Raw genomic sequence first — 288,358 nt, 5'->3', positions numbered from 1 at the left:
TGGGCCAGTCAGAGGGTAGTACAGTGGGCGGGGCGGGGGGCGGGGCCATGTCGGTGGCAGGAGGGAGGCCTACAGAGCAGGAGGGACTGAGCACCCCTCCTGCTCCCAACTTTTACGTATGGGGGGTGTTGGGGGGTGTCAGGAGGCCGAGCTGGTGGGTGAGCAATTTTTGACTCTCCTGCTCTCTGCCGTCCTTCTCAGCAGTACAGCCCCGCTTTAAAACCACGGGCTCGCACTTAGGAGAAGGGCAACAGAGAGCAAGAGAGTCGGGGGAGCCAGATAGTCAGGGTAGGCAGAGAGCAGGAGAGTCAGGGGAGGCAAAGAGAGTCGGGGCAGGCAGAGAACAGGAGAGTCGGGGGAGGCAGAGAGAGAGCAGGGGAGCCAGAGAGAGGAGTCGGGGCAGAGCAGTTTTTTCACAAGCGATTGGTCGCTTGTTCTTGATCGGTCAGCTAGTTGGTATGTAGGGAAAAAAGTGTAGTGAATCGCGTCCTTCCTGTTTTGCATGCCGATTCCCCTCATTTGCAAGCATGGATCGGGATGGGATCGCTACACAGGTTAGTGAATCGGGTCAGAGGGAAATTGGGTCGCAAAGGGCTCGCAAACCGATCGGTACACGATCGGTTTGCTTAGCGAATCTAGACCATATAAACATAGGATTACGACAGCAGATAAAGGCGAAACGGCCCATCTAGTCTGCCCAATCGTAGTATCCACCAATCTCCTCTCCTTATAGGCTAAGTCTCTTTACACCTGCATTGTGAGGTCATAGAACTTTATGATTATAGAAATAAGAAGGCAAATAAAGGCCAAACAGCCCAACCAGTCTGCCCACTGCAGCATCCACAATTTCCTCCTCTCTCTAAGAGATCCCATGTACCTGTCCCATGCTTTCTTGAATTCAGACACAGTCTTTGTCTCCACCACCTTTACCTTGAAACTATTTAACGCATCAGGTCCAGTATTGCCTGATCCCTTGTTGGTCCAACACCAGTTGCCTGAGTCTTGCTCCCTTCATAGAGTTTAATAGCCTCCTGCTGCTGCCGGAAGCAGAGGTAAGTGTAACCCAATCCACATCAGGCATGTTGAAGTCACCTAGCAATAGGGTTACACTTACCTCTGCGTCCGGCAGCAGCAGGAGGCTATTAAACTCTATGAAGGGAGCAAGACTCAGGCAACTGGTGTTGGAACCAACAAGGGATCAGGCAATACTGGACCTGATACTTACCAATGGAGAAAGTGTCACAGAGGTCTCGGTGGGCGACACATTGGGCTCCAGTGACCACAACATGGTATGGTTCAATCTCATGAAAGGTTTCACTAAATCTACCACACAGACCAAGGTCCTCAAATTCAAGGACACAAATTTCAAAGAAATGGGAGACTTTGTTCACCAGGCCAAGCAGAAACCAATAATGTGGAAGAAATGTGGTCGACTTTGAAAGCCACCATACAAGAAGCAACAAACCGCTATGTTAAATCAGTAAGTAAATGGCGAAGGAACAATAAGCCACAGTGGTTTACTGTGGAGATCTCAGACCTCATCAAGGAGAAGAAAAAAGAATTCATCTCTTACAAACAATCGGGGAAGCAGGACTCTAGAGCAGACTACCTGACCAAATCAAAAGCCGTCAAAACAGCAGTCAGGAAGGCTAAATTCCACATGGAAGAGTCTCTGGCAAAGAACATCCAGAAGGGAGATAAATCCTTCTTCAGGTATATCAGTGACAGAAGAAAAAACTCAGGCGGGATTGTACGTCTTAGGAATCCAGACGGAGACTATGTGGAAAAGGATTCGGAAAAAGCCCAACTATTAAATGAATATTTCTGCTCAGTCTTCACCCGAGAAGCGCCGGGGCTTGGCCCTCAGCTACAGACAAGGGTTGGCTCAGTTGACCCTTTTAGTAACTTTGAGTTTACGCCCAGCAGTGTCTACGGTGAGCTGTCAAAGCTCAAGGTTAACAAAGCAATGGGACCGGACAACCTGCACCCCAGGGTGCTTAGGGAGCTGAGTGATGTCTTGGCGGAGCCACTGTCCGCGCTCTTCAACCTCTCCCTTAGTACAGGCAGCGTCCCGCTGGACTGGAGGACGGCTAACGTCATTCCACTCCACAAGAAAGGCTCAAAGATGGAGACAGCAAACTACAGACCAGTGAGTCTAACATCGATAGTGAGCAAACTAATGGAAACTCTAATCAAACACCAATTGGATAAGATCCTGGATGAAGAGAATCTACGGGATCCCCGACAACATGGATTTACTAAGGGGAGATCATGCCAATCCAACCTGATCAACTTCTTTGATTGGGTGACGGAGAAGCTGGATATTGGGGAGTCCCTGGACATCATGTACCTGGACTTTAGCAAAGCATTCGATAGCGTACCACACCGCAGGTTGCTGAGCAAGATGAATTCTATAGGATTAGGTGACACATTGACGCAATGGGTTGGGAACTGGCTTGGAGGTAGGCTTCAAAGGGTGGTGGTGAACGGCACCCCCTCCGAAATGACGGAGGTGATCAGTGGAGTGCCACAGGGCTCAGTCTTGGGCCCGATCCTATTCAACATCTTTATAAGGGACTTGGCAGAAGGGCTTAAAGGTAAAATAACATTATTCGCCGATTGACGCCAAACTAAGCAATGTAGTGAGCAAATGCACAACAGATGAAGATTCAATGCCCGACAACATGATGCACGACCTACTCCTACTGGAGCGCTGGTCTAGGACATGGCAACTCAACTTCAATGCCAAAAAATGCAAAGTTATGCACCTGGGCAGCCAAAATCCATGCAAGTCTTATACCCTTAATGGCGAGTTCCTAGCAAAAACGGTAGCAGAACGAGACTTGGGGGTAATCGTCAGTGAAGACATGAAGTCTGCCAATCAAGTGGAGCAGGCTTCGTCCAAGGCAAGACAAATCATGGGTTGCATACGAAGGGGTTTCGTCAGCCGTAAGGCGGAAGTCATTATGCCATTGTATAGATCCATGGTGAGGCCCCACCTGGAATACTGTGCAATTTTGGAGGCCACATTATCGCAAGGATGTGCTGAGACTGGAGTCGGTGCAGAGAATGGCCACCCGGATGGTCTCGGGACTCAAGGATCTTCCATACGAAGAACGGCTTGACAAATTACAGCTATACTCGCTCGAGGAGCGCAGAGAGAGGGGAGACATGATCGAGACGTTCAAGTATCTTACGGGCCGCATCGAGGCGGAGGAAAATATCTTCTTTTTCAAGGGTCCCACGACAACAAGAGGGCATCCATGGAAAATCAGGGGCGGGAAACTGCGAGGTGATACCAGGAAATTCTTTTTCACTGAAAGAGTGGTTGATCGCTGGAACAGTCTTCCACTACAGGTGATTGAGGCCAGCAGCGTGCCTGATTTTAAGGCCAAATGGGATCGGCACATGGGATCTATTCACAGGGCAAAGGTAGGGGAGGGACATTAGGGTGGGCAGACTAGATGGGCCGTGGCCCTTATCTGCCGTCTATTTCTATGTTTCTATGTTTTCTATGCATCTACCACCCTTTCTTTAAAGACATATTTCCTTAGACTACTAACCGCACAGTAAACATTTTTTGTAAATTTTTTGAGGGGTGTGCCAGAGTGGGTATTCCTTTGCCAACCAGTTAGTGTGCGGTAATGTAAATGCACTGATTGGATTGTGCATTGTTAACGCAGGAGCCTATACTGCTTCCTAAATAGGTGACAGTAAGTGCCCCATTGTCATTTTTTTTTAAATGGCTGCGCAATAAGGGGTTGATTCTCGTCATGCCGCTGAAAGTTACCTAACTTGTTTTAATTGGTGATAAACAATGTGGCAATTGACCTCGTCATTTAAAACCAATTAAAAAGTGATTTTAAAAAATAGCCACCACTAAGCAGCCTCCCCGCCTGGTGCCTATCTCCCTGGTGGCTAGCAGTGCATAGTGATGCCAAAGCCCAGAAGGGGGCGTGGTTAGGGGCAGCACTGGACTTCAGTGACCGCCATTCGCTGCTGGCCACAATTTTGACATGAAGCTAGGCACTGAAAACCTTGGCCTACATTTACGGAGCCTAGGGTCCATTCAAGCTACGATTCTGGAAGCAGTGCCTTTCGGTGACTGACTTGCGGCAGGCACCCATTTTGTAAGCGCTTGCAGTGGCAGGTGCCTCTTCCAGAATCAGCCCCTAAATGTTACATTAACGCAGTCATTACTGAAAATTGAAAAAAGTCCATTTTGCCAGCTTCATGCTTTTGAAAGAGCTACATAAGGGCATGCTAAGACTATTTCTTAGTGCAGCTTAGTAAAAGGATCTCTTAATTACTAATAACACATTAAGGCATGTTAATAACTCTAGTTCTAATTTTGCTGCTTAGCTTTCGTTCAGGCCAGTCCTTGTGAAGAGGTGGACTTGAACAACATGCTTTCTCAGTAGGAAATAGCTCTGATATTACACAATGTGCTAGTCTTGGCAGATGAACTATTGCCTGCAGTCAGTTTTGTTTTCCTGAACTCTAAGGTTCCCCTTCCCATATAAATATAAAATATAAAAGCAAGCTGGAGAAAGTGCATGAAGGCTGCATAGCACAAATTAGACAGGGTGCAAAATCCCTGTGTATAAGAAGACTGATGCACAGATACTATGACACTAATAGTCCCATTTGTTCGCTTCTTCATGAGATGCAGCTAACGGACAATATAATGGGTGAAGTTCCTGTCACGAGCCAGCAGAGGGAGCCTGAGTAGTGTGTGTGGAGCTAATTTGCATAAAAATCTGCTGGGAGCTGTCCATTCACCCTGAGTGAAGTAGGGTAGAGCCTAGGCAACCCTCAGGAGGAGAAATGCTGGTTTCAGCCTAATTCCCAAAGCCCTTGATACCAGTACTGACCAGTGCTGACAGAGGGCCCAGTAAAGTAGAGGAGCTGTACAGTGCTGACAGGGGGCACAGTGCAGCAGAGAGAGGTAGAGAGAGAGAGATACCTTACCATATATTAGCCTACCCGGTAGAGCTTGGAGTGACTGGAGAGCACTCAGGTTTGACGACTAGCAGAGGGCCCAGTGAGAGTGTCTGAGGTTCTAGGAGAGTCCTCAGAGCGAAAGAGTGCCTGAGGGACCAGTCCTCAGGGAATGACCGGTGACCAGAGAATTTGTGGAAAGACCAGAATACCGGTGGAGTCCTGACTGACAGTGGGTGGTGGAGAGATCAGTGGGGAAGACTGGTGGTGACCAGCTGAGGAGAGAAGCAGCTGGAGGGCCTGGTAGAGCTTAGGGTGACCAGGAGAATACCCAAGGCTTGACGACCAGTGGAGGAACCAGTGAAGAGCATCCAGGATCAGTGGGGACCCAGAAGGCTGGGGAGCAAGGGACCGGCAGAAGCCCTACAAAGGCTGAGTGGAACTGGCGAGGGACCAGCGGAGCTGGTGGCAACCAGTGGAAAGACCGATAAATGGTACTGGGAGCTGAGAGAGGACTCCAAAGGCCTGATGACCTAGAGAGGTGGATTTTAAACAATCTTTTTTCTAAAGCCTCCATCTACCTCAAAACCCCTCAATTTAGCTCAAAATCAACTGGGATGTACTCCTCAGGTTGTTCTGGTTCCATAACATGCTAGTTTTGTGCTGGATGGTTGGTTGAGGAGCGTCCATGTGCTGCGTGTCGCGGGGTATGCAAGAGAAGGGTGGAAGCCTCAGGTTTAGCCTTCTCTGAGTCCTCTAGGGCTGGAGAACTGCAGGGGGTCTGGATGGCAGGGAAGAAAGCTTCTTACTTATTAATGTATTGAAGCAATGATTTTCTTCTAGTCTATGAGACCATGACCTACCTGACACAATATGTACCCCTGACATATTAGGCTCTTTGAGCCAAAACATGGACCGTGTGGGTCAAGTTAATGTACATCAATAAAGTTTTTTGGAAGAATTTTTAATCATTGTGGCTTAATTCTGTTGCTACCTCCCCGGTGGATGTATACTGTTCCATCCCCACTTTTTGAGATTTTCTGTTTTTTGTTTTTTTTAATGAATCCATTGACTCCATCCTATAGCATAAGAACATAAGAATAGCCTTACTGAGTTAGACCAATGGTCCATCAAGCGCAGTAGCCCGTTCTCACGGTGGCCAATCCAGGTAATTAAACCCAAGGAGTAGCAATATTCCATGCTACCGATACAGGGCAAGCAGTGACTTCCCCCATGTCTTTCTCAATAGCAGATTATGGACTTTTCCTCCAGGAACTTGTCCATAACCTTTCTTAAAACCAGCTATGCTATCCGCTCTTATCACATCCTCTGGCAACGTGTTCCAGAGCATAACTATTCTCTGAGTGAAAAAAAATGTCCTCCTATTGGTTTTAAAACTATTTCCCTGTAACTTCATCGAGTGTCCCCTAGTCTTTGTAATTTTTGACAGAGTGAAAAATCGATCCACTTGTACCCGTTCTATTCCACTCAGGATTTTGTAGACTTCAATCATATCTCCCCTCAGCTGTCTCTTTTCCAAGCTGAAGAGCCCTAACCATTTCAGTCTTTCCTCCTACGAGAGGAGTTCCATCCCCTTTACTATCTTGGTCACTCTTCTTTGAACCTTTTCTAGCAGTGCAGAGTTGCATTTTATTTAGGTCAATCAATGAACAACAGTCACTGCACAACCATATCAGCAACATCAAGAACAAAACTCAGCAAAATGGTTATGGCACAAAATGATTGCAAAACCAGAACACTAAAAGATGTTCTAAAGCATTATGTCGTACTATACTGGAAAGAAAAATACTCTGTCATTTTCTTCTGGGCTGCATTTTGATACTATATCACTGGTATGCCACGCGCCTTGTAGGCGTAGTCTGCATGTCCATTATAGCCAAAGAAACTACAGCTAAACGTGGTTCTTGTGACCAAAATAGTGTCCGTTATATCCGAAAGTCCGTTATATGCGAGTCCGCTATATCAGATGATTTTCTGTATGTTTATAATGGCCTCTTCCGCTATAGGCGAGGTTCTGTTATAAGCGAGTCCGTTATAACGAGACTATACCGTACATGCAGACAGTAACATTTCTTTCTCAGGTAACTCTGGAGTTAATGCCCTCGTACATCTCAATTGTCTATCTTTAATTTCAGAAAGTTAGAATCTCATTTAAAGCCAAGTTCTCAATTTGCTCACTACTCTCCTTTCATTTATCCCATTAGAGGATAATTATGCTGTTTACAATTATATTTTATGGGTAAGAGACCAGGGACTTATAAGGCAATGCCTGTAAATTGCTCACAATATTGATCCTCATTTTATAAATCTTCTGTAGTTGAGTAGAAAACTCTTAATTTCAGTTTCCTTCTTACCAGACTTACTTTTAATAGTTCTAAACCCATTTTATTCAAAAGTAGCACCACCAGAATAGAATTATAATCTTTTCTGAATTCCCTTTTTTATCAAAAGTTCAGTGCTGGAAACTGTTGCAATCATTCTGTACATTTTCCAAGGAAAAGGAAATGTCCCTCCCTGTAAGTTATTTTGCTTCTCCAAAGATGGGAGAATTTTGTTTTACTTCACTATTTGCAATTTTCAACCAGGGCAATTTATTCTCTACTGTACATTGGCATCATTGTTTACTCTTAAAACACTCACACCTTCTTTCATCCTTCATAAAATCATAAAAGTGGAGGGGTGACCTAGTGGTTCAAGCTGCTGCCTCAGCACCCTGAGGTTGAGGGTTTGAACCCAATGCTGCTCCTTGTGACTCTGGGCAAGACGGTGTCAGGTCAAAAGCGCGCCGGGACAAAGGCGCGCACAGACAATTGAGCGCAGCGCGGAGGCATGCACCGCAGAAAATTACTGTTTTTATAGCTCCGACGGGGGTGGGGTGGGGGGGAACCCCCCACTTTACTTAATAGAGATCACGCCACGTAGTGGGGGCGTTGTGGGGGGCGTGATCACTTTTTCCCTGTTTTTAGGGAAAAAGTTAAGTTTACAGTAAAATGTGGAGGGTTACAACCCCCCAAAACCCCCACAACACCGGCGTGATCTCTATTAAGTAAACTGAGGGGGCTCCCCAACAAATCCCCCCATTGGAGCCCCTAAAAACTGTAATTTTCTTCGGTGCGCGCCTCCATCTTGCGCTCAGTTGTCGGCGCGCGCCTTTGTCTTTCGCCGAGTTGTCTATGAACCGGGCAAGACAGTTACTAATACTACTATTTACTTCTTATTTTATGATAGGCAAAAATGGAAGTCATTTCTAGAATCAGCATAAAAAATTGCTTCAAGAACAACTACTTTTAAGAAATCATCTGAGTAAAAGTTTTAAAATGCACACTGGTTAATCTATGAAATCCTCTTACACATAAATGCAAGCAAGGGGAGCAAAGAGAGGAATAACAGCTGCTACGTTTTGTTTTGTTCTTTTTTTTTATTTTAGCTCACACAGTGTGAGGCACACCTTTTCAGTAGTAACTCAAGGTGAGTTGCATTCAGGTACAGCAGGTATTTCTCTGTCCCCAGAGGGCTTACAATCTAAGGGTCCCATTTACAAAGTTGCGGTCGCGATTCCGGTCTGGTAAATGCGATTCTGCCCATTCAGTTCCTTTGAGCTGCATTGCATTTGTTGTGCCAGGACTTGCTACCGTGGCTTTGTAACAGGGACCTTATGTATGTACCCGAGGTAATAGAGAGATTAATGACTTTCCCATGATCACAAGGAGTTTCAGTGGGATTAGAATCCAAGTTTCCCTGATTCACAGCACATTACTCTAGTCTAACCCCTAAGGTGGAGTAGGATATACCTGGCTGTTGCACTGTTTTACAGGGATCACACTGTTTCTCTATATTTTGTATCTTCTCTTTCAAGCTTTCATACTTTTGCATCAAAGTTTTGAAAATTAGGCTCTCATTGCACATGGGCAGGCCCAAATCATATGCCATTACGGCCAATAGCATGTGTTTTCTATAAGGAGCAAGAAAGTGTATGGCTTTCTCACACATCTGTCACCTTGGTAAATCTTACATAGGACTTGTCTATGAGCAATGGGAGAAAACAGCATCCATAGAAACATGATGGCAGATAAAGGCCAAATGGCCCATCTAGTCTGCCCATCCGCAGTAACCATTATCTCTTTCTCTCTCCACGTGCTTATCCCAGGCCCTTTTGAATTCAGACACAGTCTCTGTCTCCCAAACCTCTTCTGGGAGACTGTTCCAAGCATCTACCACCCTTTTTGTAAAAAAGTATTTCCTTAGATTACTCCGGAGCCTATCACCTCTTAACTTCACCCAATGCCCTCTCATTGCAGAGTTTCCTTTCAAATTAAAGAGACTTGACTCATGCGCATTTACATTACGTAGGTATTTAAACGTCTCTATTATATCTCCCCTCTCCCGCCTTTCCTCCAAAGTATACCGATTGAGATCTTTAAGTCTGTTCCCATACGCCTTATGATGAAGACCACATACCATTTTAGTAGCCTTCTTCTGGACCGACTCCATCCTTTTTATATCGTTTTGAAGGTGTGGCCTCCAGAATTGTACACAATATTCTAAATGAGGTCTCACCAGAGTCTTATACAGGGGCATCAATACCTCCTTTTTCCTACTAGTCATACCTCTCCCTAGGTAACCTAGCATCCTTCTAGCTTTTGCCGTCACCTTTTCAACCTACATACAATCACACCCAAGTCCCACTTTTCTTTCATGCACATAAGCTCTTCTCTCCCTAATCTGTACTGTTCCTTCAGGTTTTTGCAGTACAATTGCATGACCTTGTATTTATTAGCATTAAATTTTAGCTGCCAAATTTCTGACCATTTTTCAAGCTTCACCAGGTCTTTCTTCATTTTATTCACACCATCCGGCGTGTCTACTCTATTGCAGATTTTTGTATCATCCCCAAAAAGGTAAATCTTACCTGACAACCCTTCAGCAATATCGTTTATAAAAATGTTAAAATTAATAGGCCCAAGAACAGAACCTTGAAGCACACCACTGGTAGCATCCTTTTCCTCACAGCGATCTCCATTGATTACTACCCTCTGTCGCCTTCCACTCAACTAGTTCTTGACCGAGCCCGTCACTTTGGGATCCATCCCGAGGGCACTTAGTATATTTGTTAGAAGTCTTTGTGAAACACTGTCAAAGGCTTTGCTAAAATCTAAATACAACACATCTAGCACACATCCTCTATCCCATCAACCAGAAAGATCTCATCCTCATGACATGTAGCTCAGATCAAAGGGAACAGCAGTCAGGCCTTTGCCTTGTATGACTACAGGCTTATATTGCTTGTTACTGTTCTTCAGGCCCATAAAAATGAATTGTAAGGTCATTTTTAAAATGAAAATATGGACTTCATGTAGCAACTAGAAGCTGTCATGCACCACCATTCTATTTTTAATAATTAGAAATAGGACTCAAGTCACCAGGGGCTATATAAATCAAATATTGGGTTTTCTCAAATATCTATGATAAACAGGAATATCAAACTATCTCTCATGCTTAGGATTACCATATGGCTCCAGATAAAGGAAGATGGATTGAGACATCTGGGTTTTACTTTCAACGGAAGTAAAATGCAGATGGCTCAATCCATCCTCCTTTTTCTAGAGTCATATGGTAACACTACATGTTGTTTTGAAATACTCGAAAAGACCTCTAAAAATGGATATTCTAAATGTGAAAGAAATGGGGCTAGCCTATACTTTCCATTACTGGGCTGCATTCCACTTCCAGTCCTATTCTCAAAGCCTATTTACTCACTTTGCAGCAGCTAGTAGTCACTCTAATGAGCCCTCTACCCCCAACAGTTTTATTCCTCCTTGTGGCAGGTACAAGACTGGCCAGTCTCCTGCTTGCCCATGTAGAAGAATATTTTCAAACAGACCTAGGCCCTGATGCTCAAAGCTTACTATGCTAGTAAGATTTGATTTAGATTGGTTGTAACATAGAAACATGATGGCAGATAAAGGCCAAATGGCCCATCTAGTCTGCCCATCTGCAGTAACCATTATCTCTTTCTCTCTCTGAGAGATCCCACGTGTCTATCCCATGCTTTCTTGAAATGAGACACAGTCTCTGTCTCCACCACCTCTTCCTAGAGACTGTTCTACGCATCTACCACCCTTTCTATAAAAAAGTATTTCCTTAGATTACTCCGGAGCCTATCACCTCTTAACTTCATCCTATGCCCTCTTATTCCAGAGCTTCCTTTCAAATGAAAGAGACTTGACTCATACACATTTACATCACATGGGTATTTAAACTTCTCTGTCATATCTCCCCTCTCCCCTAAAGTATACATATTGAGATCTTTAAGTCTGTCCCCATAGCCTTATGATGAAGACCACGCACCATTTTAGTAGCCTTTCTCTGGACCGACTCCATCCTTTTTATATCTTTTTGAAGGTAGTCTCCAGAATTGTACGCAATATTCTAAATGAGGTCTCACCAGACTACTGTGCAAGTTATTTCAGCCTCCAATGTATAAAGGGGTTCTGCATGGCTTTTACCAGTCATGGTAGCAGCCACTAACAATCCTATGCAAATGCATTTCAGTGAGCTCATTATTATTAAAATGAGCACTCCGTGTGATACACAGAGAGGAATGACTGCCTTTTAGCGCTGAAACATTTCCAGCAGGTCTGGAGCTGTGGTAACATGAAGGTGACTTCTTGGTGGAACAGTCTGCTAGCATTTTTAAAATCTGCATGTGTGTGTGGGATGTGTGTCCGTGTGCATGTATTGCATGCTTGTGTGTCCTGTACCTAATAGAAACATAGAAGATGACGGCAGAAAAGGGCTACAGCCCATCAAGTCTGCCCACTCTGCTTACCCACCCCCTGTCTATGCCCTAATGACCCAATTTCCTTATCTTGACCCTCGTAGGGATCCCACATGGGTATCCCATTTATTCTTAAAGTCTGGCACGCTGTCTGCCTCGATCACCTGCACTGGAAGCTTGTTCCAATGATCAACCACTCTCTCTGTGAAGAAATACTTTCTGGTGTCGCCATGAAATTTTCCGCCCCTGAGTTTGAGCGGGTGCCCTCTTGTGGCCGAGGGTCCCTTGAGAAAGAAAATAATAGATGCACCCAAAGTTGTCATGGAAACAAAAAAAACACCCTTCCAAACTAATGCCATAACTAGGGTTATCAGATATCCAGATTTACCCGGACATATCTTCTTTTTAGAGGACTGTCCAGGTGTCCGGATGGGTTTGTCTGGGTTTTGAAAATCATTGAGCTTGGGGCTGTGTCTGGAGGGCATCTGTGCCTGCGCATCATTTTATCGCATACGCGCATGCACAGATGCGGCCCCAAAGAGATGAGGTTTGTGTGGGGCTGCGGTTGGGGGGGGCAATGTGGTGGGGCTGTGGGTGGAATGGGGCGGTAACAGGGGTAGAATGGGGTCGCGCGTCCTCTTTTTTTTTTGTAAAAATCTGGTAACCCTAGCCATAACAAGAGTTTAGTTGCAATGCAACTCTCTGAAGTTTTTTTCTTTACCCTTGCGTACTGTTTCTGCCTTGTTAAGCTCTAGAGCAGGGGTGTCAAAGTCCCTCCTCGAGGGCCGGAATCCAGTCGGGTTTTCTGGATTTCCCCAATGAATATGCATTGAAAGCAGTGCATGCAAATAGATCTCATGCAGATTCATTGGGGAAATCCTGAAAATCCGACTGGATTCTGGCCCTCGAGGACCGACTTTGACACCTGTGCTCTAGAGACTACAGCTGTACAGTCTACTGGGTGTGCACACAAGAGCTGTGCCTACCATTTAGCTCTTGTACCCATGTGCCAGGCATATCCCTCCCCTTTTTACCACCAATGCTCAACACTAAAAGAGTGCATATAATTTGCGTAGTTTTAGTGTTGAGCTTCAATCAGTATTTTAGGATCACTGTAGAAGCCAGTGTTTTCTGACGCAGTGCCGGAGTTCTGTGCATCTGGCCCCTAGTCAGCTCAAAATTAGATTTTTCAGTCTGAACATTTCCCTTCATGGGACTAATTAGCTTAAATCTTGCCAGTTCATTTATAGACTAAGAAAAATTTTCAGCAGCAACAAACAAAAAGATGAGAAATTTGGCAGAAATCTAAGCCGCAGTTCAGGTTTCTATCAAAGCCCAGAGCGCTAAACGCTCCCACGCTCATAGAATGAGTAGTTAGCGTGCCAGGTCTCGGTAGAAACCACATCAGCTTAGTAAAAGAGGGCCTAAATTAAGGCAGTAGTACAGTATTATGTTTAATTCATATGCAGTAAGCTACTGTATAAATCTTTATATGAGCCTCAGGAAGAAAACAATGTAGGCCTGGCAATATGAAATAGAATATGGAATTTGATGAAATGTTTTTTCTTTTTATCTACTCAGGAACAAAGCGCTAGCCAACAATTATCAGAGCAGTAATATGCTGGAGCCACAGAGAAAAACCTTAATCTCCTCCCCCCCCCCTTTTTATGAAGCCGCATTAGCGTTTTTTTATTACTGGCCGCGGCAGTAAAAGCTCTGACACTCATAGAATTTCTATGAGCGTCAGAACTTTTACCGTTGTGGCCGGTGATAAAAAAAACACTATTGCAGTTTCATAAAAGGGGGTGAGGTTTAATTAGCTGACTAACCAATCTCTATTTTAGCAATATTTAGAAACATAGAAAAATGATGGCAGAAAAGGGTCATAGCCCATCAAGTCTGCCCACTCTATTGACCCACCCACCCTAATTCTACCCTCCTAGAGATCCCTGCCCTAATGACCCATCCCTTAACCCATCCCTCCCCTAATGACCCATCCCCTTTAACCCTGCCCTCTTAGAGATCCCACATGGGCATCCCATTTACGCTTAAAATCAGGAATGCCGCTGGCCTCAATTACCTGCACCGGAAGTTCATTCCAATGAGCAACCACTCTTTCAGTGAAGAAATACTTCCTGGTGTCGCCAGATACATGGTAGGAATCTGCGTTCAGTGATAATCAGGATATGAACAGCCTTCTGGTTCTGGAGTTACATAGAAACATGGTGGCAGATAAAGGCTAAATGGCCCATCTAGTCTGCCCATCCACAGTAACCATTATTTCTTTCTCTCTCCAAAAGATCCCACGTGTCTATCCTAGGCCCTTTTGAATTCAGACAGTCTCTGGTTCCACCACCTCTTCTGGGAGACTATTCCAAGCATCTACCACCCTTTCTGTAAAAAAGTATTTCATTAGATTACTCCAGAGCCTATCACCTCTTAACTTCATCCTATGCCATCTCATTGCAGTTTCCTTTCAAATGAAAGAGACCCGACATGCGCATTTACAATTAATGTGGAAAGGTTTCACCACAACAGCAGGTCAGCGAGCCTATCCACAGTGCAGCTTTCAATTCATCCAGCTGGGATTTGGGAACAGTCTCTGTGATTGTCACCACTCCCAGAAAATTGCCATAATGTTTTCCTCCTCTGGTAGTTTTCCTGGACATTTTCCTCTCCTCCTGGGCTGTTTCATCTCTCTGGTTGCAAGTAGGTAATTTCCCTCTGCTGCACTGTTCTCACACATACATGGTCCCACTCCATCCTGCCCAGTGCTGAGGACTGTTCTCTAACAATGTCAATCACAAAGTAACAGTCCTATTTCTAGAGCTTTCTTCACTTCAAGTTGGAAATGTGCTACATCCTTATAGAATACACTGAAAACTGTGGTTCCATTCATAGGTGAAACAGATGAAGCATTAAACATCTGTTGAGAGACATTTAAATAACTCCGTGGCATCTCGTACAGGAGGCGAGTCTCTTTCAATTAAAAGGAAGCTCTGGAATGAAGGGGCATAGGATGAAGATGAAAGGGGACAGACTCAGGAGGGGTTAACCTGAGGAAATACTTTTTCATGGAAAGAATGGTGAATTTGTGGAATGGCTTGCTAGTGGAGGTGGTGATGAAGACTGTGTCTGAATTCAAGAAAGTATGGGACAAGCACGTAGGATCTCCTAGGGAGAAGAAAAGATGGTACAGCTCTCCCTTCATATTCGCGGGTTTGGGATTCTCAAATTTGGTTATTCATAAGTCTCCAAATAAGCAGCCTCCACAGCTTACCTTTAAAGCCCTGGTGGTCTAGTGGTGATGCAGGACAGAAGTGATCTTCCTACGCTCCTGCCCTGTGCAGTTCTGCTATCAAAAATGGCTGCCTCAGGTTCCCGCATCGTGAGTTCCCAGGTCTCGTGAATTCTCAGAGTCTCACAAGACTGATACAGGAACTTGAGGCAGACATTTTTGCTAGCAGATCTGCACAGGGCAGGAGCATAGGAAGATCGCTCTTGCACCGCTTCACCACCAGACTACCAGGGCTTTAAAGGTAAACTGTGGAGGAGTCCAGGAGGCAGGGGGGAGTCAGTTTGGGGGTCCTAAAGTTATTTGTGATTTTTTAAATATTTGCGAGGGAGCTGTGTCCCTAACCCCCGTAAATATGAAGGGAAACCTGTAGATAACATGGATGGGCATGCTGGTTAGACTATATGGTTTTTATTTGCCTTCATTTTTCTGTGTCTCTATTAAAAATAAGGTGGCAAACAAAAAAACAGGCACTTTTCCAAGGCCTCTTTCCTCTAATTTTGAAACATTGTCATTACAAGATATTTGGAAATTAATGTAAACCAACTGGTAGGGCAGGCATTGGCAAGCATGAGCATACTAATGCAGGGTCTTTTCCCACTGTTTGGCTAGGCCATGGTGGCATTTCTAGATGGAAGGTTCTGCTAACCCTGCTATTCCTTCCAGTGGAGTACACAGAGACATCTTTCAATGGTACCCACAACCCTACCCCCTACCGTGTCTATTAGCAGATGGGGAAACTCACAAGGTCGATGGTGTGCCCAGATGTTAAGAGGAAGGGCTGAATTGCAGAAATATACATGCCATTATATTGATGCAGATAGACTGGTTTGCACTGGTAGAAGAAGTTCCTTATAAAAATCAATGAAACAATCTTCAATAAATAAGTATTTATTTATTTAGCTGGTCTGCAGAATGTTAAAGCATGTGATAGCATAGGATTACAATTCTTGGTTCAAAATACAGGTTAAATCAAGGCGAGTTATTATTCACAACTTAACATAGTTATCAGAGTTTAGGTTAACTCTTTCCTCTTTCTAAAGATTCAGGCTGCAACAACAAAACTAGATTGGCAAACTCTCTACGTTCATTTTCCCCTTTGCTGTATTAAAGCCCTTAGCCACTGATATTCTCAGCTTTCAGGTTCAGACACAGATACAAGCAAATCATACAACCAGTTACATTTCCTATGACCCAGCACTTTTCTGGGTTTTATGTACACTTCTCCCTCCGTATTCACGGTATCAGCAATCATGGTTTCGATTATTCACAGTTTTTAGCTTGCTGGCTCCTCCCCCCAAATTACATCAGCTTGCATAGAGAAATCGCTGATTCCAAGCGTTTACAGAGAAAATCGCTGATTCCCAGCATTTTGTTCACCGTGTTTTGCCTCTCCTTCAGAAACAGGCCAGGTCTCCCACCATGTTATTCGCGGTTTCACCATATTCACGATGCTTTTTAATAGAAAACAGCAAATAACATATTAAAAAGTTATTCGTGGTTTTTCAGTATTTGCGGTTCTGTTAATCCCCTATCACAGCGAATATGGAGGGAGAAGTGCAAATATATAGAAGAAACTGTGCTTAGCAGGGTTAGAATGAGCTTTCAGTCAGGTGCAGTGCTCCAGGACCAAAAAAGCCACACTGCTGTTAGTGATGGTGAGGCTCCTGCACTGTCAGTGGCTGCATTTTGCAGCTTGCTACACCTCATGGGAGGAGTCTCTGGTGCTAGACTTAAAGAATGACACGGGGACAAATTTTTTCACCATCCCCACAGGCAGGGCCGGATTTTCCTATAGGCTAACTAGGCTTCAGCCTAGGGCCTCAAGATCCGTGTCACATTTTTTATAAAGGTTAGTACCAATAACAACGTTTCATTTAACATATTGATATATATCAGAGTAATGATGTATTTTATTATCTCTCATGTAATTTACAAACTTAAAAATGTGAGGTGAAAGAGCCTCATAAGTGGAATAGCCTAGGGCCTCTTTTCATCTAAATCCGGCCCTGCCCACAGGAATTCAATTTCCCCATCCCATCCCTGTGATTTTTGTCGCTGTCCCTGCCCCGTTCCTGGAAGCTCTGCTTCAACTGCCCAAGCCTCAAATACTTATGATTTTAAAGTGTTTGAGGCTTGTTCAGATGAGAACAGAGCTTGAGGAATGGGGCAGGGACAGGAAAAGAACTCTCCAGGACGGGACAAGAAAATGAGTTCCCACAGGGATGGGGGAAAATGTGTCCCCGTGTCATTCTCTTACTAGACTGTCTTTAAGAAATCAAAAAGGGGTTCTTGTGCCACCTTTAGTCAGTGTATCATTTAATGTGGAACAAGATACCTAAAGGTACTTTATGAATCTTCCTAAGAAAAGAAAATATAAAATATGTGTCACCCTATCTAATTCAATATTCAAAGTTTTTCTTTCACACCAGCGCATACTTCTCTTAATCAATACAACTTATGCTGCTTTTATTTGGTTTGCTCTGCTGTTTTATTGAAGCATTTACAAGTGTTTCAGCCTATATGGATTGTAAATTCTGCAGGCTTTAGATTGTAATTTTACTGCAAGTAGTCAAACAAGATCAGCTCTTTTAATGCAATTCCTTTCTTACCTAAACTCTTGTGAGAGAGTGACCAGACTTTGTGAATAACTAGGTACAGTATCTGGTTTCTGTTCCCTTACTGTATATTCTTCACCTATGAAGGTCAGTAAGCTCCACTGACAGTTAAAATACATTTCTCACATAAACTTTCTATTTCTGTCTGCACTAACAAGAAGTATAAGACTGGATTCAGTAAATGGTGTCAAAATTTGGCACTAAGCATGATTCTGCAAAGGGTGTATGCTTAGTGCTGGCACCCAAGTTAGACGCACTGAGACTGTATGCTATAGTTCTAAATGCAACTTTTCAAAATGTCCCTGACCTGCCCCATGGCCATGCCCCCTTCTGAGTTACCATGTTACTCCTCCTGACTCCGTCCCCTTTTGAGTTACACTCTAGTCTAGTAGAGTCAGGTGCCAGGTCTTATAGATTTCAGTCACAATAAGAAAGTCAGGGATTATTCTTGGTAAATGAAACACAACAATAAGTAGAAATCAAACCAAAATACCGCTACTAGCAATACACATCAGTGTTATTAGCCCGACAAACTTGAAGGGCTATGGCCTCAGAATCGGAGCCTACGCACAGCAGTGAAAATCACAGACTGAGGATAATCCGCGTAGTAATACAACTCCTGCTCCAAATTGCTTTACTATTTCTTTGGGTTTTGGGAGTTTGAATGTTTTAACTCTGTTCTTAATTTGTAGTGAGCCTTGATTTTGAATGTCCTGGTGGCCCTGACGCAGCGGATGTTTTAAAATTCCCGCAAAACACTGGCCACGTCGGCAAATAAACACTAGTGACTGAATTTCTCTTTAAAGACAAGTCAGCAACAAGATAAGTCTTTTTGGTCTATGTTTTTCAAATCCTGGCTTGCACTTACACAAAGTATCCCTGAAAAAGTTTCTTAAGTTCAGGGTTTAGTCTTAGCTTTATTGAAATGCTTTAGAAAACTATTTAAAAAATTTTTTTACATCGGCCAATGATTGGAGCAGGAGCTATATTACTACGCGGATTATCCTCAGTCTGTGATTTTCACTGCTGTGTGTAGGCTCCGATTCTGAGGCCATAGCCCTTCAAGTTTGTCGGGCTAATAACACTGATGTGTATTGCTAGTAGCGGTATTTTGGTTTGATTTCTACTATATTACTGTATACTGCTGGGGTGATTAGTTTTAGGTTGTACACAACAATAAGTGCCAGAAACTCTCTCTTACTACATTTGTATCCAAATGTCCATATAATGTTCTATCATTCCTTTAGGATTAGTACAGTTAAATAAATTCTTGGGGGGGTGGGGGTCCCGATGCGGACCACGTTTCAAAATTTTTTTCAGGGGACCCCAAAATGCTATCTTGATTGTTGATAACTTCACATATCAATGAAATTTTGGTTCACTTCAAATTGTGAAAAATTCACCCAGTGATTTAATATGATGAATTAATGCAGTGCTCGGTTTTGCCTGTCAATAAACGATAGACTTAAAGTTTCAAATCCTCATCCACTGCACGCATATGTCAACGTGTTGACAGATGCGTACCGTGGATGAGGATTAGAACATAGCCAGATGAGCTCCCTCTTTCAAAACAACCTTTTTGTTAGTGTGTAAGTACATCATCAATCGAAGAACATCCCCATTGGTTGGAAGATATGAACTGGACAGCTCATCAGTGCCTTTCCCTAGCAGCCATACCTCAGCACTGCTTCTAGTCTTTGAAATGGACATTTTTTAGATATATTAGTGATGGGAAGAAGTGCAAACGTGGCATTGTCAGACTCAAAAGTGAACATAAGAATTGCTGCTGCTGGGTCAGACCAGTGGCCAATCGCGCCCAGCAGTCCGCTCCCGCAGCTGCCCCTAGGTCAAAGACCAGTGCCCCAGGTACGTTAGATAGATTGTGAGCCCGCTGGGACAGAGAGGGAAAACTGCTTGAGTACCTGAATAAATGCATGTAAACCGTTCTGAGCTCCCCTGGGAGAACGGTATAGAAAATTGAATAAATAAATAAATAACTGAGACCAGCCCTACCTGTGTACGTTCCTGTTCAGCAGGAACTTGTCTATCTTTGTCTTGAATCCCTGGAGGGTGTTTTCCCCTATAAAAGCCTCCAGAAGAGCATTCCCGTTTTCCACCACTCTGTAGGTCAAGAACTTCCTTACGGTTGTATGGAATCTATCCCCTTTTAACTTTAGAGAGTGCCCAATCATTCTCCCTACCTTGGAGAGGGTGAACAACCTGTCTTTATCTACTAAGTCTATTCCCTTCAGTATCTTAAATGTTTCTTTCATGTCCCCTCTCAGTCTCCTCTTTTCAAGGGAGAAGAGGCCCAGTTTCTCTAATCTCTAATCTCTCCGCTGTACGGAAACTCCTCCAGCCCCTTTACCATTTTAGTTGCTCTTCTCTGGACCCTTTCGAGTAGTACCATGTCCTTCTTCATGTTCGGCGACCAGTGCTGGACGCAGTATTCCAGGTGAGGGCGTACTATGGTCCCGTACAGCGGCATGATAACCTTCTCCGATCTGTTCGTGATCCCCTTCTTAATCATTCCTAGCATTCTGTTAACCCTTTTTGCTGCTGCCGCACATTGCGCAGACAGCTTCATCGACTTGTCAACCAGTACTCCCAAGTCTCTTTCCTGGGGGATCTCTCCCAGTACCGCCCCAGACATCCTGTATTCGTGTATAAGATTTTTGTTACCAACATGCATCACCTTACACTTATCAATGTTGAACCTCATTTGCCATGTCGCAGCCCATTTCTCGAGTTTCAAGTTTCAAGTTATATTATTTTTAATATACCAACCATCAGCATGTATCTGGCCGGTTTACAATGCTAAAAAAATAAAATAAAAAGGTAAAATAATAATTATATAAGGGGGAAGAGTGAACATTAAAGAGACAATTAACAAATACTAACATGAACTTGAGGGTAATAAGGGGAAGGGAGGGTCAATAATTACATTATTAAAAACAAAATTTAAAAAGAAAAAGGAGGAGGGGGAATATAACATCAGGAATGGGGATCGCTTTGTAAAAGCGGTTGAGATGATTTTGCTAGCTTTAGGAGAGGAGGTATTTAAAAGTTGTGGTATGCATCTTGAAATAAGAATGTTTTTAGTTTAGTCTTGAAGATTTTCATGCCGGAGTTGAGGTGGCATGGCGTTCCATAAAAGTTGGATCAACTACGGAGAAGTTAGTTTTCCTAGTGTAGTAAAATTCTTTGATTGAAGGGACGGTCAGTAAGTTCTGATCTGCTGATCTAAGGGTCCGAGAAGAGCAGAGAGGGATGATGAGTTTGTCGAGAAAGGATGGAAGACGCGAGAGTTTGATTTTAAAGACCAGCATTAAGGTTTCATAAGTGATACGGTGCGTGATGGGTAACCAGTGGGCTTCTTTCAGAAGAGGAGTAGCGTGATCCTATTTCCTTACTTCAATGTCCAGCACCTCTTGTTGGAAACCGCCTCGAACTATCATGGCTTTGGCGGTATATAAAAATAAAATTATTATTATTATTACTTTATGGATAAGTTTGATTGCTGTATTTTGGATGAGCTGCAAACGACGTAGTTCTTTTTGGGGAAGTCCATTATATAGGGAATTACAGTAGTTTAGATGAGAGATGACCAGTGAGTGGACGAGGGTTGTGATAGCATTAGTTTCGAGAACTGAAGTTAAAGAACGGATAAGCCGAAGTTTGTAAAAGCAGATTTTTACAATGGAGCTTATCTGGTCATGAAAGGTTAAATCTTTGTCTATAGTTACTCCGAGCAGTTTTATTTTTGGTTCAATTTTTACTGGGCAAGATTTAATGAAGATTTTTCCTGTTATTGTTTCGCTGTTCCTGATCGGAAAAAGTATACCACAGGATTTATTGATGTTAAGGGAGAGTTTATTTATGTGGAGCCAATCGCTGTTTTTTGTCAAGTTTATTATTAATTTCTTGTATTTCATTTATTTTTGAAGAATCAACAAGGTGGAGTAGTTGAATGTCGTATGCATATGCAAAAATAGTAAAACCGATGGACTGGGCTAGGGTGAGAAGATTAGAAATAAAAATATTAAATAGTAGGAGAATAATTGAGGACCAAGATGGCCACGGTGCAGACGCTCTGAGAGCGACGCTTCTGACCGCTCCACTCGTTTTTCCTTTTCTATCAATCAGCTTAACTATTACTTATCTTAGATACCGAAGAGAAGGGGCAGGAGCGCAGCTGGCGCCTCGCGGCGCCCCGAGGTGCCCTCCTTCGGCAGAATCGACGAGATATTGCGGCAGTTGAAGGAGGCAGTCCCTTCAATGTTGGGAGCAAGCCCGTTGAGAGCACCGGAAGGGGGCGAGACCGGGGTAGGCTCTCCAGGGCTGGAGACCACCTTAAGCCCCCGACTTGAGAGCTCCACCTCCATGTTCCCGGTCAACCAGCTCTCCAGGGGTGAAGGAAACCCTGGAGATGGGGGAAGTACTTCCTCTTGAGGCAGCAGAGTTACCAAGGGAGACTGAGGAGGCAGTACTCTCTGATTAGAGAGTAGCTGCAGAAAAAACCGGGGCAGGATAATCAATCAGAGGTGAAAGATCCCAGCCAGTACCTAACCAGGGAAACTTATCGTCTTCTGACGGTGAGCATTTTTACATTCAGCAAAGTTTTCCAATTTTTGAAAAACCAGCACAAGTGACTTTAGATTCATTATGGGACTTGATTACAAATTTCACTAGGACTATTAGCCCCAATTTCCAATACATTGAGGGGAAATTGATTCAACACTCTAGAGAGCTGAAAGATTTATCAGCGGATATGACTGTTTCAAAAACCACGACTCAAAAGCTTGATCAAGAAATTTCTATGACCAAACAAGTACAGGAGTCCCTAATTAAAGACAATATCAATTTAAGAAGAAAATTAGAGACACTTGAAAATAATTCCCGGAATAATAATTTGAGATTAATTAATTTTCCTAGATTGACTTCGACTACTTCTAGGTAAATGCTTAGGAGATATTTGATAGAAATATTAGAAGTGTCAGAAGAAACTTTACCACCGTTTGTCCAAGTGTACTATTTGCCAAATAAAGAAGGGGCCCAAATGCAAGTTAAAGTATCGAATCAAGCATTATTGAATGTTTCTGAGTTGCTAGAAACCTCAGATAGAGAAACAGTTGTACCCTCCACATTGATTTTGACTGTAGCATTATGGACACAGTATGCAGGCAGGTACTGGGGCACTAAGGACACAGTACGCAGGCATTGGGGGCACTAAGGACATGGGAAGGAGGCACTGGGGGCATTATGGACACAGGAAGGAGGTACTGGGGGCACTAAGGATGTAGGAAGGGATACTAAGGACATGGGAAGGAGGCACTAGGGGCACTAAGGACATAGGAAGGAGGCACTGAGGGCACTAAGGACATAGGGAGAAACACAGACAGAAAATATGAGACAGACAGGCAGCGTGCAAGGAGAGACAAAGAAAAAAAACCCCAGACAGACATCTACTCTAGAACCCATCAATGTAACGGGCTTAAACACTAGTTTATAAATAAGTTAAATAGCATGGGTCCCAGTACCCCTGTGGCACTCCACTGTTTACTCTCTTCCATTGAGAAAAATTACCATTTAACCCTACCCTCTGTTTTCTATCCGATAACCAATTCCTAATCCACAACTGAACTTTTCCACCTATCCCATAACATTAGCGCTCTGTCTGATGTCACTTCCGGGACCCGTGCCTAGGAAGTGTCATCAGAGGGCGAACAGACACAGATGTGGGCATGCTGCTCATGCCGGAAAAGTTAAAATGGTACAGGGAAAGGGAAGGGAGCGCCGTGCAGCAGAGGGGGGCAAGAAAGAGGGTGGGGGAGGGGCACAGTTCATCCTTACTACACTACTGCTGGAACACATCTCGTTCTGTAATTTCTCTCTCAGACCTTCGGGTCCTTTTACAAAGCTTCATTGCTGATCAGCGCATGCAAAATGCCAAGCCACCCGTAGGAATAGAACGGGCCGCTCAGGCATTTAGCATGTGGTACTTAGTAGCACAACTTCATAACAGGACCCGCTTGTAATTTAACCCCCAACAGAGCTCTGCTTCTGATATCCTGATCAAAATACTGAAATAACACACTGTATCTGTCAAATGTATATGCAATAAGTGAGCTCAACTTCTTTCAGGTGTTTGACCCCTAGCTGGTAATCTCCTAGCCTCCCTCCAGTCGATCTAGATAAGATGGTTGCGTTCCATTTTGTAAGCTCTCTGGCCCTCTTGATTACATCATTTGGCTGCTCCCAGTCAGACCTGCACTTCCTGGCTTTAATGAACTGAAAAAGGGAAACGGTCTCTGTTTAACCTGTTAATATTCTACAGGTTACTTCTATATGTGTAGCTCACTGATCAGGATACATAAAGGGAAAACTGCATGTCTCTCATTAAATAAACTAAAAGTTCATATGTCCTTCTTATAGTGCCTGCTATAGCAATCTCTATGATTCGCACTGCATCTCTCTTTCTGTCATGCACAGTATGCTGCAGTTCCTTAAATTTGGAATTTATCACATTTGACACTGACACACACAGAACTTTCATTCCCTTGGCATGGAGCTTCCAGGTTTTTGAGGCAAATCAATGCTGCCCCGCAGTGCCCAAATCTCTTATGCCCAGTACTTGCACAGCCACAGCAATTGCTCCTGGGAATTACACAAGCGAAGATTTTATTCCTTCCAACAGCATACACTATTTCTTCTTTAAGGGGAAATGCTCCACTCAAGGCCCTTAGTGCTCCAGGGTCTAGGCTTGCTCAAACCCCCTAGAGCAGAAGCAGCAATGTAATAAGGTGGTGGCTGTCTGCACCTCAAGCGGGATATGGCAGTAACAGACTCGATATAGCCTACAAGCTCAGGCTAAATGTATTGTGCCAAGCTATTTATTTATTTCGATTTCTATCCCGTTCTCCTGGGGGCTCAGAACGGGTTACAATTGACATTCACAAAAAAAAATTACAGAACAAAGGCATTCCTAGAAGAGACAGGCAAATAAGAAAAGGAGAGAGAGGAGGGGGAGCACGGGAAGGCAGGGAGTCGGAGGTGGGAATGGAACAGGAGGAGGAAGGAGGAGAGTAGGGAGGAGGCTGTTCATTGGCACTGTTCAGTTGAAGAGATGGGTCTTCGGTGTTTTCCGGAAGGTCATCAGCGAGTCTTGCTCTTATTCTAGCAGCGCATATTGGACCCCTGCAGCAATGTATGCATACCCTACCATTCTGAAATATAAGAATAGGAGATAAAACTCCAGAGGTGACAAGAGGTGGACCACCAGTGCAGTCCTCCTCATGCCAACATTGGCTTCCATGCTTGACTCTCGGGAGTTATCCCACCCAACCCTGCCTACATTTTCACGTCATGCCCACTGCCACCCCTCAACCTTTAAAGAACATACACCTGACAACCAGCCTGTTCTGCTTTGTAATTCTGAAGAGAGGGCTTTAGAGATGGAATACATGAGTGCTGGCAGTCCCTCTTTGGCTTTTAGATGTGCCTATTTACTTATTTAAATTACAAGAAATATATTTCTGTTCTAATTAATTACCATGGTTCAGGACTGCTGATAAAAAGAAGCAAATAATAAAACTTTAGACAAAGAATCCATGCAAACATAAAAACGACCCATAGTCAATGTATAATCATCCCTTTCTTCATTGTTAGTATGAATTTTCCTATCCCATATCAAAAAGCTGCATGCACCACATCAGTCCAAGGAAGTTATTAGCGCTAAAAGAGAATCCTTCAGAAAGTGGAAGAAGGATCCAAATGAAAATAATTGTAAACAACACAAGGAACGTCAAGTCAAATGCAAGATGCTAATAAGAAAGGCAAAGAGAGACCTTGAAAAGAAGATTGCACAATAAAAACATTTTTAGGTATATCAAAAGCAAGAAGCCGGGAAGAGATAAAGTTAGACCACTAGATGACTGAAGAGTAAAAGGGGCTCTCAGAGTAGGCAAGGCCATAGCAGAGAAATCAAATGAATTCTTTGCTTTGGTCTTCACCAAGGAAGATGTGGGGAGAGTTACCGATGCCAGAAATGGTATTTAGTTCTGATGAATCAGACAAACTCAAACAAATTGCTGTAGCACATCTAATAAATACACTGAGTCCCAAGAACTGGGTCTATCTACTGGAGTCTCTATCAAAGCTCACTCCAGCCCATCTAAACCATCCTAGCCATTAAAGCCTTCCCCAGCCCATCCTCAACTGAATGTCCATATACAGAACACAGGTTTAACCCTTTAAATAAATACATTTTTTTATGTTACTAAAGGCAGCTCGGAATATTTTTTTTACTACAAACACCATAGAACAGTAATATTGTCATGGTAACCTACTGTAAAATGGCCCACAGAGTGAATCGGTGGAACAGAAAAATCAAAATATCCCACAGGGTAGGGCAATTGAATGAAAATGGTTAATGCCCCAATTTTATAAATGGCACTAAAAATTGCACAAGGACATTTTAGCACATGTCCAATTTAATTGAACAAGCCAAATTAACACTGATAATTAGAGGCTAATTTAATTAAAATTTATGCATTGTCAGGTGTTGGAATCCATGCGGAAAAAGGGGGCATGGATAGATCAGTTCGCAGATAGAAAACCATCTTTGCATAAGAATATCATATTTCCCACAGTGAAATGTTGTACTTATAAGTGTTACTTTCAGTCTTAGCCTACCAAGTGGTGTGCTGGGATAAGAGTTTCAGTAAGTTAGAACCAGGCTCTAGTAGTTCTTATCAAATTTTAGAAAGATTTGATAAATTTGGATATGCTGTATTCAATCACTGTGTACGCACCGTTCCTTGACCCTTGGAAACAGCTTAGAACTGAAAGATTTGGTGGAATATAAGTGGATTGTTACATTCCTTCAATTCATGTGCACTATTATAGAATAAAGGGGGATCTGTGCCTAGATTTAGACATAAGGATTTACACCAGGGTTTATTTAGTTGTTGCAAAGCCTTAGGCCGAGTGCTATTCCATAAACAGCACTTTGAGCACCATTTATAGAATAGCACTTAGGGCTCCTTTTACTAAGGTACACTAGCATTTTTAGCACGTGCTGTAGATTAGCGCATGCTGCTGCTGCCACCACCACCCCCCGCGCTATGTGTAAAAACTAACACCAGTTAAATGGTGGCATTAGCGTCTAGCACGCAGGGCAATGCAGCGTGCACTAAAACCGCTAGCACAGCTTAGTAAAAAGAGCCCTTAGTACATTTTTTTTTTGTATTAGCACTGATTTTTCAGTACCATTTATACAACTGGGTCCTAAATATGTTTCCCTCGAATAGGGGCTTCTTTGTTTTTTCACAACTGTATTTGTTAGAAATCTTTCTCCAGGGTGGCTGCTCCATACAGCCTCCAATCTTCTGCAAAATAAAACTTCTTTCATATTATTTTGCGCCTCACAGCATGATGCCATTGTTCCAGAACCTTCCTGTACACTTTCTATACACTCAAGGTATTTAAAATGTTTCTGATGCTCCGGCTCATGTAGGGCCTATGGATTTTGGTCATTAAGGGGCCCTTTTACTACAGTAAGCCACACTCAGAAAATGGGCTTAGAGCATCCTTATATGGGACTTGCCTGTGGGATAAGCCCATCTTTTGTATGGTTGCCAAAAAGAGCCTTTTTTTCTATTTGTTAAATTTCTGGCCATGCACTAATGTTAGTATTGGCATGTGGCTAGTTTTTTGTTTTTGTTTTTTGTTATTACCACAGAAACACTTAGCACAGAGCATTAGAAATAAAAAGCACTCTGAAAAACTTAGACGGATGTTACTTACAAAAGGTAACATTTTAAATTCAATAGCACAACAAAAGATTTAGAATGGGCAAAACCTCTCATTATAACTATCTTGGGCAGAAAATTACAGGCACACTGAGATTAGTATGTAGACTAAAGAAAGTGGATTAGTAGGACTTTTGCTTTGTGAAGAATGATGTTGCTCTGAAATGGCTACCTCATTTTAAACAGACTAGGCCATATTTGTTATGTCTCTAGGAAAGATGACTAAAGTAGCAGATCCAAAGTGCTGAAACTTGCCGATTTTTCATCTCATGGGCCTATAAGAAGACTTAAAAAGTTGCAGGTTTAAACGTCTATAGCTTAATTTTTTCATATAAAAAGATAGGGTTTGGACTGTTATACAGTATTTCAATTTTATTTTATTTTTTTTGCTGTAAACAAAATCATTAAAACCTTTTGTTATTGCTGACATTTTCAGAAATGTTAGGTCACATTTTCCCTACGATAGTCACATTTATCAAAAAGTATTTTTCCCACAGTTGCAAAAGAGCTCATTTTATGATGAGGTGCCTATTCATATAGGTGCAAGGTAAAAAACCAAAAACAAAACTTGATGTGAATAACTTAGCACTGGATGGATTTCCATCCTACTCTAAATAGGGGGCACCAGATCAATTCTAGCCTACATGCTAAACTAGAAGAGACAAACCTACAGGAAAGGATTAAAAAAAATGTAGCAAAAGAAATAAAGGAATCAAACTCTTAGAAAGGACAGATACTTTATACAAAGGCCCCTTGGAAAGGAAAGGAAAGCTTTGAAAAGCAAAAAGCAGCAGAATATAGAAAGGAGAAGACAAAAATGGAATAAGAGAGGAGATAAAGAAAAGAAAACCAGAATGAAAAAAAACAGAACAGGAAAAGATTTTTAAAAACAGAGAGAAAGGCTAACTTGAGTCTGGGTTGCTGTCTGGCCTCCATCACAGGTAGCAACATTTTGCTAGACAAAATTTTATTTATTAGGATTTATTCTCCATCTTTTTGAAGGCATTCACTCCAGGCAGTGTACAGCAAGAATAAGTCAAACATAAGCAATAGACAATTATAGCAGAAAAAAGTTCAGATAGTATGTTACATTACAATGTCAACACAATGCACGATAAAACACCTTTTAATAGACAGCATATAGAGTAAGCATAGGATGATAGAAGGGATAAGAGTATGAAAGCATTCTCTCAATTCAGGGGGTTCTCAGCACCCACCGGGCTGACTTCGATAGCCTCCATCCTGGCTCCCCAAGACCAACTCACTACTAAAAACAACAGCATAAAGCTCTAAGGGGCCGTTAAATAACTTGAAACGTTTCTTCATGGGCATACTGATTTTGAAAAGGCTTTTATAGAGAGTGCACTGCCAAGATAATCTCCGTTTTTGTTTTAATTTTTACAAGCAATGAAACTGGCCCACTAAACCAGCTGGCCCGTAACCGGCTTAGAGCTAAGATACCATTATAAGGTGGGGTGGAAGATTTTGTAACGTTTGCTTTCGTTTGATTGACAATTAGTGGTTACCCTACCTTAGATTTCAGTAGTTTAGTGCATGTTAGTGGGCGATACATAGCGAACCCAGACAGTGGGGGGGGGGGGGGTCATTTACTTAAATTAAAAAAAAAATGCATATCATCTGCCGCTGGGCCCTTAGAAATAAAACGGGTCCTGTGGCAGATACACGTGAGCTAAAAGTAAAAAGAGCCCCTTCATGAGCAGGCACTAATGGATTTTAGCACCTATCCATGTAAATCGCTTGAGAGTTGGCTCGTTAGCGTCTAATTTTCACTACAAAGAAAATGTCCCACACTTTTATCCGTGACCAAGGCTCTCCGAAGTGTTGGAGGAAGCGTTGTAACCTCCCCCTAGGTAAGATGGTGCAACCCTCCCCTAGTCAGAAGAGCTACAATCGATCACGCCCCGAAGTTGGATAAGAGCCCTGGCTAGGTACAGCATGTCATTCCTTTAGTACCATCAAAACGCCGAGAACCAACAGAAGAGCAAAAAATCCTAGAAAAAAAAAAACAGGAAAGTCATCCAACTTGGCCAAAATCTTACGAAGATTTTTTTTTTTTTTCGTGGTTAAAAATAGAAATACAAGATACTGTCCCAGAGGCTGTAACCAAAACAAGGTCAGGAATCTGAACCTCAAGATTTGGCCAGCTCAAGTTCTGTTGTCACGTTCATTTCCAGTACAGACATCAAATCCAACCACGCTGCTCCTGACTTCAGACCATATTGCATATATAACGTTCCCGGAAAAGCGAAAAATAAAAACAACAACCCCGCACTAAACACCGTAGGAATTTGTCCTGCCTGAGGCTCACCGAGCTCATCCCTTCAAAATAAACCAGCATTGTCTGCCAACAACTTGCACATCTTTGAGCGCTCCCAACACACGCGCCCCCTTGCAAGCTTTATATCCCTTCTGGGAGCAGCGCGCGCACCCGCGCCACTGCATGGAGAGGGGGAAGGGAGCTCCGTGAGGTTGACAGCGGCAGCGGGCTGCCATTGGCTGTCCGTCTCCGGGCGGGCTCTGCCCATTCCCGTCGCTTCTTCCCCAGGCGGCCGAGAGGGGGCGTCCGCGATTTATTTTCGCTGCAAACTCTGCAAGAGATAAACCTAAGGGGGAAGAAAGGCTCAGAAAATGAAGCCTTAGCCAGCTGCCAGCGCTTAGAGCTGACACCTCGCCCTACTTTCAGTTTAATTAGGCCGATCGTAATTATACCCTGCCCAGGCACATGCTGGGAAAGGTGAGCCTGGGGGCACTTCGTGACCCTGCCGGGCTTTCTATCCTCAAGTAATGCCCAGGGTGTGCAAGAGCGTGGGGAGGGCTCGGCAACAGGAAGCTCGCCTGCTCTGGCGGTGGGGGTGGGGGAGGGGAGCAGTTTACCGCAGAGCAGACTTCTAACTGTAACGCTCCCTTCCTTATTTTCCGAGCGTTCTCTGAAGGGTACTTTCCTAACTGCTTCAAATGTTAGCTGTAGAGTTTGTGTGCTTTTAGTCCCACCTTCGTATCGATCAGCTGCTGTAATAACAGTAGGGATCATTAGTTAGAATAACAGTTCCAATAGCTGATGGGGCGCTTCTAGACTTGTTTCCTATTCCTCATGCTTGGTTGATACATAATGTCAAAATGGGACGTTCTATTCGCATAACGAAAAATACAGGAGAATATATTCCTTTTATATTTGACCATAGTAGTTTTCTTCTAATAATTGCCACACGCTATAAATAAGTTTTGTGCATCCCAAGCTCGAATATTTTCTTCAGGAAGGTGACGCTTAAATGGTATTTATTAATGATGCCGAAAATGATATTTCTATAAACTGTTTTCCTAATTATCCACTTCAAATTGAAAGGCCACTTAATTAAGCACAAACTAAGGCATATTTTTTTTTTTTGGGGGGGGGGGATAGTAATATAGGTGTGGCCGTGGTTTATTAACTAATTCTTTCAACCTTAACCTGCACTGATATTAGAGACACAAAAACGAGTCTGTAAACATTTATTTTTAATGTCCCCTTTTAAAGAAGAAATAGTTGATTATGTTATAAAGTTTCATAAAGCCAGTTGTGGCGAGTTGCTCTCTGTTTAAATATGTCCAAATTATTCTACAAGCACATACTCTATGTATGGCAAGCTAGGACACATTTTTAGGTGACCGTTCGGTTTTCTCTCAATGTGACTTGATGGTCACAGGGCCTTTACTCTTGTGCACAAGAACAATATGTGATCATACATTATGACCTTGTTTTACAATTGCGTTGTTTCATTTTACAAAGCTCTTGTACTCGATCCAGTCTGGAGCTTTGCCCAGAACGATCTGATTCTTTCAATCGGTGGGTTTTGGTTTTTTTGTTTGTTTGTTTGTTTGTTTTTACAGCTGATGAGGTTTGCAAAAAGAAAGACAGAAGAAAACGACCCGAATAGTCGAGATCTGAAACTTTAGGACATTTGCACGGTAGAACTCCAAATCACCAAGTAGGACCTTGTTGGGGCTGGATAAATCGGTTAGTCTTCGGGAGATTTACACTTAGCTTAATCATGAATTTGCCACGTGACATTACTAGTACCAAAACAGATTTCTCAACTGGTGATATTGGAAGCAAAGCTTATAGGGAGGAGTCTAGCAAAGAATATAGAAATGAAAAAAGACTGACCAACCAGTAGCAGTGGAGAGGCCCTCCAGCTAATCCTTATACAGCAGTTAAATATTACATGCATAGCAGACAATTCTGTGGATGCTTGAGCACCCCTAATATTGAACATACTCCTTGACTATGTCCAGGGGGAGGTAATTTTAATTGGGTTTAGCACACCCAATAATTTTGGAAAAGTTGGCTCCTCCGACTACATGTATGAGCTGTATGTAGGGATGGAGAGTGGCACTGTTATTTTCACCAAGTAGAGGTAAGTGCTTAAGCAGGAGGACATAAGAAACCTACCTCCATCAGCACATTAACTCATCATCACCACTTCATTAAGGCTACAATCAGCTTTAGTATGTGAAGAGTAATGAAAAGTATGCCAAAATCAGCCCTCTAAAAAGCAATGAAAAGTCACTTTACATAGTCTCTTAAAGGTGCTGTCATGATGTAGAAATGCATTTATTCAAAACATACCTAGAACTCATTATTGTCTGGTGCTGAAAAGCAGTTATAAATCAATGCAATCAGAGCATTGTATAATAATCTTTTACCATTTTTAGAATAATGTTCACACATGGCATAACACAGAGACCTGAAGTGTATTCTCATCAATTTATAAACTATATGAGAAAGAAACATTGTCATTTCACAAACATGCTACTAAATGCTATGCATTTGTTAAAAAAAAAAAAAAATTGTTTTAGGCTTTTGAGAAATTCAGCGTGAATTGTGACTGTTAGTTCCACAGCATTTCATGGGACTTCAAAAGTCACAAAATAGAAGGGGGCAGGAGAAGGTAAAATGGGAACTAAATATAGCTGTTTTGCCAGTTCTATGCAGAGCAAAATGATCTGTAGTGGATACTTCCATGAATTTCCACAGAGCCACAGAGCTGTGTACAAAGGCCCGATGTCCAATGTATGGTTTGCTTATCATAACACATTGATTAATGGCAGGCTCTGTTGTAACTAGTTCTGTTAACCTGAAAGTGAGAGATTGACAAGATAAATGTTCTTTCCTTTTATTTAGTCTAGTGCTAAAGTCAAAAGTAACTATTAGTTATAGAAATAATATTTTTAGAAAACATATGTAAAATGAGTTAAATTTCCCTGTTTTTTTAATTTTATTTATGAGATTAGCCAGAAGTATTAATTTATTTCTGTTATCAGGTTATGCCTGTTGAATCTGACTAATGGAAAATGACCCATTAAAAAGTCTCTCAATATTTGTGAAACATTAGATCTTTATTACATATTGACAGATTTAAGTACTGCAAATAAAAAAAATGTTAATATGTGAACATTTTATAATTTCTCTTGAAACCAACATTTATTATGTAGCACATCAACTTGGAACATATACCAGTATTTTCAATTCAATCAAATATCTTTTTGAGAAAAAAATTGTTATTTCAGGATGAAAAGGCTGATTTAATCTCTTAAAACACAAACACCCCATAACCAGTGTTTATTCATTAACACTGATGGGTGATAAGTGTATATTTTTATTTAATACCTATTATCTTTACTAAATGTGTGTTGTGTTAGGGTACAAGAGTGTTGCATAGATATTTTGTCCAAGTTAATATATTCTGGGCTTTGTAAATATTTGTTTAAATGATTTCCTACCCTACAAGGATCCCAGCTAGTGTTGTAACAATGAGTTAAGATATACCCTGTGGAAAAACAAAACAGGTGATGTATATTATTCTTATCTTGAATATAAGAATTTGTTCATATAGCAACTAGGCCTAAAAAAACAAGTGTAAGCATGAGAAATAATATCCATATAATTAAATGGGGGTGGAGAAAGGAAGAACATAAAGTCTGTGTTTTAGACTATTCCTGGTCATTGTTGCTGTATCAAAAGTCTTTTGCTTGTGTGCTTTTAAATAAGATAAATTACTTTATGCTAAAGAGGAAATTGTAACTCCTAATTGGAAATACAGAAAGATAGTACACTCTGGATTCACTATTGAAAAGGTGAGTAAGAGCATCATAGCAATGTTCCACCTCAATATAAAGTTTCTGGCCTTCAGTTTAATGTCTGTAGGGCCTTTATATAAGTAGCTCTAGATGAAAAATTTATTTCTAATAGACTCAATCTAGATGCTTGCACATCTCTTGTATCTTCCCACAACCTCTAGGCAAAACTACATTTGTTTAGTTTATAATTAATCATGAATCAAAAATACAATTGATTAAACACATACTATTAGCACTATAATCTGAACTAGCCTGTTGACCCCCCTATCTAAATTGTGGGATCAACTTTAAGTAGCTATTATTTTGAGAAGCAGATAAGCTGGACAAAATTGTAAAAAGTAATATTGATATGCATAGATTATTAACAAATCCCTATATTTTCTGCCTTTTCATTTGCCTTTCTCCACAACTCAGATTATTTGAAATCCACCCCACACCCCAGGTAAGGCCCTAGAAATAAATCGGTCTCTCTCAAACAAAGGGAAAACCCCTCTCCCTTCAAGTGGAGTGGGGAGGGTTATATAATGCAGTAAATAGTAAACCTACAGTAAGTTCATGTAATATTCTGTTTGGAGATGAGCGCTATTTTTATTCTTAAATCTCAGCAAGACTAAAAGTTAAATCTGTTGCTGGAATGACCTCATTCGGTAAAAAATGACGCTACACGTACCGGTCTTAATTTAAAAAAAAAAAAAAAAGTCCACATGCATTGCTCTAGAAACAAGACATTAACATAGTAGATGACAGCAGATAAAGACCCCAATGGTCCATCTAGTCTGCCCAACCTGATTAAATTTAAATTTTTAAATTTTTTTTTCTTAGCTATTTCTGGGCAAGAATCCAAAGCTCTACCCGGTACTGTGCTTGGGTTCCAAATGCCGAAATCTCTGTCAAAACCTACCCCAGCCCATCTACACCCTCCCAGCCTTTGAAGCCCTCCCCAGCCCATCCTCCACCAAATGGCCATATACAGACACAGACCGTTCAAGTCTGCCCAGTACTGGCCTTAGTTCAATATTTAATATTATTTTCTGATTCTAGATCCTCTGTGTTCATCCCACACTTCTTTGAACTCAGTCACAGTTTTACTCTCCACCACCTCTCTCGGGAGCGCATTCCAGGCATCCACCACCCTCTCCGTAAAGTAGAATTTCCTAACATTGCTCTTGAATCTACCACCCCTTAACCTCAAATTATGTCCTCTGGTTTTTACCATTTTCCTTTCTCTAGTCTGGAAAAGATTTTGTTCTACGTTAATACCCTTCAAGTAGATGTCATAAGCTCTTCCATGGAATCACTGACAGGTTCCTAGATTTCTTAAGCAATTCAATTGATTAAAAAAAAAACCCCAAACAAACCAATTTTAATCAGATTCCTACCACTATTTAAAAGACAGCAGTTTGCCTAGCAACCTCTGCAAATCTGCTTGATTGCTGTTTGTCTGCATGGCTCCTGTTCTAGTGCTCTGGGCGTAGACCTGCCACGCTAATTTTTCCTTTCACTTAAGATAAAAATGTGGTGACAACAGAATTCATTAATGCAGCTGCTAAAGAACGTCATCATTACTTTCATTCTTGGGGGATGTTCCTGCTTAATTGATTCCAGGTGGTGCTTCTTTTAATGCAGTCATTTTTCGTGCCTCAGAGATCATATTCCGCCCTCGCATCTGTGCGTTATTTTTCAGATATCAGATATTACCTAAATAAATATGGCTATGTTCGGTTTCTATTGTGCGTGAAACGCCTTTAAAAAACCCCACAAAAAAACATACCCCTTCGTGTGTAAAGCTATAAGCGATCCTGTCATTTTTCCAGTCCAGCTACCTTAATATATACAGAAGCAGAAATCGCTAAAGTGCTGTAGCGAAAGGCGTAAAAATAGAGACGCAAAACTCGTTATAGATAAGATCTGAAAATGCTAAAGGGCCACGTGGTACTTTGCCACTTTCCACCCCGCCTACATTCTATTAATGTGAAAACCAATTCTGACGTTAGGTAGTGATTAAGTTACTTTTGTTTATCTTCGGTACAATTCAGTGCAGATTATGCAGGCTGGGTACGAGATGTACTGGGCGTTCATGACACGAGGGGGAATGTCATCCAATAAAATCCGTCCTGCTTATTGCAAAATGTTTTCATTCCCCCCAATGCAGTCTGGGTTTCGTTTTATAGCAGGAGCCTTGCTTGGGTAATGGTGAAAAGCTTATGACAGCGCTTATTTATTATTTCTTTGCTCTTGTCTTTGTTGAGCATTACCACAAAGTTAAAAAAACAAAAAAAAAACAAAAACCAGAAAGTAGGGTCTTCACACCAGGGAGGTGCCCTAGTATCTTCCTTTATGAAAGTGAGGCATCGATAATTGAAACGAGCTTCTGTAGCAGAGATGTGAATATGGAGATGGGGGGGGGGGGGTGGAGCGGGCAGGAAACTGACAAAACATTTCGTCTGTGACGTGCCGTATGCAAAGCCAAAAAGCCTCCAGCATTAGGAAGCCCTATGCAGGCTTAGCGGCAGTCAGTAACAGGAAGCGGGAGAGTGTGACAGCCACTGACTACGGCAGGTTTTCCATTCCTGTGCATGGTGGCGAGCTGGAGATCAGGTGGCTTTCTATCTCCCTGCCGCCCATCACGCTGTGCATCTCGCTCATCTAGTCAGACATCTGTTTTTGTAATTCTCTTTGGACGCAAATTTAGCCATAGCTCTGGGGTAGGGGACACGCCGATTTTACGTGATGCTGGGTTTTGGTTTCTCTGTTCGGGCTGCCTGTAATTGAGGCACTTAAAAAGTCATTGCCTACTGCTGGCGGCGGTGCAGCGTCTTGGACGCAGCTGATTGATAGTCTGGATTTCGGCTGGTGGTGAGGGAGGAGTGGGGGTAGGGAAAAGAAATAAGCAGCTGGAGGATGACAAAAACACGCATGCGCGCTGCCACTCCTCCTCCTCTTCTAACCCCCTCCCCCCAGCACAAGGGCTGCTTTGTTGTTAGCTGAACCCGGAGAGAGAGAAAGAGAGTCTCGTGGCTCTTAAAGGAGACTTGTATACAGCACAGCAGCTCCCCGACAAGGTCTGCTTTCCTGTTGCTTGCTTGTGACTGTGTTTTATACATGAAGTTAAAACTCTTACGATCTGCTTGGCATGCTCACACAATCAGATGAGGATACGGAGACCAACCACCGATATTTTAGCTGCATTGAAAAAAAAAATATTTTCCAGCTGCCAGCAGACATGATATGTACATCACAACCGCTTCTAATGCCCAAATCAAGTAGCTAGAAAGGGGTGTTTGAAAAATTCTCAGCCCAACCAAGAAGAAAATGAAGTGGATATGGTTCAATCAAATCATTCTGAAACAATGTCAAAACAGAATTTGTTTCTGCAAATTCTGAAATAAGATAACACTCATTTCAGCTACAGTGGCAAAATAACCCTCAGAATGAGGGGGCATGCAATAATTATCTACCTCAGTAGGAAAGAAAAGAGTTTTTTTAAAAATTATTTTTCAGTATAGTCCCTTGATCACTCCATACACTTCATCCACTTTTCCTGCAATTACTTTAATCCCTTTGAAAACAATTCTTCCGTTTGACTTTCAAACAAGGCCATCACAGCTTCCTTGATGTCTTCATCACTTGAAGACCGCTTGTCTACAGAGAGATTTCTTCAAAACTTGGAACAGGAAATAATTCCAGAGAGTCAGGTCAGGACTGTAGGGTGGATAGTTCAGCTGCAGAAAAACCCCAAGCCATCTCAATAATGGGGGTGGAACAGGGTGGGGGGTGAGGCTGGGGTCATGTGTCTGGAGTTTTGCCGCCAAAAATATGGTAACCTAACATTTAATAACTGTTAAAAAAATTACTCCCTTTTATCCATGATAGCTCAGATTGTTTGCAGAGCTGCTTGCGCTGGTTGTGGCCCAGTTCCCAATCTTTGGAATGTGGTATAGATTTTGTTAACCAATTCTGTCAATCTAACATCAAAACTTAAAGAAGAGCTACAATTTGCTCAGAGTAAAGTGCTTCACAAAACATACCCACTTTCTAGCTGATTTTCAAGTTTCCTTTTGCCATGATTGTAATTTTTGCTGGATCTAAGCAATTATGAAAATATTGCCTGAACTAAAGTGTGTTTCTGAAAGACTTGAGATAGTGCTACTGTAAGCCTGAAACAAGTTAAGTACCCATTCAGTGGATAACAAAGGATGGCAGGTGTAGAAAGATTTATGGTGTACTAATCAGTTACATAAACAAATACATGCCTGTTAGTTTTCTAGGGAAGGCCATAACATCTCATCCAGGTTCAGCTATCTTTGCCTACTTAAACGACACCAGACCAGGCTGAGAAATACTTTTATTATGAAAATAGAAAAATATAATTCATAAGCCAGCAGCAATAATTAATTATTTTTCACAAAATATCCGAATACATATATGAAACTCAGTACATAATTATCACACAACACTTATTAGATAAATTAAATAAACTAATTCTTACACTCTAAATAATTCCTTATAATAATAATTCCTGATTAGCAGCAAACTAAATATATTGCTTATTACCACAGGTGCTTTACAAATCCATATCCTAAAGATAATAGGATTCTCTCTCTCTAACCCAGCTGAAAAAGACATATAATTCCTTATCCTCACCATCCAATTAGGCCATAGCACAGAATCAGGTGCACTGGAAGACGTCTTTCCTCCACTCAGCAGATATGGAGATCCTTCTGTTTAGGAACAGTCTATCAGCAACTGGAGAAGCTGTAACTTAGGTTAGCAGCCAAAGTTTCCTTGATGTGATGGAATCCAGATCTGTTTAAAGTCCGGTTTCTCTCTCTCTCAAGCAGAGAGTCATAAGAGGTAACTTTTCAGGTCTTAATTATTATAGAAAATGCAGAGTAACCTATGATAAGATGCGAGCTCACTCCATAGCCCCAGGTACGTTAGATAGATTGTGAGCCCACCGGGACAGATAGGGAAAATGCTTAAGTACCTGATTGTAAAACCGCTTAGAAAGCCTTGATAGGCGGTATATAAAATCCTAATAAACTTAAACATCCTGGCACAGACTAAAATTAATTAGCACATTTCACTTGGATCTCGTCAGATGACCTCTCCGGACCAATCCAGAAACATAACTTAGATGAATAGCCTTTCTGTGTAGAGTCTCGTACAGGCTGCAACTGAGGCGCCTTTGTTAGATAAGACCAGCACAGGAGCATAACTCCCCCAAGATTCACATAGGCAGATCATGTAGGCATAGCTGGATGTCTTTGACTAGAATACAGTTCTGGTACATACCCAGAATGCATCAGGCAGAAACAGCAAAGATGTGTTCTTCTTTCTCTTCTTGCTAGGTTTAGGCTGGAATGATTTCTTGCAATCGATGGTTCAGGCTTGATGATGTCAGAGAGGCCTAACCTTCAGGTGCAAATAAGGAAACACCCCTACACAGGGTATAGCAGCAGTATCTCTCAAACCTTTACTCTGTAAGATATGCACATAAAGGAAGACGTAGCAGTATTAAACTGAACTCTATTCTCCAAGCTAAGAACAGCAAACAGAGGTTGGAATAGAACAAAGGAACACAGGGTTTGAAGCAGAAGTGTTAACTACCCCTCAGACTATATCAACAATATTTAGCAATCAGAAGTTGGGATAAGACAAAGCCACTGGGCTTCTGAACTGAACTCCTTCGTTGTGATTGGCCACTATGCCTGAGTTGGACTGGATTTCAAGCCACTATAGTCCATAAAAAGGGGAGATTCACCTAAGCTTTGGATCACCACTGGACATTCTGCAACACACCCAGGGCCGGATTTAGATGAAAAGAGGCCCTAGGCTATTCCACTTATGAGGCCCTTTCACCTCCCATTTTTAAGTTTGTAAATTACATGAGAGATAATAAAATACATCATTACTGTGATATATATCAATATGTTAAATGAAACATGTTGTTATTGGTACTAACCTTTATAAAAAATGTGACACGGATAATAAAAAAAAGTCGAGAACACTTATTTGGACATTTATTCTCAGCACCATATATAGTACTTATAACAATAACTAATCAAACATAACACACAACATTGCCCCTTCCTATGTCCATAGTGCCCCCAGTGCGTCCTTCCTCACCTCACCCCTCCTCCGATGCCCGCCTGCCTCCCATCCCCCTTCCATTGAACACCCCCCCCATGCCATCCTGCCTGCCTTCCTTCCATTAAACCCCCCCACCCCCTCCTCCGATGCCAGTCTGGGCCGCCCTGTCCTGACGGATCCACGTTTTGCCTCTCTCCCCGCGGGGCTGGGCTTTGCCCAGCTGTTTCTGGACTGACGTCTTTCCCTCCCCAATCCTCCTCCCAGGGCGAGAAAAAGAAAGGGAGAAGCCGAGTCGGCGCCCCGTTGCGGCTAGAGCCGGTTCCGATCCCGAAGCGTAGAATTTCTCCTTATTTTTGGTTCAGTGTTTTAGTGTTCACTGTTTTTAGAATACTGTAATTTTAATTTTGCTAACAATTTGAATGTAGGCCCCTCTTGAACTTGAGGCCCTAGGCTGAAGCCTAGTTAGCCTATAGGAAAATCCGGCCCTGAACACACCTTGCTGGGATCTCTCTCCCCCCTACATCCAAGATGCCATGTGCTCCCAGCTAATATGCAATTGAAGAACTCTTCTTCCAACAAAGGCTTTCATCATAGTGAGCCACTTTTAATCCAGTTTAATAATTCCGTTTCTCTAACAATATTTTATCTTGTGGCACATTTCCCTTGTTTACAGATCCCTAAATTGTAACTAAATATTACTGCATTGCCTGCCTAATCTGATAAATAAGTTATGCTCTGTAAAAATAAAATTCTAGTTCTTCCTTGAATGCTTTAAGTATCTGTTCTTAAATATTACATAGAGCCAAGTAAGTAGAACTTTCCCCAAATTAAAATCTATTAATATTATACATATATTCCTCTCCTCTCTTTGTGCTATAGCCATATCACTTGGAGCTAGCTGCTTCACTAAATACTGGAATAAGTTCCAAATGCAGCAATAATATCAGCTAGTTTTAGTAAAATTCTTGATGAACCAGGGCACAAAAATGAATGGGCCTAAATGCTTAGGTTTTTGTTTCTTTTTATCAAGCAATCAAGGAATTGAATGAGCTTCAAAGCATTTACCTCACCAGCCCGCAGTAAAATGATCTACCACTGCTTGTTAAAAGGAAACCTTAGTTTCTTATTATATACTGCCTGCAAGCCCGAAAGCTATTGAATCAGTGTACAGGGGCAAGAGTGAAGGAGTACCCTAATGGTTAGTGCAATAGCTTGAGAACTAGGATAATGGGTTTTGATTTCCACTGTGAGCCAGGGTAAGTCACTTAACCCTCCCCTCCATTGCCCTAGACCAGGGGTAGGCAATTCTGGTCCTTGAGAGCCGGAGCCAGGTCAGGTTTTCAGGATATCCACAATAAATATACATGAGATAGATTTGCATCTCAAGGAGGCAGTGCATGCAAATCCATCTCATACATATTCATTGTGGATATCCTGAAAACCTTACCTGGCTCCAGCTCTCAAGGACCGGAATTGCCTACCCCTGCCCTAGACAGAAAAATGTAGATTGTGAGCCCACTAAGGACAGCAAAAGTACCTGTTTATAATAAATGTAAACTAGTTTGTTGTACCACTGAAAATGACCCTTTATCCTTTACAATCATATGCTTTATTTATTTTTAATATACCACTTTTTACAGGTAGTGCAATGCAATTTACAATACAATAAAATTGAGAAAGGTGAAAGGAACTACTACATCAAGTGATAGGAAACTTGAACAGAATCCAGATGAGATCTGGCCTCATAGACACAAGCTCTGTGAGTGCTAGAGCACCCCAATATTATTTCCAGCACTGTTCAGACATCAGAGCTAAAATCTTCAGTATGTAGATAGAGCTGCAGGAGTAACCAGGAAGAAAGGCTCTCTGCAAGTATTGCACCCAACTTTCAGAATGGAAACAACCACATCTGAGTAACCCTTGCTTGTCAAGGCCACCCACTCAAGAGCTTTGCCGTAAACCCAAAGTGTTCAGGATTTTTGATAGGGACCGGTCCCAGATTGAGAAAATCCACTTAAACTGGGCCTTCGTCCCTCTGAAGGTGAACTAGATCCGCATACCATGGGCTGTGGGACTAGGACTACAAACCCCACATGACTCACAATCCTGTGAATGACTTGACCTAGTATAGGCCATGGGAGAATATATAAAAGAGCCCTTTCTCCGTGTCTAACCCTGTGCTTCCAGGTGTGTATCTTCGGCTGTAAAAGTGATCCACCTTTATGTTTACTGTCAAAGCCATCAGATTCATCTGTGGACATCCCCACTACTGAACTATGGAGGTGCATGCATGGGGGAACACAGACCATTCCCCCAGGTTGAGAGTCTGCCAGCTGAGAAAGTCAGCCTGCACATTTTCCATTCTCATTATGTGTGCAGCCAATGGAACCTGCAAGTGAGCTTCTGCCTACTGAAAGAGGAGTTGAGTTTCTAGGTGTAATGGGGCACTTCTGGTGCCCCATTGTCTGCCACTGTCTTGCATTGTCTGAGATGACTCTGCCTTGCCTTCTAGAGATTTCTCCAGTGCTTGAAGTACTAGTCGAATGGCTCTGAGTTCTAGTTGATTTATGGACCACGTTTGCTGAGTCAGTATCCAACAACCCTGAACTGGGTGTCCATTGCAACGCCCCTCCACAAATGTAAAGGCTGGCATTGGTCATTAGAATCTTCTAGGAGAAAATTTGGAGAGGCATGCCCCTTGAGAGGGAAGCTATCTGCAGCCACCACTGCAGACTGCTCTTCACTTCTGGTAACCAGAAGTCTGGTAACCAGACTGCTGAAGTAAGTCCATCTGAGACCAAGAGAGAATAGAGTCTAAGAGAGGTCTCATGTGCACTGTTGCCATAGGTTCCAGGACCTGCAGATAATGTCATGCAGTGTGAATCAGACTCTGTAAGAGGTTCTGAAATCTGCTTCCGGAATTTCAGTCTGTGTGGCTCTAGAAGAAAGACCTGGCCCAAGGTCTTGTTGAACAAAACTCCCAAGGTACACCAGGCACTGGATTGGCTCCAGCTGGCTCTTCTTGAAGTTGACAATCCATCCAAAGTCCTGGAAGAGTTGGACCACTCTCAAAACTGCCAGTTCACTTTCCTCCTTGAATGGGGCTCTGAAAATCTGGAAATTGGAACGACGAATGAGGTGATTAAATTTTCAGATGACTGTTCAAAGTTGTTGAAATGCATGCGGATTGTGAAGAATTGCAGGTCTTAGGAAATTGGAAGACTGGGTGTCCAAGTGGCAGATGATATTTAATGTGGACATATGCAAAGTGATGCACATTGGGAAAAATAACCTGAATCACAGATACCTAGGATCCACCTTGGGGGTTAGCGCCCAAGAAAAGGATCTGGGTATCATTGTAGACAATACGATGAAACCTTCCACCTAATGTGTGGCAGCGGCCAAAAAAGCAAACAGGATGCTGGGAATTATTAAAAAAGGGATGGTTAACAAGACTAAGAATGTCATAATGCCCCTGTATCACTCCTCATTTGGAGTATTGCGTTCAATTCTGGTCTCCTTATCTCAAGAAAGATATAGTGGCACTAGAAAAGGTTCAAAGAAGAGCGACCAAGATGGTAAAGGGGATGGAACTCCTCTCGTATGAGGGAAGACTAAAATGGTTAGGGCTCTTCAGCTTGGAAAAGAGAAGGCTGAGGAGAGATATGATTGAAGTCTACAAAATCCTGAGTGAAGTAGAATGGGTACAAGTGGATCGATTTTTCACTCCGTCAAAAATTACAAAGACTAGAAGACACTTGATGAAGTTACAAGGAAATACTCTTAAAACCAATAGGAGGAAGTTTTTTTTCACTCAGAGAATAGTTAAACTCTGGAATGCGTTGCCATAGGATGTGGTAAGAGCAGATAGCGTAGCTGCTTTTAAGAAAGGTTTGGACAAGTTCCTGGAGGAAAAGCTATGCCTGGAGGAAAAGCTATGCCGGGCAATCAGATCACAGAAGGATAGCAAGGAACTCCAGAGTGACTTGTGTCAGTTAGAAAAATGAGCGGAGAAATGACAGATGAAGTTTAATGTGGAAAAGTGCAAAGTAATGCATTTAGGCAGAAAGAACAAGGAACACGAGTATAGAATGTCAGGTGCAACTCTGGGTAAGAACGAACAAGAAAAGGACCTGGGTGTACTGATAGATAGGACCCTGAAACCATCGGCACAATGCGCAGAAGCGGCAAAGAAAGCAAATAGAATGTTAGGCATTATAAAGAAAGGAATCACGAATAGATCGGAGAAAATTATAATGCCGCTTTATAGGGCAATGGTCAGACCACACTTGGAATACTGTGTCCAACATTGGTCTTCCAACCTAAAGAAAGATATAAAACTGCTGGAGAGGGTGCAGAGATGAACAACGAAGCTAATAAAAGGTATGGAGAACTTGGAATACGAGGAACGACTTAAGATTGTTCTCCCTTGAGAAAAGGAGACTGAGGGGATATGATCGAGACTTTCAAAATACTGAAAGGAATCGACAAAATAGAGTAGGAAAAAAAATTATTTACAATGTCCAATGTGACACGGACAAGAGGACATGAACTGAAGCTAAGGGGGGACAAGTCCAGGACAAATATCAGGAAGTTCTGCTTCACACAACGAGTGGTGGACACCTGAAATGCTCTACCAGAGGAGGTTATTGCAGAATCCACTGTTCTAGGATTTAAAAGCAAACTAGATGCACATCTTCTTACGAGAGGCATAGAGGGATATGGGTGACTAAAATTACACCAGGTGTACACCTGGCTGGGCCTCCGCGTGTGCGGATCGCCGGACTTGATGGACCGAAGGTCTGATCCGGAGATGGCAGTTCTTATGTTATGTTATTGAGAAAGACATGGGGGAAGCCAGTTTGCCCTGTATTGGTAGCATGGAATATTGCTACACCTTGGGTTTTGACCAGGTACTAGTGACCTGGATTGGCCACCGTGAGAATGGGCTACTGGGCTTGATGGACCATTGGTCTGACCCAGTAAGGCTATTCTTATGCTCTTATTTAAAGTGAATCCTGGGATGGACCGGAAGCCAGTGAAGGTTTAGAAGCAAAGCAAACTTGCTTTTTCCAAAGATTAATTTTGCAGTGGTATTTTATATCAGTTGGAGTCTTTGAGAAAGATAGCATTACAGTAATCTAACTGGGATAATATGATAGATTGGACCAGGACAGAAAAGTGTTGTTGATGGAAAAGAGTTCTGACCTTCCTCAGCATCGAAGGGTAAAAAAGCACTTCTTTGACAAGAGAGTTTATTTGATCCTTTAAAGTAAGAGAAGAGTCTATGAGAACTCCCAATATCTTAGAAGAGAGCTCGATCTGCAGGGAGACACCATAATCCAATTTTAGGCCTAGCCATAAAAGTTTTGTTTTTGCAGCATTAAGCTTCATCTAGACAGACATAGCCCAGGCTTGGAGTTTGGAGATACAATGATTTATTTTAAAGGCTAGACTGGTGAGATCTGAATCAATCTCAATCAATAGAAAGATATCGTCCACATAGGTGAACAGTGTTTCCCAAACTGACAACTTGTAAAGGTTCAGTGTAGTCATATAGAGATTGAACAGGATTGGGGAAAGCGGAGAACCCTGAGTGACCCCGCAAGGGGGCCGCCAGGATTTTGAGATGTCACCTTTAATGTTGACTGAATAGGAATGAGACGATAAGAATTTGGAAAACCAGTCGAGAACAGCCTGATTGAGACCGATGTCTGAGAGTAAGTAAAGCAGAATGTCGTGTTGCACTATGTCAAACACCACAGATAGATCAAACTGAAGCAAAATAGCATATTTATTTTGTAATCGTAATTGTTGAGTTTTTGAAAGTAAGGAGATCAGCAAAGTTTCAAGACTGAAATTCGAACGAAATCCATGTTGAAATGGTTTACGTAATGGAAATTACTCAAGGTAGTTATTAAGTTGACTAGTGACTATTGATTCTATCATTTTTGTTAACAAAGGTATGTTGGCAATTGGTCGATAATGAGAGGAAATGGTAGGCTCTAGATCTACTTTTTTTAGAAGAGGGATGAGTTATTTGCCCCATGGAATGCAAACAATATCCATTTTCCAGTGAGTAGTTCAAAAGAGTAGTCAACCAAATTATTGCTTGTGAAGGAATACTAGCAAATAGATATGACGGAAAAGGGTCCAGAGAGCATTTACACTTTCTCATCTTTTCACACAATTTAGAAACTTGAAGTTTGGACACTGGATTGAAAGCAGCGTGGAATTTGGTGGTGGCGATTGATCTGACGCTCACAGAAGTCCTGTGAGCATTGGAGCAGCCGCTGGGGCCCACGCTGTGCGTCAGCAAAGGAAGAGGTAAGTATCTTAATAAAAATTCTGGCCCGTGACTTAGCCTGTGTTTAGATTTTAGCCCCTTATGTGATTTGAGTTTGACACCCCTGCACTAGAGAATGACATGGGGACAAATTTTTCCCCGTCCCAACAGGAACTCAATTTCCCTATTCCGTCCCCGCAAATTTTGTTGTCATCCCTGTCCCATTCCTTTAAGCTCTGTCTTAACTGCACAAGCCTTAAACACTTATGATTTGAAAGTGTTTGAGGCTTGTGCATATGAGGATGGAGCTTGCAGGAATGAGGCAGGGACGGGAATAGAACTTGCGGGGACAGGATGGAAAAATGAGTTCCCTCGGGGATGGGGAAAAATTTGTCCTCGGCATCATTCTCTAGATGGCACCTTCTGAGTCTTTGAATAATTCAATTGGAATACCATAGATACCAGGTGACTTGTTTTTTGATAAAGCTTTAATTGCTGCTATGGCTTCTTCTTTTAAAATATCTGATTCTTTTTCAGTGTCATTTTCCAGTTCAATTTCCCCAATGTTATCCCTATTGCTTTTTTTGTATACATTTTCCACATGTTCTTTCCATTTCTTTTTAATGCTTTCTGGATCATTCAGTATCATTCCACTGGTGTCTTTAAGCATCTGCAATTGAGGCTGGAATTTCTGCCACAATCTTTTAATGTCCTGATGTGCTAATCTGGTTTTTCCGTGTACATACATAGGCATACCTAAGTGGTTCCATAATCCTTAACAGTAGATCAACAACTAAAATAGCAGGTACCTTTGTATCAGCATAGTGTATTTTCCTCAACGTCATAACTTCTAAACATTTCACATCTATAGATCTCAATATACATGGTGGTTGAATCAGTTCCCAATATTTGCATCAGTTATTAAGGAGTAATTGAATAAATTGCCTACTACAACAACTAATCATTTCTATTATACTACCACATGTACCCAGCACTGTACACATTATATGCAGTACTTTCTGTGTCCCTAATGAGCCCTCAATCTAAGTATTTTGTACTTGGGATAATGGAGGGTTATGTGACTTGCCCAGTGTCACAGGTAGCTGCAGTAGGAATTGAACCCAGTTTTCTAGGATCTCAGTCCACTGCACTAACCATTAGGCCACAAGCAATTTGAAATGGATTCTGCTCACCAATGGTAGTCAGTGCAAACTGTTTCAAAATAAGGGTCAAGTGTACATACTTTGAAACACCAGCAATTAATCTTGATGCAAATTTTTGAATAACCTATAGTGCCTGGCAGCATGAGATCCCTAAATGTAAAGCTTTACAACAATGTATTTTCTACTGCAATGTGTCTAGTGGTAATATCAATCATCTTTTGAACTCTGTCTCCTTTCCAGGGAACTGCTCCTGCCCCTTCAGTATTTTTTCTGCAAGCAAATTGTTCAGAAGTGTTTCTGTTCTGCTATGCAGTTTTATTATTTTCGGGTATTTTTTCGTAGTGTTTGGTTGGAGGCTCGATACAGAGATTCCCACTTGTTGGGATCTCTACCTGGCCATCACCTGTGTAGTTGCTCACATCCCTGATTTATCAGGAGCAGGAACACAGGCTGTTTAGCTCCATCCCAGCTTGGTCGGGCTTAATAGCGGGCCACCTATATGGTCCTCTACCCCTTCATTGCATGAGGTTTTCTGGGGGTTGAGGCTAGATGGCTTAGTCCTTCATTTGAAAGAAACTCTGCAATGAGAGGGCATAGGATGAAGTTAAGAGGTGATAGGCTCCGGAGTAATCTAAGGAAATACTTTTTTACAGAAAGGGTGGTAGATGCATGGAACAGTCTCCCAGAAGAGGTGGTGGAGACAGAGACTGTGTCTGAATTCAAAAGGGCCTGGGATAGGCACGTGGGATCTCTCACAGAAAGAGATAATGGTTACTGAGGATGGGCAGACTAGATGGGCCATTTAGCCTTTATCTGCCATCATGTTTCTATGTTTCCTATAAGATCATTTATAAATACGTTAAATAGCATCAGACCCAGTACAGATCCCTGCGGCACTCCACTATTTACCCTCCTCCATTGAGAAAAATAGCCATTTAATCCTACCCTCTGTTTTCTAATTCCTAATCCACAACTGAACTTTTTCTCCTATCCCATTTAATTTTCTCAGGAACCTCTCATGAGGAACTTTGTCAAAAGCTTTCTGAAAACCTAGATATACTATATTAATCGGCTCATCTTTATCCACATATTTATTCGCACCTTCAAAGAAGTCCAGCAAATTGGTAAGACAAGATCTCATCTAGACCCCCCAAGCCCACCCCCATTAAATCATGTTTGTCTACATGCCTACAATTTTATTTTCTATAATTGCTTCCACTATTTTGCCTTGCACTGAAGTCAGGCTTACCAGTCTGTAATTTCCTGGATATCCTCTGGAACAATTTAAAAAAATTGGCATAATACTGGCCACCCTCAAATCTTTATGTACTTCAGATGATTTTAGCAACAGGTTACAGATTACTAACAGCGGGTAAGCAATTTCATGTTGGAGTTATTTTAGTATCCTGGGATGTATATCATGTGGTCCAGATGATTTATCACTTTTTAACTTGCCAATTTGGCTTAGTACATCTTCCAGATTCATGGAAATTTCTTTCACTTTCATTGTGAGCATGCACAAGAGCAGAGCATAGGCGGGAAGCCATAATTACACATGCAGTTTACAAAAGTCTTTAGTTTGTTGTATATTTGCAGAAAGTATGCACTAATATTTACACCAGTCTCTGCTAGTGCTTACATGTACACTTATTCTTTTGTGCCTAAACTAGCATTTTATAAAGTCAACCAGACACAAACATGACTTTATAAAGTAGGTTTAAAATAGGCGTGTGGAAATACACTTTACCTAGGTGCAACTTTATAAAATTACCCTCTGTGTGTACCCTACATGATAAATGATTTGTTGATGCACATGCTATCTGTATATTAAACACCAATGAACATGAAATATACTGAAAAATATTTTTTGCCTGACAACCTGTCTCCTATCTCCATCATCATGGTTGATATCAAAACTCTTAACCTGAAAATAAATTTTATTAACAATTCACATTGTGGCGGGGAATAGGGTGTTAAGGCGCTGTCCTGACCCACACATACAGCGTTCAGCCGAGCGGTTCACTGGAGTGGCTAAGCCAGCCTCACCCTCAATAAAGCACTGCAAACTTTGGATTCAAAACAAAGGTTTCTTTATTTTTCTTCTGACCCTTGCACTCCAACATAATCAAGTGGCACAAGCAAACATTGTTCCATATCATGTTGTAGAAAGTAATTCAGAAGACGAACCAAAATGATGCCACAGAATGCTTTCAGAAAAATCAAAAAGTTTGAATTCTGCAGACATTTCAATATCCTGGCTTACATTTTCTTCATGGGATTGGCAATCACAGCTGCCCTCATTAGCCCCCGTCTCTAGCTGAGAATTAGCTATCTGAGCCTCTGTTTCTACACCTCTAGCAGGCAGATAAGATTTTACCTTGCTGGTTGTTTGGGGTGCTGGGCTCCCTTTAGTATAGCCTTCAGCTTGGTAATGTTTTGGGCAGCTAGGAGTTCCCACTTGCCTTAAGGATTCCTCCTGCCTTGCCACTAGCCAAGGTATGTCTGGTCCAGAGTCTAGCTTGAACTTTCTCCAGTGTTTTTTCCAATCGTTCTTCCCTTGTGTTGGTCTCTTGGGTGATCCCTATGGTGAGCTCTGGGGTGATCTCTTGGTGGTGGCCTCTTGCTGTGTGAATCAGCTCTGTGTTTTAACCAGGTGAGCTGAGCCACTCAGCTCTCTGATTGGCTGCCTAGTCAATTGTTCCCTGAGGTCTGACGTTACTCTGTGTGAAACTTGCACCCCTCCCCCACTGCTTACTGCAGCTTTGAAAGTGGGTGTAAAACCTTTCCTTGCCTGTTCCACACTGCCTTGCTTATTCAAAGGCAAATAAGTTCCTGTTCCTGTACTTTCTAAGTTTACAGGTCAAGGTTTGTAATACTAGTATTGCAACCAGTGGCAGGGTTGTTATTGATTGGCATCCTGTATGTCTTAGGGCTGGCCCCTTCTGCCTGCCACACTATTGCCTTAGCAGTTGAAATGGTAAGTACAATACCAATAAGAACAAAAGGTATTTATTAATATTGTGCAAACAAGAGCCATATTAAGGAGTTCTTTTAAACAAAACAGGGAATATATTTGGCTAACATGATAAGAGTTAATGAAATCTAACCTCACAGATCTTACATGTATTATTTTTTCTTCAGTCTTCGCTTTTAATTGCTTTATTTTATATGAAGACTATTTCCCCATACTCTTTCTAATATAAACTTCACCAAACTATAGGTGCTAAAAGATGTTAAGTAATTTCTTGTACATTTCTATGATTAACAAATAGCAGATAGTATAAAACATGAGATTGGACAGAATGATGTATTCATATTTCAGACACCAATATAGAATTTAAGATTGTATTTGTATGTGCATTAACATTAATAAAATTCATATTTAAATAACATAAATAGAAGGCCTCATATAACTGGTTGATATTGATCCACCCTTTCCAAAAGAGTCTGTGAAAATCCAGGAGAATAGTATCTATAAAAAAAAATATATTAGTTACTAAAATAAATGTTTCCCCCCCCCCAAAAAAAAAAAAAAATCACTCTAGCTCAGTGAATCGAATTTAAACATATATACTAGGAAACTCTTAGTCAAAATGTACATTTAAAAGGCAATTCTATAACCTAGCTGCACAAATGTTTTAAACTGACATGTTTGTATAAATGTAAAAATTCTGCCTAAACACTATTCTGCAAATACCCACTTAATCTATATAGCATATATTTTGCAAGGGGGTGCACACATAGTGGCAGAGTATGGGTGGGGCTCCAACTTATGCACATAGGGCCTGATTTTATAAATGGTGTCCTAGTTAGACGTTGCTAGGTGCCATAATTGAAGTTGCCTAGCGATACCTAACTAAAATCCATGCCTAACCTAAATTAAGTTAATTAGCTTAAATGGTGTGGCAATTGACAATGCCACTGAAGTTAATTGACTAATTAGTTTAAAAAAAAAAAATTAAAAGTTAGGCATGGAATTCTACATGGCGCCTAATGATGCCTAAGTGGAGGCGCCTTATGATGTCTACCTGAAAGTAGGCATGATTAAGGACGGAGAATAGGTGTGATTGAGCTAGGCATTCAAGATAGGCGCCAGTAAATTAGGCCAGTGAAAACCTGGCCTAATGTAGTGGCACCTACATTTAGGATGCCTAAGTTTGCTTAGGCACTGCTAGGCATGATTCTAAATGGTGCCTAGGGGGTTGATTGACAATTACGCTGAGCGGCACGCCTACAATGTAAGTACCGCTAGATGACGTTTATAGAATCATAGAAACATGATGGCAGATAAAGGCCAAATGGTCCATCTAGTCTGCCCATCCGCGTACAAAATATTGTTAGTTATGTAACATAATGTAATACAGCTCTTATATTCCACTCTCAGCAACAGTAGTTCAAAGCAGATAATAAAAGAAGACAAAATAAAAACATTCAGAATTTCTACTTGACAACAGCATTCGGAATTTCTACTTGACGAGATATCTGTTGAGATCTCTGAGATCCGGAATGGGTCGCAGTTCTCCTGTCTTCATTGGAATTAAGAAAGAGCAGGAGTAGAATCCCTGGTTGAGTTGAGAGAGAGGAACTTCCTTGATGGCATTGAGAAGAAGAGATTGAACCTCCTGAAGAAGAAGAGAGGACTGTGCAGGGTTGGAAGCAGACTCTCTTGGAGGATGATCCAGAGGAAGGGTGTGGAAGTGAAGGATGTAACCCTGATGAATGATGTTTAATACCCAGAGATCGGAGGTGATGAGTTCCCAACGACTGATATAATACTGAAGGCACCCCTATTGACTGAGGAAGAGAACATAGGATGGGAATTGTGGCTATGCTCAGAAGAAACACGTTAAAAAGGCTGTGTAGGTTTTTGTGTAGCAGCCGGTTGTTTGGGTTGTTGATGTGGTTGTTGCTTCAGCCTTCTAGGTGGAGGAGGAGCAGAAGCAGCAGCCTTAGCAGCAAACCTTCATTGGTAAGAAGAGGCAGGCTTGAATGGTCGAGGGGCCTAAAGCTTCTTTTTCGGTTTCACCAGCGTGTCCCATCTGGTCTCATGGGCCGAAGGTATTTGAATGGCAATGTCGGTAAAATCATCAAAAAGTTCATCTCCGAGACACAGAGCATTGGCCAGACAATCCTAGTGGTTAATGCCTAGGTCGGAGACACGTAACCACACAAGATGTCGCATAGCCATCGACATGGCTGCTGCCTGAGAAGTGAGCTCAAACGTGTCATAGGTGAACCTCATCATATACTTGCGAAGTTGGAAAACAGTGGAGACAAGATTCTGTGTAGGAATGTATTTCTGGAAAGAAGAAAATTGCTTTACCAGATGCTTCAGATAGCAGGAAAAATTAAAATTGTAATTTCCTGCTTGGATTGCTAACATTAAATTTTGGTAAAGTTGTCTACCGAATTTGTCCATTCTCCAGCCTTCTCCGCCAGGAGGAACAGAAGCATAGACACTGGCTCCAGTTGCGGCTTGTCAAAGCCTGGATGAGGCACCACCTTGTATTCGAACTCCAGTTCCTTAGGAGCCACTGGTATGGAAAAAGGAGTTTCAAAATTCTTGAAAAAAAGTTTCTCTCAAGATGGCAGGAAGAGGCAACCTCAACATGTCTTTAGGAAGGAGGTCATAATCTAAAGTCTCTAAATATTCTTTGCTATATTTAGAGTCTGCTTCCAAAGAAATGTCCAAATCCTTGCCCATCTGACAGAGAAATTTGGAGGAGAGTTTCTCAGAAGAGGCTCGAGTTGGAGAGCAGCGAGGTGAACCTGAAGCAGAAGAGTACTCCTCAGTGGTGGATGGTGGCTCTGGTTTAGAATCTCCCATTAAATCAGAATCTCTGATAGAGGAAGATTTATGTTGGGAACGGTGCTGGCAGATCGGTGTCGAGGTCTCAGTATGTTTAGATTTATGTAAGACCTTACTCAACCGTGCCGGAGTGACCTCTCGAGAAGTTTTAATCTAGGAGGAATGTTGTTGTGATGGCAGAATGCTCGACTCCCTTGCCAAGGACATCTGCACCAGAGGAGCGTCCGAGACAGGTGCAGTCAGCGCCGTGAGCTGCTCAGACTGAACCCACACAGGAAGAGTCGGTGTCGACAGTGGCACAAGCTGGGTCGGCATCAACAATTGAAAATGCTCCCCTAATTCATCGCTATGCAAGTTGTCTATTTTTTTGCTTGAGGGAGAGCACCGGTACCGTTGGCTTTTTCGCCGGAGATGAGGAGGCTGATGAAGAGGCACTCACCTGGATCGGATCCGTGCACTTACGGGACTTTCACACGGTTGGCATGACTTGGCTCAATGCAGTTTTGACCTGTGTCCCGGAGGGGGAAGTGGAAGGCTTCTTAGCCAGCTTACCCAAAGAGATGGTATACTGCGACACCGGAGTCAGCGTTGGTGGATCTGCTAACCTCAAACATCTCAGTGTTGTTTTGATTGGCATGGTCGGCGCGGATGGTGTCGCTGTTGAGGTGGGCTCACCTTCCATGGCAGCACCGAAAAGCTGTTTCTGCTGCAGAAGACGATTTTTCAAAGTCCTTTTCTCTAAGGAAAAGCAGTGCGTGCAAGTCAGGTGAAGTCAGCCCAAGAGATACCAAGCTGTCAGGTGCAAAGACTGCAGCTTAGGATGAAGAGAACCGTGACTCTGTGTAAGAAGAGATAAAAAAGGGGCAGAAGAAGTGGTTCCCTGATGCTGAGTTAAAGTAGAAGGGAGAACCAAGCTTGTCTGGGCCACCGAGGAGCTATCAGAAGCATGGTAGCAGATTCCTGTTTGAGTTTGACAAGCATTTTGAGAATAAGTGGAAATAGAGGGAACTTGTTCGTCCAGTCCAGGAGAAAAGCATCTGCCTCCAGGCGATGAGGAGAGTACAGTCTGGAACAGAACTGGGCCAGCTTGTTGTTGTGGGGAGACGCAAAGAGGTCTACCTGAGGGGTTCCCCAATGAGAAAAAATTGGATGGAGAGCTGCTGAATTCAGCGTCCATTCGTGAGGTTGAAGAATGCGATTTAATTTGTCCGCTAATGAATTTTGCTCCCCTTGAATGCAGACAGCCTTCAGGAAAATGTTTTGAAGAGTTGCCCAATTCCAAATCTTTTGAGCTTCCTGACAGAGAAGAGATCCCTGTTCCTGCCAGCTAGTTCACGTAGAACAGAGCTATTTGATTGTCTAAATGGATGGGAATGACCTGATTTTGAAGATGCTGAAAAGCCTTGAGAGCATTGAAAATTGCTCTGAGTTCCAACAGATTTATGTGATGGTGACGATCTATGGCTGATCAAAGCCCTTGAGTACGTAGATCTTCTAGGTGAGCCCTCCAAGCATAGGTTGACGAATCTGTCGTGACAACATTCTGATGAAGAGGAATTTGATACAGCAAACCTCTGGAAAAATTAGAAGAGAGTATCCACCACTGAAGAGATTGTCATAGAGAAGATGTTACTGTAATACACTTGGAAAGTGAGTTGAGAGCCTGCAACCACTGAGAAGCCAGCGACCTCTGAGGAATCCGTAGGTAAAGTGTGGCAAAAGGAGTCATGTGACCAGTAGATGCCATGTGACCTAGAAGAACCATCATGTGCCTCGCTGAGAGTGATTGAAGGTGGGTCACTTGATGACAAAAGTTGTATCAAAGTGTCCTGAAACTGCTGAGGAAGAAACACCCTGAGTTGAACAGTATCTAGGAGGGCTCTGATGAACTGAAGAGTCTAAGAAGGCTGCAGTTGAGATTTGGGAAAATTGATTTCGAATTCCATGTTGCAGGAGCAATAGTCTGTTGCATCGCTAAAATAAAACCCTGAGACGAAGGATCCTTGATGAGCCAATCATCTAGATAGGGAAAGACTTGAAAACCATGAGTCTACAAGGCTGCTGCTGCCACCACCACCAGGCACTTAGTGAAAACTCTGGGAGATGATGCGAGACCGAAAGATAGAATCTTGTATTGGTAATGGTGATTTTCTACCTGAAATCTGAGAAAATTGTGAGAGGCTGGGTGAATGGGAATGTGAGTGCAGGCCTCCTTATCCAGAGAGCGTAAACAATCATTGCGATCCAGCACGGGATGCAGCGATGCTAGAGACAGCATACAAAACTTTTATGTAACAAGAAATTTGTTGAGAGCTCCGAGGTCCAATATTGGTCAAAGACCATATTGGTCTTCTTCAGAACATGGAAAAATCAGGAATAAAACCCCGTGTTCTGCTGGTCCAAAGGAATCTTCTCGATGGCATTGAGAATGAGCAGAGATTGGACTTTCTGGAGAAGAAGAGAGGATTGTAGAGGGTTTGAAGGAGACTCTCTTGGAGGATGATCTGGAGGAATGTTGAGCAAATGAAGAGAATAACCTTCTCGAATGATATTGAGAACTCAGAAGTCAGAGATGATTAACTGCCAACGATGTACACTATCTCCAATGGGGAGAAGGAGAGGCAGAATTACACTGATTGAAATTATGCTCTCGAGTAGTCGATCCAAAAAGCTGATTTGATTTGGGAGTAGTAGAGGTCTGAGATTTTTGAGGACACTGCTGTCGCTGTTTTTTCTGCTGAAGCCTGGAAGGAGGAAGAGGTTTTGCTATAACACGCGTCTGATAAGAAGAGGGTTTGAAAGGTCTAGCCGTAGATGATTTAGGCTTAGGTTTAAGCAATAAATTAAAAGACTTTTCATGTGCTGAAAGTTTTTGAGTTGCGTTCTCAATACAGTCCCCAAAAAGCTCATCTCCCAGACAGGAATGTTTGCCAAGCGATCTTGGAGATTAACATCCATGTCTGCTATCCTGAGCCATGCCAGCCTTCTCATGGCCACAGATATTGCAGAAACTCGAGAAGACAGCTCAAAAGCATCATATGCTGATTGTTCCATATGCTGTCTGAGTTGAGTGAGAGTACTAAACATATTACATTACATTAGTGATTTCTATTCCGTCATTACCTTGCAGTTCAAGGTGGATTACATAAGAATTGTCATGATATTAAGAAATACATAAGGAATAGTTTGAACATTTTATAAGGAGTATATAGTATTGCAGGTGAAGCTTGGGACAGATCTGGTTGTGTTATATTGGTTTTATGTATTTTTTGAAGAGTAGGGTTTTTGTTTCTTTTTTAAAGGTTTTTATAGTCTGTAGTCGAAATCAGCAGATTAGTGAGTTGTCTGTCCAGTTTAGCTGCTCTGGTGGACAGTAGGTTGTCATACAGTTTTCTTCATTTGATATTTTTTGTTAGCGGATGTGCGAATAGTGTGTGGGTTCTCCTGTGTCTGGTTGAGGTGGACTGAATTAGTCGGTTGTTCCAGTAGGCTCTTCAGCAATATTGCTTACACAATGTTAAAAAGAACAGGCCCAAAAACAGAACCTTGAGGCACACCTCCACGACAAAATAATGGCGACCAGAAAAATGGTCTTGAGCATCAAGTCCAAGAGGGAAGCATCTCGAAGGGGCTCAAAAGGAGCCTTGGTAAGGCTAGACAACATCAACATATGAACATAAGAATAGCCTTACTGGGTCAGACCAATGGTCCATCAAGTCCAGTAGCCCATTCTCACGGTGGCTAATCCAGGTCACTAGTACCTGGCCAAAACCCAAGGTGTAGCAATATTCCATGCTACTGATACAGGGCAAGCAGTGGCTTCCCCCATGTCTTTCTCAATAACAGACTATGGACTTTTCCTCCAGGAACCTGTCCAAACCTTTCTTAAAACCAGCTACGCTATCCGTTCTTACCACATCCTCTGGCAATGCGTTCCAGAATTTAACTATTATCTGAGAGAAAAAAAAATTTTCTCCAATTGGTTTTAAAAGTATTTCCCTGTAACTTCATCGAGTGTCCCATAGTCTTTGTAATTTTTGACAGAGTGACAAATCGATTCATTGTACCCGTTCTACTCCACTCAGGATTTTGTAGACTTCAATCATATCTCCCCTCAGCCATCTCTTTTCCAAGCTGAAGAGCCCTAACTGTTTTAGTCCTTCTGCCTGGCACAAGCTGAAGGACTAAAGGAAGGAAGGCTGAGGAGCTGGGATACTGGCACAGTGATGAGGTATGAGAGGGAGGGGTTACATCTCTGAAATTCTAAGGCTTCCTACAAAGACCTGGATGCACAAAAGTCAGTCGGTCTTTCCTCATACAAGAGGAGTTCCATCCCCTTTACCATCTTGGTCGCTCTTCTTTGAACCTTTTCTAGCGCCACTATATCTTTCTTGAGCTAAGGAGACCAGAATTGAACACAATATTCCACATGAGGTCGCACCATGGAGCGATACAGGGGAATTATAACATTCTTAGTCTTATTAACCATCCCTTTTTTAATAATTCCTAGCATCCTATTTGCTTTATTGGCTGCCGCCGCACATTAGGCGGAAGATTTCATCGTATTGTCTACGATGATACCCAGATCCTTTTCTTGGGCGCTAATCCCCAAGATGGACCCTAGCATCCGGTCCCGGGAAGGGAAAGAATGCTTAATTGGCAGTTTGACACGAAGAGCCTCCTTCAAGAATCTAGTGACATCAAGAAGAGATGCCAAGCAGGATCGACACTCCCAGGATCCAAAACAAGATAGCCCGGGCCACCTGGACCAGAAGAGAAGCCACAGTGAAGCCTTTATCAAGTTTCAAGTTTATTTATTCATTTGATGAATTGCCTATTAAAATTGCTAGGCGATGTACAAAATCCAAGTAGAGAATAATACAAAGAAACTAACATTTTAACAATATAATTACATAACATACAGACATGAAGCGGGAAGGAAAAGATATCCAAACCCAGCCTGAAGAAAGGTGAGAATTAGTGAAACAGAGCTGAATAAGGGTCCTGGGCACACCAATGTTGAAAGGCATACCACGCTTTAGTGTAAGCCGACACCATGAATGATTTCTTAGACTTCAGAAGGGTATCAACAACCAAAGCACAATATCCTTTATGCTCTAAGGCTGCACGCTCAAAAGCCATGTCGTAATAGCAAAGTGACCCGGACCCTCCAAGGAAACCAGACTCAGCATGAGAAGGTCCAGATAGGCGCTCAGTTGAAGGCTGCGACCTCTGCGCAGGCACATCTGATCTGTGTACCATAGTCTACAAGGCCAATCTGGAGCTACCAGAATGATGCGATCCGGATGAGCCTTGGTCCTCCAAATGAGGGTGAGGGGCTGAGGCAAGAAGTAGCTCTGCCCACTCCCTGACATCACCCGAAGCAGACTCGAAGCTCCCCCTTAAAAGGGGAGGAGCCAACGCTGCACAGCTTCTGGATCAGGGCAGGCAGGTGAAGTTGGGCAGAGGAGGGAGAGAGGAGAAAATCCACCGAAGAAGGCACGAGGGAGCAGGGAGAAGGCAGAGGATGAGAGGCTGAGGTGAGAGGTAGCTCCGCCCACTCCCTGACATCACCCGAAGCAGACTCAAAGCTGCCCCTTAAAAGGGGAGGAGCCAACGCCTTATCGAGAGTGCCTTTGCGAAGGGCCTCAAAAAGGGCCAAGTCACTACACCCAAGGACACCAGGGAAGGACAGCAAGCAGGCAGAGAGAGAGAGAGAGAGAGAGAGAGAGAGGACTCCAGCAGCAGGCAGAGAGAGAGAGAGGACACCAGCAGCAGGCAGAGAGAGAGAGGACACCAGCAGAAGGCAGAGAGAGAAAGGACACCAGCAGCAGGCAGAGAGAGAAAGGACACCAGCAGCAGGCAGAGAGAGAGAGAGAGAGAGAACGACAATGGAAGCAGAGGGAAACCAGAAGATGAGCTTTCCAGTGTTCTGCACAGACTGTCATATGTATGACTACCTCTCCTTGGGGAGACAGTCATGTGTATGCGGTCGGTGCCAGGAGCTGGAAAGCTTGAAGAAGGAAGTAAAGCGACTAGAGGACAAGATACAGGATCTAGAAGGACTTCACACTACAGAGGACCCAATCAGGACAGCTATAGACTTCATGAATGAGAGACATTGAGGAGGAGGTCAGGGAACTCGAGAAATTCATTGAGGAAGCCTACAGGAGGAGAGTAGAAGAAAACGAACTTCAGATGAACGATGAAGTTACACCAACTCCAACATGGAAGGGAGAACAAGAAGCAGATGACCTCATAGAAGACACCTACAGAGAAACATCGCACGAGGGGGAGAAAATGGCTAGCCTATGCCCAGGAGAGGAAGCAGCAAAGCACACCGAGGACATTGACCTGAGACCGAAGCGAAACCTAAACAAGGGAAAGTCAGCGAACCTAGTGGGAGACTCGATACTGAGGCATGTGGACAGCCACATAGCAGGAGGGAGAGAGGATCGACTGGTGACCTGCCTCCCAAGAGCGAGAACCAAGGACATCGTGGACAAAATTGGAAAGATCCTGGAAGGAGCAGAGACGGAAGAGACCACAGCAATGATCCACATCTGGATGAACGATGTCAGCAGGAGAGACTACATAAGAAGCACGCTGATAGAACAGTTCAAGATTCTGGAAAGGAAGCTGAAGATGAGGACCCAGAAGATAGCGTTCTCAGAGATCCTACCAGTACCAAGAGCAGATGTGAAAAGGCAGGAGGAACTACAATCAATAAATGCGTGGATGAAGAATTGGTGTGAGGAAGAAGGGTTCCACTTCGTGAGGAACTGGACAACATTCTGGGGCAAGAGCAAGCTCTACAGGAGAGATGGACTGCATCTAAGCGCGGCGGGAAGAAGACTTCTAGCAAACAACGTCAGGAGAGGAATAGAACAGGCTTTAAACTAAGAAGGGGAAAGCCGACAGTTGACCAAGTGTCGATGATTCGGAAGAAGGTATCCCGTGAAGATACCGAGGGGAAAAAAGGCTGGGAAGAAACAATGGACAAATTACAGGAGTCTACTAACCCAGAAGAGGAGGTTAGAAGGAATGTAACAAAAAAGAAGAAACTAAAGACCGAAGCACTGGGAAAGGAAATGAAGTCAAGAAAATACCAGGATCTAAATTGCATATATACTATTGCAAGGAGCCTAAGAAACAAAATGGGGGAATTAGAAGCCATGGCCAATGCAGAGGACATAGACATAATTGGAGTCTCTGAAACGTGGTGGAATGAAGAAAACAAATGGGATACAGCACTGCCAGGGTACAAGTTCTATCGCCAGGACAGGTCAGGACAGAAAGGAGGTGGAATAGCCCTATACATAAAAGAAAGCATACAATCGACAAAAATGGACACAGCAGAGACGACCAACAAGCTGGAATCGCTATGGGTTAAAATACCGGGAAGGACAGGGCCTGAAATAAAGATGGGCCTATACAATCATCCAACCGGGCAAACTGGAGATATCGATGAAGAAATGGAAACCGACATGAAGCGAGAATGCAAAAGCGGTAACACGGTTATTATGGGAGACTTAAACTACCCCGGGATAGACTGGAGTCTTGGAAGCTCAAAATGTGCTAGGGAGACAAAATTCCTGGAGGCTATACAAGATTGTTTCTTGGAGCAGATTGTTAGAGAACCAACGAGAGGAAATGCCACTCTGGATCTAATCCTAAATGGGTTAAGGGGACCTGCAAAGGAAGTAGAGGTAGTGGGATCACTGGAAAAACAGCGATCAAACATGATCAAGTTCAAGGTTGAGGTAGGAATACCGAAAGGAAAGAGAACCATAGCAACAACTTTCAGCTTCAGGAAAGGAAACTACGAAGCAATGAGGGAAATGGTAAGGAAGAAACTTAGGAATACTTCCAAAAAATGGCAAACGGTAGAACATGCCTGGTCTTTTCTCAAGAACATGGTGAGCGAGGTGCAAAATCTGTATATCCCCAGATTCAGAAAGGGGTGCAAAAAGAGTCGAACAAAAGACCCGGCATGGATAACTAAAATAGTGAAGGAAGCGATAGGCAATAAGAAAAACTCATTCAGGAAATGGAAAAAGGACAAAACTGAGGGGAACTGGAAAGAGCACAAAAAGTATCAAAAAGAATGTCACCGAATGGATCGAAAAGTCAAAAGAGAGTATGAAGAGAGGCTAGCCAGGGAAGCACGAAATTTCAAACCGTTCTTTAGATATGTTAAAGGGAAGCAACCGCTAGGGAGGAGGAGACCGCTGGACGACGGAGACAGGAAGGGAGTGGTGAAGGAGGAGAAAAGTGGCAGAAAGACTTAACATGTTCTTTTCGTCTTTATTCACAAACGAAGACACATCCAACATACCGGAACCTGAGCAATTCTTCAATGGATATCAAGCAGAAAAAATAACATCCATGGAAGTGAGCCTTGAAGATGTACGCAGGCAGATAGAAAAGCTAAAAACTGACAAATCCCTGGGTCCGGACGGAATCCATCCAAGGGTTCTGAAGGAATTAAAGGAGGAGATAGCGGAACTACTGCAGCAAATTTGCAATCTATCCCTCAAAACAGGCATGATCCCAGAGGACTGGAAGATAGCCTTCGTTACGCTCATCTTTAAAAAGGGATCAAGAGGTGACCCGGGAAACTAAAGACCGGTGAGTCTTATCTCGGTTCCGGGGAAAATGGCGGAAGCACTGATAAAAGAAAACATTGATGAACATTTTGAAAGAAACAAACTTCTGATAACCAGCCAACATGGTTTCTGCAAGGGGAGATCGTGCCTAACGAACTTATTGCACTTCTTCGAAGGAATTAACAAACAGATGGACAAAGGAGACCCCATAGAAATCATTATCTAGATTTCCAAAAAGCCTTTGACAAGTTGCCCCATGAACGCCTACTCTGGAAACTGAAGAACCATGGGGTGGAAGGAGACGTACATAGATGGATCAGAAACTGGTTGGCGGGTAGGAAACAGAGGGTAGGAGTGAAGGGCCACTACTCGGACTGGAGGAGGGTCATGAGTGGCAGGGCTCGGTGCTCGGGCCGCTGCTATTTAATATATTCATAAATGATCTAGAAACAGGGACAAAGTGTGAGATAATAAAATTTGTAGACACCAAACTATTTAGTGGAGCTCGGACTAAAGAGGACTGCGAAGAATTGCAAAGGGACTTGAACAAACTAGGGGAATGGGCGACGAGATGGCAGATGAAGTTCAACGTTGAGAAATGTAAATATTACATGTGGAAAACAGAAACCCAAGGTACAACTATACGATGGGAGGAATGTTATTAAATGAGAGTACCCAAGAAAGGGACTTGGGGGTAATGGTGGACATGACAATGAAGCCGAAGGCACAGTGCGCAGCGGCCACTAAGAAGGCAAACAGAATGCTAGGCATAATCAAGAAGGGTATTACAACCAGAACGAAAAAAGTTATCCTGCCATTGTATCGGACGATGGTGCGTCCGCATCTGGAGTACTGCGTCCAATATTGGTCGCCGTACCTTAAGAAGGACATGGCGTTACTCGAGAGGGTTCAGAGGAGAGCGACACGTCTGCTAAAGGGGATGGAAAACCTTTCATATGCTGAGAGATTGGAGAAACTGGGTCTCTTTTCCCTGAAGAAGAGGAGACTTAGAGGGGATATGATAGAGACTTACAAGATCATGAAGGGCATATAGAGAGTAGAGAGGGACAGATTCTTCAAACTTTCAAATAATAAAAGAACAAGAGGGCATTCGGAAAAGTTGAAAGGGGACAGATTCAAAACAAATGCTAGGAAGTTCTTCTTTACCCAACATGTGGTGGACACCTGGAATGCGCTTCCAGAGAGCGTAATAGGGCAGAGTACGGTCCTGGGATTCAAGAAAGGATTGGACAATTTCCTGCTGGAAAAGGGGATAGAGGGGTATAGATAGAGGATTACTGCACAGGCCCTGGACCTGTTGGGCCGCCGTGTGAGCGGACTGCTGGGCATGATGGACCTCAGGTCTGACCCAGCAGAGGCATTGCTTATGTTCTTATGACCCAGCCTTGATCATCGGCCAAGGAAGAAAAACATACAGAAGAATCTCCTGAGGCCATGGCTGTACCAGAGCGTCAAGCCTCGCGCTGCTGGGCTTGGATCTTTGACTGAAGAAGCGATCCACTTTTTTGTTTCTTGCTGTGACCATGAGGTTGAATTGAGGCTGTCCCCAGCACCCCACTATTGCTTGGAACACCTCTGGGGACAGGACCCACTCACCCAGATCCAGAGTCTGGCGATACTGGTTCTATAACTTGAATACCCAGCAAGCGCTGAACGGTGGCTTAAATTCTGAGTGTTTGTTCGGGTGACCTGAGAGTCCACGAACCAATCTGTCAGAGGTTGAGCAAATTCCAGCTTGTAGCCCGACCGAATAATGTCCAAGATCCATTGGTTGGACATTAATGCACATCCCAAGCAGAAAGAAACGCTGAGAGCCAACCCTCTATCCGTAGAGGGGTATCCCTCAGCTGGCATCATTGAATCTTTCTTGCAGAGCGCGCAGAAAAGGAGGTGAAAGGCTGGTAACGTCTGTAGCCAGTATATCATTGTCGGGAGCCCTGTGAAAATCTTTGCGATGTGGCATTTGCATACAATCAAGAATGCCGTGAGCCACGAAAATTAGAATGACCAGAACCCCTGCAAGGTCTGGGTCTACTATCAAGCAGATTCTTAGGGTAATGGTCCATCACAGAATCCATAAGATTGTCCAGACCTTTGCCAAACAATTGCTGCTCCTTATAAGGCAGCCTAGCCAATGTAGCCTTGGAAGTGGAATCACCAGCCCATTGTCGAACCCAGAGATTTCGGTGGGCAGAGATGGAGTACGTTGACACCTTTGCCACAACTCTCATGAGGTCATACAATGCATCCGCCATATAATCTGTCCCAGCCATCAGAAGTTGAGGAGGGGGATCCACTGCCTCACTCTCCAGGGTGCACAGTCAAGAGAGACAGGCGCATGCCACAAAAGACGTTGCCGAAGCAGCCTTGATACCTAAAGTAGCTGCATCAAAAAGTTTCCCGAGGACCACATCCACCCACCAGACCTGCATATAGTTTAAGACAACACCATCCTCATTGGGAGAGAGGTGCGTTTAGTCACCTGTGCCACCAAAGAATCCACCTAAGGCTGACCCAAAAGCTGCTGACACTCCTTTGCCACAGGATACAAGTGGGACATAGCTCTAACAATTTTCAGAGAGCCCTCCAGAGAGTCAAACTGCTCTGAGAACAGAACACTCGTATCAGGATGCCAGGGAAAGATAGCTGACTGCAGGCGCCCACCACACAGTCAGGAGGAAGAAGTAGACAGAGCCGGCTGAGTGACTAAATTCAATTCCTGCAACGTATGCAAAGAGACAGCAGCTCTGCAAATCTCATCCAGAGAAACAGCTGAAGACTCTGCCCAAGAGAACGAAACACCCCTGGTTGAATGAACCGCACAGCAAGGGGGGGCTTATTTCTGGCCGCCATGTAAGCTGCGGAAGTGGCCATGCAAATCCATCTGGAAATGGTAGCGTTAGAAGCCAGCCTACCTTTGCAGGCAGGACCCGCCAGAACAAACAAGTGGTCAAAGAGGTGAAACTCATTAGTGACCTCCAGATACCGCAATAAAAGTCTGCGCACGTCCAAGGACCGTAAAACCCGGTCCTGCCCCCTTGAATCAGAGGAAGCAAAAGCAGGAAGCCAAACTTCCTAATTCACATGGAAAGCGGAAACCACTTTCGGAAGAAAACAAGGAACAGTACGCAGCATCACAGCGGAATCCTTAATATGCAGGCAAGAGCCTGGAGTTCCGAGACCCTTCAGGCTGAGATAATAGCCATCAGAAAGATCCAAGAATCGTGAGATCCGTCAGATGCCTGCTCCAGAGGCCATATGGAAGATGAGCCAGAGAACGAAGAACCAGATTAAGATTTCAAATCAGACAGGGAAGGCACAACAGAGGCCAAAGCCGTAGAGCACTCGCGGAAAACAAGCTACAACCACATTAGCTGCCATATATGAAAGACCAACAATCTGAACACAGAGCGAGGCTACCTACTCCAGGCTATCCTGCAGAAACTCTAGGACCCAAGGAATTGAAGGGAGAGAAGGATCCACCTGTCTCAAGGTGCACCAGGCCTGGTAACACCTCCAAGCCTTCGCATAGGCTGCCACTACGGGCTTCCTTTTGCTGTGAAGCAACGTGGCAATCATAGCCAAAGACTAGTTAAGGCCACGTGCTCAAGAGCCATGCCATAAGACCAAAGTGGTCCCGATCCTGTATTGCAATCAGACTGTGTGAGAATGTATGAACGAAAAGGTAGCTGGAGCCCCTGATCGTGCTGGAGCTGAACCAAGTTGGCATACCACGATCACCTCAGCCAATCAGGGGCAATAGAATCATCGGAGCTTTGTGGGCCTCTATTCATCTCAACAGATGCCCTATCATCAGCCACAGAGGAAAGACATAGAGGAGATCTTCCTGTAGCCAGGGCTGAATCAGAGCGGCCAGGCCTTCGCTGCTGGCCTCATGATGACAACTGAAGAATTGATCGGCTTTCTTGTTGGCCACAGTTGCCATAGGTCGAACGTGGGGCACCCCCACTGATCTACTATGTACTCGAATGCTCTTTGGGACAGGGACCACTCTCCAGGGTCCAGCATCTGACAACTGAGAAAGTCTGCTTGAACGTTGTCCACTCCTGCCACTTGGGTTGCTGACAGAACCAGAAGATGTCTCTCTGCCCACCAGAAAAGAAGCTAAGCCTCCTCACCTAGAGAGTGGCTCCTCATGCCCCTCTTCCGGTTGATGAAAGCCACTACCATGGCATTGTCTGAGAAGACATGTATGGCTTGATGATGGACACAACTCTCGAAGCGAAGAGCCAGCCGAATCACCTGAAGCTTCAGGCAATTGACCACTTGCACTATGAAGGCGACCACTGGCCCTGAATAGGGACGGTCATACACACTGCTCCCCACTCTTTTAAACTTGCATCCGTAAACAGAATCACCCAATGAGATCCGGAAGGGAAAGCCCCTGGAAAGAGAAAGGGGTCACAAACACCATGCAAGATTGTTCCACGCCACAGTCATCCAGGACAGGGGTGCATGAAACGGATTCCGCAGGGAATTCCAGTGCGAAAGCAGAGAATCATGTAGCAGGCATAGACAGGCTCTGGCTCAAGGGACCACGTCGATTGTTGCCACTATGGTCCCCAGAAACTGAAGGTACTGCCATGCAGTTGGAACCGCAGTGGCCAGAAGGTCTCTGACAGCCTGTCGAAGCTTCTCCTGATGGGAAACAGGAAGGAACACTTTGTTCTGTCCCATGTGAAACCGAAATTCCATGTATTCCAGATCCTGTATCAGCTTAAGGTAAGTCTTCCTGAAGTTGATCACCCAGCCTAGGCGCTGCAGCAACTGCACAACCTGTTGAACAGCCTGACACCCCTCAGACAGCGAGGGAGCTCTGATCAACCAGTCATCCAAATACGGGTGAACTAGGACACTCAGCGTGTGAGAATGGGCCACTGTCATCATCACTTTGGTGAAAGTCCTGGGTGCCGTCGCCAATCCAAAGCACATCGTCACAAACTGTAAGTGTTTCCCCAAGATGTGGAACTGCAGATACCTCTGGTGTTCTGGGAAAATGGGAATGTGGAGATATGCCTCGGTCGAATCTAAGGAGGCTAGAAACTCTCCCAGTGTCACTAATGCTATCAATGAGTACACTGCGGATCAATGCGGAAGCAGGGGCACTTTCAGCACCGCATTGATCACCTTGAGGTCCAGAATCAGTCTCCAATCATAGGATCCTTTCTTTGGAACAATGAAGTATATCGAGTATCTCCCAGAGCCCGAGTCTTCCTTTGGAACAGTTTATAGCCACAATCCCTGAGAACCTCCTTAAAGGGGGTGGAAGACACTGACCTGGCATCAGAACTGTTTCTTTGCTGGAGCAGTTGGCCAACTTCCCGTGGACTGCTGGCAGTGAGATCCACTGAAGTGCGTGTCTGGCAGATGAAGAGGACGATGAAGAGGATGAGCGTGCCTGAAGGGATGAAAATTAGAACTTCCTGAACCTCTGTAAGGGTGGGATCTATTCACAGGCAGCGACGAACCTGTATACTAGCCATAAAGTCATCCAGACCCTAACTGAAAAATCAGCTGGCCTTAAAATGTCAACCGGCTCAAGGTCGCCTTAGAACAGGAATCACCAGACCACTGCCAAATCCAAAGCATCCTGCAAGCTGAAACAGAATAGGCTGCAAGCTTTGTGAAAACTTTCAAGATATTGTACAAGGCATCGGCCATATAATCTACACCGGAGATGAGAAAACCCAAGTTGCGAAGCACCACAGTGTCAGGATCATGGTGCAGCTGGGAATGGCATGCCCAAGCCACGAAAGAGGAGGCTGATGCCGTCTTGACACCAGCAACAGCAGAATCAAACAGATGCTTAAGGACAAAATCAACACATCTGTCCTGAACATCCTTCAGGATCATTATGCCACCGAGAAATCCACTTTCGGGGAACCAAGGCACTTGTTAAAGGCATCTGCCATGGGATAAAGCTATGCCATAATGCAAGCACATTTCAAGGGACCTTCAGGAGTTTCCCAGATGTCCATAAAAAGTCGAACAAGGTCAAAATGATCAGGAAAAGAGGCAGATTGTGGCCTCTGATCACTCATGAGGGAACATTCTGCAGTGACAGGCTGCTCAGACTGCAGCTTCAGTTCCTCCAGATATTCCGAGATCAAATCAATAATGTACATGTGCTTGAAAAAACGGCGGACAGTGAGATCATCCCCCAAATCTTGGGCTCTGAACTGATCCGGATTCTGGAGATCCACCACTTTTGCTTCATCTGCAAACGCTGCAGTGCCTCCCGGTGAAAGCAGAGGTATAGAGTATCCAGCGCAACCGCAGGCACAGCCAGCTTACCTGCTGGCACCCCTGAAGGAAGACAAGAGAAAAGACCTTGGTCCTGCACAGCAGGGGTCCCTGTGACTGGCACCAGAGCCGGTGGAAGGGAAAAAGGCAGACTTTTAACTAAGTATGCCTGATAAAGCATATTCATGAATTCTAGGTAAAATCAATCCTCCGTGGTGGGAGACAACCTCTGTGCATCAAGTTTGGACTGTTTGGAGGATTTGTGAGGTTTCTCGCCAGAGACGCACTTGCGTTTCACCAAAACGTTGCCAGTGCACTCCACAGGGTCCTCAGACGCAATTTTTGTGGGAGTCAGGGCAGAAGGTGCTAGAAGACCCTCTCTGGAGGTCAAAGGCACCAAATCTGGGCAAGCCTCATACTCTTTTCAGGCTGCAGCACACATGAAACATGGCTGCGCATCTGACAGCCATCCTCCGCAAATGAGGCATGAATCAATCCCATCATGTCCTGGGGAGGAAATCTATAAAGTTTTCTTGTAAAAACGAAACTTAAAAGTATGAAAAATATATTTAAATTCAAATTATGAAAAATCCAAGATGGCCACTGTGGGTGCCGATTTTGAGGAAAGAGAACCCTGAAAAAATACAGGAACCCTCAGAAAATGGCAATTTGGGGATTTTAAAGGTGGGAGGGTTAGGGCAGGGAAAGGTTCAATTATCACTGCAAGGCGTCCAAGTCTAAGCACACCCAAAACCCGCCTATAACATGCCTCCAACACGCTCACCTTGAATTTTGGACACACAGCTGCTGGGAAGCCTAGCAAGATGTCCAGAAAGTCAGTTTCAAAAATCTGCATTTGGACGTTTTTGGGAGAAAAATGTCCAAGTGCCGGTTTATGCCAGTTTTTGGGCAACTTAGGGCTCCTTTTACAAACCCGCTTTAGCAGTTTAACGCACGTAATAACACGTGCTAAACTGCCGGCTGCGCTAGACACTAACGCCAGTATTGAGCTGGCATTAGTTTTAGCCATGTAGTGTGGGTTTAGTGCGCGCTAAAAAACTGCATGCGCTAAAACCGCTAACACGGCTTCGTAAAAGGAGCCCTTAGTATTTTGGAAATTGCTCCTGATAGTGATATTATATTGCTGTGGAGGTTTAATGTTATGCTCATGCATACAGAATAATATTCATAAGAGATATTATTGCTATGGAGCTATAGAGGTATCTAGAAGGCAGTTAGGTAGTACTTAGATTGTATACAATGATGTTCAAAGCAATATCACATGGTCACAGATATGTATAATTTGACCATCAGTGTAGCAGAAATACTTTGACATTTTGGCACTCTTCTAATATGATCTTTACTGCTATACAAGTGTGGCCCTGGAGAAATGGTAGCTCAGCAGAGATTCCACAATGCTGTGAATCTCAGAAGACCAGCCCAGGTCCATTTTCATAGTAGCATGACATCTCTATGGATTTATCAGCCCTATTTTTTTTGCACAAATTTGTACCATCATAAAACAATGTTATTAGGTCTACTGACCTATAGCAATATAAATACTGTCTTTTGTGCTGTCAGATAAAAAGTTGTATTCAATGATTGCAAAACTACAAATCATCCTAATTGTACTATTATCCAAATGGGTGGCTTTAAACTATCACAAAATAATTCTATCAAAAGAGTCATTGACATTCCTTACCTTACTATTTCTTCAGGATAGCAATTGTTAATAGTATTGATATACTCTTGCAGAAGTGACCCAGGCTCTGCACTTATCTCTTGAATTTTTTTAAGTCCTCCGCTTGTTACAAAGAGTCGCCGTGCCTTACTGTCATGTGGAAGTACCTATAAAAATGAATTACATGATAAAATGTCAAACTTGCCTTTAAAGCTCCTTCTGTACTGTTGTGCACTAATATTAAATACATTCAGGAGCTTGCAACAAAATTTATTGCTATAAGGAGAAGCCCTTTACATATCCATGAAACAGGCTGAAATATTAAATGACATATGTCTTTTGTATTCAACCAGAGATGTAACAGCTTTGTTAAAAATAACCTTAAGCACAAGATACAAAAGTAAATTGATCTACTGAAGAAATACTATTAATGAATAGATTGGCAGTAAACCAAACCATTTAAAAAAAAGATGGAGCCCTAATAAAAATAAAAGATGTTATTTTTTTGTGCAACAATGGTATGCATTAAATAGTTGTTCCCGAGTTCAAAATGCAGTCGTCTTCTCTATAGAGAGAAGGTAAAGTGCATTAAAGTAAAGGTGTTTGTAATTACATATTTTATTCAGTTTTAAATTATACCATAGCTTTACATAGCTCTTTGGATTAAGTTAAATTGCATGAGTAAACAAAGGCCTTGGTTTAAACAATGTTAGGGTTTTTCACCAACACAATGAAAGGGTCATTTACTAACACCATTCATGCACATTGTTTGCCATAGGATCCATTTCATAAAATTGGCTTTATGGCAAACTATGGGTCTGTTTTACTAATAGCAGGGGTTTTGCCACACGTTATAAACATAAGCATAACATAAACGAGTGGCTACAGGGATGGTGCCGGGATATGAACTTCGGATTCCTAAACCATGGGGAAGCGCTACAAGGACTTCAGGGACCAGACGGACTCCATCTGACTAGTAGGGGTAAGAACATCTTCGGACACCGACTAGCCCGCCTGCTTCACAGGGCTTTAAACTAGGTAAGTCGGGGGAGGGTACCCATTCACATATTAGTGCAGAAAGGAATTATCCTGATGAGGTGAGTCGAAACTCCGCTTCCATGTTCAAGGTAAGTACCCACATTGCAAACAGTTCTTTGGGAGTCACACCGACTCGGGTAGGATACGCCTCACAGGGACTTAGCAAACACAAGATATAGAGGGCCATGTATGTCAATGCACACAGTTTAGGTAACAAAATTCTAGAATTGGAGGCTGAAATAAGGAATGCCGACCTAGATGTGGTGGCAATATCTGAAACTTGGTTCACGGACTCACATGGGTGGGATATGGCTATACCGGGCTACAATCTACTTCGTCAGGACAGAGAGGGCAGGTTAGGAGGGGGGGTAGCTCTATACATTAAAGAGGACATCAAAACCACCAGGATCACAGATGTCAAGTACACCGGGGAGTCCCTCAGGGTAAACCTGGCAAGAGGCAGAGAAAAATGCCTGTATCTAGGTGTGGTATACAGACCCCCAAGACAACTGGAAGACATGGATGCAGAATTAATTGAAGACATAGAGAATATCACTCTACGAGGAGAAGCTGTACTGCTAGGGGACTTCAATATGCCTGATGCAGACTGGAACTCATTTTCAGCGACAACCAGCGGTAGCAGGAGGCTCTTAACCTCCATAAAGGGAGCACATCTCAAACAAATGGTAACGGAGCCCACTAGGGCCCAGGCGATCCTCGACCTGGTGCTCACCAACGGGGAAAGCGTCTCAGAGATCTCAGTAGGAGATACGCTAGCCTCCAGCGACCACAACATAGTATGGTTCAACCTTAGGAAAGGCTTCCCTAGATCAAACACGAAAACAAAGGTACTCAATTTCCGGGGCACAGACTTCGCACGCATGGGAGATTTTGTCCATCAGACGCTGCAGGACCAAGCGGAGACCGATGATATAGAAGCTAAGTGGTTAACACTGAAAGCAACCATACATGAAGCAACTAGCCACTTCATAAAATCAGTAAATAAACGACAAAGAAACAATAAACCCCAATGGTTCACCGTGGAGATCTCGCACCTCATTAAGAAGAAAAAAGAGTTTCTCTCCTACAAGCGCATGGAGAAAAGAGAGGCAAAAGTAGAATATAGGACCAGGTCTACAGCGGTCAAAATGGCAGTTAGGGAGGCAAAACTTCGAGTGGAAGAAATTCTGGCAAAAAACATTAAAAAGGGGGACAAATCCTTCTTCAGGTATATTAGTGACAGAAAAAGGAACACAGGCGGGATAGTACGCCTTAGAAGACCGGACGGAAGTTACGTGGAAGCAGATTCCGATAAAGCCGAACTACTGAATGAATACTTCTGCTCAGTCTTCACCTGTGAGGCACCGGGACACGGTCCGCAGTTGAAGGCAACACAAAGCACAGAAGACCCGTTTCAGAATTTTGAGTTCACACCAGGTGAAGTTTACAGTGAACTGGCAAGACTCAAGGTGAACAAAGCCATGGGACCAAACAATTTGCACCCAAGAGTGCTCAGAGAATTGAGCGATGTCCTGGCGAAACCGTTGGCTGAGCTATTCAATCTCTCCCTAAGTAAGGGGAAAGTTCCCCTGGACTGGAAATTAGCTAATGTCGTTCCTCTGCATAAAAAGGGTTGCAGGGCAGAGGCTGCGAATTATAGACCGGTGAGTCTCACATCAATAGTGTGCAAACTCATGGAAACACTAATTAAAAGCAAATTGGACAGGATCTTGAATGAAGGGAATCTTCGGGATCCCAGTCAGCATGGATTCACCAAGGGTAGGTCCTGCCAATCCAATCTCATCAGCTTCTTTGACTGGGTAACAAGAAAGTTGGACTTGGGAGAGTCTTTGGACGTCGTGTACCTGGACTTCAGTAAAGCTTTTGACAGTGTCCCACACCGCAGGCTGCTAAGCAAGATGGAATCGATGGGGTTAGGAGAGACACTAACTGCATGGGTCAATGATTGGCTGAGTGGCAGACTTCAGAGGGTGGTTAATGGTACCCTCTCTAAAACATCGGAGGTGACCAGTGGAGTGCCGCAGGGCTCGGTCCTGGGTCCACTCCTTTTCAACATATTCATAGGGGATCTGACTCAAGGGCTTCAAGGTAAAATAACAGTATTCGCCGATGACGCCAAACTATGTAATATAGTAAGTGAATGCAGTTTACAGAATTATATGGCGCAGGACCTGCTTACATTGGAAAGTTGGTCCTCAACATGGCAGCTAGGCTTCAATGCTAAGAAATGTAAGGTCATGCACCTCAGAAGCGGAAATCCATGCAGGACGTACTTCTTGAACGGAGAAACTTTAACTAGGACTTCAGCAGAACGAGATTTAGGAGTAATCATCAGTGCAGACATGAAAACTGCCAATCAAGTGGAGAAGGCTTCCTCTAAGGCAAGGCAGATATTGGGTTGTATCAATAGAAGTTTCGTCAGCCGAAAGTCTGAAGTCATAATGCCGTTGTACAGGGCCATGGTGAGACCTCATCTGGAGTACTGTGTGCAATTCTGGAGGCCACATTACAGTAAAGATGTGCACAGAATTGAATCGGTTCAACGGACGGCTACCAGGATGATCTCGGGGCTCAAGGGTCTCTCGTACGAAGAGAGACTGAACAAATTGCAGCTCTACACTCTTGAGGAACGTAGGGAGAGGGGAGACATGATCGAAACATTTAAGTACCTTACGGGATGTGTCGAAGTGGAAGATGATATTTTCTTTCTCAAGGGACCCTCGGCCACAAGAGGGCACCCGCTCAAACTCAGGGGCGGAAAATTTCATGGCGACACCAGAAAGTATTTCTTCACAGAGAGAGTGGTTGATCATTGGAACAAGCTTCCAGTGCAGGTGATCGAGGCAGACAGCGTGCCAGACTTTAAGAATAAATGGGATACCCATGTGGAATCCCTACGAGGGTCAAGATAAGGAAATTGGGTCATTAGGGCATAGACAGGGGGTGGGTAAGCAGAGTGGGCAGACTTGATGGGCTGTAGCCCTTTTCTGCCGTCATCTTCTATGTTTCTAAGCATGTTTGATGCTAATGCGTACCCACCATAATGCCTACTGCTCGTTAAAACCAGCACTGTCAGACAAAATCTGCACTAGCTGTTTAACACTGGTAGGGCAGAGACCAAGCATGACTTGGGCAGGGCAGAGACATGACCAGCTGTATGCAGTATGACCATAATATGCAATATGATACCGTGTGCTAGCTGTTAGAGAATGACACAGGGACAAATTTTTCCCGTCCCCATGAGTTTTGTCGCTGTCCCTGCCCCATTCCTGTAAGTCTGCCATCGAACACTTATGATTTTGAAGTGTTTGAGGGTTGTGCAGATGAGGACAGGAATGGGGCAAGCACAGGAAAAGAACTCTCTGTGATGGGACAGGAAAATGAGTTACTGTGGGGATGGGGAAAAATTTGTTCCCATGTCATTCTCTACTAGCTGTCCTAACTGCCAATAGCACAAATGCATTTACCACCACCTTGAGAAGATTGCCTTTTTCATGCACCCTGTGGAATGCCCACTCTGCCTCCAACAAGCTTACTTTCATCTATGACCTCTTTATCCCTCAAACTCCCCACCTGCTGGCACTAACCTGAGACCTGAAGGCTACCTTTTGTCATATACATCTCGCCCAGTGGAAGTGGTGTTAGGCTCTTACTCTCACTGCCTTTTAGTTATCAACCCACCTCAATCTCACTGCTTTCCCTCCTTTGAAGTTTACTTCATCCGTCTATTCGCTCCTCTACCTTTCAGAATAGCAGTACTTTACCGACCCCTGATAAGATCTTCTTTTTCTTCCTTAGTGACTGACCCCTGAGCATAAGAATAGCCTTGTGTGATAAATGTAGGGCAGATGCTGGGACACATCCCCTTTAATTACTGCATAGATTTTGCACGTACGGTGCGCTAATTTTTGCAATTAACACACTGTAAGTGCAAATCCTTACCATACTTTAGTATAGGAGCCCTTATGTGAACTGTACCTCTTCAGAAGGTAATTTTATAATAGGCTGTAGTAGCATGATCAAGGGCCAGCTGCAAGGCCTCACAAATATAGTCAGACAAGGTGTTAAATTGAAAACTCTGTTACTACACTCCAGTACACGGAAGCCTGTTACTTTACAGGCTTAGAATGGTCTATTGTAAATCAGAGGAAAAAGTCTTACTAGGAGTGCCCTCTGTCCAGGTCCAAACATAGTATGCATCAGTTTCAAAACAGTCATAGATAAATCCAGTCCCGGCTTCAGCTTGGACACACACAGGACCAGGATCTTCAGAACGGGTTGAGAAAAGAGCTTCCTACTTTTGCTGTTCTTTACCATACAGTATACTGTGGACAGATAAACATAAGAGAGGCTCTTCCATTCCAGGAACTTCTCTGCCTTGTTTCTAGGCCTAGTTTTTATCTGTCCTAATTGAAACCTACCCTTTTCTACCGTGTGCCCAGTAACCAGGCAGGAATCAATCTGTGAGTTACTTGCATTTTTAGTGTCTCTGCGATAGCTTTTACAGGAGGGGAAGGCTAAAGGGGACTGTGGGCTGCCGGGGGAAGGCGAGAGTTAGCTCCGCCCACCCCCTGCGCGTCACCAGCAGCGCGACTTGGCTCCCCCTTAAAAGGGAGAGCCGCGGAGAACGTTCCACACCAGGCAGGAATCAATCTGTGAGTTACTTGCATTTTGTGTCTCTGCGATAGCTTTTACAGGAGGGGAAGGCTAAAGGGGACTGTAGGCTGCCGGGGGAAGGCGAGAGTTAGCTCCGCCCACCTCCTGTGCATCACCAGCAGCGCGACTCGGCTCCCCCTTAAAAGGGAGAGCCGCGGAGAACGTTCCACACCAGGCAGGAATCAATCTGTGAGTTACTTGCATTTTTAGTGTCTCTGCGATAGCTTTTACAGGAGGGGAAGGCTAAAGGGGACTGTAGGCTGCCAGGGGAAGGCGAGAGTTAGCTCCGCCCACCCCCTGCGCGTCACCAGCAGTGCGACTCGGCTCCCCCTTAAAAGGGGGAGGGCCAACGGCCTTAGCGAAAGCGCCTTTGAGCAAGGCCAACAAATTAGTAATCCCAAATCGTAAGTTGTAAACTGTTATACACACACGGACGGTCGCTTGGAGCAGAAAGGAGGACAATAAATTGGCAGGAGGACGCACACAACATTCCGGTAAAAGAGGTTCACATATAAAACACAGGCAGCTCGGAGGAGGCAACAGGTTATGAGCACCCACGGAAGCCATAAGATGAACTTTCCAATCTTCTGCACCGGCTGCAGTATGTATGACTACCTACCCTCAGGGACTATGGCATACATTTGCAGTACTAGAACTGGAAATAGAACTGGAAACAGAAATGGTTAATGCAGACTTAGACGTGGTGGCTGTGTCCGAAACATGGTTCACGGACTCTCATGGGTGGGATATGACTATACCAGGATACAACTTGCTTCGCCAAGACAGAGAGGGTAAGTTAGGAGGAGGGGTAGCACTTTACATCAAAGAGAACATTAAGACAACCAGGATCACGGATGTCAAGTATACTGGGGAATCTATCTGGGTAAACCTGGCCAGAGGCGGAGAAAAATGCCTATACCTTGGTGTGGTATACAGACCTCCTAGACAATTGGAGGACAAAGACGCAGAATTAATCGAAGACATTGAGAATATCACCTTGCGGGGGGATGTTGTTCTATTAGGAGACTTCAATATGCCTGATGTAGACTGGAACACATTCTCAGCGACAACTTGTGATAGCAGGAGGATATTAGCGTCCATGAAGGGAGTACAGCTCAAACAAATGGTGCTAGAGCCTACTAGGGCCCAGGCCATCCTGGACCTGGTACTTACGAACGGGGAAAACGTCTCGGAGGTCTCGGTGGGAGAAACGCTAGCCACCAGTGACCATAACATGGTATGGTTTAACCTTAGGAAAGGCTTCCCTAGATCTCAAACAAGAACAAGGGTACTCAATTTCCGGGGCACTGACTTCGGACGCATGGGAGATTTCGTTCATCAGACACTACAGGTTCAAGAAGTAACTGATAATGTGGAAGCTATGTGGTCAACCTTGAAGTCGACCCTTCATGAGGCAACTACCCGCTACATTAAATCGGTAAATAAACAACAAAGAAACAAGAGACCCAAATGGTTCACTGATGAGGTCTCGTACCGCGTCAAGGAGAAGAAAAGAGCATTTCTCTTATACAACCGCACCGGGGAGAAGGAAGCAAACATTGAATACAAGACAAAGTCTGCAGCGGTCAAAACAGCAGTCAGGGAGGCCAAACTTCGAATGGAAGAAACTCTAGCGAAGAACATTAAGAAAGGGGACAAATCCTTCTTCAGGTACATTAGTGACAGGAAGAAGAACACAAATGGGATAGTACGCCTTAGAACGCCAGATGGGAATTATGTGGAAACAGATTCCGATAAAGCCAAACTGCTGAATGATTACTTCTGCTCGGTCTTTACCTGCGAGGCACCAGGGCACGGGCCAAGGCTGGAAATGAAGCAAAGCATGGAAGATCCATTTCAGAATTTTGAGTTCACACCTGCTGATGTTTACAGTGAACTGTCAAGACTTAAGGTGAACAAAGCCATGGGACCGGACAATTTGCACCCAAGAGTGCTCAGAGAGCTAAGCGATGTTCTGGCGAAACCGTTAGCAGTACTCTTCAATCTCTCCCTAAGTACGGGGAGAGTCCCCCTGGACTGGAAAACAGCCAACGTCATTCCTCTGCACAAAAAAGGTTGCAGAGCAGAGGCTGCAAATTACAGACCAGTAAGTCTCACATCAGTAGTATGTAAACTCATGGAAACTTTACTTAATGGTAAACTAGACACGATTTTGGACGAGGGGAACCTAAGGGATCCCTGTCAACATGGATTCACTAGGGGTAGGTCATGCCAATCCAATCTAATCAGCTTCTTTGATTGGGTGACGGGAAAGTTAGACTCGGGAGAGTCTCTGGACATAGTGTACTTGGATTTCAGTAAAGCTTTTGACAGTGTCCCACACCGCAGACTATTGCACAAGATGAAGTCGATGGGGTTAGGTGAGAAACTAACTGCATGGGTCAACGATTGGCTGAGTGGAAGACTTCAGAGGGTGGTGGTCAACGGCACCCTCTCTGAGACATCGGAAGTGACTAGCGGAGTGCCGCAGGGCTCGGTCCTGGGACCATCCCTTTTCAACATATTCATAAGGGACTTGACCCGAGGGCTTCAGGGTAAAGTAACACTGTTCGCCGACGACACCAAACTGTGTAATATAGTAAGTGAAAGCAATCTCAAGGATAATATGACGCAGGATCTGATCACGTTGGAAAACTGGTCCTCGACATGGCAGCTGGGCTTCAACGCTAAGAAATGTAAGGTCATGCATCTCGGCTGCGGAAATCCATGCAAAACTTACACCTTAAATGGGGAAACACTAGCTAGGACTTCAGAAGAACGGGACTTGGGAGTAATCGTCAGTGCAGATATGAAGGCTGCCAAACAAGTGGAGCAGGCCTCATCCAAGGCAAGGCAAATGTTGGGATGTATCAATAGAGGCTTCATCAGCCGCAAACCTGAAGTCATAATGCCGCTTTACAGAACCATGGTGAGACCTCACCTGGAATACTGTGTGCAATTTTGGAGACCACACTACCAAAAAGATGTGCTTCGAGCTGAATCTGTCCAGCGAATGGCCACTAGAATGGTCTCCGGACTCAAGAGTCTCTCATACGAAGAAAGACTGGGCAAACTACAGCTATACACTCTTGAGGAGCGTAGAGAAAGGGGAGACATGATTGAGACATTTAAGTACATCACAGGTCATGTCGAGGCGGAAAGCGATATATTCTTCCCCAGGGGACCCTCGGTCACAAAGGGGCACCCGCTCAAACTCAGAGGAGGGAAATTTAATGGTGACACCAGGAAGTATTTCTTCACGGAAAGGGTTGTAGATCACTGGAACAAACTTCCAGTGCAGGTGGTCAAGGCCACCAGCGTGCTAGACTTTAAGAATAAATGGGACATCCACGTGGGATCCCTATGGGGGTCGAGCTAAGGATCTGGGTCATTAGCTCTCAGACTTGATGGGGTGGGTCAGAAGAGAGGGCAGACTTGATGGGCTGTAGCCCTTTTCTGCCGTCATCTTTCTATGTTTCTATATGTTTCTATGTTTCTATGTTTCTAGGTGCAGGGAGCTGGAAAGCCTGAAACAGCAAGTCTGGTTGCTGGAGGGAACCGTGAAGGAACTTGAAGAACTTCTCAGTCATAAGGAGGAAAAGCACAAGCAGGAGAGGTTGATTGTGGAGCCCAGTACCAGTGAAGTGATTGATGAATTGGAGAGATACATCGAAGATGCCCACCAACAGATTGTGGAAATCCCAGGGCTTGAGATCAGAAACCGAACAACCCAGGAAGATGGTGTAATTGATACAGAAAGAGGCACCAATCCAAACAGAAGAGAAGATAGACCATCTGGGGATGAGCCACAGAAGAAGGAAGACAGGATTTACACCATGGATACCGACTTAAGACCCCCGAGGAACCTCCAACTAAAGAAGATTGGGATCATAGTTGGAGATTCCATCATAAGAAATGTGGACAGCCACATTGCGGGAGGAAGAGAGGATAGACTGGTTACCTGCCTGCCTGGTGCAAGAGTGAAGGATGTGGCCAGCAGGATCTCCAGGATCATAGACGGAGCAGGAGGAAAGGATACCGCCGTACTTATCCACGTGGGAACCAATGACATTAGCGGACGGAAATACGATAGGGAAGTAATGAAGGACCAGCTCCGTTCACTCGGAAGGAAATTGAAGGTCAGAGATGTGAAGGTAGCTTTCTCGGAAATCCTCCCGGTGCCGAGAGCGGACGCAATGCGACAGGATGAACTGAGAGAGGTTAACGCCTGGATGAGGCGATGAATAAGAGGGTTTCGACTTCGTGCGAAACTGGGCAACATTCTGGGGAAGAAGCAGGTACTTTAGAAACGACGGTCTACACCTCACCAAACAGGGAGCGAGAGTCCTAGCTGAGAACATGAAGAAGTTCATTGAGAAGGTTTTAAACTAAAGATCAGGGGAGAGCCGACAGTCGACAACCAGTCGATGGACCAGACACCAGGATATCATGAAGAGGAAACTTCAAACAACCACACAGATATAGGGGAAGAACAAGATGAAACTACAGGAAGCAATGAAAACGAAAAAGATCAAATTGATACAAAAAGGGATGTGAGAACCACTAAATCCAGGAAATTATCACGAACAGAACTTAAATGTATGTACACAAATGCCAGAAGCTTAAGAAACAAAATGGGCGAACTGGAAGAACTAGCAAGGAGTAAACAACTGGACATCATAGGAATAACAGAAACATGGTGGAATGAAGAAAATGAATGGGACACGGCATTGCAAGGATATAAACTATACAGAAGAGATACGATTGGGCAAAAAGGGGGAGGCATTGCCCTGTACGTCCAGGAAGAAATAGAGTCTGTTAGAGAAGGGGAGATGGAAGCAAATGGTAAACTAGAGTCCCTCTGGATAAAGATTCCTGGACAAAAAGAAGCAGATATACAAATTGGCCTCTATTATCGACCACCGGGACAGACTGAAGAAACAGACAAAGAAATGTTGGAGGAAATTAACAGTGGATGTAAATCAGGAAATGTAACGATCATGGGGGACTTCAACTTTCCGGGGATAGACTGGAAACTGGGAACGTCAATCTGCGGCAGGAAGACTAAATTCCTGGAGATGATAGGAGATTGCTTCCTTGAACAAATGGTGGGAGAACCGACAAGAGGAAACGCAATCCTGGACTTGGTTAAAAATGGCATTACTGGAAGGCAGCAGATATAGAGGTTACGGCCCCGCTGGGGACAAGTGATCACAATATGATCAATTTTACCATTGGCATCGGAAAGGGGAAACCAATCAAGACTAAAGCCACAACCTTTAACTTCAAAAAAGGGAATTATGACAGCATGAGAACCATGGTTAGAAAACGGCTCATGAAGGGCAAAGCAGAAATCCAATCAGTTGATCAAGCATGGTCTCTACTGAAAAACACCATCATTGAAGCACAGAATCTTTACATACCGAAGATATCCAAAGGAAGGCAAAAAAAGAGCAAAGGTGAACCAGCTTGGTTATCCAAAGAGGTGAAGGTTGCAGTAAGGGAAAAGAGGAATTCTATTAAAAAATGGAAGCGGGAAAAAACGACGGAGGCCTGGAACTGTCACAAAATCGACCAGAAAAAGTGTCATAAAGCTGTAAGAGAAGCCAAAAAAGTCTATGAAGAAAAGATAGCGCAAGAAAACAAAAACTTTAAGCCCTTTTTTAGATATATAAAAGGAAAAAAACCAGCAAGAGAAACAGTGGGCCCTCTCAACGATCAAGGAGCGATAGGGTCAATCAAAGAAGACAAACAGGTTGCCGATAGGTTAAATTCATTCTTTGCCTCTGTCTTCACAAACGAGGACACTACAACAATGCCAGACACTGGGAGGGTATTCACCGGAGGCATAGAGGAGAGCCTAACAACAATAAATGTGGAGTTGGACATGATTTACTTTCAGATTGACAAACTAAAAAGTGATAAATCCCCTGGACCGGACGGGATTCACCCGAGAGTATTAAAGGAACTTAAGATAGAAATTGGGGAACTATTACAATCCTTAGCTAACATGTCAATTAGGACCGGGCAAATACCAGACGACTGGAGGATAGCAAATGTCATCCCAATTTTCAAAAAAGGATCAAAAGGTGAACCAGGAAACTACAGACCGGTGAGTCTCACATCGGTTCCTGGGAAGATAATCGAAGCACTAATTAAAGATCGCATTGTGCAACACTTGGAAAAGCACAACCTAATGAGAGCTAGTCAACACGGCTTCAGGAAGGAGAGGTCATGTTTGACAAATTTACTTCAATTCTTTGAGAAGGTGAACAAGCAAATAGATAGTGGAGATCCAGTGGACATAATTTACTTGGACTTCCAAAAAGCGTTTGACAAGGTTCCGCACGCAAGGCTTATGAGTAAATTACTAAGTCATGGAATAGGAGGAGAAGTGCACGGATGGATCGGAAATTGGCTAGAGAACAGAACGCAGAGGGTAACCATAAATGGGAAATTCTCGGACTGGGAAAAGGTGACCAGCAGCGTGCCCCAGGGCTCGGTTCTTGGGCCCATCTTGTTCAATATTTTTATAAATGACCTGGAAGAGGAAACATCATGCAATATAATCAAGTTTGAAGATGATACAAAACTATGTCGGGCGGTTGGCTCTCAAAGGGACTGTGAGGATCTTCAGAAGGATCTAAATCAGCTGGAAATGTGGGCGATAAAGTGGAAGATGAATTTTAACATAGACAAATGCAAGGTGATGCATCTGGGAAAGAAAAACAAAGAACATGATTACAAGATGTCGGGGTGACATTAGCCAAATGCGAACAAGAAAGGGATTTGGGGGTTCTGATAGACAGAACCCTAAAGCCATCGGCTCAATGTGCGGCGGCGGCGAAGAAAGCAAATAGGATGTTAGGTATGATTAAGAAGGGGATCATGAGTAGGTCGGAAGATGTTATAATGCCACTTTACAGAACAATGGTCAGACCACACTTAGAATACTGTGTCCAACACTAGTCTCCATACCTTATGAAGGATAAAATTCTGTTGGAGAGGGTGCAGAGGCGAGCCACGAAACTAGTCAAAGGCATGGAGAATTTAAGCTACAAGGAACGCCTCGGAAAACTGGGACTGTTCACCCTCGAAAAGAGAAGACTGCGTGGGGATCTGATAGAGACTTTTAAAATATTAAAAGGATTTGACCAAATTGACCAGGAAGCAGCATTACTGACATTTTCAGATGTGACACGGACAAGAGGTCATAGCCTGAAACTGAATGGCAGCAGGTTCAGGACAAATGTCAGGAAGTTCTGTTTCACACAAAGAGTGGTGGGCGCTTGGAATGCTCTCCCGGAGGAGGTGGTGGCAGAGAATACTGTTCTGGGTTTCAAACGCAAGTTGGATGCACACCTTCTTGCAAATCATATTGAGGGATACGGGAAATCCGGATCTCCAACAAGGAGCACCTAAATGGACATCCACGTATGCGGATCGCCGGACTAGATGGACCTTGGTCTGATCCGGTTAAGGCGTTTCTTATGTTAAGATGGGAGGGTGTGTCTTTAAGGGGACTGGCAGCCTCTTATACACTCCCTCACAGTCATAGCAAGTTTAAAAGGGAAAGTATACTTTTAAAATATTTTGCTTGTACCCCCTCCCATATAATTTCCAGCACCCAGCAATCTAAGGTGATTTCCGCCTATGCCATCAAATATGTTGCTAATCTCCCACCGAAGTGTGGAGGCTAAGCTGATGGCTTGACATCATAACTGCTTTTTTGGAGCTTTGGCAGAGTGAGATCGTGAAGATTGAAAGCACCTGGCTCCTCCAAATCTTTGTCTGGAGTTCTGAAACGATCTCTGCCCCAAAGGCCCTCCCCCAAGAATTGGCAGGATTGTCTGGAGGTCCAGAAATGAATGCAACCTTTCCCTCTAGGAGCTTGAGGCCTGCTGAGGATTTTGACCTGTCCCAAAAAATAACTGTCCCTTAACCAGGAGTTTACTATGGAATTCCCCTGTCCGATCCATACTATCCTGTAGGTGGAAATGGAGTAAGCTGACATTTTGCTCTTGTCTCTGAAAAGACCACATGATCCACCCCAGTCATTTAAAAACTGAAGATTTTTGTCTACAATAGTGTTTGAATTGTGGCGCAACTTAAAGTGGCAAGCTTGGGCGACAAAAGTCACCGCTGCGGCTGCTTATAATCCTGAGGCCACAGCCTCAAGAACATTTTCTGTACAAAATCAAATGTGCGATCCTGGGCATCCTTCAATACTATGCCACCTTCACTGGGAAGGGAGGTACGATTGGTAACCTTCGCCAACAAGTGAATCCACTTTTGGAGGGAAAAAAGCTGGTTAAGTGCAGCATCCATCAGATAAAGCTTTGACATAGCTTTAGCCACTCGAAGGGGCCCCCTCTGGTACCTCCCCAAAATCCGTAAGCATTTTTATAATGTCCTGTGAGGGAAAGCAAGAGGTCTGTGCATTGGTGAGGCTCATAAGCGAGCTCTGCGTGGCAGAGGACTAAGAAGCCTCTAGCTTCAAATTCTTGGAGGGGGTTCTATGATTAACCCCATAATGACTGAAGGTTTATGTTTCAATCTTTTTTACTGAAGTACAAAGCACAATAGACAATTCAAAACAGATAATATTTTGTTTTGGTGTCTCAGTAAACATATAAGTCCTCATCCTAACATGAACCCTACCCTACCCCCACCCTTCTCACCCAGGAGAACAGAGGAAGTGTGGATCAACATCCAAATAACCATTATAACTCAAACAAAGTGAACACCCAACATTATCATTAGCTGGGAGCTAGACAGAATTATCCATATTTGAAACAGGCATTGAAACGAAACCCCAGAAAGAGAACTCCACTTCAGAATTAGCAAACTGACCCTTCGCATGGGTCATGAAACACTATACCCTGTCCAGGAACTTAACTCGGACACCCCTAGTAAAGAACCTAGAGTGAATCCCTAACCTTTCTTTGTCTCCTATTTAAAGCTGTATGTTCAAGGTGCAGCAATGATAAGCAGAAACAAGTACAAAGTCTATTGCAAACAAGATTCAACAGTATAGAATTGCTGGTATTGTATACAGAGGCCTCCTCTCCCCACCCAATCCCTACCCCAACTAATCAACACGTCCTGGGAATCCCTGAAAGAGGGAGAGAGAAAAAAAGAGAGAAGAGAAAGAAAAGAACTCTCCCCCCCAGATTGGAGTAGAAAAAGGAGTTCATAGTCAGTGGCGCGCAAGACGCCAGCGCGCCAACAATCTAGCGCCGACAATTCGGCGTAAGACAGAAGCGCGTGGGGGAAAAAGTAATTTTTAAAGAGCTCCAACGGGGGGTGTGGGGTGGCAACCTCCCCACTTTATTGGTTAGTGTTTGCGCTGCTGTTGGAGGGGGGTTGGAAACCTCCATTATAGAGAAAACTGAACTTTTTCTGATTTTTTTCGGGAAAAGTTCCGTTTTCTCTATAATGTGGGGAATTTCACCCCCCCCCCCGCAACGGCAGCGGGGGGGGGGGGTGCCACCCCAAACCCCCAGTCAGAGCTCTTTAAAAAAAAAAAATTTTCCCCTGCGCGCTTCTGTCTTGCGCCAAATTGTCGGCGCTGGATTGTTGGCGCGCTGGTGTCTGGCGCGCGATTATCCCGTCACCGAAAAAGGTGTTACAGTAGGCAACCAAGAGGTCAAAAACAACCCATTCAAGAGCCTGTACTCTTGCAGTTCTGAACAACAATCAAAAACTCATCCCCAACCAAAACTAAGAAAGGAGTGTGAAGGTTTAAACAGCCTGTACATAGATGGGTCCTAGCCAATTTTGGGATCAGGGGGGTTCCTTCAGAACCGAATCCTCCCCCCCCCCCCCCCCGAGATAAAGCCATATCTCCTGCTATAAAGGACCCGACTGGGAGATTAAAGGTATAGGAATAAAGTCACTTGCACCCCCATCATCCTCTGACTGAACTTAACCAACCTGTGCATGGCATTACTGCTGGGGAATTGCACTCTTGGGGGGGGGGAAGAAACCCCCAGCTCCAGTAGGGCTGCGCTACCTTAGGGTTCCATGCAACCCTGGTTAAGCATGTAAGCTGCAAACATCATTTTAATGAATTTAGGGGAGTATCTCCTGACCAGGATGTCCAGATGGCTCCTGTGAACTCTGTCTGGGGTTTTCCAGCCATGTTACGGCTGCGTTTCGCCGGGGATACACTCGTGCTATTCTCCAGCTCAAATTCAAACCTTTTCTCCTGTTCCTTGGACCAACTGGGTACTGACACCCCTCAAGGGATAGAGGAAGCTAAGTCAGTGGCTCCCGCCCTCTCACATGCCATACAGAATACAGATGCTCCTCAGATGGCTATCCACCACAGATTTGGCATTACTCCAAGGTATCCTGGCACGAGGCTTCCATTCCACCTGTTTTGAATGAAAAACAAAGTGTTTTGATGCAGATAGAGGATTTTGTTTTCAAATCGGGAAATCCAAGATGACCACTATGGCAACAATTTTAGTGCCAAAAATGGCTGGGGGGTGGGGTGGCAGGGACTACGCTGAAAAATATAAAATAGCAATTTTAATATCTGGGCATTGTTTTGAGGCCTGACCCCTCTCAGCTGTATCGTCTTAATATTCTGCCTTTATTGCAACTCACTGAGACCTGTCTTGGTCAGTGGTCTATGCTTCCCTTATCTCTTATGGGTCGCATTAGCCTATATGCCATGGTTATTTTCCCCAAATGGTTGTACTGTTTACAAACTCTTCCGCTTCGGGTGACCTCGAAGGATATTCAGTTGTTACATCGGATGGTGGCCCGTTTTTGTTGGGTTGGGAAGAAAGCTAGACTGTGATTTTCCCAGTTGATTGGCAACTGGAGATGGGGCAGATTGGGGATTCCGGACCTCCAATTATATAACTTTGCATGCCTTCTTCGTCATGTGGGGGACTGGTATAATAATACCAATCATTTTTCTGCTTTGGAGATGGAATGAGCCTATTGCGCTCCTTTGCATTTTTTTTATGTGCTTCAGTCCAGCTCGCATGCACTTCCTGGTCATATTCGTTCTTCTGGACTTTTTCAAGTGGCTAGGAACTGTTGGAAGGATTTTGCTCAATGGAGGGGCTTTGATCCCCAATGTAGTAGTCTCTTGCTGCTTCGGGGCAATGGAGCCTTTCACTCGGGAATGGAGTCAGCAATTTTTCAACGTTGGGCTCGGCATGATTTCACGCTGCTTCATCATGTTCTTACCGAGGATGGCATGTTGCGTCCATTGGGTTTCTTAGGTGGGGAAGGGTTATCTTGGCCGGCGATATTTGCTTATCGGCAATTAGATCATTATATAAGGTCCTTACCTCGGGAAACTCTGTTGGGCCCAGCGGTTCCTTGTTTGGAGGGGTTATTTTCTCTTGAGGAAGTGGATCAGTTGTCCATTTCCTTGCTATTTCACAAATTGGCTCAGGGGTTGCCCACGAGGCGGTTTCCGGAGATGCTGGACTTAGGAGCGGTCTTGTCAGAAGGTGAATTTCTCCTCCGTCTTGGTGGTTTCGGCGGAATTGAGGGAATGTCAGTTTCGTATAATGTTTCGGGCTTATGTTTCCCAGTATCAACTTTATTTAATGGGTGGGATCCAGTCGGCTCTTTGCGTAAGCTGTAAGGAGGCTTCCAATACTTTTCTACATGCCTTCTGGTATTGTCCTCCCATAACAGGTTTTTGGAAGGAGATTCCTTCCTATTTGGGAGGCGTTTTACGACAATCGCTTACCCTTCACCTTGGTGGGATCTTGCTCAGGCAGATGGCGCCTTGCAGGTCTGAGGGTGGGGAGCTCGACGCTGGGTCCTGAAGGTTTAACATAGTAATATAGTAGATGACGGCAGATAAAGACCTGAATGGTCCATCCAGTCTGCCCAACCTCATTCAATTTAAATTTTTTTCTTCTTAGCTATTTCTGGGCAAGAATCCAAAGCTTTAGCCGGTACTGTGCTTGGGTTCCAACTGCCGAAATCTCTGTTAAGACTTACTCCAGCCCATCTACACCCTCCCAGCCATTGAAGCCCTCCCCTGCCCATCCTCCTCCAAACGGCCATATACAGACACAGACCATACAAGTCTGCTCAGTACTGGCCTTAGTTCAATATTTAATATTATTTTCTGATTCTAAATCCTCTGTGTTCATCCCACGCTTCTTTGAACTCAGTCACAGTTTTACTCTCCACCACCTCTCTCGGGAGCGCATTCCAGGCATCCACTATCCTCTCCGTAAAGTAGAATTTCCTAACATTGCCTCTGAATCTACCACCCCTCAACCTCAAATTATGTCCTCTGGTTTTACCATTTTCCTTTCTCTGGAAAAGATTTTGTTCTACGTTAATACCCTTCAAGTATTTGAACGTCTGAATCATATCTCCCCTGTCTCTCCTTTCCTCTAGGGTATACATATTCAGGGCTTCCAGTCTCTCCTCATACGTCTTCTGGCGCAAGCCTCCTATCATTTTCGTTGCCCTCCTCTGGACCGCCTCAAGTCTTCTTACGTCCTTCGCCAGATACGGTCTCCAAAACTGAACACAATACTCCAAGTGGGGCCTCACCAATGACCTGTACAGGGGCATCAACACCTTCTTCCTTCTACAGACTACGCCTCTCTTTATACAGCCCAGCATCCTTCTGGCAGCAGCCATTGCCTTGTCACACTGTTTTTTTGCCTTTAGATCTTCAGACACTGTCACCCCAAGGTCCCTCTCCCCATCCGTACATATCAGCTTCTCTCCTCCCAGCATATATGGTTCCTTCCTATTATTAATCCCCAAATGCATTACTCTGCATTTCTTTGCATTGAATTTTAGTTGCCAGGCATTAGACCATTCCTCTAACTTTTGCAGATCCTTTTTCATATTTTCCACTCCCTCTTTGGTGTCTATTCTGTTACAAATCTTGGTATCATCTGCAAAAAGGCACACTTTTCCTTCTAACCCTTCAGTAGTGTCACTCACAAACATATTGAACAGGATTGGCCCCAGCACCGAACCCTGAGGGACTCCACTACTCACCTTTCCTTCCTTCGAGCGACTTCCATTAACCACCACCCTCTGGCATCTGTCCGACAGCCAGTTTCTGACCCAGTTCACCACTTTGGGTCCTAACTTCAGCCCTTCAAGTTTGTTCAACAGCCTCCTATGAGGAACTGTATCAAAGGCTTTGCTGAAATCCAAGTAAATTACATCTAGCATATGTCCTCAATCCAGCTCTCTGGTCACCCAATCAAAAAATTCAATCAGGTTCGTTTGGCACGATTTACCTTTTGTAAAGCCATGTTGCCTCGAATCCTGTAACCCAGTGGTTCCCAAACCTGTCCTGGAGGACCCCCAGGCCAGTCGGGTTTTCAAGATAGCCCTAATGCATGACAGAGATTTGCATATAATGGAGATGCCAGGAATGCAGATCTGCTCCATGCATATTCATTAGGGCTATCTTGAAAACCCGACTGGCCTGGGGGCCCTTCAGGACAGGTTTGGGAACCACTACTGTAACCCATTAGATTCAAGGAAGTACACTATCCTTTCTTTCAGCAACACTTCCATTATTTTTCCAACAACTGAAGTGAGGCTCACCAGCCTGTAGTTTCCTGCTTCCCTGTGACCACTTTTATGAATAGGGACCACATCCGCTCTCCTCCAATCCCCATGAATCACTCCCGTCTCCAGAGATTTGTTGAACAAGTCTTTAATAGGACTCGCCAGAACCTCTCTGAGCTCCCTTAGCATCCTGGGATGGATCCCGTCTGGTCCCATTGCTTTGTCCACCTTCAGTTTTTCAAGTTGCTCATAAACAGCCTCTTCCGTTAACGGCGCAGAATCTACTCCAATTTCTCGTGTAACTTTGCCAGACAATCTCGGTCCTTCTCCAGGATTTTCTTCTGTGAACACAGAACAGAAGTATTTGTTTAGAACATTTGCTTTCTCCTCATCACTCGCCACATATTGGTTCCCAGCATCTTTTAGCCTAGCAATTCCATATTTCATCTTCCTCCTTTCACTAATATATCTGAAAAATTTTTTGTCTCCTTTTTTACATTTTTAGCCATTTGTTCTTCTGCCAGACGTATCTCTCTCTTGGCTTCTTTCAATTTTACCCTGTAGTCCTTCTGCTCTCCTCTTCTTGGGTTTTTGGCTTGTCTCTTAAAAAAGAAATGTATTCTTCAATTTTGGACTCAGGCGGAAACCCCCACTTTTTGGCACTGGAGAAATCACTTACATGCTCTGCTGCTGTTGGAATTTCATGATTTGAATTTTACCTTTAAACGATCTAAATACTTTTATTCTGTTTGGGGTCTGTATATTCATCGACTGCCCCCACGTGTGGGCAGTTATTTTCTCAATAAACTCAGACAGTAGGACACGCCTCCCACTTTGAAGGTATTTGTCCTAATTTACCTGGGACCTACTCGTTGGGTTGGTTGCGAGGGTAGGGCAGTGTTCTCCCTAGGGCCTTTCAGCTGGGCGGTCCGCCCGGGTAATTTAGATCAGTGATTCCCAACCCTGTCCTGGAGGAACACCAGGCCAATCGGGTTTTCAGGCTAGCCCTAATGAATATGCATGAGAGAGATTTGCATATGATGGAAGTGATAGGCATGCAAATTTGCTTCATGCATATTCATTAGGGCTAGCCTGAAAACCCAATTGGCCTGGTGTTCCTCCAGGACAGGGTTGGGAACCACTGATTTAGATGACCGCCCAGCTAAATTCTGCTGCCTCCGCTGCTGCTCAACATAAAAAAAAAGCCGGCTTGAAGATTTCACCTTAGCCCGTAGCGAACTTATGCTCCGGGGCTTTAACGTGTGTGTGCCGGCTTCCCTTCTCTTCCCTGCGAAACCGGAAATTATGTCTGGGGGGGGGGGGGGGGTAGGGAAGAGAAGTGAAGCCGGCACGCACATGTTAGATCCCCGAAGCATAAATTCGCTACAGGCTAAGGCGGGAGACAGGTCAGAGAAGTTTTCCATTTGCTCTTCTTGCTGCCGGGTCCTGCCTACTTTCAGTTTCCGCGAAGGCAGGACCCGGCAGCATTTCCCCCAATCGATTGTGATCTTGGACCGATCAGCCTTCTTCTCCGATGGCAGAATTGACATCGGGGAATGGAATGCTGGTCGGCCCGAAGTAGGGAGAGGTTGGTGGGGGTGGCGGCCAGCGGCTTTGGGGCCTGTTCCCCGATGGCAGTGGCTTGGGGGAGGGCAAGGAGAAAAAAAGTAAGAGGGCAGGAAGAGAAACAGAAAAAAAGAAAGGGGGCATGAAGAGAGAAAGAAAGAAAGGGCAGGAAGAGAGGAAGAAAAAGTTGGGGGGAGGGGAATGAGGTCAGGAGGAGAGGAAGCATACAGGCTGAAAGAAGGGAAGAAAGATTGGATGCACAGTCAGAAGAAGAAAGTGCAACCAGAGACTCATGAAATCACCAGACAATAAGGTAGGAAAAATGAGTTTATTTTAAATTTACTGATCAAAATGTGTCTGAATTTATATCTGCTGTCTATATTTTACACTATGGTCCCCTTTTACTAAACCGCAATAGCGTTTTTTTAGCGCAGGGAGCCTATGAGCGTCAAGAGCAGTGCTGGGCATTCAGCGCAGCAAACTGCTATCGTGGTTTAGTAAAAAGGGAGGGGGTATATTTGTCTATTTTTGTATGGTTGTTAGTGAGGTGACAGTGCATAGAGTCATCTGCTTTGACCTCTTTGAGAAAACCCCGGAATAGGAATGATTATTAACATTTTCTCTACGTACAGTGTGCTTTGTGGTTTTTAAAAAAAATTTTTATTGTTAGTAGATCATTTTGACTTGGTCATTTTAAAAGTAGCTCGCAAGCCCAAAAAATAGCCAATGGTAGACTTCAGAGGGTGGTGGTTAAAGGTACCCTCTCTAAAACGTCAGAAGTGACAAGTGGAGTACTGCTCCTTTTCAACTTATTCATAGGGGACCTGACTCAGGGGCTTCAAGGTAAAATAACACTATTCGCCGATGACGCCAAACTATTTAACATAGTGAGCGGCTCTGATTTACACGATAGTATGACGCAGGACCTGTTTTTGTTGGAACGTTGGTCATCTACCTGACAGCTGGGCTTCAACGCCAAGAAATGCAAGGTATCCATATTCAAGTTTCATCACGGTGCTCTGGTTTTGGCTCCAGTATTTGTCACTTCCGTTCACCAGGTCTGGCTATCCGTTACCGTCTCATATTTTAAAGACTCACTCGTTATAATTAGCGGTGATTCACACGTCTCTTCGTAATGGACATGTCCGATTTTAGCATTTGGATCTTAGTACTATGGGTTTGGTCTTTTCTGGTTTCCTTTCTATAGTATGCTTTTCGTCTGGAGTCTTTTGAGTTTAGAATTACATTTTATGACATATTTTTGTGGTTATAATTGTATGACATGTCTAAATTGGTCAAGTTATCCATTCTTTCTATTATTTTTTGTCCCCTCATACAGTGGCAGACCGCCCCGGGTGCCAGCCCTAGGGGGTACACAGCCGGCTGTGTACATGGCACATGCACCTCAGCACGGCTGTCGTACTTATTCTGAAGCAGAGTCAGCAGCCGCACTGAAGTGCAGGAAGGTCCCACGATGACTGCATTTGCCGCCTCTGCCTCCGGAATTGCGGAACCTTGCTATAATTCCCTGTGTCTGCCAGCCCACCCCCCCTCCAACGTCACTTACATCTTCCAGAGGCAGAGGCAACAGAAGCAGTCATCATGGGACCTTCTGGTTTGGAGGGAGAGAGGAGTATAGTAGGGTGGTGGAGGGAGAAAAAGGAGGTCAGGGTGGTAAGGAAGGGTGGTGGAGGGAGAGAAAGGGGGCAGATGCTGATGGAATTGGTATGCAGGGAAAGGAGAGAGAGACATAAGGGGGAAGGATACTGGATGGAATTGGGTTGGAGGGAAAGAAAGGGGGCAGATGCTGATGGAAGTGGGGGGAAGGAGAGGAGAGAATGAAATGCCAGACCATGGGGGTGTGGGAGAGGGAAGGGAAGAAGAGGAGAGAGATGCCAGACCATTGAAGGAGGGAAGGGAAGAAGATGGATGCCAGAATAATAGGGGTGTAGGGAGAGATGGAAGGGGAATACAAGGAGAGAAGATGCCATATAGAAGTGGCAGAGAGAGGGTAGACAGTGGATGAAAGGAAGAGAGTGTCAAGACTATGAGAAAAGCAGAAACCAGAGAAGACAATGTAGAAAAAAATTATATTTATTCATTTTTTTGCTTTAGGGGAGTTGCATCGCTGTTTCTGTGGTGTTGCATTGTATACAGAGTCCAGCTTCTTGGTAGTTCAATTTAACCTTTGTCTACGTTTTTCTATTTTATCCCCCCTTTTACAAAACTGTAGAGCGTTTTTTTTAGCACTGGCCATGGTGGTAATTGCTCAGAATTCTATGAGAGTCTGAACTGTTACCACCATAGCTAAAAACCACATTACAGTTTTGTAAAAGGGAGAGGGGTTAGTTTGTGATTACATATTCCATACTAGGCGAAGGTGTGTTCGAAAGACATGGTTTTCAGTTAGGTTTGACTGTGTAGGATTGATATGTACTAGTCTGGCTTGTTTAGTTTTACAGTGGGTGTATTGATGTACTGCTCACTGCAATATGTAAGATGCTGCCTTTTCCTAGGCACACTCTTGTGTGATGTGTGGATTGTTACTAAAAATCATGTTTTTCATACAGATGGGGGGGGTGTCATAAAATGATGGGCCTCGGGTGTCACATATGCTAGTTATGCCACTGCCTTCATAGTTTATATCTAATCCACAAGCCTGCTTTTAGGACCTACAGGGTATGTATCCCTCTGATTCATGACAATTTCACTTCTCATGTTATCTTATCCATTCTTTTTATTATACAACTGCCCAGATAAGCATCATTCTTTGATGTGATTGGACCTTGAAAATTAGGGCATCAGTGTTCTCCCCAGAAATTTTTTCCAGCCATGAAAAAACATTTGCTGCATTTAGTGTGCCACAAAAAACATTTGCTCCGTTTAGTGTGCCGGAGTTAAAAAAGTTTGAGACGCTGCTCTATACCAGTTGAAAGAGGGCAAATATCTAATTATTCTAGAATTGGATACTTCTTAAATTTAATATATATATTATGGAACAAGTGTCAAACCTTAAGAAAGGCAGTCATATTGAGCATTGGAAAATAACTAATAATAATTAACTAATACAATTAGTACACATTTAGGGCTCCTTTTACTAAGCAGCGATAGTGGTTTTACCGCGCGCTTAGCTCGCGTAGAATTGCCACACATGCTAGACGGTTCTAGCCGTGTAGCGTGGCAATTCTGCACATGCTAAAAACGCTATTGCAGCTTAGTAAAAGGAGCCCTTAATTTTCCCCACCACCAAATTTCCCTGTCTCGCCCCACCCCACCCGGCTACCTTTTCATGCCACCCGGCTGGAAAAATTTTCTGGGGAGAACACTGTAGGGTAATAGGTGGGAGATGTAAGTTAAGGGGGGACCTGGGTGTGAGGAAGGGACTGAGTACCCTGGCAGATTTGAAAGCCAAGGTAGGTGACACGAGGAAGGCATACTTGGAATCAGTGTAAATATGGCCACAGGAAAATTTAAAAGGCAGACCCACTATCTAAAAGACTCAAGTAAACTGTCTACTAGCACATAAGAATTGTTCTCAATCCCTATTTTGTATTAGGTTCCTACCCCATAGAGCTGACTTGTAAAAATTAAGTAAAATTCAGCTCTGGGTCCACCCACTAAGCAGGGTAGTCTGACACAAGCGCTCTCTAAAGCGGCAGTCCCTTCACTATCATCTGACTGGCAAAAATATTTACTTCCATACAAAAGCATTCCTAAAAATTACATTCTTATACCTAAAAGTTACATTCTTATACTAAGCTTACATGATTTATAAAAAGAAATACAAAACAAAGATTGGAATATACAGTAAAACTTTGGATTGCAAATAACTTGGTTTGCAAGACAAGCAAAACATTTTATTAAATTTTAACTTGATATACCAGCAATGTCTTACAATACAAGTACATACAGTATATAAGCATCATATTATCACAACTGAGTCAATGGTTCCTCTCTATGACGCTGCAGGAGTGCAGTGACTTCCAAACGAGCGAGGTCTTGCAATACAAGTATGTATATTTTTGTATTAAAGTTTTGGGTTGTGGAACAAATCGTCTGAATTTCCATTATTTCCTATGGGGAAACTCGCCTTGATACACGAGTGCCCTGGACTACAAGCATGCTTCTGGAACAAATTATGCTCGCAAACCAAGGTTTTACCGTACTCACAAAAGATAATCCATACACACAACTTTAAACCTTTTTTATTACAATCAACATGCATCTCAGTGCTATTAAATTCGTATCCCTGTGGTAAAAGTGAAGGAGGAGAGACCTACTCCCCCTACCTTCAGAATTTCACAGAGGAGAGAGTTGCTTAAAAAGATCAAAGCGATCAAATTACAGATGTAGTACTTTTCAGAATTTTCTTAGGTTTAAAAGATACATTCACACACATTGTCACTCATGGGATCCCATCACACCACTTACATAAAGTACTAACAAAATCGGCTATTACCCTGAACCAGGTCTGCAAACCCTGATTACCATGTATTTCAATGTACAGAAAAGATGGGCACTTAACCTCCACATTTGTTAGGTCAAGTGTAATTAAAAGTTGATCAATCACCTAATCAGACATTCAGGGCATTACACAATTCTAAAAATACTTTATAAAACAAACATGGAGAACAAAAATTCATACTGGACAGACAGAACTCATAAGGAACCCGGGATAGAAATACAAAGGATGGGGATTTTGAATGTCATGCACACACAAAAAACCACACATACATACAAATAAATGGTCCGTGCAAAAAGCAATCTCTGTACTTTCGTACAATTTTAGTCTCATATATCTTTCTTATAAGCGTGGTATCTTGGTTGGAATAAAATTTTTCCTACACAAAAGATTCGTTCTTCCCTATTGGGCTGCTCAACTGCATTGCCCCTTATAATCCTATCTACATCTGCTGATTCCAGCTACATGAGCCCTTTTAATCAAGTCAGAATTCATGCACATACTTTCTCTAAAATACTTTCAACATACGCGTATATTCTTGATTCTACTGCCTGCTCTGAGCAGCTAGAAACACATAAACCGTCCAGCTATTCAGACGTCCTTTAACTTATTTCAAACTGTAGTTCCTTACATACTTAAAGCACCACTCTCGTCTCCTTCTTAAAGCACTTCCTGTTTTTCTCTTCAAATTAAATGATCTTTTCTTTCATGAACTCTAGCAGCGCCAGTCATTAATGAACCTAGCAGGCAAAATCCAACAGATATTTATTACCCCTCCTCCATCTTCCTTTATAAATACAGCACAATAGAAATATAGCCAGTTCTAACCAATTCCCTGACTCCTGAAATGTTTAACCTACACTGTTTTGTTTGTTTGTTTTTTTAAGGATGCATCCGAATCATGCTGAGCCCTGTAAATGCAAACAGCTTACGTCTGTTGTCTAACTTCTGATCTATAGATTAGTTCAGTTTCGTTTCCCAAATAGACAGACACAATTCCTAGAATCCTTCCCCGCTGTTTCAATGATGGATCAAGTCATTTACTAAAGCAACGGAAAAGAAACAGGAGAGAAATCAATTCCTCCACTTACCAGTTTGGTGGCCAACCCTAGACAGATACCTGCACTTTAACCCAGGACTCGATTAATCAGTTGAGCCGGCCAGAACCACGAGGTCTACCGATCCCAAGAGGAATCCAGCCGGCTTAGCAGACAGGTCGGTTCTCAGACCAGACACAAGTGACCAATCGAGTAGCCAGTGGTCAAAAGACCTTCAAGTCCCTGTTTGGAAGCGCCAAATGAAAGGTCACTTTGGGCAGCCACAAAACTTAAGAGACTTGAAGAAAGCACAGATGTTTATTCAGCATATGCGGACCCCTGAGCCCCAAGCTGGCTTCAGAAGTCCCAAAACCAGGAAGTTACAGAGATATTTATACATTCTTCTGGCTATACAACTGAATTCTAAAAAAAACTTTTCACGTGTTACTTTTCTTAACAATCATTGGTCCTAAGCTCACAATAGCAGGTCACTTATCTAAGCCCTGCAGTCTTTCTGTTGCATGTCCAGGAGGGCGGAATACAATATCGTGTATGCTGAGATAGCCATAAGAAGCTAGAATGCCCAAGCTAAAACACCCAGTGCAGGTAGGCTAGAACATGAGATAAGTTAGGTCTGCAGCTAAACATAATTCAGCATTTTATTAAAGAGAAAACTTAGTTCAACACTTAGGAAAACCAGTCCCAGACTCCTTCAAAAGAGCATATTCAAATAAGTCTAGGAGTATATACCCTGGACAAATTATAAGAGGTCATTTTTGAACAAAAATGCTTTTTAAAATTATTTCCTAAATATGGAAGCACACAACATAAAGCAACCAAGTGTTCTGAGAATCAACACTGCAAAGGTGTAAGAGATCTAAAAAGGCAGTGAGACAGATGGGACTCAGATGAGCGTAATGAGAGGTTGAAGCGGCTAAGAGGGTTAGACAGCTAAACAATAGCACGAGTTATGCAGGGGAAAGGAGACACCTATTAATTATAAACGATGTCTTTTTAAACTAAATACTGGATCACATGTAAATCTCATTCACTTGACAAAATGGGATAAGGTGAAAAGTGAAACTGTATACTGGATATTTTGATTCTCCAACAACAACAATGTGGTTTGAATGTGATTATATGTGGTTTTGTAAACTGTTAGAAAGATTATAAAAAAAGCCAGGCCTTTTAACTAACATTTGTTTTTTAGAATTAGCTTATAGGTTTGTAAGGTTTGATGCATAGGTTTGCTATTTTGGGGAATGTAATTTGTCTTTTCCTTTGTAACACTGCCTTGCTAATGATACAAGACAATGTATAAATATTATCATTATGACTCATACTACCCACCTGCTTTCCGTTCTGAGAGTTGCTCTTCTATCTCTTCAAAATCTTCTAGCTTTACTAGACAGTTGACAGGCAGTTGATTCAACAGAGTATAAGTATGTACTCACACATGCAATGTATCTTTCACTATAAAGTGTTGGAAGATTTCTCAGATGATACATGCAACAACATTTCTTATATGCTTCATTAGGGATACACAGCTACTTGATTCATATTCAAAGCACTTAAAGGAAAATATGTCAGACATAAGAACATAAGAATTGCCATTCTAGGACAGACTGAAGGTCCATCAAGCCCAGTACCCTGTTTCCAACAGTGGTCAACCCAGGTCATAAGAACCTAGTAGTAAAACAGATTTTATGCTGCTTATCCTAGGAATAAGTAGTGGATTTCCCTAAGTCATCTCAATAATGGCCTGTGGACTTCTCTTTTAGGAAATTATTCAAATCTTTTTCAAACCCTGCTAAGTTAAATGATTTCACCACATTCTCTGGCAACAAATTCCAGAGTTCAATTACATTTTGGGTGAAGAAATATTTTCTCTGGTTTGTTTTAAATCTACTAATTAGTAGCTTCATCAAATGCCCTCTAGTCCTAGTATTCTTGGAAAGAGTAAACAAGAGATTCACATCTATCGTTTCTACTCCACTCAGTATTTTATAGACCTCTAGCATATCACCCCTGAGCTGTCTCTTCTTCAAACTGAAGAGCCTAGCTGCTTTAGCCTTTCCTCATAGGAAAGTCATCTCATCCCTTTTATCATTTTCATCGCCCTTCTATCTTTTCTAATTCCACTATATCTTTCTGAGATATGGCAACCAGAACTGCACACAGCATTCGAGGTATAACCATACCATAGAGCGATACAAGGGCATTATAACATTTTCATCTTTGTTTTCCATTTCTTTCCTGATACTTCCTAACATTTTATTTCCTCAACGATGACACCTAGATCATTTTCCTGGGCAGTGACTCCTAACGTGGAACCCTGGATCATGTAGCTATAGTTCAAGATCCTCTTTCTCACATGCATCACTTTACACTTGCTCACATTTTGATGCCCAGTCTCACAAGGCCCTCTTGCAGTTTTCCACAATCCTCTTGGTGATTTAACAACTTTGAACAACTTTTGTGTCATCAGCAAAAGGAGATTATGTTTTTACTTTGATAATATTTTTTCCAGTAGACAGTTGTGTCATTCTGGACAAGCGGGTAATTTTCCCATTCCTGCTAGCTCTGCAGAAGGAATCAACTCCAGATTTTTTTCTGTAACCCTCTTACTTAACTGAGCTCTACTGCCACCTACAATTAGTTACAAAGAATGCAAGAACTCCTCTAAGAACAGGGGGCATAAGGAAAAAGGGAAAAACTTCCCAAGCACAAAAAAGTTCTGCTCTAACAAATAACAAATGAACAGGCGGAGAGTAACGAAACCCAACAAAAGCATCAAAGGAACTCAGGTTATCCCTGTAGATGCTGAAAACAGACTACAATCCAAACAAGCTGGCTATTCAAAAAATAATATTCTTAAAACTGGTTAAACAGCATGATCACTCATTAATTAGCAAAAGAACCAGCTATAAATCCTTTGATTTCTTTGGGAGTGGTGTCACTTCTTTATGGCCCTAAGGGCTGACTGACATCCAAAGATACATACTTGGAGAAGGGCAAACAGAGACCCAGTTTCTCTAATCTCTTGCTGCACGGCAACTCCTCCAGCCCCTTAACCATTTTAGTTGCTCTTCTCTGGACCCTTTCAAGTAGTACTGTGTCCTTCTTTATGTACGGTGACCAGTGCTGCATGCAGTATTCCAGGTGAGGGCGTACCATTGCCCGGTACAGCGGCATGATAACCTTCTCCGATCTGTTCGTGATCCCCTTCTTAATCATTCCTAGCATCCTATTCCCCCTTTTCGCTGCCACGCATTGCGCGTATGGCTTCATCAACCTGTCAACCAGCACTCCCAAGTCTCTTTCCTGGGAGGTCTCTCCAAGTAACACCCCGGACATCCTGTATAAGATTTTTATTACCGATATGCATCACCTTACACTTATCCACATTGAACCTCATTTGCCATGTCGCAGCCCATTTCTCAAGCGTGTTTATGTCACGTTCCAGATCTTCGCAATCCTCCTGCGTCTTCACTACTCTGAATAACTTAGTATCATTTGCAAATTTAATCACCTCACTCGTCATTCTTGGATCCCTTGTTGATACGCGGTATATATAGATTTTGCGCCTCGGTGACCGTGTCCTTAAAAAGGGACCATGCTTGCTCTAACGTTTTTACAGTGCTTATCCTCTTCTTAATCTTTTTCCCCACCATGACTCTCCTTCCTTCGTAATTTCCTTTTTGGAAGTTCATTGCCTTGGCCGACGTTCTGGATCGATGTTTTGCCCCTGTGTCCAGGTCGAAGCGGATCATATTGTGATCACTGCTTCCCAGCGTCCCTTCTACTTCTACACCTTGCTCTGGTCCTCGTTGTCCATTTAGAATTAATTCCAGAATAGCATTTCCTCTCATATTTTCCTTGACAAGTTGTTCCAGGAAGCAATCGCCTACAGCATCTAGGAACTTGGTCTCCCTTCTGCAGCTGGATGTGCCTAGGTTCCAGTCTATCTCCGGATAATTGAAGTCGCCCATGATAACTGCATTGCATCCCTTGCAGTTGCGTTTAATCTCGTCCGTCATCTCTCCATCAATTTCTTCGGACTGCCCTAGGAGTTGGTAGTAGATGCCAATCTTTGTTTCCGTTCCTTTTGCTCCTGAAATTTTGGCCCATAAAGACTCTACCTTATTTTTTGTTTCTGGCATGTTCTCTCCGGTAGACTCAATTTCCTCTTTGATGTATAGGGCAATACCCCCACCTTTTTGACCTACTCTTGTCTCTGTGTTATAGCTTGTATCCCTGTAGCACAGTGTCCCAGGTGTTTTCCTCGTTCCACCATGTTTCCATGACGTCGATGATGTCAAGATTATCTTTTTGTGCCATAGCTTTCAATTCCTCCATCTTATTTCTTAGGCTTCTTGCGTTTGTGTACATACACTTGAGTTTGCGGCCTGTTACTTTCTTGCAATTTCTTCCCTCTTGTGTCCCCCTTTCGATCCGTCAGGATTTCTGTTTTGCCTATGATCCGGTGAGTCTTCCCCGCTATCTTCCGCTATCTTCCCTGCACGGTATCCTCTGAGTATACCGGTTCCCGAACCATCGACTCTTGATCAACTGTCGGCTTTTCCCTTCTTCCTAGTTTAAAAACTTCTCAATTTCTCTCTTGATGTTGCTTGCAAGTATCCTCATTCCGTCTCTGCTGAGGTGGAGTCCATCTTTCCTGAATAGCTTTCTCTTCCCCCAGAATGTTGTCCAGTTGCACACGAAGTAGAATCCTTCTTCTTCATACCAGCGCCTCATCCACACGTTGACTGCTTGCAGCTCCGTCTGCCTCTTCTCGTTGGCCCACCCCCATCCATATGTTCATTCACACTCACAAAGAAGTTAAGTAAACCGGTGAGGCAAGATCTCCCTCAGCTGAACCAAGGCTGACTCTGTCTCACCAAATCATGTTTGCCCATGTGTTCCACAATTCTATCTTTTATAATTGTTTCCATCATTTTGGCCAGCAATGAAGTGAGGCTTAACATTGGCCACCCTCCAATCTTCAGGCACCACAGACGACCCTAGTGACAGCTTATAGATCACCAACAGCAGGTTAGCAATTTCATGTCTGAGCTTTCCCAGTACCATGGGATGTATACCATCCAGTCCAGGTGATTTATCACTTTTTAACTTGTCGATTTGGCTTAGTACATCTTCCAGATTCACTGAGATTTCCCTTAGTTCCTCATCATCACCACCCTTGAAAAACATCTCCAGTTCAGGTAGATCTGCTACATCCTCTTCCCCAAAGACCTCACCTAGTCTCTCTGCTATGGCCTCACCCTCCCTGAGCATCCCTTTTGCTCCTTGATCTACTAACGGTCCCACGGATTTCCTCACAGAATTTTTTACCTCTGATGTACCTAAAAAAAATTGCTATAAGTTTTTGCCTCTTTTGTAAGTTTCTCTTCATAGTCTTTCTTAGCTGTCTTTATCAATGCTTTGCATCTAACTTGCCAGTGCTTGTGCCTTTTCTTATTTTCTTCAATTGGATCCTTTTTCCATTCTTTAAAGGATGTTTTTTTGGCTCTAATAACCTCTTTCACTTCACCTTTTAACCACACTGGTTCTCGTTTCCTCTTCTTTCCACTTTTGCTGATACGTGAAATATATCTGGTCTGGGCTTCCACCATAGTATTTTAAAATAACATCTACACCTGGTTTACAGGCAGAATATGGATGGGAGCCGTAGAGGACTGCCGTGTTTGTGGTAGCGTGACACACAAACCGGATGCTGAAAAAGATGAAGGGCAGCATAAATTAAGACAGAATAACATGCACAATAAAATAAGTGTTCCAGTTATACACAGGGCACCCAATTCAGAGCACCATTTATAAAATAACACTCCACATAGATTTTTTTTCTTGCGTTTTTTTGAGCGCTATGTACTAAATCGAGTCCTATACAAGGGTCAATTGAAATATTTCTGGCCTTACCAAGATTAGCATCACAATTCTATAGCTGTCCAACAGATGGCATTGACAAACGTCTATGTCTAGATTTTTAAGTCAGTCTGACGTCTAGTTTTGTCGTGTCAGCATTTTAAAGTGAATAACTGCTCCACTTTATAAAAAATGGGCAAAACTGAGTTTTGCGCCGTGATAAAGTTATTTCATTTGAAGGGAAAATTGCCTACCAAAATTAAATCTGAGTTAGACACAGTATATGGTGATGCATCACCTTCATTTTCAGTGGGGAAAGTGTGGGCTGCTGAGTTTAAATGTGGTGGACAAGCATTGTTGACGAAAGCTCCAGACATCCAAAAACAGCAACAGTCAACGAAATGGTTGATGAAGTTCACTGAATCGTGATGGAAAATCATCAATTGACCTTAAATGAGATAACAGAGGCTGCTGGCATTTCATCAGAACATGTACACAGGAATATTTAGGCATGAGGAAGTTGAGTGTCGCATTTGCTAACCGTCAACCAAAATCAAGTTTGAATGGATATTTCAAAACCGCGTCTTGAGCATTTTAAGCACAATGAAAATGTCTTTGTGGCATTTTGTGACTGTGGATGAGATTTGGGTTCATCTCATAATCCTGAGACAAAACAACAATCCAAACAATGGGCAACAAAGGATGAACCAGCTCCGAAGAAAGCAAAAACGGTTCCATCGGCTAAGAAGGTAATGATGACCGTCTTTTGGAATTTCCATGGGATCATTTTTACTGACTATCTGGAAAAGGGAAAAACCATTAATGGCGAATACTATGCAGGCTTATTACAATGTCTAAGCACCGAAATCAAGACGAAACATCCTTATTTGACCAAGAAGAAAGATCTCTTCCACCAGAACAACACACTGTCTCACACATCAACAATCCTGATAGTGAAATTGAATGAATTGCGATTCAAATTAACTCCCCATCCACTATACTCTCCAGATATGGCCCCATGCAAGTTCTTTCTGTTTCTGAACCTGAAAAAATGGCTGTCTGGGAAGAAATTTTCTTTGAATTCTGCAATCATTGATGCTGTAAATAGCTATTTTTCCAGTTTAGACATTTCATATTTTACTGAAGATATGAAAGATCTGGAAAAACATTGGAGCAAATGTATTGAGTTAAAAGGAGACTATGTTGAAATAAATTTCATTTCCCCCCCCCCCCCAAAAAAAAAAAGTTGTTTTTAAGTTCTATTCTTCCTTGTCAAAAAACAATCAAAACAAGTGACAAAGAATATGAGCACTTACAGTAGGTAGCTAATGCTGGGTTATCCACTTTGAATCACAGCTTCAGGTATAGGGACACCAGATGTTTTGAATTCATAAATTGCTTTATAATGTTTATTCAGTACACAGCAAGTAACATTAGATTATGTTAGCAATTTATGAACATACAAATGTAAAATAAATTCAGCAGAAAAAAGAACAAGTTTAGGAGTACAATTTAATGGCCGACATATGTATGTTTTTATAGATTGTACCAATTCATATATAAGTTGATATGTTTTACCTTACTGAACTGTCCAACTACATGCTTCAGGATGTTGGGAGGAGCATCATGGAGTAAGGGTTCAAGTGCTGGCAGATGTGTACACTTCTGCAAGATGTTCTTCAGAGCCTTTTTTGCCTATTGGACAAGAAGACAAAATTTAAACCATAAGCCATCTCTCTAAAACAATAACAAGAACTTCCAGACACTCCTTATTTATAAAATTCAGGTTAATTAGCGGTGTTGTTTGGAGGCTCCTCTTATATAAAAGTTATATGAAATAAGATTATAGATATTCCTGCTTAGTTTACTAAGGACAAAACAGAAGATTGCTCATCTCACAGCCTGTTATTATATTCCCTAGAACAGTGTTTCTCAACTTCTTCAAGCCAAGGACCTCCTAAGCCTAACAAATGCCAACTGAGTACTCCCACCCATGCCCCACCCCTGACCCCGCCCCCATAATAATAGTACTAATTGTAACGCAATTTCTTCTTCCATTTTTCATATACACACAATATAATCTTATTAATACATAATGTTAACCACAAAATTAAAAAAACACAAAGCACATTGTACGGACAGAAAATGTTAATCATCATTTATATTCAGGGATTTTTTTCAAAGAGGTCAAGGCAGATGACTTTAAAATATACAATCAGTAACAACTATAGAAAAATAGACAAATACAGAGCAAAATATAGATAGCAGATATAAATTCACAAAACTGACACATTTTGATCACTAAATTGAAAATAAAATTATTTTTCCTACCTTTGTTGTCTGGTTATTTCATGAGTCTCTAGTTGCATTTCCAGTATTTCTTTCCTTCTGCCTCCTGCTTCCTCTCCTCCGGACCCCATTCCCTTCCCTAATCAACATCTCTCTCTCTCTCACTGTCCATTTGTCTTAAGAGATCCAGGCATCTCTCCCACCCCCTCTACTGCCACATCCAACATTTCTTCCTCTCTCATCCCCTGGATCATGTGCAGCATTTTTCACCACTGCCCACCAGCCCAATGCCCATTTCCCCTTCTATCACCTTTCTCCAGCACAATGCCACATTTCTCCCTCCATCACTATGTCCAACATTCCTCCCCCTTGCATCCCCTTCAATCTGCCCTATCCAGAATTTCTCCCTCTCATCCTTCTAGTCCCCATGCATCTCTACCTCACTCTTCTCTCTCTATGCCCAATTTTCCTTCCTTCTTTTCCCCATGTGCACCATCTCTCACTCACATACTCATGCTCATCAACTCTCCCTTTCTATTCCCTCCCTCCTAGGCCCCAAGTTAGTGCCCATGTTCATGCCCCTTCCCTTCCTTCTGTGTCGAATTTGTGCCCCCTCCCCCTCCAAAGCCGACCCATCCACAGAAGCCGCATGTGCCACCGGGTATCTCTGCCTGCCCCCCACTGAAGCCACCGCTGCTGGGGTTCCCTCCCTGCCTCCGTCTGCTCACCCGCTGCACCACCCCCACCCCCAAAGCCAACCCTGTCACCTCGCTGGAGCCAACATGCTCCATTCCCCCCAGCAGCAACTCTACGCAGGGATGGGCCACAGCATGTGCAGCAACTCACATGCTGCACATGGCTGGCCCACAAGTCTTCCCCCCGATGTCAATTCTGACGTCAGACAAAAGGTTCTGAGCTAGCCAATCGCTGCCTGGCTGGCCTGGAATCTTCTTTCCGACATCAGAATTGACATTGGGGGGAAGGCTTGTGGCAGGCCACATGCAGCATGTGAGTTGCTGCATGCACTGTTGCCCATCCCTGCGCTGAGTTGCTGCTGGGGATGGATGAAGCGTGTCGATTCCAGCGAGGTGGCAGGGTCGGCTTCAGGGATGGGGATAGTGCAATAGGCAGGCAGACTGAGGCAGGGAGGGATCCCTGTAGGCGGCGGCGTTAACGGCTTCAGCCGGGGCAGACAGGGATCCCCGCCGGCGGCCAGGCCACGTACCAACATGCAGTCTGCGTATCCCCAAGGGTCCACGTACCGCGTATTGAGAAACATTGTCCTAGAACATGAACCTCTGCCAGAAAAGTGCTAACCACAAAAAAACACACCAACTGTTTCATTACATGATTGAAAACACTGAAATTGTAAAATCCTATAGTAAAAAAAAATAGTGTCAACCATAACTAGCATTGAAAGATTAGGTTCTTACCTTTGCTAATCTTCTTTCTTGTAAATCCATATTCTATTCCTGGACAAGTGGTTAATCAATTCCATCTCGTAAGATCTCTTGTAGGAAGCTTCGTTTACATATATTTGACCCTCCCCTCTTACCTCAGGACTGCCTCTGACTTCCAGTTGTCCTCCTACAAGTGAGACAGTAGGAGCTAGTCTTTCCTGCTCATGTTTGGTTTTTCTTGTAACTTATTTTCACGGCTTCTTCTGTTCGTGCTGCAGAGGTTCCCCGTGGGGCATCTCTGGCTCTGGGAGATTGCAGACTTTACTAGCAAAGTCTGCTTCCAGGGGTTGGCTACTCTGCATTGCTCCCACCTGGACAGCCTGCATTCACAGATCGGGGCTCAGGAACCACTTCCTTGGGAGTGTTGCTCACCCCAGGTTCATCTGCTAGTGCGTTTGAGTGCAGGCTGTGTGGCTCCATGGCATTGTATCCAGGATCGGGGTCAAATGTGTTCCTCCACCCATTCACATGCGCAATGTTTCTAGATGAGTTATCTGGCCAGAGTGTGGGCCCAAGAAGCAGTCAGAAGACCAGCAGTCTAGGTTCCAAGGCTTGTTGAGCAGAGGATCTCCCTGTAAGCTGTTTCAGCTTCATCTTGCAGCTCCCAGCACATAGCATAGCACAGTGAGTAACAGGCTGACAGGCTGTGAGATTGATTTTGAGGGGGGGGGGGTTTCTCCAAATTTGGATTTTAAGTGGTTTGGGAGTTAGCCCTAGGTCCCCTACCCCAAAAATCTTAACATTGCCATGTTTTAGGGGTTGTTGTAGTTTCCTCGGGCAGGAATAGAGTGGGATTGTACAAGAAACACCTTATCTACTATAATAAAACGCTAAGCGCACATGCTTACTCTTACCGCAGTGTTGTTTGATCTGTAGTTCCGTGGCCAGCAGTGTGCATGCGCGCTTACCACGCATCTCTCTGTCTCGCAGCAGGTTTGCCGGATCCGGCCAGACAAAGTTCATTTTTTAGTTCAAAGCCACTGCTGCGGCTTCTCTATCGAACCTTGAGAAGACTTCCGACTCTGGCGGGATCGAGAGGAGACGCAGCGTCGGCTTTGAACTAAAAAATGAACTTTGTCTGGCCGGAGCCGGCAAGCCCGCTGCGAGACAGAGAGATGGCATCTGAATATTAGCAGCTCGGGGATCTGAATATTAGCAGTGACTTGGCAACGGGGGAGGGGAAAAAACCACAAGTAAGCCATGCTCTGTCCTCTCAAGAGCTCAGGCATCTGAATATTAGCAGCAATGTGGAAGTCTCTTTTACAAAAGGTATGTTAATCATCTTATCCAGGGGTGGCTGCACATTTCTGCTTTTTGGCAGAGCAGGGAAGAGGTGCTGCTGGACAGGGAAGTGGAGTGGGGTGGGAAATGCTGCTGGTGAGAAAAGGGGGCTCGGGCTGAAAGGGAACAGATGGGAGAAGAGGGCTGGAGGGGTAAAAATGGGTTTAGAGCTGGGGCTGAAAATAGGGGACATGTGAGGGAAGGAGGCTTTACTAGCACCCGTTAATGTAATGGGCTAAAACACTAGTACATTTATAAATACAATTAAAATTCTTATATTTGTAGTGTAGTACATTCTGAGCATTATATTAACTATCCAAATAACAAAAGGTTGACTCAGAAAATAATGACACAAATTACAACTTTAGGACCCTTTTACTAAAACTTAAGAGTGTGCTAAATGTTAGAAGCCCATAGGTTTAAAATGGGCTTCTTAGCATTTAATGTGGGCTAAGCTTTAATAAAAGGGCCCCATAGAGGTTATTAGGGCTTCATTTATACATTATACAGTATATAATTTAATTTTAATTGTAAAAGCACAGTTTTATAGTCTTCTTTGTTATAAAATGCATTTGAGGGGGGGGGGGGGGGGGATTTGTCAAGGAGCACCTTTTACTCCAGTTGGATAAGAAGACAATAAAACACCCAGTAATAGTGACCATTTATGCAGGAGAGGAGCTATTTATTGATAATGAGCTTCTCAAAGAGGTTTAGTTCTGTCCTGGACTACATTCAGGAGGCAAGGGGTATGCAAAGAAGCTACTAAGTAGTAGATTTAAAACAAAATGGAGAAGATATTTCTTCAAACAATGTGTAATTAAACTTTGGAATTTGTTGGTGCAATCAGTTAGCTTAGCAGGGTTTAAAAAAAAGTTTGGATAATTTCCTAAAAGAGAAGTCCACGAGCCATTATTGAGATGGATTTGGGAAATCCACTGCTTATTCCTAGGATAAGCAGCATTAAATCTGTTTTACTACTTGAGATCTAGCTAGGTACTTGGGACCTGAGTTGGCCACTGTTGGAAACAGGATACTGGGATTGATGGACCTTCAGTTTGTCCCAGTATGGCAATTCTTATGTTCTTAGGCCTTCAGTGACCTGTGCATGGTAAGCAGAGGGCACAAGAAATATCCCAATGGTCAGGACCGAGACGCAGAACAGACCAGTTGTGCAGATTAGTGACTAAAATGATCCTTTTACATTGAGAACACCGCTTGAACCCTCTAGGCACTTTGGACACAGAGGGGAAAATGGCTGATGCAAAATTGAAGAGCTCAATGGCCTAGGGACCTAGAGTAGATGTTTCCTCAAAAAGACTCAATGCTCCTGGAAGGCCCAAAGGCCCAAAAATGCAAAAGTCGGGAACATGAAAAGAAACTGGACTGATGGGAAGAAAAAGTATAAAACCAATAAACTATGACAAAAAGTGGAGAAAAAAATGAAAGGAAGAGAACAAAAAGATAAAAGTTTTATACACTGAGCAGAACTCTGAAAGCAGAGCTTATCAGCTCCGCAAAAAAACAAAAAAAAACCCTGCAGGCCCCATGAGTTGACATTGGGCGGGAAGACACTGGCATACACCCGGTACAAGCAGTGCCTTAACTTTTTTTATTTATGCAATTTTCAAATATTACAAGTTTACGTTTGATAAAGAAAATAGATAACACTTGAAAATCTCCGATAGCGATTAATTAAGGCAATAAATCATAAGTATATCTCTATTTTAACCTCAATTTAAAGGAAAAAAAAAATAATTAAAGAGGAGACAAGATTACAGAAATCTTGGAGGATTAGAGGACAACTTAATTTCAAAACAGAAATTTTCCTTTTTCGGACCATTTAGTTAACATTCTTATATTGCGGGATTAATATCACAATCAGAGGGGGTGGATACAGCTATAGGAACTGGAGGTTGATTTGACTCTAGGAAATTCTTTAAATGATCTGGGTCCAAAAATATATACGTTCTATCATTCATTTTAACTATACATTTGCATGGAAATTGAAGGAAAAACACCCCTTTGAGCTCCAGCACCTGAGGTTTAAATGCCAAAAAGGTCTTCCTCCTCAGTTGCGTGGCCCTACAAAGGTCAGGAAAAATCATTACTGACTGACCCAGAAACTTTTCATTCTTAAAGCGAAAATACAGTCGAAAAATCCAATTCCTATCGAATTCCAGAGCGAAGGATGCAATTAAGGTGGATGTAGACACTACTGATCTAGAGTCCTCCAAGAAGCCAGTAAGATCATAATTGGCTTCTGATTTCTGTTCTTTAACTAAGTTAACCATCGGGCTATCAGAGTTCACATAGAATGCTTTAGTAATTGGAGGAATTGATTCAGACGATATTTGTAATGTCTCTCTTAGATATTTCTTCAACATTTCAAAAGGTGATAACATTGGTGACTGTGAAAAATTCAACATCCTCAAATTCAATCTGCGTTTATAATTTTCTAATCTCTCCAATTTTTGATGAATATTCAAATTATCTTTGATAACAACTGATTGAACAGATTGCATTTTCTCAGATGTTCCTTCTAACTGTTGAACTCGAGCCTCTATATTAGTGACTAAATCCACCGATTGCTTTATCTGGTCTTTAATCTGCTCTGGAATCTGTAAAATATTATCTAGTCCAGGGTTTTGGGGTTTTTTTTTGCTATTTTTCCTCTCTTCCCCCTTCAAATATCTTCTCTCTCTTTCCTCCTTTACTTTCACTCTTCTAACCAGTATCTACCGATTGCACTCTCCATCCAGCAAATCTTCTCCCCTCTTTCCTCTAACACCTCATCTCTTTCTCCCCATCACCTTTTACCCTTTGCTTCCTCCAACAGAGTTGCGGGTCATGGGCAGGCTCGACATGTGAGGCAGGCCCCAGCTACCGCGGTCCTCCATATTGTTTGCCAACCACTGGGAAGAGGGGGAAGTGAGGAGTCAGCAGCGCATCCAGATTGTGAGCAGGCCTGTCTTCGGTCCTATCCTGGTCCCGCCAAACCAGCTGGCACTAATGAAGCCAGATGCCGTGGGGCCTTCCCTCTTGCTAAATCACTACAGGCTCTGCCAGTCTCGATCCTGCCCCTCAAAATCAGTAAGTAACTTCAGAGGGAGGCAAGATCAAGACTGGCAGAGCCTTTAGCTATTTGGCAAGAAGGAAAGGCCCCCGTGGTGTCTGTCTTTGTTGTTGCCAGCCAGTTTAGCAGGACCAAAGGCATGGCTGTCACAATCTGGATGCGCTGCTGACTCCTGACTCCCCCCTCCCCCTGGCAGCTGATAAACAGCATGGAGGACTGCCGCTGCGTCCACCGGGAAGAATCAGCTACCTGCCTCGCATGCCCCTGACCTGCAACTCCATTCCCCACAGCCTGATAGCTTAAATTTGGATATTTTTTTAAACTACAGTAGTAGACTCAAATATAAACTGAGACCCCCATTTTGGGCCAAAAATCTCAGTTTATATTCGAGTATATATGATAGAAGTTGTAAAGGTTTTCAATCTCCTGGGCTATTTTGTAAACAAAGAAGCAACTAGCTCTCGACAAAGTATTCAAAGGCAAGGAGGTAACACTCCAAACAAAAATCAGACTTGTCCATACACTCATTTTCTCAATGCTCAATTACAGATGTGAAAGCTGGACACTACGGAAACTTGCTTCTTATTTTGCTGCTAAGATCCAACTAATTTGAGATAAACTCTTGCTCAAATCCTAGGGAAACCTTGCTACTTGTTTGTCCTGACTCAGTCAACCACACCAACTTATCTGTATCTAAATGCACCCATTTTGTTCTTCCTACCCTCCCCGAAATTCAGAGAGTCATAAACACATTAAACACCAGAGGGACTCAAGCCGAGACCATTCCACCATTTGTCTTGAAACGTTTTTTTTCAGTATTTGGAATCTACATATCAGACATGGTAAAAATAAACTTGTCCTCAGGAACTATGCCAAGTCTATGGAAGCATGCCATAATAACACTGATCATCAAAGACTTCAGAATTGTCAAAGACTTCAGAAGAGTCCTACTACCAGCTGATAGCAAATATCCTTTTTCTGGCCAAACTAACAGAAAAGATTGTTTTCTCTCGAATATCGGATTTCATTGAAAAAACACAAGCTCTTCACCCCAACCAGACCAGATTCAGGCAACACCACTCCATGGAACTATCACTGATTGGACTAACTACAAATATTTTGTACTACCACAAATCTCTTTAGATCTTTCCGCGGCATTCGGCACAATAGATCATAAATTTCTTCTTCAACGACTGTATAATATAGGAATCAGAGACCAAATCTTGGAATGGTTTACATCTTATTTTTCCAACAAGTCTTCCACAGTGATTTTTGACGGGAATTCCTCTAACTCAACTTCTACAAAGTTTGGTATCCCCCAGGGTTCAATCCTGTCACCCCTATTGTTTAACACTTTTTTGGCTCCTCTCTTAACACTTGCCCAATCTATAGGGTTTACCATATTCACATATGCTGATGATATTCAATTGGTTCATCCAATAGACCTTAATGATCCTACAGAAGTACCTATTATCAATCAAAAATTCATGATTGGCTCGTTGCTAATATGTAAGCCCTAAATGTCAGCAAAACAAAGGCTATGATCTTCCCAGTAAAAGAGGGCCAATCCCTTACAAACCCAATCTCAATTTCAACTACTCCTCTGCAAATAGTTCCCACCTCAAACTTCTAGGTGTCACATTTGATACAAAACTAACATATCATAACCAAATTAGTACAGTAATTCATAGCTATTTTCAAAGATTGCGAATGATCCGCTCCCTTTCTAAGTTACTTAATTCTCAATCCATTAATATTTTAATCCATTCATTGTTAATTTCTCACCTAGACTACTATAATCCCCTCTACAAACGAATAACACAAAAAGAACTTAGGCAACTGCAGATCATGCAGAAAACAGCTATTAAGGTTATATTAAAAGCCAAAAAATACAACTATGTCAAGCCGCTGTTTATTAAGGCCCACTGACATCCAATAGAACACAGAATAGCTTACAAAATTCTTCTGTTAACATTTAAAATCTGTTCTTCCAATACCCCTGATTTCTTGAATAGAATACTGAGTCCTCATGACCCCCAAAGAACCCTCCGCTTCATTTCCCAAAACCTTCTTGCTGTACCTTCCCTAAGACATATTAATACAATGTGCCCATACATTTTTTTTCCAATTACCGCTCCCACTTTGTGGAACGCCGCTCTGAAGTATTTAAGAGAGCACATGACTATTTCAGACTTTAAGTCCAAACTTAAAACCTATCTATTTAAGGACGTTTTTAATGTTTAATTGTCCTGTTAAGGATGATCTCTCTCTTTGAACCTGATTGATTTATGTGGTATCAGCTCCCTTCCCAATGTCCGTTCCACTTGTTCTTTCTCTATAAATAATGTAGTTCTACCACCTCCCTTCTATACCAGTTTGTCCATCAGTCTTGTACTGTTAGGCCTTTGTATGATACTCCTTAGTTGTACCCTGTATTTTTTTTAAATACATGTACTTTTAATATGATATGTACACAGCCTTGAAGTCTGATTTGGCGGTATAATAAGATTTTAATAAACTTGAAACTTGAAGAAGATTGACTCATTTGAGCTTTGATGCTGGAGAAGGATTTTAGGTATGCCGTGGACCGCCAGAACTAACAAATCAATTCTGGAAGAGATCAAACCAGCTATGTCACTCGAAGCTCAACTGATGAAGTTACAACTGTCTTATTTTGGTCACACCATCAGAAAAGATATCACTGGAGGAGGACATCATGTTTCGGTACATTGAAGGAACCAGACAAAGAGGGCGACCTGCAATCATACGGCTGGACACGTTGAAAACAACCATGGGGATGACTCTGGATGACCTTTCCGGACTAGCACAAAATCGATTTCTTTTTCTGCAATTCATCAAGTCGCTAGGACTCGAACACAAGTCGATGGCACCTAACAACAACAGCAAGGTGTTCAGCCTCTGTACGTTATGTTATGGGTGGGCTTTGGGCAGTCTCAAGGGCAGGTTAGACATGGATGTCTTGTAGCGATAATATCAAACACTTTGCAAGACATCCTGGATGGAACTTATACATTTGGAACAAGACCTGTTTTAAAAGGGTCTAAAAGTGTCACGAAGGTGCCCAAACTGATCAGATGACCACTGCATGCATCAAGGTAAGACATTCCCCCAGTGCTCATGGACCCCCTCACACCCACAAAGATCAGAATACAAACATGCATACCTGTCTCCACAACATCAGCACCTGGTATAGAAAAGCCTAGTAGAGCTGCACAGTGGTGACGGAACAAACGCGCACCAATCATGCATGGCCAAAGACGCTAAGACAAATGCGCGCAGGACATCAGCATGCCGGATTAAAAGGTAACTTTAAAGCACTACAATGGGGTGTGTGGGGGGGAACCCCCAATTTTACTTAGAAGTGTTGGCACTTCTGTTGGGGGTGGGGGGAACCCCCACCCCACACTTAAAGGAAACTGTAATTTTTCACTAAATCACTGGGAAAAATTACACAATGGCAGCGCCGACATTTCTAAGTATAATCGGGGGGGGGGGAGGTCCCCCCACACCTCCCCTCGGAGTGCTTTAAAGTTACCTTTTAATCTGGCAAGCTGATGTCCTGCGTGCATTTGTCTTAGCACGATTGTCCCACGTGCTTTCGTCTATGAACCGTCTTAAGTAGCCTGATGGGTGGGCTAGTGAACTATAGAGAGAAGTAGCAAGTCCCATAAGCTGCTCTAACTACTACATTCATGGTGGAAAATGTGAGCCCACCAAAACACCTCAAAACCCTACTCTACTGCCATATAGGTGCCACCTGCAGCCACAAGGGCTATTCGGGTAGACAGGTGGCTATAGTGGGTTTTGGGGGGGGGCTCACCATAGCCTATACAGGAGTTCTTGTGAGATGTTTATCTGGCACCCTTTATGTGAAGTTCACAGCAGTGCCCTCTAAGGAACCCCACTGCTCTGTTGCCAGGTCTGGGTGGCCAGTCCATTACTGGACTGACCCCTCCCATGTCCAAATGGTCTTGTTCTGGGTGTTTGGGGCTTGGGATGAAATTTTTGTCAAAAATGTGATATAAAGACGTTCTGGCGGTCTGGGCATCCCAATGGCCTCGATGTCTAGATAGAGGATTAAAAAAAACCAACATTATTTCTAGATGTATGGTGGTTTGCTTTTTGAAAATAGGCATTTTCTTACTACAGACTTTGGATGTCTAGCGATATACGTCCAAATCGTATTTAGAAGTATGTTTTGAAAATGCCCCTCTCTGTGTCTTGATTGGTCAAAGGCCACTGCCAGGCAGACTTATATGATCTCTGAAAATGCAAGGACAAATTAAGTATGCTTATATAGTAAAACATCATACCTAAGAGTTTATCATGTTGGGCAGACTGGATGGATCATACAGGTATTTTTATCTGTCACCATCTACTACATAAATTACCTGGACCCAAAGGTATATATTCCAGAGAACTGAAAAATGAACTTGCAGACTATTGTAACATATAATTTGTCTTTAAAATCAAGCATTGGAAGATTGGAGGGTGGTATACATAATGCCAATTTTTAAAACGGTTCCAGAGGTGATCTGGGAAATTATAGACTAGTGAGTCTGATGTTGGTGCTGAGCAGAATGGTAGAAATAAATATTATAAAGAACAAATTTACTGAGTGTATATGTAGGCATGAATTAATGAGACAAATCCAACATGAATATAATCAAGGGACATCTTGCCTCACCAATCCATTACTTTTCTTTCAAGGGGTGGAAAAAATACCCAGCTAAGGATGAGATAGTTGATATTGTGTATCTGTATTTTTAAAGTTCAGATTGGAAGGGTGTATATTCTCTTACCCCTCCTAACTCTCTTCACAGTAAATAATACAATGTTTATAGATCCTCAGAAGTACTACCTAGCACTCATACAAATTCATTGTGTCAGGCTTTATGTACTACTTCCTCACTGGATCTTCCATACTTTGCTTTTAAATTTATAAATACTTTTTTCCACCTTAGTGTATAGTTTAAATACTTAGCTTAAAACTTGTGGTCATGCTTTCAGGGATTTATACCACCAACATGTTTCATCCGAAGGGGTTTTATCAAGGCACCATATCCCTAATAAAATCAAAACAAATATTTTAACACTCACTTATCTAAACTATGTTACTATCTTAGACTTAGTTAACTACCATATTCCAACGCCGTGGGAACACTTTTTACAGATGGTTCTTTTATAAAAATGCACAGACATTCAAACCTTTCAGCTTACCTTTCTAAAGCTTAACGCCGCTATAACCGACCACTGAATAGTTAATTCAAAATGGCCAGGGCTTGTTCCTGCCTCACTTTAATACACTCACCCAGCTTGGACTGCTGATGATGATATCATCATAGGGGGCGCCACCAACATTTAGAACAGGGAAGAGAAAATTAACTGGAAAAACTTAGTTACAAAATGCTATGTTAGGCCCTCCATAAAAGCTTACCCCAGGATATTAAAGACCCGAGTTATTGTAATCTGAGGCCCACCCTGCTGAAACCATTCATATCAATGTAGTCCATTCGAGTTCCAAATTTAACACAGAAGGGATCACCATATTAAGCTGGATCACCATATTAAACTTAACTTTTGTTACATAAAGTTAAGTTTTTTTTCCCAGTTACCACCCTCCCTCCCTTCTTATAAATGCTCTCTTATTCGCCATTCTAACTGTTCTATTGTATGTAGGTATTGAACCCAGTGTTGGACTAAAGGAGCTTGAAGATCCCCTGTATTGCTACGAGATTTATGTTCATTTAATCGTATCTGAATGGGTCTTTTAGTGCAGCCAACATACACCAATGAATAAGGGCAAATGATCACATTTGAGTACGCCCAGCAGTGTCTACGGTGAGCTGTCAAAGCTCAAGGTTAACAAAGCAATGGGGCCGGACAACCTGCACCCCAGGGTGCTTAGGGAGCTGAGTGATGTCTTGGCGGAGCCACTGTCCGCGCTCTTCAACCTCTCCCTTAGTACAAGCAGCGTCCCGTTGGACTGGAGGACGGCTAACGTCATTCCACTCCACAAGAAAGGCTCAAAGATGGAGACAGCAAACTACAGACCAGTGAGTCTAACATCGATAGTGAGCAAACTAATGGAAACTCTAATCAAACACCAATTAGATAAGATCCTGGATGAAGAGAATCTACGAGATCCCCGACAACATGGATTTACTAAGGGGAGATCCTGCCAATCCAACCTGATCAGCTTCTTTGACTGGGTAACGGGGAAGCTGGATATTGGGGAGTCCCTGGACATCGTGTACCTGGACTTTAGCAAAGCATTCGATAGCGTACCACACCGCAGGTTACTGAGCAAGATGAGTTCTATAGGATTAGGTAACACATTGACGAAATGGGTTGGGAGCTGGCTTGGAGGTAGGCTCCAAAGGGTGGTGGTGAACGGCACCCCCTCCAAAATGACGGAGGTGATTAGTGGAGTACCACAGGGCTCAGTCTTGGGCCCAATCCTATTCAACATCTTTATAAGAGACTTGGCAGAAGGGCTTCGAGGTAAATAACATTATTCGCCGATGACGTCAAACTGAGTAATGTAGTGGGCAAATGCACAACAGACGAAGATTCAGTGCCCGACAACATGATGCACGACCTACTCCTACTGGAGCGATGGTCTAGGACATGGCAACTCAACTTCAATGCCAAAAAATGCAAAGTTATGCACCTGGGCAGCCAGAATCCATGCAAGTCTTATACCCTTAATGGCGAGATCCTAGCAAAAACGGTAGCAGAACGAGACTTGGGGGTAATCGTCAGTGAGGACATGAAGTCTGCCAATCAAGTGGAGCAGGCTTCGTCCAAGGCAAGACAAATCATGGGCTGCATACGAAGGGGTTTCGTCAGTCGTAAGGCGGAAGTCATTATGCCATTGTATAGATCCATGGTGAGGCCCCACCTGGAATACTGTGTGCAATTCTGGAGGCTGCATTATCGCAAGGATGTGCTGAGACTGGAGTCGGTGCAAAGAATGGCCACCCGGATGGTCTCGGGACTCAAGGATCTACCATACGAAAAAACGGCTTGACAAATTACAGCTATACTCGCTCGAGGAGCGCAGAGAGAGGGGGGACATGATCGAGACGTTCAAGTATCTTACGGGCCGCATCGAGGCGGAAGAAGATATCTTCTTTTTCAAGGGTCCCACGACAACAAGAGGGCATCCGTTGAAAATCAGGGGCGGGAAACTACGAGGTGACACCAGGAAATTCTTTTTCACTGAAAGAGTGGTTGATCGCTGGAATAGTCTTCCACTACAGGTGATTGAGGCCAGCAGCGTGCCTGATTTTAAGGCCAAATGGGATCGGCACATGGGATCTCTTCACAGGGCAAAGGTAGGGGAGGGACATTAAGGTGGGCAGACTAGATGGGCCGTGGGCCCTTATCTGCCGTCTATTTCTATGTTTCTATGTATCACTCTACTTGTTCTACAATTAGTCATATCACGGGCTTTAATGATCCGTTTCGTTTGGGGGTCTTGCCATTGGGGTCCCTCTATAGTCATGTCACACCACTGACAATGCTGACATTTTAAATGCTCTCCATTTGCATTTCCCTTTCTTCTCTGTTGTTCCAGGACCTGTCCTATAGACCTTCCTTTGGTGAAAGCAAAAACAGGGGGGCTCACTGAACCTCCTCAATGACTGTAAAATGTGCCGATGATCTTTAATAAGAGAAATAACCAATTTAGTGGCATCTGAATATGGTAAAACACATATCAGTCTTTCTTCATCCAGCATAGGATGACTGGAGGAAGAATTCTCTTCTAGCAACAGTTCACGATGTGCATATTTGGCCCGTATGTACGCTCTTCAAATAGCTTTATCAGGATATCCCCTTGCTCGAAAGCGTTCCTGCATTTCACCTGCCACTATCTTAAACTCTTTAATTATAGAACATACTCTTCGAGCTCTCAGAAACTGACTAATAGGCAGACTATATTTTAATTTGTACGGATGAAAACTGGAAAAACGTAGGAGGGTATTACGGGCAACCGGTTTTCTGTAGAGAGTGGTATCCATTTGGTTCCCAGATTTACTGATCAGGATATCCAGAAATTCAATTCTATCTTTACTATATGTAGCTGTAAACTGTAGACTCTGGTTTCTGGTACTGTATTAATCCACTGTATGAATCCCTCCAATTCCTGCACAGTGCCATTCCATAAGAAGAAAACATCATCCAGGAAGCGTCTCCAAAGAGAAATGTGAGTTTGAAAATCTAATGAAGGGTATATCTCCTGTTCTTCAAATTTCCCCACTTATAGGGTAGCCACTGAGGGAGCTAACATAGCCCCCATAGCTACCCCTTTGGTCTGCTGCTAAAACACCCCTTCATAAATAAAATAGTTTTCACAAATCACCCATTTTGCCAGCTTGACCAAAAATTCAGTAGAGATCCTTTGTTCCCCCTGTCTCGCCCATAAAACCTCCTCTATTATCTGAAGAGCACCTTCCTGGGGGATTTTTGTATATAGGGAGACCACATCCAAAGCGACCAACCATGTACTTTCAGAAACATTAGTATCGTCCAAAAATAATCTTAGGAGATGAGGAGTCCTTTAGATAGGAACATACTTTCATTGCTTCTTCTTTCAGAAAAACATCAAGGAATTTGACAGGGGTTTAAGCAAACTATCCCTAGTATTGACAATAGGTCTTCCTGGTATCCTTACCAAACTTTTATGAATCTTTGGCACAAATTGGATCCTTGGCACCCTAGGAAACTTTTCCAACAAAAATCTATACTCTTTCGCTGTTAAGTGGCCCCCTTCATAATAGTGTGTAATGTAATCAAAAATTTATTTCATCAATCTCACTCCTCAATATGCTTCCTGGTCATTTAATTGGCAGGCATAACATAGCATTTTGTAACTAAGTTTTTCCAGTGAATTTTCCCTTCCCTGATCTAAATGTTGGTGTCGCCCCTATGATGATGTCATCATCAGCAGTCCAGGCTAGGTGAGTGTATTTAAGTGAGACAGGAACAAGCCGTGGCCATTTTGAATTAAATATTCAGTGGTCTGTTACAGTGGCGTTAAGCTTTAGAAAGGTAAGCTGAAAGGTTTGAATGTCTTTGTGCATTTTTTTATTAAAGAACCATCGTTAAACAGTGTTCCCATGGCGTTGGGATATGATAGTTAACTAAGTCTAAGATAGTAACATAGTTTAGATATGTATTAAAATGTTTGTTTTGATTTTATTAGGGATATGGTGCCTTAATAAAACTCCTTCAGGTGAAACATGTTGGTGGTATAAATCCCTGAAAGCATGACCACAAGTTTTAAGCTAAGTATTTAAACTATTTATACACTAAGGTGGAAAAAAATATTCATAAATTTAATAGCAAAGTATGGAAGATCTGGTGAGAAAGTAGTACATAAAGCCTGACACAATGAATTTGTATGAGTGTTAGGTGGTACTTCTGAGGATCTATAAATGCTGTACTATTTACTGTGAAGTGAGTTAGGAGGGGTAAGAGAATATACACCCTTCAATCTGAAATTTGGGCTATACTCTCACAGAAAAATTAACTTGAACTATTGTGCTGTTTGGTCAATTGATTGTCTGTATTTTTAAAGGACATTTGACAAAATACCCCATGAATGACTCCTCTGGATTAAGAACTGGTTAAAAGATAGAAAACAGCGAGTTAAAATGGTCTGTATTCTCAATGGAGTAGGGTATGTAGTGGAGCTCTCCAGGGGTCTGTGCTGGGACTGCTGCTTTTTAACATATTTATAAATGACCTAGAAATGTGAATACTACTGAGGTAATTAATTTGGTGATTACACAAAGTTGTTAAATTGTAAAAGAACCTTAAGAGACTTGGAAATTGAGCATTCAAATGTGAGCAAGTGCAAAGTGATGCATGTAGGAAAGAGGAATCGAAACTACAGTTACGTGATGCAGTATTCCACATTAGGAGTCACCTCTCAGGAAAAGAATCTAAGTGTCATCTTTGATGATACTTTGAAACCCTCTGCTCAGTGGGAAGTGTTGGCTAAGAAATCAAATAGAATGTTAGGAGTTATTAGGACAGGAATGGAAAACAAAAATGAAAATGTTATAATGGTTTTGTATCACTCCATGATAAGACCGCCACACCTTGACTACTGTGTGAGCTTCTGGCTACCACATCTCAAAAAAGATATAGAGGAATTAGAAAAGGTACAGAGAAAGGTGTTGCAAATGATAAAGGGGGTAGGATAACTTCCCTCTAAGGAAATGCAAAACTGGCTAGCACTCTTCAGTTTAGAGAAGAGATCTGGAGATATGAAAGTGGTCTACAATATACTGAGTAGAGTGGAATAGGTAGACATGAATCACTTGTTTACTTTTTCTAAAAACACAAGGACTAGGGGACTTGCAATAAAGCTATTAAGTAGTAGATTTAAAGCACACCAGAGAAAATAATTTTTCACTTAACGTGTAAACTCTGGAATTTGTTGCTGGAGAATGTGGTGAAATCAGTTAGCTTAGCAGGGTTTAAAAAAGATTTAGATAATAAAAAAATAAAAAGTCCATAAGCCATTATTATGATGGACTTAGAAAAATCCACTGTTTATTTCTAGGATAAGCAATATAAAATCTGTTTTACATTTTTGGAATCTTGTGAGGTACTTGTGACCTGGATTGGCCACTATTGGAAACAGGCCTGATGGATCTTTGTTCTGCCTCAGTATGACAATGCTTATGTTCTTATGAGATTGACAGTAAATCCTGGTGATTCAAACACCCTGGTAAGGATACACATGATCCTGGTTATTCTTTTCTTGAAAATTATCCAGATTAGCTAGTCAGCTAAATATAATCATAAACTGTGAAAAAAAATAGTTTTTACAAATATTTGACAGAGCACAATGACTGAAAATAAAACAGGTTTCTGTCTCTTGGCACAATAAAATGTATTCCAAATACTGGGGAAAAAAAGGGTGGGGGGATAAGTGATCAACCAACAAAATAATTTACAAGAAACAGGAGGAAATGCTATAACAGTATGCCCCATTTAGTGCCCTAATGCTGTACAGGGAGTGCATACTTTATATCAGCATTTGTGCACACAGACTCCATTAAAGAATACAGTGAGCATGCCTAGCTTTTTCGCACAACAATTGGGCACATTTAACTGTTACACGTCTCATGCATAACTTACAGTATTCTGTAAGTTACATGCATAAGTGGGAGATAGGCCCATATCCTACTCATTTACCACCTATGCTCTTATGCAGTTACACGCTGATGCACTTACACACTACTTTATCAAATAGCATGTAGTGCACTTACTCACACAAGGTGCACAGTTACAAAATTCCCCTTATATTTACCTTTACTTGTAGATCTTCAGAACTTTCTGCATCCATATATAGCGAAAGCAGCCTTGGTAATACATTTGCTAAAGCAACAGCCCGTGCATGGTCAGGGGTGTGTCTTCCAATTTGCCCCAAGGCCCAAGCAGATGCTGCTTTAATATGATGTTCTGGTTCATCTGCTAAACAGATAGCCAACTGTGGCACACCCTGCAAAGCCAAAAATTGAAATTAGTGCTGATACAAAAATGTCTGATACTAAGTTCAAGTTCAATTTTATTTAATATACAAAGAAATTTTACAAAATATTTGCTTGCAAATTCATGTTTAACAAAATAGAAGACAGCTTAAGGATACAGTCTGGTTATCTGAAAAGATGAAACACTAATACTTTGTGGTGCATCACTTTCATAGTAACATAGTAAACAACAGCAGATAAAGATGATCCATCCAGTCTGCCCAATAGTCACACTAATTATATATTCATGGTTAAGCTGTCTTTTCTAGGGGGGCGTGGCTTGGCAGCGCACAAGATGGAGCCGTAACTGCAACGCTCCTCTAGCCCAGGCAACAGGCAGGAAATTTGTCAAGTTATACGGAGCTTTTTCTTCCCCAAAAAGAATGAGAAGTAAAGGAATATGGCTACCACGTGTCAAACGAAATTGGAGATGGCATTCGCAGTGGGAGGGACGGCGAAACGTGTAAAACATGACCAGCTAATGCTGTCGATAGTGCCTCTCCCTAAAGATGTATCTGACAAGACGGATGTAATGGCAGAACTGCTAAATATAAAACAAATGCTTCATGGAAATGCAGGCAGAATTATGGAGGTGAAAGAAGTAGTGAATTTAACTAAACAAATGGAGATCGCAAACCAGAGAGTTTCACAGTTGGAGATTAGAGTGGAGCAGACAGAACTTAATGCGCAGCAGTGTAAAAAGGACAGACAAACTATACAAAAATGAAGAAACAACTTGAGGACTATGAAAATAGGGGAAGAAAGAATGTCAGAATTATTGGTTTGGCGGAAGGCTTACAAGGCGGAAGGCTATCCAGTTTTTAGAAAGCCTGTTACCTAAATTGTTACAGTTTATTTATTTAGATTTTTATCCCGTCCTCCCAGTAGCTCAGAACGGTCTACAAGTAAAAATTCACAATGGAGTGTAATTGGACATACAAGATTATACACTAGATTTAAATACTTGGACATACAAGACTGTGCAGCAGTTTAAATATAGGGACTATACAGCAAATTAAGAACAGTAGTTTAAATATAAGTAGTTTAGTTTAAATACAAGTTATTTGAGTATAGGTTAAGAGTGGACTATACAGAAATTTAGGCAAAAGATTATAATGGAGAAAGAAGGGTAGAGGTGGGATTTAAGGGGGTAGGGTGTAGACTGAGGATGACCTTTAGTTGAAGAGTAGGGTCTTTACCATTTTCCGGAATGTCATTAGTGAGTTCTGTAGTCTGAGTTGAGGAGGGAGTTGGTTCCAGAGTTGGGGAATGAAGTGGCTGTAGGAGCGTTTGTGGGCGGTTTCTGAGAGGAGGAACCTTCTGGGGGGAATGCATAGGCGTATCTCCGTTTCTGAGCGGAGGGTGCGGGTGGAGATGTAGATGGGTAGCTTGGATTTTATGTAGGAGGGGGTGGTGGCATAAATTCTTTTATGTGCTATTGCCAGGGCCTTGAATGCACAGCATTGGCTAATTGGGAGCCAGTATTCAGCGCGGAGTGCTGGGGAGATGGGATCATGGTAGTTGAGGCTGTGTAAGAGGCGGATAGCTGCATTTTGGACCCATTGGAGGCGCTTGAGATCTTTTTTGGTTATTCCATTAAATAGGGAGTTGCAGTAATCCATTCTGGAGAGGACATATGTGTAGGAGTTGGGCTAGGTCAGGTGTGGAGATGTAGGGTTTGATCCTTCTCAGTTGGCGGAGGTAGTAGAAGGAGGTAGAGACTACTTGGGATATGTGGGTGGATAGGGATAGGTGTCCGTCTAAGGTTACCCCTAGGCTGCGTACTTGATCTGTTGCCGTTAGTAGAGTGGAGTCCCATGATAGTGTTGGGCGTGTGTATTTGGTGCTTTTTTTCCTGATCCATAAGAGTTCGGTCTTAGAGGCATTCAGTTGTAGTTTGTTGTTTGTCATCTAGGTTTTCATGTCAGAGAGGCAGTGTTGGAGGTTAAATTCAAAAAGTCCATTGGAAATCGAACGAGCTCACAGGATTCCAACAAGATGGTCAGCAAACCAAGTGAGCCCAAGACCATTAATTTTTAGATTACTACCGTACGTATCCAGCAGGCTCTAGAGATATTAAAGTTGGCTAAAGCTGATAGAAATTTGAACTACAAGGGTTCTAAGTTGAGGTTGGTGCCGGATTTTGCAAAAACGACAGCAAAAACCCGGAAGCAGTTCCTTATGTTAAGGCCACAAATGAGAGAAAAAGGTATCACATATGGCTTATACTATCCAGCAACGATGAGTTACAAGTGGAAATAAAACATTACATTTTGATGATCCTGAAAAACTAAAAGATTTCTTGTCAAAGACGGAGCCAATGTCTATTTAAAATTGATAAGAGTTTCAGAATTTTAATATAATAATATTGAAGTTGGCTCTATTAACTGGAGGAAAAGAAGGACTTTGTTATTCTGATAGGAAAGAAGAAAAGCATTTAATGAATCGAACACTTGTGGAATCTGAATGTTATTGATCATTCCCAATTATTTATTCAAGTATTAACATCAATATTTAGAATGGAGAAATATAGATACAAGGATCTTAATGCTGAATTGGTCGTTACACAAAAGGAAGTTCAAGTTCTTGTTTGAAATTTGATGAAATTGAAGATATACAAGATGAGGAACAATTATTGCCAGCGTGTCAATCTTGGAGACTTTGTCTTAAGAAAACTTATATTCATGCTGAAGAAGTGAGTAGAAAAACACATCATCCAAACTTGGACAATGCAGATGCAGTTACTGGAAAAAAAGGGTTCTGAATAAGAATATTATTCTCTTATGATTCTGGAGGATTTTACAAAGATATTCGTTGGGCTCAATGGGATGGAAATTAATCTTTATAGATCTATTATTTGTTTTTGGGTCATTTTGAAATATATGATATTGTTTGTCTATTATGTTGTTCATAGACATAAGAAGAACATAAGAAGTTGCCTCCGCTGAGGCAGACCAGAGGTCCATCTTGCCCAGCGGTCCACTCCCGCCCATAAGGCCTATTTGCCTGAACAGTGGTCCTTGACTAATTTTATAACTTACCTCTAATCCTTTAATCCTATCCCTATAACCTACCTCTACTCCTATCTGTACCCCTCAATCCCTTTGTCCTCCAGGTACCTATCCAAACCTTCTTTGAAGCCCTGTAGCGTGCTCCTGCTTATCACATCCTCCGGTAGCACGTTCCATGTTTCCACCACCCTTTGGGTGAAAAAGAACTTCCTGGCGTTTGTTCTAAACCTTTCCCCTTTCAATTTCTCTGAGTGCCCCCTTGTACTTGTGGTCCCCCATAATTTGAAAAATCTGTCCCTGTCTACTTTTTCTATGCCCTTCATGATCTTGAAGGTTTCTATCATGTCTCCTCTAAGTCTCCGCTTTTCCAGGAAGAAAAGCCCCAGCTTTTTCAGTCTGTCAGTATTGAGAGGTCCTCCATACCCTTTATTAGCTTAGTTGCTCTTCTCTGGACTCTCTCAAGTACCGCCATGTCCTTCTTGAGGTACGGCGACCAGTACTGGATACAGTACTCCAGGTGCGGGCGCACCATTGCACGATACAGTGGCAGGATGACTTCCTTCGTCCTTTTCGTGATACCCTTCTTAATGATACCCAACATTTTGTTTGCTTTCCTTGAGGCTGTGGCGCACTGCGCCGACGCCTTCAATGTTGTGTCTACCATCACTCCCAGGTTTCTTTCAAGGTTGCTCACCCCTAGCGGTGATCCCCCCATTTTGTAAGTGAACATCGGGTTCTTTTTCACCACATGCATGACCTTGCATTTCCCTATGCTGAAGCTCATTTGCCACTTTTTGGCCCACTCTTCCAGCGTTGTCAGATCTTTTTGGAGATCTTCTCAGTCCTCCATGTTTTTGACCCTGCTGTATAGTCATCCGCAAATTTAATAACCTCACATTTTGTTCCTGCCTCCAGGTCGTTAATAAATATATTGAACAGGAGCGGTCCCAGCACCGACCCCTGTGGAACTCCGCTCGTGACCCATTGCCAGTCTGAGTAATGGCCCTTTACTCCAACCCTCTGTTTCCTATCTGCCAGCCAGTTTTTGATCCATCGGTGGATCTCCCCTTGCACCCCGTGGTTCCATAGCTTCCTTAGCAGTCTTTCGTATGGTACCTTGTCGAAGGCTTTTTGGAAGTCAAGGTAAATGATGTCTATGGATTCCCCTTTATCCACCTGGCTGTTTACCCCCTCAAAGTGTAATAAGTTCATGAGGCATGACCTGCCCTTGCAGAAGCCATGCTGGCTCGACTTTAGCTGCCCATTGTTTTCGATGTGTTCCCAGATGCTGTCTTTAATCAGCGCTTCCATCATCTTTCCCGGGACCGAGGTCAAGCTCACCGGCCTGTAGTTTCCTGGGTCTCCCCTTGAGCCTTTCTTGAAGATGGGCGTGACATTTGCTATTTTCCAGTCCTCCGGAATCTCTCCAGTTTTTAAGGATAGGTTGCATATTTGTCGGAGTGGCTCAGCTATTTCGTTCCTTAGTTCCTTGAATACCCTTGGGTGAATGCTGTACAGACCTGGCGATTTGTCGCTCTTTAGCCTGTCTATCTGCCTGAGGTCATCCACCTTGCTTACCTCCAGTTGGACCAGATTTTCATCCTGATCTCCTTTTACGATCTCCTCGGGTTCCAGAATGTTGGTTGTGTCCTCCCTTGTGAAAACTGACGTGAAGAACTCATTTAACCTGTCAGCTATCTCCTTTTCCTCTTTTACTACTCCCTTTCTGTCTCCATCATCCAAGGGTCCCACTTCCTCCCTTGCTGGTTGCTTCCCCTTGACGTACCTGAAGAATGATTTGAAGTTAGTTGTTTCCCACGCCAGTCTCTCTTCATATTCTCTTTTGCTATCCTAACCACTCGGTGACACTCCTTTTGGTGTTTTTTATGCTCCTTTTGGTTGTCCTCTGTTTGGTCCTTTTTACATTTCTTGAATGATGCCTTCTTGTCACTTATCGCCTTTTTCACTGCATTGGTTATCCACACTAGGTTTTTTGTTCTATTTTTTTTGCACCCTTTCCTGAACTTGTGGACGCACAGGTTTTGTGCTTCGGGCACTGTGCCCTTGAGTAGGGTCCAGGCTTTTTCTACGGACTCCATCTTCCTTGCAGTGTCGTTGAGTTTCTTTCCCACCATTTTTCTCATGGTCTCATAATTCCCTTTCTTGAAGTTCAGTGCTGTCGTTGTAGTTCTTTTCATCTTTGATGATCCAATTTCTAGCCTATACTGGATCGTGTTGTGATCGCTGTTTCCTAGTGGGGCTAGTACCGCCACCTCCTTAGCGGGCCCCCCTAGTCCGTTGAAGATTAGGTCAAGAGTGGCATCTCCCCGTGTTGGTTCCATGACCAGCTGTTCCATGAAACAGTCCTTCGTGACCTCCAGGAATTTGGTCTCCCTCATGCAGTTTGAGTGCCCGATACTCCAGTCTATTCCTGGGTATTTGAAGTTCCCCATTACCACCACACTTCCGCTTTTGCATACCTGCCTCAGTTCAGCCTCCAGATCCTGGTCGATTTCTTCCGTTTGTCCAGGTGGGCGATAGTACAGACCCAGTTTTATGTCTGCTCCAGTTCCTCCTGGTAGCTTAACCCATAGTGATTCCAAGTCAACCGCTCTTACTGTTGTTTCCATCCTGGTTGAAGGTATGGAATCTTTTATATATAGCGCTATTCCTCCACCCTTTTTGTGTGACCTATCTCTCCTGTAGAGTTTGAACCCTGGTAAGGCCACATCCCATTTATTGTCATCAGTCCACCACGTTTCTGTGACTCCAATTATGTCTAGGCCATTTTTGCTGGCTAAGACTTCCAGCTCTCCCATTTTAGCCCATAGGCTCCTAGCATTGGTGTATAGGCAATGTAAGTCCCGGTTTTTCACCTTTCTTGCTGGTTTTCCCCGTGGTTTGGCACTCTTGGTGACCCCCTCGTGAGTTGCCAGTCCCCAAGCCTCGTCTCGGTCATCCTCCTCCTTTGGTGTGTCTGTTCCGTCCTCAGCCTGTTTCCCCATTTTTGGTTGTCCCTCTGGATTCTGTTGTTCTCTGTTAGTCCTGCTTGCCAATTTCATTTGTGCCCTAGACCCCTGCAATTCGTCCTTAGGTCCTTTTTCAAAACATTCCCACTTAGTCTTGAGCCCTCTTTTACAGTGTCCTTGTTCAATGTCCTTGGCCCTGGTCCCCTGCAATGCGTCCTCAGGTCCTTTTCCCAAAAATTCCCACATGCTTTTGGTTTTTTTCTCTGTAGATTCAGATATTGATCTAGGAGATCAGAGAGTATGGAGTTGTTATCAAATTTATTGATGTAGGGTTTTTAATTCCATAAGTGTGTACGAAGATGATATTACATTAGAGGTTTTAGATAATAGATTTAAAAAAAAAAAGTTTTAAAGAGGGAAGAAAAAAAAAAAAGAAGAAATAAGTAGATAAATTGTTATTCAGGAGTGATTAATTTCAGATTTTTAAATATAGTATTAGTAAGGATAAACTATATGATAAATTTTGGTGTTCTATTAAAAAAATGATTTTAATTGCAGTAAGTAACTATTGATGGTCTTTATTACTTATTGGATGCTAATTTTAGTGCCGAGATGAATTTTTAGAAAGGCTGTTTCTATGACATATTAATTAAGATAATTATTAATTAATGGAGTTCAAATTTATGAAATTTTATGGATGTATTATATGGGAAATATTCATTGATAGTAAATAGGAAAGGGGCGATATAGAAATGGGGATAAGATGAATTTAATGGGTAAAGGGAGTGTTTTACTGATTTTATTCTATCTACCTAAGGATATTTGGAGGTTAGTAAAGGAATATTTAATATTTTACTTAATGTGGTGAGAATGCAGATAAAAGATTTTGGAAAAGACTAAGAATGGATAGAGGGTTGTTTTATTCTCAATTTTGTTTGTGGTGAGGGAATTATTCACATTGTTAAGTTGTTATGGGATTATTTCTTTGAAGGTTTGGATTTGGGAAGGAAGAGGTACAGTAGCCTGGGGGAGGGAGTATTATGATTGCTAATCCTATGCGTGCTCCAAGGCAATCATTTTATTTGGGAGAGGAGGAGGGAGAAGGGAGGTTTTTTTAAAATTAGGATCTGGATGTGCAGGGGAAATATAAATATACTGAGACATCAGTTGATATTGTGGTATTTCTTGTGGCTCCTTTTTATTAAAATAATATAATGGATTTAAAAATTTTTTCATTAAATGTTAATGGCCTCAATCATCCAATTAAAAGGAAGAAAATGCTTTATTTCATGAAACAAGAGAATGCGGATATATGCTATCTCCAAGAAACACACTTATCGGCCACAGAGTCAAAGAAATTAGAGGGGGGTGGGTAAAGCATTGTTTTTGTGCCCCTGCTGTAGGAAAGGCTGGGATAGCAATTCTGGTGCATAAAAAATGTTCAGCTATGTTTAAATTAATTGCTGCAGAGCCATTAGGAAGATGGTTACATGTGGATATGAGCTTGGGAAATAATACGCTGGCGCTATTCAATGTATATGCCCCTACTTGGAATCAAACAGAATTTTTCAAAACTCTGCAAAAGTTGATTCAACCATTGGCTGCTTCTAATATAGTAGTGGCAGGAGATTTTAACGCTGTCATGGATTCATTGATAGATAAAAAAAAACCTAGTTAGATTATGAAGTCATTGGGTTTAGAAAATTTTATACAATCTTGTGGTTTGAAAGATATATGGTGGATCCTTCATTTTAATGATCGGGAATTTTCCTTTTGCTCCCATGTTCATAAATCATTTTCACGAATAGATTTTATTTTTGTTTCAGATCAATTAGTGCAGCAAGTAACAAAAGCCATCATAGATCCAATTATTTTGTCAGATCATGGTGGAGTTTGGAATGAGTTTAAATTTGCTGAACAAGATTATAGTAGACCTGTGAGGAGATTTAATAATACACTGCTTGCAAATCCAAACTTTTTTGAAGAATTTCAATTGAAAATGAATGAATATTTCCAAATTAATGCCTCGGAGGAAATCTCCTTAGAAACCTTGTGGGATGCTTTTAAGGCTACCATGAGGGGGCAAATTATTTCTTATTCAGCATATGTTAGGAAACAGTTAAAAAGAGAATTTTCTAATTTGGAACAAGAAATTAAAGTTTTAGAGCTAAAATTGACTGAAAAATGGGACCAAGTTACTCTGCAGGCCCTATTAAAAACTAAATGTAAGTACAATTAGATTTCTTTGCAGTTGGTCAGGAAAGCAATGTTACTTACCGTAACAGTTGTTATTCAGGGACAGCAGGCAGCTATTCTAACTAATGGGTGACGTGATCCAACGGAGCCCCGATGCGGACACCTCACAAGCATTTTTGCTTGATGAAACTCGAAGTTTCGAGTCACCTGCACCGCGCATGCGCGAGTGCCTTCCTGCCCAGACCAGGGCGCGTCTCCTCAGTTCAGATAGCTAACAGAGAAGCCAACCAAGGGGAGGTGGGTGGGACGCGAGAATAGCTGCCTGCTGTCCCTGGATAACAACTGTTACGGTAAGTAACATTGCTTTATCCCAGGACAAGCAGGCAGGTATTCTCACTAGTGGGTGACCTCCAAGCTAACCACAAAGGGATGGTGGGAGAGTTGGCAACTTAGGAGAACAAATTCTGTAATACTGTTTGGCCAAACTGTCCATCCCGTCTGGAGAAAGTATCCAGACAATAATGAGAAGTGAAGGTGTGAACCGAGGACCAAGTGGCAGCCTTACAAATCTTTTCAATCGGTGTCGATCTAAGGAAGGCTACAGAGGCTGCCATTGCTCTGACCTTATGGCCTGTGACTTTACTGTGAAGGGGTAATCCAGCCTGGGCATAGCAGAAGGAGATACAAGCCGCCATCCAGTTAGAGATGGTGCGCTTAGAGATGGGACGTCCCAACTTGTTCGGATCAAAGGAGATGAAAAGTTGAGGAGCAGTTCTGTGTGGCTTGGTGCATTCCATGTAGAAAGCCAAGGCACGTTTACAGTCCAGAGTATGAAGAGCTGATTCTCCAGGATGAGAATGAGGCTTTAGAAACAACACAGGGAGAACAATGGATTGATTCAGATGAAATTCCAAGACCACTTTGGGGAGGAATTTTGGGTGAGTGCGGAGGACCACCTTGTCATGGTGGAATACTGTGAAAGGTGGGTCTGCAACCAATGCTTGAAGCTCACTGACTTGACGAGCAGAGGTGAGACCAATGAGGAACACTACTTTCCAAGTGAGGTACTTCAGATGAGCCTTGTGGAGAGGTTCAAATGGAGGTTTCATAAGCTGAGAAAGGACAACATTGAGATTCCAAGCCACTGGAGGTGGTTTGAGGCGAAGATTGACATGGAAAAATCCCTTCATGAATCTGGAAACCACCGGATGAGCCGAGAGAGGTTTCCCTTGAAGAGGCTGATGGAAAGCAGCAATTGCACTAAGGTGGACTCGTATCGATGTAGACTTGAGGCCAGAATGAGAAAGGTGCAAGAGATAGTCTAAAACTGAAGACAAGGAGGAGTGTTGTGGCTCATGATGATGAGAGAAACACCAAATAGAGAATCTAGTCCACTTTTGGTGGTAGCATTGTCTAGTAGCCGGCTTTCTTGAAGCTTCTAGGACGTCTCTCACAGGTTGAGAAAAATGGAGAGGGATTACATTGAGAGGAACCAAGCTTTCAGGTGTAGAGACTGCAGGTTGGGATGAAGTAGAGATCCCTGATGCTGTGTAAGCAGTGATGGAAATACTGGTAGAGGGAAGGGCTCCCTGCTGCTGAGTTGAAGTAGAAGGGAGTACCAAGGTTGTTTGGGCCACCGTGGAGCAATAAGAATCATGGTGGCATGGTCTGACTCGAGTTTGACTAGGGTCTTCTGGATGAGAGGAAATGGAGGAAACGCATATAGGAAGAGGTTCATCCAGTCCAGAAGAAAAGCATCTGCCTCGAGGCGGTGAGGAGTGTAGATCCTGGAGTAGAACTGAGGCAGCTTGAAGCTGTGGGGGGCTGCAAAGTGGTCGATCTGAGGTGTTCCCCACTGAGAAAAGATGTGATGGAGGGGCGTTGAGTGGAGAGTCCACTCGTGAGGTTGCAGCAGACGACTCAGGTTGTCTGCCAGGGCATTGTTCGCACCCTGAATATAGACAGCTTTGAGAAAGGTGTTGTGGCGGATCGCCCAATCCCAAACTTTCAGAGCTTCCTGCCAGAGGGAGGCCGATCCCATGCCCCCCTGCTTGTTGATATAATACATGGCAACTTGGTTGTCCGTGCGGATGAGGACCACCTTGTCTTGAAGCAGGTGCTGGAAGGCATTGAGAGCATGGAAAATCGCCCTGAGTGCCAGGAGATTGATGTGGCACTGGCGGTCGGTGCTGGTCCAATAACCCTGAGTACGTACACCGTCCAGATGAGCCCCCCAAGCATAAGTGGACGAGTTGGTCATGAGGACTTTCTGATGGGGGGTGTTTGGAACAGCAAACCTCTGGATAGATTGGAGGATAGCATCCACCAGCGCAGAGACTGTTGCAGCGCAGGAGTGACCTGGATGTGTCGAGATAGAAGGTCGGATATCTCCGTCCACTGAGATGCCAGGGTCCATTGGGGAATCCTGATGTGAAGTCTGGCAAAAGGGGTCACGTGAACTGTAGAGGCCATGTGGCCCAAGAGAATCATCATGTGTTTCGCCGAGATGGAAGGGCGAGAGGACACCAAGTGGCAAAGATGGAGGAGAGCTTCCTGACGTTGGGGAGGGAGGAACGCTCTGAGTTGAGTGGTATCCAGAACGGCTCCAATGAAGGGAAGAGTCTGGGAGGGTTGTAGATGGGATTTCGGGAAGTTTATCTCGAATCCCAGGTGTTGCAGTAACCAGATCGTCCTCTGGGTCGCGAGGGCTGCTCCCTGAGTCGTGGAATCCTTAATGAGCCAGTCGTCCAGGTAGGGGAAGACCCGGAGTGCTGCAGCCACCACTACCAGGCACTTGGTGAAGACTGGGTGATGAGGTCAGGCCAAAGGGGAGAACTCGATATTGAAGATGAAGATTTCCCACCCTGAATCTGAGGTATTGGCGTGAGGCCGGATGAATGAGGATGTGAGTGTAGGCCTCCTTGAGATCCAGAGAGCATAACCAGTCGTTCTGCTCGAGGAGGAGATACAGGGATTTCACGGTCAACATACGAAACTTCTCTTTGACCAGAAACTTGTTGAGCACCCTGAGGTCCAAAATGGGTCGCAGATCGCCCGTCTTCTTCGGAATAAGGAAGTACCGGGAGTAAAACCCCTTGTTCTGTTGAGACACGGGGACCGGCTCGATGGCTCCGAGTTGTAATAAGGCCTGAGCTTCCTGAAGAAGAAGGGTGGTCTGGGTCGAGTTGGAAGGATACTCTCTTGGAGGATGTTCCGGGGGGACTTGATCGAACTGGAGGGAGTATCCTTCTTTGATGATGGAGAGGACCCAAAGGTCGGTGGTGATGGTCGTCCATCGATGGTAAAAGTGATGGAGACGGCCCCCGATTGGTGGAGCAACTGAAAATGGTAGGACGGCTGAGGTTACATCCTTTATGAGACAGTCAAAAGGGCTGGGGGCCTTAGGGGCAGTAGGTGGCTTATGTTGCTGCTTTTGTGAATGCTGCCACTTCACAGGCTGTCGGATGGTGGGAATCTGCTTAGGTGGGTAACGCTGCTGGTATATCAACGGTGGGCGTGATGGATGAGGAGGAGCAGGCTTAGGCTTCGAACGCAAGGTGGATTGGAAGGATTTCTCTTGGTCCGAGAGCTTCTTGGTCGCCGCCTCGATGGATTCATCAAAGAGGTCGGTACCAGCGCATGGAACATTGGCGAGCCTGTCCTGGAGATTAGGGTCCATATCGATGGTCCTGAGCTACGCCAGCCGGTGCATGGCCACCGCACATGCTGTGGCCCGGGCCAAGAGTTCGAAGGCATCGTAGGATGACTGCATCAGCTGTAGCCGGAACTGGGACAGCGAGGCCAGAACCTCCTGGTACTCGGATTGTGCCCTGTGGTCCATGTAGGGCAAGAACTTCTGGAGTACCGACAGGAAGAACTCGAAATATGTGATGAAATGGAAGTTGTAATTCAGAACCCTGGATGTTGTCATGGAGTTCTGATAAACCCTTCTACCAAATCGGTCCATGGTCTTGCCCTCTCTACCAGGTGGAACGGCAGCGTAGACCTGGGAGTGGTGAGACCGCTTCAGTGAGGATTCTACCAAGAGGGATTGATGGGAGAGTTGGGAACCATCGAACCCCTTGTGATGCACCGTGAAGTACCTGGTATCCAGTTTGCCCGGTACAGCGGGGATGGAGTAAGGTGTTTCAAGGCATCGCATAAAGGTCTGATCCAGCAGCTTATGTAGAGGAAGCTTGAGGGATTCAGCAGGTGGTTGAGGGAGGTGCATAGTCTCCAGATATTCTTTGGAGAATTTTGAACCCGTGTCCAGGTGAATGTCCAGGTTGTCTGCCATCTGTCGGAGGAATGAGGAGAACGACAGCTGGTCAGCCGAGGCAGGGCCTCGAGAGGGCTCGAGGACGTCAAGGCTTCTGGATCCAATGAGGACGGGGATCGTAGTGGTGATAAAGACCCCAGCGTGTCCTAGAGCTCCGGTATCGGGGGAGGTGAAGTAGCCGGTGGGGAATACTCAAGGAACGGCTGCTTCCGATGTGGCGAGGCATGCCTGGACGAGTGCCTCGATGAATGCCTCGACCGATGCGAGCTGTTTGGATATAGCCTCGAAGGACGAGGCGATTGGATCTTCGCTGAGGCCCCCAGGTAGTGGATAGGGCTGGAAGCGGTTGATCGAAGCACAGTTGTATGACTGGGATCACCCTGGGGTCCTCGTAGAGGTTCGAACCCCTGCATCGGGTGGATCGGTTCCAATGGAGGCACTCGCAAAGACTCTGCTCCTTGCATCGAGTGGATGGGTTCCAATGGAGGCACTCACAAAGACTCTACTCCTTGCATCGAGTGAATCGGTTCCAATGGAAGCATGGGCAAGGACTCTGCTCCTTGCGATGCATGCACCGAAGCCAGACCAGACACTCGCAGAGACTCTGCTCCCTGTTGAGAGTGTGTGTATCGCTGAGGCACTGGAGGCAGCTCGACCTCACGGGAGGCCTCCCCGTGCCCAAGCTGGATTTGAGAGAGAAGCTTGGGCCCTATGGTAGTGAAGAGCTCAATGAATTGCTTCTCTAACAAGATCTGGAACGAGGCTGGCAAGGACGGATCTGCAATGGGACCGCCTGCTCGGGCCTCGCGTTCTTTGGGGGCAGTGTGTGAGTGCTTGGGCCTAGAAGCCTTGGGCACTTTCAACACTAGAAGTGGAATAGGCTGCTGTGCTACCTGATCTGAAGAGACTGAGGAAGGCATCGCAGCAGGTGCTGGAGTCGGGGCTGGCACGAATGATGCCGGCTTGATGAGACTCGGCACCGCAGAGGTGGAAGGCTGTGGAGCAGCGGATGAAGTCGAAGGTGTGGGGCCTTTCAATGCAGACTGCTCCGTCGAGGACTCCATGCTGAACAGCGACTCCCACGTCGAGGACTCCATGCTGAACAGCGACTCCCACAAGACGCAACGGCGCTTGAAAGCATGTGCGGTGAGTGTGGAGCAAGGCCGGCACGATTTCGGAAGATGTTCAGGTCCGAGACACCGAACACAGCGTTGATGAGGGTCCGTTAGCGAAATCGTATGCTGGCACTTGGCACACTTTTTAAAAACGGTGATAGGCCGGGATATAGGCTGGAAAAGCTCCGCTGCAAGTTCGAAGCCACGGGGCTGCGGCCATGTGGCCTGCCCGGTCGAACGGATGGAAGAAAATTTTTTTTTTGAAAACAAGAAAAAACGACGAAAATCAGCGATTAAGAGAAATTTAATCCAAAACCGCGGACTTTAGAAGGCACAAGTGAAAATCTTCACACAGAGAGTCGAAGACGGACTTCTCGGCTCCGCGGAAAAGTAAGAACTGAGGAGACATGCCCTGGTCTGGGCAAGAAGGCACTCGCGCATGCGCGGTGCGGGCGACTCGAAACTTCGAGTTTCATCAAGCAAAAATGCTTGTGAGGCGTCCAATCGGGGCTCCATTGGATCACGTCACCCATTAGTGAGAATACCTGCCTGCTTGTCCTGGGATAAAGATTTGTTTTCTCAGCAGGCCTTGTATTATGGAAACTTGAATAAGGCAGGAAGATTATTGGCAAATTATCTCAAAGAAAAGTTAAAATTGTTGCAGTCAAAGATGAGAAAGGGGATACCCATTCTCAAATTGAATCTATTTTAAAACAATTCTTGAACTTTTATAAAGCTTTATATTCTTCCGAGCCTTATTCAAATAAGGAATTAGAAGGTTTAGAATTTTTAAAGTTAATCAAGGGACCGAAAATTCCCGAGCATATAAAAGGAAGTCTTGAGGAGCCTATATCGCTAAAAGAATTACAAACAGCGTTGAAGTCTCTTAGAGTTGGATCCGCTCCAGGTGGTGATGGTTTCACTGTAGAGTTTTATAAGTCATTCCAAATTACCCTATTACCACATCTATTAAATTTATATCAGGCTCAACTGACTAAAGGTTGCATTACAGGTACTATGGCAGAATCATTAACTATAGTTTTGCCGAAGCCAAATAAAGATCCAATGTTGGTTTCAAACTACAGGCCTATTTCTTTGATTAATGTAGATGCTAAACTACTGGCCAAATTATTGGCTTTACGTTTGGCTAAAGCTCTCCCACATATCATTGGTATGCACCAAACAGGGTTCGTTGCTCATAAGACATTCTTCTAATAATTCCAGATTGGCTTTTCATATGTTAAATTTAACAAAAGCTATGGAAGATCCTACTTTCTCTGTCTCCTTAGATGTAGAGAAGGCATTTGATAGTGTGGAATGGACCTTCATTTATCAAGCAATGGATTGGTTTGGTATAGGTTCGGGATTTATACAAATGATCCAAACTTTGTATAGCTCCCCTACTGCTAGATTGTATATTAATAATAATTTTTCAAAGCGTTTCTGTTTGCAGCAGGGAGTTAGACAAGGGTGTCCTTTGTCTCCTTTGCTTTTTGATATTGTATTGGAACCCTTGTTATTAGCCATTCAACAGGTGGAGAAGATTCAGGGTATTCCTTATGCAGGTTGGGAATACAAAGTTTCTATATGCAGATGATGTTTTGCTTCAATTGAGAAATTCTGAATCTACCATTCCACATTTATTAGATTTGATTGAGAAATTTGGAAAATTTTCAAGATATAAGATAAATTGGAGTAAATCAGAGGTTCTTCAGCTGAATGTACATTGTAAAAAAGTTTATTTGATTCTTTCCCATTTATATGGAAAGAAGAGGGTTTAAAATATTTCGGTATTTGAATAAAAAATACACTGGAAGAGATAATGGAAGTAAATGAAAAATCTTTATTGTTAAAGGTCACAGAAATGTGTGAGCAATGGAACCCTTTACATTTGTCTTGGTGGGGGAGAGTTTAAACTGTGAAAATGATGATTTTGCCTGTGATTTGTTACCAAATGAGTATGCTACCAGTTTATTTTCCGGGGTCCTTTTATAAAAAGTTAAATAGTATACTGATTAAATTTATTTGGCTGGGTAAAATTGCAAGAATTGCTTTAGTATCTTTACAAAAAACAATTGTGGAGGGTGAGGTAAATTTTCCTAATTTTTATAGGTATCAATCCTATATTATGCATCAGGGTATGTATTGGATCCTCCCAGAGATCATAGAAAGTCTCCTGGATTGGTTATGGTTGGAATGGCAACTCCTGTCTCCACTGCGTTTAAGTCACGTTCTGAGTTTCAAGATGCCTAGATTATATAAAGAGAATAGAATATTAGTAGATACATGGAAAACCTTAAAATAAGTGAATAATTTAACACCTATTCCAGTTCATAAGTCAACATATCAAACCTTATGGCTGAACTCCAAGATTCAAATTGGCAGATTTAAGGTCATCTGGAAATATTGGATGAAGGTAAGTATAGGTACTTTAGATGTTATTGTTGATGGTAAGCTGCTTGTTTTTTCACAATTGCAACATAAATTGGTCTTAACAAATCACAAAGTTATAGATGGTTGCAGTTAAAGCAGGCTATTCAGGTGGGGTCCCCTGAATAGACAAATCTTAATAGTCAGTATAATTTGCCAATGTTATGTTTCCAGGTGGACTTTCTGGGACACCAGGCTGCTCAGTGGTACAAATTAATATCTGGCTTTTTAATTAAGAAATCAAAAACTGGTCTTCGGGACATTTGGAGCATTGAGATAAAGCATCAAATTACTGCATCTCAATGGCCACAAATTTAGTCTTGGAGGATGAGATGTACAATGTCGGCATCTATGAGACAAACTTGGTTTTTCTTGTTACATAGAGCTTTTTGGACCCCAGTTCGTTTACAAAAGTTAGATAGCTCTAAGTCTAGTAGATGCTGGCACTGTCATCTCGAAGCTGGGACATTAGATCACTTGCTATTCTATTGTCCATTGATACTTGCTTTTTGGAAATCAATTTGGGGTCAAATAAATGATTTGATAGAAAATCTGGTTGCATTAATTTATGACACTGTGTTATTCGGCACATCAATGAGAGCTAAGAGTCAAATTTCACCTAATAATAATAAGCTATTACTCATTATGACAGGGATTGCCATACAACATATAATGAAAAATTGGGATCGCTTGAATTATAGGTTTTAGTGGAATTCGCTATGTCACATATTTAAAATGGAAAGGATAATTGCCATACAACGGGGGTGCATTAAGAAATTTCAGGATATTTGGGAACCATTAACAAAATACTGTAATGATTGAATATTAACTTTTTCCCCTTAAATATGCACATCCAGAAAGGGAGGAGGGGGTGGGGATTTCTTGGTTTCTTTTGAGAGTAATAATGTGGGGAGGGGGGAGGTTATTATATGTTTTTCTTGAGTTGATGTATGTTATTGAATAGGGAAGGGGAGGGATATGGGATGTGAAATTGAGTTTTGTAGAATATTAAGTGATGTACGTAAGACCAAATGGATGTTATATACTGTGTCACTTATTGTAAGTGTTAAAATGAATAAAGAATTAAAAAAACAAACTGTCTTTTCTTTACTGTTTCTGTGCAATATATCATAGAGTTGCCATTGAAGCCCACTCCAGCCTATCCTGTCATGGATTAATGAGAGAAAGCCAACATGGATATAGGTGAACCAGTTGATTTTGGTTATTTGGATTTGACAAAGTACTTCACAAAAGACTTCTGAGGAAATTAGATTAAGAACTTGTTGAAAGACAGAAAACAGAGAATAGGTTTAAACGGTCAATATTCTCAATAGAGAAGGGTAAATAGTGGAGTAAAAAGCATTTTTTAAATTCACTAACATAGGTGGAAAGGAGGTTTTTGCCAGTGACATTATCTAACCCTCTCAATTTGAAAGACGGTCTCCCCAAAGGGCTTTTCTTCCTTGAGCAACCGTTTATGTGTTGCCTCTTTGGTTCTACTATAAAGCACAGTTACTTAACTTAACAGGTGTTATCCAGGGACAGCAGGCAGATATTCTCACATGTGGGGTGTGTCATCCATGGAGCCCTGATGCGGACAGCTGCAAAAGCAATTTTGCTTGAAGAACTGTAGAAAGTTTGCGACTGACCACACCACACATGCGCAAGTGCCTTCCCGCCAGATGTAGGGCGCGTGTTTCCTCAGTTTAGATAGCTAGCTAAGAAGCCAACCAGGAGAGGTGGGTGGGTTGTGAGAACATTTGCCTGCTGTCCCTGGATAACACCTGTTATAGTAAGTAACTGTGTTTTATCCCAGGACAAGCAGACAACATATTCTCACAAGTGGGTGACCTCCAAGCTAACCAGAATGGGATGGTGGGAATGTTGGCATTTTAGAAAAATCAAATTTGAAATACTGAGTAGCCGAAGGACCCATCCTGTCTGGACAAAAGTTCCAGACAGTAATGAGAAGTGAAAGATATGAACCGAGGAGAAAAATAGCAGCTTTATCTATTCTGTCAATCCAAACAGAGTGAGAAAAATTACTGAAGCTGCCAAACTCAAACGTTTGGAGAGCTGTGTCTCGAATCTCTAGTTGTAGCCCAGCCTGAGTATAACAGAACAAGATGCATGCAGCCAACTTGTTGGATATTAATCTCCTGGAAACAGAATGCCCCAACTTGTTAAAGTCAAAAGATACAAAAAGTTGTGGAAATGATCTGTATGATATAGTCTTCTGCAAATAAGTAGCTAATGCTCGTTTGCGGACTAGAGTATGAAGAGATGATTTTCCTAGATGAGAATAAGACTTGGAAAGCTTACAGGTAGCACAATTGAGATTGGGATAAAATTTAGTGATAATCCATGATAAGAAGTATGGAGGAGGAATGCTGTAAATAGTATATAATAATAATAATAATTTTATTCTTATATACCGCCAAAGCCATAGTAGTTTGAGGCAGTTTACAATAAGAAGAGCTGGACAATCAATGAAATAATTACAATGAAAGTCGTCGAATAAATGTAGGTAGGTTATAGAGGTAATCAAAGAAAGGGAGAAAGTCAGAGAAATAGTCACAATATAGGGTCATCAAGTACATGTAAGTAGAATACAGAGATAAGGCTTTAAGAGTTCTTGGTTACAAATCGGTTAAACAAGTTTGTTTTAACTAGTTTTCTAAAGCTAAGATAGGATGAGGAGTGCTTAATAATGTTACCCAGCCAATCATTCTGTTGACCTGCTTGGAAAGCAAGAGTCTGTCTAGGTATCTTTTGTATCGGCAGGCTTTTATTGTTGGGTGGCTAAACATATGTACTCTGCATCTAGGCCTGACGGAACAACCCAATTTAAAATGGAAAACCAGGTATATGGAGGCCAAACCTAGAATAGATTTGAAACAAAGACAAGCAAATTTGAACAACACTCTTGCTTCCAGGGGCAGCCAATGAAGTTTTTGATAATAGGGGGTTATATGTTCCCTTTCTTTTTTTTTTTTTTTTTAACCAAAAATCAGTCGAACTGCCAAATTTTGGATAATTCAGAGTCTTTGAATGGTTTTCTTGAAAGACCCCAAATAAATGATGTTACAATAGTCGAGCAAGCTTAAAATGGAAGATTGCACCAGTAAGCAGAATGATGCTGCATCAAAGTACTCAAATCCATTCACTCTTTTGGCAGAAGTGCAAGAGTGATGAGAAAGAGAAGGGATCTTTCTAGTAGGAAAACTGTAGACATTGATTCAAATGGAAACTTCGTAATTGGATAGGAGCCACATTAAGATCCCATACCACTGAGAGGTGGCTGTACATTGAAAAATCCTTCTACAAATTTAAGAATGAGAGGATGAGCAATAGAGTTACCATCCACTGGCCTATGAAAGGCAGTAACAGTACTAAGACGGATTCTAATAGAAGTGAGCTCGAGATCAGAATCCGAGAAATTGAGGAGAAAAGTCAAAATCAGAGAAAAAAACACAGAGATGACTTCAGATCCTAATGAGCAACAAGACACCAAGTAGAAAAAAGGTGTCCATTGTTGCTGGTAACACCGCAGGATAGCTGGTGTTTAGGCAGCTTTTAATATCAATGTAATAGGCTGAGAGAGATGAGGAACGCTGAACTCAGCCTGAGAAATACTAAACTCAGATGGTAAAGCTGAAGATAGAACCTGAACCTTGACTCTGCATAAGAATAGATGGAAAGATTGGCAAAGGTATTAGCTTCAACTGAGTTAAAAAAGAAGCAAAATCAAGGTAGTCTAGGCCACCGAGGAGCTATCAGAATCATGGTGGCTATCTCCCACTTGAGCTGAACAAATGTCTGAAATAAAAGGAAGATTGGTACACATCTGAAACTTGTTCGTCCAATTCAGGAGAATAACTTCCCACTTCTGGAAGCTTGGAGTAGAAATGGAGTAGCTGATCATTGTGGGGAGACACAAGGAAATCTACTTGTGGAATCTCCCATAAAGAAGAGATGGAATGGAGACCATTCGGGAAGTGGAAAAAGTTGCTTCTGAACGTGTTTGTCAGAAAAAAATGACAGCCTTGAGAAAAAAAGCTGTGAGGAAGTGTCTAATTCCGAATCTTTTGAATCTTTTGCTAAGTAAAGAGAAAAAAAACTTTGCTCCACTCGGCTAGTTTACATAGGCTATTTCTATTTGATTGTCCATACGGACTAGAAGATCTGAGAGTACTAGAAACTTGAAATGAAGTGAGCAAGAATAGATTGAGTAATCTTTGACTAGGACTGACTGAGGAGGAAGCATTTGAAAAAGCAACCTTCTGAAAGATGGGAAGGAAGGATCCAGCACCATAGTGATTGACAAAGTGACTGGAATATGTTGTGAGAAAGTGTCTATCATCTACGAGCACTATGAAGGCAGGGCCCAGTATGGTATTCGTAGATGAAGCCCTGCAAACGAAGTCATGTGGTAGAAAGGTTGGGCAATAGCCAAATGGAAAAAGGGTATTCTGATATTGTTAAGTAAAAAACACTGAGTTAGGTTGGGAAGGGAGGAATCTCAGATCTGGTATTAAGGGATGTAATTAGGAATATTTTTAGTATACTGAATTTTATATAATTTAGGTATTAAAAGGGCTGGGAGGGGTTTTTTATTTATTATATTTATGTGGTACATGAAAGTTAATCAAGTGCTATTGTATAAGTTCAACTGTGTTTCTATGTTACATTTGTTGTAATATGAAAAAATGAATAAAGAATTATAAAAAAAACAACAACAACAAAACACCGAGTTAAATAGAGTCTGGTAGGGCTCCGATGTACTGGAACTTTTGAAATGGCTGAATTATTTTGGAAAAAAACTAATTCGAAGTGTGAAAAACTAAAAGAATAGCAAAGTCTGTTGTGTTGCTAAGAGCACACCCCAAGACATAAGATTCTGAATGAGCCAATTGATCAGATAAAGACTGAAAAGGCCCTGCGACCTCCAGGTTGCTGCTACTATATCAGGTACTTGGTTAATGCTCTGAAAGAGGATACCAAGTTGGTAGAGAAAAAGGAATATGTGCAGGGGTAACCAGCTATACTATGGATCTGAACCCCTGAGCTGTGAAAGATGGGAATAGTGACTTTGACCATTGAACCACCGCTGAAAATAAGAGAATATAGACAATTAGTGCAATCCGAGGAGGATAGAAAATTTCCAGGCATAACATTTGAAATCTCTCTTTGAGAAGAAAATTGTTGACAGCCCTTAGAACTAAGAGTGGGTAAACCATCTCCTTAGTGATGACAATGAGGCTGTTGATACCTTGAAGAGGGAAGACAAAGCCGAGTCATAAGGGCAATATAAAGACATCTCGCAAAAGAATGTTCTACATGCAAGATTTAGAAGTATGTCCCTAGTGTCCAACCGTAGAAATGAGGGAAAAACCATCCTAAAAAGGATGTAGTGGCCTCTATCTCCCCTATAGCCACTCCCAAACCTCCAGGATATGAGAAACAGGAGAAAGGAGAAAAAAAGTTTGAGGTAATAAAACACCCGCTGGAAACACAGGCTAACATTGGTGATACAGTGGAAGGCATGAGTAAAGAAAACCCAGTTAATCCTGTGTGGTAGCAATATCTGTTGCAGGGTCAAAACTGCTAACGTCATTCCACTCCACAAAAAGGGAAGCAGGACAGAGGCTGCAAATTATAGACCTGTAAGTCTCACATCAATAGTGAGTAAAATTATGGAAACACTAATCAAACGCCAATTAGATACGATCCTGAACGAGGAGAATCTACGAGATCCCCATCAACATGGTTTTACGAAGGGAAGGTCCTGCCAATCGAATCTGATTGGCTTCTTTGACTGGGTAACATAAAAGCTGGATATAGGGGAGTCCCTGGACGTCATGTATCTAGACTTCAGCAAAGCGTTTGATAGCGTCCCGCACTGCAGGTTATTGAGCAAGATGGGTTTGATGGGATTGGGTGAAACATTAACTGCATGGGTTAGGGACTGGCTTACAGGAAGACTTCAGAGGGTGGTGGTGAACGGTACCCCCTCCGATACGACGGAGGTGATCAGCAGAATACTACAGGGCTCAGTCTTGGGCCCAATCCTCTTTAACATCTTCGTAAGAGACTTGGCTGAGGGGCTTTGAGGTAAAATTACATTATTCGCCGATGACGCCAAATTATGCAACATAGTAGGCGGAAGCACAACAAATAAAAGCACAGTGCCCGACAGAATGACGCAGGACCTACTCCTGCTGGAACATTGGTCATAGACTTGGCAACTAAGTTTCAATGCCAAAAAATGCAAGGTCATGCACCTTGGTGGGAAAAATCCATGCAGGACCTACACCCTGAATGGTGAGATCCTAGCAAGGACAGTGGCAGAACGCGACTTGGGGGTGATCATTAGCGAAGACATGAAGTCTGCCAATCAAGTGGAGAAAGCTTCATCCAGGGCCAGACAAATCATGGGCTGTATCCCATAGAAGTTTCATCAGCCGTAAGCCAGAGGTGATAATGCCGCTGTACAGATCCATGGTAAGATCCCATCTAGAATACCGTGTACAATTCTGGAGACCATATTACCAAAAGGATGTGCTGAGAGTTGAGTCGGTTCAGCATATGGCCACCAGGATGGTCGCAGGACTCAAGGACCTTCCGTAAGAGGAACGGCTGATCAAGTTATAGCTATACTCACTTGAGGAACGCAGAGAGAGAGAGGAGACAAGATTGAGACATTCAAATATGTCACAGGCCGTATCAAAGCAGAAGAAGATCTCTTTTTTCTTAAAGGACCCACGGTAACCAGAGGGCATCTGTTGAAAATCAGGGGAGGGAAATTCCATGGCGACACCAGAAAATATTTCTTCACCGAAAGGGTGGTTGATCGTTGGAATAATCTTCCACAACAGGTAATTGAGGCCAGCAGCGTGCCAGACTTTAAGAAAAGATGGGATTGGCATGTGGGATCACTTCATGGGCGTAGTTAGAGGGTGGGTCATTGGTATGGGCGTAGTTAGAGGGTGGGTCATCGGTGTGGGCAGACTAGATGGGCCGTGGCCCTTTTCTGCTGTCATTTTCTATGTTTCTACGTTTCTATGAAAACTGACTGACAGGCTCTACACCCATGTTAGTCTCCGCCATATCATGCCCAGAGTGGGAAGTAATCCTAATTGAAAGGAAAACATAAATGTCACACGGTGGTCTGGTCCTAGACATTGGAAGCACCAGTGGTGTGAGTCAATCACTGAAACAGTGTGGGCACCTGTCACACTTGTTGACTCCAGTTAACAGATGAGACATGGAAGGAAAGAACCACCTCACTCCAGAGAAAACGCCTGCTGGAAAAACACAGGCCAACATTGACGTATAGCGGTAGCTTTATTTTGAAGTGGTGGAAGCCCATCCCACAGGCTGTTCCTGCCAACATTGGTGGTGCAGAGGCAGCCTGATTCCGAAGTGACGACCTGAAATAGGTTAGCATGGTCTTAACCCAGTATTTCAATTACGGGGGAAGTAAAAGTTATAATTGAAGACTCTACAAGTGAACATCGAATTTAGGTATAACCGCCTCTCAACAGACTGTTGCTTTAAGACATTGGTGATACAGTGGTAGTATGATGCTGAAGTAACTTGAGCACATCTGACAGACTGTACACTGATAGCAATCTCTGCTATCTCATGACTGAAGACATTGATGGAGCAGTGCCATGTTGTCTGAAGACATTGGTGGCACAGTGGAAGCATGAAGCTGAAGTAACGAGAGACCATCTATCTGATGTCGAGAAACATGGCTCAATGACTATGATCAGTGTCGTCAAGGCCAATCTGGTACCCACACTAGGTCTGGGCCGGTACCAAAGTGGGAGTGAGTTTTTGAAACATGCTTCCAAACTCTAACTTAAAGAGAGCATCGAGCTTGGTAGTAGGCATAGAAAAAACTCTGGAAGTCATCACCAACACTGTGATAGATCAATGTATGAGGGAATAGTTGGAGGAATCTATAGAATTTCCAGTATAGACCTTAATGGCAGAGTCAAGTTGATATCTGCCAGTAATCAGGAAGAGGAATCCACATGTTACAGGATGAACACCCAAGATAAATCCTCTGTCGTATTAGAAAATGTCCAAATCAGCATGATGACAGAGTTCAATTTTGAAGAAGGTCTGTAAACAGTCCAATGAAGTGAAAAAGAAAGGTCCATATGAAAACACCAGTCAACACAACGAAGTGAAAAAACGTTGTATGGAGAAAAAAAGAAGAGGAGGAATGCATAACTTGAAAGTTAATTTTTTTGCACCATTGGGTATTGAGCAGGTATCCAGGATTGTTGGCGGTACCTTCGGCATCATTGGTACCCCATAGCTGACGATACCCTCAGTGCCACATCGGTATTCCGGTACCGCTGGAACATGCAAAGTGAAAGAGAGCATGAAGCCACTTTTGAAAGTCCTGTCTCTAGGAACTGGATGCCAGTCTCACGGGTGTCGCTGGTATGTTCAGAAGAACTGATACCATTGATTTCGTTATAAGTATCCTTCGGTACCATGGACACCAACTGTACCCTCAACAGCAAGTGTACCATGGACACTATCGGTACCATTGACACCAAGGGTACCATGGATCAAAGAATGATAAGCAACACTTATCTAAGTGGCATTGACCAGTGGAGCGCAGCAGAAGCGCATTTAGAATGTGGAGTTCTCTTCCCCCTCCCCCCTAATTGGGTACAGCAGCAGCAGCAGCATTTCTCTTCCCATCCCCCCATCTCATACACCTGTCAGCAGATTCGTTACAGACAAAGGCAAATTGTAAGTTTCCCTCCGTCAACCTATCTTCCATAGGTCAGCGACAGAGGGAAGCTTACAACTTGCTGCTATTGCTTGCTTCGGGCCTTCCTCGTTGCCGGGACCTGCCTTCGCAGAAACAGAAAGTAGTCAGGACCCGGCAGCGAGAAAGCAAGCAAGAGTAGCAAGCTGTAAGCTTCCCTCCGTGGCTGGCCTATCTCCCGCATGCGGGCTCTAATGGTACCACTGTCTGTGCCGGCTTCCCTTTACACCACCCCCCCTCGGGACATAACTTCCAGTTTTGGAAGGAAGAGAAGGGAAGCCAGCAAGCGCAGTGGTACCGTTAGAACCCCAGAGCACAGGTTCAAATCGCTTGCTGGTGGTTTTTTATTTTTTATTTTTTTTTAAAGTCAGGCGGGAATCTTTCGGTGGCTCTTCAGGCTGTGTGTTAAACAGCGGCGGCAGCAGGATTCACGACAGATGGACTTTAAGGATGTATTAAGAAATGTTTGTGGTCAGCATTGATTCTTTGATGACAGATGAGATTTCTTTGCCCACTCCGAAGGGGTGTAGTAGAGGTACATCGGTTCCCTGACGCAGTACCGAAACGTAGCACGTCGGAACCAGCGACTTTATGAAGTTAAGTTTTACTTCTTTAAGTGCCTTGCATAAAGTTGACAAATTTATAACCAGTTGGCATCGTTGAATTGTATAGTGACCAATACCATCATTTTGACACTGTGTATTGAACAATACGATGATTGGGTGGTGAGGCGGTATTTTCGCCTTCATGTCTCTGAGCATAAGTTTCAATAACAGTTTAAGGTATCTTTTTAAGATTATTTGCCGTTAAGGCATACAGAGTGACTATTCTATTATTGTTGCTAAATTCCTTTTAGTCACTCAACTTTTGTTACACAGTTGAGTTTTTTTGCCTCCCTTTTTCATTTTTTGACTAGGTCCATAAAATAAACTCTTCATAACCTGGATAAAGACTAGGGAAAAATCACACACCTGGGCAGAGGCAGTGTCCCAACGGACCCCCGACGAGACCTGTAAAGAATCCCCAGACTCAGTGCACATATATTTTGCACCTGTGCCAAAAATGGGCACTGGGCAGGATATTTTCCCATTTTGTAGACCTACTTCAGCTCCCCAGTCCTAGAGGACTCGGAGGAGGCAAGGCCCGAAGCTCCTGCCCCCTTCCCCTTGCATGCCATGGCACTCAGTACAAGGATGCCCCTTTGCCAGCAGACCACCACAATCCTCACATGAATTCAATATGTTATGAGCTGGGGAGTCCATCCCTACAAATTTATGCAAAATCAAGGGGTTTTAAGCAGAAAAAATAGATCAATAAAATCCAAGATGACCGCCGCCAGCCTGTGGAGACAAATTAAAATAATTTTAAAAACCTGAAATAGGGGGTTTTGGAGGTGGGAGACCTGAACCCTAAGCCCAAGAATTGCTAAAAACGCTGTTTTTAGACCTCTCTCAATTTTTGCATCTCGTGTCATTCTTTAGTGTTTATTTCAACCTCAGTCCTTCTACACCAGCATTCTTAAATGCAAGACTTGAGTGTCAGTGGTTGTGCCCATTCATACTCTGATTTTTTCCTCGCTCCTTAAAGAATGACATGGGAATAATTTCCCATGGTTATTCACAGGGATGATGATGGTGACAAATTCTGTCACTATGGCCTAGATTCACTAACCTCATTTTTTTGGGCAATCCGAGTGCGATCCGTGGCCGAGTCTTGCTGGGTGACTGATTCACACTTTTTGCATTCAAATTATCTAGTCGGAAGCATGCCTACAAACATGCCTACGGATCGCTGTTGAGCGATCGGGACGCATGCGCCTTCCTTCTCTAGCCTTCTCCCCTCATCCTGCATGCTGCAGGAGAGAGCCCAATGACTTGAAAGAGGATGGCGCTTTTTAAGCTCCTCTTTTAAGCTGCCTCCATCCTAAATATGAAGGAGTCTGGGACTGGTTTTCTGGAGTGTTGAACTGAGTTTTCTCTTTGATGAAATGCTGAATTATGTTTAGCTGCAGACTAGCTTATCTCATGTTCTAGCCTGCCTGTACTGGGTGTTAGCGTGGACATTCTGACTTCTTATGGCTATCTTAGCATAAACAACATGTAACAGAAAGACTGCAGGGCCTAGATAAGTGACTTGCTAGTGACCTGCTAGTGTGAGCTGAGGACCAATGATTGTTAAGAAAAATAACACGTGAACAATTTTTTCTAGAATTCAGTTGTATAGCCAGAAGAATGTATAAATATCTCTGTAACGTCCTCTTTTCGGGACTTCTGAAGCCAGCTTGGAGCTCGGGAGTCGCATACGTATGCTAATAAACCATTTGTGCTTTCTTCAAGTCTCTAAGTTTTGTGGCTTCCCAAAGTGACCTTTCAAATATACAGAAACTCGGGTTAGTTCTGACCTCGATGCTGCCTGCTTCTTTTCTTTTTAGACTCTGGGCAAGACAAGTCCACGCTTGCTAGTGGGAAGCTCAGGTGAAACCCAATGGCTGGGCTGCAAGCTTGTACTGCCTCAGCCTACACCACAGCTTTTTTTCTTTTTCTTCCCCTCATAAAGGCATATGGCAGACAAATAAAAATATGACAAATAATAGCAAATCAAGCAAGTAAAGCAAACAGCAAATGAAACCATAACACATGTAGAAACATAGAAACATAGAAGATGACGGCAGAAAAGGGCCATAGCCCAACAAGTCTGCCCACTCTATTGACCTACCCCCCCTTGATTTTACCTCCTTAGAGAACCCACGTGTGTATCCCATTTCTTTTTAAAATCCGGCACACTGCTGGCCTCAATCACCTGAAGTGGAAGTTCATTCCAATGATCAACCACCCTTTCGGTGAAGAAATACTTCCTGGTGTCGCCATGAAATTTCCCACCCTTGATTTTCAGCAGATGCCCTCTTGTTACCAAGGGCCCTTTAAGAAAGAAGATATCATCTTCCACCTCAATACGGCCCGTGATATATTTAAACGTCTCTATCATGTCTCCTCTCTCTCTACGTTCCTCGAGCGAGTATAGCTGCAATTTATTCAGCCTTTCCTCATACGGGAGATCTTTGAGTCCCGAGACCATCCTGGTGGCCATTCGTTGTACCGACTCAACTCTCAGCACATCTTTTTGGTAATGTGGTCTCCAGAATTGTACACAATATTCCAGATGAGGTCTCACCATGGATTTGTACAACGGCATTATGACTTCGGGCTTCTGGCTGACAAAACTTCTACGGATACAACCCATCATTTGTCTTGCCTTCAATGAAGCCTTCTCAACTTGATTGGCAGTTTTCATGTCTTCGTTAATGATCACCCCCAAATCACGTTCTGCCTTAGTCCTGGCTAAGGTTTCACCATTTAGTGTGTAAGTTCTGCGCAGATTTCTGCTGCCAGGGTGCATGACTTTACATTTTTTAGCATTGAAGCTTAGCTGCTAAGTCGAGGACCACTGTTCCAATAGAAGTAGGTCCTTCGTCATACTGTCAGGTAAAGTGCTCTTACTTACTATGTTGCATAATTTGGTGTCATCGGCAAATAATGTGATTTTACCTTGAAGCCCCTGAGTCAGATCTCCTACGAATATGTTGAAAAGGATCGGGCCCAAGACTGAACCCTGTGGCACTCCACTGGTCACCTCCGACGTTTTGGAAGGGGTACCGTTTACCACCACTCTCTGAAGTCTACCGCTTAGCCAATCATTGACCTATGCAGTCAATGTTTCTCCCAGACCCATAGATTTCATCTTGCTCAATAACCTGCGGTGTGGGACGCTATCAAAAGCTTTACTGAAGTCTAAGTACACGACGTCAAGTGACTCCCCCACATCCAGCTTCTTTGTTACCCAGTCAAAGAAGCTAATTAGATTGGATTGGCAGGACCTTCCCTTGGTAAATCCATATTGGCGGGGATCCCGTAGAGTCTCCTCATCCAGGATCGTATCTAATTTATGCTTAATTAGTGTTTCCATGAGTTTACTCACAATGGAGGTGAGACTCACTGGCCTGTAATTCGCAGCCTCTGTCCTCAGCCCTTTTTGTGGAGTGGGATGACATTAGCTGTTTTCCAGTCCAAGGGGACTCTTCCTGTATTCAGGGAAAGATTGAAGAGCACGGATAACGGCTCTGCCAGGACATCACGCAACTCTTTAAGCACCCTGGGGCGTATATTGTCCGGCCCCATGGCTTTGTTCACTTTGAGTCTTGATAGTTCGCAGTAGATGCTGCTGGGTGTAAACTCGAAATTCCAAAACGGGTCTTCCGAGCTTTGCCGTGCTTGCAGCTGTGGACCGGACCCTGGTGCCTCGCAGGTAAAGACTGAGCAGAAGTATTCATTTAGTAGTTCGGCTTTATCGGAATCCGATTCTGCATAATGCCCGTCTGCTTTCCTGAGGCGTACTATCCCATCTGTGTTTCTTTTCTATCACTGATGTACCTAAAGAAGGATTTATCCCCCTTCTTAATGTCCTTTGCTAGATTCTCTTCTATACGAAGCTTGGCCTCTCTGACTGCCCCAAGAAATCAAAACACTGCTGTTCAAAACATCTTCCGATGTTATTAAGTCTTTACCATCATTCTGTTATTAAGTCTATATCCTCAATCTGTATTTTCTATTGTCATGTACCCTCCTGGAAATGTCCAGTTCTCTTCTTATGTAATCCGCTTTGAACCGCAAGGTACAAGCGGAATAAAAATCACTAATGTAATGTAATGTAATGTAATGTTTTGACAGCTTTAGACCTGGCTAGATAGTCTTCTTTTGCCTCTCCTTTTCCCGACTGCTTGTAGGAAATAAATGCTTTTTTCTTCTTTTTAACGAGGTCCGAGATTTCTGTAGTGAACCACTGGGGTCTATTATTTCTCCGTCGTTTGCTTACTGTTTTTATATAGCGTTTTGTTGCTTCGTGTAAGGTAGATTTCAGGGTTGACCACATAGCCTCAACATTATCGGTTTCAGCTTGGTCATGCAGCGCCCAACAGACAAAATCTCCCATGTGTTTGAAGTCAGTGCCCCAAAAGTTGAGGACCTTTGTTGTCGTGTTTGATCTAGTAAAATCTTTCCTGAGTTTGAACCATACCATGTTGTGGTCGCTGGAGGCCAGCGTGTCACCTACCAAGACTTTCTCCGTTGGTTAGTACCAGGTCCAGTATTGCCTGGTCCCTAGTGGGTTCCAATACCAATTGTTTGAGTCGTGCCCCCTTTATGGAGGTTTATGAAGTCAAGAAAAAACTCAGAAGAGGTAAGCAAAAGGGAAGAGCCATGTGGCACATATTATAAAGGAAGCATTGTAAAAACGAACTGTGCCACTGAACTGCATTGGCTTATTATGGTGGGGAATATCAAAGGAGTGTTAACTGCGTGTACAAGAGGAGGAAAGGAAAAGCCGCAGCACTGGCTGGAGAGGCAGGCTTGCCGCTAGAACTCATAGACAGGTAGGGTGGCAGAGAGCAGTTTTTTCAGGACTGCAGGGCTGGGATTTTAGTGAGCGACTGGTCCTCAGCAGTCGCTTGGTTTTTGATTGGCCAGCCCAGTCGGTGTACCTTAAATTGTTTAGTGAATCAAGGCCCTTCCTACTTTGCATGCCGTTTACTCTAATTTGCATGCAAAAATCGGATGGGGAGTGAGGTTAGTGAATCAGGTCAGAGGGAAATCGGGTGGCAAAGGGCTCGCAAACCGATCGGTACACAATCGGTTTGCTTAGTGAATCTAGCCCAATGTCATTCTCTAACTCACAGTCACTAATGTGCCATGTCTGTCAGGTTTGTTTGGGGGTTTTTTCATTGCAGCTAGTGAAGAGAAAGGAATTTCTGCCTCAAATTCTCTCCAAATGGACCCCTTACTGAAGCCTCTGCCCCCTCTGAACCTCACCATGTGATTGGAGGCGGAAAAATGCAGCCTGCACCCTGATACCCTGAAGGCTCTTACTCAGGGTGCAAACAGCCTGCACTTAAGCCTCTGACAAGGTCAGAAGGCAAGCTTGTTCCTAGGGGGAATGGACTCCAAATTTGAGGTGGCTCACAGCAGACTGGCTCCACAGGTCCACCCAAAGCTTGCCCTATGAAGCTGCAGTCTGGCTTGGTGGAAACTGCTTCCTCTCCCAAGCAGAGAACCCCTCCCAAAAGCGGTCTCACAGCACCGAAGCTACTGCCAAAAATGAACTTAAGACAAAAAATCAGAAAAAAATCAGAAAGGCTTCTGCACGGTTCACTTGTAGAAATAAAAACTGCAGAGGGCTCTGTGTTCCTCAGCCATGTGGGAGGAGCAGAGGAAAAAAGTATATGAGTTTCTGCAAGACCCTGTTCGCAGGCTGAGGTAAGACACCTATCGTACAGAATCCAGAGTGGGCGTAACAGAAAGATGCAGCATTTCTGTACTTCTTCCAGTGCCACTAATACAGGGGTCTGTAAATAAGACCCTTTCTCTCAAAGCATGCAGAAATTACATCTTGCCTTTTTTATTTATCTAGTTCACTCTAACTAGATAAAGTGCAAAAGAGCTCAATAAATATAGTAACCAGGACTGGCCCAACCATTAGGTCAGCAGCTTCTTAGAGGCAACAAAAATCAGCCATAGTCAAACAGTAGATCCTTATAACAACACAAATTCTAAGAAGGGAAGATTAGGTACTTGGTAATCTTCTTTCTAGTAAATAGGCACCTGATTCCTGAACTCTTAGGATTTTGTTCTCAAGTAACAGTTTGAAGCCGCAGCTGCAATTTGGAGTGGCAGGCACATAGGATGCAGCTGCCTTTAATCCAGCTAGTTCTAGATCAAATTCTTATTATTGTAGGATCATATCAAATAGATAACAAAACACAAATCCTACATTTACCACTTTAATTGCCTTTTTCAGGCCTCTTCAGAAATGGCCACTGTCAGCAAACACTTACTGCTAACAACCATGGCCAACTAGCACCTCCTCATACGTCCAGAAAGCAAATTTGTTTTAAATTTCATAACCTCTTGATTATTCTTTATACAAATTTTTTCTTCAATTTAATTATCTTATAGACTGTGCAGGAGAGCCAATTGCCAAAATAGCTGTTTCATGCACTCCATCAAAACAAACGGACTCTTGAAAAAAAATCAAAATACATTCACCACATACACTCAAATCAATTGTCAAAAAATTATGTTCACAAAATATAAATATAAAAAATATTTATGTATGCTTCATTTCATTTTCAAACATAGTTCAGCATCTCAACAATAATTACCTTCAGCACACACTTTCTTTCCATAGCACATTCTCTAAGAAATGGCCACTGGAACTTTGCATTACTAAGAGCTACCGATCGGTTTGCGACCCCTTTGCGACCCGATTTCCCTCTGACCCGATTCACTAAACTGTATTCCGATCTTCCTCTGATCCGCGCATGCAAATGAGGGGGAATGGCAGGCAGCGATTCACAAACAAAAACCCAGCAACACTGACTGGGCTGGCTAATCACAAACAAGTGACTGCTGAGGACCAGTCGCTCAGGTCCTTTCCAACTGCCCTGCCTTCTGCCGCCCTGTTTTTCTGCTCTCTGCCCCGAACTCCTGCTTTCAGCCCCGATCTCCTGCCTATCCCAAACTCCTGCAGCCCCGACTCTTCCGCCTGCCCCAAACTCCTGCAGCCCTGACTCTCCCGCCTGCCCCAAACTCCTGCAGCCGCGACTCTCCCACCCTTCCCCACAGTACAAGCCCGTGGTTTTAATCCGTGGGCTTAAAGCGGGTTAAAAGCACAGGCTCGCAAAAAAGTTAAACAGTTTTTAAAAAATAAATTCTCTGCCGGGCTCGGAGGGCCAGCGCATGCACGGACCATCTACAGATGGTCTGTGCATATGTTGGGATCGCTATAGAGCAATCTGGGCAGGTGGTTGGGGCATGATTCCGATCACCCTCATTTGCATGAAGGCGATTCGTGAATCAGCCCCCCCGGACACTGATCAGATCAGATCCGTGCCCTTAGTGAATCTAGCCCTAAGTAGGGATATAACACATAATGAGCATCAGCCAATCAGAACACATTCAAGATTTGAAACCAGCTGATAAAATGAAGACAAAAATTTCTGCCATCCATTCAATGTCTAAGTTTAATCCTGTAGGTTGCACAATATTCAATTGAAAAATCCTCTATTGAGATTATGTTCCACGTCACTATCCTCCCTCCCCAACTGAATATCGACTATCAAGCTGCGTTTTGAGTTAATTTGCACTCAAATACAAGCACATCCATCGCATTGATTAGCAATTCTATTCTATCTACTTTAGTTTCACCATTGTTACAATTACCCATACATAATAAAGAACTTTAAATAAATAGTTTGCAAATTTAAATTTTTATTGGTTTTGCAATTTTATAATTTCAATTATAATGTGCAGCAAAAAACATTTGCTCTGTTTAGAATGCCAGAGCTAAAAACGTTTGAGACACTGATCTACATGGTAGGGATTGAATGTCTTTGTGAATCTTGGACAAAAAATATATATGAGTAGTGGTAGGATAGACAGGATGTAAAAAACCTCCCTCCATAATAGTGAATATATCTCTTCACAGCAATGTCCACTAAAAGACATAAATCATTATGAATATTAGGAAGAGGTTCCTCTTCTAGGAGTTTATAAGCTGTAGAATCTATTAGCTGTCATCGACCCTCCAAGGGGAGAGGGACCTTGGGGTTATAGTGTCCGAAGATCTAAAGGCATAAAAACAGTGTGACAAGGCAGTGGCTGCTGCCAGAAGGATGCTGGGCTGTATAAAGAGAGGCGTAGTCAGTAGAAGGAAGAAGGTGTTGATGCCCCTGTACAGGTCATTGGTAAGGCCCCACTTGGAGTATTGTGTTCAGTTTTGGAGACCGTATCTGGCAAAGGACGTAAGAAGACTTGAGGCGGTCCAGAGGAGGGCGACGAAAATGATAGGAGGCTTGCGCCAGAAGACGTACGAGGAGAGACTGGAAGCCCTGAATATGTATACCCTAGAGGAAAGGAGAGACAGGGGAGATATGATTCAGACGTTCAAATACTTGAAGGGTATTAACGTACAACAAAATCTTTTCCAGAGAAAGGAAAATGGTAAAACCAGAGGACATAATTTGAGGTTGAGGGGTGGTAGATTCAGGGGCAATGTTAGGAAATTCTACTTTATGGAGAGGGTAGTGGATGCCTGGAATGCGCTCCCGAGAGAGGTGGTGGAGAGTAAAACTGTGACTGAGTTCAAAGAAGCGTGGGATGAACACAGAAGATTTAGAATCAGAAAATAATATTAAATATTGAACTAGGCCAGTACTGGGCAGACTTGCATAGTCTGTGTCTGTGTATGGCCGTTTGGTGGAGGATGGGCTGGGGAGGGCTTCAATGGCTGGGAGGATGTAGATGGGCTGGAGTAAGTCTTAACAGAGATTTTGGCAGTTGGAACCCAAGCACAGTACCGGGTAAAGCTTTGGATTCTTGCCCAGAAATAGCCAAGAAGAAAAAAAAAAAAATTTTAATTGAATCAGGTTGGACAGACTGGATGGACCATTCAGGTCTTTATCTGCCGTCATCTACTATGTTACTCCATTACATAAACTTCAACTGATTGCACAATCACTGCAACACCTTTGCCTTTTATCCTGCAGCTTCAAACTGTTTCTTGAGAACAAAATCTTAAGAGTTCAGGAATGAGGTGCCCATTGCACTAGAACCATCAATAATGCACAGTTACTTACCGTAACAGGTGTTATCCGGGGCAACAGGCAGATATTCTCACATGTGGGTGCCATTATCCATGGAGACCGGTATGGACAGTGTTAAAAGTGATCTGTCACATTAAGTTTTAAGAAACTACATGACTGCCCACAACCCGAGTGCCTTCCCGTCCGACGTAGGCTCGTGTTTTTCTCATCTCCTATGTAAGCTAAGAAGCCAACCTGGGGAGGTGGGAGGGATATGAAAATATCTGCCTGCTGTCCCCGGATAATACCTGTTACGGTAAGTAACTGTGCTTTATCCTAGGACAAGTAGGCAGCATATTCTCACATGTGGGACTCCCTAGCTGGAGGGAGAGTTGGCCATAATACTGCTTGGCCGAAACGATCATCTTGTTGGAATAGGATTCTAGACAGTTGTGAGATGTGAATGTGTGAATTGAGGACCAAGTAGCTGCTTTGCAAATTTCATCAATGGGAGAGGAACATAAGAAAGCTACTGATGCTGCTGTAGTTTGAACTTTGTGTGCTGTAACACGACCCTCGAGCTGCAGCCCAGCCTGAGTATAGCAGAAGGAAATACAAGCCACGTGGAAATAGTTAGGATCTGTTAGGATCAAAGGAGAAGAACAGTTGAGGTGATGTCCTGTGTGGCTTAGTTCATTGTATGCAGTAAGCCAAGGCATGTTTACAGTCCAAAGTATGAAGAGCTGTTTCTACAAGATGAGCATGAGGCTTTGGGAACAAAACTGGTAGCACAATGGATTGATTGAGACAAAATTCCTTAACTACTTTCAAGAGGAATTTAGGATGGGTGTGGAGAACCACCTTGTCATGATGGAATACTGTGAACGGTGGGTCTGACACCAATACTTGGATTTCACTCACTCGACGGGCAGAGCGAGAAACTTGAGATGAGTAGAAGCCATTGGCGCAAATAGTGGTTTCATCAAAGTTGCTAGGACTATATTAAGATCCCAGACAACTGGAGGTGGCTTGAGTGGAGGTTTGGAATTGAATAGTCTCTTCATAAACCTGGAAGCAAGAGGATGAGAGGCCAGAGTTCTATTGTTGACAGGAAAGTGGAAAGCACTAATAGCACTGAGGTGAACTCTGATCAAAGTAGTTTTCAATCCCAAACTGGAAAGATGAAGAAGATAATCCAATACTGACGATAGAGAGGAAGATGGAATACCTTGATGGTGGAGAGTACACTATGTATTGAAACATGTCCACTTCTGTTGATAACATTACTGAGTAGAAGGCTTTCTGGAAGCAGCAATAATGGCTTGAACAGCATCAGAGATTAGGCTCTGCTGAAGTCAGGCCAAGAAGTACCAAAGCTGTGAGGTGAAGCAATTTCAAATTGGGATATAAAAGAGATCCTTGTCGCTGAGTGAGTAGAGATAGAAAGATTTGCAAGGGAATTGGATCTTTGACACTCAGCTGAAGTAGAAGGGAGTACCAAGGTTGCCTGGGCCACCAAGGAGCTATCAGGATCATGGTGGCTGACTCCATCATGAGTTTGACTAATGTCTTGAGAATGAAAGGGATAGGAGGAAATGTGTACAGGAATTTGTCTGTCCAATCTAGAAAAGCATCTGCTTCCAGATGTTGAAGAGAATACATTACATTACATTACATTACATTAGGGATTTCTATTCCGCCTGTGCCTTGCGGTTCTAGGCGGATTACAATAAAGATGATATCTGGGCATTTCCAGTAGAATTACATTACAGGAAAAGAGTAGATTACAAGTAACAGTGAAGAGTTACAATACATATCGCAGCAGATGTAACATAGCCACGGATTACAATAAAGAAGATATCTGGGTATTTCCAGTAGAATTACATTACAGGAGAAGCGTTAATTACAGTTTATATTGAAGAATTATAGTACATTCAATATCACAGGAGATGTTACATAGCAACTGAGTCAGTTTACAACTGGTGGATAATAAAGAATTACCATATATTCTAGATTACAAAAGATGTTTCATGAGCCGAGGGGTGTTTATTTTGGTTGGATAAAGAGATTCTGTTCCCAAAGGAATTGATTGGGACTCATTAGATGGCAGTTTAGATTGATGGGAGATATTTTTTGAACAGTAGTGTTTTTATTTCTTTTCGGAACTCTTTTATGTCTGTAATTTCGATCAGTAATTTTGAGATGTCGGAGTCAATATTAGCTGCCTGTGTCCCTAGTAGGTTGTCATAAAGTTTCTTGCGTCGAGAATACTGCCTGGAAAAGTATTGAGGCAATTTGTGATTGTGGGGAGAGGCAATCAGATCTATCAGAGGAGTCCCCCATAGTGAAAAAATGTGGTGTAAAACTTTGGAGTTCAGTCCACTCATGTGTTCGAAGAAATCTGCTGAGTTTGTCTGCTAGAGTGTTCCGAGACCCTTGTACATACTATGTTGTGAACAATTGTCCAGTTCCAAATGTACTCGACTTCTTGACACAAAGGGAAAGAGCCCATTCCTCCTTGTTTGTTGATGTTATACATTTCTACTTGATTGTCTGTGTGAACTAGGAGGACTTGATTGGAAGGCTGCTCTGAAAGGTTTGAATAGCATAGCTTAATTGCTCTGAATTCTAATAAGTAGATGTGGAATATTTTTTCTTGAACAGACCAATGACCTTGAGTGCGAAGGCCGTCCAGGTGAGCTCCTCAAGCATACATAGACGCATCTGTGGTGAGTACCTTCTGATATGGAGGGATTTGAAATAGCAGACCTCTGGAAAGATTGGTTGGATCCATTCACCATTGAAGAGATTGACGAAGAGAAGATCCTTTGAGAGAAAGGATCGAGAGCTTGAGACCATTGAGAGGATAGGTTTCACTGAGCTGATCTGAGGTGGAGTCTTGCCAAAAGGGTAAAGTAGACTGTGGATGCCATGTTCCCCAAGAGTCACATCATCTGTCTGGCTGAAATGGTTTATAGAAGAGAAATCTGCTCACAAAGGTGGATCAATGTGTCTTATCTTTGCTGAGGAAAGAAAGCCTGTAGATGAATAGTATCGAGAAGGGCTCCTATGAATTGCAGATTTTGGGAGAGTTGAAGTTGAGACTTTGGAAAGTTGACTTTGAACCCTAAGCTGTTGAAGAAATGTTATTGTCAACTGTGTTGCGGAAAGCTTTTATCAGCCAATCGTCTAGATACGGAATTACTTGCAATTCGTGATTATGTAGAGTTGCTGGGACAACCATCAGGCACATGGTAAATACTCTTGGAGAGGATGCCAGGTCGAACATCAGAACTTTGTACTGAAAGTGTTGATGAGCTATGAGCAGGATGTATGGATGTTGATGAGCTATGAGCAGGATGTATGGATATGTGCGTGTAAGGCTCTTTGAGATCCAGAGAGTATAGCCATTCATTTCGTTCTAGAAGGGGGTATAGAGTTCCTAGGGATAGCATGCAAAACTTTTCTTTGACTATATATCTGTTCAAGTTGCAGAGGTTGAGAATTGGATGAAGACCTTCCGTCTTCTTTGGAATTGGAAAATACCTGAAGTAGAACCCCTTATTTTTCTGAGAAGAAACTATCTCTATGGCATTTAGTTGACGCAAAGCTTTGATTTCCTGAAGAACGGACGACTGTTGAAATGTGAAAGGACTCTCTTGGAGGGTGATTTGGAGGTATTGTTTTGAAATGAAATGAGTAACCCTCTGTGATGACTTCTAGGACCCAAGTGTCCATTGTGATGAGAGACCAACGTCGATGATAGAACTGTAGTTGACCTCCAATAGATTGGTGAAAAGACTAGGCACATAGTAAATTGGCCATGCTCTCCAGAAGCACATCAAAAAGACTGTGCTGGTTTCTGAGGAGTGGGTAACTAAGATTTTTGAGGTCATCGCCGCTTTTGCCTCTTCTGTGGTGGTGGTTTAGTTGAAGAGGATGTTGCAGGGTATCTCCTCTTATAAGAGTAGGCAGCTGATCTTGGAGCTGACTCAGATAGTTGAGATTTATTCTTTGACCTGTTCAAAGAGCTCTAGTTCTGCTCGTGCTGAGTGAGCTTCTGGGTAGTCGCCTCTGCTCTATCCCCAAAGAGCTCTTTCCCAAGACATGGAATGTTGGCTAGATGACCCTGTAGATTAACATCTATATTTAATAGCCAAGCCAAATGCCTCATAGCCACAAACATGGCGGATGCTCTAGATGACATCTCAAATGCATCAAATGCCGTCCAAGCCATATACTTCTTAGTTTGGAGAAGCTGCGAGTTGTTTGTTGATATTCCTCCAGACTAGATGGGCCATTTGGCCTTTATCTGCCGTCATGTTTCTATGTTCCGGTGGGATATATTGTTCAAAGTCTGCTAACTTCTTGATAAGATGTTTAAAGTAGAAGGACAAGTAATTCAACACTCTATTAGCCAACATTGAGTTTTGGTAGAGACTGTGACCAAATTTATCCATTGTGCGACCCTCACACCCCAATGGTGTAGAGGCATAAACTCTGGTACTGGATGACTTCTTGAGGGTCGACTCTAGTAGCAGCGATTGGTGTTGAAGCTGTGGCAGGAAATTATTCTTTAGAGAGAATCAATTTTCCTCAGGGCTGCAGTGACCGAAAGAAGATTCTCCCAATTTTGAAAGAGAGCCTCCTTAAGGAGATTATGCAATGACAAGTTGAGAAGTTCCTTAGGTGGCTCATCATAATCTAAGGCATTCAAAAAGCTCTGCTCTGGGCCCAGTGTCAGCTTCTAGCTTGACAGGCAGGGCCTTTCCCAACTGTCTAATGTATTTAGAGAAAGACAGTCCTTCAGGAAGAGACCTCCTTCTTGTGGGAGGAGGTGATGGACCCAATGGTATACCATATGATTCCAGTGCAGATAAAGTGGCCTCAGTATGGTGTCAAGAAAGATCAGAGTCAGATGTAGGTATCCCAGGTGATTCTCTATAGGAAGGAGAGTGTTGAGAAGAATGGTGAGTTTGATGAGATGATGCTCCTCGATGTCCCTGAACCGATCCAATGAAGACAAAGAGGATTGATGGGAAGCTCTCTGATCTCTAGAAGCATGGGAACAATGTGAAGTTGACCAATGGTTTCTAGACCCAGAGCATTGAGTCAATGAAGAGCGTTGATGTCTTGATGCAGAGCAATAATGCTTCGATGTAGAGCATCATTGTGATGCTGAAGATCAATACTTTGACAGTGAATGCCATTGTCTACTAGTAGATTGGTATGAGGTAGACCAATGCCTTGATGAAGATCTTGATTCGGTACCCTGCAGCCTCGAGGTGCTATGCTTAGGCTGGGCCACTACCGAGTGAGTTGATGTTAACAGCGGTGTTACATGCAACTTAAAACATGTCACCGATCTCCCTCCAAAAGAACTCATTAAGTTGCTCTTTGAACAGCTTCACCGGTACCCTTGGCTGGGTATCTAGGGGTGGGTGACCTCGGAGAGGATGAACGTCCTGAAGGAGACACAGCCTGCTGAGATGGAGAGCAGTGTCGTCGCTTTTTAGCCTGCATCGAGGGACTTTATGCTGTCGAGGCCTGTGACATTGGTTGGGAAGAGGATAGTTTCTTATCTGGCTTTCCCGATGCCGATACTGGTACCGCCAGTACCACAGGTTCTGAATGCTTCCCGGTGTCTATAGCCAAACCAAAGAGCTTCTCCTGCTGGATGTGACAAGCTTTTAGTGAACGCTTCTGCAAGGTGGAACAGCACAGGCAGGAGTCCACACTATGTTCAGGGCCTAAACACTGTAAACACCAGCTATGTTGGTCAGTTACAGAGAAACTCAATGTTTAAACTGGCAAAGAAACCAAAAAACCAACCGGAAGCTGAACAGCCGTATTGAAAATGCCTCACATGAAAGCCCTCACGAGGGCAGGAGCCTAAGTGAGGGAAAAATTAATTAAATTAATATTATTTTGTTTTATTACTAATATAAAGAAAAACGAAACGGGAAAATAATGGCTAAAGGCCAGATTTAGAAAAATCAGTAGTGGGTCAAAGGCACGCTAACCAGACGAAGTCCAGAAACACACTTCTTCGCTCTGCGGAGAACAAAGAACTGAGGAACCACGAGCCTACATCGGACAGTGCTGGCAGTCACCAAGTTTCTTAAAACTTAAAGTGACAGTTCACTTTTAACTCTGTCCTTGCTGGGTTCTGTGGATGATGTCACTCACATGTGAGAATACTTTCACTCTGATGATCCCACTGACAACTATGCTGCTAAGTTTCTTGCCTTAACCTCATTTGACCTCCAGCTTTGCTCCACAACTCTCACTCACCAGGATGGCCACTGCCTTGACCTTGTCTTTTCCTACAACCACTCTCTCTAACTTCTCTACCTCACTGCTCCCCATCTCTGATCACCATCTGATATCCTTCACTATTACTCACCCTCTCCCTCTGCCACGCCCAGTCACCTCCAAGAGGTTTCAAAATCTTCAAGCCCTCGATCCTTCCATGCTCTCATCCACTGTTTCACCTCTCCTTGCCTCCACTATGCTATCTAAATCTGTCCACGAGGCTGTCTCGTCATACAATTCTATTCTCTCCTCTGCTCTGGACACCCTTGCTCACCCTGTTTCTCCCTCTGTCAGGCATACCAAACCACAAACTTGGCTCACTCCCAGTGTTTGTTACTTTCGTTCCTGCACCTGCTATGCTGAGCACCTTTGGCTCAAATCTCGCACATGTGCTGACTTTCTTCACTTTAAATTTATGATGACCTCCTTTAATTCTGCACTTACATGGGTAAAGCAAGACTACTTCATCCAACTAACTTCTTTCCTTCCTTCCAACCCTCATCATCTCTTTGCCACGCTTAACTCCCTCCTCAAAGCGCCCCCACTTCCAACCTCTCCTTCTCTCTCCCTCCAGATTATGGCTGATTACTTCCATGACAAGGTCCGCAAGATCTCCCTTGAATTCACTACAAAGTCACATCCTTCTCCCCTACCTACCATCCAGTCTTCTAAATTTCAACCTCACACCTCTCCTTCATCCTTCACCCAAACAGCTCAAGTCTGGCCCCGCCCGCTTGTCCCTCCGTCAACTACTGCTGACTTTTCTGCCTTCTCTGTAATCACAGAGGAAGAAACTGCACAACTTCTGTCTTCACCCAAACCTACTACATGCCCCTCAGACCCTATTCCCACCCCTCTACTCGACCCCATCTCACATACTGTTATCTCTCTCATATGCCATATTCTCAATCTATCTCTTTCCATGGCAACTGTCCCTGCTGCCTTCAAACATGCGGTGGTTAAGCTGCTTCTCAAAAAACCCTCGCTGGACCAATCCTACCTGTCCAACTATCCCCCTGTCTCCCTTCAATTCCTATCCAAGATACTCAAGCGTGCTATTCTCTGTCGCTGCCTGGACTTCCTTTCAACTTGACAGATTCTCGATCCCCTACAATCCCCCAACATTCCACAGAGACTGCCCTCACTAAGGTCTGCAGTGACTTGTTCACGGCCAGATCTAAGGGCCTTTATTCTATCCTTATCCTTCTTGACCTGTCTGCTGCCTTTGATACTGTAAATCACAGCTTACTCCTTGATATGCTGTCCTCGTTTGGATTCCGTGATAATGTCCTCTCCTGGTTTGCCTCCTACTTTTCCCAATGCACCTTTAGTGTATGTGTTGGTAGGTCCTCTTCTGCTGCTACCCTGCTAAGCAGTTGGTATACCCCAGGGTTCTGTCTTAGGACCTCTTCTCTCTCTACACCTCTTCCCTCAGTTTCCTGATCTCCTCCCATGACTTCCAGTATTACCTATATGCTGATGACTCCCAGATCTACCTCTCTACACCTGAAATGTCACCTAAAGTCCAAGAAAAAGTCTCTGCTTGTTTGGCTGACACTGCTACCTGGATGTCCTGCCATCATCTGAAACTAAATATGTCCAAGACTGAGTTGCTCCTCTTTCCTCCTAAACCCTCTGCTCCTCCTCCACCTTTTTCCATCTCGGTAAATAATACTGTCATTGTTCCAGTCTCCTCTGCTTGCTACCTTGGAGTGGTCTTCGATTCTGACCTCTCATTTTCTTCCTATATCCAACAAGCTGCTAAGACCTGTCGCTTCTATCTCTTCAATATCAACAAAATTCACCCCTTCCTCTCTGAGCACACTACCCGGACCCTTGTCTAAGTTCTTGTAACCTCACGCTTAGATTACTGCAATCTACTCCTAACTGGTATCCCTCAGTGTCACCTCTACCCCTTGCAATCTGTGCAAAACTCTGCTACGCGACTCATCTTCTACCAACCTCGCTAGGCTCATGTCACCCCGCTCCTTAAGTCACTTCACTGGCTCCCTATCTGCCATCACATACAGTTCAAGATCTTATTGCTGATCTACAAGTGTGTTCATTCTGCTGCCCTTCAATATCTCTCCTCGTTTCTCTCTCCTTATACACCTCCCAGAGAACTCCGTTCCTCAGATAAGAGGGTAGTGATCAATTTGTGGAACAGTCTCCTGGAAGAGGTGGTGGAAACTTGAGACTGTGTCTGAATTCAAGAGGGCCTGGGATAGACACGTGGGATCTCTCAGAGAGAGAAAGAGATAATGGTTACTGTGGATGGGCAGACTAGATGGGCCATTTGGCCTTTATCTGCCATCATGTTTCTATGTTTCTAAGTCACTCTTAACGTTACCCTTCTCCTCTACTGCCAATTCCAGACTTCGTTCCTTTCATCTAGCTGCCCCCTATGCCTGGAATAAATTACCCGAGTTGTCCGTCAAGCCCCTTCCCTAAAAGCAGACTGAAAACCCACCTTATTGATATAGTTTTCAATCCTTAACCCTACTCCTCTGCCCTCCAACCCAGCCAGCTGATTAACCGTTCCCCTTAACTGTATCCATGACATCTTGTTTATCTGTTTTGCCTGTTTAGATTGTAAGCTCTTTCGAGCAGGGACCGTTTTCTTATTCTTTGTGACTCTGTACAGCGCTGCATGCATCTGGTAGCGCTATAGAAATAATTAATAGAAGTAATAGTAGTATTAGCAGCAATATGCTACCTGTTTGTCCTAGGATAAATATTTTTACGTGCAGAAGTGTGGGCAATTTTCAAATAGCCTATTTACTTAGTAGATAGTAGATGACGGCAGATAAAGACCCGAATGGTCCATCCAGTCTGCCCAACCTGGCTTAATGACTTTTATGTTTTGAAATTGCCCTCATTTGTGTATGTTTAGTTATAAGTTACAATGCTTGGAATTGGATATGGAATGTGAAAATAATGATCAAATGCAGTAGACAAATGAACAACTTGTTTAGTTGAGACTTAAAAGATAAGTACTGTACATATTTTTTTATTTGTAATACTTGCAATTTAGTACTGTAAAGATTATGCTATATTAGGAATATCCTGCAAAACAAGGTTGTATAAATGTGTGATGATAAAAACATAGTTGCCTGATTGTAATGAACTCAAAAGGTACTATACAGTATATGTTTCTGAGCACATAACCATACAAAAGCTTTTAAGATGAAAGCAACAAAAAAATTATGTCAATGCCGGTAAAAAGAAATAAAATACTTAAAAATTAAAAAAAAATTATCAGTCCATAAAATTACCTAGACCATATGGTTATATCTTAAGAAAGAATGAGAGGTTAAATAAAAACAAGTCATCGTATTAGACACCCTCAGTCCCAGTAATGTTAAGTGCTCATACAAATTTGATTTTATTACACTATGATCATTTCTATGCTTTCAAAAAAAATCAACTGAACTATATGAAAGAGAAAAGTCATTCCATGAAGTACTCTGCAGAACATTAATGTCTGCTCTGTTCAGAATAGCAGACATCAATAACAGCTGGTAATAAAAATGATCTAACCTTGGAGACAATCACTGCCATTGCCAGGTTCTCAGTATGAGCTGCCACATAACCCAACATCATAATACCAGGCAGTCGAATATTCCCTTTGCAGCTGCCAATGCAATCAATGACAGCAGCAATTCCTCCTGCATTAACTATAAGCTGTGCAAGCTGGAAGAAAAGATAGATTAAAAAATTAATTTTCTGTGACCAAAGAGTGAACTTGCATTTTCCCAGCCCACCATACTATAGGTTCAGTTATTTCACATAATCAGCTACACTTAGGCTGTATGGCACTATGCCAAAATCTGTTTGCACTTGTGCTAAACAGAAATCAGCTAATTCTCTACTATGCATGATACACTTCTTCATCTGTCTTCTCTTCAAATGTATCAGTTCCACCTAGCAGCAACCTTTCCTGAAACAAAACCATTTTACTTTCTTACTTTAAGAAGATTGTAGATAAACTTATTTTGTTAAAGACTAGGGCAATTCTATAATCTAGACACATATAAATATTTAGAATACTATACAAAAGCAGTGGCATAGTGAAGGGAGCGGAGAGGGTGGACTGCCCCGGGCATAGACTTAGTGGGGGGCTGGCACCTCTCCTTCTCTCTGCTCACCCACCTCTTCAAAATCTTTGGAGGCATTTCCTGGTTGTTGCTTGTGCCAGCCTTAGCTCTCCTTCTGATGACACTTCCTGGTCATGGGTCCAGAAAGTGACATTAGAGGGAAAGCTGAGTTCAGCATGAGCAGCAGCTAGGAGATGCTGCTTCCTGCCAACAAAATTTTTGAAGAGGTACATGGTGTCACACCCCTAGCCTTAAAGCTCGGTTTGTGCCAGGCAGGGGTTTGTCTAAACCTATCCCAGCCCTGAGAAGGGCTGATCAATGTGACAAGCCAGAGGGAAAGAATAGGGAAGATGGTTCATTTCCCTTTAAATCTCAGTTAGCTGAGCTCCAGGGAGTGGAGGAGGCTGAGCGTAACAGCCTGGAACAGCCTGAGATCACTCCCAACTCACCTACTAACTCTCAGCTGCAGAAGCTGATTGCTGCTCCTAAGAGAGTTAGGCAAAAGCTGCAGGCTGGCCCTCCCCCTCAGAGAACTGGGCGTGCCCGGCTAAACGTAATAGAAGCTGCTCTGAGGGGAAGGAAGTCAGTCTGCCCTGAGCCAGCTCAGGAAGGAGGTGTCCAGGACAATGCTCCTGATCCTCACTGCTCTACTGATGTTGAGATGTTTGATTTTGACCCTGACCCTGTGGCTAACCAGCCAGCAGAGCTAGAACTGATGGATTGCCAGGAAACTGCTGATATTCCTGAAGGTATGCCTATGGAAGAACATTAGGATACATATTTGTGGGACTGTTTGTCTTCCTGCTCAGGTGAGCAATTGTTTAGACTGCTTCTCCACAGCTGTTTGCAGTTGAGGGAAGAAGGAGAGCAGTGCTGAACTTTTCCCTTTAAGGGAGCCTGAAAGGAAAAAAAAAAAAACGTTTTTTGTTTATACTGGAAAAACTGCACTGTTAAGTTTATATGTTGTGTTTTGAATGCTGAAGAATGAGGAAGTAAGTTTGGGGAGAATCCACTGTACAACTGGATGGGTTTGTGGGGCCATTTGGGCATTCTGTTATAACAGAGATATTTTTGTGGATTCGCTTACTCCCCTCCCCCACCAACTCCTTTGGAGCTGGCTGGGGCCAAGCCTACTTACCTCTCAGGCTTGGACACAGCACTACAGGCAGTGCTAATAGCAGTCGTAGCTAACTGTCTGACTTTAAAGATTACAACATTGTTTTGGAGAGTTATCTCTCGGCATCTGACAGCAAGTATTTTGCAATGTGTTTTATGTTACTTACCTGGATAAAGGTGAGAGCTGAGTCTTAATTATTTTTTCATCAGCTCTGTTTTGTTTTGGGAACTTATGTTGATTATTTGGAGTCTGGACTGACTGGAAGTTGGCTCCCAATATAAGCCCACAATAAAGTGATTGTTGGCATGAACTATAAACTGACTCTTTTGGATTTTTGTTTCATGCTTTATGAATGAACATTGAGACCAGCAGGACTTCCAACTTTATGGAAGCACGTCAGAGGTGAGCTATAGTGTGCAATGGCCGGAGCCTAACTTATCCACAGGCGCCGGCGTCGCCACAATGGGTGGGGGTGCATGCAATGGGGAAGAGGTATGTGGAGGGTACATGTAATGGGGAAGGGGTGCACTGTGAGGCGATGCCAGGCACCTCCACCCTGGATGCCTCCTTCCCTCAATAACCGCTTCATACAAGAACATAGGAATAGCCATACCAGGTTAGACTATTGGCCCATCTAGCCCAGTATCCTGTTTCCAACACTGATCAATTCAGGTCACAAGTACCAGGTAGAAACCCAAATAATAGCAACATTTCATGCTACACATATATGCATGTATGTAAGCACAAACTAGTCTTTAAGCCCGTTACATTAATGGATGCTAGAATATATGTCTGTCTGTCTTTTTTTCTTTCTGTTTCTCTCCCTCCCCTTTCTTTGTCTGTCTTTCTGTCCATCTCCCTGCCCCTGTCTTTTTTTTTTGTCTCCCTCCCTCTCATTGTCTGTCTGTCATTCTTTCCCTCAATTTTCCTGTGCAGCAGCATTTCCCCCCCACCCCACTTCCCTATGCAGCAGCAGCATTCTCTCCCACTCCATTTCCTTGTGGAGAAGCATTTCCCTTTCCCCACCTCACTTCCCTGTGCAGCAGCAACTGCATTTCCCTCCCCCCACTTCCCTGTGCAGCAATCGCAGCAGCATTCCCTCCAACTCCAGTTCCTTGTGCATCAGCATTTCCCTCCCTCCCCCCACTTCCCTGTGCAGCAACAACTGCATTTCCCTCCCCCCACTTCCCTGTGCAGCAGCCGCAGCAGCATTCCCTCCAACTCCAGTTCCTTGTGCATCAGCATTTCCCTCCCCCACCCCACTTCCCTGTGCAGCAACAGCAGCAATATTTCCCTCCCCCTCTACTTCTCTGTGCAGCAGCAGCAGCGGTATTTCCCTTCCCCTCCAGGTCCCTGTGCAGCAGTAGCAGCATTTCCCCCCACCCCCCCTTCCCTTTTTTTCCCGCGGTCTGGCCTATTCCGTTCGGTCCCTCCCCCTTCCCTTCCCACGTTCTGGCCTGCTCAGCTTTTTTTTAAATGATTTCCATCGAACGTGCCTGCTACTATTGGGGAGTTATTTTAAAGTTCCAAGCGGCGGCGGCTCCTCTCACGATCCCCGTCTGAATCGGAAGCTTTCTCTGATGCAGGTGCTGCTCGAGAGAGGAGCCGCGATGGCGATTTGAACTTAAAAATAAACTTCGCCGGTGAAGTGTAAGGGAGCCGGAGGTTAAATGTAGAAATAACCTTCGCCCGTGAAGGGTAAGGGAGCCAGAGCCGGCAAGACAGCACATCACCTTGCGGTCTGCGAGACAGAGAACGTTGGCCACAGACCTATGGATCACAGAGGTAAGAGTACGCATGCGCGCTTAGTGTTTTATTATAGTAGATATATAGATAGATAGTAGATATATAGATGTATTGTTGCTTAAGCCCCATTCTGAAAGATATTACATAGAATGTATTTGCAAGGATGTATATTTGCAAGGGGGCAAGCATACACATGGGTACAGTATGGGTGGAGATAGATAATGGATAATGAGAGAAAGGGAAAAAAATAGGAGAGATATTGGTTACATGAGTAAAGAGCTAAAAGGGAATGATCAGTATATCAGAGACAGTTATAGTAAATAAACAAGAAAAAGCTAAATGGATACCAGCCACTGAAAAGAGAATTAGCAGAAGACACAGAAAGGCAGAAGAGACAAACTGAGACCAATATGATGGACAAATAAAATATCCAGTATCCAGATAACAAAAGGTAGATAAAATGTATTTTATTTTTAATTTAAGTAGAATATGTTAGCTTTGGGATATGTGCATCACATGTCTCTTTAGTACTGTGTTCAGTCGCACAGCCAGACAGCTGATTGAGTGGAAGAGCGGAGGCCCAAAGTTGGTGGGCACCAAATATTCTCTATTCACCCAACCCAAATGGCAAAATATAAATAACTGATCTGGCAGGGAACTCCCAAGCCCCACTAGCTAAAGTCTTCTTCCTCCAGTTCAGCTAACATATCTCTCCAAGCTCTGCAGCTGATGGCAACTTAGGGACACTGCAGCTGACTGTAGAGCTTAGAGCTTTCTGGCTGCCAGACTGGAGAAGGAGGAAGATGAGAAGGTGGTCTTCAGCTGGCAGGGCTTTGGGATCCCCACCAGCCATAGTAAAGGAAGTGGCTAACTTTGGTGGGGTCTGGACCCAGGACCCCAGACCCTATATGATGATGATGTTAACTACAAAAAGAAATGCACTTCTGTTTTTGTTTCTTTAGTGTTGCAGTACTTGCTGAGGTTAATTCCTTGGGGTTCCCAATTCAATTCTGGTCTTTATATTTCTATTTGCAGTCTTTTGTACTGAATTTGGTGAAGAACTGTCTGCATTTTGTGTGTGAAGAAGTCATCTCATTTAAATTTGTTTTGCTTCTGGTAATAATAGAAGGGGGGAAATGAGGGGAGGGAAGAGGCAAGGAGGAGAGAAATCTGGGGCCCCCTCCTTAATTTCTGCCCTGGGCCCCAGCATGTCTACAACTGGCCCTGGTTCTCAGGGGTCCCATGTGTAATTCTAGTAGCCGAAGCCAAACAAAAGATACCTCAGTAGGTGTAAAGATTAATTGGTAAATAAGCAGTTTCTGTTAGTCTTGATGTTTAGGTGTTAGAATATGTTAATCTGATGGTTTCCTGTTTACTAACATGCTGTTACAATTGCCTTCTTGGTCCCATTGGATGACAGGGAGCCAGGCCAACGTTTTATGGAAAATAACAAGAACATGATGGTCATAGGAAGGTTTAAACCCAAAGTTTAAGCAGCAGTTAGTGTTAACCAAGATATTTTTGGAATAACATACATGGGAAGAATGCCACTACTTAATGATATTTGTTGATTTGTCAGTTCATTTTTCAATGCAAACTAGATATTGAGCAAGGGGAACCCTAATACGAAACCCATATGATTCTCCTACCACACAAAAATGTTCTTCTGCTGCAGGGGGAAAGAAAGCATAATTACTTACCTGTAGCAGGTGTTATCCAAGTCCAGCAGGCAGATATTCTCACATATGGGTGACATCGACAGTCAAAAATTATACTGTCACTTTAAAACTTCCCACACGCCGGTGCCTTTCTACCCATGTCAACTCATGGGACCATCAGTTCAGTAACAAAGCTAAGAAGCCAATTAGAGAAGGTGGGAGTGTTGTGAGAATATCTTCCTTCTGTTCTCGGATAACACCTGTTACAGGTGAGTAACTATGCTTTATCCAAGAACAAGCAGGCAGATCATGCTTCTGAGAAGAAGGTTATTGACAACTATCATGAGCCTAGTGAAACTGTATGGGATGGAGGAAGTTGTCATCTAAATGGACAAAACATTTTGTAGAACTACTTGGCTGAACCAACTATCCCATTTGGAATGATTCTCTAAATAGTAGAGGGATATGAAAGTATAAATTGAGGAACAGATAACTGATTTACAGATGTCCCCAATGGGAATGGAATGTAGATGAGCTACTGAAGTCGCCACTTCTCGAATTTTATGTGCAATGACACAGCCATCAAGCATCAGCCCAGCCTGAGAATAGCAAAAGGAGATACAGTATTGATGGGCATAAAATTTATTTAAGATTCCACTTCCTACGATATGCTATCCGTAGATAGTAACATAGTAAACATAGTAGATGACGGCAGATAAAGACCCGAATGGTCCATCCAGTCTGCCCAACCTGATTCAATTTAAATTTTTTTTTTTTTTTTTTTCTTCTTAGCTATTTCTGGGCAAGAATCCAAAGCTTTACCCGGTACTATGCTTGGGTTCCAACTGCCGAAATCTCTGTTAAGACTTACTCCAGCCCATCTACACCCTCCCAGCCATTGAAGCCCTCCCCTGCCCATCCTCCACCAAACGGCCATACACAGACACAGACCGTGCAAGTCTGCCCTGTAACTGGCCTTAGTTCAATATTTAATATTATTTTCTGATTCTAAATCTTCTGTGTTCATCCCACGCTTCTTTGAACTCAGTCACAGTTTTACTCTCCACCACCTCTCTCGGGAGCGCATTCCAGGCATCCACCACCCTCTCCGTAAAATAGAATTTCCTAACATTGCCCCTGAATCTACCACCCCTCAACCTCAAATTATGTCCTCTGGTTTTACCATTTTCCTTTCTCTGGAAAATATTTTGTTCTACGTTAATACCCTTTAAGTATTTGAACGTCTGAATCATATCTCCCCTGTCTCTCCTTTCCTCTAGGATATACATATTCAGGGCTTCCAGTCTCTCCTCATACGTCTTCTGGCGCAAGCCTCCTATCATTTTCGTCGCCCTCCTCTGGACCACCTCAAGTCTTCTTACGTCTTTCGCCAGATACGGTCTCCAAAACTGAACACAATACTCCAAGTGGGGCCTCACCAATGACCTGTACAGGGGCATCAACACCTTCTTCCTTCTACTGACTACGCCTCTCTTTATACAGCCCAGAATCCTTCTGGCAGCAGCCACTGCCTTGTCACACTGTTTTTTCGCCTTTAGATCTTCGGACACTATCACCCCAAGGTCCCTCTCCCCGTCCGTGCATATCAGCTTCTCTCCTCCCAGCATATACGGGATTAATATATTATTAATCCCCAAATGCATTACTCTGCATTTCTTTGCATTGAATTTTAGTTGCCAGGCATTAGACCATTCCTCTAACTTTTGCAGATCCTTTTTTATATTCTCCACTCCCTCTTCGGTGTCTACTCTGTTACAAATCTTGGTATCATCTGCAAAAAGGCACACTTTTCCTTCTAACCCTTCAGCAATGTCACTTACATACATATTGAACAGGATTGGCCCCAGCACCGAACCCTGAGGGACTCCACTAGTCACCTTTCCTTCCTTCGAGCGACTTCCATTAATCACCACCCTCTGGCGTCTGTCCGACAGCCAGTTTCTGACCCAGTTCACCACTTTGGGTCCTAACTTCAGCCCTTCAAGTTTGTTCAACAGCCTCCTATGAGGAACTGTATCAAAGGCTTTGCTGAAATCCAAGTAAATTACATCTAGCATATGTCCTCGATCCAGCTCTCTGGTTACCCAATCAAAAAATTCAATCAGGTTCGTTTGGCACGATTTACCTTTTGTAAAGCCATGTTGCCTCGGATCCTGTAACCCATTAGATTCAAGGAAATACACTATCCTTTCTTTCAGCAACACTTCCATTATTTTTCCAACAACTGAAGTGAGGCTCACCGGCCTGTAGTTTCCTGCTTCATCCCTGTGACCACTTTTATGAATAGGGACCACATCCGCTCTCCTCCAATCCCCAAGAATCACTCCCGTCTCCAGAGATTTGTTGAACAAGTCTTTAATAGGACTCGCCAGAACCTCTCTGAGCTCCCTTAGTATCCTGGGATGGATCCCGTCTGGTCCCATCGCTTTGTCCATCTTCAGTTTTTCAAGTTGCTCATAAACACCCTCCTCCGTGAACGGCGCAGAATCTACTCCATTTTCTCGTGTAACTTTGCCAGACAATCTCGGTCCTTCTCCAGGATTTTCTTTTGTGAACACAGAACAGAAGTATTTGTTTAGCACATTTGCTTTCTCCTCATCACTCTCCACATATTTGTTCCCAGCATCTTTTAGCCTAGCAATTCCATTTTTGGAAGTCTTGAAATACTCCTGCAATCTTCAAAATTTCCCAGTGTTTTCTAAGAGAGCGGACAGTACGATGACAATTTCCTCAGTATGTTAAAACACAAGTTATTACTCGTTCCTCCGTTTGTTGAGATTTACCATTTTTGGGGGTCAGCAGATGTTCTCGATGATTGAAATAGGCTCTTTTATATGCTGCTGTAACAATTCCTAAGGGATAACCCTGTTGCAAAAGTCTTTTCGTCAATGTATTTGCCTGTTTCTTAAATTCTAATGTAGACGAACAAATTCTTCTGATTCACAAAAATTGAGAATAGGGTAAACTTTTCTTTAATGTAGGAGGGTGAGCGCTTGAAAAAAGGAGGGCAGAATTACAGTCTGTAGGTTTAAAATAAGCTAATTCTTAGATTTTAATTACTTAATAATAAAAAATTTATAAAATAGGTAAAAAAAAGTTTATAAAAAATTAAGAGAGAATACAATAAAAAGTTCGGGTTTTTGGCCGATGACTGGAGCATGGAGCTGTAAAACTATGCTGACTGTTCAATCCATGATAGGACTACGCGTAGGCTCCGATTCTGAGGCCCTTTCCCAAATAAGAGCAAATTATATTAAATTAAATTATATTATTGATGCATCTCTCACATTAAGTGGTATAGATTATATTTGTTGTTATTATAAAATAAACTCACCAGGATGTTTGGAAAAAAACACCCAATTGTGCAGGAAAATCGAATCGAAAAATTGATTCAATAGGCTGAATTGAATCGAAATATTTTTTCCTGAATCGGGCAGCACTATTGCCTAGCAGCTTGAAATGCTAGGGTCCTATCTAAGAAGGTCTTATATCTACACCCATTAATTTTTAGATAAGCAAATAAGTAATAATAATAATAATAGTTTATTTTTATATACCACAATAGTAATTACTACAAGTAATTAAAATACAGATCCAAATAACAGTGTCTTATAAAAGAAAGTAACACAGTTCAAAAAAGATACTAACAAAACGCGACCCTAACTTATTCAGAGTAATATATGCACAATACAAATTATTAATACTAAAACAGGTAAGAAACTATAAAAATTATCCTATAAAATAATAAAAATCCACTTACGATAATTTTTAAATCAATTCAATTTTGTATTGTTTAAATAAATAAGTTTTAAGATCTTTCTGAAATTGATAATAAGTAAGAGATGGAGAAATAAGAGCATTCAAACATGAATTCATTACTCTTGCTTGAAACGCCAGAGGCCTATCCAAGAATTTCTTAAAGCGACAAGCTTTCACTGCGGGAAAATAAAACCAACCGGATCTATGTATTTTTTTTTAATGTAAAAAAATCTAAAATGAGCAACAAGATGGTGCTAACCCAAATAAAACTTTATAACAAATGCATTCAAATTTAAACATTCTAGCCTCAAACGGCAACCAGTGAAGTTTTTGATAATATGAACTAATGTGATCGTGTTTTTTTAAATAAAAAATCAGACGAATTGCTGTGTTTTGTATTAATCTTAATCGACTAATTGCTTTTTTATGAGCACCCAAATAAATAACATTGCAATAGTCCAATATTGAAATAATTAACGACTGAACCAGCATTTTAAATCATATAAAATCTAAATATTTTCTAATGGTATGTAACTTCCAAAGAGTAATACAACATCTTTTGACCAATAAATCTGTATGAGCCCTAAAGGATAAAGTACGATCTAATGTAACACCTAGGACTCCTTTTACGAAAGCGCGTTAGCGGTTTAACGCGAGTAATAGCGCGCGCTAAACCACCGGTCGCACTAGCTGCTACCGCCTCCTCTTGAGCAGGCGGTAGTTTTCTGGCTAGCGCGGGGGTTAGTGCATGATTAAAAGTCACGCACGATAAAGTCGCTAACACGGCTTCGTAAAAGGAGCCCCTAATATTTTTAAGGTAGGAACTATTGGATAGGTTTGACCGTTTACAGTAAGCATTGTTTCAGTAAGCTTTTCATTAGGACTAGCAAGAAAAAAACTGTGATTTGCCTGGATTCCGTTTCAGTTTAAAACTAGAAGTCCAGATTTCCACTTGTGTAAGAATGAAAGAAATCTGATTTAAAATTTCTGGTGTAAACGCAGTTAAAGGAATAAGTATTGAAATATCATCTGTGTAAATGAAAAATTTTACTTGTAAACTATATAGAAAATGACCCAATGGTGCTAAATAAATATTGAATAAAGTTGGAGAGAGTGGTGATCCCTGAGGAACACCACTTTCATTTACCCACCAAGTGGAATATTGTCCTGCATTAACAACCTGATATGACCTATTTTTAGGAAACCTTGGAACTAATTCTATACATTTCCTTAGATTCCAATAAAATCCAAACATGATAATAATATGTCATGGTCAACCAAATCAAAAGCACTGCTCAAGTCCAATTGTAAAATTATTGCACTTGAACCCGTTTTGAACAAGGTATGAATATGATCAATTAATGAGGCCAGTACTGTCTCAGTACTGAATCCTGATCGAAAACCAGACTGATAATTATGTAAAATTTCAAATTTATCTAGATAATCCACTAGTTGTGCATTAACTAAACCTTCTATCACTTTTGTTAATAATGGAATAGAGGCAACTGGTCTAAAATTAGCTGTATTAGTAATGGACTCTTTTGAATCTTTTTATAATTGGAATAATTAAAATCTTACCTATTTCCCTTGGAAATATCCCCGTTTCTAATAATGATGTAATCCAATCAAAAAGTTTTGATTTTAAAGAAAGCGGTGCAGTTCTCATTAAATTTTAAGGACAATCATCAAGTTGGCAATTTGTTTTGGCATATTTAGAAAATAATTTACAATAAGTTGCCCAATCGAGGAAATTCCAGAACATATTAGCCCTTATTCCCTCCTTTTCTTGAATTATAAAAAATTCAAAATTTTTTACGTTTCTGGTTTGATTTAAATGTTTTATTAAGTTATTAATTTTAATCTAATATAATAAAACCCTTACCCGCGCATGCATAGTTGACACGGCATGATCCCTGCTGCTGTGATTTGTGCTTCCGTGGCCGTGTTCTGTGTGCGGCGCATGCGCGGCGGTGGAGTCTGTGGTGGTTTGATTTGCGGCGCGTAAGAGGAGCCTGCAGGGAGGGAGGCGGTTTGATTTGCGGTGCGTAAGAGGAGCCTGCAGGGAGGGAGGCTTCAACTAGCTGCTTCTGCTCGCTTCAGGCCTTCCTGCGTCACTTGGTTGTCTGTTTGAATGAGGACTACTTGATTGAGGAGGTGATCTTGGAACGTGTAAAGGGCATAGCAAATTGCTTGAAGCTCTAGAACAGGGGTGTCAAAGTCGGTCCTCAAGGGCCGCAATCCAGTCGGGATTTCAGGATTTCACCAATGAATATGCACGAGATCTATTTGCATGCACTGCTTTCATTGTATACTAATAGATCTCATGCATATTCACTGATTGCAGCCCTCAAAGACCGACTTTGACACCTGTGCTCTAGAACAGGGGTCTCAAAGTCCCTTCTTGAGGGCTACAATCCAGTCGGGTTTTCAGGATTTCTCCAATGAATATGAATGAGATCTATGTGCATGCACTGCTTTCAATGCATATTCATTGGGGATATCCTGAAAACCCAACTGGATTGCGGCCCTCAAAGAGGGACTTTGAAATCCCTGCTCTAGAAGGTTGATGTGGAGAGTTTTCTTGTGAGGACTCCAGAAGCCTTAGGTGTGGAGGCTCTCGAGTTGAGATCCTCAACTGAGCATGGAAACATCTATTAGAAGTACTCAGGTTTGCAGTGAATTATAACAAGTTTTATCTCCAACCACTCAAAATCTGGAGTTCATTAGAGTGATTCTGGACACAAATCAGTCTTGCGCCTTTTTACTCCCACTCTCATAAAGATCTGCCAGAAAATATCCTCGCTCCAGTGCATCACTGCATGCCAAATTATGTGTCTCTAGGTGAGATCAAAGGACTCTATGATCCGAGGTGGAACACAGTAGATGGGACACAGAAGGGTGAAAAGAGTCCATAAATTTGGTAAAATAAATTCAAACATTTTTAATTGAATGAAAAAAAATAAATGAAACAGAAAAATATGACTAAAATAAGGGGAAAAATTAAACAAGAAGTCACAAAACATGTAAAAGTTTGATACATTTAGAGAGACTCTAAAGAAAAGCATCTCAGCTCTGCAGAAAACTGAAGGTCCTGTGAGTCAACAGGCAGAAAGGCACTGGCAAGCGTGGTTTTAAAGTTTTAAAGTGACAGTATACTTTTTGACTGTTTGGGCTGGGGCTTCATTGATGACGTCACCCATAGGTGAGAATAAGCTGTCTGCTTGCCCTATTCTCATTTTGGGTTTTTATTTTTTTACTGTAACAGACATAATACTGCTTTATTGTCACTCAAGCATATCCAGTAAATTTTATTACTGTAAAATGCTACTTGAGCAAGATCGAAAGATTAACTTCTTACCTTTGCTAATCTTCATTTTTGTAAATCCACATTTTATTCCTGGACAAGTGGGTCCTGCATCCCATGTCGCAAGACTGCTTGTAGGAAGCCTCATTTATATCATTTTTCTGACCCTCTTCTCTTACCTCAAGACTGCCTTCTGGTCACCAGTTCAAGCAAAAGCAGGCAGTCACACCTGCAAAGGACATAGATAAAAAGGAGGGGTACAGGGAAACTTCCCAACAAACAAGTCTAATCTGCTCATAACATAAAAAGTCTTAGCAATCATAAACAATTGAAATAGGTTATTAAACAGTACAAACCTGAAAAAATGCGATAAGGACACAACCTGCATTAACAGACGCAGCACTACAGTTAGGCAAAGTGTATAACATAACAGTGTTCTCCCCAGAAATTTTTTCCAGCCGGGTGGCACAAAAAAGTAGCTGCGTGGGGCGGGATGGGGAAATTTAGTGGTGCAAATTTGGTGCTATGCAAATTACCCCTCCATGCTTATGGTGAAGGAGTAGGAGCAGGGAAGAGGGTTGGCGCACAACCTGGAACACTATGAAAATTACCCCTCCCTGCTCACGGTGAAGGAGTTGTCCAACCTTTTGGCTTCCCTGGGCCACATAAGATGAAAAAAAAAATTTCTGGGGCCACACAAACACTAACACTAGCTGATGAGCAAAAAAAAGGATGAGCAGGTCCCAAATTTGCAATCACTAATATAGAAGATGTACGTATCTACTATAATAAAACCCTAAGCGCACATGCGCACTTCAAACTTCGTGATCCCTGCATCCGTGATCCGTAGATCCGTGCCAGTAGAACGAGCCTGTGGCGGTGGAGTTTGTGACCATGGACACAAGGAGGCGGAGAACATGCCAGCGACTCTCCCCTCCCGCCCTCACTCATCTAAGACGGTAGTAAATCTATTCATTTGCGTCTGCCCTCCTCTTCAAAGCAGCCTGCTGAGGATTGCCGGCCGGCTGTAGCGAATCTCACAAGCCACTCTCCACCTTGGTAGCACATTCCCTCTGACGCGATTCCGCCCCTCCTCTGACGTAAGTGGCAGCTTGAGGATATTGCCATTGGCTGCAAAGCTTGGAGATTTTGGGTTGTCAGACTGGAGGAGGACTTGGGGATCCCCAATAGCTCTAGTATTTGTAAATTGCATTCAGGCAGGGAGAAACTTTGGTGCCCATCCACTAATTTTGGGCTTCAGTCCCTCCCCTAAATCAGCTGTATATGACTACGCCACTGAATACAAAAATAATTGTTTAAGTTTTTAAGTTTTAAGTTTTATTAGGATTTTATATACCGCCTATCAAGGTTATCTAAGCGGTTTTACAATCAGGTACTCAAGCATTTTCCCTATCTGTCCCGGTGGGCTCACAACCTATCTAACGTACCTGGGGCTATGGAGGATTAAGTGACTTGCCCAGGATCACAAGGAACAGCATGGGGTTTGAACCCACAACCCCAGGGTGCTGAGGCTGTAGCTTCAACCACTGCGCCACACACTCCTCCTATGCACCTATCCCAAAGTTAACATATTCCAGTTAATAAATTCAAAATAAAACAATTTTTTTCTACCTTGTTGTCTGGATGTTTTGTTTTTCCATCATCTTGGTCCCAGTTTCTCTTTCTGCTTTTTGTCCATATTCAACTAATTCTCTTTCCAGTGCCTGCTGTTCTCCATCTTCTCTCAGTCCCTAGCTCTCCCATTTCCCATCTCACTCCTTTCCCAGCCTTCTATTTGATGGGCCGTGGCCCTTTTCTGCCGTCATTTTCTATGTTTCTATAGGAAGTTAGGGGGTGGATCATTAGAGTGGGCAGACTTGATGGGCCGTGGCCCTTTTCTGCCGTCATTTTCTATGTTTCTATTTCTTTCTATCTACTCCTTACTCATCTTGTCATCTCCGTTTTGACCTCATCCACATGGCTCACCACTTTTAGAATCCCCTCCCTTTTTCTACTGGTCAGGCTATAACTCCCTGCCCCTTTCTTTCCATCCCCTTTCTTATCCCAGATCTCATCCCTCCTGCCCTCCCATGGGTCCATCTCTCCTCCTCTATCCCCATGGTCCAACATTTTGATCCCTCTCTTTTCTGTTTTTATTCTTCCCTCCCCTTTTGATGCTGAACAATGAAATGGAGGGAAAAAAAGAGAATGCTGCAACTCTCTGCCTTCCATCCACAGGCCTACAATTTCTCCCTTCCATCTCCAAATCCAACTTCTCTCCCTTTCTCTTCTCAACTGCCCCCCACCCCATCTCTCCCCATACCGCCTGCCTCCATCCCCCTGATCCACCATTTCTCCCTCTCTTTTCCCAACAGTTCTCCCTTCAAGTATCTCTTTCCCTCTTCCTCCACACCACCCCAGGTCCAACTTCTCTCCCTTCAGACCATTGCCCACTATCTCTCTCTCTGTCCTCTGCTTTTGGCCCCATAAGCTTTCCCCCCACCCCACGCCCAATCTGGCACTTCTTTTACAGCTCACGATCTTATTGCTGACCTACAAGTGTGTTCATTCTGCTACCTCTCAATATCTCTCCTCGCTTCTCTCCTTGTACACCTCCCAGAGAATTCAGTTCCTCAGATAAGTCACTCTTAGCGTTACCCTTTTCTTTTCCTCCGCTGTCAATTCCCAAGTTTGTCCGTCAGGCCCCTTCCCTTGTTTAAAAGCAGACTGAAAACCCACCTTTTTGATATAGCTTTCAATCCTTAACTCCACTCCTCTACCCTTCATCCCAGCCCGCTGATTGACTTTTCCATGACATCCTGTTTGTCTGTCTTGCCTGTTTAGATTGTAAGCTCTTTCGAGCAAGGACTGTTTTCTTATTCTTTGTGACTCTGTGCATTCTCAGAGATCCTGCCAATACCCAGGGCTGATGAGAAGAGGCAGATGGAGCTGCAAGCAGTCAACGTGTGGATGCGGTGCTGGTGTGAGGAAGAAGGATTCCACTTCCTGCGCAACTGGACGACGTTCTGGGGGAAGAGCAAGCTATAAAGGAAGGATGGACTCCACCTCAGGGAGTAAACAGACAGATAGACAAGGGCGACCCGGTCGACAATGTATATCTGGATTTTCAGAAGGCGTTTGACAAGGTTCCGCATGAACGACTACTTCAAAAAATTGCGAGCCATGGAATCGATGGTGAAATACTCACGTGGATTAAAAACTGGCTGGATCATAAGAAACAGAGAGTGGGGTAAATGGACAATACTCCGACTGGAAGAGCTTCACCAATGGGGTGCCGCAGGGCTCGGTGCTTGGACCCGTGCTCTTCAACATCTTTATAAATGATCTAGACATTGGTACGACAAGTGAGGTGATTAAATTTGTGGATGAAAAAAGTTATTCAGAGTAGTGAAGACACAGGGGGATTGCGAAGATCTGCAACATGACATAATCAGACTTGAGGAATGGGCATCAACCTGGCAGATGAGGTTTAACGTGGATAAGTGTAAAGTGATGCATGTAGATAACAAAAATCTCATGCACGAAAACAAGATGTCCGGGGTGGTACTTGGAGAGACCTCCCAGGAAAGAGACTTGGGAGTTATGATCGACAAGTTGATGAAGCCGTCCAAGCAATGTGCAGCGACGGCAACAAGGGCGAACAGAATGCTAGGAATGATAAAGAAGGGGATCACAAACAGATCGGAGAAGGACAGAGTACGGTATTGGGGTTCAAGAAGGGATTAGATGTTTTCCTGAAGGAAAAGGGGATAGAAGGGTATAGATAGAGGATTACTATACAGGTCCTGGACCTGATGGGCCACCTCGTGAGCGGACTACTGGGCATGATGGACCTCTGGTCTGACCCAGCAGAGGCACTGCTTATGTTCTTATCATGCCGTTGTACCGAGCCATGGTGCGCCCTCACCTGGAGTACTGCGTCCAGCACTGGTCACCGTACATGAAGAAGGACATATTGCTACTTGAAAAGGTCCAGAGAAGGGCAACTAAGATGGTTAAGGGGCTGGAGGAGTTGCCATATAGTGAAAGATTAGAGAAACTGGGCCTTTTCTCCCTCGAACAGAGGAGACTGAGAAGGGACATGGTCGAAACATTCAAGGTACTGAAGGGAATAGACTTAGTAGTTAAGGACAGGTTGTTCACCCTCTCCAAGGAGGTAGAACAACAGGGTACTCTCTAAAATTGAAAGGGGATAGATTCCGTACGAATGTAAGAAAGTTCTTCTTCACTTAGAGAGTGGTAGAAAACTGGAATGCTCTTCCGGAGTCTGTCGTAGGGGAAAACATCCTCCAGGGATTCAAGAAAAAGTTAGACAAGTTCCTGCTGAACCAGAACGTATGCAGGTAGGGCTAGTCTCAGTTAGGCGCTGGTCTTTGACCAAGGGCCACCGCGTGAGCGGACTGCTGGGCATGATGGACCACTGGTCTGACCCAACAGCGGCAATTTTTTTGTTTTTATATACTTATACTGCATGTGTCTGGTAGCGCTATAAAAATAATTAATAGTAGTAGTAGCAGTAGACAATGTACGGACAAGCAGCCAAAGAGCCTCTCAGAGGCTGAAGACCAAAACAGAGAGCAAACAGCCAGACCCTTTTCTAGTCCATCTTGAAGGATTGCGAGAATCAGTGGTACAAATGGCAAGGTCGGATCCTCACACTTCTGGACGCACCAAGATTGATAACATCACCAAGCCTTTGCAAGGCTGCCACAGTTGATTTTTTTGCTGCACAAGAGTAGCTATCATTCCTGAAGAGTATCCTCTGCAGATTAAGGCCGCGAGATCAAAAGCCAGGCTGTAAGACCAAAGCGGTATGGATCCTGGAGCGCAATTGGGTCCTGCATAAGGAGAAAGGATGGCAGGGAAGCCTTAGGCCCCAATCCAGCTGTAAATGAACCAGGATGGCATACTACGACCATCTCGAGAATCACCCGACCTGTTTGCCTTGATCCATCTCAGCAGATGGCCTATCAGGGGCCATGGAGGGAAGAGTGTGTGACGCAGTGGTTGGATCTACAGCCTCAGCACCCTGGGGTTGTGAGTTCAAACCCCATGCTGCTCCTTGTGACCCTGGGCAAGTCACTCAGTCCTCTATAGCCCTAGGTACATTAGATAGATTGTTAGCCCACCGGGACAGATAGGGAAAATGCTTGAGTACCTGATTGTAAAAACCGCTTAGATAACCTTGATAGGCGATATATAAAATCCTAATAAACTTGAAGACATAAAGAAGACTTCCAGTAGCCAGGGCTGCACCAGCATGTCTAAGCCTATGCTTTGTGGCTCATGACGGCGACTGAAGAACCGATCCACATTTTTGTTTACTACCGATGCCATAAGGTCGAACGCTGGACGACCCCACTGCTTCATAAGCAGCTGAAGACTCTTTAGGACAGGGACCATTCACCTGGATCCAGAGTTGATGGTTGAGATAATCCACCTGAACATTGTCCACTCCGGCTATCTGCACCGCGGAAATCGCCAAAAGGTAGCATTCTGCCCAACAAAAGAAATGTTGGACTTCCTTGCGCAGGGATGCGCTCCAGGTGCCTCCATGGTGATTGACATTATGCCATTGCCATGGCTTTGTCCCAGAAAACACACACTGCCTGATTCTGGAGAAGATGCTCAAAGTGCAGGAGGACCAGTCGAATCACCCGAAGCTCCAGGTGATTGATCGACCATTTCCTCTTGGACAGGGACTACTGGCTCTGGACCGGACTGTCCGAGCAAAGAACACCCCAGCCATAGACACAACCATTATCAAAATCACCCAGACTGAGATTCAGAGAAGAAGATCCGAGACAGAGATGGAGGATTCAACCAGCAGACCAGGCTGTTCTGAACCTCCACTATCCAAGGGAGCTGGGCATGCAGCGGATCCCTCTACAGACTGCAATGAGAAATAAGCGCATCCTGTAGTGGGTGCAGATGGGTCCTCACCCAGGGAATCATATCGATGGTCACAACCATGGACCCCAGGACCAATAGGTACTGTAGGCTGTCAGGGCTGGAGTCTCCAGAAAAGCACATATTAGCTGGCAAAATTTCTCTTGGCGCGAGTCAGGCAGAAAAACCTTGTTCTGCCCTGTGGCAAAGTGGACTCCCAGGTATTCCAAGTCCTGAGTCAGAACAAGAAGGCTCCTTCAAAAGTTGATCACCCAGCCTAGACGTTGAAGCAGCTCATCAACCTGTCGAACTGCCTGACGCCTCTCAGACTCTGAATGGGCTCTGATTAGCCAGTCATCCAGATATGGATGACCTTGAATTCCGAGTTTCCGTAAGTGGGCCACAATGACCATCACATTGGTGAATGTCCTGGGCACCGTCATCATCCCAAAGGGCAAGGCCGCAAATTGGAAGTACTGCAGCAGAACATGGAACCTCAGATATTTCCTGTGTTCTGGAAAAATGGGGATATGAAGATAAGCATCTGTCAAGTCTAGAGAAGCTAAGAATTCCCCAGGAGCCACCGAGGTAATCACTGACTGCACTGTTTCCATCCTGAAGCAGGAGACCTTGAGGACAGGCATTGACCGCTTTGAGGACCAGGATTGGTCTCCAGTATTTGGAGCCTCTCTTTGGCACAATTAAGTATATCAAGTATCTGCCGGAGCCCGAGTAGGGCTCTGAGACAGGTTCAATGGCCGCAATGTCCAGCAACATTTGGACTGTGGCCTCTACCCGGGCTGCCTCGTCTGGTCTTCCTGCAGCGAAATCCAGAAAGAGCTCTGAAAGGAGCCGATAAAACTCAAGTTTGTAGCTGTCCCAAAGAATATCCAGGATCCAGCGCTCGGAGGTGATAGCCATCCATTCTTTCAGGAAGGTTGAAAGCCACCCCCCAAAATCGCTGTGATAGGCTCAGGCTGTCAGCCCTATACTCACAGTGTAATGTGAGCTGTAGTAAAGGAAGATGAAACAGCTTACAGGGAGATCCTCTGCTTCAACAAGCCTTGTAACCTGGACTGCTGGTCTTTTGACTGCCCCTCTAAAACCGATGACCAGAGACCTCCGCCACCCATGGGAGACACTGCGCACATGATCTGGTGGAGGGATGCAGTTAGCCCAGATCCTAGACACACCTCCATGAAGTCATGCAGCCTGTACTCAAATTCACTAGAAGATGAACCTGGGGTGAGCCAGCTCCCAAGGGAATGGTCCCTGAGCCCCCGATCTGAAGGTGCAGGCTGTCCAGGAGGTGCACTACAAAGCAGCCAACCTCCCAGAAGCAGACATAACCTGCAAAATCTGCAATTTCCCACAGCCAGAGCTATCCCCATGCAGATACAAGGACACGAAGCACGTAAAAATACTGAGTAGAAAAAATAAACACGAGCAGAAGAGACTTTCTCCTACTGTCTCGCTTATAGAAAAGCAACTGGTGACCACAGGGCAATCCTGAGGTAAGATGAGAGGGTCAGAAAAATTATGTAACTAAGACTTCCTATAAACAGTCTCTTGACATGGGCTGCATAACCCACTTGTCCAGGAGTAGGAGTGGGAATGTACAAGGTCAGATTATTTCTGCAAAAATTTTTGAAGGAAATAAAAGTGCTGTTGGTGACAGCTACCTCATGAACAAAGAAAAAATAACGATTCCCCTGGACATTTCCCTTCCATGCAGTAAAACACTGCAAAGGACAAACTAATAAGAACAGAGGACCTGATTACTGTAATTAATATACAAATGCTGACCATTTGCACAAGATAAATTTAAACCTATGCACCCATGGCAAGAAAAAGTTTAAAGTTTTTCTTTACAATTTACACATAAATGATATGCCTCTGTATTTGCATTTTCAAGATATTACCTCAGGTGTATGTTTTGCAATTTCTCGTATTAACGTTGCAGTGTTTTTCTTGACATATTCATCGGTATCTTTTAGACAAGTGAGAACAATAGGGAAAATTTCTGCTTCAACCACCATTTCTGCCAAATCCACAGAGTGCTTTGCAATCTGGCTCAGTGCAGATAGCACCTGACGCTGTTAAAAAGACTACAGATTAAAAAAAGCAAACTTATATGCTGTATATATATGCTGTATAATATAAAATATCTTGTTACAGATTAAACTGCACTAGCAAGCATTAACTGCAGTTACTGTGATGCATGGGCTGTAGGTTCCTCCATATATATTAATGTATAATATAATCACGTTGGTCCTAAGAGGAAAGTGAACTCTTTAAAGGCTGTGATCAATTATTTTTATTACACCAGCAAAGAGCACAGTTACTTACCATAATAGGTGTAATCTGGGGACAGCAGGCAGATATTCTCACATATGGGCCCCGACACGGACAGCATCAAAAGTTAATCGCCACTCCAAAAACCCAAGAAAGTTTGCAAACTGCCTGCACCGCATATGCACAAGTGCCTTCCTGCCTGACGCAGGCTCGCGGATCCTCAATTCTGTAAGTAAGCTAAGAAGACAACCAGGGGAGGTGTGTGGTTTGTGAGAATATCTGCCTGCTGTCCCTAGATAACACCCGTTATGGTAACTATCGTATTTTTTGCGCCATAAGACGCACCCTAGATTTAGAGGAGGAAAACAAGAAAAAAAAACATTCTGAACCAAATTCTCCCTGCCACGTTCTGCACCCAATCCTACACTCCCTGCCAGGCTCTGTCCCCTGTCCCCCCTCTAGTGGTCTAGTGGTAGGCCGGGACAGGGCAGGCAGGGACAGGGCAGGTAGGCCTAGTGGCAGGTCCAGCGCTGTATCGACATCACTCCTAGCTGGAAGCTTTTCAAAACCCGGACAAAGTGCCGGGTTTTGAAAAGCCGTCCGGATGCTAAGACATGTCCTCCAAAAGGAGGACATGTCTGATAATCCTAACCCCACCCTCACAGTTTGCAGCCTTAACTTTTTTTGATGGTATAGCCAGCTTCTGGAACACAATATAGGGGGCTACACATTCAGTCAGATATTGTGGGCCATGTGATTACTATGTAACAACTGATTTAGGGTAAATGACCATAAACACAACAGACACTCCATGAAAGCAGCTGCCAAAGCGCTATTTTTTCTTGTCTTCTTAGTAACTTCTGTCCATCTCACATATCTTCTCTCTCCATATCCATCATCTTCCTCCTGCAGCCTTATTTTCCTGTGTAACAAACATATCCCTTCTATATCCTGTTCCTTTCCTTCCTCCTGTTTCTACATCTGCCCTCTCATATTCAGCATTTGCCTTCTGTGTTTGTGTCTTGTCCTGCATTTCATCCTCTTTCTCCCTGTCCCTCCCTCTCTGTGTCTCTATCCCCTTCTTCTTCCATGCCCACCATCTCTATTGAGGAGTCTTGAGATGAAGTCTCATAAATGGAGTAACATGCACCATGGAAGCCATGTGACCTAGGAGTACCATCAGATGTCTGGCCAAGATTGATGGGAAAAGATAAGTCTACTCAGAAAGGTGAATTTGAATCAAGTTTTGTTGTCTGCTGATGGAGAAACACTCGGAAATAAAAGGTGTGTAGCAGAGCTCCGATAAATCGCAGATTTCAAGAAGGTTGAGTTGGGATTTAGGAAAAAAGATTTTGAATCTCCACTGCCGAAAGAAGAGAATTGTGAACTGAGCCACTGTGAGGACCCATTGCGAGGTTGGATCATTGATGAGGCAATCATCCAGACAGGGAAAACCTGGAGACCCTGCGTCTGTAATGCTGCTGCCACTACAACCAGGCACTTGATGAATACTCTGGAAGAGGATGCAAAGCCAAAAGGTAGGACTCTATATTGATAATGGCGCTGCGCTATCTGAAATCTGCGTAATTTCCAGAAGGTCGGAAGCACTGGAATATGAGAAGAAACTTCTTTTCAGATCTAGGGAGCATAGCCACAGTCGTTGCGATCTGAGAGGGAATATAAAGGTATCAGAGGCAACATATGAAACTCCCCCCCCCCAGTGGAAATTTGTTCAGGCCCCTGAAGTCTAAAATTGGCCATAGACCTCCCTTCCCTTTTGGGATGAGGAAATACCGGAAGTAAAAACCCCGGTTCCTCTGCAGAGGTGAAACTTTTCTTTGAGAAGAAGGGATACCATCTCCCGAAGAAGAGACGACTTGAAAAGAGACTCTCTTGGAGATTTGGAGGCATAGTGATTAAGTGAAGAGAAAGTCATTCGTAAAAAGTTTTTTTTTTTAAAGATGTAGTGGCCTCCTCCTCCTCCCCTACAGCCACTCCCAAATCGCTGGGCTTTTGGAATCAAAAAGATGATGGAGTAAAAGTGTGACAAATGTTCATTAAGGAACAGATGTAGGGAAAAAGACTTAAAGTAAATGGATATCTTCTAGAAGGTACTGTATAAACACTGATGGAAGAGTGGAACACATTGCAAGAAAAACACCTGGTTGATCCTGCTTCAAGGATAAAACAGTGGAAGGTTCTAACATGGCGGGAATCTAACTTACAGGCTCTACACCCCTGTTAGATCCCGCCATTTCATGTATAATTGTATCGAAACAACAGGAAAGAGCCACCTTACAGGCTCTATGCCCCATGGTAGAATCCTGAAGCAGTCGCAATTCATTTGATGCATGTTAAGTTGCTTGCTGTATACCATGTGGAGGAATCTAACTTTACAGACTCTACAACTATATTAGATTCCTCCTTGGACCATGGATAAGCGGATCCAACCTAATAAATTCTAGGTAAGGGAAAGGATTGAAAGATATGATGAAATAGATGTTGAGAAGGAAGGTATCCATCAAAAGAAAGCAATTTCCAAACAAGATGTTTCACAAAGCAGGAGATATAGAAATTGTTATTTGACACTCTGATCGCCAACATGAAGTACTGGTACAAGGGACATCCAAATGTGCTCATAGTGAGCCTTTCACATGCTGGTAGCACTGAGGCATAGAGTCTCAATGCATTAGATTTCTTTTTTTTTTAAGTCAACTCTACCACTAGTGACTGGTATTTATATAATAAAGTCAAAGTTTCTGGGAGCCCCCATAATGGTAAGGGGCGTTTCCTAATTCTAGTACAGAAGTGTTTCCTAGTAACACTTGTACAGAAAGATAGATTTAGATAGCATAGCTTATACATCAAAATCAAGATAAAACTTAAATCAGGAAATTAGATTTTTTTTTTCTTAATCTATCTCAAGTCCTCAATAAAACAGAGATCTCCAAGATTAAATCTGAGTGAATTTAAACAAAAGAAAAAGTATCTATAACTAAGAAATCTGCAGGCTGTTGTAGAGTGGGAGACCTATTCTTCTTTTACTATTATTGTAGTGGTGGTGGTGGTTCTCTCCCAAGGCATTTAAGAGATACGAAACTAGACAAATGAGAGGGTTCTAGAAAAACATATTTTAAAGATTGGTATCTTATGACAACACATGCAAGGAAATCTTAAGTGGAAAACACTTCCAATTTCGGTTAATGCTGGCCTCAAAATCAAGAACTATCGCCGCCTCCTTTTTTGTGTCTCCTTAGAGATGTCAGGAAACATCTGGATTTTATGTCCCAAAAATTCTTTAGATCTGTTCTGGAAGTATATTCTCATAATCCACTCCTTATCCTGTAGGACAGCTACCGTCAACAGGAGTGTAGCTGGAGATGAAAGAGAAATATCGGAGGTTTCTAATAAATTTGAGACGTCTAGTAGACTTTCCTGTTGATTTTCACTTGCTAACTGTTGTTGGTCTTCTTTCTTCTTGGGAAGATAGTAAGCTCGAACAAATAGACTGTTCTGGTACATTTAAAATCTCAATGAAGTACCTCTTTAGCATTTCTAGAAGAGCTATCATAGGAATTTTTGGAAAGTTCAATAGTCGAATGTTATTGGCTCTACTTTGGTTTTCCATTATTTCTAATTTCTTCCTCAAAAAAACATTATCCGTGACCAATGCTTCCTGTATTTTCTTTATAGATATAACCTCTGTTGAAGTTTTCTGTAATTCAATTTTAACTGTAGATAGCTCTTGTTTCAAGGTGGAAAGCTCCTTCGTTTGGTCTTTTAATTTTTCCCCTAATTCGCTAACTTGAGGTGCCAAGGATTTTCCTAGGTTAACAACAAGGTTCCACAAGGCACCTAAAGTAACCTCAGGAGGTTTAGTAATCGTTGAGGTTACAGGTGACACAAGAAGCTTCTCATGTTCCAGACGTACCTCTTGTCTGCCTTGTGCCATCTCCTCGGATGTTCCTTCCTCAGGTTGTTTCTCCGGGTTTAAAGAAATCCCTTCCGAGCTCACCAGCAAGCCCTCACTGGCCTCTCGCGGCTCAATATCGGCCATGTTAAGCTCCCGAGGAGAGCTTATTCTATGGAGTTGTGGAGGCGGAACTCTAGTGTCGGAGCTGAGAGTGTCATCGAGCCCTCGTTTCCTAGTTCTTATGAAGAAAGCATCCCTCTCAAATGACCTTTAGAATACAGTTGTGGTTATGAGTTCCCAACAGGGATAATACAGTTGGAGCCAAGCTCCAATTGGTTAAGAGGCTGAGAAAGAGGAACAGCGAAGAAATTTTTTTAGGAGGTTAATCATAATCTATATCCTCCAAGTATTCAGCACTGTAGACAGAATCAGCTTCTAGCTTGAGTGGTAGCTCTTTCCCCAACTGCCTAATAAATATAGTGACAAAAAGTCTTTCAATAGAAGATTTAGCTGTCAGTGGACACTTGAGTGGAGACTTTGTTGTAGACTTAGAGAAATCCTCAATTGAATCGGACTGTAAGCCCAAGGGATATGAAGTACACCAGGCACAAGTTGAAGCACCACCTGTCGGGAAGAGAGGTTGGCCTTGGGCACCTGCAACACATATTTTTTTTAGCCCATTAGCGGCCTGAAAAAAAGATTGAAAAGATGCATCAGCCAAATTGATGGCCGAGGAAAAATGAAAGTCTCAGCAGCCGAAGCCCCTGAGGAAAAAATGTTCCTCTTTTTCTTTTCTTTTAAAAGAAGTAAACTTAAAAATAAAGAAAAAAACGTGTGAGCGGGAAGGCAAAACACTGAACAATGTTCAGGAACTTGACTTCTTAGTTCTGCGGAAAACTAAGAACTGAGGAGCCGTGAGTCTGTGTCGGGCAGGAAGGCACTTGCGCAGGTGCAATGCGGGCAGTTCGCAAACTTTCTTGGGTTCTTGGAGTGGCAATGCACTTTTGGAGTTGTATGTGCTGGGGCTCCATGGATGATGTCACCCACGTGAGAATATGCTGCCTGCTTGTCCTGGTATAAAGATTGTTGCAATATATCTTAAGATCTTGATCTATATGGTTTTGAAAATCTGTGTAAAATATGCTTGGAAATATTTTACACAATCCCAATAAGAGGTAAATGAAACTACAGCCAAATAACCAGAAAACACACTCCACAAAAATAGATGGCTAACAAAAAAGAAAGAAAAACATCTTTGATATCAGCATTATATTCAGAATTAAAAATGCTTAATCAATACAACCATAGGCTAAAACTTTCCCTTGAAGACACAATAGATAAGTTTATAACACTGATGCTGACTGCTTAATGGAAGGGTTGGGGTTTTTTTTAGCCTATGTTGTATTGATTATTCATTTTTTATTTTGAATATAGTGAATGATCTCTTTGGTGCTTTTCCTTCTTTTTTTGTTAGCCAACCATTTTTGGTGGGGTGTATTTTTCTGGCTATTTAGAAACATTTTCTGTCAACAATTAAAGGATTCTCAGATTATTGTACAGTTACAAGTTCATGCACAAGTTAAACCAAGGTCAGTGGCCCTTCTTCATTTGCTTTCTTTCCAATTGTCCCATGTAACTGTTCAATGGATAACTTTTTGAAAACAGGAATAGCATTAAAGATAACAGCTTTATTTATGTTCAAAACTGTTTATTGGTCCAAAAATACAATCCAAAAGCACAAGAAGAACAAGCAACACAGACCAAATTTTCATTAACCGCAAAAATCCACCCCTTCCCCGCCCTAAAGAAAGAGAAGAAAGAGAAAAAAAAAAAAGCATGGAGCAGCATGAGAGCAAGCACTATAGATATGACAAGGAGACAACCACTATACAGTCAAATATTCAATACATGACTACGAGCATACCCAGTCAAGAAAACCCAAAAAGGCTCACAAATAAGTTGTAATTGACAGCCCACAGTTTTATTTATAAGAACAGATAAACTTGCTAAGAAACAGCATCTTATTTCAAAATATTATGATACAGTACCAGCAAAATTTGATTTGGGCTGTACTTTTTGGGGGTTTGTTTTTTGCCTACCTATAAGAGTATTCAGGACTATTTCTCAAACACAATTTCTATCAATGTCTCATCATTTTAGTTAACAATGTAAAATGTTAGTTTTCAAAGCAAGTTATCATTTTAAGAATCAATATATAATATTTGTTTTAAAAAACCTCTAATTCCAAAAAACATTTGTAAATCTCTTCAACATGATATTATTTTCAGTTTTAGTTTTTTGCTCTTATTATTTAGAACCATATATTTTATTTGATTGGGAAAGAGTCCTGACCTATATGTACCAATGCTAGTGTTATTATAAGAGAAAAATACAGGCGTTTGCTCATTTTCTCTTTGATTATTCCAGGACTTCTATTCTAAAATGCCATTTCTCGTACATTCAATGTTTCAACAACCATAGGCTGAATAAAAGGAAACATAGAAAGCAGGGTTTCAGAAGAAACCAAATGCAAAAACTGCAATATAGAATAGAACAATGCACATTAAAGAAGGCTATATTAATAAAAATAAATGGTTAGTTACATTTATGGTTATGCTTACCTCTTCCTTATGTGCATTTTACATTTACAGAAAAATAAATTCATTTGTCAGCAAATATATATTCTTGTCTCAAACAATTTATTGATAGAAATATATTTAAAATTTACCTTTAGCTTCTCATCTGGGTTCAGGATCATCTGGGCCAAGTGTGCAATAGACCCAGCATCAACTACAGTCTGTGCTAACTCTGAAGAATGCTTTGAAATATCACTGAGAGTTGATGCAGCAATCCTTTTCAAAGCAATTTCTGGCTCCTGGATACAGAGAACCAGAAGAGGAACAGCCCCTGCATCCACGACAGCCTGTGACAGTTCTGTGGGTCCAAGAAAAGTAATTAAGTGAGTATGGGTGACTGACCCCAGTGCAAGACATTTTTCACCCTGACAGATACAGCAAAGAAAAAAGGGGAGGGTGCACTTCACTGTCTCAGCATCTGCATTTCAAATCAGCCCTCCTGGTTTCATAAACCATGCGGCCCAATCCTTTGCTGAAAAGAACACAGGTCAATAGATGGACCCCCATTTACATGCACACATTTGAGGTAGATTAGGCTGAAATGGTTTGTTACTCTGTTTAAAAAAAAAAAAGAGAAAGCAGATGTCAGCTGTTTAAGGCCTCACTATTCTGTGCTGATCAATAGGCATGTATTTTCTGCATGGTTAACAACAACACTGAAAGCCAAAGCAACAACATTTCTTTTTTTAATCAACCATACTAATTAGAAAACATTTTGTTCTATATATTTGTAAGCAAATGCTTTATGTTGATTATGTGACTCAGAAATCTAAAATAATGCTTCTTTTCGTATAATCAATTGAAAACACATAATGTTAAATTAGCATCAAACAAAATATGTTTGAAAGAATATTTTGCAAATAAACATTTTCAATTCACTTTTCCTCTGGTATTTTTTTTTAAGATGCCAAATAAAGGATTTGCAATTCTGACAAGTGCTTCATTTCAGCATGCATTCCTTGCTGTCAGTCTTTTCTAAAGATTATTTATATTTGATTATCTGCATTTCCTTTTAAGTCTTAGAAAAAGCTTATGTACAAATATCGCAACCATAAAGTCAGTCACTGTATCAAAAAATAGTGCCACGGTAACATACAACTTCTGCCTGTCAATAGCCCACCGCCTAACTAAAAGGATATTTCACCAGGGTCTTCAATGGGGGGAAATGTACAAATAAGATTATTTCAAAAAAGAGATCTGGTTCTTACCTTGAAATAACATAGTAACATAGTAACATTGTAGATGACGGCAGATAAAGTCCCGAATGGTCCATCCAGTCTGCCCAACCTGATTCAATTTAAATTTTTTTTTTTTTTTTTTTCTTCTTAGCTATTTCTGGGCAAGAATCCAAAGCTTTACCCGGTACTATGCTTGGGTTCCAACTGCTGAAATCTCTGTTAAGACTTACTCCAGCCCATCTACACCCTCCCAGCCATTGAAGCCCTCCCCTGCCCATCCTCCACCAAACGGCCATACACAGACACAGACCGTACAAGTCTGCCCAGTAACTGGCCTAGTTCAATCTTTAATATTATTTTCTGATTCTAAATCTTCTGTGTTCATCCCACGCTTCTTTGAACTCAGTCACAGTTTTACTCTCCACCACCTCTCTCGGGAGCGCATTCCAGGCATCCACCACCCTCTCCGTAAAGTAGAATTTCCTAACATTGCCCCTGAATCTACCACCCCTCAACCTCAAATTATGTCCTCTGGTTTTACCATTTTCCTTTCTCTGGAAAAGATTTTGTTCTACATTAATACCCTTTAAGTATTTGAACGTCTGAATCATATCTCCCCTGTCTCTCCTTTCCTCTAGGGTATACATATTCAGGGCTTCCAGTCTCTCCTCATACGTCTTCTGGCGCAAGCCTCCTATCATTTTCGTCGCCCTCCTCTGGACCTCCTCAAGTCTTCTTAAGTCTTTCGCCAGATACGATCTCCAAAACTGAACACAATGGGGCCTCACCAATGACCTGTACAGGGGCATCAACACCTTCTTCCTTCTACTAACTATGCCTCTCTTTATACAGCCCAGAATCCTTCTGGCAGCAGCCCACTGCCTTGTCACACTGTTTTTCGCCTTTAGATCTTCGGACACTATCACCCCAAGGTCCCTCTCTCCGTCCGTGCATATCAGCTTCTCTCCTCCCAGCATATACGGTTCCTTCCTATTATTAATCCCCAAATGCATTACTCTGCATTTTCTTTGCATTGAATTTTAGTTGCCAGGCATTAGACCATTCCTCTAACTTTTGCAGATCCTTTTTCATATTTTCACTCCCTCTTCGGTGTCTACTCTGTTACAAATCTTGGTATCATCTGCAAAAAGGCACACTTTTCCTTCTAACCCTTCAGCAATGTCACTCACATACATATTGACAGGATTGGCCCCAGCACCGAACCCTGAGGGACTCCACTAGTCACCTTTCCTTCCTTCGAGCGACTTCCATTAACCACCACCCTCTGGCGTCTGTCCGACAGCCAGTTTCTGACCCAGTTTCACCACTTTGGGTCCTAACTTCAGCCCTTCAAGTTTGTTCAACAAGCCTCCTATGAGGAACTGTATCAAAGGCTTTTGCTGAAATCCAAGTAAATTACATCTAGCATATGTCCTCGATCCAGCTCTCTGGTCATCCAATCAAAAAAATTCAATCAGGTTCGTTTGGCACGATTTACCTTTTGTAAAGCCATGTTGCTTCGGATCCTGTAACCCATTAGATTCAAGGAAATACACTATCCTTTCTTTCAGCAACACTTCCATTATTTTTTCCAAACAACTGAAGTGAGGCTCACCGGCCTGTAGTTTCCTGCTTCATCCCTGTGACCACTTTTATGAATAGGGGACCACATCCGCTCTCCTCCAATCCCCAGGAATCACTCCCGTCTCCAGAGATTTGTTGAACAAGTCTTTAATAGGACTCGCCAGAACCTCTCTGAGCTCCCTTAGTATCCTGGGATGGATCCCGTCTGGTCCCATCGCTTTGTCCACCTTCAGTTTTTCAAGTTGCTCATAAACACCCTCCTCCGTGAACGTCGCAGAATTTACTCCATTTTCTCGTGTAACTTTGCCAGACAATCTCGGTCCTTCTCCAGGATTTTCTTTTGTGAACACAGAACAGAAGTATTTGTTTAGCACATTTGCTTTCTCCTCATCACTCTCCACATATTTGTTCCCAGCATCTTTTAGCCTAGCAATTCCATTTTTTATCTTCCTCCTTTCACTAATATATCTGAAAAAATTTTTATCTCCCTTTTTTACATTTTTAGCCATTTGTTCTTCCTGTGCCTTCGCCAAACGTATCTCTCTCTTGGCTTCTTTCAGTTTCACCCTGTAGTCCTTTCTGCTCTCCTCTTCTTGGATTTTTTTATATTTCATGAACGCCAACTCTTTCGCCTTTATTTTCTCAGCCACTAGGTTGGAGAACCATATCGGCTTCCTTTTTCTCTTGTTTTTATTGATTTTCTTCACATAAAGGTCTGTAGCCATTTTTATCGCTCCTTTCAGCTTAGACCACTGTCTTTCCACTTCTCTTATAAGCGATAAGCCAACTCATATCCAGAAACACTGTTTCCCCAAATACCGAAAAATCAGATATAACAACCTAGGAACAGACGATTTTTTGGTAACATAAGATTATGCTTTGTAATATTATGTAATGTAACATAAGGTTATGCTTTGTAATATAACATAAGGTTATGCTTTGTAATATTATGTAATGTAAGTTATGCAATGTACTGGAATAATAAGGTAAAATAACACAAAGTAACCTACGTAAAGTCTGTAAAGTTATGTAAGATAAATTATGTAAGATAAATTATGTAAACTTAATGCAAGTTATGCAAGCACGGTAAGGATAATGTAAAGTAACGCAAAGTAACTCCACGTAAAGTTATGTAAAGTTATGTACGAAAAGTTATGTAAAGTTAGGTATGCAAAGTTTGTAAAGTTATACAAATAATTGTAATGTCATCGCCTGGAAATGACCAGCCATCTTCTAATGTAATCCGCTTAGAACCGCAAGGCACAAGCGGAATAGAAATCACTAATGTAATGTAATGTAATGTAATGTAATGTAATCTTATGTCCTCCCATCCTAACAGCTCTTTCTTCAGGTACTTTCCCATTGCATTAAAGTCCGTACGTTTGAAATCTATCTTTTCCAGTAGATAGGGATGGTATGCTGAACCAAGGGTCTTGCATCCGCTCCTGTGAGTCCGTTACAGGAGATACTGATCATTGTTTTCAGTACTCCCTCCTTCTCCCTGCTTTCTGCTGCCCCCAGACAGTTTCAAAGCTAGCAACAGCCCTACGAGAGAGAACAGGAGAACGGGGAGACCCCCCCAACAAGACTTTGATCAGCTCAAAAATATAAACACATAGCTCATAAACACGCCATGAAGATGAAAAGAACAAATAACAATTTTTATTAGCAAAAAGTTGTAAAAAACTTTAGATCTCTAGGGAACCCCCAAGAGACAATACACAATTTCTTCCAATTTATGATAGCAGGCAGAAAGGTCAGAGGCGCAGGCTTCAAGTAGAAGGAGGTCCAGGCAGATGCATCGACAATGATGGATGGGGGATTCAGCATACCCATCCTTATCTACTAGAAAAGATATTATCAAGGTAAGAACCTAATCTCTTTTTCTAGTGCAATAGAGATGGTTTGCTGAACCAAGAGACATACTAAGCAGTCCAGAAACACCAGGTGGGAAAGATAAGCCTGCTTTCAAAACTGAGGCTTCAAAGGAGGAGTCCTCTTGAGCTCTATGTTTACCCTATAAAATTTGGTGAAAGTATGATGACAACCAAGTCGCCACCCAGCAAACTTCATCTGATGGAATAGTACTGGCTACAGTCCAGGAAGAGGCAATCCCTCTCGCAGAATACACTTTAAGCGTAAACGGAGGCTGCCAACTGCAAACAATATAGCAGGATGAAATATCTGACCTGATCCATCTTGAAATGGTAGCCTTGGAAGCTGGCCTCCCCTTCTTAGCCAGATTCGTCAACACAAAGAGGTGGTCTGAGAGATATAGTAACATAGTAGATGATGGCAGATAAAGACCCGAATGGTCCATCAGTCTGTGCCAACCTGATTCAATTTAAATTTTTAAATTTTTTCTTCTTAGCTATTTCTGGGCAAGAATCCAAAGCTCTACCCGGTACTGTGCTTGGGTTCCAACTGCTGAAATCTCCGTTAAAACCCACTCTAGCCCATCTAAACCCTCCCAGCCATTGAAGCCCTCTCCAGCCTATTCTCCCCCAAACAGCTATATACAGACACAGACCGTGCAAGTCTGCCCAGTACTGGCCTTAGTTCAATACTTAATATTATTTTCTGATTCTAGATCCTCTGTGTTCATCCCACGCTTCTTTGAAACTCCAGTCACCATTTTCCTCTCCACCACCTCTCTCGGGAGCGCATTCCAAGCATCTACACCCTCTCCGTTAAAGTAGAATTTCCTAACATTGCTCTTGAATCTACCACCCCACAACCTCTAATTATGTCCTCTGGGTTTCACCATTTTCCTTTATCTGGAAAAGATTTTGTTCTAAGTTAATACCCTTCAAGTATTTGAACGTCTGAATCATATCCTCCCCTGTTTCCTCCTTTTCCTCTAGGGAAGCGGTCTCAAACACGCGGCCCATGGGCCGCATGTGGCTCTCCAGGTGCTATTTTGCGGCCCGCAGTCTGGACGCGATCAAAACAGCATTTCTCTTTCCCCTTCCCTTCCTTTTGAAGCAGCAGCGTGTCTGGCCAGCTCAGTCGATCGTTCCGTTCAAAGCCGCGGGTTGACGGTTCCTCGCGCTATCCACTCTTGCATCGGAAGCCTCTCTGACGTCACAACATCAGAGAGGCTTCAGACACGCTGCTGCTCCACAAGGAAGGGAACGCAATGGGAGGGGAAAGAGAAATGCTCTGCTGCATATGAAAGGAGGACCCTAGGGAAATACTGCTGCTGTTGCACAGGGAGAGGGAGGGAAGGGGGAAGAGAAATGCCTCTCCTGCACAGGAAAGGGGGGAGGGAAATGCTGCTTCTGCTGCTGCTGCATAGGGAAAAGGAGGGGGAGGGAAAGGGGAAGAGAAATGTTTCTGCTGCACAGAAAAGGGGGAAGGGAAATGCTGCTTCTGTTGCAGCTGCACCCAATTGGGGAAAGAGAGGGAAGGAAGGAGAAGGAAGACAAGGGGAGAGAGAGGAACAAGAGATGCCAAGTTCATGGGAGGGAGGGAAGGAAGGAGATATCAGACCATAAAGGGGGAGGGAGAGATGCCAGGGCATGGGGGGGAGGGAAGGAGACAGATGCCAGACCAGGGGAAAGGAAGGAAGGAGGGAGGGAAAGAAAGGTAGGAAAGAGATGTCAGACCATGGAAATAGGACGGAAGAGAGAGATAGGAAGGGAAGAGAAGACATGGAAACGTAGATTTTGAAAAGAAAGCAGAAAAATTGAATATTAAGTTAATGCCAAAGATGGATGCAAGGCAGAAAGTGAAGACGGAGAGAAAAACAGTCAAAGGACAAGAAGGCCCTGGAAACATAGTTAAAAGCACAGAAAAATAAAGTCACCTGCCAACAAAGGTAAGGAAAATGATTTTATTTTCAATATAGTTATTGAAATGTGTCAGTTTTGAGAAAGGAAAGATATTAAACTTTAAATGTGAGGGCTGCAGAAAAAATAGTTAATGTCTTATTAAAGAAATGACAATTTTGCATAAGGTAAAACTCTTTATAGTTTATATATCTTTCCTTTTAATTGTTAAAGGAAAGTTTTATAAACTATAAAGAGTTTATATGACATGCAAAATTGTCATTTCTTTAATAAGACAGTAACTATTTTTTCTGCGACCCTCCAAGTACCTACAAATCCAAAATGTGGCTCCACAAAGGGTTTGAGTTTGAGACCACTGCTCTAGGGTATACATATTCAGGGCTTCCAGTCTCTCCTCATACATCATCTGGCGCCTCCTATCATTTTCGTCGCCCTCCTCTGGACCGCCTCAAGTCTTCTTACGTCCTTCGCCAGATACAATCTCCAAGACTAAACACAATACTCCAAGTGGGGCCTTACCAATGACCTGTACAGAGGCATCAACACCTTCTTCCTTCTACTGGCTACGCTTCTCTTTATACAGCCCAGCATCCTTCTGGCAGCAGCCACCACCTTGTCACACTGTTTTTTTGCCTTTAGATCTTCGGACACTATCACCCCAAGGTCTCTCTCCCACTCCGTGCATATCAGCTTCTCACCTCCCAGCATATACGGTTCCTTCCGATTATTAATCCCCAAATGCATTACTCTGCATTTCTTTGCATTGAATTTTAGTTGTCAGGCATTAGACCATTCCTCTAACTTTTGCAGATCCTTTTTCATATTTTCCACTCCCTCTTCGGTATCTACTCTGTTACAAATCTTGGTATCATCTGCAAAAAGGCACACTTTTCCTTCTAACCCTTCAGCAATGTCACTCACAAACATATTGAACAGGATATCGAACTCTGAGGGACTCCACTACTCACCTTTCCTTCCTCCGAGCGACTTCCATTAACCACCACCCTCTGGCGTTTGTCTGATGGCCAGTTTCTAACCCAGTTCACCACTTTGGGTCCTAACTCCAGCCCTTCAAGTTTGTTCAAGACTCCTATGAGGAATCGTATCAAAGGCTTTGCTGAAATCTAAGTAAATTACATCAAGCATATGTCCGCGATCCAGCTCTCTGGTCACCCAATCAAAAAATTCAATCAGTTTCGTTTGGCACGATTTACCTTTTGTAAAGCCATGTTACTTTACAAAAGATGAAAATCATTCGTAACCTCCAGGTATCACAAAATAGCCCTCAGGACATCCAGTACCTTCAAGACTTTGTCTGTCTTCTTAGAACCCGAGGGCTAGAAATCTGGAATGTAAACTTCCTGGTTGATGTGAAATAACCAAAACTACCTTCGGCAAGAAAGAAGTGGTTCTCAAGGAGACCCCGGCCGCTGTGATATGAAGATAAGGGTCCCTGCATGACAAAGCTTGCAGTTCAGAGACATGCACTGCAGAAGTGATGGCAACCAGAAACACCATCTTGATAGGCAGGTCCATGAGGGTGGCATCCTGCAAGGGCTCAGATGCAGCCCTTAAGAGCTCTTCCAACACGAGCTTCAAATTCCAGGACAGACAAGGCTGGGGAACCGGGAGCCGCAGCCTCAGAGCACTTTCTGAGGGTGATCTCCTTCTAGGTGGCATTGGAGAAGGATCAGAAGAAAGCTCAAACAGTGCTGAGTTGAGTGTCGACGTGATAAAGAGTGTTGACTTCTCCATCAATGCCTAAAGGGATTCCCTGAACATCATCGGTGTTGATCTGCATCAGTCGAGAGGAAGAGCTCCTGTCCCGTGGCTGGATTGGTGCCGACAGTTTGTGACCAGGGCACTAGTGCTTGTGTAGAGCTGCACTCAGGTTGATACAAGACTGTCTGTGTCACAGCAGTGGCATGAGCTGTCTGAGTTTGCAGCATAGAAGCCAACTCCCTTTGAAGAGCAGGAGAGCGAGTTTCTTGGTATTGATGCTTTGAAAGCCTAGACTCGGACGCCCTTGGAAAAGCTGTATTTATATGCTTCTTATCTTTTTTAACAGAAGTATCTGATGCTGGTACTGGAGATGTTGTTGACATCGAGCAAGGTGTCAAAGGCGGTGCCGGCTTCAATGCAGATGGTTGCTAGTCAGTATTGGACATGGCGAACATCCTCAATGTTGTTGATGATACCCCAAAAAGCTTCTCGTGTTGAAGCTGTCTAGCCTTGAGGGTTATTTTTTTTAAAGCTGCAGGCAGCATTACAAGCTTCTACTTGATACTCAGGATCAAGACAATGAAGACACCAATTGTGGAGATCAGTGATAGAAATGATCCTATTGCACCGAGTGCAGTGTTTGAATCCGCTATAGAGTTTAGACATTGAGGGGAAAACCACCGATGCCAAATCATAGGATTCAAGGTCCAGGGAGGTCGAGTAGGTTTTATGCCAAAAAAAAGGTTGACGCTACCAGCCTGAAAACAGGCTTGTCAGGGACCGAAGGCCAGAAATGAAAAGGGAAAAAAATAACAAAAATTGAGAGGGAAAGAAAATTTAAAAATATACTGAAGAAAATAAAACGAGAAAGCACAAAAATGTAAACGTTTGGCTCGATTTGGACTAACTCCAAAAATGAACTAGTCAGCTCTGCAGAAAACAAAGAACTGACAGACCCACGAGCTGATGTCGCACAGGAAGGCACTGGCGCATGCGCAGTACAGGCAGTCTCAAGACTTATAAAGAGGTTAAAGTGACAGTATACTTTTGCACTGTCTGTACCGGGCTCCATGGATGACATCACCCACATGTGAGAATACACTGCCTGCTTGTCCTGGGATAATCAGGAATAAACAGAGAAATGGAAATGATATCTGGAAAAAGACTTAGGATTTAAAAAAAAAAAACAATTAAGGAGGTTGTAAAGAGAGATACCAGGACCAACCTGAGAAAATGAAATAAATTGGACATTCTTGCTTCATGAGCCCTTATATCTGTGACTCACACTGCAAGAATGACCCAAGATGGAAGCACAAAGCAAAAGCTGGCTCAGAGCGGCACAACCCCTTGAGGAAACTCTGGGATTTTATTATCTATAGAATGAACACTCTCATAATCAAAGCTACAAAGTTGGCTTTACCAGAAATTTAAATATTATAACCATACATTTCATTACCTGCATTATGTCTTGCTATATACCCAAGTGCCCAGGCTGCAGATTCTTTAACTCCTGGATCAAAATCCTCCAGACATATCACCAGTGTATCCAGGGCACCGCAGTCAACTACAGCTTGGGCGTGATGAGGAGAATGCTTGGCTACTGCTCTCAACACAAAGGCAGCTGCCTTTTTATAGAAACGCTATTTGAATTTAAAAACACAAATATCATAAATATTTTCACAAAGAAGTTCAAGTTGGATTTTTGCAATAAAGAGATATAAGTTCAGACTACCTCTACTTCAAGAAGCAGGTGAAAGCCTTTCTCTTTACCCAAGCCTTTAATACATAGGGTGATTGACTATACACTCATTTTGCACCAGGTCTAGCTCACCACACACATTGTTTAAATCAGTTCCTTACACCTTGTTTATCTGTAAAAACAACTTGTCTTGAGTTTAGCCTCCAATCTGTTTATCCCGAAGCACTCTGTCCACCCATCTAATATCTGCATTTGATGCCTCAACTATAGGATAAGCTGTACTATAGAAAAGCATTAGCGTTATATCTATGTTATTTAAATGTTCTGATTTGTGCTTATTAGATGCTTCATAAGTATTGTCTCCCTTTTAGTTGTATTATCTCTCATTTGAACTTCAGTACTGTAGTAAGTATATTTTTGAAACTGTTTCATGATCATCCTACTATTATGGGCTCCTTTTATGAAGGTGTGCTAGGGTTTTTAGCGCACACACAAAATTACTGCATGCTATAGTGCACAGTAGCTGAAAATCTACCTCCTCCTAAAATGGAGGCGGTAGTGGCTAGTGCATTCAGGAATTTAACACACGCTATTGCGCGTGTTAAGGCCCTAGCGCACCTTTGTAAAAGGAGCCCTAAGTTTCAGTTTACTGAATTTGACTCTATCTCATTCATTGTATTTCTGTTTATATTTGGTCTTTTTATTACTATTATGCTGTTAACAAAATTGTAATTTTTATGTTGAATTACACCTACTGTACACCACCATCAGTGAATCTTTTTATAAAGCTGGTTCATAAATCTCAAATAATAAATATCAAATAAAATTTAAGTGGTTTACAATTTTCTTTAATAAGGGAAGGGGAGTAAACATACAGAACAAAGAAAGAACAATGTAACTTAACACCTGAGAGAAGGAGAAGGTAAAGGATACAATGTTTTACAAATATAATAGGGAAAAGTCACAATAGGAAGATGTGGATGGACCCAGTCCCAACAGCCAACAGTAACCAGGACTGGCTATGCGACTAGCACTAGAGGAGAAGGTGAGTGTGTGGAAAGGAGGGGGGAGAGAATAATGTGCAACTGGGGTGAAGGCTTTGAAATGTGGCTTCGGAGTGGGTGAATGGTGGGAGCCCAATGAATGTTGGGAGTTGTGGGTGGGACAGATGGGGAGAGAGGCGGACATCAGGAACCGTTCACTCAGCAGTTGAAGCTGCTCCTGAATGTTTAGATGCCCGACCATTACAAAACCTCGACAGTACAGGAGACAGTGTCACTGTAGGGGGACCTACATGGGGCCTTCTTCAATGGCAGTTTCTCAAAGCAAGGGTAGAGATGGTGGGAGGTCAATGACAGTGTCATTTGCTGAGGAGGATTTAGGTCAAACAGGGGCAGCTTCTGAGACTGGAGCCTCTGTCTCCAGTCTTGTCCAGGACCCTGGTGTGGGCAGGGATGCAGGGAAGGGTGCTAGTAAGGTTTGGGGTTCCTCTAATTGGCCTGAGCCTGGGATTAGTGCTGAGATAGAGAAAACTGGGGATGGGGGACTCATAGCTCCTGTCAGAGCCTGTGAAATATGCTTATCAGGCTGGGTGTTTTTTACTATTAGAGGCTGAGGTCCCACTGGCACAGCACTTTACTGTTTGGGGGTGGGCTCTTTACTGTTTAGGGGAAGGTCAATATGGGCAGGGGTCCTGAGAAATTGTTTGAGGCTGCAACTCTGGGTTATTCTTCCTAGGGTTGGTTTAGACCCCCCCCCCCCCCAATCGCCACAGTTTTCTGGGCTTGCAGTAGGGGGCTGAATAGTTTGGGAACACAGTTAGCTGGCAGGTTTGGTGTGCAGGTTGGTTTTCTGGAGCAGGAGTCCTTACTGTGGTTCTTGTGCTCTACCATGGGTTTAGAGCTATGAAATGTTAAGCCTTGAGGCTCAAATAGTCACTTTTCTGGCGCCTTTGCCTGCACCTGCACGTACCATATTGGGTGGCATAGGGTTTCAATGGTGCCTACTAGTTCGTTGTCTTCTTTTGTTCCCTCTTCTCCTAGTGTTTCTGCTGCATCTCAGATTCCTGCTAGTTCTTCTTCTATTCTGCAAGTACCAGTGGATTCTTTGGAGCCCCCAGCTTCGTCATCAGTGTCTGTTGCAAGCAGGTGGGAGATCCAGGAAACTACAGACTGGTAAACCTCACTTTAGTGCCAGGCAAAATGGTGGAAACAATTATGAAAAATAAAATTGTGGAACATGTAGACAAACATGATTTAATGAGACGAAGTCAGCATGGGTTCAGCCAAGGGAGATCTTGCCTCACCAATTTGCTTGACTTCTTTGAAGGTGTGAATAAACATGTGGAAGAAGGTGTGAATAAACATGTGGATAAAGGTGAGCCGGTTGATGTAGTGCATCTAGATTTTCAGAAAGCTCCTGAGAAAATTAAAGAGTAATGGGATAGGTGGCAAAGTTCAGTTGTGGATTAGGAATTGGTTATCGGAAAGTTATCGGATAGAAAACAGAGGGTAGGGTTAAATCAGGGGTCTCAAAGTCCCTCCTTGAGGGCCGCAATCCAGTCGGGTTTTCAGGATTTCCCTAATGAATATGCATGAGATCTATGTGCATGCACTGCTTTCAATGCATATTCATTGGGGAAATCCTGAAAACCCGACTGGATTGCGGCCCTCAAGGAGGGACTTTGAGATCCCTGGGTTAAATGGTCATTTTTCACAATGGAGGAGAACAAACAGTAGAGTGTCGCAGGGGTCTGTACTGGGACCGGTGCTATTTAATTTATTTATAAATGATCTGGAAATTGGAACAAGTGAAGTTATTAAATCTGCAGATGACATTAAACTGTTCAAAGTTGTTAAAACGCATGCGGATTGTGAAAAATTGCAGGCAGACCTTAGGAAATTGGAAGACTGGTGTCCAAATGGCAGATGAAATTGAATGTGGACAAATGTGAAGAATAACACGAACCACATTTACCGGATGCTAAGGTCCACCTAGGGGGTTAGTGCCCAAGAAAAGGATCTAGGTATCATCATAGACAATACGATGAAATCTTCTGCCCAATGTGCGGCGGCAATCAAAAAAGCAAACAGGATGCTAGGAACTATTAAAAAAGGGATGGTTAAAAAGACTAAGAATGTTATAATGTCCTTGTATTGCTCCATGGTGCGACCTCATCTGGTTCAATTCTGGTCTCCTTAACTCAAGGAGCTAGAAAAGATTCAAAGAAGAGTGACCAAGATGATAAAGGGGATGGAACTCCTCAGGTTAGGGCTCTTTAGCTTGGAAAAGAGACAGCTGAGAGGAGATATATATGACTGAAGTCTACAAAATCCTGAGTGGAGTAGACGGGTACGTGGATCAATTTTTCACTGTCAAAATTACAAAGACTAGGGACACTCGATGAAGTTACAAGGAAATACTTTTAAAACAAATAGAGGAATTTTTTTTTCACTCAGAGAATAGTTAAGCTCTGGAACGCGGTTGCCAGAGGTTGTAGTAAGAACAGAAAGCGTTAGCAGGTTTTATGAAAGGTTTGGACAATTTCTCCTGGAGGAAAAGTCCTTAGCTGTATTGAGAAAGACATGGGGGAAGCCACTGCTTTCCCTGGAGGTAGGTAGCTTGGAATATTGCTACGCCTTGGGTTTTGGTCAGGTACTAGTGACCTGGATTGGCCCCATGAGATGAGCTATGGGCTTGATGGACCATTGGTCTGACCCAGTAAGGCTATTCTTAAGTTTCTTATGTAGGAGATCAACACGCCTCCATCCAAGCCTTATAAGGTTGAGAGTGGAGTCCAGGCACATAGATGTGCTTCTGGTTTGGGATACTCGTAGCATTCTGCAGCAGTACCTCAAGCACATGAGCTTAGTTCAGGAGCAAGTTTAGCTAGGGTGAAGGCAGGGTGTTAGTAGTGTGATAGATGCGGTTGCAGTGGGGGCAAGATTCTAAAGGAAACCACAGGAAGAAGGGGAAGTGGAGGAGACAGACTGGTTTTGGGCCATTGGCTTCATCATCCTCGGCCTCCACTTTGTCTAGTGGGGGGAGGGGGATGACTGGAGGGGCCTGGGCAGGTGGCTGAGGTGGGTCCCAGGGAAATGGATAGTTCTGTACTAACAGCTTATCCAGAACTATGAGAGTCAGAGTCCAAGGCACTGTGGCATAAAATTCAGAAGCAGAAATGTTTAGATATTTTTCAGAATAAATTTAAAAGAGAGAAAACTTATTCATTAATCAAATTTACAGAAAAATCTATTTTTTTGCAACAAATGTAGGAAAGAAGCCAGGATTATACTTAATATACAATACTAGAGGGTTTGTTTCGTTATTTAGGAATCCAGTTAACTATGAAAGTATCACAGTTGTATCGGAATAATATTGATAAGTTGTTGGCTGATACGCGTTCCAAATTGGAGCGATGGAAGGGCTTACCTTTATCCTTGATGGGACGCATTCATCTTTTCTGCATGATCTTGTTTCCCAAGTGGCTCTATGTCCTTCAGACACTTCCCGTATCCTTACTATGTGAGCCCTTAACTCCTTACAATCAGGGTTCTTTGGGGGGGGGGGGTCAGAAGTCTAAGTTTCAGTGGGCTACCGGGGGGGGGGGACACTGGGGCCCGGGGGGGGGGGGGCTGGGTATACTGGATCTTAGGCTCTATAATCAAGCCTGTTATTCTACGCCATATCCATGGACTGGGTGTTGGACACAGATCTCTTTACAGATGTGACCTTTGAGCAAGACTATTTTTAACCTTACCATTTGCTGTATATTTTGCATGCCTGACTTAAAGATGTCTCTCAGCCCACCCGGGATAGTGTGTTATTGCGTCCCCTTTGGACGGTGTGGAATCAAATCCTTTCCTCTTGGGGGCAGGATCCGCACCTTAGTGTGTTTATGCCATTGGTGGGAAATTCTACCTTTCCACCAGGGCTTCTATATTAGAGAGCTGCATGGTAACAGGGACGACAGGGATCCCGCAGAAACGCCTCCTAGGATCGCGGGAATCCCATGGGGACGTCCCTCATGGTCTCGGGGGATCCCACGGGGTTGGGAGGTAGTTCAAGCCAAATGGCTCGTTTTCTTTTCCTGCCCGTTCTGCTTCCCAGCCACAACCACACGTATGCCGACACGGATAGTCTTCCCCCCGACGTCCGAGCTGACGTCGGAGGTGAGGCTTCGGGTCAGCCCACGTGGAGCGAGCAGGGCCCGCTGCCCTGTGAAGAAGTGCAGCACTCGGGAGCGCTAAAGTCTTGCGGGAGCTTCGGAGGTGGACAGAAAAGGCAGGGCCCTGCGAAGAAGTGCAGCACTCGGGAGACAGGAGTAGGGGGAGAAAAGGCAGGGCCGCTGCCCTGAAATAACTGCAGCACTCGGGAGACAGGAGGGGTCAAAAAAAGGCAGGGCCTGCTGCCCTGAAGAACTGCAGCACTTGGGAGACAGGGGGGGGGTGAGATAAAGGCAGGGCCCGCTGCCCTGCAAAGAAGTGCAGCTCAGTCAGTCGGGAGAAACAGGGCTGTTTTGTGTTATGTATTCAGAACTAGAGAGCTGCACGGGAACGGGGACGACGGGAATCCCGTGGGTTTCCCCCTTCGGGTCATGGGGATCCCGTGGGGATGCCCCTAGGGGTCGCGGGGATCCCGTGGGGACGCCCCCTAGGGTCACGGGGATTCCCGTGGGGACGCCTCCGAGGGTCGCGGGGGTTCCTGCGGTGGCTGGATATACTCGCCGCGAAGCTCGTCTCCTACCTGCCCTGCCGCAGTAGTACTACACAGCCGAACGGAAGTCTTCCTGATGTTCAGCGCTGACGTCGTGAAGACTTCCGTTCGGCTGTGTAGTACTACTGCGGCAGGGCAAGGGGAGGAAAAGGCAGTGTTACAAGGCGGAGGGCGGTCCGCCCCCGGGTGCAGCACAGCCAGCCAGATCCACCGTCCAACCGGACAACATGCCCGGTCCAACAAACCTCCCTGCCCTGTAGCCGCGAATCTAAATTACTTTCTTACAGCAGCTTCAATACTCCAGCTGCTATAAGAAGGTAATTTAGATTCGCGGCTACAGGGAGGGAGGTTTGTTGGACCGGGCCTGTTTTGTTGTCAGTCGGGCAGGTAAGCGCCACAAGGTAAGGGGCAGGGAGGGAGAAAGGGAGGAAAAGGTGGAGGTGGAGAGGGAAAAGACGCTTAGGTAAAACTGAGGGGGAGATGAATAAGGAAGAGCTGGAAAGCAGTGTGGGGGGGGTGGGGGGGGGGGGGTGAAGACAAAGGGGTGTGAGTAATAACGCTGAAAGGACATGGGAAGACGGGGAAAAGGACGCTGAAAGGACATGGGGAAGACAGAGGGCGGAGGAGGACACTGAAAACATAGGGGGAAGATGGGGGGGGGAGAAGGACGCTGAAAGGAAATGGGGGAAGAGAGAGTGGGGAGAGACGCTGGCAGGGAGAAGAAGACAGAGATGCCAGACTATGGGGGGAGCGGAGGGAAGAAGATTGGGTGCCAGACCAATTTGGAAGGGGGGAGAAAGGGAGGCCACAGTAACAGAGTAATGGAAGACGAAGAGAGACTGTGGATGGAAGGAACTGAATGAGAACATGAGGAATCAGAAACCAGGCAACAAAGGAAGGAAAAAAATTCTATTTCTTTTTTTTTTTTTTTTCTTTTTTTGCTTTAGGATAAAGTAGTATATTAGTTGTGTTGATAATAAATTTTAAAACATTAGAGGCTCTGGAAGAAACCGTTTACAAAGTATGTATTCTTCCCAATTATATTTCTAAATTAATAGTCTTTTTTGCTTATTTGTTAAATGGGTTTCTACCAGATGCCTTTAATTCAGTAGCATAATTAAATTAATAACTATTTCTGTAGTTTATAGGGACGGATGGGGACGGAGGGGATTCCTCGCGGGGACGGGTGGGGACGGAGGGGATTCCTCGCGGGGACGGGTGGGGACGGAGGGATTCCTCGCGGGGACGGGTGGGATTTCTGTCCCCGCGCAACTCTCTATTCAGAACACATATCTGGTAAGTGATCATTTAAATGCATTTTGAGGGGGGGGCTTTCCTTTAGGCTTTGTCCTTTCAAAGTTTATTGCACTTTCTCTGGGTTTTTGCTTTTCAGCATGGGGGGGGTTAGCTTTCTTTAGATGGCCCGTTCTGTATTTTCTGTGTGTTTTTTATTGACTTCTGACCATATGCATATCATAGTGTACCGTTATCTAGTTTTTTAAGGGGAAATCAGCATTTAAGAATTCTTTTTGTTAGTGTATGTATCAAAGTGCAGGACTATACAAGTGCAGAATGGAAATGAGTCAACTGATGGGTCTGAAGTAATAGATAGAAGGTAAACAAAATACGATGTAAAAGGGAGAATTGGGCGTGAGTGTGTTAATGAGAGGGAAAGAGATGGTGTACACGGGGGAATGGAAGAAAGAGGAGAATTTTTGGTCATAGGGAGGGAGTGAGGTACAGATGATAGGGAAGAAAAAGATGAGGGAGAAATGTTGTAGTGGAAAGGGTACAGTATGACAGATTGAAAGGGATGCAAGAGGGAGGAATGTTGGACATAGTGGTGAAGGGAATGGATATGACATGGTGCTGGAGAAATGTGGGCATTGGGTTGATGGGCAGGGGCAAAAGATGCTGCACATGGTCTGTGGGATGACAGAGGAATAAATGCTGGACCATGGTAGGAGGAACCAACGGACAGCAACAGAAGAATTTACAGAAGATGGGAAAGTGGAAAAAAGAAACCGGGACCAACCTGATGGAAAAATAGTTTCCAGACAACAAAGGTAAAAAACGGAATTTATTGACTAAAATATGTTAGCTTTGGGAAATGTATATAGCAGATGTCTTTATATTGTGTTCAAAAGAAAAGGAAATGCATTTCTGGTTTTATTTTTACAGTGTTTTATTTTTTACAGTGTTGAAGTACTTGCTGATCCCTTGCTGTGCTGGGGATCCCCAAGCACCGCCAGCAGAGGACCTCCTTTAGAGATGGCCAGAACTCCCCTCCACCAAGCGCAGCAATCGCTGGCAGCATCCATGAGCCACTGAGGTGCCAGCATCTGTGACTCAGGGACGCTACTGCTACCTGCCAAGCTTGGCAAAAGGGACCCCGGCCAACTGCAAAGGAAGTCCTCAGCTGACAGCTTGGGGGTTCTCATCAGCTGAGTATTTATTTATATTTTATATTTACATTTAGAGGCTTCTGGTAGAAACCCATTTACAAAGTATGTATTCTTCCCAATTAATATTTCCAATTAATAAGTCTCTTTGCTTTATTTGTAAATGGGTCTCTACCAGAGCCTTTAATTTCAGTAGCATAATTAAATGAAATAAACTATTTCTGAAGTTTATAGGACGGGCGGGGGATGGAGGAGATTCCTCACGGGGACGGGGGTGGGGATGGAGGATTCCCATGCGGGGACGGGTGGGATTCCTTACGGGGACGGGTGGGATTTTGGTGGGGACGGGTGGGATTTCTGTCCCTCGCGCAAACTCTCTATTCTATATTCAGCCGGAGTAAGGGTATTTTTTCAATTATGTCATGTATTTACAGGAAGAGGGCATCTTGCTCTCCTATGAAATTTACTTGCTTGGGATATATTAGCTTTGGGGGTGCATTTATGCTTATCAACAAACTTCAGCACTATGTGGAATCCCTCCCAGTGGGTTTCTCTCTCCTGAGACTTTGGGATCCGTTTTGAAGAATTTTTAGAGGCATCCGCGGAGACCAGAATATCAGTTTCCTATTTTCATAAAGGCTTGCTCAAAGACAACCACCAGGGAATTTCTCTGGGATAATACAGCACTGACAGAGGGAAACTTAATTGGCAATTAACCTTACAATGCTGCTGGGGTGGTGGGAAGTGCAGAACTCGGGGAATGTCATTACCGTACCTATGTTGCGGGCTTATGTCCTCCAGAGCAAGGCTTATCATTATGGGGTGTATAGATACACAGCTTTTGTATTAAATTGTCATGCAGCGGTGTAACTCCTATGTGCTTGGTCTGTGGGAGTGTTCAAAAATTCAGGGTTTATGGAGGGAGGTGGTTCTTTTTTGGGGGTACAACTTTTGAATACTCTCCTCAGCGCTTGGAATGCTATTCTTTCATTTTCCCATTGTTAAATATGCATCCAGCTCGGGGAACAGCTGTTTCTGAGCAAGTGTTATGTTATGGGGAAAAATGTATCATGAACCATTGGCTTTCTGACCAGCCTCCTTCTATTTGGTACTGGAGGACCTAAATTTCATAACTTGATGCGGTGGGAGGTGTAAGCCATTGCTGGTTCTCAGAAGCTCTGAAAAAACTGTCTTCAAGTGTGGACTCCCTATTGGAATGTACTGCATCGAGAGGCTGCAGTCAGATTTTGAATACTCTACGAGTTGCTAATTTGTAATTTCTGGACTATTCCTTGGGTTGTTTATTGTATCTTTGTGGGATGGGAGGGGAGAAGTGTGGCTTATTATTACTTGCATTTCTTGTCTTGGTTGACAGTTGTCATTTTTCTTGAAATTAATAAAAAGTTTTCAAAATAAAATAGTTAATATACAACACTGAGCCTCAAGCTCCAGGTTCAAACCTTAAATATTGTCTAACATACATCAGAGACCAGTGGTCCCCTCTAACGCGGGCGGGTGTTGTGAGCCAAACTTTTTTATCACTGTGAGCTAAAAATATCGGGCGCCAGCAAGTTATGAGCCAAATAAATATGTTGCTTTCTACCACAGAACTTCCTTACGTTTGTATGGAATCTATCCCCTTTTCAACTTTAGAGAGTGCCCCTCTCGTTCTCCCTGCCTTAGCTACTAAGTCTATTCCTTCAGTACCTTGAATGAATTTCTATCATTGTCCCATCTCAATCTCCTCTCTGCCTCAAGGGAGAGAGGCCCAGTATCATCTAATCTTTCGCCTGTACCGGCAACCTCCTCCAGCCCCTTTAATCCATTTTATTTGCTCTTCTCTGGACTCCTTTCGAGTAGTTACCGTGTCCTTCTTAAAGTTACCAGTGCTGGAGCCCCCCCCCCCCCCCCCCCCCCCCCCCCCCAGTTACTCCAGGATGAAGGGCGTCCGTACCATGGCCGGTTACACATGCAGCATGATAACCTTCTCTTGTCTCTTCAGTCCAGCATCTGCCCCTTCCATTCATCTGTCTGTCTTTCCTTGCCCCCTCCTCCTCCTCCTGCCCCCCCCCCCTACCCCCCAATTTGGTTCTAGCATCCATCATCTTCCTTCTGTTCCCCTCATGGTCTGGCATCTCTATCCTTCCCTCCCCCCTGTGAGTTTTTAGCATATCCTCTCTTCTCAGTTTCCTCCACTCAGATCTGATCATTCTCTGCTCTCTCTTCCCTTTTCTTCTCTGGTCTTCCTTCTCTATTTTCTGCCTCCATCTAAATTAAATTCTTTCTTACTATTTAGTCCCGTTTCCCTCTTTTCACTGTGTCTACACACAGCTTGTCACCCCTTTCCCTCACCCCTCCATTATCTTACTATTTTCTTCCCCCTTTATTTATCTCCTCCTTCCATCCAGTATGTGTTCTTTCCCCACTTCCATTCAGCATCTGCTCTCCCTTCTCAACTGACATCCATCTGCCTTCTGCTCTCTCTCCCTTCTTCTCACTTCCATCATCTGTCCCCTTCTCTCTCTCTCTCATCTCCTCCATTCCATCATCTGCCCCTTCTCTCTCTCTCTCTCTCTCCCCCCCCCCCAACTTCCATCATCTGCCCCCCTTCCCCTCACCTTTGTGGGTCACTTTCTTTCCCCTGAGGGTGGCTCATGTCACAGGGGAAGCTTTGGCCGAGCAGAACCGCTTGATTGACAGTGGAACTTACTTGATTGATGTCGATGCTGGGGCCCGTTGCCGTTTGAAGGAAAAAAAAAAAAGGTGGAAAAAAGGAACCTGTAAAGGCGAGAGGAAGGGAAACCTCCAGGACAGCTGCTTTTTGCCCTCCTTCAGCGGCCCAAGAGTTCAGACCAGCAGCGGCAGCTCTGTATGCTTTTAACTTCGGCACAGAGCTGCCCCTAATCAATAGTTTAGCGCGGTTTCATGAGGCAGCCTCGGGGCCTTTGATAGCCGGCCCGCTTCGATGATGCGATGTGGGCCGGCCTAGCAAAGGCCCCGAGGCTGCCTTATGAAACCGCGCTAAACTATTGATTAGGGGCAGCTCTGTGCCGAAGTTAAAAGCATACACAGCTGCCGCTGCTGGTCTGGAGGTGCGGAGACAAGGCAGGAGGCAAACGCGGTGGAAGGCAGGAGTCTCGGCGAAGGCAGGAGTCCCGGCACAGCGACTGCAACAGGAAGTTGCAAGTCAGCTGACGCCGGCCTTTCGTTGCGGCGGGGACCGAATCCTTCGCGGACCGGCAAGATTTTGTTTGCGGACCGGCGGTTGAAGAACTGTGCTCTACACTGTGTGCGCTGTGACGAGAAACTTGTGCGCTGCGAGGTAATATTTTGTGCGCCAGCGCACCCCAGCGCAGCTTAGCGGGAACACTGTCAGAGACCCATTTATTATCATCGGCTCATATTATGAGACTAGGGAAAACAGAACAGCAAAAAAACTCTGTGGTTTCCATATAGATAAAAAAAAGGAAAAATGATGTTCTTACCTGTTAATTTTCTTTCCTTTAGATGCAGCAGATGAATCCAGAGACCAATGGGATAGCACACATCTACCAGCAGGCAGAGATAGAGAAACTGATTAATAGGTGGTCCTATTGGCTGGCACTCCTCCTGTATCTTCAGTATAGCTCCTTGCCCAAGCATCTGTAACCATCAATAGGCATAGCATGTAAAAAACTTCTTTCCCATAACAAATCTCAAAAGGCAATAATACAGAATACAACCATCAATAATAACAAACTTCGAAGTTGCAAAAGACAGACAATATCCAGAAAGGGTGGGGCTCTGGATTCATCTGCTGCATCTAAAGGAAAGAAAATTAACAGGTAAGAACATAATTTTTCCTTCCTTAGCAACAGCAGCAGATGAATCCAGAGACCAATGGGATGTAGCAAAGCAATCCTCAATCTAGGTGGGAAGCAAACGCTGCCTTCGCAACAACCGAACCACTAAATGCATCCACCGCATGCGCCCCCACATCTGCCGGTAATGCCGAGATAAGGCACTCTCAGAAGACCAAGTAGCCGCAAGACAAAACTCCTCCAAGGAAAAAACCTCTGGACCGAGTCCAAGAAGTAGCCATCGCTCTGGCAGAATAGTCATGAAGTTCTTTTGCCAACCGCTTCCCTGCCATCAAGCAAGCGTAAATAATGTCCTCCTGGACCCATCGAGCGATGGAGGCTTTGGATGCCGCCATACGTTTGAGGCGTCCCTTGAAGAATACAAAAAGGTGATCTAAACAACTAAAAGTTGTTAGAAACCTAGCTCGCGGAGAACGCTACGCACATTCAAAAAATGCAGTGAATAAAAGCATGTCTCCCCATTTCTCCTCCCAGGAAGAAGGAAGGAAAAGTGAGTGTCATAAAAGAAAGGATGACACCTCCTTAGAAAGAAATTATGGTACCGTCCAAACGGACACCGCAGATTTTGTAAATCAGAAATAGGAATCCCCACCGAACAAGGCCTGCAACTCAGAAAACCGCCGAACTAAAGCCATGGCCACAAGAAACCCCGTGTTCAACAGCACAGCCCTTTAGAGTCTCAAAAGAAAAGGATGAAATGAAGCCTTCGGTAAACTGCGAAGAAGTACCTTAAGACTGTACTCCGGACAGGGCTTTTTAAGAGGTGTACGAATATACCGTACTCCGTTTAGGAACTGAACTATATGAAGCTGAGAAGTAAGCGAAGAGCAATATACCTAGTCCTTGTAACAAGCTAAGATGGCACTTGAAGCTGAAGGGAATTGAAAGCTAAGCCCTTGGCATACACTTGTGCCAAAAAGAATCTGGAAGAGTGCAAATGTTGAGAAGTACCCAAGAAAGGAAAAACCTCCCAAAAGGAAGCAGAAAGCCACAGGTGAAGAAGTCTATATCACCTGGATAAGAGAAGAAACAAACTGCTTCGCATAACCCTTACACGTCAGCCCTGACTTTTTCAAAAGCTAGGATGTAATACCAACGTAGTATGAATATCATGTTGATCGGGACCCTAGGTGAGCTAATCCGGGAGATATACGGAAACTCAACAGTCCAGCTGGTCGAAGACCTCATCAAATCCGATAGCAAGGATGGCGCAGCCAATCAGAGATTCTACAAATTACTGTGCCCTGAAAGCGAGCTTGAGATTGGCAAATCCAAGCCATCATCAGCCAGGGGAAAACACTTAAAATAAGAGAAACCAGAGGCGAGAAAGAAGCCACGCTGCTACCCCCCTCTGACTCCCACTCCCTGTGCGCGCCGAAGAAGCTAGGAAGCTTAGAATTTCGAGACGAGGCCATGAGGTCTAGTTCCAGGAGATCTTACTTCTATAAAAAGAGCTGGAACACCTGAGCCAAAATTCTCAATATCCAGGATATAGAAGATTTCAATATTAGTAACATTTACACGTTCTAGAGCATACACAGCGCTGTACACTGTAACATACAATAAATGGGCATGCTCAGATTTTGCAGAGAGAAAGTCTATCCAAACTCTTTTCCTGACCAATAAAATGATCTGCCAACAGAAGAGGAAGATGAGGGTCCACCCATTGAAGTAGAACCACAATTTTACCCGACAACTGAGTACATCACCTACTGACCAGGCTGTAGAGAAATACCCCCATCATAATACTGACTGAAAAGACCTTCAGCGTCATTCCGGAAGAATGGTCTGAAGCTCCAGAAAGGTAGCCTGACCATGCTCCAGAGTAAAAGAATGAACAAAAATTGATTCGCCTCTTTAAGACCAGACTCCTGGAGCTGAGGATGGAAGGCACCAAGCCCTCCAACCCGACAGCCCCGGATGTTTGGTAACCATGAGCTAGTCCAGCAAAGACCAAGGCATGCCTTTGAAAAGAGAAATCTCGCTGAGCCACCAAATCATACAAAGTGATGCTTGAGGAGCCTACCAAATAATTGTAGCCCTGAGATACCGGGAACCACCAGAACAAAAGCGACTGCTGTAGCGTTATAATGGGAAAGCAAGCCGAAGTTCCTAGTGGAGTCAGCAACATGGATCCTAAAACCTGTACAGAATCCCATACTCTTGGTCATGATGACCGAAGAATGCAAACCTGAGACTGTGACCCATCGCCCTAGTCTCTGGGAAGAAACACATTTCTCTTCTATATAAATTAAAACATCTCCCCGATATACCTATAAATAGTATAGGAGAAAAGAGCGCTGTGCAAATTCAAAGATTCACGTCCAAAGAACCGAGGAAAAGAAACCACCCTTTTCGTGACAGTCAAATGGCCCGACTGGAAGACGTCCGAATCAAGCAGTCAGTCAAGAAGAAAGTAGGTGAACCGCCTGGTAGTGCCAAAACGGTACCACTGCCCACGTTTTCTAAAATTTTCGTGAAGCCCTCGGTAGGCGAAATGGCATGTGCCAAAACTGAAAGCGCTGCTCCAAGAGAGGCAAGCAAACCTAGTGCCAATTCGGAGTCCATAGTGAAAATGTAAAGATCTCCCAGTTTTTCTGCAGAAATGTGTAACCCTGAGAAACTAATTCAGCAGAATGGGATCCAGCCTGCCCAATGCCCCCGTCTTGGGCACCATGCAGTAAGTGGAACAATGTCCCTTTGTTCCTGAAGAAATACAAGAACTGCCCTGAGGACCAGTAACACTTAAAAGGGAAACACAAAACATAGAGACTCCAAGAACGAACCCGAAACCTGAGGAGGATGCAAAGTTGCAAGCATCCTGAAAAATGTTCACAGCCCCCTGACCTGACATTATAGCGTCTTCCCCCTCGTGAGAAAGCCTGAAGAGTCATTGGAAGAAGTCAAGATCCCCTCAGAATGAAGTACAGAAGGTCAGGGAATGGCAGGATGAGAACTGTAGGATCTGTAAGAAAGAAATTCTCCTAGGAAAAATCAAGTTTCGCAATGGAAAGAAGAGTAAACTGGAACCATGAAAACAGTACTAACTCCATGCAACGTGAGCGAAATATGTATGTCCTTTAAAGTGAATTGTACTAGACGTAATCAAGATGCTGCATCTACCTCCCCATGGAAAATAACAGCATCCTAACAGGTATCAGACAAAGCTCACATCGCTAATGAGAGCTTCAGGGATGAGGCTAACAGCCACATAGCGCGTGCTCCTCCGCGGGTTTGATAGAATAGGTAACTGGCTCCTGGTTAGAAGGAGCTGTACAGCCCTTCCTGTCTGGTTGGGGGGGCCCATCTAGCATGTGCCATGAGAAGATGGCGACAGGAGAAACCAGCGTGATAAGCATGGAAATCTGAAGTCCAGGCCCCCTCATAAATAGAGAAAGAGAATCCTGACAGCAGGAAGATGCGAAGTGTCATTATGCCCATAGAGACAGCCCAAACTTGGAAACTGTTTGTACTACCTTTAAGCATATATATCCTATGCCACTACTAGACACATGCAGCGCAGCACAGAGGCCCAAATAAGAAGGACAGTTACCAATAGACAAAGGCTCAATCTGCAGGGACCCCAAGAGAGGCAATGAGATACCCGTGTGAAATACAGGGCACTATCTTACTGCTGATCTCACTGTGCAGTGATTTGCCGTATGTCGACCCAGTCCGGAGACAAACCGAGACTGATTGACCTAGCACAGGTCAGAGTCTCCCTTGAGTGCTAACCCCAGATTCCGATTAAACTAGCAGCTTCCTTCAAGTGAATAAAGCAGGAACACAGACATAGATATATAAATCTGCCCAAGCTTGTCCCAAAGCTGGTGAAACACGTACAACTTGTCTGAACCGGAAAGGAGAGAAGCCGCAGCATACCCTGACCAAAGTCAGCTAGAAATAAACTACCGGAACGCTGCAGCTCTCCCACCATTGCCGGAACTAAAGCGCGCGCCTGATTCTCGCCAACACGTGGCCGCTGCATCAATGCTCCTAGAAACATAGTCGGATTCAAGCCCCGCAAAATTTACACTGCCGCGCCCTGCATATAAAGAAAATCAGACTCGAGGAATAACTAGAAGAATGGTGCAGTGCTTCCCACAGCGCCAGAAAAAACATGTCCCATCTCATGCGCGCTGCTATAAACCGGCACCTGCACAATCAGCTGCACATGGCCGTGATAAACACCAATGAAAGAGAACCTCGGAATAAACAGGACTACTACTGCTGCACTGAAACTCAACAAGGAGAACAAGTGTGAGCATGAAATCGCACCGCTACTGCCGCGCTGTAACCAACAAGGAAAACAACGCGTGTATGCAAAGGGCGGGAAAGTCCCAGCTCCCTCAATGGATTTCTAATCATAAAAGTTAGCCTCAATAAAATATCCATTCCTTAAACGTACACTGACCCAAACAGAACCTGAAGTTCAAACAACAGTAAAAAACACATACATACTCATAAGCTTGTTGTTAGGGCCGGTTGAAGCCAGTAAGAGCTGATTGTGCAGCACTAACAGGGCAGAATGCAGCAACTGTGGTCTCTTTTTTCTTTTTTTTTAAACAGAGAAGGGAAAGAAGAAAAAAATCAAGACCCAGTCAGACCCTCTAGCAATGGAGGGAGGGTGAGGCAGGGAGCTGGGGGGGGGGGGCCAGGTGTAATCCCTAAAGCCGGCACCGTTCAGCCGGACACCCCTGTCTCACTGAAGAGAAACCTCAACAGGAGAATAAAATTGCCATCTCACTGAAGAGAAACCTCAACAGGAGAAACAGAATGGCACTCATTGAAGAGAAACTTCAACAGGAGAAAATAATTTTACAGTCACAGCCAGAATTCAGGAGCTAGTTGAATAGCGACCATCACCTGCTAGGAGATAGAGCATACTGAAGATACAGGAGTGGTGCCAGCCAATAGGACCACCTGTTAATCAGTTTCTCTATCTCCGCCTGCTGGTAGATGTGTGCTATCCCATTGGTCTCTGGATTCATCTGCTAAGGAACGTTCATTAAAACCTGGACTCAACCAAAAAAATCTCAAATAGGCACTATCCAACTAAAGTCAAAGTTTAAAAAAAAAATTAAGTTCTCAATAAGATAAATAATCCCTCTTCCCACACAGTTCAATATACACTTATCTTAATCTCTTGAATCCCGGTAATCACTTCAATCATTCCTCCAGGGACATGAGTACAAGAGCAGAGATGCAGTAAAGCCCAGTTACTTACTGTAACAGGTGTTATCCTGGGACAGCAGGCAGATATTCTCACATGTGGGTGACATCATCCACAGAGTCTCAGTATGGAAGGGAAAAGTGTAGAATCACTAAGCTTTAACAAGCTTTTAGACTACCCACAATGCGCATGCGCAAGTGCCTTCCTGCCCGACGTCAGCTCACAAGGTCGTTAGTTCTGTCCCCAAGTGAAGAAGCCCAACTAGGGGAGGTGGGCGTGTTGTAAGAATATTTGCCTGCTGTCCCAGGATAATACCTGTTACGGTAAGTAACTGTGCTTTATCCTTAGACAAGCAGGTAGCATATTCTCACATGTGGGACTCCAGCTTTCATAAAAGGGATGGAGGGAGAGTTGGGTTCGAAGAACTCAGAAAATTTTGAGTTGCCTCGCAAAAACTTAGACCTAATGTCTTCTACAAGAGCATGGAGGCAAGGGAAAGAACATAACAGAAAAAATGAACAGAGGAACTTCATGCTCTATTAGAGGTAAAAGGAGGATTCTGAGAAAACCTATATGTATGGAGGCTGTGAAAATAATAAACGACCTCATAGAGGCAGGAGAATCTAAATATAGGAAATGGAGACGCCAAAAAGATTCAAGAATCAAAAAAGAAAAGTCTACTGGCAAATGCAGCCATATGGAACAGCAGACCAAATGAGCAGCTGAAACCAGTCATGTCCCAGAGTAGATATGAATGAAAAGTGAAAAGGACTTTCGTAACGAAAGCATGATTCACATGAAAAGAATAGCCGTAGAGTATAAAAAGGATGAAAGAAGGAAAGAAAAGCTGATGCTATGAATTTTAAAACTAGAACAACATAGTGGCTTACTATGGAAGAAAGAACCTCCTGATAAAAATATTATATATCTATATATATATAAAATCGGAGGTATGTATGTGTGTATGTGCCGCGATCACGCAAAAACGGCTTGACCGATTTGAACGAAACTTGGTATGCAGATCCCTCACTACCTGGGGTGATATGTTCTGGGGGTCTCGCGGCCCACCTGCACACGTGGGCGGAGCTACAAACATAAAATCAGATTTCACCCATTCATGTCAATGGAAAAAATGTAAAAAGCTGCCATTCTCACTGTAATTCAAAAACGGCTTGACCGATTTGAACGAAACTTGGTATGCAGATCCCTCACTACCTGGGGTGATATGTTCTGGGGGTCTTGCGGCCCACCTGCACACGTGGGCGGAGCTACAAACAGAAAAACAGATTTCACCCATTCATGTCAATGGAATAAATGTAAAAAGCTGCCATTCTCACAGTAATTCAAAAACGGCTTGACCGATTTGAACGAAACTTGGTATGCTGATCCCTCACTACCTGGGGTGATATGTTCTGGGGGTCTCTCGGCCCACCTGCACACGAGGGCGGAGCTACAAACAGAAAATCAGATTTCACCCATTCATGTCAATGGAAAAAATTTAAAAAGCTGCCATTCTCACAGTAATTCAAAACCGGCTTGACCGATTTGAACGAAACTTGGTATGCAGATCCCTCACTACCTGGGGTGATATGTTCTGGGGGTCTCGCGGCCCACCTGCACACGTGGGCGGAGCTACAAACAGAAAATCAGATTTCACCCATTCATGTCAATGGAAAAAATGTAAAAAGCTGCCATTCTCACAGTAATTCAAAAACGGCTTGACCGATTTGAACGACACTTGGTATGCAGATCCCTCACTACCTGGGGTGATATGTTCTGGGGGTCTCGCGGCCCACCTGCACACGTGGGCGGAGCTACAAACAGAAAATCAGATGGCTTGACCGATTTGAACGAAACTTGGTATGCAAATCCCTCACTACCTGGGGTGATATGTTCTGGGGGTCTCGCGGCCCAACTGCACACGTGGGCGGAGCTACAAACAGAAAATCAGATTTCACCCATTCATGTCAATGGAAAAAATGTAAAAAGCTGCCATTCTCACTGTACTTCAAAAACGGCTTGACCGATTTGAACGAAACTTTGTATGCAGATCCCTCACTACCTGGGCTGTTATGTTCTGGGGGTCTCCCGGCCCACCTGCACACGTGGGCGGAGCTACAAACAGATAAGCAGATATCACCCATTCATGTCAATGGAAAAAATGTAAAAAGCTGCCATTCTCACAGTCATTCAAAAACGGCTTGACCGATTTGAACTAAACTTGGTATGCAGATCCCTCACTACCTGGGGTGATATGTTCTGGGGGTCTCTCGGCCCACAACTCTATGTTGCTTGCTCAAGGGTGGGTTCACCCAACAATTTATATGTTCTTGCTCCTGGAGGTGAAACTAAAAATTTTGTTTATAATCACGTTTTGCGTTAGTTGTATTGTATTCATTTTGTCAAATATTTCACATTATAATTTGAATATTGTACTTTTTATTAAGCTGTAAAACAATAATTTCATTCACCACTACAAAGTATCTTTATTTGAATCCATTTACAGTGTTATTGCTATAATTAAATACCCGTGCAACACCGGGGCATCAGCTAGTGTATTATATTACACTTAAGCAATATGCTAGTACAGCACAGTTACTTACCGTAGCAGGTATTATCCAGGGACAGCAGGCAGCTATTCTCACATATGGGTGATGTCATCGACGGAGCCCGGATGCGGACGCCTCACAAGCAGACTTGCTTGAAGAAACTCAAAGTTTCGAGTTGCCCGCACCGCAAGTGCCTTCCCGCCCAGCACAGGGCACGTCTCCTCAGTTCAGATAGCTAGCAGAGAAGCAAACCAGGGGAGGTGGGTGGGTTGTGAGAATAGCTGCCTGCTGTCCCTGGATAACACCTGTTACGGTATGTAACTGTGCTTTATCCCAGGGCAAGCAGGCAGGTATTCTCACATATGGGTGACCTCCAAGCTAACCAGAATGGGATGGTGGGAGTGTTGGCAATTTAGGAGAATAAATTTTGTAATACTGCTTGGCCAAATTGTCCATCCCGTCTGGAGAAAGTATCCAGACAATAGTGAGAAGTGAAGGTATGAACCGAGGACCAAGTAGCAGCCTTGCAAATTTCCTCAATAGGTGTAAATCTGAGGAAAGCTACCGAAGCTGCCATAGCTCTGACTTTTTATCGGCTGTGACTTAACTGTGAAGGGGTAATCCAGCCTGGGCATAGCAGAAAGAGATGCAAGCCGCCATCCAACTGGAGATGGTACGCTTAGAAATAGGATGTCCCAACTTATTTGGGTTGAAGGAAACAAAAAGTTGAGGAGCAGTTCTGTGTGGTTTGGTGCGTTCCAAGTAGAAGGTCAAAGCACGTTTACAATCCAGAGTATGAAGAGCTGATTCTCCAGGGTGAGAATGAGGTTTTGGAAAAAACACTGGAAGTACGATGGATTGGTTGAGATGAAATTCTGAGACCACTTTAGGTAGGAATTTCGGATGAGTACGAAGAACAACTTTGTCATGATGGAACACCGTGAATGGTGAGTCAATAACTAAAGCTTGCAGCTCACTGACTCGTCTAGCAGAAGTGAGAGCAATGAGAAACACCACTTTCCAGGAAGAAAGGGAACTGAGATAAAGATGGGCCTGTACTACCGCCCACCTGGGCATACAGAAACGAAGGATGAAGAACTGAGAGCCGAGTTGAGACGAGAATGTAAAAACTCAAACACCATAGTTATGGGAGATTTCAACTATCCCGGTATAGACTGGAGCCATGGAGTTTCAAAATGCTCAAAAGAATCGGAGTTCCTGGAGGTTGTACGGGACTGCTACTTGGAATAGCTTGTCAAGGATCCAACAAGAGGGGCAGCTACTCTGGATTTAGTCCTCAACGGACTGAGGGGACCTGCCCACAAGGTGGAAGTGGTGGGACCATTGGGAAACAGTGATCACAACATGATCCAATTCAAAATGGAAATAAGTAGGCCAATCATTGCAACAACGTTCAACTTCAAGAAAGGGAACTATGATGCCATGAGACAAATGGTAAAGAGAAAATTCAGGAACAGCCACAGAAAGGTACAGACAGTGGAGCAAGCCTGGACCCTATTCAAAGACATGGTAAACGAAGCGCAAAACCTGTATATGCCAGGAAGTGTTTCTTCACTCAGAGGGTGGTGGACACCTGGAATGCACTTCTGGAGGAGGTAGTAAAGAAGAGTACGATTTTGGGTTTCAAAATGGGACTGGACAAATTCCTGAAGGAAAAGGGGATTGAAGGGTATAATTAGAGGGGTACTATACAGTACAAATGCTTTAGGGTAATAGATCACTTATAGGTTATTGACTAGGGGGCTGCAGCGGGAGCAGACTGCTGGGCATGATGGACCTGTGGTCTGACTCGGCAGAGGCGATTCTTATGTTCTTATGAGCCTTATTAATTGGTTCAAATAGAGGCTTCATGAGTTGAGTAAGGATAACATTGAGGTCCCAAACCACAGGAGGCGGTTTGAGAGGAAGTTTGACATTGAAAAGTCCTTTCATGAATCTGGAAACCACCAGATGAGCAGAGAGGGGTTTCTCTTCAATAGGCTGATGGAAAGCCACAATTGTACTGAGATGGACTCAATTACCTGAACAACCGTCTTTGCCGCTACCGACTACCCAGATCAAGAAGAACTCAGAATCTTTTCACCTTCCCCCCTCATAATGGTACCCGACATAAGAAACTTTACGACAGCCTTCTAGCAACTCAGGCAGCGAAAATTGACCCCACCATCACCAAACTGATGATCAAAACAACAGACATCAAAGTGTTTCGGAAAGAAATCAAAACATTTCTTTTCAAAAAACACATCCTTACTTAATATTCCCCTCCCCAATCACACATGCACTCTCCCCAGCAAATAACACACTAGTCATCCCCTTGAACCTCATTTACCAAAAATATCCAAACTCCTAAATAAGCATCTCCCTTAGGTATCCACTCAACTGATTCCTTCAAAGTTAGGTATCTTTCTTCAGTTGCCTATATTGTTTTCCCCACTGAACCTTGTAACTACTTGAACCCTGTCAAGCTATTCTATCGATAAATCCAGATATCTTATACTTGTATTTCTATACCACAACATGTAATTTACTTAAATCGTTGTGATGTAATTCTCTCGGTAATGTCCTGATCTCTTTTAACTGTAATCCGCTTAGAACCGCAAGGCACAGGCGGAATAGAAATCACAAATGTAATGTAATGTAATATAGACGTAGACTTAAGGCCAGAATTGAATAAGTGCAAAAGATAGTCCAAAACAGAAGATAAGGAGGAATGCTGAGGCTCCTTATGATGAGAAAAACGCCATGTAGAAAATCTAGTCCATTTTTGGTGATAGCATTGTCTAGTGGTAAGCTTTCTAGAAGCCTCTGAAACGTCTCTTACAGATTGAGAAAACTGAAGAGGGGTTATGTTGAGAGGTACTAGGCTGTCAGGTGTAGAGACTGCAGATTGGGATGAAGCAGAGATCCTTGACTCTGTGTAAGCAGAGAAGGAAAAACTGGTAGAAGGTATGGCTTCCTGCTGCTGAGTTGAAGTACCAGGGTTGTCTCGGCTACCGAGGAGAGATTAGAATCATGGTGGCATGATCGTTCTTCGATTTGACCAGTATTGAGAATGAGAGGGAATGGAGGAAATGCGTAGAGGAAAAGATTTGTCCATTCCAGAAGAAAAGCATCTGCCTCGAGGCAGTGAGGAGAGTATATCCTGGAGCAGAACTGAGGCAGTTTGTAGTTGTGGAAAGAGGTCTATCTGTGGCGTTCCCCACCGTGAAAAAATGTGATGAAGAGGCGAGGAATGGAGAGTCCATTCGTGAGGTTGCAGTAGACGACTCAAGTTGTCCGCCAAGCAATTCTTTGCCCCTTGAATGTAGACAGCTTTGAGGAAGGTGTTGTGGTGGATTGCCCAGTCCCAAACCTCCAGAGCTTCTTGACAAAGGGAGGCAGACCCTGTCCCTCCCTGTTTGTTGACATAATACATGGCGACTTGGTTGTCCATCCGAACGAGGACTACTGTGTCGTGAAGTAGATCTTGAAAAGCATGGAGAGCTTTGAGGATCGTTCTGAGTTCCAACAGATTGATATGACACTGACGATCCGTACTGGTCCAGAGGCCTTGAGTACGGAGACCATCGAGATGAGCGCCCCAAGCATAGGTCGAAGAGTCTGTCGTGAGGACCTTCTGATGAGGGGGCGTTTGAAAAAGCAAGCCTCTGGAAAGATTGGAAGAGAGCATCCACCAACGAAGAGACTGCTTCAAAGAAGGAGTGACTTTGATGTGTTGAGGAGGATCGCAAACCTGCGTCCATTGAGATGCCAGGGTCCACTGAGGAATTCTGAGGTGAAGTCTGGCAAAAGGAGTCACGTGTACTGTGGAGGCCATATGACCTAGGAGAACTATCATGTGTCTTGCTGAGATGGAAGATCGGGAAGACACTGTATGACAGAGTTGAAGTAGAGCTTCCAGACGTTGCTGTGGAAGGAATGCTCTGAGTTGGACAGTGTCCAGAACAGCTCCAATGAATTGTAGAGTCTGTGAGGGTTGAAGCTGAGATTTGGGAAAATTGATCTCGAATCCCAAACTTTGGAGGAACCAGGTAGTCTGTTGGGTCGCTACAATAACCCCTTGAGACGTGGAATCCTTGATGAGCCAGTCGTCGAGGTAGGGAAACACCTGAATACCATGATTCCTTAGAGCTGCTGCTACCACTACAAGGAACTTGGTGAACACTCTGGAAGATGAGGCCAGGCCGAATGGTAGTACTCTGTATTGATAATGCAGATTCTCCACCCGAAATCTGAGTTATTGACGGGAGGCCGGATGAATGGGAATATGAGTGTAGGCTTCCTTGAGATCCAGAGAGCATAACCAGTAGTTCTGCTCGAGAAGGGGATAAAGGGATGCCAGGGACAACATTCAAAACTTTTCTTTGACTAGAAATTTGTTGAGAGCCCTGAGATCCAAAATGGGTCGCAGATCGTCCGTCTTCTTCGGAACAAGGAAGTAACAGGAGTAAAAACCCCTGTTTTGCTGCTCCAAGGAAACTGATACGATGGCATGGAGATGAAGCAGAGCTTGAGCTTCCTGAAGAAGAAGGGCGGTCTGGGATGGATTGGAAGGATACTCTCTTGGAGGAAGCTCTGGTGGAACCTGAGTGAAATTTAGAGAGTATCCTTCTCTGAGGATGATAAGCACCCAGAGGTCGGAGGTAATTAATGTTCATCGGTCGTAAAAATGATGGAGACGACCTCTTATAGGGGGAAAATGAGACAGTCAGAACGGTGGAGGTTATGCTCTGTTTTAAACAGTCAAAAAAGCTGAGAAGCCTTAGGTGCAGCAGAAGTTTGGGGTTTTTGCTGCTTCTGAGGTTGCTGCTTCTTAAGAGGAGGGCGAGTGTATGAAGCCGGCTTTGAAGCATAACGCCGTTGGTAGATAAGAGCAGGGCGTGCAGGCTTGGCAGGAGCTGGCTTTGGCTTAGGTCTGACAATTGAAGCAAAAGATTTCTCATGGTCAGACAATTTCTTGGTGGCTGCCTCGATAGATTCATCAAAGAGGTCATTGTCTTCACAAGGAATGTTAGCTAAGCGGTCTTGAAGATTAGGGTGCATATCGATGGTACGAAGCCAGGCAATACGACGCATAGCCACAGAGCAAGCAGCTGCTCGAGCAGATAACTCGAATGCATCATAAGATGACTAGAGGAGATGCAACCGGAGTTGAGGCAAAGAAGCAATAACTTCTTGAAATTCAAAGTGCATTTGAATATCCAAATAATGCAAGAACTTCGGCAATAAAGAAATCAGAAATTCAAAATAAGTGATGAATTGAAAATTATAATTGAGGACTTTAGAGGACATCATAGCATTTTGATAGATGCGACGTTCAAATTTGTCCATAGTCTTCCCTTCCAGGAGGAACGGTGGCATAAACCTTGGAAGGATGAGACCTCTTTAAGGAGGACTCGACAAGGAAGTATTGATGAGATAACTGAGTGTTGTCAAATCCTTTGCGATGCACAGTTTTATACCTAGAGTCCAATTTTCCTGGAACAGCTTGTATGGAAAAAGGTGTCTCCATGCATCGACCAAGTATGATTCAAAAGCTTATGAAGTGGAAGCTTAAGAGACTCTGCCGGAGGTTGAGGAAGATGCATGACTTCTTAAGAGTATTTTGAGCCAGTATCTAATTGAAGATTCAAGTCCACAGCCATCTGATGATGGAAAGACGAGAAAGATAGCTGGTCTGCCAATGCTTTGCCTTAAGAAGGACTCGAGGACGTTGAGGCAGCATGAGTCGAAGATGAAGCTTCGGCATCAAAGGACCCCAGTGACTTGGACGAGGCAATCGAAACCGGAATATCCTCGAGGTCCGGCATCGGAGACCTCAAACGGTCGGTGGTCTGGTCGAGATGGGAGTAGATCGAGGCTTAGAGGAAGATGGTCTGTCTTGAGAAGACGAACTATGCCTGGAATGATGCCTTGAGGAAGACCTCGAACGTTGATGAGAACTGTGTCTGGAACCAGATCTCGAGGATACAGGAGACTTTGCCTCGGAGACGAGAGCAGCCGATGCTATCGGATGAATAGGACTAGAGGCTTGTAGATCGAAACTCCAGAGGCTTGGTGGAGGAACCTCGATGCACTCCCAAAGACTCTGCTCCTTGTATAGTGTGAGGATTCCCGTCGAGGCACTCGCAAAGAATCTGCTCCTTGCTTACGTGCTTGGATGCCAGATCAGACACTTCGCAGAGAGCTCTGCTTCCCTGCAAAGAGTGTGTAAGGGTTCATACTGGGGCAAAGGAAGCGGCTCGACCTCGCGGGAGTCTGCTGAATTGCCCAGGCTGGATAAGAGGAAGCAGTTTGGGGTCCCATGTTAGTAAGGAACGGAATAAACTGCTTCTCTAACATGGTCTGGAAAGAAGCCGGCAAGAAATGGATCCACGTCTGAAACCGGACCACCTGCTTTGGCTGGAGGTTCCTTCGAGGTTGTTTGAGTGTGCTTTGACCTGGGAGTCTTAGACACTTAATCACCACCAGCGGAACCGACTGCTGAGCTATCTGACCTGAGGAAACAGGGGAAGATACAGCAGATGACGTCGAAGCAAGAGCCGCTGCAAACGACGAAGGTCTGATGAGGCTCGAGGTGGGAAACAGTAGGCGCAGAAGGAGCCTCGTTGGAAGTCGAGGCCGAAGACGCCTTCAAAGTCGAGGCCATCAAGACTCCATCTTGAACAGCTTATCCACCAAATTTGCAACGACGCTTGAAAGCACGAGGCTGAAGTGTTTGGCAAGGCAGGCACGACCTAGGATGATGTTTCGGCTCAAGGCACTTGAGGCAGCGTCCATGAGGGTCTGTAAGAGAAATCGCGCGCTGACACTTGCTACACCTCTTGAAGCCCGTGGCAGGCCGGGACATAGAAGGAAAAATAGCCACCGCAAAATCAAAACCCTCGGGCTGCGGCCTGTCCCGGAAAATGAACGGAAGAAGAAAAAAAATGTTTTTTTTAAACTAAAATAAAATAAACTAAAAACAGCGATTCGTGAATAAAAACACACAAATCGCGGTTGAGAGAAGGCACAAAGGAACAAAGTTAAATGCAGAGAGTCAAAGACGGACTTCTCGGCTCCGCGAAGAACTGAGGAGACTTGCCCTGTGCTGGGCGGGAAGGCACTCGCACATGCGCGGTGCGGGCGACTTGAAACTTCGAGTTTCTTCAAGCAAGTCTGCTTGTGAGGCGTCCACATCCGGGCTCCTATCGATGACGTCACTCATATGTGAGAATACCTGCCAGCTTGTCCTGGGATAACAGGTGTTATCCAAGGACAGCAGGCAGCTATTGTCACATATGGGTGACATCATCCGCGGAGCCCCAATGCGAACAGCTGCACAAGCAGTCTTGCTTGAAGAACTTTAGAAAGTTCACGAGTGACGACACCGTGCATGTGCGAGTGCCTTTCCACCCGGCGTAGGGCTCGCATCTCCTCAGTTCAGATAGCCAGCAAAGAAGCCAACCATGGGAGGTGGGTGGGTTGTGAGAAAATCTGCCTGCTGTCCCTAGATAACACCTGTTACAGTAAGTAACTGTGCTTTATCCCAGGACAAGCAGGCAACATACTCTCACATATGGGTGACCTCCAAGCTAACCAGAATGGGATGGTGGGAGAGTTGGCAATTAGGAGAATAAAATGTGTAATACTGTTTGGCCAAATGGCCATCCCGCCTGGAAAAGGAATCCAGACAGTAATGTAAGGTGAAAGTATGACCGAAGACCAAGTAGCAGCTTTGCATATTTCCTCAATAGGAGTGGATCTAAGGAAAGCTACAGAAGCTAGCCATAGCTCTAATTTTGTGGGCTGTGACTCAACCCTCCAGACACAGCCAGCCTGAGCATAACAAAACGAGATAGCAAAGCAGCCAACCAGTTGGAAATCGTCCTTTTGGAAATTGGATGTCCCAACTTGTTTGGATCAAAGGAGACAAAAAGTTGAGAAGATCTATGTGATTAGTCCTTTGTAAATAGTAGGCCGAAAGCACGCTTGCAATCCAGAGTATGAAGAGCTGTTTTCTCCAGGATGAGAATGAGGCTTGGGAAAAACACGACAGTACAATTGATTGATTGAGATGAAATTCTGAAATGACTTTGGGTAAGAATTTTGGATGAGTGCTGAGCACCACTTTATCATGATGGAATACTGTAAAAGGTTGGTCCGCTACCAAAGCTTGAAGTTCACTAATTCTGCAAGCAGATGTGAGAGCAATGAGAAAGACCACTTTCCAAGTGAGTTATTTAAGATGAGCCGTAGACATTGGTTCAAATAGAGCAAGAACGACATTGGTTCAAATGCGGCAAGAACAACATTAAGATCCCAAAACCACTGGAGGTGCTTTGAGAGAAGGTTTGAGATTGAAAAGTCCTTTCTATAAAATCTGGAAACCACAGGATGAGCAGAGAGAGGTTTCCCTTCTAGCAGCTGATGGAAAGCAGTAATTGCACTGAGATGGACTCTAACAGAGGTGAATTTGAGACCAGACTGAGTATAAATGAAAAAGATAATGGCCACCAGTGCCGCCAGCAGCACTAATTCTCACCAGCTTTGCAGGCAGCCCCCACAGCCACCCAGCACCGATGGAGGGGTCTTTGTAGACCCGATAAAGAGCAGAGGTAGCCACGGTGAGGGAACCACTAGTGCCGCCAGCAGCACTAATATCTCACCAGCTTTGCAAGGCAGTCCCCGCAGCCACTCAGCGTCCAGCGCCAATGGAGGGGTCCTTGCAGACCGATAAAGAGCAGAGGGAGCTGCGGTCGAGGGAGCTGCCAGCAGCACTAATTCTCACCAGCTTTGCAGGCAGCCTCCACAGCCACCCAGTGTCCAGCACCGATGGAGGGGTCCTTGTAACCCGATAAAGAGCAGAGGGAGCCATGGTGAGGGAGCCGCCAATGCCGCCAGCAGCACTAATTCTCACCAGCTTTACAGGCAGCCCCCCAACATCCAGCGCCGAAGGAGGGGTCTTTGTAGACCCGATAAAGAGCAGAGGGAGCCAAGGTGAGGGAACCACTAATGCCACCAGCAGCACTAATTCTCACCAGCTTTGCAGGCAGCCCCAGCATCCAGTGCTGACGGAGGGGGTCCTTGAAAGACCCGAAAAAGAGCAGAGGGAGCTGCGGTGAGGGAGCCGCCAGCAGCACTAAATTCTCACCAGCTTTGCAGGCAGCCTCCACAGCCACCCAGCGTCCAGCACCGATGGAGGGGTCCTTGTAAAACCGATAAAGAGCAGAGGGAGCCATGGTGAGAGAGCCGACAGTGCCGCCAGCAGCACTAATTCTCACCAGCTTTGCAGGCAGCTCCCGCAGCCACACAACGTCCAGCGCCGACGGAGGGGTCTTTGTAGACCCGATAAAGAGCAGAGGAGCCACGGTGAGGGAACCACTAGTGCCACCAGCAGCACTAATTCTCACCAGCTTTGCAGGCAGCCCCAGCATCCAGCGCTGACGGAGGAGTCCCTTGCAGACCCGAAAAAGAGCAGAGGGAGCAGCAGTGAGGGAGCCGCCAGTGCCGCCGGCAGCCTCCATAGCCACCCAGCGTCCAGTGCCGACGGAGGGGTCCTTGTAGACCCAATAAAGAGTAGAGGGAGCTGTTGTACGCGGCCCGCAGTTGTGTGACCCAAAGGGGCATGGCCAAAGGGCAGGACATGTCCCTTTTGAGTCCCTTCGGAGCCCCATGAGGAACTGTGAAGAGGACTGAGACTTAACCCCTTCTACCATGGGTAAGAGAAAAGCAAAACTTCATCTTTAAACTTCAGGTTCAGGTTCCTCTCCATTAGGGATAGAAGAGCAGGTAACCTTTAAGCATACAGTCAGCTTCCCTTTCCTCAGGAGGCCCTTCACCACCTCCCCAGCCATTAACTTCTGTTGGAAGAGTAGAGACATTCTCCAATGTTGAGGATGTAGCCTCTTCCTCAAAAATGTTTAAAGAATCTGGACTTACTATGGGTTGAGAAAATAAGTGAGGGTGAAGACTAAAGGATTGACCCCTGTCCAGATTGTCAAGGAGACAACCCTTGATGTTCTTCCTAAGGACAAAGTTATCACTTTAAATGATATATGGCTAACTGTCAATAGAATTGAGTTTTCTCTCCAAAGCACAGTTTTGAAATTGTGTCAATTTTCCTCAGATGTAACTGTTAAAATGAATGAGTATGATAATCAAATAGCAGAGTTAGGAAGTAAATTAGATAAAGTGGATAAGTCTGTGGGTAATTTACAAAGTACAGCTCTATCTAACATAACGAGAATGTATTGTTTCATGCAAAAAATAGAAAAAAATGGAGAAACTATATTAGAGTTAGGAATCTTTGTTTCCTAAATTTCCCGATCATGCATTTCCTCTCTCCTTTGGAGCTAGTATAGAATGTACATGAAGGGGATTTTGCAATACTCTGAGGTGGATAATTTTCAACCTGATAACCTCTATTATGTTCCGAGGGCCTTCTAGGGAGGAGGGAGCGGAAGGGGAAATTGATAAATTAGTCTTCCCAGATAGTTTAGATCTTTCTCAGTTTCTAGAATCATCCAAAGACACAATAACAAAACATGCTATACTTTTGGTAGTTTTCAAGACAGAGTTAGAGAAACAAACTATTTTGAAACTATATTTTATTTAAAAAAAAACCACCCAAATAAAAACAACAGGGAAATTATGATGCCATGAGGAAAATGGTGGGAAAAGAAACTCAACGACAGCGCAAGGAAGATGGAGTCCGTAGGAAAATGCCTGGACCATACTCAAGGGCACAGTGCACAAAGCACAGAACCTGTGCATCCCAAGTACAGGAAAGGGTGCAAAAAAATAGAACAAAAAACCCAGTGTGGATAACAAATGCAGTGAAAAAGGCGATAAGTGACAAGAAAGCATCATTCAAAAAATGGAAAAAGGACAAAACAGAGGAGAACCAAAAGGAACACAAAAAACACCAAAAGGAGTGTCATCGAGTGGTTAGGAAAGCACAAAAAAAGAATATGAAGAGAGACTAGCAGGGGAAGCAACAAACTTCAAATCATTCTTCAGGTACATTAAGGGGAAGCAACCAGCAAGGGAGGAAGTGGTAAAGAGGAAAAGGAGATAGCTGACAGGTTAAATAAGTTCATCACGTCAGTTTTCACGAGGAGGCACAACCAACATTCCGGAGCCCGAGGAGATCGTAAAAGGAGAGCAGGATGAAAATCTGGTCCAGCTAGAGGTGAGCAAGGTGGATGTCCTCAGGCAGATAGACAGGCTAAAGAGCGACAAATCGCCAGGTTCGGATGGCATTCACCCAAGGGTACTCAAGGAACTATGGAACGAAATCAGCTGAGCCACTTCGACAAATATGCAACCTATCCTAAAAACTGGAGAGATTCCGAGAAGACTGGAAAATAGCAAATGTCACGCCCATCTTCAAGAAAGGCTCAAGGGGAGACCCAGGAAACTACAGGCCGGTGAGCTTGAACCTCGGTCCCGGGAAAGATGATGGAAGCGCCTGATTAAAGACAGATCTGGGAAACACATCGACAACTATGGGCAGCTAAAGTCGAGCCAGCATGGCTTCTGCAAGGGCAGGTCATGCCTCACGATACTTATTATACTTCTTGAGGGGGTAACCAGCCAGGTGGATAAAGGGGATCCATAGATATCATTTACCTTGACTTCCAAAAGCCTTCGACAAGGTGCCACACGAAAGACTACTAAGGAAGCTATGGAAACATGGGGTGCAAGGGAGGTTCCACCGATGGATCAAAACTGGCTGGCGGACAGGAAACAGAGGGTTGGAGTAAAGGGACATTACTCAGACTGGGCAATGGGTCATGAGCGGAGTTCCACAGGGTCGGTGCTGGGGACCACTCCATATTCATATTATTCATTAACGACCTGGAGGCAGGAACAAAATGTGAGGTTATTAAATTTGCGGATGACACCAAAATATATCGCAAGTCAATAACATGGAGGACTGCGAAGATCTCCAAAAAGATCTGACAACACTGGAAAATTGGGCCAAAAAGTGGCAAATGAGTTTCAACATAGGGAAATGCAAGGTCATGCATATAGGGAAAAAAAAAACCGATGTTCACTTACAAAATGGGGGGATCAGCGCTAGGGGTGAGCGACCTTGAAAGAGAACCTGGGAGTGATGGTAGACACAACATTGAAGGCGTCGGCGCAGTATGCCACGGCCTCAAGGAAAGCAAACAGAATGTTGGGTATCATTAAGAAGGGTATCACGACCAGGGACAAAGGAAGTTCATCCTGCCACTGTATCGTGCTATGGTGCGCCCGCACCTGGAGTACTGTGTTCAGTTCTGGTCGCCGTACCTCAAGAAGGACATGGAGGTACTTGAGAGGGTCCAGAGAAGAGCAACTAAGCTAATAAAGGGCATGGAGGACCTCTCATATACTGACAGACTGAAAAAGCTAGGGCTTTTCTCCCTGGAAAAGCGGAGACTTAGAGGAGACATGATAGAAAACCTTCAAGATCATGAAGAGCATAGAAAAAAATAGACAGGGACAGATTTTTCAAATTAAGGGGATCAATAAGTACAAAGGGGGCACTCAGAGAAATTGAAAAGGGGAAAGGTTTAGAACAAACGCCAGGAAGTTCTTTTTCACACAGAGGGTGGTGGATACATGGAACGCGCTACCAGAGGATGTGATTAACAGGAGCATGCTACAGGGTTCAAAGAAGCTATGGATAGGTACTTGGAAGACAAAGGGATTGAGGGGTACAGATAAGAGTAGAGGTAGATTATAGGGAAGGAATTAGAGGTAAGTTACAAAATTAATCAGGGACCACTGTTCAGGCACTAGGCCTGATGGGCCGCCGCGGGAGCGGACCGCTGAGCAAGATGGACCTCTGGTCTGACTCAGCGGGGGCAACTTCTTATGTTCTTATGTTTTGTGGCCAAAGAATTCTTATATTTCCTGATGTCTCTAAGCAGACTCAAATGAAGATGAAGCAGTTCCTAACACTCAGGCCTAAGGCCTTGGCGGTGGGCGCAACCTTCTTAAAATTTCCCTGTAAATGCCTTATTTCATTTGCAAGTGATAAGTATGCCTTTTTAGACCCAGTCCAGTTAGAAGGTTTTCAAAAAGATAAACCGGCTCAAAAAATATCCTAGATTTATTTGGTTATCTTTAACTAGGGAGGATAATTGAAGAAACAAATAGAAATAGATGCCACACTCTGCCTACTTAGTTGTTTTTCCTTTACTAAATTTATGTTGCTATAAGGAAGATACTGTTGGCCAGATAATGTGGGCTAGATTATTGAATGATTTTATTTTCTGTAAATGTTTATGATGATATTTGTGGATTTTCCTAAGTTTGTTATATATATAATTTATAACAAATGAATTTTTTTTTTAAAAAGAAGATAATCCAGAACTGAAGACAAGGAGGTAGATTCCTTGTGATGAAGATCGCACCAAGTGGAAAACCTAGTCCACTTTTGGTTGTAACATTGTCTTGTAGCTGGTTTTCTGGAAGCATCTAAAATGTCTCTGAGAGATTGAGAAAACTGAAGGTGTGAAGCTATGTCGAGAGGAACCAGGCTGTCAGATGTAGAGACTGCAGGTTGGGATGAAGAATAGAACCGTGACGCTGTGTAAGCGGAGATGGGAAAAAATTGTAGAAGCAGTGGCTCCCTGCTGTTGAGTTGAAGTAGAAAGGAGAACCAAGGTTGTCTGGGTCACCAAGGAGCTATCAAAATCACGGTGGCATGTTCTTGATTGAGTTTGATAAGCGTCTTGAGTATAAGAGGAAATGGAGGGAACGCATATAGGAATCTGTTGGTCCATTCCATGAGAAAAACATCTGCCTCCAGGCAATGAGGCAAGTAGATTCTGGAGCAAAACTGGGGCAGTTTGTTGTGGGGAGACACAAAAAAGATCTATCTGAGGAGTCCTCCACTGAGAAAAAATGTGATGGAAAGACGGAGAATTGAGTGTCCATTCGTGAGGTTGCAGGAGACAACTCAATTTGTCCTTTAATGAATTCTTCTGTCCTTGAATGTAGACAGCTCTCAGAAAAATGTTGTGAGAGATTGCCCAATTCCAAATCTTCTGAGCTTCCTTACAAAGGAGAAGGGATCCTGTCTCTCCCTGCTTGTTCACATAGTACAGGAGTAGGAAACTCCGGTCCTTGAGAGCCGTATTCCAGTCAGGTTTTCAGGATTTCCCCAATGAATATGCATTGTAAGCAGTGCATGCAAATAGATCTCATGCATATTCATTGGGGAAATCCTGAAAACCCGACTGGAATACGGCTCTCGAGGACCGGAGTTCCCTACCCCTGACATAGTACATGGCTACTTGGTTGTCTGTACAAGAATCACCTGATCTTGAAGAAGATGCTGAAAAGCCTTGAGAGCATTGAAAATCGCTCTGAGTTCCAACAGATTGATGAGATTTCAACCTCTGTGGCGCGCCAATGCCCTTGAGTACGGAGACCATCTAGATGAGCCCCCAGAGCGTAGGTTGATGAATCTGTCATGAGAACCTTCTGGTGAGGGGGCGTTTGGAACAGCAAACCTCTGGAAAGATTGGAAGAGAGCATCTGCCATTGAAAAGATTGTGGTAGAGAAGATGTCACTGAAATGTGTTGGGAAAGCGGGTCAAAATCCTGCGACCACTGAGAAGCCAGGGTCCATTGAGGAATCCTTAGGTGAAGTCTGGCAAAAGAAATCACATGAACTGTAGAAGCCATGTGACCTAGGACAGTGGTTCCCAACCCTGTCCTGGAGGACCACCAGGCCAATCGGGTTTTCAGGCTAGCCCTAATGAATATGCATGCAGCAGATTTGCATGCCTCTCACTTCCATTATATGCAAATCTCTCTCATGCATATTTATTAGGGCTAGCCTGAAAACCCGATTGGCCTGGTGGTCCTCCAGGACAGGGTTGGGAACCACTTACCTAGGAGAATCATCATGTGTTTCGCTGAGAGTGAAGTGAGGGTGGATACTCTTTGGCAAAGTTGCACAAGAGCATCCTGATGCTGCTGGGGAAGAAATGCTCTGAGTCGCACAGTGTCTAGAAGAGCTGCAATAAATTGCAGAGTCTGAGAGGGCTGCAATTGAGATTTGGGGAAGTTGATTTTGAATCCCAAATTCTGCAAGAACCAAATAGTTTGTTGTGTCGCTATAGTAACCCCCTGAGACGAGCAGTCTATGATGATCCAATTATCCAGATATAGAAAAACCTGGAGTCCGTGACTTTGTAAAGATGCTGCTACTACTACCAGGCACTTGGTGAACACTCTGGGAAAAGATGCCAGGCCAAAAGGTAGCACCCTGTATTGGTAATGTTGATTTCCCACCCAAAATCTTAGGAACTTGCAAGAGGCTAGATGAATGGGAATGTGCATGTAAGCCTCCTTGAGATCCAGAGAACATAACCAATCATTGTGATCCAGAAGGGGGATACAAAGATGCTAGAGACAGCATCCAAAATTTTTCTTTGACGAGAAATTTGTTGAGAGCTCTGAGATCCAATATCAGTCGGAAACCTCCTGTCTTCTTCGGGACAAGGAAGTAGTGGGAGTAAAACCCTGTGTTCTGCTACTTTCCCAATAGCACTGAGAATGAGCAGAGCTTGGAATAAGGAGAAGAGAAAAAAGATCAAGCAATCGAAGATGCAAACTGAAGGGAAGAAAACCCGTGGCTGAAAGACACTAGAAAATTTTGCGCAGAACGTTGACATTGAGACTTCTCAGCTCCTTGGAAAAACTAGAACTGAGGAGACGTGTGCCCTACGTCGGGCGGGAAGGCATTCGCGCATGCGCAGTGCAGTCAGTTGTGAACTTTCTAAAGTTCTTCAAGCAAGACTGCTTGTGCAAATGTCCGCATTGGGGCTCCATGGATGATGTCATCCATATGTGAGAATTTGATGCCTGCTTGTTCTGGGTTGAACACAAAATCCCTTCAGAAATTTAGTAAGGAAAGAGTGAACAGAGTTGTTAAATATCCTTGTAAAAACAAAAAGTTGGACAAATGTTTTGGGGTTTTTGTTTTTTTTAAAGGCTCCTTATGTACTGAAAAATAAAAAAAGAACGTACTGCATACTAGTTTAACAGAAGAAACCCACTCACACTCAATCGCAAATCCACAGACAGAGAATCCAAATAATAATAGTGAATATGAAAAACGAAGAAAAACGGGCCAGGACTGCACAGTACCCTAAGCCTCTCGTATCATCACTGGTCCGAAAAAAACTCCGTACATAAATATACTTTCTTATAATCAGTCTTTCATTTCATAAGTTACTTCATTTCATAAGTTAATTCTGTGTAAAACAAATTGAAATGGCTACAACTAGAGGTGAAACATTAGTTCAAATTCAAAACATGTGAAACATGTGCAGGATATAGCAAAACTTATCTCCAGGGACGTTTCTCTTCACTCAGGTAAACTTCTCATCTGGTACCTTGAAACAGTAGAATACGTTCCCTACTTTCAGAAAGTACTTCTGTTTCGCCCCAAAAAGGGCTACATCAAGGGAAAAATATCACTATAGTTAGCTCAGCATTGCTTTCCCCAATACGCTTAATAATCTCTGATTGTAAGAAAGTATATTTATGTACAGAGTTTTTTTCAGACCAGTGATGATACGAGAGGCTTAGGGTACTGTGTAGTCCCAGCCAATTGTGGATGAGGCCCGGTTTTCTCCGTTTTCCATATTCACTATTATTATTTGGATTCTCTGTCTGTGGATTTGCGATTGAGTGTGAATGGGTTCTTCTGTTAAACTATTATACAGTACGTTCTTTTTTGAGGTTAGAATGTTACTAAAATGTGTTACTAAAATTGGGTCCTGAACAATGAAAGCATATTTCTAGAAGGAAAGTACAGTGAACCCTCGATTATCTGGATCTCGTTTATCAAGACTTCGGATTTAATGGACCACGTCCCGGTGACTACAACTCTCAGTTTGCAATGCATCACCCTCTTCATTGACGATCTTCGAGTGACGCCAGTGCAATGTTCGGGAGCTGAGCAGCCATGTCCCAGAGGAAAAGCTTCCGGGGAGGGAGTTATTCACAGGAAGTAGGGATATTTGGATTTCCAGACAATTGGGTTTAACGGACACCCCTCCCCGAGCAGTCTGTTAAATCAAGGGTTCACTGTAGTTTATACCGCTGCATGCGTCTGGTAATGCTATAGAAATAATAGTAGTAGTTCAACCTTCAAACTACTGTCTCCTATTAATGGCACGTTAGAAACTTGGGAATCAAAATGTATAAATTTTACCCCAGTAAAAATAAGGGACGGAGAAATGAGCCAAGACAGATGTGGCCCCGAGTAGTAAATAAGTGCCACATGAAAACACATGTATCCAAAGTAGATGAACAGGAAAAACAAGTAACAACCCCTTGTCATTGAACTCCTGTACCCTCGTACTTTGGAATAGAAGAGGGATCATGGGAATCAGAGCTTAGCCGTGTGGCACCCCAAAAAATTGAAGAAATTACTTCTGAGCCAGTGGCATCAATTGAAGGTAAGAAGATACTAGAGAGCTGATAGTGACCTAACTAAACAAAAAAGGCAATTTACCTGCAGAATTGAGGTTCTGAATATAATATTCCTGGGAAGCAATAGATGCGCTCCAAGGAAAGTTGTCACAAGTAGCAGAAAACATGAGAGGAAATGGGCAACCAGCAGAAGAAAACCTAGATATTGCACAGAGAAGCATGCAATGGAGATTGACTGGATGCATCCACCACTGAAGAGATTTCTGAAGTGGTGAAGAGACCTTGATCTTCTCGGATAAGGGATCAAAAGCTTGAGACCACTGAGATGCCAAAGACCACTGAAGCACTGAGGCGAATGGACTGTGGATGCCATGTGGCCTATGCATAAGTGGGTCAGCCATAAAACAATGTAGACTCAGAACAAGGTTTCTGTATGAATTTAGGTAATAGAAACCAGAAAAAACATGCGAGAACATTTGCTGCACCCAACCCCATTGAAGGAACTACAAGTAGGACGAAATGTACACTATGATATTTCCTACAGAAATATAAAAGCATAATGGTAAAAAAAAAAAAAACCACAGAAACATAGAAACATGATGGCAGATAAAGGCCAAATGGCCCATCCAGTTTGCCCATTAGCAGTAACCATCATCTCTTCCTCTCTCTAAGAGATCTCACGTGCCTATCCCAGGCTTTCTTGAATTCAGACACAGTCTCTACCTCCACCACCTCATCTGGAAGACTGTTCCATGCATCTACCACCCCCTTCTGTAAAAAGTATTTCTTTAGATTACTCTTGAGCCTATCACCTCTTAACTTCATCCTATGCCCTCTCATTCCAGAGCTTCCTTTCAAATGAAAGAGACTCGACTCATGTGAATTTACATCACATAGGTATTTAAACATTTCCATCATATCTCCCCTCTCCCGTCTTTGCTCCAAAGTATACAGATTGAGTTCTTTAAGTCTGTCCCCATATGCCTTTAAGACGAAGATCACACACCATTTTAATAGCCTTCCTCTGGACCGACTCCATCCTTTTTATATCTTTTGGAAGGTGCGGCCTCCAGAATTGTACACAATATTATAAATGAGGTCTCAATGAGGGGCATCAATACCTCCTTTTTTCTACCGGCCATACCTCTCCCTCCATGAATCCAACATTTCTCCCTCTCTCATACCCCGGATCATGTGCAGCATTTTTCACCACTGCCCACCAGTCCCATTTCTCCTTCTATCACCCCTCTCCAGCATCATGCCACATCTCTCCCTCCATCACTATGTCCAACATTCCTCCCCCTTGCATCCCCTTCAATCTGTCCCTCTGTTCCCTTTCCACCACCATATCCAACATTTCTACGGCTCACCCCTTTCTACCTCTTTGTTTACTCCTGGCAGAATTCAGTGCATCTCTCCATCACTTCATTCTGCTCCTGGATGCAACATCTCCCTCCTTCTCCCCTTCCACCTCCTGTGTTTCTCTCTCTTCCTCTCATCTACCCCCATGTCCAACACCTCTCTCCCTACCTTCCTTGTACCCTGTGTCAAATCTCTCTATCCCCCTCCAAGCACCATCTTCCCTTCCTTTCCTCCATTATTTGCAATTTCATCTTCTCCCCTCACCATGCATGTCTCCATCTACTTCCCCATCTGTCCTTCTCACCCTCCCCCCCTTGTGCCACCAGATGTTCCTCTTCCCTCCCCTTGTACCATCAGACATCCTTCCTCTCCTTCCCTGTACTCCAAGGCTTGCTTCTTTGGGTCGCTGCCTGCCGCTAACCCGGAAGTCTTTCCTCTGTCACAGAGAGACTTCCGAGTCAGCGGCAGGCAGCGTGTAAGAATTGATGCTGATAACGCGACAAGATTCAGTGCTGATTCACTCCCCCCCGCCTCCAATTCAATGGTGATTTGCCCACCTCCAACCTAAAGCAGTCTACCCACCAAGGCTTCCCTCTGCTGTGTTATCAGTGATGTGGCAGAGGGAAGGTCCCAGCGGGCAGGCCAGAAGTAGCCTGTTTACTGTATTGCTTTAGGTCAGAGTCAGAGGTGGGAGGCAGAGGGGGGCGTAATCAGCATTGAATCTCGTCACAGTATAGGCAGCAATTCCCACACGCTGCTTGCCACTGACTCAGGGAGGGGAGAAACAAATCCATTCAATTGAATCAGGCAGCACTACAAGCAGCTTAAGTACCCCCAACAAGCAGCTTGAGTACCCCTAAGGGTACGCGTACAGCGTGTTGAGAAACATTGATCTAGAGATGGGAATAACTAGTAAGATAATTAAATTTGCTGATGACACAAAGTTGTTCAAAGCTGTTAAATTGCCAGAGGATTGTGAAAAATTGCAAAAGGACCTTGAGAGACTGGGAATCAAAATGGCAGATAATGTTTGATATGAGCAAATGCAAAGCAATGCATGTGGGAAAGAGGAACCCAAATTATAGCTATGTGATGCTGAGTTCTATGTTAGGAGTCACTGCCCAGGAAAAGGATCTAGGTGTCTTTGTTGAGGATACGTTGAAACCCTCAGCTCAATTGCGGTGGTGGCTAAGCAAGCAAACAGAATGTTAGGAATTATCAGGAAAGGAATGGAAAACAAATATTAAAATGTTACAATTCTCTTATATTGCTCTATTGATTGCCATATCTTAAAAAAGATATAATGGAATTAGAAAAGGTACAAAGAAGGTCAACAAAACTGATAAAAGGAATGGGACGACAGCCCTATGAGGAAAGGCTAAAGTGGCTAGGGCTCTTCAGCTTGGAGAAGAGACGATTGAGATATGATAGAGATTCATAAAATACTGAGTGGTGTGGAAAGGGTAGATGTAAATCACTTGTTCACTCTTTCCAAAAATACTAGAACTAGGGGCAATGCGATGAACCTACTAAGTAGTAGATTTAAAACAAACCAAAAAAAATATTTCTTCACACATGTAATTAAACTCTGAAATTCATTGCCAGAGAATGTGGTGAAATCAATTAACTTAGTAAGATTTCCTAAAAGAGAAGTCCATAGTCCATTATTGAGATGGCTTGGGGAAATCCACTTCTTATTCCTAGGATAAGCAGCATGAAGCAATGTTACTTACCGTAACAGCCGTTATCCAGGGACAGCAGGCAGCTATTCTCACTAGTGGGTGACGTCATCCAACGGAGCTCCAATGCGGACATCTCACAAGCATACTTGCTTGTAGAAACTTTAGAAGTTTCGAGTCGCCCGCACCACACATGCGCGAGTGTCTTCCCGCCCGATGCACCGGGCGTGTCTCCTCAGTTCAGATAGCTAACAGAGAAGCCAACCCAGGGGAGGTGGGTGGGACGTGAGAATAGTTGCCTTCTGTCCCTGGATAACAACTGTTACAGTAAGTAACATTGCTTTATCCCAGGACAAGCAGGCAGGTATTCTCACTAGTGGGTGACTTCCAAGCACACCACAAAGGGATGGTGGGAGAGTTGGCAACTTAGGAGACTAAATTTTGTAATACAGTTTGGCCAAACTGTCCATCCCATCTGGAGAAAGTATCCAGACAATAACGAGAAGTGAATGTATGAACTGAGGACCAAGTGGCAGCTTTACAAATGTCCTCAATCAGTGTCGATCTGAGGAAAGCAACAGAGGCTGCCATTGCTCTGACCTTATGGGCTGTGACTTTACTGTGAAGGGGTAATCCAGCCTGGGCATAGCAGAAAGAGATACAAGCTGCCATCCAGTTGGAGATAGTACGCTTAGAGATAGGACGTCCCAATTTGTTCGGATCGAAGGAGATGAAAAGTTGAGGAGCAGTTCTGTGAGGCTTGGTGCGTTCCAGGTAGAAAGCCAAAGCACGTTTACAGTCCAGAGTGTGAAGAGCTGATTCTCCAGGATGAGAATGAGGCTTTGGAAAAAACACTGAAAGAACAATGGATTGATTCAGATGAAATTCCGAGAACACTTTAGGAAGGAATTTAGGATGAGTGTGAAGCACCACCTTGTCATGATGGAACACTGTGAAAGGTGGATCCGCAACCAAAGCTTGAAGCTCACTAACTCGACGAGCAGAAGTGAGGCCAATGAGAAACACCATTTTCCAAGTGAGATACTTGAGATGAGCCTTGTTAAGAGGCTCAAATGGAGGTTTCATAAGCTGAGAAAGAACAATATTGAGGTCTCAAACCACTGGAGGCGGTTTGAGGGGAGGATTGACATGGAAAAGTCCTTTCATGAATCTGGAAACCACAGGATGAGCAGAAAGAGGTTTCCCTTGAAGAGGCTGATGAAAAGCAGCAATTGCACTCAGATGGACTCGGATTGATGTAGACTTGAGGCCAGAATGAGATAGATGCAAAAGATAGTCCAAAACAGAGGATAAGGAGGCATGTTGAGGCTCCTTATGATGAGAAAAACACCAAGTAGAAAATCTAGTCCATTTTTGGGAATAGCATTGTCTAGTAGCCGGCTTCCGTGAAGCCTCCAAAACATCCCGCACAGCTTGGGAAAACTGAAGGGGAGTTACGTTGAGAGGAACCAAGCTGTCAGGTGTAGAGACTGCAGGTTGGGATGAAGTAGAGATCCCTGATGCTGTGTAAGCAGAGAGGGAAACACTGGCAGAAGAAAGGGCTCCCTGCTGCTGAGTTGAAGGAGAAGGGAGAACCAAGGTTGTCTGGGCCACCGAGGAGCAATCAGAATCATGGTGGCATGGTATGACTTGAGCTTGACTAGTCTTTTGAATGAGAGGGAACGGAGGAAACGCATACAGAAAGAGATTCCTCCAGTCCAGAAGAAAAGCATCTGCCTCGAGGCGATGAGGAGTGTAGATCCTGGAGCAGAACTGAGGCAATTTGAAGTTGTGGGGGGCTGCAAAGAGGTCTATCTAAAGCGTTCCCCACAGAGAGAAGATGTGATGCAGGGGCGTGGAATGGAGAGTCCATTCGTGAGGCTGTAGAAGACGACTCAAGTTGTCCGCTAAGGCATTGTCCGCCCCCTGAATGTAGACAGCTTTGAGGAAGGTGTTGTGGCGAATTGCCCAATCCCAAACTTTCAGAGCTTCTTGACAGAGGGAGGCTGATCCCATGCCCTCCTGCTTGTTGACATAATACATGGCGACTTGGTTGTCCGTGCGAATGAGAACCACCATGTCGTGAAGGAGATGCTGAAAAGCTTTTAGAGCATTGAAAATTGCCCTGAGTTCCAGGAGATTGATGTGACACAGGCGGTCCGCACTGGCCAAATAGCCTTGAGTGCACAGACCATCCAGATGAGCCCAAGCATAGGTCGAGTAGTCGGTCGTAAGAACCTTCTGATGGGGAAGCGTGTGAAACAGTAAACCTCTGGAGAGATTGGAAGAGAGCATCCACCAGCGAAGAAACTGTGTCAGAGCAGGAGTGACCTGGATGTGTCGAGTCAGAGGATCGGATACCTGCGTCCATAGAGATGCCAGGGTCCACTGAGGGATTCTGAGGTGAAGTCTGGCAAAAGGAGTCACGTGAACCGTAGAGGCCATGTGGCCCAGAAGAACCATCATGTGTCTCGCCGAGATGGACGGGCGAGAGGACACGGAGTGACAAAGACGAAGCAGAGCATCCAGGCATTGCGGAGGAAGGAACGCCCTGAGTTGAGTTGTATCCAGAACAGCTCCAATGAAGGGAAGAGTCTGGGAAGGTTGCAGATGGGATTTTGGAAAGTTGATCTCGAACCCCAGACTCTGCAGGAACCAGATCGTCCTCTGGGTCGCCTGGACGACTCCCTGAGACGTGGAATCCTTGATGAGCCAGTCATCGAGGTAGGGAAACACCTGAAGACCATGGTTCCTGAGTGCTGCGGCCACTACAACCAGGCACTTGGTGAAGACTCTGGGTGATGACGCCAGGCCGAAAGGAAGTACTCGGTACTGAAGATGAAGATGTCCCACCTGAAATCTGAGGTATTGTCGGGAGGCCGGATGGATGGGAATATGAGTGTAGGCCTCCTTGAGATCCAGAGAGCATAACCAGTCATTCTGCTCGAGGAGGGGATAAAGAGAAGCTAGGGTTAACATGCGAAACTTCTCTTTGACCAGAAACTTGTTGAGCACCCTGAGGTCCAAAATAGGACGCAGATCGCCCGTCTTCTTCGGAACAAGGAAGTACCAGGAGTAAAAACCCTTGTTCTGTTGGTCCAAAGGGACCGGCTCGACGGCCCGAAGCCAGAGCAAAGCCTGAGCTTCTTGAAGAAGAAGGGCGGTCTGGGTTAAGTTGGAAGAATACTCTCTTGGAGGATGTTCCGGAGGAACTTGATGGAACTGAAGAGAGTATCCCTCCCTGACGATGGAAAGGACCCAGAGGTCAGTGGTAATAGTCGTCCATCGATAGTAAAAATGATGGAGACGACCTCCGATGGGAAAAAGAGGGAAGGGCAGAATGATGGTAGTTTTGCTCTCTACGAGACAGTCAAAAAGGCTGAGGGGCCTTGGGGACAGCAGAAGGCTGAGGTTTTTGCTGGGGCTTCTGCTGGTGCTATCTCTTCACAGGCTGACGGATGGTAGGCGCCTGTTTCGGTGGGTAACGCCGCTGATAGATCAAAGGCGGGCGTGATGGACAGAGCAGGCTTGGGCTTCGGACAGAGAATGGACTGGAATGATTTTTCATGGTCCGACAGTTTCTTGGTCGCCGCCTCGATGGACTCGTCAAAGAGGTCGGCTCCAGCACACGGAACGCTAGCAAGCCTGTCCTGAAGATTCAGGTCCATATCAATGGTCCGAAGCCACGCCAGGCGTCTCATGGCCACTGAACAAGCAGCAGACCTCGCAGTGAGTTCAAAGGCGTCGTAAGACGACTGCATCATCTGCAGGAGAAAGTTGAGAACAACGAAGCCAGAACCTCCTATACTCGAAGCGAGCTTGAGAGTCCAAATAGGGTAGAAACTTCTGCAGAACTGAGAGAGAAAAACTCAAAGTAGGTTGCAAAATGAAAAACTATAATTCAGACTCGAGAGGCCATCATCGAGTTCTGGAGATGCGCCTGCCAAACCTGTCCATGGTCTTGCCTCCCTCTCTCGGCCAGGTGGAACGGTGGCATAGACCTGGGAGGGATGAGACCACTTCAAAGAGGACTCCACCAAGAGCGACTGATGGGAGAGCTGGGCACCGTCAAATCCCTTGTGGTGCACCTTGTGGTACCTGGCACCAACATCCCGGGAACAGCAGGAAAGGAGTAAGGTGTCTCAAAACATCTCATGAAGGTCTGGTCCAGCAGCTTATGCAGAGGAAGCCTGAGAGACTCCGCAGGAGGTTGAGGGAGATGCATCGTCTCCAGATACTCTTTGGAAAACTTGGAGCCCGAGTCCAGGTTAATGTCCAAATCCACAGCCATCTGCTGCAGGAATGAGGAGAAAGATAGCTGGTCAGCCAGAGCAGGACCTCGAGAAGGACTCGAAGAAGTCGAGGCTTCAGGATCCACCGAGACGGGGGATCAGCAGGGAGAGAAAGAGCCCATGGTGTCCTCGAGCTCTGGCAGAGGAGGAGGTGAAGAATCCAGTGGAGAATACTCGAGGAAAGGCTGCTTGCGATGAGGCGAGGCATGCTTCGATGAATGCCTTGAGCGGTGTCCAGAACTATGCCTGGAAGCAGGCCTCGACCGTCGAGGCGAGCGAGGTCCCGTCGAGGGCTTCCAGCGAGTGGATGGGGCTGGAGGCGGTGGATCAAAGTAAAGGTGGCTGGTTAGAAGCACCTAAAGGCACCCGCCAAGCCTCAAGGTTCGGCATCGAGGGCAACGGATCCGGAGGGAGGCCCTCACAAAGACTCTGCTCCTTGCATTGAGGGGAATCGGTTCCAACGGAGGCACTCGCAAAGACTCTGCTCCTTGCGTCGAATGAATCGGTTTCCAAGAGGGGCATGGGCAAAGACTCTGCTCCTTGCGATGCATGCCTCGATGCCAGACCAGACACTCGCAGAGACATCGGCTCCCTGCAACGAGAGTGTACGTCGAGGAGGCACCGGAGGCGGCTCGACATCGCGGAAGGCCTCCGCATGCCCAGGCTGGATTTGGGAGAGAAGCTTCGGCCCCATAGTGATGAAGAGCTCAATGAATTGCTTCTCCAGCAAGGTCTGGAACGAAGCCAGCAATGGGACCTCCTGTACGGACTTCGCGGTCCCTGGCGCCAAGGTGCTTGGACTTAGAAGCCTTGGGCACCTTGAGCACCATGGGGGAACGGGCTGCTGTGCTACCTGACCTGAAGGTGACAGAGGAAGGCACCACAGCAGGCGTCAGAGTCGGAGCCGGCACGAACAAAGCAGGCTTGAGGAGACTCGAGGCTGCAGAGGTGGAAGCCGGAAGAGTAGAGGCGGAAGTCGAAGGCACGGCACTCTGCGATTGAGGACAGCTCCGTCGAAGCCTCCATGCTTAATAGTGACTCCCAGAAGATGCAGTGTCGCTTGAACGCACGTGCTGTAAGCGTGGAGCAAGGCCGGCATGATTTCGGAAGGTATTAAAAACATAGAAACATAGAAAAAAGACGGCAGATAAGGGCCGCGGGCCCATCTAGTCTGCCCACCCCAATGACCCTCCCCTATTTATCTCTGTGCAGAGATCCCACGTGACGATCCCATTTCTTCTTAAAATCAGGCACGCTGCTCGCCTCGATCACCTGAAGTGGAAGTCCATTCCAGCGATCGACCACTCTTTCGGTGAAAAAGTATTTCCTGGTGTCACCGTGCAATATTCCCGCCCCTGATTTTCCATGTATGTCCATCTTGAGGCCTGAGACACTGAAGGCAGCGTCGATGAGGGTCCGTCAGCGAAATCCGTGCGCTGGCACCTTGACACACTTTTTAAAACCGGTGATAGGCGGGACATAGGCCGAAAAAAGCTCCGCTTGGCAAATGATCAGAAGTCCGCGGGGGCCGCGGCCACGTTGGCCGGCCCGGTCAGAAAACCGATGGAAGAAATTTTTTTTTTTTTTTTTAAAACAATAACTACACAAAGAAAACCAACGATTAAGAGTAAAAAAGAACCCAAAATCGCGGGACTTAGAAGGCACAAGTGAAGTTACTTCGCGCAGAGAGTCGAAGACCGGACTTCTCAGGCTCCGCGAAAAGTAAGAACTGAGGAGACGCGCTCTGGCATCGGGCGGGAAGGCACTCGCACATCGCGGTGTGGGCGACTCGAAACTTCTAAAGTTTTCTACAAGCAAGTATGCTTGTGAGACATCCGCATCGGGGGCTCCGTTGGATGACGTCACCCACTAGTGATGAATACCTGCCTGCTGTCCTGGATAAAAATGTTTTACTACTCAGAATCTAGCTAGGTACTTGAGACCTGGGTTGGCCACTGTTGGAAACAGGATACTGGGCTTAATGACCTTCAGTCTGTCCCAGCATGGTAAGTCTTATGTTCTTATACCTCCCTCTTAAACTAATACTGATATGGCAAACATTGTCTAATTTAAGAATAATGATATTAAATGTGAGGGAAGATAGAGGGCTTCAACGGGAACTCCAGTAATTTGGAACATGAGGACAGTGCTGGCAGAGTTTAGATAGGCTGGAGCGAGCTTTGACGGCAGCTCCAGTAGCAGGAATCTAAGGACAGTACCAGGTAGACTTTACAGTCTATGGACTAGAAATATCAAAGAAAAAAACATAATTTTTAATTTCATCATGAATTTAATAATGTGTGTAACTGTTGTGCAGACTGGATGGACCATTCAGGTCTATCTACTATCATTGACAATGTTACTATGATGAGAAGGACACCAAATGTATTACACTGATGCTGCTACCTTTCTTGAAGAATGGTATAAGGACGGTGAAAGTAAAGGATTTTCCTGCTGGAGAACTTCCTTCTACTCAAACTAAATATCCAATTGTGATATAATTATTGAATATCCAGAATGGGTCTTATATTCTGAGGGTCATCCCTTCAATACTGCTACCAAGGATGGAGCTGAGGAATAGAGGAAGGGACTTAGAGAAACCTTGCCCAAGTGCTGAGTTCCTCCACGAATTACAGCTCCCCACCCAAGGCACTGTATATAACAGGTTAGCTTGATAAACAACTTAGAATGTATTAACAGCATAACAATAGTAAAATGAGCAAATGTCAGTCTTAGAAACCATCTTTCCTAAAAAAAGCAGTATACAATGATAAAATATAACACACAATAAATAAAACACAAAATAATGCATGAATTACAAATAACTTAACCCACTCCCCACGCCCCTTTTATGAAGCCGCGTTTACAGTTTATTTTTTTATCGCCAGCTGAAGTAGTAAAAGTTCCGGCGCTCATAGGAATTCTTATGAGCATCAGAGATTTTATCACTGCAGCTGGCGATAAACAACACTAATGCAGCTTCATAAAAGCCATGAGCTTAACAGAGGTCATCTCAAAATGTGAATTGAAAATTTATATTTAGAATTTTACTTGGTTTTGTTTACTTGCTTTTCAGTATGGTGTCATTGAAGTTTCGTGTTGCAAGCTTTGCGTGTATGAATACTTTGTAAAATAAATTTAAAAAAAAGAGAAATAAAGGATAACTACAAGGCAGTTTGCTAACATTACAAAACCTACGTAAGTGACATTTCAGGAAAAGACATTTAAAAATATAATTAGCAAGAATTACATGAAAATGATAAAAATCTGTTAAGTTGTAAAGTCAGTGCCCTCTTACAATACACAAGTGTCAGCAAAGATGAAAGATAGACAGTAAATGGCAATGCTTACATTCTGCTCAGCCAGGGAATACACAAGCTGTGGAAGAATGTCTCCCTTAACAACTGCCTCTGCCAGATCATCATTAAAATTGGCCAACCTCCCAAGTGCAAGAGCAGCCGTCTGCTGAATAGTTGGGACCACATCCAACAAAAGAGGCCTCAGCAAAGACATCACACCTGAATTACAATAAGGAAAAATAATCCAGTATTTGAAAGAAAAAAAATAATAATAATTGACATCATTGATTTATACAGTAGAATCTCAGTTAATCGGTATTCAACTAACCAGCACTCTCAACCAACTGTCAAAAAAATTGTTTGGAAAAAAAAAAAAGAGAGTCTCCTGCGCTCCTCAGACAATGTCCAAAGTCGTGTTCCTGACCCAACAACCCCCCCTCCTTCCCTCCCTCCAGCTCCAGAGGCATGAGCGGCAGCCACAAATCTCACCTCCAGCTCCCGAAGCATCACGGCAGCCACAAAAATCTCCCTCCCTCCCTGAAGCAGCAGAAAGTCAGACCTGACAACCTCCAACAACCTCCCTCCCTCCATTCTCTGAAGCAGCAGAGCCAGTCTGACAACTCCCCCATTCCATTCTCCAAAACAGCAAAGCTAGTCTGACAACCCCCCCCCCACCCCTCCATTCCCCAAAGCAGTAGAGCTGGTCTGACAGTCCCCCCATCTCTCCCCTAATCTGAAGCAGTAGCGACAGCCAGTGAGCAGAGGAAGCGCCTATAAACGGGATGCTTCTGGCCAGCCCTGGCAGGGCCTTTCCTCTGCTGTGTCACTTCCGATGCAACAGAGGAAAGGCCCTGCCAGGCCTTTCCAGAAGCAGCCTGTTTACTGGCACTTCCTTTGCTCACCAGCTGCTACTAGCTTTGGATTGGTGAGGGAGGGAGGGATGGCGGGTTATCAGTCCGGCTCTGCTGCCTCGGGGAAAAGAGGGAGGGTTGTCAGACCGGCTTTGCTGCTTTGGGAAATGAAGGGTGTGAGAGAGGAGGGCTTGTCAGATGGCTCTGCTACTTCGGGGAAGAGGGAGGGAGGGTTGTCAGGATCGGCTCTATTGCTTATATGTATGGGAGGGAGGGAGGGGAGAAGGAGGGAAGAGAAAGTGGGGGAGAAGGGGGGAGAGAAAGTAACCAAGAAAGAAGAGATGCTGGACCATAAGGTGGGGGTGGGGGATGATAGAGTGAGGTGGGAAGGAAGACAAAACTCTCAAGTAACCAGAAACTACAGTTATCCAGCATCCACTAATCCCATAGGTGCCAGATAACAGAGTTTATTGTATAATGTACAGAATGAAAATGTAACAGCAGAGATATTGAAGACTGGACTGGAAATCCTGAATATGTATACCTTAGAGCACACATGTCAAACACAAGGCCCACAGGCCAAATCCGGCCCGCCTGGCCGTTTTATGTGGCCTAGGGTGACTGTGCCACATCCAAGCACCTGACTGTGCAGCCCACGTCCCAGTGATGATCCAAGGGCCTAAACGCACTGCCCCAGTCCCAGCAGCACTCCAAGTGCCTCACCATGCTGCCTCAGTACTCATTTGCAGGCAGAAGGACCCAGCCCAGTGTAAAAGCTAGGGCGCTCCACACAAGTGCCTGACTATGCTTATTGCTATTTTCAGAGCATGATTAATGCATGAGGATGGCAATTTGATATGGTGTTTCAGGGTGAGGAAGGATCTATATTCTACTAAGACTAAGTATCTTAATAAAAAATTTGGCCCACGACTTAGCCTGGGTTTTAGATTTCAGCCCCTTATGTGGTTGAGTTTGACACCCCTGCCTTAGAGCACAGTTCTTCAACCGCCGGGCCGCGGACCGGTGCCAGTCCGCAAAAAAATCTTGCCAGTCCGCGAAGGATTCGGGTCCCCGCCGCAACGAAAGTACCGGTGTCAGCTGACTTGCAACTTCCTGTTGCCGTCGCTGTACCGGGACTCCTGCCGCATATGCTTCCTGCCTTGTCTCCGCACCTCCAGACCAGCAGCGGCAGCTCTGTGTGCCTTTAAACTTTGGTACAGAGCTGCCCCTTAGCAGTAGTTTAGCACGGTTTCATGAGGCAGCTTCGATGATGCGATGTGGGCCGGCCTAGCAAAGGCCTCGAGGCTGCCTCATGAAACCACGCTAAACTACTGCTTAGGGGCAGCTCTGTGCCGAAGTTAAAAGGCACACAGAGCTGCCGCTTGCCTAAAGACTCTTGGGCCGCTGAAGGAGGGCAAAGAACAGCTGTCCTAGAGGTTTCCCTTCCTCTCACCTTTGCAGGTCCCTTTTTTCCACCTTTTTATTTTCTTCAAACAGCAACGGGCCCCAGCATCGACATCAAGTAAGTTCCACTGTTCCTTGCAAGCGGTTCTGCTCGGCCAAAGCTTCCCCTCTGACATGACCCACCCTCAGGGGAAAGAAAGTGTCCTGCAAAGGTGAGGGGAAGTTGGGTGGGGAGAGAGAGAAGGGGCAGATGATGGAATGGAGGAGATGAGAGAGAGAAGGGGACAGATGATGGAAGTGAGAAGAAGGGAGAGAGTGCAGAAGGCAGATGGATGTCAGTTGAGAGGGGAGAGCAGATGCTGAATGGAAGTGGGGAAAGAACACATACTGGATGGAAGGAGGAGATAAATAAAGGGGGAAGAAAATAGTAAGATAATGGAGGGGTGAGGGAAAGGGGTGACAAGCTGTGGGTAGATATAGTGAAAAGAGGGAAACGGGACTAAATAGTAAGAAAGAATTTAATTTAGATGGAGGCAGAAAATAGAGAAGGAAGACCAGAGAAGAGAGAACAAAGAACAATATCAGATCTGAGTGGAGGAAATGAGAAGAGAGAGATGCTGAAAACCACAGGGGGGAGGGAAGGACAGAGATGCCAGACCATGAAGGGAACAGAAGGAAGATGATGGATGCCAGACCAAATTGGGGGGGGGGGGGGGTAGGAGGAGAGATGGCAGGGAAAGACAGACAGTGAATGGAAGGGGCAGATGCTGGACTGAAGAGACAGAGAAGGTTATCATGCCACTGTACTGGGCCATGGTACGCCTCACCTGGAGTACTGCGTCCAGCACTGGTCACCGTACATGAAGAAGGATACTGTACTACTCGAAAGGGTCCAGAGAAGAGCGACTAAGATGGTTAAGGGGTTGGAGGAGCTGCCATACAGTGAAAGATTAGAGAAACTGGGCCTCTTCTCCTTCGAACAGAGGAGATTAAGAGGGGATATGATCGAAACATTCAAGATACTGAAGGGAATAGACTTAGTAGAGAAAGACACTATTTATCCTCTCCAAGGTAGGGAGAACGAGAGGGCACTCTCTAAAGTTGAAAGGGGATAGATTCCATACAAACGTAAGGAAGTTCTTCTTCACCCAGAGAGTGGTAGAAAGCTGGAACGCTCTTCCAGAGGCTGTTATAAGGGAAAACACCCTCCAAGGATTCAAGACAAAGTTAGACAAGTTCCTGCTGAACAAAAACTTGCGCTGGTAGGGCTAGTCTCAGTTAGGGTGCTAGTCTTAGAGCAGAGGGCCACCGCGCGAGCGGACTGCTGGGCATGATGGACCACTGGTCTGACCCAGCAGTGGCAATTCTTATGTTCTTAGGGCAGACGCTGGATGGAAGAGAGTGAAAAGGCAATGAAAGCAGAAACCAGAGACGACAAAAGGTAGAAAAAAATAATTTTATTTCTATTTTGTGATTCAAATATATCAGATTTGAAATATGTATCTTGCTAGACATAACTGGGGAGTGCAAAGCCCAAGCAGTGCTTCTTTAGCTTCCAGCTGGCTTAGGGCTCTCTCTGACCAGGGGGCAGTTGCTCTAGTTCCACTCCCCTAACACCATTCCTGTCATGTGTGATTGTGGTATTCTGTTACATGATATTTGTGTAGCATTCTGTAATAATTTGGCTTATTCAGTTTTCTTGATAATAGAGGGATATATGTGAAGGGGAGGGGAGACAGGGTTTTTTTTTATCTTTGCCCTGTATTATTTGTATTTATAAAATGACAATTGTATAGAATACTGTTTCTTTTTATACTTTAATAAAATATGTTCAATATAAAATCATAACTATTTGAGGCTTGTGCGGATGGGATCAGATGGTTTGTGGGACCGAGCTCACGGGGACGGGGCAGCGATGGTTTTTTTAAAAAATTTCAGTTTTAGTAGTTTGCCGGTCCACGAAATAATTATTTATTTCCACCGGGTCCATAGGTGTAAAAAGGTTGAAGAACACTGCCTTAGAGGAAAGGGAGGGAAAGGGAGATATGATTCAGAAGTTCAAATACTTGAAAGGTATTAACATAGAACAAAATCTTTTCCCGAGAAGGAAAATGGTAAAACCAGAGGACATAATTTGAGGTTGAGAGGTGGGAGACTCAAGAGCAATGAAAGGGTGGTGGATGCCTGGAATGCACTCCCGAGAGAGGTGGTGGAGAGGAAAACGGTGACGGAATTCAAAAAAGTATGGGATGAACATAGAGGATCTAGAATCAGAAAAATAATAGTAAATATTGAAGAACTAAGGCCAGTATTGGGCAGACTTGCACAGTCTGTGTCTGTATATGGCCGTTTGGGGGAGGATGGGTTGGGGAGGGCTTCAATGGCTGGGAGGGTGTAGATGGACTGGATTGAGCTTTGACGGAGACTTCAGGAGTTGGAACCTAAGAACAGTACCGGGCAGAGCTTTAGATTCTTGCCCAGAAATAGCTAAGAAGAAGAAGAAACCCCCCCCCCCAACAAACTTTTAGATTGAATCAGATTGGGAAGACTAAATGGACCATTCAGGTCTTTATCTGCTGTCATATACTATGTAGTAACAGTGAAAGAAAACCATGTTGAAACGTATGCCATAGCAATGCTTGACCTTCGTTTCCCCCAACTCAGGAAAAACGACCACGTTACGTCGCTCTTAAAAAAACGCTCAGTGGCTTCCAGTTCCCCATAGAATTACCTTTAAGCTAGCCCTCTTAGCCCTTTAAAATCCATCAAACTTAACAGCCTGCATTTCGCGATAAACTCCTTATTCCATATGCTCCTTCCAGGACACTAAGATCGACAGACTAACATCTTTTATTATTACCATCTTTAAAAATTATTAACACAAAGTGAACAGACATCTTCATGGTCACTGCCCTCCAAACATGGAATCTTTACCAGCCCATATTAGAGAATAAATCAATCATTAGAAAGATTCAAAGGCTCTCTGAAGAATTTTCTTTTCAGAGATGACTTTGAGAACTGACCTACTTGTCTCCTAATCTGTGTGCCACACGAGTCATATTATGGGTTTCAAATCTGGCAGCTTTTAACCCCATTGCCCTACTGTCTTAGCCTTTTTTGTTCCTCTTACTTTAATAATTTGTAGTTCTTCCCCTCCTTCCTGAGCCTCAAGTAAGTTATGTCGATGTCAGTTTTTAATTATGGAAATTGCTTAGAATTTTTTATAAGCATTGTATCAAATTTTTTAATAAAAACTACAAACAGCTACATGCTAACAGGGTGGATTTGATTTTAGTCAAATCAATTAAAATCACTAGTGAGAAAGACTTGATTTAAATCATGGTTTTTTATAGAAAGAACATAAGAACTGCCGCTGCTGGGTCAGACCAGTGGTCCATCGTACCCAGCAGTCCACAGCTGCGTACGTTCTAGTTTAGCAGGAACTTGTCCAACTTTGGGCTCCTTTTATAAAGGCGCGCTTATACCTTAACGCGCAGAACAGTGCACACTAAATTGCTGCACGCGCTAGCCGCTACCGCCTCCTTTTGAGCAGGTGATAATTTTTGGCTAGCGCGCACTTAAGCGCGCACTAATCCAGTGCGTGCGCTAAAATGCTTAGCGCACCTTCATAAAAGGAGCCCTTTTTCTTGATTTATTCTTGCTGGTATAATCTTAGTATTTACAACCAGATGAAGGTTTAATTTTTTGAAAAATAACTTTTTAGATTAGTTATACTATTCAAAATGCATAGATAAATAATTATTGCGAGGTGAACTATCTCCAGTTTAACTAGGTTAATCATTCATATTTGGACTTTTCTGCTGTACTTTTTTGAAAGGAGAAAAATAATCATTACCTTAATAATGTAAATATTGTTGCTTTGGTTAAATAAAAACTATTACAGCACATGTATTCTTGTATTTGCTTAAACATTCATGTTAACTGATGTGGTTAAACCAAATATCTTTAAAAAAAATCTTAGATCCTCAGCTAGGTCCACACATGAAAAAAATTAAAATACCTGTCTTCTGTGGCCCACACTCTCTTCGTTCTCTCTTCTTGTTGTTCATAATCTGGAAAGAAAAACAAGCTTTCCCACTTTAATCAGGTCCCAAACGATATCTCAATTGGAGGAATAAGTCCGAAGGAAGAGAATTATCTTTCTATGCTAGCAGAAGAAGCTACTACTTTTAAGTCTCTAAATCCAAGTGCTTAGTAAGTTTTCTCCACTAGTTCACTGTGGAGTTTATCGCGAGTGCTCCGCTTGGGAACCATAAGCTTCCGTAGAAGATGGAGATGCCTCATGTATGGATTGAAGATGGAGATCCGAATTTTCAGAAATGGAGGAAGAATGGTACCGACGTTTTGGATGGTACAGAGTCAAAAAATTAGGCGATACAGATCGCTTACGCTTGTCCAAGCATGCAGGAGAAAGATGCTTGGATTTAGAAGAATGTTTGCTAGATTTGTAAAATGGGAGGACGTGGTGAAGAATGTCTGGAACGATTGGATCTATGCCCAGAGGAATGGTGCTTATTATGCAAACGCTCTGAAGAAGTTGATCAGTACCTGAAGAACAATGCTTCGGTGAAAGAGACCAATGCCTGGAGGAGCGACGCTTTGGTGAAAGAGACTGATGTTTCAGAGACCAGTGTCCAGAACATGGCTCGAAGACGATGATCGGTGCTGTCAAGGTGGGTACCGATGAGGCAGCGGTGGTACCTGAATCTCGCCTGTAGCGATGCTCAGGCTGAGCCGGTACCGGAGGATCTGACATGGGAGTGAGAATCTGGAACATGTCCCCAAACTCCAATTTAAAGAGAGCATTGAGCTTTTCTTTGAAGGCCTGCACCAATACCTGAGGCTTCAGTGCCAGTATCACTGGTGCAGCGGCTCGCTCCAGAGAGGATGACATTGATGAAGATGCACCCCTCGAGGTTCAAGCAAGCCACATCAATGGTCTCTGTTTGGCCAGTATAACTTGACTCTGTATCTTTGTGGCTTGAGACACCATCTGGGAAGCTGGTAACTTCTTAGCTGGCTTACCTGACGGAGCTATAGACTGCGACGCCAACATGGAAACAGGTACCTCCAACGATGGTGATGCCTTAGATGTCAAGGGTTTGGATGGTGTCAAAGATACCTGTGATGCATCCATGGTACTGACGAGTTGTTTCTGCTGAAGAAGATGGTTTTTAATGGAACGCTTCTGAAGTGTTGAACAGCATGAACAAGACACCGGATACACCACTTGGGCAAATCAATTAAAGAGATAGTGCGCTAGCCCCTGACACACTTTTTAAAGCCAGTTAACGGGTGAAACATGGGAGGGAAAACCCCCTCAGCCAAATCAAAATGAGAGGGCTGAGGTGGAGGCAAAGTCCGGAGATATGCCTCCCTGACGAAACAGCAACCAGAAAAATCATCTGGAGCATAAAGGCCAAGAGGGAAGCATCCCGAAAGGGCTCAAAGGGAGTCTTGGATAGACTAGACAGCACCAGGATGAGGTCCCAGGACGGGAACAGCAGATTAATCGGTGGTCCAATGTGAAGAGCCCCTGGCAGAAATCTGGCAACATCAGGGCAAGATGCCAAAGATGGACAACCCCAGGCTCGAAAGCAAGAAAGCCCAGCCACTTAGACACAAAGGGACACCGCAATGAGGTCTTGATCAAGACCAGCTTGGGGAAAGGCCAGCATCACCAAAAGTGGAGCAGAATACGGCTCCGCTTGGTCCTGAGCACACCAATGCTGGAAAGTCTGCCATGCTGTAACGTAAGCAGGTATAGCAGTTGACTTCTAAGACATGAGAAGCGTGCCAAGGACCACAGAAGAAAAGCCCTTGTGGACTAAAGCTGCATGCTCAAGAGCCATGACATAAGAGCAAAGCAATCCTCCTACCCCAAAGCATTCAAACTTGTTTCCAACACTCATAACAATGCCAAATACAGCCAAATTTCCCAATCTATGACAGATTCAACGCAGACTGGACCCTGCGTAAGTAGGTCAGGATGGACGCACAACCAAAGGCCTCGACCCCAGTAAAGACGCATCAGATCTGCGTATCACAGCCTGTGAGGTCAGTCTGGACACAACCTAGATGGTCCATGATCCACCAAAAGACTCGGCCCATCATGGGGCCAATGAAGAAAGACATACAGGATGATTCCCTGAGTCCATGGCTGCAACAGAGTGTCGAAACCCTCGCTTCTGAGCTCCAGCCTTCAACTGAAGAATCGAGCAACAACATTTAACTTCAAGAAAGGGAACTATGATGCCATGAGACAAATGGTGAAAAAAACCTCAAAAACAGCTCCAAGAAAACACAGACTGTGGAGCAAGCCTGGTCCTTATTCAAAGACACGGTAAACGAGGCGCAAAACCTGTATATACCCAGATTTAGAAAAGGATGCAAAAAGAATCAAACGAAAGACCTGGCATGGATGACCAGTGAAGTAAAGAAAGTGATAGGAGACAAGAAAAGATCATTTCGGAAGTGGAAAAAGGACAAAACCAAAGAAAATTGGAAAGAGAACAGAAAGCAACAAAAAGAATGTCACCGAGTGGTCAGAAAAGCAAAGAAAGAATACAAAGAGAGACTAGCCAAGGAAGCACGAAATTTTAAACCATTCTTCCGATATGTGAAAGGAAAGCAGCCAGCGAAGGAGGAGGTGGGACCTCTGGATGAGGGAGACAGGAAGGGTGTGGTGAAGGAGGAAAAAGAGGTGGTCGACAAACTAAACATGTTCTTCTCGTCAGTCTTTACTAAAAAAGACACATTCAACGTGCCTGAACCGGAAAAAATCTTCAAGGGGGATCAAGAAGGAAAATTATCATACATGGAGGTAAGCCTCTAAGTTGTACTCAAGCAGATAGATAGATTAAAAACTGGCAAATCTCCGGGCCCAGACAGAATTCACCCGAGAATACTGAAAGAGCTCAGAGACAAAACAGCGGAGTTACTACGGCAGATTTGTAACCTATCCTTGAGAACAGGGTTAATCCTAGAGGACTGGAGGATAGCAAATGTTACACCTATCTTCAAAAAAGGATCGACAGGTGACCCAGGGAACTACAGACCGGTGAGCTTAACCTCAGTTCTGGGGAAGATGGCCGAATCATTGATCAAGGAAAGTATCAATGAGCATTTAGAAAGAAATAATCTGACGAGAACAAGCCAGGATGGTTTCTGTAAAGGAAGATCATGCCAAACGAACCTACTTCATTTCTTTGAGGGGATAAGCGAACAATTGGACAAGGGTGACCCCATAGACATCATATATCTGGATTTCCAAAAAGCCTTTGACAAGGTACTTCATGAGCGCCTACTAAGAAAACTGTGGAGTCACGGGGTGGTAGGGGACGTGCACAGATGGATCAGGAATTGGCTGGCGGACAGGAAACAGAGGGTAGGAGTAAAGGGACACTACTCTGACTGGAAAGGGGTCACAAGTGGTGTCCCACAGGGGTCAGTGTTGGGACCGCTGCTGTTCAATATATTCATAAATGACCTGGAAACAGGGACGAAGTGCGAAGTTATAAAATTCACGGACGACACAAAACTCTCCAGTAGGGTCAGTACTGTTGAGGAATGCAAAGATCTACAAAGAGACCTGAACAAACTGAGCGAGTGGGCAGAAAGATGGCAGATGAGCTTCAATGTAGAGAAATGTAAAGTCTTGCATATAGGGAAAGGGAACCCGATGTACAGCTATATGATGGGAGGGAGGGTACTGGGGGAAGGCAACCTAGAAAAAGACTTGGGGGTGTTGGTGGACAAAACAATGAAGCCAGTGGCGCAATGTGCAGTGGCCTCAAAGAAGGCGAACAGAATGTTGGGCATTATCAAAAAGGGTATCACTACCAGAACGAAGGAAGTTATCCTACCACTGTATCGAGCGATTGGTGCGCCCGCATCTGGAGTACTGTGTCCAATACTGGTCGCCGTACCTTAAGAAAGATATGGCGATTACTCGAGAGGGTCCAGAGAAGAGCAACTATGGATGATAAAGGGCATGGAAAACCTTTCGTATGCTGAAAGGCTGGAGAAGCTGGGGCTCTTTACCCTGGAAAAGCGGAGACATGATAGAGGGGACATGATAGAGACTTGTAAAATCATGAAAGGCATAGAGAAGGTGGAGAGGGACAGATTCTTCAGACTAGTGGGGACAACAAAAACAAGAGGGCATTCAAGAAAATTGAAAGGAGATAGATTCAGAACAAATGCTAGGAAGTTCTTCTTCACTCAGAGGGATGGTGGACACCTGGAATGCACTCCCAGAAGAGGTGATAGGACAGAGTACAATATTGGGGATTCAAAAAGGATTGGATGACTTCCTGAAGGTGAAGGGGATTGAAGAATACAGACAGAGGGTAACTATACAGGACACAAAATGAATAGGGAATACACGATTTAGGAAAAGGATCACTTATAGGTCATGGACCTGGGAGGCCGCCATGGGAGCGGACTGCTGGGCACGATGGACCCCTGGTCTGACCCGGCAGAGGCAATGCTTATGTGCTTATGAGCTGCTTCATGTTCATTGCCATGGCCATGAGTTCAAAACAGGGTTGACCCCAGTGCCGCACAATGACTCAAAATGCCGTTAGGGCCAGCGCTCAGTCATCCTGATCCAAGGGCTGTCTGCTGAGGAAGTCAGCCTGAACAATTTCAACTCCCACCACATGAACTGCTGAGAGTGCCTAGAGGTAACATACCACCACAGAAAGAGAAGGCCTTCTGGCCTTCCCTGGCAAATGACACAGGCAACTGCCATTGAATTACAGAGAAGACTGACCGCTTGGCTCTCTAGAGATTTCTGCATGCATAGTAGAGCCAGCTGAATGGCTCGGAGCTCCCAACCGGCCCATTTCAATGGAAAGAGTGTCCAGTACACCTGAATGGGACACTGAGTGCAATGAGTTACCCAACCCCGAAGGCTTGCAATCTTTTGGCACTATGACCCAGGAGGCAATACGCAGTGGTACGTCCTTGCATAGCGATTGCGGGAGAAGCCATCAATCATGCTGGTCCGAGCCTCCAGAGTCCAGGGAAGCCTTGTCTGTAACACATCCCTGTGCTAATCCCAGCAAGAGAGTAAGACATGCTGGAACTGATGCATATGCACTCTCATCCAAGGAACCACATCCAATGTGGCAGCCATGGATCCCAGGACCTGAAGATAGGTCCATGCCAAAGGTGTTGGAGAAATGAAGAAATCCAGGAATGCAGAATCCGACTGCATGCCCCTGGAAGACAGATGGGGCTTGCAGCTGTGTCGAAGAGAACTCCCAGGTATTCCAAGACTGCATGGGTGAGAGACTGCCCTTTCTGTAATGCACAATCCAGCAAAGGTCCTCTAGCACCTGGATCATGTGTGTCGACTCTTGGTCAACAAAGGAGTTCTGATGGGCCAGTCGTCCAAGATCCATCTTACTTAAGCTGCTACAACCACCAGAAACTTCGGTGAAAGGCAAGAGATGACGTCCGCTATTCCAAAAGGCAGAGGCAAAAACTGGTAATGTGGTTGTGCAAAACATGAAACCTCAAGTATCTGTAGTGGGCTGGAAAGAGCAGAATGGGTAAGTTTTGCCCCCTATGTAATCCAGAGAGGCAAGGAACTCTCCCTATGGCCACTGCTGCTATGACAGATCGCACTCTTTCTCTGCGAAAGCACAGAATCCTGAGAACCTCATGGTAAATGCTGGCCACTCCCGAATAGGCCTCCAACTGTCTCAGCCATTCATAGGCATGATTAAATATGTGGAGTATCTTGCCAGTACCTGCACTCGAGCTTGAATATCCAGCAAGTGCTGTACAGTGGCCTGCACCTGAAGCTCCTGTCCGGGTGCCCTGCAGGACAGTCCACGAACCAAACAGTTAGAGGCTGGGTGAAGTCCAATTGGAGCTTGACCTAATAAAGTCCAGAACCCACTGGACGAAATGCAATGCAGCCTCAAGCTAGCAGGAACGCTGACAGCCTGCCCCCTACCTGTAGAAGAGGGTTCCTCAGCCTGGCGCATTGAGCCTTCTTGGCAGGGGGTGCAGGACAGGAACCAGATGACTGGGCACACCTAAACTAAACTAAAACTTAACTTTATATACCGGGTCTTCAACCAGAGGAAACTCGACGCGATTAACAATAAGTTAAAAAATAAGCTAAAAATACAAGAGGATTGATTTTCAAAATGTTTAGCAAATAGAAAAGTTTTTAAAGATTTACGGAAAGATTGAAAAGAGCTGGGACACCTCAGAATTAAAGGAAATTCATTCCATAATTGGGGAAATTTAAAAGAATTTAAAAGAAAGGCTAAAATTCTTGACTCCTTGAGTTCCTTTCCTAGTAGGGAGGGAAAGTTTAAGTCGTTGAGTGCCTCTCGCATATGAAAATCTATAAACATTCCATAGAAGAGGAACAAGAGGAACAAAAATACCATATAAAATTTTGGATTCCGAGATAAACCGGAAGCCAATTTTGCAGCGGTATTCTGAATCAGTTGTAGTCTTTGGAGGCAGATCTTTGTGATGCCAAGATAAATGGAATTACAATAATCTAGCCAAGATAGTGTAATTGATTGGACCAAGACAGAAAAATGATGTTGATGGAAAAGAGATCTAACCTTCCTCAGCATTCGTAAACTGAAAAAACATTTCTTAACCAGAGAGTTTATTTGATCCTTAAAGGTAAGGGGCAGAGTTGAAAACTATTCCCAAAAATCCTTGGAGGAGAACTCAATTTGTAGGGAGGGCTCCAGAATCCAAAAGTACAGTGGAAGGAAGATAATCCAGTTTGGGGCCTAACCACAAAAGTTTAGTTTTGGTTGCATTTAACTTCATCTGGACAGACATAGCCCAAGTTTGAAGTTTGGAAATACAGTGGTTTATTTAAAAAGTTAAATTGGTAATAATTGAGTCAATCTCGATCAATATAAAGATGTCATCTTCAAAGGTAAAAATTGTTTCCCAAGCTGACAATTTATAAGTTTTCAAAGTTGTCATATAAAGATTGAACAAGACTGGGGAAAGCGGAGAGCCCTGGGGAACCCCACAAGGAGGCTGCCAGGAATTAGAAATATTACCATCAATATTAACTGAGTAAGATCGAGAGCGAGACAGTAAAAATTTAGAAAAACAAACAAAGACAATCTGATTAAGTCCGATATCTGAAAGTAATTGGAGCAGAATATCATGATGCACTATGTCAAACGCAGTGGACAAATCAAACTGAAGCAAAATTAGCATTTATTTTGTAGTCGTAATTGTTGGATTTTAGAAAGAAGAGAGATCAATAAGGTTTCAGCACTAAAATTAGAACAAAATACATATTGAAAAGGTTGAAGTAGTGAGAATTTCTCCAGATAATTGGTAAGTTGACTAACTACAATTGATTCTAACAACTCTGTCAGCAAAGGTATACTAGCAATTGGTCGATAATGAAAGGGTATAATAGGATCTAGATCTGATTTTTTTCAGAAAAGGAAGGAGTGTTATTTGCCCCATAGATTGCGTAAAGTATCCATTTTCCATTAAGTAATTTAATAAAATTGTCAACCACGTTATGACCTGAGAAGGAATATTAAGAAAAGGATATGATGGAAAAGGATCCAATGAACAGTTACACTTTCTCAACTTTTCACACAATTTGGATACTTGGTATTCAGAAACTGAATCAAAAGAGCACCAATAACGATCAACTGGTATCTTTAGTGTGGGATTTTTTGAATAAGAGGAGAAATATCCAATCCTGTAGGAAAAGATTGCCTAATGAGAGAGATTTTGTCTTGAAAAAAGCAGGGCTAGAACATCAGTCAGAAGGAGATAAAGATTGCTCAGACTTTGAGTCAGAGTTAGTCAGAGAATGCCAGGGTTTAAAAAGAGTACTATTCTGAATTATTAGACTTAACCTATTTTACATCCATAATAGATTTTTCTCGCTTTTCCCTAAGTTCAAGATTATATTTTCTAATTGCAGATCTCCAATTTATTATTTGGTGTCTGAATGAGATTTTTTCCATTTCTAACCTCCTATCAATTTTGTTTAGGGCTCTATGAATGGGTAAGAACCAAGGTGAATTCCAAGCATACGAGATTTGTTTTAGTGATAACTGGCACCAAGGATTGATAGGCACATTCTGTAATAGATCTCCAATTATGCCAGCTATCAACAATAGTGTGCTCCCTAGGAGAGCTGGAGAGAGAATGTCACAGGAACATGAGAAGTAATGCCTGGAGCTACGAAAATTAGAGCGACCAGAACCCTTGGGTCTGGGTCTGCTATCAGGCAGGGTCTTAGGGCAACTGACCACCACAGGAATCCATGAGGTCGACTAGGCCTTTGCTGCCCTGAAAGGGAAAGTCTCACCAAAGTAGCTGGTCAGCAGTATAAGGATCAGGAACAGGCAGACCAGGAACAGTGGCTGACTGATACAAGGACATGCCCACAGAAGCAATGCCACAGAGACGTAGTTGAATGTGAAAACATGGACTGCACAGGGGGAGAATGCCTGCTATGAAATCTTTTTTTCTTTTCAACTATTTCAGAAACACTGAGAAAATCTCCAGCTCCTGGAGCACATAGTCACCCTCTGATGACCTAAGCATGCGTTTCATAAGCTGCAGAAGGACCACAGCCATGCACAAGGCACTAACAGCCATACCAAGCCCCAAAAACAAAGAAGGCTGCCCCACCGGGCTAGCCAAGCGTCTTGTCAACTGCTTGACAGGGAAGAGGGAAAAGCTTTGTGATGAAGCCCCTCCAGCTGCGCCACACCAGTACGTAGGACAAGGAATGCTCCTGAATGTGCCTAATTTGTGCAATTCATAGAAACATAGAAATAGACGGCAGATAAGGGCCACGGCCATCTAGTCTGCCCACCCAATGACCCTCCCCTACCTTTCTGGCAAGAATTCACATTAGGCAAACCTAAGGACTCATCCCAATAAGAACTGAGGCAAAAATTGCAGTTTTGGAGAAGTAGGGAGCTTTTGAAAAAAGACCGTAAAAAATCTAAGATGGCTGCCGCTATGAAATTTGCGCCAAAATTGCAATATTTTTTACACTTACCAAAGTTTTTTTAAAAAACAACAATTTTAGGATTTTTAGGTGGGGGAACACAGGGGACATGCAGAAATCTTGAAAAAACCATTTTTCAGACCTCCCCCAATTCATCTCACAGGCTGTAACAGCCTTTACTCACTGTGTCCTGTTTGTGGGATCTGTGCTGCAGACCTGCCTCAGCTCTCTTACAGTAGTTGGATCAGAGAATCACTGCCTCATGCTAGGAATGCCTCTGCAACGCTGATCTTCGGGCTGCCAATCAGATCCTATACCTGACTGCACTTTCACCCCTACAGACCAACTGACGGATGAGCGGAGGTGAGAAGACGCAGCATGCCTTGCCTTTCCCTTCTTTTGACGCAGGTCTGACGTCGCCCTGTCTTATCCATCTTGCTGACAAACTGACCAAAGTGCTGCCCACGGCCTCCTTCACGTATTCCTTCTGCTGCACTTCCGCCCCCCCCAATGACGCAACTTCCTATTTCGTCTTGGGCTTGGGACCGCGGCAAAAAAGAAAGCATAGAGGAGTCAGCGGGCAGCTCTTAGGTCTTTTTGTCAGCAGGAATGGAAAAGACAGGGTGACGGCAGGCTGACTCCAAAAGAAAGGGAAAGTAGTATGCCAACCCACAGGGACCCCCCCCCCCCAGAGATGCAGAATCCTAACACCAGCCTGTCCCATCTCCCTGTGGCAGCACCGTCCAGACCTGACCGACCTCCTCCCCCACCCCCCTCCGTGAGATCTGAGGCCTGCACGGCCAAGGTTTCTCTCTGCCATGTCATCAGTGACACAGCATAGGGAAGGCCCCGGCAGGCTACAAGAAGTAGAGCATTCTCTCATTGTTAGCAGCCTTAACTCGCTGCTCTGCTGGCGTCGGGAGCCGTCAGAGAGTAGGCCAACACCCGACAGAGAAAGTTCCTGGACCATGACACCGACCCTGGGAGCACCCCATTATGGTCTGACATTGGGGTGGACTGCCCCCCTTGGTACGCCACTGAGTAAATGCAGAAATAAAAGTCATAACCTCATATCAAATGGACTCATATCAGTTCATCCCAGTTCCAGAGCATTAATTATATTTGATACTTTCTTTAATGGTTACTCAATAAAGATTTTTCTTTAAAAAAAAAAGTGAAGGCTATTAAAATCACATACATAGACCATAAAAGTAAAACTTTTTATGCCATTTCTGACTGTCTCATGCCTAAACTGTACTTTTGCTCATAAATGAAAATCAACAAATACCGTGTTGCCCTGAAAATAAGACCTAACTGAAAATAAGCCCTAGCATGATTTTCGGGATAGGTCTTTATATAAGCCCTACACCAAAAATAAGCCATACCCCAAAAATAAGCCCTAATCCCTGGATTCACTGGCAGCAGTGCTTCCCCCCACGCAGCCGAACCCCACTGACCTTTCATCCTTCCCTCCCATCTGAACCCCGCCAACCACGAGCCCTACGTACCTCCCCTCCAGAGCAGCATCGGGCCAGCACTCTAAATAAGCTGCTTCGCGGCCTTCTCCTGGGGCCTTCTGTGTGCCGCATCAATGATGATGTCATCAGTGATACGGCAGAGGGAATTCCCCAACAGCTGAGAGATAGTTGCGAAGCAGCCTGTTTAGAGTACTGCCGGCCCAACGCTGCTCTGGAGGGAAGTATGTAGGGCTTGCGGTCAGCGGGGTTCGGGTGGGAGGGAAGGATGGAGCACCAGCGGGTTTGACTGCGAGGCAGGGGACAGGGGTGCTCAAGGGATGGGATGCACAAGGGATGGGAGGGAAGGATAGAAGCTGGGCAAGGGCAATGCATGAGGGAGAAAGGGAAGGAAATAGAATCTGAGCAAGGGTTCTGATGCACAGGGGGATGGGAGAGATAGAAAGATACTGCAGAGGTAACGTGACCATTAATTTTTGCATCAAAACGGGACATCTATTAATATTCAGTCCCACCTCCAATTCCACCCTAGCCCGCCCCCAATATCCTTCCATTCATTTTTCATGGTACTCACAATATCTTAATTATTTCATAATGGTAATCATAAAATTTAAAAAAAACACAAAGCACCCTATACGCAGAGAAAATGTCAATTATAATTTATATTTGGGGGGGGTTTCAATAATGTCACCTCAGTAACTATAGAAAAATAGACAAATATAGTGCAAAATATAGACAGCAGATATAAATTCTCAAAACTGACACATTTTTATCACTAAATTGAAAATAAAATCATTTTTCCCTACCTTTAGCTGTCTGGTGATTTCATGAGTCTCTGGTTGCGTTTCTTTTCTGACTGTGCCATCCTATCTTTCATTTCTTTCTGCACTCAGGCCCATGCAATTGTCCCTTTCTATTCCCTCCCTCCTGCCTTCCTATGTCCTTAGTGTCTCCAGTGCCTCCTTCCTATGTCCTTAGTGCCCCCAGATCCAGTGTCAGTTCTCCTTTTTACCTTTGTTCCAGGTCTCCCTCTCTCCCTCCTCTGTTATGATCTTGCCTCTCTCTGCTCTTTCTCAGGGGCTCTGTCTGCACCTCCCAAAGTCCTGCCTCTGCCTCCTGTCTTTCCCTTTGGTCCAGGTCTTTATCTCTCTAGTCTTTCTTCTACTTACAACCCCCCTTCTCTGCCGTTTTCTCTCCTTCCTTCATCCCTCCTTCCTATGTCCCCTCACTGCCTTCTAGCCCTTTGTCCCCCCCCCCCCCCAAAAAGCCTACCGGCCTACCTCCCCCATAGCCAGCCTCCCCCAAAGTCAGCCAGTCTGCCTGCCTACCTTCCCCAGAGCCAGCCAGCCAGCCAGCCTGCCTGCCTACTCCCCCAGAGCCCGTCTGCCTACCTCCCCCAAAGCCTGCCTGCCTACCTCCCTCCCCCAGAGCCAGCCAGCCAGCCTGCCTGCCTACCTCCCCAAAGCCTGCCTATCTATCTCCCTCCCCTAGAGCCAGCCAGCCAGCCAGCCTGCCTACCTCCTTCCCACCCCCCCCCCCAATGGAAAACAAAAGCCTCCCTCCAGGCCCGATTTAAACTTCCTCCCCGGTCCACCGCTGTTGCTCATCTGCTGCCACTACTTGCACCGGAAGCCTTCTTCCTGACGTCAATTCTGACGTCGGAGAGGACGTTCTGGGCCAGCCAGGCAGTGATTAGCTGGCCCGGAACGTCCTCTCTGACGTCAGAATTGACGTCGGGAAGAAGGCTTCCGGGTGCGAGTAATGGCAGCAAATGAGCAGCAGCGGTGGACCAGGGGAGAAGTTTAAATCGGGCCTGGAGGGAGGCTTTTTTTTTTGGTGCGGCAGGGGAGGGACAGGAAGTGATCACCTGTCCCGTTGTCCTCGCGCACAGCTTCGGGTACGCTGTCCCTGAAAAAGGGACATTTTGGCGTCCGAAGCTGTGTGTGGGGACAACGGGACAGGGGATCCAAAAACGGGACTGTCCCATTCAAAACGGGACGTATGGTCACATTATGCAGAGGGAAGGCACAAGGGGATGGGTGAGATGGAAGAAAGATGCTGCACATGTGGGGGGGAGAGAAAGTAAAGTAGGAACAATAGGGGTGGAGGAGAGGAAGGGAGATGATCAATTGTGCATGAAAAAAATAAGGCCCTACCCTAGAAATAAGGCCTAGTGCGTTTTTGAGCTCAAAATAATATAAGACATTGTCTTATTTTCAGGGAAACACCGTAGGTTATAGTGATAACCTTTTTTCTTAAAACTATATATACCAAGTATAGTAAAATAATAAAATAAATAAAAAAGCAAGTACATTTTACTTGCTTGTAATGTGAAAATATGTAGAATGAAGAACTGTTGGCTGACTAAAAAAACACAACTAATAAAAATAAAGTCAGCAAAGTAGTTGGAACAAATAATACTTATCTAACTAATGTTCAACTTTTACAGTTCTGGAGGGCATTCGAGATCCCTTCCTCTAATTCACTTTATTTTCCGCAAGCCCCCCCAAGTCTTGCTTACCTGCATTCTGCAGAGTCTCCACGTTCTGAGGCCTGTTGGCGAGCTCTGCTACAGTCTGGCACGAACTGGTGTCCGGGCCTTCTGGTACTGCTCGAAAACTGAAGGAGAGCGAAAGGGTGAATGGCAGACACCCTCCCCCCGGCACTCAACTCCAGCCAGAAAAAAAAAACACAGGAACACTAACCCACCTTGCAGAACGTGCCTCTGAGACATGGCTGCAGGCCCGCCAAGCACCCGCCGCCTTTACTCACACAGCGCTGAGCTCTCAGCACCTTAGCAACCAGTTTTAGGTTTGCGCCCGCGCGGGGGTATCCCGCTTGCTAAGCAACGAGCCGGAAGCAGACGGGCAAAGGAATCTTCCACACACGCCCTGCGCCTGTGATGTCACGGTACGGAAGGCACGGTGCGAACTTGCAGCTGCAGACTGATCGGAGACGCCCTGCCCAGTGAGCGGCGTCCTGTAACTAGGGTTTTTTTTTTTTTATTGCTAATGTGCACTGTTCTATCGCTCTAAGGCTTTATTTCTGTATATTCTTTACCATTGAAGACGGTCAGTTGTGGGCTCCAGGCCCTTTCTTGTTGTCTTACCAGCTTTGGTCCCAATGGGACCTGGTTTTAATCGAGATGGGAACTCGGAGCTTAGGGAGTCGTCACTTAGTCAGCCAGGAGTGCAAATAGTAATAAAGATCACGAAGAGGCTTTATGACTCCCCAGGTCGCAGCAGGATGACAGAGGTCAAGGCAGAAAGCCTTCACTGCCAGCTCTACCCCCCGCCTCCCAATCCCCTGACGTCCAAGTACAGTGATATTTTATGTTAAAAAAACGCTTACAGTTTAGATATTTGATACTGGCTACGTTTCCCAAGCTCAGAAGTTTGCGTAAACGTCAGTGTTAAGAATTCGACTATCTTTAGTCCATTTAAAAATTCCCCGGGACATCAACAGAGAGGTGAACGGATATCTTGGGGAAAAAAATTAATTCGACGTTTTTCCGATGAATTTGAAAGCAGATGCGGTACGTAACATACGTATATTGTGGGAAAAACTAGTTCTAACTGACGGTAAAACTTAATAACATTTGGTTTTAGTTCCTAATCTGTTAAACTAGAGGAGATGCATTAATGACAGAAGTATGACTCTTTACAAACCATCAAAACTAGAAATTCTGTTTATCTCAAAGTGATCTGGAGCACTACCGGCATAACCCTGAAACATCTGTCTAGCAGCTAACGAATGACTTTTGTCCTCAAATTTTTTCAGAGCCATGAATGGTTTGCTTGTGATCCTCGACCGTCCAATCAGTATTGTAGTTGAATGTACCAAAATATTAATAAGCCAAAAGGAGCCCACAGCAACTGCTAATTAAAACCCGGTTCCTGGAGGGCGAAGAGGCTCGTTAGTACTGGCCCTGGTGAGAAGAGCTCAATACAGTATTGGGAAACCAGTTGGAAAACCCTAGAAAATGTAATTTTAAAAAACCCCCACAAACCCTGAGTATTAAATATTCATATTTTTAGAAGCGAATAAGACAGAAAAGTGAATAATTAATATTGGCTCCCCCAAACTTAATGGGGAAAAAACCATAGGTGATAGGGTTTAATAGAGCAGAGAACTGCCTGGAGTAGCTCAGGTTTACTAGGTTTATTGCAGATCTTAATGTTGCCTCTATGCATTTCCAAGCTGAGAACACAAGAGAAAAAAGAAACCATAGAAAGGAAAGATGTAGAACTATATGAATTAAAGAAACTGCTATATTCTATTTAAAATAGAAATTAAAACTAGAATATACAATTGTAACTGGAAACTTGATATATTTTATAATAGCATCATTAAATTGTATTATATTGTTATGAAGTATACATGAAGTTTTCAGTGTTTGCATTAGCACTAATATTGTGACTTCACTATAACTATAGGGCTAAAGTGTATGAATTGTCACTGAAAATGTGCAGAACGTGTAGGAATTAGAGTGGAAATTTATTATGAATAAAATAGAAAAATTAACTTTTTTTTTTACTATTTACACAAGAATTCTGTTTGGTCTGTTTCTATATGCTATGTAATATGTCATCTTTCAAAAGTGGGAATTTTTTTATAATGAAGAAAGCAAACTTAATTTTATTCCTAACACTTTTCCTTTCTAGATTCTATGGAAAAAATATTTGGGGCCCTTTTAATTTACGTTAAATGCCAAGAAGCCCATTTTATATCTACAAGCTTCTTAGCAGTTAGCATGTACTAAGCTTAAGTAAAATAACTGGGCCCAATAGATTCAACTTGACACAAAAGAGGGAACAAGATTTCTCCAAATTATCTAGCTTCCTATGGTATTTCACCATGTCCCTTGACCACCACTATTGAAGAAGTCATGAGACTTAATTTTATTATTAGATTTTATTATGATTTATTGACTGCCTTTTTTAAGTTTACCCCACAGCACTGTACAGGGAACTTTTTTTTATATTGTGATGCATTTATAACTGTTGGGTTTTAGGTTACAGAATTGTTCACATATATCAATTTAATGTGGAAAGACTAATCGTTTGGCACTAATTAAGCTAAATAAAAGGTATTCAGGATAGCTATTTTGAATAAATCTTCAGTTTTCAGTGATAGAAGAAATGCAAACTAATTTTTGTCCGCCATAGATCAGTTTGTTTAAGGGACTATAATGAAGCTGCATGTCTGTGATTGCTGAGTACTGAGAGTTGTTGGTTATCGGTTTGTGTTTCTTTATAAAGTTGGAACTCAAACAAAATCTGTATATTTTAGTTGTTTGACAATTCAGGGTTTTCTTTTTTTAGGATAACTTTTAACCCCATTACAGTCTAAGTTAGATCTGGCTTCCAAAGGAATCGTTATTCTCCAGAAAATATCTACATTGGAGCATGGATCATCTATTATGAAAAGGTAAGCAAGCACATGTTAGGCTAGATGGGGTATATGCTTCCTACTGTTTACCTGTGATTTGCTTTAATTTCTAATTTATATTTAAGAAAAGAAAAACACATGGCTTAAGTACGAAGCTTCCTAAAGCTATTGTCATGGCAGTTGTCATATTTTCAGGATATCGTCCATGAATATACATGAATAAACTGCCTATATATAGCCCACAATGTGAGGAGCTTTAATCTTAACCTATATAGGAATATTATATGTACTGTATATTTTTATCTCACTTTAGGTTACTGATTTTGGATTGTAACTTCTAACTTTTAATGCAAAATTATTCTTCTGCTATTATTTTTTATGTATTTCATCTGGTGTGTCCCCCCCCCCCCCTCCCACACACACACCACGTGAGCTATATCAATGGGTAAGTGGGTTATAAATGTGCTATTAAATGAAATTAATTGAATTTATCCATGTTCATTGTGGAAAAGCTTGAAAGCTTGACCAGTTATGGGCTCTCCATCTGGGAAACTCTGGCCTAATTTGATGGCTTACATTACCGGGAAATTCAATAGCAGTAAAATTCTGCGTCTTTCATGTATTGGAGGGGGTGAGGGACAAGCAGGTGGGAAAAAATAGAGAGTGTATGTATGTGTATATATATATATATATATATATATATATATATATATATAGGGATTGCAAATTACAGTAAGTTCCATAGAACATAGTATTTAACTTCAGTTCTTTCCTTTACCTCATTTTTGGCTTTAACTAAAAGAAAATGCTTATTATATTTCATCCATGCTAAATGCCCCTAGAAAAGATTTTTTCTTTACAGATGTTTAATGTTTATCTGTAGGTCAATTTTAAACAGATGTATGTTCATTACAGTTAATTTAATGGAGGAAGACTTGGAAACTGTTTCCTAGCATTGTATTTTAATAGCATTACCTCAGCCTAAAACAAGACATAACAAAGCAGCCAAAACTGAGTTTCTTTTAAGATTTGGCCTATTTCTATCGCAATATTTCTTAGGCCTATTTTCCTATGAATACTTCTCCATGGGTGGTGTATACTTTCTGGAAGCTCTATGATGAGCTATCTGGGCCACACAGCCATTACAGAGGTAAAGAGCAGGGAAGGAGCCTGGTCTTGGAGTATTTCTTGTATTTTTGAGAATATGGTTTTAGAATTTGGGGCCCCTTTTACAAAGTCAATTGTCTCACAGCCAATGCACCAAAGCCAATAGGAATTGAATGGGCCAAATTTGCAGCAAGAGAAGCGCTACTGTGGCTTTGTAAAAGGAGCCCTTAGTGAGAGTGAAAACACTACCCTCTTTCCTCTTCTTGAGGCCTAGCTCTTTGTAGCATTATCAGTTTTGTTAGTGGAACTTCTCATCAAATTCTCTATTTTTCACTGTAATGTATTGATATGCCTCCAAATTTTTTTCATGGGCCTTTACCAATCTTACTCTACCTTGAGACATATTGTCATAAAATGATGTAACAATGGTCTTTCTTTTAATAGAGTAAGCATTAAGAGTTGGTCACGGGATCCCTTGTTTCTTTGACATGGTTTAATAGGGTATCTTGCTCTCTCTAACTCTGGCTCTTACACATACATACACACTATGGGTGGAATTCTATAATTAGTGCTCAAAATTTGGCATTGGGAAAAAATGGCACTAAGCGTGATTCCATAAAGAATGCATGCCCTTTATAGAATTGCAGTTAGCACCAATCCTGTTCCAGACTTACACCTGCTGAAATCTGGTGTAAATGCTGGTGCCTACGTTAGGCACGCTGAGGCAGTATTCTGTAAGAACGTGCATAACATTTTGGAATGCCCCTCCCAAAGCCCCCTTTTGATTTACATGCAATTAGAATTAGGTGCCATTCCTTAATAGCACAAAGCCAGATACATGCACAAATTTTAATGGGTGTCAATTATCATCCAATTATTGATAAGTGGCTTGTTAGCCAATAAATTTGCATGTGCATCTCAGGACCAAGGCTGTGGAGCTGGTACACCAAGCTCCAAATCCAACTTCTACTATGTATAGTAAACCAAAGAGAAATGCAATTAATTACAGAAACATAGGATATTTCTTTATGTACAAAGGGCTCCTTTTACAAAGCCAGAGGTTTCTACCGTGGGCTAGCGAGGTAAATGCTCCGATGCTCATAAGAATTCTGTGCGCGTTAAACCATTTACCTTGCCAGCCCACAGTAGAAACCTCTTATCACAGTTTTGTAAAAAGCCAGTGAAAATTTGGATTAATACAACACAAAATTTATTTATTTTAAGTTTGAATAAAAACCTGAACAAAATTATACTGTGAAAAATATGCAATATACTGTTATGCACTTAATATTTTTTTAAGTAATTCAAAATAATAAACAAGCAAAAATGAACATTTTATACAGAAAAGCTGGTATTCAAGGAAAAAAAATCAATCATAGGTTACTTTGTAACTTATAAATACCTTCATGGTAACTATCAAAAATTTACGTTACTTGAAACTATATCCAGGTCAAGTCCACAAATTGGGGAATCCAGTAGCATATGAGAAATTTTTTAGTCTTTGAAGAATTTGTCCATCAGTCAGATCCTCCTTCATGGATGTCCTCAAATCTGATCTAATTATTCTCAGAGCAGAGAACAAGCTCTCAACACTAATGGGTCAGTGGGTGAAACATTAACCATCGGAGCAACATCTCTAAAAAAATTAAATTCAGGCTATAAAGGAATGGCTTTTTCCACTGTTAGTTTTAATGAGCGATCAAATTTTTCAACTTCTTTTAGTGCAAGTGAGAAATTAACTTGAAATGTACACAGTTTATCTCTGTGGGTTCAGTGGAATCTTTTTTCTATACTGAGACACTTTGCATGCTCCTTCTGATACAGATATCTTTCAAAATCAAATTCATTTTCAGTTGATAAGTAGATACTGCCCAGCAAGTGGCTTGATCAATAATTGCCACTTTTCTGGCACATCTCTTCAAAATGGAACCAACTTTAGGTGTTCTAGTAGCAATAACTACATTCCTTACCTTTGTCAATCGGAGCAGCTGCAGACTGAGTATAATACAGTGTATATGATGGCTATGAAGTTTTCTGGTCCTTTATCTGGCTGAAAGTACATGGCTTTGGTTCCTTGCTTTTGTTGTTATCTTTCTCTCTCACAGATTTGAATACTTCTGGATGAAAGCATTGTAAATGTCTTGAGATTGGAAGCTCTTGTAGGAGCATATTTATTATTGCTTGAAAATGTGCTTATCTTGGCATCACACCATCTGGGTCCTGTATCATATACCAACACAATATTTTCCATCTTGGGTTTTGGAGAAATGCTTAAATACAGCTGATTTCATGGGATTCCTCTTTGACACGGATGCTTTTTTAAAATATAAATTCATAAACAAAATTCCAAATATGTTCCCTTTCTTTCAGTTACAAGTTGAAGAAGCTAATGCCTGACTTAGGTAGGTGATGGTCTTAAATTTCAACCAGTCAGAGAGTTTGTCACATTGGGTTGGTGAATTTCTATTGATTAATTGCTCTGGAAAAAGTGAATTGTTACTAGGCTTTAACAAGACAAAAATATGTAAGTATAAAATGATAAAAACATTTATAATATATGGGGCTAAATGTACATTTTTATTTTGAAGATAGTACATTTTTACCAACTGTGACTCCACCCAAAATTGTTACTGATTCTGACTTCATAGCCATACTCAGGATTGCATCCAGGTTTTGGCAACTAATCTAGGCACTATATATAGAATCCAGAGGTATATGTGTTCACAGCTTCTGGCAAAATATCCGTCCTGTACTATTCTTGGTTTCATCTCAGCCTCCACAGTGCAACTCATTGCTGACCTGGTTCTGGCTTGTGTCCCTTGTTGCTTTTCCTTGCTCTAGTAGTAAGTTCTCTAAACGTACAGTTTGACATATCTATTCATTGTTTGTACAATATATAATGCAAACTTGCATTTAACTTTTCTTTAAGGATGCATATTGTCTTGGATTTTTACTTTTGCTTTGTATTCTAGATTTGCTTCTTGGTTTAGTATCTTTTGACTTATTTCTTTACACATCATAAGACATTGAGACTATTTTTATTAAAGGTTTGCTCCCATTCTCCCTCTTTTTCTGCTGCTAAAGTAATGGAACATCTGGTATAAATATTTAATATATTCTATTTATTAATCATCCCCATATAGTGTATTTCAACAGCATACTGGCAACTGATGTGTGTAGCAGTTAACTAAATCTATTGAAGGGTCATTTAAAAAAATTAAGTGGTTTAAAAAAACCTTTTTTTTTTTTTTTTTCATCATGGCCTTTAATGCCCAGTAGGATCCAGCACCTAAATTGGTATGCTTTTTAGAATGGGATGTGTAAGTGAGTGACACTGCTAATGCTACAGGCATGGCATGAGCAGACCAAAATATTTTAGTGAATGGAATGTTCTTTTTTTATGAGTGCTGTCTTTCCTGTCTTTTTAATGGAGTTCTTCCTTATTTTTTCTTTTGATTAATTTTTGTACATGGTCTTGATTTACATAGTAAAAGGTAGTTTTATCAAATGTAAATAAACCATCAGTTTTAATCTCAGTTGATTTGGGGCAAGGAGCAGTTCTCTCTCATATGCCTCCCCAAGAACTCCATTCCTCAGATAAGCTGCTTTTATCTGTACCCGGCTTCTCCACTGCCAATTGCAGACTTCATTCCTTTCATCTAACTGCCCGTATGCCTGGAATAAACTACCTGAGTTCATCTTTCACACCCCTTCTCTTACCTTGTTTAAAAGCAGACTGAAAACCCACCTTTTTGATTTAGCCTTCAATCCATAACCCTATTCCTCACTCCTCACCACCCTAGCTACAGATTAACCATCCTTCCCCCTGTTTGTCAAGATTGTAAGCTCTTTAGAGCAGGGACTGTCTCCTTTTGTGTAAGTCTGGTAGCATTCTAGAAATAATAGTAGTTGTCAAAATGCATGCGTTAAAAATAAATATATACAGTAAAACCTTGGTTTGTGAGCATAATTCGTTCCATAAACATGCTTGTAATCCAAAGCACTCGTATATCAAAGCAAATATCCCCATAGGAAATAATGGAAACTCAGACGATTCGTTCCACAACCCAAAAACTTTAATACAAAAAACTATAGATACTCGTATTGCAAGACCTCGCTCATTTAGAACAGTCATTACACTGCCGCAGAGTCAGAGAGAGAAGAACCATCGGCTTAGTCGTGATGTGACGCGTATAGACTGTATGTACTTGTATTGCAAGTCTTTGCTCATTTGGAACAGTCACTATACTCTCGCAGTGTCAGAGAGAGAAGAACCATCGGCTCAGTTGTAATGTGTGTATACTGTATGTACTTGTATTGCAAGACATTGCTTGTATATCAAGTTAAAATTTAATAAAATGTTAAAACACAAGGTTTTACTGTATATGGTTTGATTTGTTAAAGTTGCACCACTACTTCTATTACTACTGTATCAGCTTTAAAAATCCCAGAAAACTTCAAAAAATTATCTGCTAAATTCATTAGCTGATAAAGAGCTGCAATTGGTAACTTTGGGCTAGATTCACTGAGCAAACCGATCGTGTACCGATTCACTAACCTCTCCTGTGATCCGCTTCCGATCCATGCATGCAAATGAGGGGAACGGCATGCAAAGTAGGTAGGGACATGATTCACTAATGAAATCTTGCAAACTGTCTGGGCTGGCCGATCAACCCATGAAGCGACTACTGGGGACCAGCCGCAAATGTCCTTTCCAACTCTACAGCTCCATTGCCACCCTGCTCTCTGCTGCCCTGAATCTCTCCTGCCTGCCACCCCGAATCACCACCCTGCTCTCCCCCGAATTTCTCCTGCCTGCCGCCCCGAATCGCTGCCCTGCTCACCCCTGAATCTCTCTTGCCTGCCGCCCCAAATCGCCACCCTGCCATTCCCCGCACAGTGAGCCTGTGGTTTTAACCTGCGGGTTTAAGCGGGTTAAAAGCACAGGCTCGCTGGGCTAAAGTAAAGTTAAAAAAAAAAGACATGGCACAGATGGGACTTTGACACATACGCAGACCATCAACAGATGCGCATGCGTCAGGATCGCACACTAGCGATTTGTGCGGTCAGAGGGGGCATTCCTCCGATCACCCTTATTTCAATATTATTGTTTTGGGAATTTATCGGGCCCACTGGAATCGGCCCCGGAAGTCAGGTTAGTGAATCTAGCCCTTTGTAGCTAATTCTAATCCTTTGAGCATCTCTGGTTTTACTTAGACTGACAATAGTAGCCTAATTTTTCAGTAAGTGAGAATTTACTTATCTCTGATAATTTTAGTTTTCTCTGACAAAGGTCATTATCTTTTTCTGTCAAATCTGAGTACTTGGTTTCAGTTTCCAATCACAGTCATGCAACCAATCTAGCAGCCTGCCTGACATTCTTGCTGGGAAAAGTGGTGCTAAATTAGTGGCAAATCTAATGAAACCTTCCCCAGATTTCTGTTTCAGGGCACCTTAAGACCCTTCTCTACAAAGTTTCACATTCGGCTTGCAAGAGATGCTGCAAGGTTTGGCCTGAGCCTAATGAAGTTAACAGGCGTGTAGACTGCTGCAGAGTCTTAGCAAGTACACAATGGGAGGCTCTGTGTGGGACTGGTGTCCGCCGAGAACAGCAAGAGTTCCTTGCTCTTCCTACTGCGCATGTGTGGCTTAGACACACAGCTGCTTAGCCTGACCTGCATTCTTTCAGCTTTGCTCAGTTGGAGAGTACGGAAATGCATTCTTGATTGATTTATTACGAAAAGAATAATCAATTCTAACACCTGCGTTGAACAATGGTTATTATCATTTAAAATGGATTAAAAAACTGTTCACCTGCATATTTGCCAAATTATAATAAAATACATTTTGCTTAAAACAAGATTTGATTACATGCATAATTTAATTTAGATTAGAAATATAAGTAATACTGAAGATTTGTAAAACCTGGATGCCTGAAATGCCCATTGCTTCATGAACTATTCATCAATAAGAGTATGACTTTAATTACTTCATTTCTTGTTAGCTTTTGGATATCAAATGTATTAACACTAAAACAGACAATGTGCAAGATGAACATAGCTATAATTAATGTTTTCCTTTAAGACGTGTATAGTTTTTAAATCTTGTTACAGAGAACAAAAGAAGGGTGCAATGTATACTCTTGGCACGTGTTAATATATGATGATGTTACAAGTCCCATTTAAATTAACCAAGGATCAACATATCAAGAAATTTATGGGTTACTTAACATATTATATCCCTTTATGACAATTATGAAATCCCTATAAAGTAAAATATACCCCATTTTTCTAAATATATGTTTCTAGCTTGAGCATTCTCCTTATCCATTTCAAATGTAATGCTATGTGTGAGGTGTTAAAAATACATGTTTTTATATGTTTACAGTGTGTGGCACTTTTCATAAAAACAGATTCTAAACATTAACTATGCATGGTACCTTCATGAAAACCAGACAAAGATTGAATGTTTATATGGTATTGAACAAAATGCATCTACAGATTCTTTATGTATTAATTTTCACATTTTATTTTAGGGTTGTTAACGTTTAGAAATCTTTGCATGGCAGGAAAGTTTTGTCTTTGTAAATGTGATTTTTTTTCCCCATTATCTTTGTTTTACTAAATTCAGAACATGTGTTAGTTCCAAAACTCTCCGCACTCTTAAGTGTTTGACTAGTCACGTATGGACTTTCCTGTTTCTCTTCAGCTTACTTATAAAAATATATGTAGAATGTATTCTCATGAATATTCTGACACCGTAATTGTTGATTTAGAGATACGCATGAACAAATATTTGGATATGACAAAACATAATATCTAGTACTCTGGACTGAGCTCTTTCTTTAAACATGATGTTCGGAGTAATTGTCTTTTTAAGGATTCACAGTAAAAAAATATGGATGCACTTGAGTACGTTTGAATATTTCCAAAATGACACCAAAATATAACATCCTATAAAATTCTGTCTTTTTTATTGTAGTTGTCAACGTGGTGAGATCCTCACTTCTTGCTGATCAAGCTTAGGGATGCATGCTGATGTTAATATAGATCCTTAGAACGTAGGCAGATCATTCTCATTTATTAGCCGTTATGAATGTTTAATACAACTAAATTTACGTTTCTTACCTTCAATTGCAATTAAATTTTCCCGTTGTCCTTACCTTTACATTATGAGTTCAACGTTTCTTGCCACAGTCAATATGTATTCCGACAGGAGTCTCCCAATTGAACATCCCCAAACATAATCTTTAGAGCACATTTCTTGAAATAAGTAGATAGGTGTGGGTACTATTGCATACATTGTATTCTATCAGGATTATTTCATTCTACAATTAATACAGAGGTTAGCGTGATTCTAGATAAACCCATAATCCAAACATTTTTTGTGGTGTGTATTTCACGGTGAAGGACCAGACTGACTACTTACTTGTCCATACTGATTTCAGAAACATTGATCCAAATTTTCGGCAGGGATAATATTTAAAAGCACCGCAATTCTTCAAAATTCTACAATGTAGCTTTTGCCCTAATTATCCTATAATTAATGTTTCTATATTTTTTGTTTTCAGTGTAATTTTGATTGCAAGAACACAGCTCCTCACTTTGATTACACAAATTAAATTGCTGCTGGTTCAAGATAATTAGATAGCTAATTTTTGGTCAAGCAAATAGTATTTTCACCTGTTTGTACGTACAGTTGACCGAATCCTGAAGTCTAAACTAAGGATTGTTTCAGGACGGTCTAGTTCATGCATGGTAATAGAGGTGTTTCTTCCACTGTTAGAAGATGCTTTAGTTGTGAAACTCTAAAGCAAAGATGTACTTACTTTCCATCGGGAAATTCCCAAACCGAAAAGGACTGAGACTTGTATATCGCCTTTTTGTAGTTATACACTCAAAGCGGTTTACATATAAGATACTTCAAGCATTTTCTCTGGAACAAATTGTTGTGGAATAAGTCATAACTGCTTGAAAATCACAAATGAATTTTAACGCTCATTAATGAACAAATGCTGGCATCATGATGAAAAAAATGCAGTATTTTTCTGTTTTGTTGCCATGTAATACTAGGAAACACAACTAGCAGCAGTCTTGCCACAAAGTACTTCCAGTTTCTGTTTGCTGTCTATAACTTAAGAATTCAAAATAATTACAATGTATTTTGTCTCCAGATTTGTTTTAAATATCTTCTGACAAAAAGGGGTAGGTTTTTTCTTTATATATTAGAAGCATTAGAAAGTCTAGTAATCCTGCAAGTAAGAAATTGGCATTGTAATATTACTTGAAAGTATGTAGAGTGACATCCGCAGCAGTGACTGAAAATCAAAAAAAACAAAAATGGGATCAAGTAGTGATATGAACACCTTTCCTGTCCTCACTTTTAAACCCCCCCCCCCTCCGAAAAAAAAAAAAACTGTCAGCCGTGGCTCTAGCTTTAATTTCCTTTCCTGGGGGGGAGGTGGTTGCTGTGGCAGTTTCGGGCTGCTGAGGACTTGTGGAGAGAAAGCACCAGCCAACCACAGGAACTGCAGAACATCCTCGCAGTACTGTTGCTACTGGCAACAAACCAGCTCTACAACCAATCAGTGCATAGCCGAGAAAAGGGAGGGTAAATTACTCAGCCTTATTAACTTGTCAAGGAAACCACCTTGGTGCTACAGGCTGCGACAAAGCAATTATTTGATGTTAACAATATAAAGCTTCAATCAATGGAAAAAATAAAACGGGGGGAGGGGGGGGTTAACGTGGCTTATATCTTATTCTCCAGTGGAGCCCTTGACTGGGGTTTTAGAAACAGAAAAGTTATTCATTTGCTTTGCCTCCTAAAGGATCTGGCTAATTCCGAAAGTGGCACCAAAAAGCTTTAAGAGTAACCAAACTCTTTGTTTTATGTCAAAGGTTATTAGTCCCAGATATTATCATACTGGTACTCTACAATGAGATGATCCAGACTAAAAGAAGGATCTTCAGTTTTACAATAATAAATGAGCAAGTTGTGAAAAAAAAGCACGGATCCTCTATTAGAAAAAGAAATGATAATGTCTTAATACTTAGGTGGTCTTTAATTTTAACATAAAGGCATTTTGATGCGTGCTTCCAACTTTTGTTCACAGGTATTAGATGTAGTTTCTATTCAAAAAAAGATTTCAATACCGCCTCTTTAGTGAAGTTTCCTGTAAAGGATAGGATCGTAAATATTTTGTTCTGAGTTCTTCACTAAACCAGTGTTAATCTAGATAAGGATGGCTTTGAACGAATCTGGAAAACCAGCTAAATTGGCACTCTATATATAGTCTGTCTAGATCAGGGGTGTCAAAGTTCCTCCTCGAGGGCAGCAATCCAGTCAGGTTTTCAGGATTTTCCCAATGAATATGCATGAGATCTATTAGCATACAATGAAAGCAGTGCATGCAACTCGATCTCATGCATATTCATTTGGGAAATCCTGAAAACCCGACTGGATTGTGGCCCTCGAGGAGAGACTTTGACATGGTCTAGATTGTAAGCCCTTTTGAGCAGGGACTCTCTTCTTTTTTATGTACAGTGCTGCGTAGGGCTATAGACATTCTAAGTAGCAGCAGTATTTTTGTAAGGATAAAGATCAGGCTTGCCATAATGTTAAAAAGAGTGTACCATATGGCAAATGTATTCTTAAAATCAAAGAAATTGACGGGGGGGGGGAGTAAATCGCGTTAGCTGTTCCCATTTACAGATCTGATAAGGAATAGGTTGGATCTGTTCAAATTTGAACAATTGTCTGCTGGTGGACAGATGAGCCTCCCACGACATCAGGAGCCTCCAGCGGTCATACAGGGCCTGCAGGTGGCATGTGAAGACCAGCAGCCTCATCCAGACCTCCAAATACTGTGCCATCAAACCAAGACATCAACTCTACAGCTGTAACTGACTTACACCTACACTCACTTTCCCACGGTTCCTGACCTGGAGTTTTCAAACTTCGACATTGCCAGATGGCTTTTTTTGTGGCTATGCATGCATGAGCGCGGTCGGAGTTTGACTTTATTTGCTTTTGTCAGGCTAATAATATAAAATGGGGATGCAGTATGTACGAAGTTCCTGTGAATTTCTTTATTCTCAACTATGTAAGGTGAAAATACAGTTTACGCTCCAATATGACATTTTTATTTGAAGCTCCCCTACCGTTTTAAATTTAGTATTCCTTTAGGGCTTGTATTTTCTCTTTGTAGCAGTGGCCGTAGATAATTGCTGCTTAACAGAGCAAAGTTAAAGAACAAAAGTTGGGATTTTTTTTTTTTCTCGTATATAAAGTTTAATTTGTAATTGCAGCCATGAAAAATGGAGCATAAACCTATCTGGTTGGGACTTTCTATTAGCATGACCATAATACAATATTTGAGGGCCATGAGATAAATTGTCCTATGTGGATCTGGTGGAAAAAGGTCTCGGATACAGTATTCAACGTAGTATCTTAAACTATGAGAAGAGGAAGAAACAAAAATATATTCTGCACAATCTGACATTAAAAACTATAAACATTTAGCTCATATGGTTTTTACTTTTTTGTTGCCAAAAGGTTAGTACAGTGGCCTGAGAATCCGGTTCGATTTCCACTTCAGCTCCTTGTGACCCTGGGCAAGTCACTTAATCCTCCAGTGCCCAAGTACAAAATAATTACCTGTATATAATGTAAACTGTTTTTATTGTAACCACAGAAAGGCATATGAAATCCCTTTACTGTTGTAAAGTTCACGTTAACTTTCTAGGGCGAATGGTTGTTCGAACGAAAGATAAATAATATGCCACACATAATTTCCACAAACTATCGGTTTAGAAAACGTATTCTTGAACTGTTAGTATGTGCTAGCGTTCAAATTTGGTGGAACTAAAACGAGAACCGAAAGACGAATCAAAGCTACAACTGCGCAGGCGCAAAATGGCTTCTCTTGTTCCCTCTTTGAAGAGCCCGTTGGGGGCTCAGCGGGCAGAAGACGGCTGATGTGAAGCTTTCACAGCTGTTTGTTGTCTGTATAAAGGTCAGTTAAAAGCAGACTGTATGGAGCTTCTGAAGCAAGTATACCCAACTCATTTACAAGATTATATTTTAGAGAAACTGTTGCACCGCGCCATCTAAATAGAAAAGAGAAAGGAAGACAAGTATTGGCTGACCACTCTGGTATTCTCGGAATTTGCAGTTAGAGTGCACGCGGCCGGGATCTGGCTGCAGTCGGTCAGAACTTTAACCTACTCTGGATGTTTCTATATTTTTTACAGAACGTGTCTCAAAGTTCCCAACAAAGAAAAATGGGGAGACCCAAAGTGCTTCCCCGCATACGGAAGAAAAGGATTTAATTTTGCTAAAGTCTTTCTACGCTCTTTGCTGTTTATACATTATCTATTCTAGACTCGAGTAGAAGAGAGTTAATTTATATATCTGAATGTATACCTTCCCCTACCCACTTCCATAGAGAAAGAAATGGCAAGTCGACTTTTCTTTCCTGAAATTTCAGTTAGCTGAGATATTTAAACCTCTTACTAGCCTTGCAAGTGCAAATCTACTGTACTTATTTGCAACTTTAGGGTTTATCAAAATCCTGTCACTAAAGAAATTATAACCCAGGTAACTGAAACTCCATGTTAAATTTATTTAACGGAAGTCACTTACATCAAGTCAGATAACCTTGCCGTGAAAAGATGGTCTTTTCCCCCTTTGTGCCCTCAAATAAATATGGATCTGGAGGGAACGAAGGGAAAAACCATTCGTAAGATAATGAATTCCATCAAAGCAATCATTAAGGGGTGCCTTAGTACACACAAGGTAGGATAAGAAAGCTATCAGATTCACTACTAAGGAAGTTAAAGTGCTGCATCTTATCTTCATCCATACACGCCCAGCTACCTAAACTTATTCAATAATGCTCCTGAGTAAATCCGTTATAACTAGCAGAGACACTAGTAGTCTTAATAAAAAGGCAAGAAATCCGCTTTGAATACCCCCAAAAGCAAGAACGTTAACAAAATGTATAGCAGAAACAGGAAACACATAAAATCTCCCTACCCCCGCTCACATGTGAAAGATGTTTCTTAAGACCAGAGGTGTCAAAGTCCCTCCTCAAGGGCTGCAATCCAGTAAGGTTTTCAGGATTTCCCCAATGAATATGCATGAAATCTATTAGGATACAATGAAAGCAGTGCAGGCAAATAGATCTCTTGCATATTCATTGGGGAAATCTTGAAAACCCGACTGGATTGCGGCCCTCGAGGAGGGACTTTGACACCCCTGCTCTAGACCCAGTGGTCGTCTCACCAGTACAAAACCTGCACTTACAACAAATATATATAGTACCCCAGGCTTGGTGGTAGACACCGGAACTACAGGAGTTATTCTGCTTTTAAAAAAACATTTGTAAATGTCACCAAGATGAAACGTGTTTTTCAGTATGATATGGTCTACATTTGCTAGATGCAGACTATCTTTGGAGTTGGAAATTTAAGAAAATTAAAGTTTTTGCTTAAACAAAGCTAAAATAATTTACACTGCAAACTGATTTTCTATGAGGAATCCTTCTCTGCGAAGATCAACCCTTAAATTAGAAAAATATTTTCAGAAAGAACTCTGCTTATTTAAAAATACCAAACACGTATATTTTATGCCTACACTTTAAATTTCTTTATAGAGAAGTCTGCCATTTAAATTTGCTTTCTTTAATGAACGGGGCTTTAAAAGCTCTTGGAAATATTTGGTAGCCACAAGCAATATTCCAGTTCAGATCATTTAAGAAGCTTAAATACGTCATGCCTGATCTTGAAGAGTGAAGCTGACAACCTGCCCTAGACAAACATATTAAAAGTGGCTAAAAGTTCTGAATAAGCATTTAAGAAACAGAAAAGCAGAATAGATAAAAGTGAAATATTATTCTGTGCAAACCTATATACGTTCATTTCGTCTTCAGTTTTCTTTACAAAGTCTCTTCACCAATCTGTTGCAAGGCTTATAATAGCCACCATTAAGCCTATACTTTTATATCCAACATATTCAGAGATAAATTCAACTAGAAACAAAAGGAGTTCTGTACAAAAATAAAAGTACTCAACCTTGGACCATTAACCCCTTACAAAACTGTGATAGTGGTTTTTAGCGCAGGCCAGCGCACTGAATGCTCTGTGCTGTTCCCAACACTCAAGAGTCCCTGTGAGCATTGGGAGCAGCGGAGTATTCTGTGGGCTAGTCTGTGCTAAAAAACGCTATTGCGGTTTTGTAAAGGGGGTGGGGTAAGTTTCTTAGCATATTCTGACATCTTTCAAAGACAAATAACCAGATTTATAAAGGGATTGAAAGAAAAAAAAAAAAAACTTGTCAATGTTTGAAACTTTTGTCAACCCTCTCTTTACACAATGTAATGACTGAAGACTAGTTCAGCATATGAATTAACAATTGAACAGTTCATTGGTATACAAGATTAAGCACATCCTGACTTTTTTAAAAGGTCTTTACATAGATATAAACATTTCTAAATGCATTATGGCATCCCAACTAAGTTTAGTATGGTTACTATGATCGATCTGTTGCTTTGCAATCTATTGGTTAAAAAGTTGGATCACAGTGTTTGACGGAGTTAATATTTTTATACAATACTGGACCCAGATGAACATGTTCATCACCCTTGATGGTCTTCTATTTATTGTTTACATTATTTTGTCTCACTCAATGCAGGACCAAGGAGGCAATATACAGAAAAACATGCTCTGTCTTATCAGTTCTATTTTTTTCTTTTTCTATGTTTCTGTTTATACTGAACACATTTTTGGTAGAATCAAACATAATATTTAACCTGATAAAGGAGGTTAAGTGATACAGAAAGATCCATTTACTTTGGCCACCTAATTGGAGGTAGTGCTTAGACAGCATAAATATAGTTCCAGGGTGCTTGGTGTTTTTTTTTTTTCTACAGTTAATTCCAAAAATGTTTCCTAGCATTAATAAATAAAACAAAATGTAATGAACACTGCATTGCTCTTCCTATCAATTATCAGGTGCTAAAATAAGCTAGCACCCTTGTTATTCATGTTTCCCTGTCATTTAAAAGATAAGTAAATCTATATAACACTGCATTAAATTACAATAGGATTTCACATTTTCTTAAAAACATACCAATCTATACTTCAGAAAAGTTGGTGGAGGATTCACAGTCCTCTTTTGTAAAAGAAGCAGGACCATAAACACAGTCATTTATATGCAAAAGTAATGATTTAATGACTATAAGCAAGACAAGCAATATATTTGTGCTTCTTTTGCAGACTGGAGACAATGACATGTTTAGCTACAATTTCCCATACAAACATGAAAACAAGTTTCTTAGAGAATAAACACCCTCACAAACATACAAACTGATAGGTGATGAACATACAAAGTTGGACCAAAGCAAAGTACAAACTCAAAACTGTGGCTACCCAGTACTGTTTGAATTACATGTTTTCAATTTAATAAAATAATACTTTAATGAGCTTTAGGTCACATTTATTTGCCTTTGTAGCCAATTGGATGTCCTCAAGGATTTTCCCATTGTTATGTCTATGGGTACAGGGGGAAGCATTATGATGGATCTAGCCAAAAGATTATATAACCTATTTTTAAAGAGGGCTTTTTTTTCTTACAGGTCTTTTTAATTACAAGTAGGGATAATTATACTTCAAAACGACTTTAAAATAAAATTCTGATGGGTGACTTGTCACTTGCTTGAAATACTAATAGTTTACAAAGTTACAGCAATGATCTCA

The 288,358-nt window shown here is 43.3% G+C and overlaps 1 protein-coding gene and 2 long non-coding RNA genes across 3 annotated transcripts; 1 reads left to right on the top strand and 2 right to left on the bottom strand.

The window, feature by feature from the left end:
• Window positions 1-32,391: 32,391 nt before the first annotated feature.
• Window positions 32,392-35,192, bottom strand: LOC117353456. The gene is made up of 2 exons (XR_004537947.1): window positions 34,983-35,192; window positions 32,392-32,600 (listed from the first exon to the last, which is right to left on the bottom strand). It is a non-coding gene; the product is annotated as an uncharacterized LOC117353456 (long non-coding RNA).
• A 14,026-nt stretch (window positions 35,193-49,218) lies between these two features.
• Window positions 49,219-270,166, bottom strand: SPAG6 (sperm associated antigen 6). The gene is given in 12 exon segments (XM_033931329.1): window positions 49,219-50,617; window positions 69,551-69,696; window positions 103,304-103,420; window positions 121,182-121,373; window positions 165,685-165,837; window positions 185,679-185,852; window positions 192,693-192,898; window positions 202,332-202,515; window positions 250,412-250,578; window positions 269,623-269,692; window positions 269,695-269,720; window positions 269,811-270,166. Coding segments are annotated over 12 exon segments (1,527 nt in total). The 5' UTR covers window positions 269,836-270,166; the 3' UTR covers window positions 49,219-50,550.
• Window positions 270,167-272,428: 2,262 nt separating this feature from the next.
• Window positions 272,429-279,690, top strand: LOC117355760. Its single transcript, XR_004538445.1, has 3 exons — window positions 272,429-272,531; window positions 275,970-276,001; window positions 279,035-279,690. It is a non-coding gene; the product is annotated as an uncharacterized LOC117355760 (long non-coding RNA).
• Window positions 279,691-288,358: the final 8,668 nt, after the last annotated feature.

Source organism: Geotrypetes seraphini, chromosome 2 (genome assembly GCF_902459505.1).
Source record: "Geotrypetes seraphini chromosome 2, aGeoSer1.1, whole genome shotgun sequence".
In the NCBI taxonomy this organism is placed as follows: domain Eukaryota; kingdom Metazoa; phylum Chordata; class Amphibia; order Gymnophiona; family Dermophiidae; genus Geotrypetes; species Geotrypetes seraphini.
This window is presented reverse-complemented; position numbering and strand designations above follow the sequence as displayed.